Genomic DNA, 288,358 nt, shown 5'->3' on the forward strand with positions numbered 1-288,358 from the left:
TGTAAGACTGGATGTCATGAACTGCTATATATATTATGACCTTTGATGACTAATAAGGTAAATACATTTTTTGTTCTCTATTAAAATCTTGCATTTGCTAACTATGCCTATCAGTAGTTAGTACCTTCCGTAGTTTGAATCTTTTATTTAGCTGGCAGTAGTGGCGCTCGCTGTTTTGCAGTAGTTCGAGTAACGAAGATTTTTGGTGAGGTAAGTGATTTGTGAAAGGTATAGGTTAATGTTAGTCAGGGCCATTCTTTTGTAGGGATTTTTGAAAGTCAGATTGCGTTGCGCTAAAAATATAATGTGTCAGTTTAAGCACAGTCATGTACAATTTTTCTAAGGGGACGTTTCACACTGTTGAACGCAGAGGAGAGAACGGATGCGTGGAAAGAATGCACTAAGTATCTCTGTAACGGGGTGGACTTGTCCAATGACGTAGCATAAGGAGAAACTGGAGTCGATATTAAGGATGTAGTGCGATATAGTTTGTTTAAAATGCCCCCACTAAAAGGTAGATTCCCAGTGCACAACTTCTACGGATATATTTGTCTTGTAGTCGTTTGTTGTCCAAGATTGCTGTCCACGGGTCCATATATTGATTGAGCTGTTCCTTAATGTTGTAAACAACAGTAAAAAATTTCGAACAATGTTTTAGTGATTGTTAGCATGTAATGAATAAAACGAGATATGAAGTATACTGCTGCCTCAGTGGGTCAGTGTTGCTACATTTACTTTAGACAAAAACAACACAGCACCTTCTTGGAAACATACCCACATCTATGGCTGTCGAAGGGCCTACTAACACTCGTCGATATCTGTCAAAGTTGTCACGGCAACTGCCCACATGACCCTGAAATTCCTCCTTCAGCTGAGGCAGTTGTTTTTCTTCTAGTGCAAGGTGACTTCATTCCCATGGCGTCAGACAAGACATACTACAGAATCACGACGTGTCTAGTGATTAATTTATGTTGATGGCCAGTAAAAAGCAGATGGTTCAGCGTATTCAAATTACATTGAGAGTCTGACATATTGCCGGTTCTGACCGTATTGAAATTGTGGTTTAATATATTGAAACAAGTAATGTGGGATGTGCTGCTCTGAGATGAAGAGGTTGGTACAAGAGAGGAATTCTTGGTGGGCAGCTTCAAAACAGTCGAGAGACTCATAAAAAATAAAAGACGGAAGAGCAAATCGATAACAAATCACATTAAGAAAGGATTATATTTTACAATCACTGAAGAAACTAAATTTTATGGCTCAAAAGTATGGGTCATTAGCAAAACCCAAGAGGGGAACGTAAAAAATCTGAATGAGAATGGAACGAAAAAAGCTGCAAAGCGTCTCCTTTGGGCATTAGTCAAGTACACCCATAAAAGAAAGAATGAAGAGGAGAAGATATTACAGACGGTTTAAAACAAAATATGATTCTGTCGTACGGGATTCACCTCCTCATCTGTAGCAAATCGCGGTCACGAGTGTCTCTACTCAGGACTGCAAAAATATGAAAATCGCATGGGGAGAGATCGGGACTGTATGGAGGATGGCAGGAGGAAATGTGGCTGTAAATATGTAATTGGATCCCTGTTCTAATATAAAGATGGCGAAGACCAAGGAATGTAGGAAGTCGTGAACAGCAAGAAAATGAAGGTTGACTATGAACATACAGTAGTACAGACATTTTGCGTATTAGGGGCAGCAAACTGTGAATGTACACCTGTATTAAATATATTTTATTACTGGTCATTGGTAGATACCATAAATATTTGGTTCCCCCTCCTGTGTTCTTGTATTCAGTATGTGTGATACTGGTGTTTGAAAGCGTGATGAATCTGACACCATTGGGAACCGCGTGATTTGACTTCTGTAAGGGGCAGACAAATGAAAACGTAGGGATGGGAAAAAGTAAGTAAACTGTTTGTTATTTCAAAAGTAATCGCCATAACAGTTAATACAGTTATCCCACTGTCAGACGACATAGTCAATACCTTCATAGAAAAATGTTTGGTGATTGTGTACAGAATTGTGTTTGTACCTAGGCGTGCACCTCCTCGTCTGTAGCAAGTCGCGGTCACGAATGTCTTTCCTCAGGACTGTTAAAATATGAAAATCGCATGGGGAGAGATCGGGACTGAGTGGAGGATGGCTACGGGCTTCCCAGCGAAACTTCTGCAGCGCAGTCGAAACAAACTTGGTAACAAACGGCCTGCCATGAAGGCATTGATCATCTTGTCTCTCAATTGGATAAGTATGTTAACAGTTACGGCGATTAGTTTTGAAATAATAAACTGTTTACTTACATTTTCCCATCAGTTCCGTTTACAGTTTTCTGGTCCTTGTAGTACCTGCTTTCTATGTCTTCCGGTGCTATATCGCAGACGTCTGACAGGAATAGACACGATTATTATCAGTTTATAATTTCTTTATCATCTCGTTCATATTATTAAATTTACGTAGCAGCTGAGCCTTTCTTCCACGGAAGTTTACTCAAGATTTCTTGAGATGCACCTAACCTCTCTGTTCCGTTACAGTAAAACTTGCTTGAATATATTAATCTTTCCGTGACTCCTTGATTTGTGGACCCACAGACACCTTCTTATAACATCGCAGTTGAAAGTCGCAAGTTACCCGAATCCTCTGTTTCCTGGAACTACAGCCCTTACTATTTATTTCATAAGTAGAAGTTTTGTAAGAAGTTTTAGAAGTAATATATCCTCACCAGATATCAGACGTTCATGCTGAATGGTTTTATTACATATTGCCACCATCAGTCAGACAGACTGGAGCCGAATTACCAAAAAAATACCACCTCCTCGTTGTACAAACAAATCGAACCATCTTCTACTCATTGAATCTCCCGTTTTGGACTGTTATGTTGTCCTGGTAGCCATTTCAGACACAGCACCGGGGTTTCTGTGCTGGGGAGCAAGCCTCTGCTTTACATATTCTGAGCGGAACCAGTCAGTGACTCAAAATCTCTCTTGTCTGAAAGACAAGATTCTAGACTAGGGAGGCGTCGTTTTCACTGTAAGTATGGGCATGTTTCGGCAGAAAAGTCTAACTAGACAGGACCACAGTCCCTCATTTATTGAGAGATCTAATCTTTGCAGGCCAATCATTTCCATTTTCTGAAAGAAGGCTGTTAAGCTTCCCAGACAGTCGTACCCGTCAAATATATGTTTTTGCTGCTCGCTAAAAGAACGTGGCGACTGCCTGGTATCAGGGGAGTTACAGTCTTGGCCACCAAGCCTAAAAAAAGCCATCTCCACGTTGTACAAATCAATTAAACTATCCTCTGATCAATGAGTATCCCTTCTTGATCGTGCTGGTGGCCTGGTAGCCAATTTAGACACAGCACCAGGGTCAGGGTTCCCACGCTGCAGGAGCAAGCCTCTGCTTTTCACATCCTGTGAGGAACCAATCAGCGACTCAAAATCTTTCTTGTCTGAAAAAAGATTTTGGATTATGGAGCCGTCGTTCTCACAGTAAGCATGGCCATGTTTCGCCAAAAAATGTCTACTTATACGTGACCACAGTCTTTCACTTACGGAGAGATCTAATCCTTGCAGGCCAGCTACTTAAGAGCTTCTGAAAGAAGGCTGTCAAGCTTCCCAGTCAGTCGTAGCCATGAAATGTATGTTTTTGCCGCTCGCTAAAAGAAAGTGGCGACTGCCTGTCATCAGGGGTGTTACGGTCTTGGCCCCACTAGACACGTGCACCAGCATGTCTGTCTATATCATCGCAACTTCTAACATGAGAGTGCTTAGAGTTTTATGACCATCCCACTGTTCGCACAAAAGTTCAGATTACGGCAGTCTCTCTTAAATGGCATCCTCCACCCACTTCGCCAACTGACCACCTTCTCCATGGTGTGTTGCCTGGCCCAAGTAGAATGTTTTGCAAACCGACACCCTCCTGCACCGATCCTAAGTGGGAAGAGGGGAGTGCCACAGCCCAAAGTCCCTCGCCATGTACAGTCCATAGAGCTGTACTTCCCAGAATCACTTGCACAGTCAGGGCACTGGACACAGCTTTTATGGCCCACAATCCATCTTTCTCCCTGTTTTCTGTTGCCTTCAGTACGGCCCCTCTGGTACAAGGTCTCTACAGGCTACACATGCAGTTATATGAACATTCTGCCCACAATTTCCTCATGTAAAAGGTCATAAACCACACACAGCAAATGTTGTACTGGTGAACACTGAGACCATGACCTAAAAATATGAATATTAATGTGACTGACAGTGTTGTTACGGTGAGAGAGTGGCATGCTACCTCCGTCTACCTCACTATTATGGAATAATTTCTGCATGGGTTGTGTCACACTTCAGTAAAGAGGGTAGTATTATATGGATGAGAAGAAATTATGCTATTCTAACCGGGTGTTTGAGAATGACATTCCTGACGATGACAACTTTGCCAACCAAAAACACAAAAACGAAACCACAACCGATTTTGATCTTGTTCAACCAGGGATCATACACGCACTCACTGCTGCACGCCAGCAAACGTTTTGTGGTATGCTGGGTATCATAATTGTTCCTGTGGACCCTCAGGTCTAGGTCTTTGGCATACCTTAAATACAATAATTATATGGTTAAAAGGTCATACAGAGATTTAACTAACCCATTCACATCGATGTTAAAGGCAGAGATGATTTGTTTCCCTTACCACAATACAGTATCGTTGAGCACTGAGCACTATCTGCCTAGGAGTTTTTGTTACCTATGACCAAGCATTCACAGTGATTCAATGGTCTGTAGAGACAATAACATGACAAATTCTATACAAGCACTCAGAACATCTTTTTTTAGTAAAACAGAGTAAATGTTGTTAACACAAAATAAACAAAATTTAAATGACGTGTGTAAAACAGTGAGAATTTACACAAATGATAAACACAAAATAAATAAATGAGTCAATTTCAAAAGGTGGATTGATTGTTAGTGTGTCTGTTTGTGTTCTTTTGTCAATTTTAGATTTTAGATGAGAGTGACCTTCTGCCCCGGTACACATCTATAAATGATGTTGTTCTGTAAAAGATTGCGCTTAATCCAATAAAATCAATACAGCAAGGAACACAAAACTAAGAATGAAAGAAAAGTCTCCTACTGCTTCCTTCTCAAGGGCCTTTAGGGAGTCCAAAAATTAACTTTAACATTAGACAGACAAATAAACGAAGCACTACACTCAAGAGGTGTGTAACAGGTTGTATGTTGCATTTTTGGTGGGTAAGTTGGTGCTAAGAGAAGGGTTACCCCTTTACTGAACATCATTATTGGTGGCAGAGATGTCAGTGCTGGACAGGTGTCCAGTGTATGGCAGCAAGGGTAGGCATCTGGACTATTGGCAGACCAGAGATGGGGCAGCAGATGACTAATGGTTGCTCTTGTTGAAGACAATCTTCCAGGAGCAGATGTCAGTATCGTGGCAACTGCCCAGAGATGTCAATTGCTTTGTCTGGCACTCTCAAATCCCCCCTTTCTGGCCGGCAGCAGTGTTACGCTCAGGACAGGTCCATCGATACTCTTGTTTCAGAAAGTGGTGGTCCCAGGTGGTCGTGTGATGTCAGGAGCGGGCCTCCCTTGTGTGCTAGCTGCAGGCTAGGAGGCCCTACAGCTGCTTCCTGTCTTCATTGGCATGAGTGAAAGGGACGAACTGGATTCCGTCCTCGCCTCCATCGCCCTTGAGCTGCCCCAGTGTCATCACATCCGCGGGCTGCCTGTGCTGTCGGCTCATTGAGGGGGGGGGGGGACTTCACCTGTAGTTCACAGCTGCCGATCTGGCTGTGTGGTGACGTCACACATCAGCTGGTCTCTCACCAATGGATGTCGCCCGCCTCATGTGACGTCATGCTGGCAGCCGTGCCCAAGGTTTCGCATTGACATGCAAGCCCTCCCAGCCTCTTTCCAATGCGGGCGACTGTGGTGTACTGATCCACATCCAGCCACGGTCCGCTACTCGGTCGCCGATGAGAACACTCTTGTCCTCTACACAATTCATAGTGCATGTGTTAGTGCCATGTTTTTACAATGAATGTTTACAAAAACACATACACAGAAAATCATAACAAAAATAAGAACTAATGGTCATTAAACTTTACAATATTATTAATGGAAAAAGTGCCTTAATGCTTCCTTCTTTTAAATAATAAACGAACATCGATAATTACTCTCTTACCAAAAAACGTAAACTATCATTTTCATGTTATCAAGCCATGTTGCTGTGGTGAATGTCATTGTTACGTTAGTTTCCCACCACCACTCATGCACCCCAATGGGCTAAGCTGGCACAGCCTCCACATTCATACTTCAAGCATTCTCACTCCACGCAACACTTACTTCTAATTATTCTACCTATTGCCAGGTTTAGCTGCCTCTAACCCTTTCTACTTTACGCTGCTCTGGACTTTGATACTTCCTCTGATGCCAAAATATTAGATGGTGACACGGATGCAGATATCTTACACAGAACCTGGGTCGAATACTGCTCACCGCCATCTGCACAATCCACGCTGTGCTGTCAGCATAGATCAGACATCGGCACGAATTCACCTTTTCCTCTGAAACTGACCAATAACTCTTAAAAATCGACCTCTAGATGTCATCAATCAACAGCTGTGTCGGCCGCAGTGGCCGAGCGGTTCTAGAACCGCGCGATCGTTACTGTCGCAGGTTCGAATGCTGCCTCGGGCATGGATGTGTGTGATGTCCTTAGGTTAGTTAGGTTTAAGTAGTTCTAAGTTCTAGGGTACTGATGCCCTCAGTTGTTAAGTCCGATAGTGCTCTGAGCCAATTTTTCAACAGCTGCTGCAGTGACATAAAAATATCAGGTCTTATTAACTTGAAAACCGCTAACGAGAACACATCGCTCCGCTGGCGATAACCATAATCGAACCACAGAGAGAAAACTAACCATACTCGAACGTCAATAAGCCTCTGGCGCGGACAACCCATGTCCATCTCGCAAGATACCTCCATCGATATCGGTGATGATGATGATGTTTGGTTTGTGGGGCGCTCAACTTCGTTGTCATCAACGCTCTTACAAAGTCCCAATTTTTACACAGTTCAATTTTCTTACACAGTCCAATCTAGCCACTGTCACGAATGATGATGATGACGAAATGATGTGGACAACACAAACACCCAGTCCACTGGCAGGGAAAATCCCCAACCCGGCCAGGAATCGAACCCAGGACCAAGTGATCCAGAGGCAGTAACACTAGCCACTAGACCACGAGCTGAGGACAGGTATCGGTGGCATGATCAAAATCACGCCAGGATCCACTTTCAGATCTCATATCAACTAGCCGCGCCGGGTAGCCGATCGGTCTTGGGCGCCTTGCCACTGTTCGCGCGGCTCCCCCCGTCGGAGGTTCGACTCCTCCCTCGGGCATGGGTGTGTGTTGTCCTTTGTGTAAGTCAGTTTAAGTTATATTAAGTAGTGTGTAAGATTATGGACCGATGACCTCAGCAGTTTGGTCCCATAAGACCTTACCACAAATTTCCAAATTTCAAATCAACCTCTTTGGCACCACTATCGCCTCCTCACTCTGAATGGTGGAACAGACCGTGCATACGCCCCACCGGCAATGCAAAAAATATCAACGGAAGAAACCAAACCGTTACTACGTTCCAAGATGAATTCTGACAGAATTGTGTCTCCACGACATGACCAATTATTTTTGAACGAAAAATTGCAATTTTCACGTTGTTCCAACACATAACTTTGCTGTGGAGTGGCGAGCTACTAAAACAGAAATGTTCAAATGTTGAAATAATCAGTTTTGTCATAAACTCGAGATGTTTCCGCCGAGAAATCAGCACATTCTTATCCACGAAATAAACTTCTATCAGTGAAACATGAGAGGATACTAGAACGTCATACTTTTGCGGTAAATCATCAAAGCGAAAATGCTGGACTGTAAACTACGAACGCCACACTAATTGATCAGATGTCACAGGAGAAGTTGTTATCCGTTAATTATGATATCAAATCATCCAAAAAGTGTAAATGTAAACAAATAAAGAACAATACGCCAAATGACTACATAAACGAATTGGAAACAAATGAATATTAACATTAACTTGATGGCATAACGAGGCCTCAGCGGCCGACTGTCAGTTCCTACGTGGACTTCTGCTGCCGTTCTGTTTGAAGGGTTAGATGAGCAGACACGTCTCACTACCCAGTAGAATGAGTTTTCGGATGACATGAGACAAATATGCGAACGGGTCGCTCGTGTAGAAATTCAGCCAGAAGCAACAGCATGTCGCCGTGTGTACGTTGGTCACCAGGAACGTCAGGGACAAAATTACGAAACCCAACAGTTTGCTGCAACGCTACGCATGTGTTCTGCTATTGAACTTTCTTGTCCACAGACAAATTCCAATATGTACACTATTGGGCCTGACTCGGTTAGTGTTCTATCATACTGAGCAAATCACGACTAAGGGTGTAATGAATTGTGATTCTCATTGTAAACCTGAAAATTTTGAACTGAGAGAAAATGTTTTAAGTCGAAATATAGACAATTTTGCGTCCCTGGGCTTTCGCTAAATTCTGGCGCGCTTACGCCCGAGATTTCACGGCCGACTGTTCCCTGAATGCTGTTGTACTCTCGTCTCGTGTCATCAGAGTTATGCAGCAATGTTTACGTACGTCTGAGTTGCGCGCAATTATTGTCCGGTTCGGTACTTTGTGTATATGCGCCACTGACTGCGCTCTCGACCGAGCGTCGTACCCCGTTAAGCGGGGTATGTCGGCTCCTACTGTATATTGGCCTATGTCGTGGATGTGCCTCCAGGATGGTTTACACAGTTTTGTCTTTGACATGCCTGGTGATCAACGAACTCAAGGCGACGAGCTGTTGCTTCTGGCTGAATTTCTACGCGGGCGACCCGTTCCCATATTTGTATCATCTCCCTCGCCAGCTCATCTTGCTGGGTAGTGAGACGTGTTTGCTCGTCTTTGATTTCTAAAATTTCTTCCTGTGTCTTTTCAGCTACTCTGTGTCCCTGTTTCTTAAGAGCAGAAATAGCCTTCTTGGTTGCGCTCACTCCGACTTTTTTGCCGCTCTGCCTGATATCGTGCAGTTCGGCCGTTTTTCCGCGCATCTCTTGCTACTAATCCGGCTGTCCTAGCCTCACGTCTGGAATCTGTCGCTACTTCACGCATTTCATCTGACGTTTTCCTAATGTCTTCAGCCTCTACTTTTACACCTGATTTACGTTTTCGACAAATTTATCAGCCCTCATTTGAATTCCCTCAGTTTCTTTTATTACTTCGTCCTGTCTCTTTTCCTACTTGTCTAACCTCTTCTGAATTTCCTCATTTCATTAATGAGGGTCTCCTGTCTCTGGTCTTCTTCCTGCCGTCTCTTTTCTTCCCTTTCCTGTCGTCTGTTCCCGGCCTATTGCATAAATTGAGTAATCGAGTCTAATTGTGCTCTTCCAGTAACGTACCCAGGACTAGACGCACCTTGTGACGCCTTGTCCGCGAAATCGGACTGTTACTTTCCCTTGCTGTACCTCTTTCTGTATTTACAGAACCTACGTGACCTGCCAACTCGGCATCGTTTTCACTTTCATTTCCTGAGTGAACTGAATCCTCATCATTGGAGAATTCTGGATTTGACACGTGTGCCCCGTTTGCATTGTGATTTAAATGAGCTTCTTCAGCCGTCCTATCTTTTTCTGCATCAATGACTGGCTCTTGTTCCTGGACGACATTAGTGCGCAGCCCTTCTCACTACTCACACGAGTTTTGCTTCTCGTAAGCATTCAAATCAGTTGCTACTTCAGCAGGTTTCCAACTCTAATCCATCACGCGCCAGGACTCTTCTCTGACCTTCTTTCAAATAATTCACACATTGATGCCTAAGCCCATGAAACAAATCTACTCTAAAATGCCGTAGACGTTTCCATAAACAAATTAACTCCACAAAAACTTGCACAACGATTTTAGCAACGACGCAACATCAGACAGGAACTGACGCAGAAGTTACTGAGAAAACACAATGAGAAGCAAAAATAGATGACACAGACAATACATACACTAAAATAAAATGACTGCAGCATACAACTAATTCCTGAAATACAACCCATAGCGGGAAAACCGAGTCTAATTGTTCTTATTGCACCACGGTCACACTTTGAAAAATATATACGAGTATATGCTAGTGTCTTTACGTAAAGAAAAGTGTTATCTTCTCAATAACCCTCAAATCGTTAGCTACATCGTTCATTTTTTATTTATGAAATTAGTGAATTTACTCATTTTACTCATTACTTTTGTTTGATATGTCTGAAGTCAGTTTCAGAACTCAGATTAATAATCAAATTAACTAATATAATGGGATTGAGCCTTGAATTGCTGGTGTTCCTATATATTGCCACAAAAATAAATAAAAATGGTGAATATTGGAAGGAGTATGAACGGAAACAGTGGCGTATTTAAGTTTACAAAGATAATGACAAGTTTTTATTCGTTCTTTAATAACTACAACGAGCTAATAAATCTTACAAAAAATGATAAACACAAATTAGAAAAGGGATGGTGCTTTATTGACCAAACATTCATTCGGGTGGAAACTATAGAAATTCTACCATGAATTAAACCACTTTAGAATGCAATCTGACTTCAAGAATCCACCGTGAGACCAATGCTATTCAAATGGAATCAACTACGACCAAGTACACCATACACTATGATTCACCGGAGAACAGGGAGCTGTGAATATCATTTAACAACCCTACGCCAGGGCAGCAATACTTTACCCTTTCTCGTTGATTCAGGTGGCAGCAGAAAACAGTACGCCGTGGGTGAGGATGTTGTGATGTTCTGACGCGTCCACGAAAATTTGCAAACTGTGCGGACTGGCGCTGTGATTATTAGAATGCGGAAACTTCTCTATCGGAGCCCTGAAATCCTGGCAGATTTTAGTGTGAGGTCTACCCGTTCGCTGTCCTGCCAAACCAATTTGACTCACAGGCATGATGCAGCGTGCTGGAATTATCAACCGTCAGACGGCCGACTCAGAACGAATAATTTGACCCTCGAGACACACGATATGTCTGAAATGATATATAGTTTCACTGTCGATACAATTGGAAACTGCCACTGGTTCTTAGTCCACCAGAAGTTGCAGACCACAACTCTCATCCACTAGGGAAAGATCTGTAGTTCTCCACCAGGGGAGGACCAGAAGACGAAGAAGCAAAGAATCACAAACACTTTCCACCAAGTCTAAAAAAAAGCTCGCTAAATGAACGTGGCGACTACCTGTCATCAGTGGAGTTACAGTCTTGGCTCCACTAAACACGTGCACCAGCTACGCTGTCCATATCGTCCCAGCTTCTAACATGAGAATGCTAGAAGTTTTACGACCGTCCCATTGTTTGCACAAAAGCTCAGATTACAGCAGACTGTCTTCAATGGCTTCCTCTACCCACTTTCCGCCAACCGACGATGCTCTGTCGCCTGGCCCAGGTAAAATGTTTTGCACACGGGCCGTCCAACTCCGACCCTAAGTGGGAAGAGGGGAGTGCCACAGCTCAAAGTCCCTGTACAGGTACAAGCTACAGAGCGCTGCTTCCCAGAATCACTCGCACAGTAAGGCCACTGAACCCAGCATTTATGGCCTGAAATCCGTTTTCCTTCCTGTTCTCCATCGCCTCCACTACGGCCCCTCTAGTACAAGTGCTCTACGGGCTACACATGCAGTTGTATGAACATTCTGCACACAGTGTTAAAAGTCATAAACTAACCATACCAAATGAAATACTGGGGAACGCCGAGGTCATGATCTAAAATATGAATATTAATATGACTGACAGTGATGTTAAAGTGAGAGAGTGGCGTGCTAGCTCTCAAGACCAACATTTGAAGTTATTGCGGCATTGAAAAATACTTCTATAGATTTGAAATGAACACAGCCATTCTGCAAAAGAAATCTGTGTATGTTAGCAAAAGTGCATCATTCGTCTGCTTTAGGAGGTCAACATGGATGATTCGAAACCCAAATCCACTCTTTTCCATGCTGGAATCACGTTGCACAGTGGACAATCTCTTACAAATCAACACGCTGCAAAAGAGATGGTCAGTAAACCCTAGCGACAGGCATTCGAGGGTCTAATGTTTTCAGCAGTTGTCTCGCATATAATGTTCTGAATATGGTGAATAGTTTTGTACATAATCCAGGTCATGATAATTGGCGTGCTGTTAAAAGGATTATGAAGTATCTACAGGGGACTGGGGGCCTGACCAAAGGATACGAAGCCGACTCTACTGGACTGGTTACCTACTCTGATGCTGTCGACACTCGTAGATCAACTGCAGTCTATATGAGCTTGTTTGCAGCTGGGGCTGTGACATGGCGTTCCCTTCGGCAGAAATATGGAACCACGTCAACAACGGAGGCTAGCATCAGATGCTGCTGCTCAAGTTGTTTGATTGCGTGGTTTTCTCAGTGAACTTGGTTTTCAGTTAGAAAAAGCAACCACGCTCCTTGTCGATAATCAAAGTGCTATTCACTTTATTAAAAACACAAACGAACCAAACACACAGGCATTAAATATCATTATACAGGGTGGTTTGAAACAGTCTGAAAAGCTTGTAAGGGCGATGCAGGGTAGATTGTGCTGAGAAATTATTGTTAAGGAAAAAATTCTGTGTGCTGCGCCGTTTCCGAGTTAATTTGCATTGAAATTAGCCAATCAAACCGTTCCACGCGCAAATCCTTACGGCCCGCCAGATACAATTAGTGTCAGTTGTTGTCACAGCGTAGATGATAGCGCACAAGACTGCTTCGCCTTTGGCTCGGGATCGATCATTTCTACCGCCCAATGTCCAATTTTGGTATAACTGTCTTGTTCAGTTCTAGGAAACCAAACGAACACGTTTGGTGATACGTCTTCGGCAGTCTGCGTGAATTTGCGTGCGCAACGTCCTTATTGGCTAACTTCAATGCCATTTAACTCGGAAACGGCACAAAGTATCGAATATTATTCTTAACAATTATGTTTTAGTACAGAATACCCTGCAATACCCTTACAAGCTTTTTGGACTGTTTCCCATCACCCCGTATACGTGAACATGTTGAAAATAATGAGACTGAAGTTCATTATGTTTGTCCTGATCAACAGTTGGTGGATTTTTTTTACGAAGCCTTTAACCTTCAAAAAAATCGTATCAAATAAAAGAAGTGTTTTCAGTTATCTCCAAAAGAAACTCAATGTAACAAGAGTGGGAGTGTTGACAAGAGTGAGCTTGTTATATCGGGTGTTGTTGGTGGCTTTGTTTTCAGTTCCGTGATGTGAGCGCACCAGATATTTACGCTCATTCTGTGTACGCCTCTGTTCGGTGACAGTATAAAAATATTTGTCGTTGTGATTATGGTGTCTCTTTTAGTTCTAATAAAAGAACAATTTGTTATTTAATTAAGATTTATTTCACTCGGTGATTTTCAGCAAATCAAAATTAAAGACATCATATTGTTAACGGTTTTTTGATAGGACCTCTCCTACTTTCTGATACACTGAACGGAATCGTGTACAGAACATTGCTTCAACAAGACCTCACAGAGTTCTTAGAAGACGTACCACTGAGAATCAGTCAGTTTTTGTAGTTTCAACATGACGGGGCGCGGGCACAGCTTGCGCTCGACATTAGGAACCACATTGAAGTACGCTTTGGACGTCAGTGGGTTGTTGACGATCTTCTTCCATAGCCAGCTCGGTCACCTGACATGACACTTTCTCGGGGCATGTGTAGAGCCTAGTTTACGAAACTCCAGTCGATACTCACAAGAACCTAGTTGCTAAGATGATCTCAGCCGCGTAAGCAGTACGCCAAGCTCCTGTCGTCGAAATTTTGAACAATAACTGTAAGGGAGCAGTTCTGTATTTGTTAAATGCATTACTGTGCACTGACAGAACAGATTGAACTCACTATGATAAAAGCGCACGTGGTTCACCTGAGGGTTGTTACACTTCTCTGTGTCGTGTTTTGCACGTTCCCTGTTGCGAAGACATTTTCACAGAAGAAAGAGTGACTGTGATAACAAACCAATGTATCATAATTACATTATTACTCCGTAACGAGCCGCCGGAGGCCGTGGGTTCCTCATACCAAAATATTCAGATGGTATTCCTGACCGACCTCTGAAAGTTTGTCGGTGAAGTTCTGGCTCATCCTGTGTACATTCTTACAGTTTCCGCAAGTCGGTGGTGGCATTGTGTCTACGAGAGTTCATTTTAAGTGTTTGATGATACATAGTTTGCAGAAGGAAAGAAAATTGTCGTTAGAGACGCTCTCGAATCGTAGGACGATGAAGAAGGAAAAATATCGTGTACATCGCAAAAGAACTATTCCGGCATTTGACTATGCGATTTAGGGAAACTTCGGGATGTCTGGACGAAGATATGAATCGACATCCGACCGAATACGAGTCCTGTCTCTTACCACGGCACCAATGCACTCGGTCACAAAGTTTGTCGGCCACCTGATATGGTGCTACTTTACTATTAAACAAGCAGAGTGTCATTTGATAGCCTGTGTGCGTTGACCCTAAGCTGTTTAATCTCATAACAGTATGCGCTACTTTGTTGAAGCGATGATAAAAACTATTAGTTTCCGTTTGCCTTGTAAACTGTATAAAGATAACATATAAAGCTAACGTACTTCATTGCAATGTATATCGGCATTAGACCACGGCGATTTAATTTCATTCGTTTTCACATGTTATTAGGCTGGAATGTTCTGTTTGCTTTCATAAACTCTTATTTTCTTGTCAACTGCGCCTTGCACTTCACACACTGCGACGTCGTCTTGACTGCAGTTGGGAGAAATACTCTTGATATTAAATTATAGTGATAATATTCGCTATACGAAACTAACATAGGTCACGACTAGTGTAAACGGTTTTGTGGTAATGATTATGTTTCAGAGGAATGTTATAATGTTCCTATACTTGCTATTACCAATAATTGTTTTTGGATCGTTCCCATACGCATGTGAGTGATCTACCACGTCGTTAACAGTTAGTGTTGTACTGCCCTACACTTTGTCAACGTAATAACAATAAACCGCTGTTCTGAATCTTAACTTCTATGCAATATCCACAGTGGAAAGAGCACCGTAGTTAACCGTTACGTCAGTTATGAAAAGTTTTAAATGTATGTAGTTCCACTAGTTCGTAACATTGGATGAGGTCGTGCAACTATGATCTCTACATTTTGTCCTGTGACACGAGAACTGTGCTGCAGCGTGGGCAGCACTGTGACATACGTAATTGCCGACGCACCTACGTTCGGTGGACTGCGTTTCTAGGGTGTATCCGGTTGGTGTCGGCGTCTGTAGGAGGTCCGTCAATGCATACGTAACACTAGGCGTGCACCAGGGACCAGTAAGCGTCTGAAGCCATGAACTACGTTTATTGCAGTGTAAATCTGCCACTAGGCTCGTCGCTCCAAGGTTATCAGGAACATTCAACGTTGCTTCTTAATTGGTATCTTCTTGCTGAAAAATTAGCGTGGTTCGCAAGGACTTTTGTTAATGGTTCATCTTTTCGTGTAAAGTCGTTCTTAGACTTACCAGTTCATCGTTTATGTTTTACAGTACTTTTGATTCCATTCTTGCAGTAAAGCATGCGTTGTTTCTTGGATCAATCAGTGTGGAACAGGGTACTCTAGACAAAGCTATTTCAGCTTTGTCTCCAGTGCGTATACGAAGGTGAAGCGAGAAATGGGGTTGTCTTTAAACCGGATGTGCAATAAAAGCTATTTACTTACCGAAATCATTTTCAATGTCCAGCGCTACATACTGGCAGAGACCTCCAAGATTTCTCTTTCAGCATCAGAGACTCTAATCTGGAGACCACTCAAGTGCGTGGTAGAGCATGAAAATTGGAAGTTCTAAGCAAAGTTGCATCATTGCAGTAAAGAAAATTATTGTCTTTTCTGGTCTTCTCTTAGTGCTGAAGACCAATATTTGTGGCTCATATTTGCCCAGTGAAAACTGCGTTGCTTTGTTACAGAATGTATGTAGTGAAGGCACTATGATCATGAGCATGGAAATCTTCGAACAATTATACCTTTTTGCATAGTTCATTAGAATCTTCCCGTGACTGGCTTTCGTTTTTATATAGACTTGTAAATGTGCGTAAGACCTTGTTAGCAGTGTTCCTGTACGTTTTGATGATAGATTATTATATTTTTCTTCGCTGTTATAGGTTTTTATTAAAATGATAAATTCCCTTTTTTATTTAACTGGATGTTTCCGCAAGATAATTACTATGAATGTATCAGATTTTTTGCTGGAATGGAAGACTTTAGAAGGAAATACGATATATGTTTTAGTAAATTCAACAGAAGTACTTTGCAACAGACGCTGCAGTTATAAGCGCTGTTATTTGGATAGTTCTGATTGACGTGACTCAACTTCTATGTTGTAATCGCAGAAGTACTCTTTTCTTGCCAGTATGAACATCATTAGTTCTCTCAGCATTTTGTTTGAATACATAACGACTTAGAAATGTATGAAGCGTCTGAATGAAGACATTGGATGACTAAACTGAAACTTTTAAATGTTGAACAGCAGATCCTCTATGTGAATGAACAAAGTTTTGTAAACTGAAACACTTCACAACTTACAGCGTTCTTCGTCGCTCTGTTGATATGATCTCTAGATTCTATAATTATAAACTCTAAATTTCAGTTGCTTGACAGTTTCACAACTGTTGCCTTCGAAATAAACAGAGGAAATCCTTCATAACTGACACAAAAATGCACAAGGAATCCTCTTAGACAAGGATACCGATAGTAAAGTTTTGTGTTCATAAAATCTTTCCTGGCGGAAACAAAGTACTTTCTTTGTGTCTTTTCTAACGGAACATGACGAAATTAGACGAAGTAAACCGTCAGTGGCATCTGGAAATGTAATGATCACCACCTAACGCAATATTGAGGATTTATATAAAACTGGTATTGGGAAGGATTGAAGTGGCGTAAAAGGTGCAAGTATCAATTAGTTGGACGTCTGTCCTTGTCATAAACTGCATGTTGGGAGCAGCGAGTGTCTCAAATATTATTTAGTGTAAATTTGTTCATATTTTACGTTGTTATAAACGCTATCTCTACCGCATATCAACGAATTAGCAATGTCAGCATCAGTGTGACGTAAGCAACTACGCGGTCGATTTTTATATGCTTATAAAATTCCAGACACTTTAAGCAACAAAATAGAATATATATATATATATATATATATATATATATATATATATATATACGAAGAAAAAGACATGTATTATGGGGAACCTTCTTCCCTGCATGTGCATCCCTTAGCATTTACGTCCAACTCATTTTGCCATATATCCGAACGCCATCTCTTAAGGTGACGTGCGTCTGTATGCTTACACCAGTTATTGTGTGTACTTCATCTAGTCTCCCCATCTTTAATCAGTACCGTGCAGCTCTGTATTTGATCGTGATATCTAACGGCACATTCCGAGCTCCACACATAGTACATCCACTAAGGTGATGCCAAAGGCTCCAGATAGCCAAAGGAGGACACTTCTCTGCCCTCTTCTGACTGATGCTTTGTTAGAGACTAGGTTCAGTCTGTGTGTCCACGTTATAGCTGCGGAGCTGAGGACTGATTCGAAGAGTGCACGGTGGTCTGTCCGTATGATTCGTGAAGTAGTCTGCACTGGTTTGAATATAGCGTCACCAGTTTATGTAGTATTTTTTCTGCTTTGTCTGTTGTTAGCCTTATGTGTTCGTGGATATTCAGTTTCTCGTCTATACGTTCCCCAAGACAGCGCGGAACACGTACTCGTTTGATGTGTGTGTGCCCAATTTTAACTGAAGGATTTCTTTCCAATAGTGTGTACGTTGATTTGTTTGCGGCTATCCTGAGTTCGTTGTTGTGACACCGTTGTGTAATTGTTTGTAGTATTCTAGCTGGACTCTGTTGTCTACAGTGACCACAACTAATAGGTCATCTGCGCAGGCGACAGTTCCGTCTGCTCTGCCATCCCCATCTGGAAGTTGTAGGAGGGGCTCGATTTTTATGTCCCAGAAGATGGGGCCGCAGATCCACCCGTGAGGACAGCCTTTGGTAATTCTTTTAATTACTTTCCGGCTGTCCATTATCCATTCTACTATTCGATCTTTACAGTAGTCTGGCAAACTGTTGCGCAGTGATTGCAGTACCTTCAGATTTCTTAACCTTTGAAACATTGCGGGCCACCAGAGGTTATCGAATGCACGGGCAACGCCAATCATTATTGCCCCGTCGTATTTCTTCGTATTTCCGTGTTGTAGTATTAACTATGTATATGGCATGGTTAATGGCATCATCTATTGATTTCTCAGTTGTGAAGTCGAGTTGGTGTTGGCTCATGCCCTTGAGAGCTCTGTGGGTTTGCAGGCGCTTACACAGTAGCTTCTCCTGAATCTTTGCTAGGGTCTTTATGAGGCGTGTAAGTTTTTGGATCTGAAGGATCCCTGTCAGCTGATTTCTTCATAATGACTGCTTTGGAGGTTTTCCATGCTATAGTTATCCTGACCAGTCGTAAGGCATCGTTCAGTAACGTTTATAGGAACGGTGTGATTTGCGGTGCTTGTTTTTTCAGTGTTTCCGTGTGGATACCATCTGATCCAGGTGCTTCCTTGTTTTTAAGCTGTTCTTGCGCAAAAGGACAACTGACAATTGCAGTGTTGTATGGTGTGAACAGGTTTTCTCTTAGTGTTTTGTGGTATTATGTGTCTGTGTCGGTGACGGAGTCAGGGAGCAATTTATAAAGCAGAAACTCCGCGGTATTCCTCCATCCCTTCGACATCGTGTCGTCATCCTGCCTTAGCGTTCCAAGAATTGTTGGGGGTTTTTATCTTCTCTGTCAGTATTTTGTATGGTTCTTCCAATATAATTTTCTCTGTATGCGTTGTTACAAATCGTTCCCATTATTGTCTACGCGTGTTGTATAGGCTCTGCCTGTATAAGTCTTGTGCATGCCTGTGTGCTTCAAGTAGTATGCGTCTGTCTCTGTCTAGTATCGCCCTGTGATATAATCGTCGTTTGCGTCTGGCATCTTATTTGAGTCTCGTGAGTGCCTGTGGCCTTCTCCCCTTCACCAGGGGCTCCCTCTGCGGTCTGCGCCCGCTAGCTGCGATCTTCTGGAGCATTGCCGTTCCCTTTTTTTCCGTCCGCTGCAGTCCTGGGTGTTCTCTTTGCGGTCCGCGCCCGCTAGACACGCCCCTGGATGTTCCATCTTCGGTCTGGTGCGCCTGGAACTCTGTATGGGAAAAAGTAAGTAAACTGTTTGTTACTTCAAAAGTAATCGCCATATCTGTTAATACAGTTATCCCACTGTGAGACGACATAGTCAATACCTTTATAGAAAAATGTCTGGTGGTTGCCTACAGAATCGTGATTGTACCTAGGCGTGCATCTCCTCGTCTGTAGCAAATCGCGGTCACGAATGTCTTTCCTCAGGACTGCTAAAATATGAAAATCGCATGGGGAGAGATCGGGAATGAATGGGGGATGACTATGGGCTTCCCAGCAAAACTTCTGCAGCACAGTCGAAACAACCTTGGTAACATGTGATACGCCATGAAGACATTGATCATCTTGTCTCTCAATGGGATAAGTATGTTAACAGTTACGGCGATTGGTTTTGAAATAATAAACTGTTTACTTATATTTTCCCCATCACTTTCGTTTCCAGTTCACTGGCCCTTGTAGTGCCTGCTTTCTACGTCTTCTGGTGCTATATCGCAGAAGTCTGACAGGAATAGGCATGATTATTATCAGTTTGTAATTTCTTTCTCATGTGACGTTAATATTATCGAATTTATGTAGAAGATAAGTCTTTCTACCACGGAAGTTTACTCAAGATTTCCTAAGATGCATCTAAGGTCTCTGTTGTGTTATAGTTAATCATGCTTGAAGATATTAATCTTTCCTTGACTTCTGTACTTGTGGACCCACAAACACACCTCCTTTTACCATCGCTTTTGAAATACGTAAGTTATACGAATCCTGTGTTTCCTGGAACTACGGCTCTTACGATTTGACGATTTATTTCATAAGTAGAAGTTTCATGAGAAATTTTGGAAGTAATAAATCCGCACCAGTTGTCAGACTTCCACACTGAACAGTTTTATTGTGTATGGTCACCATCGGTCAGACAGACACTTATCCTAGCGGGGAGGGTGCGGTTTTTCTCCCAGGTTCCGTGTCCTCTTAAGCCCACCCCCCAAATAAAGAATTTTACTGTAAGCGTTTATATTTTTACGTCTATACATTTCCAAATTTCTCTGACTTGTGAGAGTATGAAGGAAACTTCGAGTCTCTGAAATTCAAGAAATTACAGGCTACATTTAACACAAAGAATATTTTCCAGTAGTTTGCGTGATGGCCAGGCTACGTGGATGGTCTTGGTAGGAAAGATTCATAACCAGAGGCTGACCTGCTGTCAAAAACAAATTCGTTTCGGTTCGGGAGTCCACAAGGAGAAGCTGCAAACCACTGGAAGCTGAAAAAGGGAGGACGGGAAGAGGAAAAATCCTCCGATCAACAAATATTTCAGAAAGATGATTTCCCGAACTTGGCGGAAACAACCGGAAGAAATAGAATACCCCGTGTTTACACACTCGCATAGTCGTAGTCTAAAGACCTGTGCTCACATTCGTAGGGCTTAGTGAAATACAGTACTTATAATGAGTCCACACTGTGACATTACATTGTGTAAAATGTGACGTCGAAGTTTTGACAGTTTGTAATTGTGGCAGTTCTTAAAACACTTGCATGACACATGTACTTGTAAAATTTTCTGACGAATCGTTTTCAAAAGATGTGTCTCTCTGAATTGCAGTTTCTCTGATAAAGAGATAAAGAGATGGACTAAGCACTGAGGTAATCATATTATTATTATTATTATATTATCATTACACTGAATTGTTTTATGATATTATTATTCTTTCTTTTCTCAGACGTTATGTCTGGTCAAAAATGGAAAGTGACGCGGACCTTGATCAAGCGTGACTTCCTTTTAACTGTACGGCATATGTTACATTGCATTTAGGAACTTTCGGGTAATTGAACATGTATCAATAATTACAGATTTCTGTAGTTGTATATATAAGTTTGGATGTAGCTGTATTGCGTTGATGTACTGGTGGCTATTGTGTGGTATGACTCCTGTAGTTGATAGTATAATTGGTATAAAGTCAACTTCATCCTGATGCCACATGTCCTTGACTTCCTCAGCCAGTTGGATGTATTTTTCAATTTTTTCTCCTGTTTTCTTTTGTATATTTGTTGTATTGGGTATGGATATTTCGATTAGTTGTGTTAATTTCTTCTTTTTATTGGTGAGTATGATGTCAGGCTTGTTATGTGGTGTTGTTTTATCTGTTATAATGGTTCTGTTCCAGTATAATTTGTATTCATCATTCTCCAGTACATTTTGTGGTGCATACTTGTATGTGAGAACGTGTTGTTTTATAAGTTTATGTTATAGGGCAAGCTGTTGATGTATTATTTTTGCTACATTGTCATGTCTTCTGGGGTATTCTGTATTTGCTAGTATTGTACACCCGCTTGTGATGTTATCTACTGTTTCTATTTGTTGTTTGAAAAGTCTGCATTTATCTGTTGTGGTATTGGGATCTTTAATAATATGCTTGCTGTAATATCTGGTGTTTATTGTTTGATCCTGTATTGCAATCATGAATCCTTCCATCTCACTGTATATATTGCCTTTTCTCAGCCATGAGTTGGATGCGTCTTGATCGATGTGTGGCTGTGTTAGATGATACGGGTGCTTGCCATGTAGTGTTTTCTTTTTCCAATGTACTTTCTTCGTATCTGTTGATGTTATGTGATCTAAAGGGTTGTAGAAGTGGTTATGAAATTGCAGTGGTGTAGCTGACGTATTTATGTGAATGATTACTTTGTGTATTTTGCTAGTTTCTGCTCTTTCTAGAAAGAATTTCCTTAAATTGTCTACCTGTCCATAATGTAGGTTTTTTACGTCGATAAATCCCCTTCCTCCTTCCTTTCTGCTTAATGTGTATCTTTCTGTTGCTGAATGTATGTGATGTATTCTATATTTGTAGCATTGTGATCGTGGAAGTGTATTGAGTGCTACTAGGTCTGTGTTACTCCATTTCACTACTCCAAATGAGTAGGTCAATATTGGTATAGCATAAGTATTTATAGCTTTTGTCTTGTTTCTTGCTGTCAATTCTGTTTTCAGTATTTTTGTTAGTCTTTGTCTATATTTTTCTTTTAATTCTTCTTTAATATTTGTATTATCTATTCCTATTTTTTGTCTGTATCCTAGATATTTATAGGCATCTGTTTTTTCCAGCGCTTCTATGCAGTCGCTGTGGTTATCCAAAATGTAATCTTCTTGTTTAGTGTGTTTTCCCTTGACTATGCTATTCTTCCTACATTTGTCTGTTCCAAAAGCCGTATTTATATCATTGCTGAATACTTCTGTTATCTTTAGTAATTGGTTGAGTTGTTGATTTGTTGCTGCCAGTAGTTTTAGATCATCCATGTATAGCAAATGTGTGATTTTGTGTGGGTATGTTGCAGTAATATTGTATCCATAATTTGTATTATTTAGCATGTTGGATAGTGGGTTCAGAGCAAGGCAGAACCAGAAAGGACTTAATGAGTCTCCTTGGTATATTCCACGCTTAATCCGTATTGGCTGTGATGTGATATTATTTGAATTTTTTTGGATATTAAGTGTGGTTTTCCAATTTTTCATTACTATGTTTAGGAACTGTATCAATTTAGGATCTACTTTGTATATTTCCAATGTTTGTAGTAACCATGAGTGGGGTACACTATCAAAAGTTTTTTGGTAATCAATGTATGCGTAATGTAGCGACCTTTGTTTAGTTTTAGCTTGATATGTCACCTCTGCATCTATTATCAATTGCTCTTTACATCTTCGTGCTCCTTTGCAACAGCCTTTTTGTTCTTCATTTATAATTTTGTTCTGTGTTGTGACACCCAATCACCTGACCACGTTCGAAGTTCGTGAGTTCCGCCGAGTGCCCCATTCTGCTCTCAAACGATGTGTCATTAATTTATGTGTAATGACTGAAGTTAATATTGTTGGTAGGCATGTTATGGGGCGATATTTAGCTGGGTTTGCTGTGTCTGCTTGATCTTTAGGTTTCAGATAAGTTATTCCATGTGTAAGTGTATCAGGGAATGTGTATGGGTCTGCAATGTAACTGTTAAATAATTTAGTTAGATGTGAATCTGTTGAGGTGACCTTCTTTAGCCAGAAATTTGCTATTTTATCTTTTCCAGGGGCTTTCCAATTGTGAGTAGAATTAATTGCTTGGGTGACTTCATGTTGCAAAATTATCACTTCAGGCATTTGTGGTATCATCTTGTATGTGTCTGTTTCTGCTTGTATCCATCGTGCATGCCTGTTATGTTGTACCAGGTTTGACCATATGTTGCTCCAGAAGTGTTCCATGTCTGTTATGTTTGGTGGATTGTCTATTTTAATGTGTGTGTTATCTATTGTCTGGTAAAATTTCTTTTGGTTTGTGTTGAATGTTTGGTTTTGTTTCCTTCTATTTTCACTTTTTTTGTATCTTCTAAGTCGTTTGGCCAATGCTTGTAATTTCTGCTTCTTTTCATCTAATTGCTCTATCGCTTCTTGTTGTGGGATTTTACCTAACTTTTTTCGTTTTTTTTCTGACATTTCATTTCTTATAAATTGTGTTAGCTGTCCGATGTCTTTTCTCAGTTTTTCTATTCTGATTTGTAGCCTGTGTTGCCATGCTGGTTTTGTGGGTTTCTTCTGTGTGTTGGTTGGTTCTGACCTCTGCCTAGTGTGTGTATTTAGCGTAGTGAGTGCTCCTATATAAACCAGTAGTTGTAACTCTTCCACAGTTGTATTTTCATTTATTTTGTTGTGTATGATTGTGTTGATAGTTGTTATTGTTGTTTCGACTTGTGGGTTATTTGGTGGTCTATGCAAGAATGGTCTAATGTCTGTATTTGTGTCTTTGTATTCTATATATGTCAGCTGAAATTTTTCTTCTATATCTAACATGTGTGTCACTTCGTGTTCTACACTCCTGGAAATTGAAATAAGAACACCGTGAATTCATTGTCCCAGGAAGGGGAAACTTTATTGACACAATCCTGGGGTCAGATACATCACATGATCACACTGACAGAACCACAGGCACATAGACACAGGCAACAGAGCATGCACAATGTCGGCACTAGTACAGTGTATATCCACCTTTCGCAGCAATGCAGGCTGCTATTCTCCCATGGAGACGATCGTAGAGATGCTGGATGTAGTCCTGTGGAACGGCTTGCCATGCCATTTCCACCTGGCGCCTCAGTTGGACCAGCGTTCGTGCTGGACGTGCAGACCGCGTGAGACGACGCTTCATCCAGTCCCAAACATGCTCAATGGGGGACAGATCCGGAGATCTTGCTGGCCAGGGTAGTTGACTTACACCTTCTAGAGCACGTTGGGTGGCACGGGATACATGCGGACGTGCATTGTCCTGTTGGAACAGCAAGTTCCCTTGCCGGTCTAGGAATGGTAGAACGATGGGTTCGATGACGGTTTGGATGTACCGTGCACTATTCAGTGTCCCCTCGACGATCACCAGTGGTGTACGGCCAGTGTAGGAGATCGTTCCCCACACCATGATGCCGGGTGTTGGCCCTGTGTGCCTCGGTCGTATGCAGTCCTGATTGTGGCGCTCACCTGCACGGCGCCAAACACGCATACGACCATCATTGGCACCAAGGCAGAAGCGACTCTCATCGCTGAAGACGACACGTCTCCATTCGTCCCTCCATTCACGCCTGTCGCGACACCACTGGAGGCGGGCTGCACGATGTTGGGGCGTGAGCGGAAGACGGCCTAACGGTGTGCGGGACCGTAGCCCAGCTTCATGGAGACGGTTGCGAATGGTCCTCGCCGATACCCAAGGAGCAACAGTGTCCCTAATTTGCTGGGAAGTGGCGGTGCGGTCCCTTACGGCACTGCGTAGGATCCTACGGTCTTGGCGTGCATCCGTGCGTCGCTGCGGTCCGGTCCCAGGTCGACGGGCACGTGCACCTTCCGCCGACCACTGGCGACAACATCGATGTACTGTGGAGACCTCACGCCCCACGTGTTGAGCAATTCGGCGGTACGTCCACCCGGCCTCCCGCATGCCCACTATACGCCCTCGCTCAAAGTCCGTTAACTGCACATACGGTTCACGTCCACGCTGTCGCGGCATGCTACCAGTGTTAAAGACTGCGATGGAGCTCCGTATGCCACGGAAAACTGGCTGACACTGACGGCGGCGGTGCACAAATGCTGCGCAGCTAGCGCCATTCGACGGCCAACACCGCGGTTCCTGGTGTGTCCGCTGTGCCGTGCGTGTGATCATTGCTTGTACAGCCCTCTCGCAGTGTCCGGAGCAAGTATGGTGGGTCTGACACACCGGTGTCAATGTGTTCTTTTTTCCATTTCCAGGAGTGTATTTGTGCTTGTTCTGGTAGCTGTCTTAAGATTTCCTTTTCCTCTGATTGTTTAATTGATGCGTGTTGTTCTTTGTTTGTTTGCTCTGGGATGTTTGAGTCCATTACTGTATTTTCTTCTTCTTCCGATTGCACATTATTTTGTTCTAGTATTTTTTGTACTTGTTGTTTGATGTTTTCTAATTCTGACTGGGGTGTCCTGTTATTTTTGATTATTACACGGATCTGATCAGCTAGTCGTTGTTCTGTTAAAAATTTTAATTCTGGGTATCTGGTAATAAATGTTGTGTATACTTGTGATCTGTATCCAGTTGTGTTGGTTCCTAAGTTTGTTGCTTGGTAATAATAAAAAAATGGTTCAAATGGCTCTGAGCACTATGGGACTCAACTGCTGAGGTCATTAGTCCCCTAGAACTTAGAACTAGTTAAACCTAACTAACCTAAGGACATCACAAACATCCATGCCCGAGGCAGGATTCGAACCTGCGACCGGAGCGGTCTTGCGGTTCCAGACTGCAGCGCCTTTAACCGCACGGCCACTTCGGCCGGCTTGGTAATAACAGAACATGAGGTGTCGGTTGACTTCATCTGACCATCTCATCCTCTGTCTTTGTTTTCCTTCTAAAGTGGCTGGAGGAAGCATATCCTGCAAAACACCTCTATTTGGATTTAAATCATTTTCCGTGTGGCTAGCAGTGTCGTTACCATTGTGGACGGGCATAGGGTTCAAGCATCGTCCCCGAACATGACAGCGCTTGTCCGAGGCTTCATTAGTTCTATTATTATTATTATTTTTATTAATAATGTAGGCACGTTAAAGTGGACGTTACGCAGAGTTATGTTGGGTGGGGGGAAGGGGGAGGGCGATAATAGCAAGCCTTGAAATCTGCCTGGTCCGAAGAAACGAAGGCTAGTTGCACGCTTGCGGTCAGGTTGCTTCTTTTCAAGTGGCGAGACGTCCCGCTGTTAAAGGAAACATGCCTACTTCTTTTTGCCTTGTTGCAATCGTAAGAACAAAGCGTTTTCTTTTAAGCTGAAACGTATTTGCTTTCATTGCATTGAATTTTGCTTGCTTTCTACGATCTTGTAATTCCCTCTTATCAAACTGCCGTAAGCAACTAAGACAGGGGATGTTGTTATTTTCAATGTTCAGCTGGGCAGTTTGAGAATTAATTTCACCGCATCTCCTGAGAACTGCGCTCTAAAATGTCTTTGACAACGATTTTATGTTTTCACATTTGAATTTGGGTTGGTATATTTGTTTAGAATCACCCACTTCCACACTGTAAACAGGACCGCAGTAAAACAGTTAAAACAGTGTTATCTACCAGCTTCGGTCTCTTTCATAATGAAATGTGGCCTTCATGAGCGGCTGTTCATACTTTTCTTTGATACCTGCCGCTGCTGAATTTTTTCAGACGTCACAACACACAGCACCGAAATTATTTCCTCAGAAGTTTTATGCCTCTTAACTATCATCAACTTCGTTTATGGCTTTGCTACTTTTTAATTTTTTTTTCAGCGGCAGAGAAACTTCTGAGCCAAAATGGTGCTCAATAGAAAGCAATGTAGATACGTCACTTTAGAGCATGTTTTTTTATGTGTAACATATTTGCTAAATACGACTACTATTGTCCTTACTGCGAATATTTTTAGTTATGCGGAAGCAATCAGCCACTCCAAAGTGTACTGGTTCTCCTAGACGGCGGTAAAATATGGTCCAAGAAACTACGACGAGACAGGTTCTTGTACAATTCCAACTTTCCCCATTCAGGTTTTTCGTGAGTTCCTGAGACTAGTCGGAGATGGTTTTTTGCAGAAAGCGTATATCCGTGTCCCTTATAGTTAATGCTAAATTTGCTGTTGCACTAGAACAACGCCGTCGAAGAAGGCTCCGCCTGGGACAGAAAGGACGTCGCTGACTGAGTGCCGCTAGTGGCCGTCGGGACGCGTTATTTCTGGTGGACGTCTGCCGCTGCCTTATTCCTAGCCCAAAGGCCAAGGACAGAATGTGGACTTGTCTGCGGTGAAAGCCAGCTGGCCGTAGCACGTGCCTCGGCAGACTGCACGTCTGTCTGGTGCTATTCGCGTCCCACAATGGGCCTTTACAACGGGCCGACTCCATCGCTATTTCGGTACACACTGAGCTCGTCGTCAGCACGCCAAAGTTACGTTAGGGCCTTCCTCTTCCGACGAATCCTATTACGTCAGTTGTAAACAACCGACTACTACCGCTTGTTGAAACTGGCATCAGCTGGGTGGCAGTAAAGCTGAGGTCGACGCTTTGTTACTTCGGGAAGTTGCTATTAACGGTACAGCAACTCAAGTCACGTCGGAAGTCACAATCCCTTGTTTTGGTTGCCTGCTAATCTCCACAAAGATGAAATATCAGACACGCAAACTGTATCACTAAAAGTTCATCTTGAAGAAATCAGGGCTTTTATGAATATTCGTGCAACGAAAGATGATGTGAAACGTATCCAGTTTTTGCAAAGCTGTTATACCTGATTGGTTAATTTCTTATACGTCACAAAACTTAACTGTAGCACAATCAGGACGTATGTTTATATTTAAGACCCTTGTGATTTATGTGTACTTACACTCTGAAGGAAAGTATAATTTTTGTTTTTACTAATATTATTATTATTATCAGTGTTATTCGGTTTAATTATTTGTTACTTTGATATAATCTAGTGTTGCTAATTTATCTATGGCGTGATGTGCAACGTATTGTTAACCTCTTTGTACAGATTGTAAATGATAAACGATAAGTGTATGAATACTTGGCTTCTTTTGTAGACGCAGACAGCTTACACCTTACAGCAACGCTTTAAGCTTGTTTGGACCGTTCAGTGTTGCGACTGCCAATGTCGATAGATGCGTTACAACATAATCCACCGATAGAATAGGACTTCCGATTCAAAATCGTTTTGCCCAACTGCTGCACTCTCACTTAACTTTCCGTACAATTTTCTTTGACGTGTGCATTTCAATGGCAACTGAATGAGTGCTTACTAAAGAATCTTCTCCTACACGATCCAGCAAAATCTCTTCAAATTCTATGGTGCAAGCACACATTGCTTTGTCGAGAACCTTGACCAGCTCTGTCTGACTTGAAGAATCTAGTTTCTTGTAAGTTTCCTTCCTCGCCGACAATTCCACATAGCATGATGCCAGTTGTGAAATGTTTCTCTGCATATTTATTTGCGTCTCTAGATATTACATACTGCTGCACTATACATTAAATGCAGTACATGCCTGGAAGCTGATGTAAAGAATATCGTTCAGAGTCCGAGAAATAATTATGGCTAAGCTCCGTCGTGGACACAGGACGAACCACAGACGATTTTGTATTATTTTCAAAATATCGCTACCACTATTGATACGGCAAGAAGTTTTGTTATTCACAAATGTCTTGATCGCTTTTGGCATATACAGGGTGAGTCACCAAACATTACCGCTGGATATATTTCGTAAACCACATCAAATACTGACGAATCGATTCCACAGACCGAATGTGAGGAGAGGGGCTAGCGTAATTGGTTAATACAAACCATACAAAAACGCACGGAAGTATGTTTTTTAACACAAACCTACGTTTTTTTAAATGGAACTTCGTTAGTTTTGTTAGCACATCTGAACATATAAACAAATACGTAATCGGTGCCGTTTGTTGCATTGTAAAATGTTAATTACATCCGGAGATATTGTAACCTAAAGTTGACGCTTGAGTACCACTCCTCCGCTGTTCGATCGTGTGTATCGGAGAGCACCGAATTACGTAGGGATCCAAAGGGAACGGTGATGGACCTTAGGTACAGAAGAGACTGCAACAGCACATTACGTCCACATGCTAACACCTTTTTATTGGTCTTTTTCACTGACGCACATGTACATTACGATGAGGGGTGAGGTACACGTACACACGTGGTTTCCGTTTTCAATTACGGAGTGGAATAGAGTGTGTCCCGACATGTCACGTCAATAGATGTTCAATGTGGTGGCCATAATTTGCTGCACACAATTGCAATCTCTGGCGTAATGAATGTCTTACACGCCGCAGTACATCTTGTGTAATGTCGCCGCAGGCTGCCACAATACGTTGTTTCATATCCTCTGGGGTTGTAGGCACATCACGGTACACATTCTCCTTTAACGTACCCCACAGAGAGAAGTCCAGAGGTGTAAGATCAGGAGAACGGGCTGGCCAATTTATGCGTTCTCCACGTCCTGTGAACCGCCCGTCGAACATCCTGTCAAGGGTCAGCCTAGTGTTAATTACGGAATGTGCAGGTGCACCATCATGCTGATACCACATACGTCGACGCGTTTCCAGTGGGACATTTTCGAGCAACGTTGGCAGATCATTCTGTAGAAACGCGATGTATGTTCCAGCTGTTTGGGCCCCTGCAATGAAGTGAGGACGAATGAGGTGGTCGCCAATGATTCCGCACCATACATTTACAGTCCACGGTCGCTGTCGTTCTACCTGTCTGAGCCAGCGAGGATTGTCCACGGACCAGTAATGCATGTTCCGTAGATTCATTTCCCCGTGGTTTGTGAAACCCGCTTCATCGGTAAACAGGTAGAACTGCAACGCATTCTCTGTTAATGCCCATTGACAGAATTGCACTCGATGATTAAAGCATCACCATGTAATTGCTGATGTAGCGACATATGAAACAGGTGAAAGCGGTGACGATGCAGTATGCGCATGACACTACTTTGACTCAGTCCACCGGCTCTCGCAACGTCCCGTGTACTCATGTGTGGGTTCATGGCAACAGCAGCTAACACACCAACTGCACCCGCTTCTCCTGTGACGGGCCTGTTACGGACGCGTTTGCGTGCTACGTCCATACCTGTTGCATACAGTTGGCGGTAGATGTTTTGCAATGTGCGGCACGTTGAATGCTCTCTGTCCGGGTACCGTTCTGCATACACCCTGCAGGCTTCAGCTGCATTTCGTCGACACTCGCCATAGATGAGTATCATCTCCGCCTTTTCAGAGTTCGAATACACCATGGTCACAGTTCCTACAACACTACACTATCACAGACGTCTGGTAACACGGTGTACTACAGTTGGTCTGCGTGCGGAGACGAATGCAGAATAACAATAGCAGCAAGCGCTACATGCGGACACTGCGACAGCTAGACCAAACCACAACAGTGCACTACAGCCACACTCGTAAACACGGTCGTCATCGTAAACATGTCCCTGCAGATGCTACTCGCCGACCGTGGCCCGTATTTGTTACAACACGCAACTGAACGTCGGAGGTTTCAAGCGTCAACTTTAGGTTACAATATCTCCGGATGTAATTAACATTTTACAATGCAACAAACGGCACTGATTACGTATTTGTTTATATGTTTAGATGTGCTAACAAAACTAACGTGGTTCCATTTAAAAAAACATAGGTTTGTGTTAAAAAACATACTTCCGTGCATTTTTGTATGGTTTGTATTAAACAATTACACTAGCCCCTCTCCTCACGTTCGGTCTGTGTAATCGGTTCGTCAGTATTTGATGTGGTTTACGAAATATATCCAGCGGTAACGGTAGGTGACTCACCCTGTATATTCAAATATGCAAATAATTCGCGACCAAGATGTTTGTGAATAAAGGAATATATTTCAAGTAGACCGCGTGTTGCAGTTTGATAACGTCAAATTGCATGAAACACATGTAATTTACAAACATATGCCTTCCGTGCGTTTGCTCATTAAAAACTTAGTACCGCATGAGCTATTTTTTTCATAATATTGTTTTTTATAGCTGTCAAGATGATATCTAGAACTTATTTGAAGTCCACAATGTAAAAGCACAACTTTGCCTTTATTCATTAAAAACAGCCGAAAAAGTGAAAGTTGCGACTGCAATCCCTCTTTAATGTAGTAGCAGTATACAGGGTGAATAATCTAAAACTTGCACAGCAGATATTGCGGAAATGAAAAGTGCTGTTGATGTGCGGTTTTCACAGAATGGATTGGTAGTCATAGGCTCGTACTGTCACCCAATAAAAATATTGTAATAATACTTAGAAAATGTATTTTTATGCAAACATACAATTTTTTGAATGGAACAATGCCTATTGACATCAACAAAGTGGAAGTGGGATAAATTAGAATGTCAGTGGCGTTTGTTGCAGGATTCTAGTGCGAGTCGCTTACGAGGTGTATTTTGAAATATTTCCATACAGTCACTTCTTTGTGCCATTCAGCCTGCGTAGTTGCTTTGCACGTTGTTGGTTCAAATGGCTCTGAGCACTATGGGACTTAACATCTATGGTCATCAGTCCCCTAGAACTTAGAACTACTTAAACCTAACTAACCTAAGGACATCACACAACACGTAGTCATCACGAGGCAGAGAAAATCCCTGACCCCGCCGGGAATCGAACCCGGGACCCAGGGCGTGGGAAGCGAGAACGCTACCGCACGACTGCACGTTGTTGTTACGTTTGCTTACAGAGTGCTTTATGTGTCCCCAGAGTGCTTTGCGACGTACTAGCCAGTTAGTGTGAGAGTCCAAGAAGTATGTCGTCAGTAGATGATGGGATTTACCAATGCAGAAAAAGCCGACATGCTCATAGCGTATGGAAATTATGCACTTTGTTCTTGTTCGGTGACTTTAGTCGGGCAATGGTCCTACGCATTCTCCATCGACATAGGTTCCACCCCTATCACATCTCTCTCCATCAAGAGCTGCATAGAAACAATTATGAGAATCGTATTGCCTTCTGTACATAGGCGTTAACGCAGGGCAGTCCAGATGTATCATGTATCTTCTTTAGTGATGAAACCATATTTACCAGTCATGGCCAGGGAAACAGTCGAAACATGCACTATGGGTCCGTTGACAATTCCCGTTGGGTTTATCAGGTAGAACGTCAGCGTTCATGTGGCGTAAACGTGTTGTGTGTGATAGTGAAGCATCAGCACATAGGCCCGTTTTTCGTAGATGGAACACTGAACGCGCAAAAGAATCACAGCTTCCTAACAGACCATCTTCCACGGATGTTAGAAGATGCCCGTCTGCAGACTAGGCGGAACCTATGGTACTAACATGATTGTTGTCGAGCCCATAGTGCACGAAGCACTACACTGTGTCTTCACGAATTGTTTCCAAACCGCTGTATTGGACGCAGAGGACATGTACCTTGACCGGCCTGTTTCCCGGATTTCACGCCTGTAGACTTATTTTCTGTGCGGAAAGCTGAAGAACGCTGTCTACAAGGACAATACCCACCAGTTGTTTCGTTACTGGTCAGAATCCACACAACTAGTGTATGGACTTGTGTTGTTATTTAGTGTGTGCTTCCATAGGTATCGTACAGGAGTCGGTGTGAGAACTTTTCAGAACATACTGACATTCTAATTTACCCCACTTTTAGTTTGTTACTAAAATTATTTATTGTTCCGTTTAAAAAAGTGTATGTTTGCAAAAAAAATACATTTTCTAACTGTTATTACAATCTGTAGACTGGCTAACAATACGAGCCCCTGACTGCCAATACATTCTGTGAAAACCGCACATCAGCAGCACTTTCTATTTCCGTAATATTTGTGATGCATGTTTTAGGTGATTCATCTTGTATAGTCCGTAGTTAAAAGCGAAATGCATACTTCAGAAAGAAAAACTGTGTAAGATTACTTCTGAACCATTTCCGCTGAGGCCAAAGTTAACGAGTGTTTGGGATGTAACGTATTAAGTAATTCAGGAAGAGAAAGAAGTTGCATTATTCATTTTCCAATGTTTTTATTGTTTGACAACGCACATTACATGCCAACATCTGGCATCCAAACACTAATATCAATTTACCATCCACCAAAATAAATTATTCGGGTTCTGTTTCCATTTATTTACAGTTCAAGGAGTGACGCTAAATTCTTCAAGAAAACTCGTCACAGCTTCTTGATTAGCCACTAATAAATACTAATATTGTGTCTGTCAACGAGCAGATTGTGTCAGGCAGAGATTTAAGAGGAGCAAACGATTCACAGATTATAGCGGGGAAAAATATTGAGGAGCGTGTGTTCGTTATATATTCGTAAAATACGGCATTGCACAGCGATTTATGTTTTCGATGCGATTAATCTTGTGCGTGTTTGTGTCCTGATAGAGAGAGCGATGAGGAAGTAATACAAGGTATAGCTACTCGGGTATAAATATTCAGCCTTATCGGGGAACACACGCTCAGTGTGGCCTAGCCACAGATGCAGCTGTTTACGGCGATGATGGTCCTGGTGGCGCCCGTGGCGTCCCGGTAGTAGTGCTCCCTGTGTTCGGCGGGCGTGCAGCGCAGCAGCGGCCCCTGCAGCGACGACACGCACACGCCGCCCGGAGACCTGTGCACGCAGCGCGAGAAGGAGCGTCCCTCGCAGGCCGCGGGGCCGCCGGCGCCGGCGCTGCCCCCGTCACAGCGGCCCACGTCCACCTCCTGCCGGCAAAAGCACCCAGTCAACACACGCCCACTACCTCTAGTCTCCGATATAACTTTTCACCATAAATTATCGCTTGCTCATGCCAATTATACTCTTCGTTGTGGAGTCTACAACCACGTTTTCGTAGCATAACACTCAAAGATGGCGGAAATAACAGGTTTTTGTGTCGTGAAAATCCAATATCGAAGAAATATTTATTTATTTATTTGTTGTTTACTTAATCTGATCAGATCAAAGCCTTCAGACAGTATCTTACATCAGACCAAGAGCAACACATAGCAAAAAAATATTACAAAACATTTCGTTATGAACTACTGATTCAATGACATACACTTGCGAAGTTATAATGAGAACGATTAACGACATTAATCTAACAGAAAAATCATAACAACTGGCATTAATAATAATAATAATAAAGGCCATTAAGAATAACAATAATATTAGTTAATTTAGCATATATGAAGCCCTGTTTAGTATCATCAGAAACGAAAGGGATACTGAGAGAGGAGAATATTGAAATGGCAGTTACAGCGACTGTTCAGAAAGAACAGACTTGCAACAGGCCGGCCGCGGTGGTCTCGCGGTTAAGGCGCTCAGTCCGGAACCGCACGACTGCTACGGTCGCAGGTTCGAATCCTGCCTTGGGCATGGATGTGTGTGATGTCCTTAGGTTAGTTAGGTTTAAGTAGTTCTAAGTTCTAGTGGACTGATGACCACAGATGTTAAGTCCCATAGTGCTCAGAGCCATTTGAACCAACTTGCAACAGAGGACTCTGAAGACAAGGGGGAGGTGGCGTAGGGTGATGAGACTGAAATGCGGAAAAGTCTCCTGTCAGATACGTCACCAGTTCCGCTTAGTGAAAGTGGAGAAAATTAACAAATTACCCCGATGCGTCAACTTAAATTGCAGAAACGAAGTCGTTCTCCCTCCCGCTCCCATTCCTGCACTATTGTAGCGCTTGTTTCTCCTCTACGCATTTCCAAACAAGAAATCATGGACTCGACTCACAGCAACGACATTTTTCTCACATTTTCGTTATCTTCTCACACTTTTTCGCTTTTACTGTTACTGTTACTATCACATCAAGCTTCACATAGCATTTGATCCTGTCACTCGAGTTCGCGTCGCAGAGATGGCAATTTCCGTTACTTTCAAAGTTGTTCCACTTTGGAAGTATTTTCCAAATATCTCATCATTCACGCGTCCATGATCCAAACTCAAAAACGCTTGTTTGTTACTTGTCCCTTTCTTATTCAAATTTTTCGACAAATTTTCCAAGTCTACTGAAATTGTCTCATGCTCGTTCTTCCAGCGATATTACACGCACAAGTGGCAGCTTTTTTGGTCTGAATCACGATTGCAGTAATAAAAGCATTCCGGTACAGAGTGTGTATGGACGCGGGAGAAATAATACGCGCTCTACAGAAAAGAACATACAGGTTGAGTCACTAACTGTTGCCGCCTAGAAACACTTCGAAAGTATGATAGTAGCTGAAAAGATTGTGGGACAAATGTTGCATGGGACAACGGGGGCCATAAAATTACGTAAGTTTTTTGTTGCTAGGTGGGCTAGCGTCAGAGGTATAAAGGTCAACTTTTTTTTTAATGGGATGCTATAGTTTGGTACTTATTTTCCGATAGCAGCTATCGAGACGAATCCAGTGATGTGTAACAGTAAGTTCTATGAAGTTCAACGAACGCCAAAAAGGTGGCATGAACGTCAATTTACAGAAGTTGTTCGAAGTGATGATCATTGGTGTCAATGCAGCGCTGCAACCTTCTTATCATCGATTGAGTGATATTCCTTATCACTGCGGAACTTATCGAAGCACATGCTCTGACAATTCTCTCTCGTATATCGTGCAAATAGTAAATATCCGCCGAGTATGGCATATCCACATAATGTGCTATTGACATGTAAACACCATACCACGGTTTCGCAATACAACACTAATAAGAACGGTAAGACTAGTATCGTCGAATCAAGCGAATGTGAATGATGTATTCCTTCGAAGAACAAGTCGATATGCTTCTCATTTACGAAGAATGCCAACGAAATTCAGTGAGAGCTAGAGACTTATACGCTGAAAGATATCCTCAACGTACTCAACCTACACGTCGTACATTTAAATATGTGTATGAGAAATTGAGAACAACTGGATCTTTAACGCATCGGAAACATATCCGGTAAAGGAAAGTTACTAACGAGGAAACGGAAATTGGTACTCTTACAACTGTGGTTCGAGATCCTTGTGTTAGTCAAATCGCAAGGGATCTGGCATGAGGCATAGTAGTGTTGTTAGTGTTCTGCAGCGCCATGAATATCATTCTTACCATATCAGTCTCCACCAAGAATTAACTAGTACGGATTGTATGCGTCGCACTGAATTCTGCTGATAGGCTCAAATTCAGATTCAGAAAGATGACACATTTATTAATTTGATTTTGTTTACTGATGAGGCTACATTCACGAACCGTGTAAATGTTAATTTGTATAACATGCTTTATTGGGCAACAGAAAATCCATGTTGGCTGCAGCAAGTTGCACACCAAAAACCGTGGTCGGTAAATGTACGGTGTGGGATTCTGGAGGACAGAATTACAGGCCTCTGTTCTATCGAAGGGAATCTTAATGGTAGGGAGTACACCACATTCCTGTAAGAAACATTAGGTCTGTTATTGGAAGAAATATCTTTAGGAACAAGGAACAGAATGTGGCATCAATGCGATGGGTGTCCGGCACATTTTTCCCTGTTGGCTAGAAATGAGTTGCAGAGACGATTCCCAAATCGTTGGATTGGACGCGGACGAGATGTGTCGTGGCCGGCTCGTTCGCCAGACTTGACGCCTCTGGATTTTTTCTTGTGGGGATTCGTAAAAGACATTGTTTATAAAGACGCTCCAACTACACCTGTAGATGTGCGACAGAGAACTGTCAGAGCATGTACTTCGATAAGTGCCGATGTGATAAGGAATACCACTTAATCCATGATAGGAAGATAGCAGCACTGCATTGATACCAATGGTCATCACATCGAACACCTTCTGTAAATGGACGTTCACGCCATCTTTTACGCTTTCGTTGACCTTCAGAGACCTTAGTGTTACACACCACTGGATTCGTCTCGATAGCCGCTATCAGAAAATAAGTACCAAACTATAGCGTCCTACTAAACAAAAAACAAAAAAAAATGACCTTCATATCTCTGAAGCGACCCCACCTAGTAACAAACACCCAACGTCATATTATGGCCCTCGTTGTCCTATGCACCCATGCAACTTTTGTCCCACAAACTTTTCAGCTCCTATCATATTTCGGAGTTGTTCTTGGTAGCAATAGTTAGTGACTCAACCTGTATAGCGGTGCCGACTACACACTATCTGATTGAAAGATTACTGGACATTAATATGGGTTGTGCTTGCTCTTTGCCCTTATGACGGTTTGAACTCTGCTTGATAGCTTTACTTCACGCAGAACACAATGCTGTAAAATGTGTTCATAGCCTTCCGCATTTAGCGTTTTCTTAAGCGTCATATGGTGACCACACCACAATAAAGAAAAACACCCCTATACCGTAACACTACCTCCTTCGTGCTTCACTGCTGGCACTGCATATAATGGCAGGTAACGTTCTCCACGCGTTCACATCACCCAGACGCTTCCATCGGATTGACAAAGGATGTAGCGTGATCGTCACTCTGGATCGCTCGTTTCCAGTCGTCCACAGTCCGGTGCCGCCGTTATTTATACCACCTCACGAGTTACTTAGCACAGAATACAGAATTCTATGACTTATAACGAGCTCTCGGCCATTGCACCCCATTCTTTTTAACTCTGTATACACAGTCATGTGTTAGCTGGGTTCATAGTAGCAATTTGAAACTCAGGAGTGATTCCTTCCGCTGATTTTATGTGACTTTTCACAACAATTCTCCGCAATAGTCGACGGTACCTGTATGTCAGTACATGCTGTCTACCTGTTCTTGGTTGAGCTATCGTTGCTCCTTCGCATTTCCACTTCACAGTTGCATCAGCAAGAGCCGAAAAGAGCAGCTTTAAAGGGGATGATACGTTACTGTGACGTAGGGGCATGGTGACCCCATCGCCTTGTGGAAAACCACTGCAATAAACCACGCGAGAATTGGTGGAAAAACGATATCTGATTGGGTAAGGAGGTAATGCCTTAGCCAAACCCCAACTACCTAAGGTATGATGGCCAATTGGACCACGAGAAAGGTCACTCAACACGCCATTCTACATGGGCTAATCACCCATAGGGAGGTAAAATTGATTCAGAGAAATAATGCTCAGACTGAACAGATCTGTACGACGACGACTAGCGTGAAAATGGAAGACGAGATTTGGAAAATGGTGTATTAAGACGATTCTTGGTAAAGGGTTAGAATTTATTCAGGAAATGAAGAACCATAAATTAGATGTTCATGTACTATGTGATGTGAAGAGGAAAGATAGTGGAATGAGAAGACTGCAGGAGGAGTACATTTTAAGGTACTCTGGGTTTGGAACGGTCAACCGAGCAAAAGAGGGAGCACTTACAATTACCAGTGAGCAGCCTGAAATGGAAGTGAGTTGATGGTATCTAGCCATTTCAAGAAAAACGGCTGTTAATTTGGTGTCAGACATGGAAGTGCCTTACTTTTAAGTGCATGCACCAACTGAGGATGCCAATATGCTAGATAAAGAAGAATTCTATGGACATTTACAACAGACTGTGAATAGAGAGGTAACCAGAGGACACCAAGTATTAACAGGAGATTTCAATGGTAGGAAGGGTCAGGACGAAAGAATTGCAAACGGCAGCGTGGTAGTCAAGGTGGACAGAGAACCCGAAAAGATGGTGGCGGGTGTTTAATAGAAATCTGCGTGGAAAGTAGATTAGGCTGAAATCAGTATTATTACAGTCATCAGAAGACGTATGTGGGAATGTAGCAGCAGAATCAAGCAAGAAAAGGGCAAGTTAGAGGAATGAGGAAGTGAACTGGGTGCTGAAGTATAAAAAAGAATGTAAATGTCGTGTGACTAGGGCCTCCCGTCGGGTAGACCGTTCGCCGGGGAAGGAAGCCCGGAAAAAATACATAGCACGTCTTGTGGGAGAAGACTGAATGAAGCATAGCGAAAGAAGGAATACAATAAAACGAGTGGCGAAGGAATCTAAAATCAAATCTTGGGAGGAATTTGGAAGCCTGGTTGAGGACAGAGCAAGAGAGAACTACACAACCAGCCTCTGGAAAACCATGAAAAGCACTAACAAAAGAATATTCCCAAGTGTCAATAACCGATGAAACTTGGCGTGTCTGTGCATGAGGCAAAATGATGCAATACGTATTATTTTTTTGGAGTTCAATTTCACTTTTAAGCTGTAAAAGTCACCCCAAAACATAATTTGGCATTTAGTTTTGGAGGGTATATCTACGAAACGATGATATATAAAAAATGTTTCTCATATAAAAATTGATATGTAATTAATGTTCTTGAAAACTGTGTCATCGAATTGTGTAATAATTTGAAATTTTACGAAATACCCCCCTCCATTATTTAAAATTAATTTAAGAAGTTTTCAAGTTACATGAATCCTTATATTATAAAGCTGGTTTCGGCAACACCATTTTTGAAAATAAGGTGTACACAGTGTACTGTCAGGGTATTTTCAATATACTTAATTAAATTATCTAACTATTCATTATCAGTGTAGTTATTTATTTTACTTAAATTTGTTTTATGTTTTAATTGTTTTTGCCGCTTCACACACGTCTATTTCGTTAGTTGAAAATAATAAGTAATTTATTATTATGATACAAAATCATGACAATAACGATAATCTGTAAATACATACTTAAAACATAACGTTTTCTTATGCCATGCACATAATATGTACGAAATTTGTTCACATAATAGATGCGGCAGACAGCACAATATAAAACAAAATTCAACAGGATTTCAGATTTTGGTGAGTGAGCCTCTAAATAACCTGATTTGTATCACGCATATTTCAGCACATTTGTAAGCCTTGGCGAAAAGAATTGATTCTGTACTAGAGACTGCAGCTTAATCGTATTGTTTCTCAGGTGGAGACTGACACCAAAAACATTCAACAGAACGAGATAAGAAAATCTTCTTACAAAGTCCTTCCAACAAGGGAGAAAGACGTGCATCGTTGTCAGATTCTTAGGACTGTCAGCGTGAAAGAACCGTATAGAACATCGTACCTGAGGGCAAGAAACTTGTTCATCTAATGATCCCAAAAGGATCGACGCCAAAGGTGCAGTCATGAGATATCTACGGTTTTCGATGTAGAAGAACTTCGCGTAAAGATTTTCAGGTCTAGCTCTGTTGAGTGATTTTGATGTCAACCTCCACTTAAGAAACAATATAACTAAGCTGTAGTCAGTAGTACATCAGCAATTCTTTTCGCCAAGGCTTGCCAATATATGAAATATATTTAGAGGACCACCCACGGCAATTTGAAATCTGCTGAATTTTGTTTCATATTCTGCTCTCCGTCATGTATATTATGTGAAGAAAATTCGTTCATTTTCTATGCATCCCATAAGAAAACGTTATGTTTCAAGCAGTTACTTATAGACTGTCATTATGACAAAGATTTTGTATGATAATAGTTACTTATTATTTTCAGTCAACAAAATAGACGTATATGAAGAGGTACACCAAAAAAAGATAAAAATGAATGTAAAACGTAAAACAAATTTAAGTAAAATAAATAATTAGACTGACTTATTAGACTGATAATGAATATTTAGATATTGCAATTAGGTTTGTTGAAAATACTCTGAAAGCACATTGTGTACAGCTTATTTTCCAAATATGGTATTTCAGAGACCAGCTTTATTCTATATGGATGTATGTAGCTTGAAGACGTCTTAAATTTATGTTGTGATAAAAGTTTTCATTAATCAAAATTAATTAATGGTGGTGGGGTATTTTGCAAAATTTCAGATTCTTACAAAATTCGATTATACGGTTTGCAAGAACGTTAGTTACATATTAACATTTATATGAGAAAAAATTTGTATGTATCATCGTTTCGAAGATATTCCCTCCAAACCTAATATATCCAATTACCTTTCGGGATGGGATTTACTGCTTAAAAGTGAAACTGGGCACAAACAAAAAATACGTATTGCATTATTTTTCCCATCTACAGAACCGCCAATTTTCATCAATATCGTGTTGCGACACTTGGGTATGATCCCTTGTAAAAGGGAAATGTAGGAAGCAAACAAGGACAGTTAAGGATGGGAGTAAGCTAGTGTCAGAGAAAGCAGCAGTGCATGAGAAGTGGAGAAGCCACAGTGAAGGAAAGTTTAGAAAAAGAACTCAGGGAGTACAAGAAGGAGGTTCAACGTCGGACATTATGAAATTATACGAGTCCCAGAAATTGAAGGAGGGATAAAAGAACAGGAGTTGGAAATGGCAGTTGACCAAGTTGGAATAGGGAAGGCTTCGGGACCTGAATGGACAGCTCCGAAACTATGCAAGTATAGTTGTGCGGAGGCTGTAAAAGAACTTACTCAACTGTTTCAGAGACTGTGGTAGGAGAATAGTATCCCAGTGTAATGGAAGAAGACCTTAATCATGTCGTTGCTTTGGAGGGGAAACTGTTATGACTGCGATTGCTATAGGGCTATCCGTCTATCGTCAGGAATCTATAAAGTGTTTATTCGTATATTGGAGAGGCAACTGAGTAGGGCGGTGGAAGAGGAAGTGGAGGAGGAGCATCCTGCTTGTAGGCCAGGGGGCAGACACAGGGTCTCAGCTACACAATTAGAATGACATGGAGAAGACCATAGCCAATTACCCCGGACATTTATCTCGCGTTTCTCGATCTTAAAGCTGAATTTGATTCCGTGCCAAGGCAGCAAGTGTGAGCACTGGTAGCAGCGAGGATACCAATGAAATTCACGATTGACGTGAAGAGTGCATATGAGCAACCAGTGAGCGAGGTTCTTATTAATCGTGAAAAATGAGAATTCTCAGTGGAGAAAGGATCAAGCAAGACGATAGCCTCAGCTCCTTACTCTAACATTTTTCTGGGTGAAGTAAGAAAAACATGCAAGAGACGGTTCTAAACAACGAAGCTTGGAAAGTAGGAACTACGACCAGTGTATCTACAAACGTAACTCTATGCAGATTGTATGATATTGGTGGACGACTAATTAGGAAGACTTCAGCAGGCCTAATAGAACGGTATGTAAAACTGAAGAGAAAGGGAATGATAGAGAATGCAGATAAGAACAAAGTAATGTGGGTTTCAAAACAGTACTGGTATGAAGAACAACCAGATACGCTCTGTAATGGAAAACTACTTGGAAAAGTAGACAATTTTGAATATATAGGCACGAGACTAAATAGTGATAGAAGAACAAAACGTGATAAACAAAACCGAGAAAGCAATCTTATCGTACTATAAGACGAATAACAAAATAATGGGAAACAAATAGGTATGAAAACTAAAATGCCACCAATTACGGCATATGGTATGGAGGATTTGGCACTAGAAGAGAAACATCTTCGTGGATTACTGCCACAGAAATGAAGTTTATAAGGACAGCAGTAGGAAAAATTAGATAAGATCAAATTAGAAATGCAAGAATGCAGAAACAGAGTGAACAGAAGAAATCAATGAGTGTGGTGGTTGAGGAGCGTCAGTTAGGCATGTTAAGTGAATCGGAAAGGAAAGAAAAGGCATGAAGAAGAACTAAACATAACAAGAAATACATATAAGTATTTGAAATGCGTGTGCAGGGAGGAGCTGGACGAGGGAGATCCCGCATCACACGGCAGGCCAGGATCGAGAAACTGGGACAAAGGCTTGGAAAAACAATCGTGGAAATGAAGAGAATGTGCGAGATTGGAGTGGAGTGGAAGAAATGGATGGAGTAAGCCAACCTCGACGCTTGAGGACAACAAATGGTTCAAATGGCTCTGAGCACTATCGGACTTAACTTCTGAGATCATCAGTCCCCTAGAACTTAGAACTACTTAAATCTAACTAACCTAAGGACATCACACACGTCCATCCCGCGGCAGGATTCGAACCTGCGACCGTAGCGGTCGCGCGGTTGCAGACTGTAGCGCCTAGAAGCGCTCGGCCACCCTGGCCGGCGCTTGAAGACATAAAGGAATTGAAGAAGAAGAAGACGACATTTTCCAGATGAATTTACTAGGCGACATCAAATGACTAGTTCATGTTCGATGTCACTGAGCTCTCTTGCTCGATCAGTTTGGTAACTGCTTCTCTGCTAACAATATAATACTGTCCGCCTCCTTTTATACTAGCTGATCCGCCTCTCGTGACATCTAGTGATCAGTTCCGCATTGCATAGAGGTATCTGGATCTTTTGATCAGTTAGTGTACAATAAGCGCCGCACACTGTTTGTACCACAATCGAGGGTCTTCTCTGAAAAAAAAAGAAAGAACAGGCGCGTGGTCTGCTTTACTACAGACAAGTTTACTGAAGCATGGGGCTGATATACCCCAATAAACAACATACACTACGTGATCAAAAGTATCCGGATAACCCCAAAAACATACGTTTTTCACATTAGGTGCATTGTGCTGCCACCTATTCCCAGGTACTCCATATCAGCGATCTCAGTAGTCATTAGACATCGTGAGAGAGCAGAATGGGGCGCTCCGCGAAACTCACGGACTTCGAATGTCGTCAGTTGATTGGGTGTCACTTGTGTCATACGTATGTACGCGAGATATCCACACTCCTAAACATCCCTAGGTCCACTGTTTCCGATGTTTTAGTTATGTGGAAACGTGAAGGGACACGTACAGCACAAAAGCGTTCAGGCCGACCTCGTCTGTTGACTGACAGAGACCGCCGAGAGTTGAAGAGGGTCGTAATGTGTAATAGGCAGACATCTATCCAGACCATCACACGGAAATTGCACACTGCCTCAGGATCCACTGCAAGTACTATGACAGTTAGGCGGGAGGTGAGAAATCTTGGATTATTTCATGGTCGAGCGGCTGCTCATAAGCCACACATCACACCGGTAAATGCCAAACGACGCCTCGCTTGGTGTAAGGAGCGTAAACATTGGACGATTGAAGAGTGGAAACACGTTGTGTGGAGTGGCGAATCGCGGTACACAATGTGGCGATCCGATGGCAGGGTGTGAGTATGGCGAATGCCCGGTGAACATCATCTGCCAGCGTGTGTAGTGCCAACAGTAAAATTCGGAGGCGGTAGTTTTACGATGTGGTCGTGTTTTTCATGAAGGGGGCTTGCATCCCTTGTTGTTTTGCGTGGCACTATTACAGCACAGGCGTGCATTGATGTTTTAAGTACCTTCTTGCTTCACACGTTCGAGCACCTGTTCAAAATGTACGGCATGTGGCGGAGTGGTTACACTTCAATAATGTCCCTCTAATGGACTGACCCGCACAGAGTGCTGACCTGAATCCTATAGAACACTTCTGGGCTGTTTTGGAACGCAGACTTCGTGCCTGGCTTCACCGACCGACATTGATACCTCTCCTCAGTGCAGCAGTGCAGCACACCGTGAAGAATGGGCTGCCATTCCCCAAGAAACTTTCCAGCACCTGATTGAACTATGCCTGCGAGAGTGGAAGCTGTTATCAAGGCTAAGGGTGGGCCAACACCATATTGAATTCCAGCATTACCGATGGAGGGCGCCACGAACTTGTAATTCATTTTCAGCCAGGTGACCGGATACTTTTGATCACATAGGGTATTTCAGAGATACTCGTATACATACATCACATTTGTGAATTATTGTTTTATCTGTGATGGAAAGCGTGAGAAATATTCGATAGCAAGTGGTACGAAATGATGTGCTTCCGATTTCCTGTTGCTATAAAGACGACGTATACTAGTATTATCTGCGATTCGTCGTGGCGTTTCGCGCTACAGCGTCTCTTTTGTATCGGTACGAAACCAACCACTCTTCACGACAGATTGTGAAGACTATCTTAATCTAATAAGTTCCTGAGTTACGCATTCGGGTATGAGCAGGTTTCAGAAACCGTACTACACAGCCTCATTTAGGTTTCTGTGTGCTGTCCCTAAACCGCTTAAGACAACTGCTGAAACGATTCCTTCGAAAAGGAAACGACTTATTTTCTTCCTTACCATTGTTCAGTCTTTGTGCTCAGTCGCTACTGAACTCCTTATCGTCACGACGTTAAACTCTAATGTTACATCACTTTTTCTGGTTGCTATTCATTCTGAACAGAAATGTAGGACAAGCAGCAGGATACTTCAGGCACGTCAGGGTAATTTTTTAAATGGAAGGACGTGGATGCTTCTGAGAACGTATCCCATTTCTGTAACTGTGTACCAAAGTTGGTTGAAGAACGAGTAGAAATTATGATGTCTCTGATGGAACTTGAACGTTATCACTGCAGTTTCAGTTACATAAGACAATCCGTGGGGGAGCATACACCATGTAGGAGATACAAAAAACTTTGACTATTGTAATGTATTCCGTAATTTTAAGAATATTAATACCATTATAACAGCGGATGCGTAGGAACAAAGGAAGGATGAAAGAATAATGATTTTTCCTTGCTTGCTCTACCCGCTGCCGCATGATTGTCAATGGTTGGTTGATAATTGGTTGATTTGGGAGAGGGGACCAAACAGCGAGGCCATCAGTCCCATCGGGCTAGGGAAATCGACTGTGCCCAGTCAAAGGAACCATCCCGGCATTTGCCTGAAGCAATTTAGGGAAAGCACGGAAAACCTAAATCAGGATGGCTGGAAGCCGGTTTGAACCGTCGTCCTCCCGAAAGCGAGTGCAGTGTGCTAACCACTGCGCCACCTCGCTCGGTGTTTAGTCAATGAATCTCTCTTTGAATTCCCTGTACATGCGGGATGAAGCTGATTAAATTAGAGAGCATTCGTCATTCAGTACAGATTAAATGAATCACTGCAACAAGAAGAGAACAAGGTCGTTCTTGGCTACTGATTTCAGTATCCGTTCTATAACTATCGCTGACGCTGTTTGGTCGAAAGTGACGGACGAGCTACGCTTGAACGACAGTTTTGAAACATCTCAGTTGCAATTAACTGCAGAACATAAATTGCGAAACGTGTGTTCAAACTAACTGATTGCTGTGGCAACATCCTTTGGTATGTAGGCAGTGACCAAGGATGCAAAGACTGGGTGTACCACATACAAAAGTGGTCCTCCATGCAGCTGATGCCTCTAAGCAAAGTTTTCCAGGCCAGCAACGTGGGCAGTATTTGCAAGTGAAATTTTTCATGCCATTTCAGGAATTTTTATAGCAATCTCATCGTGTTGATACCACATTCTTGCCTATAGGACGTAGCCTTCAGTACAGGAATCTTGTTGGTGCAGATCGTAATAAAACTTAAATATTTAATGACTGTTTTAAATATGACTTCAGTATTAATAAAGAGCACAACTACACTCACCAGCCTCTCTAAGTAAGCTGTAAAGTAGCGGATTCTCGTATCACATGAAAGACAAGCAACGAAAGAAATGATGTAGAATAAATTATGCTGAAACTTCTTGGTTGATTAAAACTGTGTGCCCGATCGAGGCTCGAACTCGGGACCTTTGCCTTTCGCGGGCATGTGCTCTACCATCTGAGCTACCGAAGCACGACTCACGCCCGGTCCTCACAGCTTTACTTCTGCCAGTATCTCGTCTCCTACCTTCCAAACTTTACAGAAGCTCTCCTGCGAACCTTGCAGAACTAGCACTCCTGAAAGAAAGGATACTGCGGAGACATGGCTTAGCCACAGCCTGGTGGATGTTTCCAGAATGAGATTTTCACTCTGCAGCGGAGTTTGCGCTGATATGAAACTTCCTGGCAGATTAAAACTGTGTGCCCGACCGAGACTCGAACTCGGGACCTTTGCCTTTCGCGGGCAAGTGCTCTATCATCTGAGCTACCGAAGCACGACTCACGCCCGGTCCTCACAGCTTTATTTCTGCCAGTATCTCGTCTCCTACCTTCCAAACTTTACAGAAGCTCTCCTGCGAACCTTGCAGAACTTATGCTATTTCTAAAAACATATTGAAGTGTTCTTCAGTATACATCATTTTTGTTAAACTTTGTGTAAATGGTTTGCAAGACTTGTCCATTAGAACAATCCACATTAAGATTTGCTTATACGTAACACTTCTGCTTTCTGGGAGAGTAGTCAGAATTTACAATGCTCGTATCTCCAAAATTGTATGTAAAGCAAGTGGAAAATTTGCCTCATTGGTAGATGCTGAGAAGTTTCTCCTGCTGCTCTGCTAAGAATGGTTATGGAACTCGTTTATGTACCGAAAGGAAGAAAGATTGGTGTTTAACGTCAAGTCGACGGCGAGGTCATCAGAAACAACCTTTTTTTGAAAGAACGTCCCAGCATTCGCTTTAATCGAGTTAAGGAAATCACGGGAGCATAAACCAGAATGACCGGACGGAAATTTTGACTCCGCTCCTCCCAAACGGGAATCCACTATGCTAACAATTGCGCCACATCGCTCGGTGTGTTGTGAAAGTATGTACAGTTTTTTATCATTGTCAGTGTCAGTTTTTCAGATTCTAACATAGTTACATATAAAACGAATCAGATTTGTAATTGCAATCGATAAATGTTCACTGGCACACACCGTATAGGCATCGTCAAAGTTCTTATATGATGTCGTATCAGGATACTGAGAATCGGTTGCCCCATCTCTGGGATTTCCATTTGGTCAAAAAGATGGCTAAAATATTGCGGTGATGATTCAACGGTGCTGTTCGTAGGAATTCCCTCGAACTTTTTCGTTACGTGATTGACGTATTTAGTTGTTCCTTGGCTGATCGCGTGATTATTCACTGTGACCGAGATGGTTAGGGCTTTCCAACGCTTGTTTTTCACTGAGGCGATGAAGGATTCTACGTTCACCGCTCTAACATCCGACTGAGAAAAACCCAATTTTTATTGCTCTACACTCCATACCGATTTGGCAGCATCTGTTTGTGTTGCTGAGAACCTTCCGAATACGTAGTGAACCTTCGCTGACGTAGTACTAACAGGAAACGAAGTCTTCTGGAGACTAAGTATATACTTCCAATGTTTCTTTCCGTGATTTTATACTTTGATTCACTTAGTTAAATATATCAATATGAAGAATTGCGAGATACGTGTAGCTTTCTCGATGGATGTTAGCTGCAAGTATATGGCCTATAAATCTAGGTAATGTCTCATGAAGCAAGATAAGCGACAGTTAGGGACGGTCATAAGTTGTTAATTTGGCCGTCAATTATTTCTGTCAGGTTAAGCAAGCTTTCGCCTATGGAACAGTCTGCAGCTCGTGGTCTAGTGGCTAGCGTTGCTGCCTCTGGATCACGGGGTCCCGGGTTCGGTTCCCAGCCTGGCGACTGGCCAGTGACTGGGTGTTTGTATTGTCCTCATCATTTCATCTTCATCAGCATCATTCGTGATAATGTCTAGATAGGATTGTGAAAAAAAAATGGGACTGTATAAAAATTTGGACTTCGTACAGGCGCTGAAGACCGCGCAGTTAAACCAAACATCATCATCAACGCCTATGGAACAAATTTGTTAATAACTACGTTTTTGTGCCTCTGAAGAATCGTATTAATGGTATTACACTTTTATTTGCGTTTTCCTGAAGTTTGCGGTAGAGAGCTTGGAGAGACCTGGTAAAACACTCAGAGAGTTATCTCATCAAGTTTGGGGTTTGAAAAGTCAAAGAAACGCATTAGAAAGCTTGAAATTTTGTTTACTTATTGAAAGCAGATTTTTTCTGCTATGTGGGCTTGGTTTCATTATCACCTAACTTGATGGCAAATTGGAAGTGTTTTCTCTGATTTAGTTACTTACTACAACGAACAGAGGCACAGAGGCGTCCAACGCTGCCAGTCGCATTGCAAACAGTGATATAGAGGCGTCGAAAGACGAGCAAAGAGGTGTTGTCCGTTTTCTGACAGCGGAAGGAGTAGGAGGAACGGACATTCATCGACGAGTGTCACAAGTGGACATCGAACACTGCGTGTCCCTTGCAAGGATCAAGGCGTGGCACAAGCGCTTCAGGCAAGGACGGGTGTCTTAAGCCGATGATGCATGGTCTGGAGCACCACACTACATTACCGATGACATCGTCCAGCTGGTGGATGCACTCATTATCCAGGACCACCGAGTGACAGTGAAAGCCATAGCAGCCGTGCTCGGACTGAGCGTCAGAAGAGTTCACACCATCATGAAAGAACGACTGCACATGCCCAAAGTGTGTGCCCAATGGGTGCTCCACAGTCTTCAAACCCCAGCAGGAAGCATATCGAATGGCCCACTGTCTTGATTATCTGCAGCGCTATGCTCGGGAAGGGAATGCATTTCTGGCACGAGTTGTGGCTGGAGATGAGCCATGGTGTCACTTCGAACCAGAATCAAAACGACAAAGTCTCCAGTGGAAGCATCCAGGGTCACAACCATCAAAAAATGCCAAGGCCATCCACAATGGCTCTGAGCACTATGGGACTCAACTGCTGTGGTCATAAGTCCCCTAGAACTTAGAACTACTTAAACCTAACTAACCTAAGGACATCACACACATCCATGCCCGAGGCAGGATTCGAACCTGCGACCGTAGCGGTCGTGCGGTTCCAGACTGTAGCGCCTTTAACCGCTCGGCCACTCCGGCCGGCCGGCCATCCACACAAGGGCAGGAAAAGTTATGCCGACGTTCTTCTTTGACCAAGATGGCCTCCTTCTGATTCACTAGCTGCAGCAGTGAATGCCCAGCGTTACACGCAAACCTTGCCCACCCTTTGCCAAGCGATCAAATCAAAACTACCAGGCAATCTCACTCGTATGAGGTTAATGCAAAGCGTCATACGGCCAACACAGTCGCGGCACTCCTGCAGAAATTCAAATGGGATGTTCTCGGGCCACCCTCCATACAGTCCGGACGTGTCTCCCTGGATTACGCCATTTTTGATCCCCTGAAAAAGGCTCTGAGGGGCAAACGATTCACCTCGGACGACGACGTCCAGCTGTACGTGCGGAATTGGTTCACATCGTTATGAAACAGGCATTCACCGCCTTGTGTTACAGTGGGACAAGTGTCTCAACAGCCAGGGCCAATGCTTCTAACATACAGGTACTGGTTTCTGTAATTATGCCTCCGGCTCGTTTCTTTTTGAATGCCCCTTGTAGTTTGAGTAATGTATTTCACTTGTGTACAAAACCACCTTGTGATTAACTAATTCAATGTTTCTTCGTCACGTACGATATGAAGTGACCCAATAATACTTCTCACGGCTACATAGTTTAACAGACAACATACTTGTCACCGTTGACAGAATATGTTAAAGGGACCTCTGTATCACCGACGTTTTAGCTTATAGTTAAATACTAAAGTGTGTCTAATATGACTGATTTTATCAGTCATAAGTGACGAGAGCGCAAGTTAAATCTGATACATAAAGCACTCCGTCTTCAGGCCACAAGTGGCCCATCGGGACCATCCGACCGCCGTATCATCCTCAGTTGAGGATGCGGATAGGAGGGGCGTGTGGTCAGCACACTGCTCTCCTGGTCGTTATGATGGTTTTCTTTGACCGGAGCCGCTACTATTCGGTCGAGTAGCTCCTCAGTTGGCATCACGAGGCTGAGTGCACCCCGAAAAATGGCAACAGCGCATGGCGGCTGGATGGTCACCCATCCAAGAGCCGACCACGCCCAACAGCGCTTAACTTCGGTGATCTCAAGGGCACCGGTGTATCCACTGCAGCAAGGCCGTTGCCAAATCTGCTACATAAGTGCTTTCTTAAGTACCATAAGAACTAACATGTTGGCATCTGATCTGGCAAAGTCATACTCCTAAGTTATACTTCGTGCTGTTTCGAGGTAATCGATTCCTCAGGCACTTCCACTTTTTTATTTCTGCTTTACTGGAACTATCATTTCTGATCTAACGATTACACCAATCCATCAACTGAAAGTTCGTCCTTTAATTTTGATCAATTTTCATAGAGAACAGGCATTTAATAACCGTAACGACTAAATGTCGTTAGGAAACATGCCATTTATGCGCTGGATAACGCTTCTCGTATAAAGAAGAAATGTTCAGTCTTATTGGGTTGTCCGCAGCTCGTGGTCGTGCGGTAGCGTTCTCGCTTCCCGCGGCCGGGTTCCCGGGTTCGATTCTCGGCGGGGTCAGGGATTTTCTCTGTCTCGTGATGACTGGGTGTTGTGTGCTGTCCTTAGGTTAGTTAGGTTTAAGTAGTTCTAAGTTCTAGGGGACTGATGACCATAGATGTTAAGTCCCATAGTGCTCAGAGCGATTTTTCTTATTGGATTACATATACTGTAAGTAGGCTGTTTAGGTTTTTTTTATTGATAACGCCACCTCAGTATGAAAATCACCGGCTGTGCCGTGTGCAGTCTGTGGCTGCTTTGTATTGTTGTAATACTCAACCATTGCAGTGTTAGGCAGCTGGCTGTGAACAGCGCGTAGCGCTGGGCAGTTGGAGGTGAGCCGCCAGCAGTGGTGGATGTGGGGAGAGAGATGGCGGAGTTTTGTAATTTGTCATGATATCAAGGTAAATACATTGTTTGTTCTCTATTAATATCTTTCATTTGCTAACTATCCCTATCAGTAGTTAGTGCCTTCCATAGTTTGAATCTTTTATTTAGCTGGCAGTAGTGGCGCTCGCTGTATTGCAGTAGCTTGAGCAGCGAAGATTTTTGTGAGGTAAGTGATTTGTGAAAGAGATAGTTTAATGTTAGTCAGGGCCATTCTCTTCTAGAGATTATTGAAAGTCAGATTGCGTTGCGCTAACAAAATATTGTGTGTTGAAAGTCAGATTGCGTTGCGCTAAAAAAATATTGTGCGTCAGGTTCAAGCACAGTCTTGTATAATTGTTCAAAGGGGAAGTCGTGTATAATTGTTCAAAGGGGAAGTTTCATATGTCGACCCTTAGCCGAGGATACCTCACTGGAATCTTCTGATTTTTTTTTTCTTGTAGTTTGTGTAATTAGTGTAGATTTTGTTTATTGCTAGCGCGTAATTGTAGAGAAAATCTCCTTTGTAGTTGCAGTCTTTCATTGTTGTAGATTTGTTGTAGATTTGCACCAAGTATTTCGCAGCTGCAATTAACTAGATATTATTTTCAGTGCTATGTTAATGTGTTTTCTTATTTTTGCTCTTCAAATTGTGTTTTTCTGTGTTGTCGTGTGAAATACTGTGACAATAATGGCGTGTGAAAAACGTAACACTAGGCTCCAAAGTAAATTGAGAAATGACAGCGAAGACGAAAGCAGTATGTTAGTGCCACCGAGTAATGAATTAACTGATGTTCAAAGTAATAATTTGGTAATTGTGCATAGGGAAATGGAGCGGGCGGCAAACAATGGTGTAGACAGCGAAACAATTAGAGAACAGGGAAGCATTATCGATCGGTCGGTCGGCAACAGCTCGCCTCAGGAATCCGAAATGACAGGACACAATTTCGCAAATACTGTAGATTCAGGTTCTGGGTCATCACCGTTTTCTCAAATGAGTCAAGACACATTTTCTGCTTGTCAAAATGTGAATGTTGCCGGTGAAAATGCACTGCCAAAAAACATAGAGAAACAGATTCCAGACACTAATACATTATTATTGCAATTAATGCAACAAATGGAACAAAATCAGAGACAAATGGGACAAAAGCTTGAAAAATTAGACACAATGGAGCAAAATCAGAAACAAATGGAACAAAATCTTCAAAAGTTAGACGCAATGGAACAACAGCTTCAAAAGTTAGACTCAGTGGAAAATAAGCTTGAACAAACACGTGACGATTTAACTACTGAGTTACATAACATCGAATCGAAATGTCAAAAAGTCTGTAATGACGTAAAAACACAAATTTGTGAGCATTTTCAACCTATTTTTTCGCGGCATGAAAATGCATTACAGAATCACGAAGCAGCCATAAAAGAACTGCAAATTATTGTTCATGAAAATCATGAGACCTTGCAAGCTAAATTTGACTCAGTTGCATCTACCGATTCGGTTACGCAACTTGCAAAAACTCAAGAAAACTTAAAGGACACAGTAGAAAGACACATGGAGGAAATTAGTACATTATCAGAGAAAGTAGTTGAACTTTCGGATCAGGTCACTAATTTATCTACAAAGGTAGATGATGATCTGAATGACACAAAACCGGTAGTCTTTAATGACACAGAAGAGAGCGAACAAATTAGGAAACTGAAACAAAATCAAAATCAAATTAATACTCAACACAAAAGAGAAATCCGGGAAGTACAAGATCAGTTGACGCAGGTTATACAAGAATTACGTATTTCAGAGGATACTCGCGCCCCAACACGGGAACAGGGACTTAGAAATACGGAACACCCACAAGATAATAACACAGGACACTTCGGAAGTTATGAAAGAAACTGGCAATGTGCACCGAATTTTGAGATGGAACGGCCGACACGACCTAACAATGACCGATATGCGACTCGCCGACATGATGACTTTGACTATAAGCTGTTCATTACTACACGTAAATTCAAAACGTTTAAAAATTCTGCCAACGACATTCATCCACAAGCATGGCTCCATCAATTCTCTCATTGTTTTCCTCCCAACTGGTCGTTAGAACACAGATTAGAATTTATGTGTGGCTACTTAGAGAATGAACCAGCTGTGAGAATGCGATCGGTCATTCACGATTGCCACAGTGAAGGAGAATTTTACCATGCCTTCCTCTCCGCATATTGGTCTCAAGCCACACAAGACCGAGTAAAACATGGCATCATAATGATGAAACATTTCGAACAATCTGAATTCTCCAGTCTTGTGAAATATTTTGAAGACATGTTGCACAAAAATCAGTACCTGTCAAACCCATACAGCCCCTCAGAACTCATCCGTATTTGCTTAATCAAATTACCTGAACATTTAAGACATATTATTTTGGCAGGACGTTGCAAAGACGACATTGAAGCATTTCAAGGACTCTTACAAGAACTGGAAATTGACACTGACAATCGCGGAACGCACGAGCACAACAATTACAGATCACATCCGTCGCAATTCCGCGATGAAAGAAATAATAACTGGACGCGACAAGGCTATTCTCACAACACAAATCGTGACCGAAACAGACACCACCCGTATAACAACCGTTGGCAGAGTAGTAATAATTACAGGGAAAGATCACCTCTCCGTGGTAATGACTATCACAGAGACAATCAGAGAAACAGGCAATATGGGAACCAAAACAATTATTATTACGGGAGACAGAATAACTTTAGACGCAACAGTTCAGCGCGCAGTTACGATTCAGGGAGAAATTCTCCACCACATGACCGACAAACAAGAAACTATGTAAACTACCGACATAACGACAGACCTGAATTGCATCAGAACTGGCGGGATTTAAACAGAGCTGGGCCCTCTCGGCAAGGCGAATTTGTAGAAGTTCGGTCTCCTAATCCGAATAACGACGCGCGCCAGCAAAGAAACAGACAATGACTCGCACAGCAGGCAGCCGCGTGCGCCCGCTGGCTCCGAGAAAAATAACACAGACGCTAACCTTGAGAAAAATTCCAGTATTCTTTACCGACGTATACCACTTGATAATTGCGTTAAAGTTGAAACTCTGCGTACTAGGAAGAGCAAAGGTTTACACCACATTTCACATGTAACACCGTTTATTGAGAGATAATGTGCTTTTTTAACTTGAGATTTTAATGCAACATTTTGGTTTATTTGAAAATACATTCTGGATTTAAAGTGCTTTCTGAGAGATACTAGATGACACAGTGGTTAGTTTATGTGACAGCTACAGGATTTTATCACGACGTTACTAATGAGTGACAATTTACAATGTTGCTTTTGCGGTGTATCTGTTTTATATCTGCACAGTTTTTCGGCATTATTCAAGAAATTAAAACATGTTTTAGTAGTAACTTTTGTGGTATAGCAACAATGAGGCAGCCTTTTCCGTAGCACAACAATACGTTACAGCACAGTACTTTCTTCATCACAACAATAAGCGTAATAACTAAGATATCTATACGCAAAGCATTTCACTTTTGTGTATCATCAGGTAAGTACATTGACTTCTGCAGAACTTAGCTTTCGGAGGACGATAACTACAAGACTTCCACAGAGATTATCTTACAACATGACGCACAGTTTAGCGCTACAGGACACGTATTTCAGTGATTAATTTTGTACTTAAAACATTTATTTTTAAAGATTTTTGAATTACAAAGAAAGTTTTCCGAGATACATTTCATTCCATTGCTGTAATTTGTAACACCTGAGGGTATAATTACATTTATCCTCAGGGGGGTACACGCTTACTCTGTGTACCATGTGTTTGGCGAGCACAAGGAGCCCTAGCTAATATGGTATTTGCTTATACAACTTTACACATCGGTACCATATTTCTCTAACACATAATTACACAGCTATCTGATCATGTAACTGAGAGATAAACATTTTTTTTTACTACATCAGTGACACATGTTTACGCAATTACACAATTGAATAACTTCACACTTATGAAATTGTATTTTGTCTGTACTTTGTGAACTGTTCATATTTTTTCGGAACCATTGTGATACTATGAGAGCTTTGAATGATGTATTTGGTAAGGGAGCATGATTTTAAAGTACGTTTGAGGCAGATGACACTTCTGACATGAGCAGAGAATTTTTTTAGGTTTAGAAACTATTGGAGGAAGCTACGACGATTTTGAGAGTTGACTGAGGTGTTATGATGTTATTTTTACGACGACGATGTGTATTATGCTGTTGAGGTATGTTTATGATAAAGAAGCTGATGCTATATGAGGAATTTGATTATGCTATGTATCTTATGATGAAGTATTGAAGAAGCGTCGACGAATTTGTATATGTGTAATAAGGTAAGGAGTAATGAATAGCGGTTAGGAACTCTGCCTTGTGAAGACGTATGTTGGAAACCAAGAATCGTACTTTTAGAATTATGAAATGTGTGTAAATGCGTGAATGTATCACAATGCCAGCGAAAATTTTTTGGACACTGTTATATTCATACGATTTTGTTTCTACAGATTTGTAACGCAAATTCTTGACCTATGAAATATTTTTATGTGAGACTGTCGTAGCGGAAACTGCTGTCGTAAATATTTCGGTAAGAAAGTTCAGTGACCACCTGCACGTAATGCGTCGTGGGCATGCAGCTGGGCGACAGCCGCCCGAAAAAAAAAGCCATTAGCCTTCCAGCGGCACAGGTAAAAAAAAAAAAAAGGGGGCAGGCCATTGTCCGAGCTATTGACGCTCCTTTGTAGAAAGCATCGCAACAGTTCACGGCTATTGTCGTGCTAGTTGAGAGAAATGCCATATGGCGACAGAAATGCCTAATGAAATGACAGAAAGATTTTTACATCTGCACACCTGATTATGACAAGCGTCTTTTTACGAGAGTTGAGAGAATTTCTAACTTATGAAATGTCACATGACTATTGAATGATATTTTTATGCTTTGCCTTTCATAGTTGTTTATTTCATTTGATATATAGTTTCCAGCTGTGTTGCAGCATGGGTTTTATTTAAAAAAAAATAAAAAAATAAAAAATCATTTGCTAATGTGAACACTTTCTGTCAACAGATCTATTAAATAATTATTTTATGACCCACATTCTTCGAAAAAGGAGCTCTTGGAATGGAAAGAACAATAAGAAGGGACTAATAACAGGACTGCATACATAATTTTCTTTTCTAGTACTTAGTAATTTTTGTAGAATTAGTTTTTGTGGTGCACCACTTTAATTACTTAGACATTAAGATGTGATTATACATTTCCCTTATCTGCATTGTTATCTTTACTGTAATATTTTTTCTGCTTGAGCTATGTCATGTTTAGGTATAAGTTGCTGCTGTTTGCCAGGCATAATGTTACTGAATTTGACTTTGTATTACGCTGTTAAGCCAGTTTTACTAATGATTATTTTATTGTTTGCTGCGCATTGCCTCATATTAGTTGTAATGTTGAATTGCTTGGTAATTTAGATTTACTGTAGCTTGCTTTGCCAGTTTGAAATTTTTGTCATTGATGTTTATTGTTTTATGTGATGCTGCATTGCCTCGTCCCTTGGTATATATATCTGAGCTCAGTAGATTTAAGTTAGCTTAAGAGGGGGTAGACTATATAAGAAACTAACTATGATGAATTGGAAGCAATGCATTGACAAGGTATATAAAAAAAGATTTGGGCCTAAATGAGTATTGTACAATGAGCCATATTTATTTTGAAAGACTTATGGTTGGAATACAGAAAAGAGGTACAGATAGGACTTTTTGGGAATAATGATGAACACAGGGAGATCTCCAAGAACAAAAAAGGTTTTGTTCGCACAATACTGCAGTACCAAAAGTTACACTGAAAACGAACCCTATCCATTCCTTTTGTGTCATCCCTCTATGTGTTTGTGTACCCTTGTGTATTTGTGTTTTTCCTGTCTTTATGTGTTTAGCTGATTAGAGCTATGTTGTAGAATTTTTCTAATACTATGTTATTTACTTGGTAAATTCTGTTTTGTTGCTCATATGTGGAGGTGATGTTTCAAAAGTTGTTCTGATCTTTATGTATGTACTTATGTCATTATTTTTGTAACACTGATGTATATATTTTTATTCTTTTGTAAAGCCCCTATATCCGCAAATGTTATTTGTATTGTTATGTTCTTTAATGATGTGTTTTGTACCTTTATTATTGTGTTCTTATGTTATAAAATTGTATAGACACCAGTTCATCATATTATTAACTTGTAAGTTACATTTCACTGCACACGTTTTGTTGGTCATAGTATATGGACAATATGTGAGAAGTAGGGACTGTTAGTGTTTGCACGTGTGTTAATAATTCAGCAAGGGACTGGATAACAGCATTGCTGGTTCTAAGGACAATTCCAAAAACTTTGTGAGTGCACAAGTGGTGGTTATGGACTTGTTATATTATCCGCAAGACTCTTCAATGGTGATTGTGTACCTGCACAGTCACAACAGATGGCTGCTGGCCATCTCTACAAGGACTGCAGTGGGTCTGCGCCTCTGGTGGCCCACCAGTACCATTATCTCTACAAGGACTGCAGTGGGTCTGCACCTTTGATGACTCACCAATACCATTATTTCTACAAGGACTGCAGTGGGTCTGCACCTCTGGTGGCCCACCAATACCGTAATCTCTACCAGGACTACAGTGGGTCTGCTCTGTGATGACCTACCCACCAATACTCTTCAAAACTTCGACTGACTCCACTGTGGGTTTGCTCTCTTGTGGCCCATTACCTGTCAGCATGTCGAGAGTCAGCACTGTCTTTCCGTTGGAAGGACAACGATACTTCTTCAAGACTGCATGGAAATCCACTACTTCCGTGTGCATTTTCTTTTACTGCTCAGACTTTGAGAAAAACACTGCAATGTGATGAATGATCAGAACTGTCTTTATGGACTGTGAGAAAATTTTAGCTTTTGACCATCATTGTATCAATAAGTGTGTGCATTTGATTTCTTTGTTATTGTAATTGTGAAAAAAAAATTTTTAACAAATATGTATTGGCCAGTGCCCAACAAAATTTGTAAAATTTTTTGTGGGGAGCATGGGGGCTATGTAAGTAGGCTGTTTAGGTTTCTTTTATTGATAACGCCACCTCAGTATGAAAATCACGGGCTGTGCCGTGTGCAGTCTGTGGCTGCTTTGTATTGTTGTAATACTCAACCATTGCAGTGTTAGGCAGCTGGCTGTGAACAGCGCGTAGCGCTGGGCAGTTGGAGGTGAGCCGCCAGCAGTGGTGGATGTGGGGAGAGAGATGGCGGAGTTTTGTAATTTGTCATGATATCAAGGTAAATACATTGTTTGTTCTCTATTAATATCTTTCATTTGCTAACTATCCCTATCAGTAGTTAGTGCCTTCCATAGTTTGAATCTTTTATTTAGCTGGCAGTAGTGGCGCTCGCTGTATTGCAGTAGCTTGAGCAGCGAAGATTTTTGTGAGGTAAGTGATTTGTGAAAGAGATAGTTTAATGTTAGTCAGGGCCATTCTCTTCTAGAGATTATTGAAAGTCAGATTGCGTTGCGCTAACAAAATATTGTGTGTTGAAAGTCAGATTGCGTTGCGCTAAAAAAATATTGTGCGTCAGGTTCAAGCACAGTCTTGTATAATTGTTCAAAGGGGAAGTCGCGTAAAACTGTTCAAAGGGGACGTTTCATAATACAACACAGTATTGCTCTATCTAAGTACAGAGAAACAGATTGTCACTACTTCCCAAAGCTTTTCGGACATAGAACCGAATGAGATTCTTGTATTTTGCGAAATCAAACCTACAATCTACCGACTGATCCTAACGATGCTATACATTTCGAATCATAGTTATCGATCCATTATACATGAGTTGTATCTAAACTGCACTCGTAGTAAGGTTGCAAATACATGGTGATGTGGTTTCCCCGTATCAGGTAATTTCGATATATTTTTTTTTTTTTTTTTTTTGCATGACTGAAATAATTCGTAATGATTTTGACTTCTAGTTTTCCAAGAAACTTTTCATCGTCCTTCACGCAATCGTAACGTATTGCTAACATTTCAAATATTCCTCCATCAAGTGATTTACGTGCAGTAAATTAAAATTGTAATTTTGTCAGATTTTTTTTTGATAACTGTTATGAAAATAACATTGTTAATCGGATAGATTTTTTTCGTTTAAACTGAAGCATAAAATCTGTTGTGTTCATACACTGGCGTACTGTAGCGTGTACCATCTATCATCATTTCTGCAGTGGTGCTGTTCCCAAGACAGGAGAATCTCTGCGTTTTAAAAATGACTCTGCAAAAGTATTTGAGAGAACCCACTCCTCTTCTAGAAGCAATCTATAGCGTACGCTGAAGGAAAGAAGCTTTTACAAGTGGCTGGAAAAATGTGGAGATCATTCTTATATTCAACAATAATTTCCTTAATGATGCACACAACTATCTAGACTTATATCACTGACATTAGTCTGTTGCAAAATTTTGTGATACCTTTCACACTCGTGTGTTATCATGTTTCAAGAGACCGAAATCTTCCCCTGCAGAAACGAACGTAGATTCTACAAGCAACTGTAAAATCTGGAACATGGCAGCAGTCAGCAACAGTAGACTTATGGATAGAGTGGGAATCATAGAGCCAACCAGTTGCACTCAAAAATGTATTCAAACCTTTACCAAGATTTGGGCAGATATAAACCAGTTTTCCTCATGAAAAATAATAACACCTGAAAATAAGATATGTGACAACCAGTGCAGGGAAGCCAGATAGGCAGCAAAAAGAAACATCAAAAATTATATACCGTAGACATATAAAATAAACTCACGTGTTACATATTGTGTGAAAAGGGAAAAGAGGTCATAAGGCTTATTCAACAGTAAAATGATCCATATAAATGCTGATCATTTTTACTGTTGACGAAGCTTTATAGCTATGCCATTGCATTTATATCAGCCCATAAGACTCCGTCAACAGTAAAATGATCCATATACTCACAAAATGCTGATCGTCTTTACTGTTGTGTAAGCCTTATGACTTTGTTGTTGCTGTGGTCTTCAGTCCTGAGACTGCTTTGATGCAGCTCTCCATGCTACTCTATCCTGTGCAAGCTTCCTCATCTCCCAGTACCTACTGCAACCAACATCCTTCTGAATCTGCTTGGTGTATTCATCTCTTGGTCTCCCTCTACGATTTTTGCCCTCCGCGCTGCCCTCCAATACTAAATTGGTGATCCCTTGATACCTCAGAACATGTCCTACCAACCGATCCCTTCTTCTAGTCAAGTTGTGCCACAAACTTCTCCCCAATCCTATTCAATACCTCCTCATTAGTTATGTGATCTACCCATCTAATCTTCAGCATTCTTCTGTAGCACCACATTTCGAAAGCTTCTATTCTCTTCTTGTCCAAACTATTTATCGTCCACGTTTCACTTCCATACATGGCTACACTCCATACAAACGACTTCGTTTCACTTAAATCTACACTCGATGTTAACAAATTTCTTTTCTTCAGAAACGCTTTCCTTGCCATTGCATTTATATTCTCTCTACATCGACCATCATCAGTTATTTTGCTTCCCAAATAGCAAAACACCTTTAGCACTTTAAGTGTCTCATTTCCTAATCTAATTCCCTCAGCATCACCAGATTTAATTCGACTACATTCCATTATACTTGTTTTGCTTTTGTTGATATTCATCTTATATCCTCCTTTCAAGACACTATCCATTCCGCTCAACTGTTCTTCCAAGTCCTTTGCTGTCTCTGACAGAATTACAATGTCATTGGTGAACCTCAAAGTTTTTATTTCTTCTCCATGGATTTTAATATCTACTCCGAATTTTTCTTTTGCTTCCTTCACTGCTTGCTCAATATACAGATTGAATAACATCGGGGATAGGCTACAACAACGCTGTCCCACTCCCTTCGCAACCACTGCTTCCCATTCATGTCCCTCGACTCTTATAACTGCCATCTGGTTTCTGTACAAATTGTAAATAGCCTTTCGCTCCCTGTATTTTACCCCTGCTACCTTCAGAATTTGAAAGAGAGTATTCCAGTCAACATTGTCAAAAGCTTTCTCTAAGTCTACAAATGCTAGAAACGTAGGTTTGCGTTTCCTTAATCTAGCTTCCAATATTTCTACGTAATCCAAACTGATCTTCCCCGAGGTCGGCTTCTACTAGTTTTTCCATTCATCTGTAAATAATTTGTGTTAGTATTTTGCAGCCGTGACTTATTAAACTGATAGTTCGGTAATTTTCACATCAGTCAACACCTGCTTTCTTTGGGATTGGAATTTTTATATTCTTCTTGACGTCTGAGGGTATTTCACCTGTCTCATACATCTTGCTCATCAGATGGTAGAGTTTTGTCAGGAGTGGCTCTCCCAAGGCTGTCAGTAGCTCTAATGGAATGTTGTCTACTGCCGGGGCCTTGTTTCGACTCAGGTCTTTCAGTGCTCTGTCAAACTCTTCACGCAGTATCGTATCTCCCATTTCATCTTCCTCTACATCCTCTTCCATTTCCATAATATTTTCCTCAAGTACATCGCCCTTGTATAGACCCTCTATATACTCCTTCCACCTTTCTGCTTTCCCTTCTTTGCTTTGAACTGGGTTTTCATCTGAGCTCTTGATATTCTTACAAGTGGCTCTCTTTTCTCCAAAGGTCTCTTTAATTTTCCTGTAGACAGTATCTATCTTAACCCTAGTGAGATAAGCCTCTACAGCCTTGTCCTCTAGCCATCCCTGCTTAGCCATTTTGCACTTCCTGTCGATCTCATTTTTGAGACGTTTGTATTCCTTTTTGCCTGCTTAATTTAGTGCATTTTTATATTTTCTCCTTTCATCAATTAAAGTCAATATTTCTTCTGTTACCCAAGGATTTCTACTAGCTCTCGTCTTTTTACCTACTTGATCCTCTGCTGCCTTCACTACTTCATCTCTCAAAGCTACCCATTCTTCTTCTACTGTATTTCTTTCCCCCATTCCTGTCAGTTGTTCCCTTATGCTCTCCCTGAATCTCTGTACAAGCTCTGGTTTAGTCAGTTTATCCAGGTCTCATCTCCTTAAATTCCCACCTTTTTGCAGTTTCTTCAGTTTTAATCTACAGTTCATAACCAATAGATTGTGGTCAGAGTCCACATCTGCCCCTGGAAATGTCTTACATTTTAAAACCTGGTTCCTTATGACTATGCCATAGCATTTATATAGATCATTTTACTGTTGTCTAAGTCTTAAAAAAAGCCTTATACTTCGTTTCTCTTTTCACGCAAGATATAACACGTTAGTTTATTTTATATTTCCACTGCATATGAGTTTTGGTGTTCCTTTTTGCTGCCCATATGATTTCCGTAATTTGTTTCTAATATATGCTATTTTTACCTAGGTAAAGGTTGTGAATAAACGTTTGACATGCAACTGGTTGGTTGAGAGATTCCCATTACACGAGGTCTGTTCAAAAAATTCCGAAACTTCGTCCGCAAAATTTTTCTACGCTTACCTTTTAATTGTTTTGCATGGTATCCTTCAAAATACTCTCCACCACAATTGATGCACCGTCCCCAACGCCGTTTCCACTTCCGGAAGCAGTCTTCGTAAGCCTCTTGTTGAAACGCGCGAAGCGCCGTCTGCGAATTTTCTGTTATCTTCTCTATCGTTGTAAATCTTCGTCCTTTCAACGGGATTTTCATCTTTTGATGTAAAAAAAAGTCCGCAGGGGCCAGGTCTGGAGAGTATGGAGGATGAGGCAGCACAGTGATTTCGTTTTCTGTGCAGTAGTCACATACCAACAGCTACGAATGTGCGGGAGCGTTGTCGTGATGCTAGAGCCATGAATTTTCTCGCCACATTTCAGACCGTTTCCGTCTCACATTTTCTGGCAGGCGTCGAAACATGTCCCGATAGTACCTCAATTAACAGTTTGGCCCTATGGCACGAATTCGTGCTGAACTAATCCTTCAAAGTCAACGGAAACTATCAGCATGGCTTTGACATTTGACCTGACCTGACGAGCTTTCTTTGGTCTTGGAGAACCTTTCCCGACCCAAGATTGAACTTCGGTATCGACATCGTAACCGTAGACCCACGCCTCATTACCAGTTATGATTCTCTTAAGGAACATCTCGTTTTCATTTGGCGATCCAAGAGCTCGTCAGAGATTGCGAGGGGAAGGTCTTTTTGGTCTTTACTCATGATCCGTGGGACGAACTCGGAGGCAACACGATGCATTCCATGTGTCAGGATTTCATGACGTGAGCCGGCCAGAGTGGCCGAGCGGTTCTAGGCGCTACAGTCTGGAGCCTCGTGACCGCTACGGTCGAAGGTTCAAATCCTGCCGCTGGCATGGATGTGTGTGATGTCCTTAGGTTAGTTAGGTTTAAGTAGTTCTAAGTTCTAGGGGACTGATGACCTTAGCAGTTAAGTCCCATAGTGCTCAAAGCCATTTGAACCATTTCATAACGTGATCCACCTGAAATTTTACATTCTTCTGCGATCTCTCGGACTGTCTGTCTTCGATTGGCACACACAATTTCGTGACGTTCCTGACATGAGCCTCGTGGGTAGACGTCGAAGGGCGTCCTGAACGAGAGTTATCTTCACTTCGGTGCGGCCACTTTTAAACTGTGTGAACCATTCGCAACGCAGAGTGCGGCTTCTCGCATCATTTCGTGTGTCTCTGTGAAGGCTTTCTTGAGTTTCACGCAAAATGTAATGGAGACGCGTTGCTTCTCTAGCTCTGCCATCTCGAAATTCGCGAACTGTGCGACACAACGTAGCACTCAATACAGCACCGAACAATAACGAACAGCCGTACAACAATGAAACTTCCGGCAGTTACACACTAAAGACAGAAGTGTGCAGATATGTCAACCGCATTTCGCTCCAACACGCCATTGGCGTCAATTTACGAATGTTCTGGAATTTTTTGAGCAGACCTCGTATCTGCGAACAACTATCATGTAAACCTATTCGTCCACTAGATTTAGGAGGCAGTCGATACCGACATCCAGGCTGATGCAATCTTTCTTTACTTCCGAAAGGTGTTCGTAACAGTTTCGCGTTGTAGTTTAATGAACAAAATACAAATGTACTGAATATAAGACCAGTGGTACACGAAATTCTCCACCACCCACCGCAAGATGACTTTCGAAATGTGCATGTGGCTGTAGGCAAGTGTTCGGAAAACAGAATGGAAACAACGAGTGACAATGGAAATTAGGCATCCCAGTTGGCATACTGAGTGATCCTAATGGCTAAGGCTACTGATCATGAAAAACGTATGAAATCGTGATTTCAGTCGTGGACGCGGCACAGCTTTCATGTATGAGCATAGATATGTATCAACGCAGTAATTGTAACCAGTCGCGAGGTTTGTGGGATTGCCAGTTTGTTTTCATCCGTATAATAGTTTCTTCTAAGGATCATTACTACCTGCTGGAAAGTGAATGTTTTGTCCTGAAGCACTATTGCTGGATAATTAGCAAATTCAGTATCAGAATACTCGTGAAGAAGACCGTAGAACCAGCAGCTGTAGTGTCTAAAATATGTCTGAGTTATTCGATTGTACTGATAAAGACATATCCTCTTCCAAATACTTATTGAAGCTGAGTCAACATACAGACTGACGGAGTTCGACCCAGATCATATACTTACAAACGCACTTTGATGTTTGAATTGAAGAACTGATTGGTTGATTGCAACGAATTTTAATGTCACGAAGGTCTTACATTTTTAATTTTGAAGAATAGTTTTCTTATGTCAGTTGTCAACAACTAAATCTATGAGTATATATGTAAGAAACTTAAAGCACGAAGGACCTGAATCCAACGAAATAGTTTTGTCAAAACGCCGCTGTGCGGCTGGTTCTGGCGGAGGTTCGAGTCCTCGCTCGGGCATGGGTGTGTGTTTTTGTCCCTAGGATAATTTAGGTTAAGTAGTGTGTAAGCTTAGGGACTGATGACCTTAGCAGTTAAGTCCCATAAGGCTTCACACACATTTGAACATTTTTTTGAACATAACGCCACTCATTATTCTGTAATGGAGATAATGCTGCGAAGTAGAGATAGCTTATAAAGAATATCCTTCCTGGATGAGTTGAATACCGTTTCTCTTGCACTGATGTGAGTCTCAGTTTTCGACGGCCATGTGTATTTCCTAAATTATGAGGGCTATATGGAAAGTAAGGAACGATGGGCAGAAAAATCGAAACCACTGTGAGTCTCAGTTTTCGACGGCCATGTGTATTTCCTAAATTATGAGGGCTATACGGAAAGTAAGGAACGATGGGCAGAAAAATCGAAACCACTGTGTTGGGTAGTGTCTCTAGTATGTTCGTAGATAGCGTCAAGTCGCTCTTCTCAGTTCTGATCGCAAAGGAAGCGCGTAAAGATGTCTAGAAAATAGTGTCTCCCACCAAATATGGGTGCCTGCAGAAAGATTTCGCCTGATTTCATGCAACCCCACATCATCTAACTGTCTTGCAGTTACTTCTTGATGACAGTTCTCGGCCGCACATTGCATGGGCAATGAGGATGCTCCTGCAGCGTTTTCGACAGGAAGTGTTTGATTACCCACCATACAGACCAAACTTGGTACCTTCTGATTTTCAGCTCTGCTGAAATGAACAACAGGCTAGTGAAACAAGATTTTGACAAAAACAACAACCTGCAAAATCCAGCAATGAAAACCGTTGGAAAGTATAGGAGGCCGCCTTATGCGATGAGGTTATTGGAAAGTTGGTACAACGCTACAATAGGAATAGGATGATGGCATTCTGAGGACACTTGCGATATGAAATTGACATCAAATGAAACGGATCAATTAAGTACCCAAGTCCACCCGACCCCCGATGATAGCCAGCTTGTGGGTTCCCGCCTCCTCCCATCCCCCACCCCTCCCCCACGTGCCCTATTGATGGGAATTTTAAATTTTGGTGGCTGGAGAGGTAGGTACTATCCTTATTTTTGGCAGGAAATGTGTTCAAAAAATGGTTCAAATGGCTCTGAGCACTATGGGACTTAACTTCTGAGGTCATCAGTCCCCTAGAACTTAGAACTACTTAAACCTAAATAACCTAAGGACATCACATACATCCATGCCCGAGGCAGGATTGGAACCTGCAACCTTTGCGGTCGCGCGGTTCCAGACTGAAGCGCCGGCCGCGGTGGTCTAGCGGTTCTGGCGCTGCAGTCCGGAACCGCGGGACTGCTACGGTCGCAGGTTCGAATCCTGCTTCGGGCATGGGTGTGTGTGATGTCCTTAGGTTAGTTAGGTTTAAGTAGTTCTAAGTTCTAGGGGACTTATGACCTAAGCTGTTGAGTCCCATAGTGCTCAGAGCCATTTGAACCATTTGAGACTGAAGCGTCTAGAACCGCTCGGCCACACCGGCCGGCCCTCGATAATCGGTTCTATAGGGAATGTAAGCACATTCAAATTCGTAGATGCAGGTTATATTACCAATATTTCGTAACAAGATTGTCTAGATTCTCCAGTAATAACAACAAACCGAGGCATCCTGCTGCGCCTGTCAGACCTCCTTTTATACTGTTAAAGATCCATGATGACGTCACACGATCATCGCAGTTCCGCTATTTTGTATGCCAGATGTCTGTTGGATGGAGGAGAGAGTTCTCTCTATTATTCGTACATGCAAGATAGAACAACGCATTAGTCAGATGGTATAGTATAGCACTGTATTCAAATGCACCCACTCACTTACAGCCATATATTCTACAGATGTAGTGCATTTTCTCTATTTCTTTCTATGCCTATGCCTAAGTGTGTGTCGCGGGATCTCTACTAGGTGACGTTAGGAGGTTCTGTTAAAAGGCATGCTCTCATGAATTATCTTTTACATTTCGTAAACGTCAGCACAATGTAGCATTGCACCGGTAAAACAGGACCTGCCATACTGTACAAAATAACAACATCCTCCTGAATTATAGCCTGTTGTTGCGGAACATAAAATGATTGTATGTTTCCCGACATGTGAACAAATAGCGTGAAAAGCTGCATTCTGTAATGCTATTTCATGTGACCTTAATGTTTGTAATACACACGTGCATGACAGTTTATTGATGGACAATGATTTCAATACCAGGGACGCTCTCAAGCCATGTAACTTTGTCAAACAGAAAGAAATTGCTTAACATAGATGATTCGTTAGATTGTTTTTTTTCTTTCTTCGGAATTTAAATCCTCGCTTTTTGTTTACTCTGAAGTTTCGAAATAACGAGGACATTCTACAGTGATCGGTAGTTTCCATAGCAAAACAGTGGAAGCTTTTTTTCGATATTACACAGGGTGGATATCTATAGGAGATGGGATAAAAGTTAATACATCTGTCAGATGTATTGCTATAGAGCTCCGATCTCTGCAGTTTACTCATCTGTAAGCGGCGACAGTGCAGTAGTTCTTTTCTCGTCGTTGGATGTCACCAATAATGGGAGATGGGGAAAAAGATCTGTATCTAGCAGTGGAATATCGAAATATATAGTGATTCTGCTCATAAAACTAAAAGAAATGGACGGCGCCTGTTTCGTGGAAAGAAGACTGTTTTTTATTATCATCGCGATGATGTTTCTTAGAATAGATCAAATGAAATGTTGTGTGGCTAGAGCCTCCCGTCAGGTAGACCGGTCGCCTGGTGCAAGTCTATTGAGTTGACGCCACTTCGGCGACTTGCATGTCGATGGAGATGAGATGATGATGATGAAGACAATACAATACCCAGTCCATGGGCGGAGAATATCTCCGACCTAGCCAGGAATCGAATCCAGGCCCCTTAGCGTGGTCTTCCGTCGCACTGACCACTCGGCTACAGACGGACTGCCGGCCGCGGTGGCTGAGCAGTTCTAGGCGCTTCAGTCCGGAACCGTGCGACTGCTACGGTCGTAGGTTCGAATCCTGCCTGATGTGTGTGATGTCCTCAGGTTAGTTAGGTTTAAGTAGTTCTAAGTTCTAGGGACTGATGACCTCAGATGTTAAGTCCCATAGTGCTCAGAGCCATTTGAACCATTTTATCGGCGGATTTTTAATAGAGGCTCGCTTATAAGAGATGCATTGTCTTTAAATACAACTCTTAAAGTGAACTGTTTCTCACAGAAGGTGGGCGCCATTGGAAACAATCAGTCATGGCAGGGGAGTGCTGCCACAGCTGCACTTTTAGACAGACAACACATGGTCATGGTAGCAGTCATTTATCTTGCTTTGTTCTGTGGCCTATTGCGTATGTGTAGCTTTTGTCGGTGTCAATAGTGCTGACCGCCTGGACCACCTGCTCGGCTGGAGACACAGAGTCCCGACTGCAGCAGGCCACAGTCGCTGCCATATCAGGGAGCAAAGTCTTCGGCCATTAGATGCGGTGGCAGCGGCCTGTTTCCCAGTCAACGGACGTTAGAAAGAAGTGTTCTGGAGATTTCTCCAGAATTTCGTTGTTGTTCCAGGCAGTCCAGTCTTTCGGAGAAACACATTTAATGGCTTGCAGGAAGCATCCTGTTCTTGACTCTTTTATCCATCTGTGATAGATTTCCACAGAATGGAGACACTACATCACTGCCACCAGATGGATCTCATTGTGGACCCTATGTGATAGGATACGTACGGTGAGGAAAGGTAGGGAGGGGAATGGTTCAGGTAAGGTAAGACTGGTTCTAATCTGGTTAGTTCGTGACCAGGCACCAAGGAGATCACACATGCAGCTGCCGTCCCTCTCCCCTGGTGTGATCTTTTCGAGTCGGTTTTTTTGGTAGTTGTGTTATTACAATGATTTTTCTGAATTCCCAGTATATGTGCTGCATTATGGCTCTCTATTTATAAGTACTAGTTTCTTCAAGGCAATTTCGATGTGCAATAAGAACAGTGAAGCATTTTCCAACAGCTGTGGTTGTGTGCATTGGCCTTCCTTCACTTCAGTGACGGTTTGCTACCTTATGACTTCTTACTATGTACAAGTTACTCAGCAGCTATACGAAGGTGACCTCTCGGAGGCAGTGGAATAGGTCGAAGTTGTCGAGAAATAAAGAGAGCACCTTTTATTTAAATTTCGAGCACCAGGGTGTTTGTTGAGCAGTGCAGCAGGGGACGTCTGTAGCGAACTGCGACGTCAAAGAGTGAGAGACACAGTTCTCTGCTGTTTGCTTGCAGGTAATGCACTTATTAAACTCCTCTCTGTCCAACACCAACATCTCGTCAGTTGAACACATTTCCCACCAAAAATAAAGACAGTAACTTCCACACCAGCTTTTTCTCGCTGGCTTGTAGGTGAAGGCATCATCCTATGTAGAGTATTTTGAATACATCTTCCACTATTCTCGAGTGGTATTGCGAATTTTCTTTCTCAGCAGATAACGCAAGGTGTATGACATCGTGAATTTTTGGGCTGTATTGCGATTTTAGGCGCTCCTTGTCTAGCCCTATGCATGTAGATGTATTATTAGACCAAATCTTCATGATTGATTACGTAATTAGAGCCGATCTTCAGTTTCCCACCCAAAGTAAATAAAGTACACTAAGCTAACCTTCCTCTCTTGCATCTGGACAGCTTGCCTGTGGACGTGGGCTTTCTGGATAGGACTGGGGTTCGAGCCCTGGAAAGGGCATAAGCCATTTTGAATTTCCCGCCGATTTATGGGGGTGGGTGTGACCATGGGACGTCAGTGAAGTCTTGGGACAAAGAAATTCCCGCCTTTTTTAAGTTCCCACTATTTTTTAATTTTCCCACCAAAATTCGAAATTCCTGCCAATAGAACAAGTTGATGATGGGGAGGGGATGGGAGGAGATAGAGAACCTTGGGGTGGTCTGGGGAACCCCATGATGTGATCAGGGGCTGGGGTAGTGTGGGGGTAATTAATTTGTATAATTAATTTGATATCAAAAGCGTCCTCAGAACGTCATCATCCCACTATTTGCGATAGATGTTTCAGTCGTAGCTGGGAGATGTAGCTACCTGTTGCAAATAAAACACTGATTTCCATTTTGCGACCGTTCTTTCCTTACTTTCTGAATAGCTCTCGCACAACCTGGTACTGAAAGTTGAAAAATATACGTGTAAGAGCGGAAATCACGTGCAACATTTAAACATTTTTCATTTGGAATATTGTAAGACAGCTACAGCAGATGAAACCCAGTAGGAGACTGCCCACTTTTCTGATGATCCTCGTCTGTAAAGATCCTCCTTGTCTAGACCTAGTCTTGAATATCTGTTAAAGAATGCAGAAAAACTCCACGATCGATAAAAAAAATTCATCTTCGCGTTCCTGATATGGAAAGAGAAGTGAACCAGCAGTGTAGCTCACTGTTAGACGAAGACACTCACCAGGACGGTGGGCTCTGAAGCGTTGCCGGTGTAATCGTAGACGGTCTCGAAGTGCGCCAGGCGGTGGCAAGCAGGCGCGCATGAGCATTCCTCTATGACGGAGTGGCACTGCGCGCCGTTGGGCCCGGCCACGCTCACGGTGCGCGTGCGCGACGCCCGGCAGCCGCCACCTGCAATGGCGTCACAAGCAGAGGGCGTCTTACTTTCACAGCCAATTATTGTAACTTTTATGACTCAGCAATTCTGTCTTGCGTTTTAGACAGAAGCTGTTCTAATTACAGTTTTCGTTTCAAATTGAAAATAAAATGCTATAAATTACGAGCTAAATTGGTAATTAATAATGGATGGTAGAGAAAAAAAATATAGTGAATTGGCTAATAGTATGATCATAAGCATTGATTATATTGCTGGTAACATCACAATATATTAATAGTATCCGTTATGTACGAAACGATTAGTTTGTATACTCGCTTGTTTATGGAAGCTAATTAAAAGTGCTGACTCATCCGCACTGTAACTGCGTATGCATCAGTGCTATAAATGGCAACCAATGTACAGACACCGTACCACCAATAAAGGTATGGGTATAGTCGCTAGATAGTTTGCAGTTTTTTGAATATGGAAAAATACTATTGCTATTAAGCCAATATACACTAATCAGCCAGAATATTATGACTACCGACCTACTATCGATATAAACCCGTCCAGACGATAGCAGCATCACCTGGCGAGGAATGACTGCACGTCAGACACACGTACGGTGCATGTAGTACCAGTGAGCCTGCTGTCCATTTGTAGAATGCGGAAGGTGAGAGATGTATCTGTGTGTATTGAACAAAGGACCAAGAAACGACGGAGAGGCTTCGCCCCCACCGTAGCCCTCAGTGGTACACAACCCCACAACAGGCTACAGCAGTCCACTCACCCCACCGCCGCCCCACACCGAACCCAGGGTTACTGTGCATTGTGCGCCCCCCCTCCCAGTGGACAAAAGTGGAATATGATGCGCAGATCATAAGATATTGGATTTTTCTGGCTTCTGACGTACACAGATTTGACTGCCGATAACTTCGACGTATAAACTAGTCGTGCAAATTCTAATATTTATTGTCCTATTATTTAAGCATACTGACAGAAGGTTAAACGTTCTTCTTCATTTAAGGGATCAGGTGGCAGTTCGTTCCAACTTCGCGCATTGGTCGATTTTCTACATGATTTCTCTGCATTCCTCTCCCATTTCAGATTGCAAGGACTCCTATTTTTCAGTGTTTCGGGAAATCTTCTTTCCCAGAAAAATACTTGGTCACTTAATCAAGCCTCTTCAGCTTACAGACAGAAGTAGGGAACATTTTGTACGCATTTGAACCTGTCTTGTGGCTGTTTTGTTTTACATGGACTGTATTCTTTTTATGTTACAGTTGACTTGTACGTCTCTCGGAGGGGAAAGATTGGTAGTTACTGTAATGAGCCACTGAAAAAGAATAGAGCCAGCAAAGTATCACCAACAGCTAAACTTGTATGTTTCTTAGTTGTGGGAATACTATCCAGGTAAGCAACAATTGCTAGAAGTAAGCGCCACGAAACAGGAGTTTCAAGTTCTTCATCTACCGTATTACAACACCCTTAATGGGGTTGGTAATCACTAAGTCATGATATCACTGAGTGCTGTATGATAGAAATTTTTCGTTACTAAAGAGTAATATGTTCAGACAGACCGAAAAATACGAGAGGTACTAGCGTCCCCAGAAACGTGAATAAAGCTGTGAACTGCATCAAATCACACATAGTGCAATTGTGGAAGGTCTCATGTTCATGTCAGATTGTATTGCTTTAAACAAAGAAATTTACTAGCGTTGCGGTTACAGACTTTGTTGACGGGGGAATGCACGAAGCAGTCATTGGCGAGAGCGTAGCGACAGTACCTTGGTGACAGTGGCCGTGGCATGTGCCGACGTCTATGTGCTCCTGGAAGGGCGTGCCCGGGAAGACTGCTAGCACGTGCGGCAGGCGCGTGCATGCGGGAGGCCGCGGCACGCACTCGCAGCTCTCTACGACGGACACCTCGCGCACGCCCAGCCGCGTCCACACGCGCCGCAGCTGCGACGCCGACGGCCGGCACAGCCACTCCGCGTCGCACGCCACCTGCACAGCGGTTGCTTGCTTGGTTGATTTGGGGGAGGGGACCAAACATCGGTCCTGTCGGATTAGGGAAGGATGTGGATGGAAGTCGGCCGTGCCCTTCCAAAGGAACCGTGCCGGCATTTGCCTGAAGCGATTCATGGAAATTTCGGAAAACCTGAATCAGGATGGACGGACGCGGGTTTGAGCCGTCATCCTGCCGAAGGCGAGTCCAGTGTGCTAACCACTGCGCCGCCTCGATCGGTCGCACAGCGGTCACCTCGTGTATGATGCAGTCTAGATAGTCGTTTTGCTCACGCCAACCCTGGCCTTGAGCTCGATGAAGTGAAAAGTTTTTCTTATGCACGGAGAAGTAATGGTTCAGAACGAGATGAATTATCATCTGTTATAAATTGTAAACAACATTTCCCCATTTCCGTCGTTATAATGCTTGCGAGTCGAGTTTTCCATCATTGTTTTTTTTTCTATAAAAAGGCTTATGCTCGTTTTCTCATGAAATCGTCTACAAATATTTCACTGCATCTGCATGTCTAACTCAAATTAAAATCGGCGTATAGATGTACGTAAGTACAGACCACAGTACAGACCACAATTACGCTAAAGAAACAATAAATTCGTCACAGTAGTCATTTAACACCCACTGGTCGATAAACAATTCCTCTAAACTTTTTCGTGCACTGAAGTCTTCAACTGTGCGCATCTATGATGGTCTTGCAGTTGTTTATGATGTCTTGTGTATCCGCTTTAGATTTGGTTGTCGACTCTATCTTTTCTTATTAGAATCTTTCAGGTAATTAGTTCATTTATCATTCATTCCTCTGGTTACATGTCCTCCCTTCTCCATTTCATTATTACTATACTCTTAATTACGTCTACCTCTCCGGTCTGTTCCCTGACTCATTTGATTGTTTACCTGTGTCTCATAAGCTAGAAAAGTTTAATAATAATAATTCTTCGCCCACTCTGTTTAAACTGACCTTGTGCTCCGAGTTATGGGACCTTAAATCGATGAAAGATGTGAACCTAAAGTATCAGTTGATATGTAACATTTGTCATTTTCTGCTTCATGTAAATTAATTGTTGTGAATGGCTTCGTAGTATATCAATTACGTGTTGATTTATTACTTAAGAATTCTGGTCTCTCTTTTATTCTGATGTGGCTATTATTAGATTGTTATTATTGTTATTCCCATTAGTTTTTTTACAATCGGACTGCTAATATCCTAAATATCATTCTGCTAGGTATTTCTCTTCGTAACTTGTTGTGTGAAGAATCAGTTCCATAATTATGACTGGAGTTAACGTATATACCGATACGGCATTATTTTTTCAAGGCGAGAATAAGAATACCTCATTGGCTACACAGCTATTCTATGTAATTTTTGTATTTTTTACGTGCATGCATCTTTTTCCGAAACCATTTAGCATTTACCATTGCTAAGCCCTCTGTTGCATCTGTAGTTGCAATAATATTAGAAGCTAAGGGCACGAAGAAAGAGTGATCTTTCGCTTGCTGGGTCGCAGGGGAGAAATGTATTTGGGGAAAGAAAAGGAAAAAAAAGTGAAAATCGCAGAAAACCTTTAGCTGAAAGAGACTAGTTCATTGACGTAATAATCACACACCAGAAATAAAACCATAAATTGCAAAAATGTGTTAATGAAGCCATGTTGACCAATAAAAGAGCATATAGTAAGTAACGCTTTGGACCGCTGAAATTTTATCTTGGTGCATGTAGCACAGTCACATATAACTGAAGACATAGCGAGCTATTGACGGGATAGCTTTGTCCCCTGTGGTCTCCGAAAATAAAAATTCGCCACTATTCACAAAGTGTCTCTTGTAGAATATCTGCAGTTTTTGCATAAAAAAAGTGTTTTAACATTTTTTAAATTCTGTCATTTAACTTCGTCAATTTCTCAGGTAATTATTTGCTTAAAATATTTTGTGTTGTAAAGCACGTGAATGATTTCAGTCACTCGTTGAACTAAAATACTGAAATGAGTTTTCTCGTGAATGAATCATGTCTTTGGACGTTTGTGAGTGTAACGATTTGGTTTCGTGTGCCCCTCAACAATAGTAATGTAAATTCCGGTGGTAGCCCACTCACCATTTGCCTAGTCGAGTGCAGGAAACATCGTAACGATTGCACTCGGTCTCGCTGAAATGCCGAACCGAGGTCGACAATTTCAGTGTCCGATTCCATCCAGATCTGATCTTCGATTTAACCGAGTTCTGGAAGGTCATCTTTGACATATGCTGGTTTTACTATGCTCCAGTGATATATACACGGTAGCTACATGGTTGTCGGTACAAAGCATTACAAATTGTTATTTAAATTACGCTATTGTTTCATCTGAACGAAATCCCAAGCGGCCACGCAAAACAAAAATATGCAGCTCTCTCTTGTCATGGCCTTCAACGGAAAAACCGCGCTAGGAGTAAGCGGCTGGGACGCAAAAAGCGAGGCTTCCAGCGACTCCGATCACCGCCTACGTTCTCGGCGGAACAAAACATGTTTACATCATTTTCCATCGCTGTACCGACAGAGATCACGAGATCGTGCACTGATTAGAAAATAGCTCATTATCCCTGGAAAGTAATGAATTCCGCGCTATCGGAATTCCTTCGTCGACCACCGCCCCATAACATAAAGATATATGGAAGGCAGGAAGGTGCGGAGAAAATTTATCTATCATTGTTCGAGGCGGCCGTCAGCCAGGCCTTGAAACCGAGTATTCGTTCCTCGCGGCCATCGGCCGATCGTGTTTGACTCGCTTCGATCTCGAACACCGCTTGCGAATACCTTAGTGACCTGTAACATTGATAAGACGCAAAATTCGTGCTGGTAGATCTATGTCTGGGAAGTCTAAATTTACCATCAAAATACTTTACATGTGTACTTCCTGTTGCCTTTAAATAAAGTTTGTGTCATCAACGCAGGCCTTTCGGTTGCTGAATGCATTATCAGCAAAATGATTATTAATGAAAGGAGCTTTCACGTTTTAAATGAATATGACTCCAAAATCCTCTATTATTATTATTATTGTTATTAGAGACCGGATTATATGCATCATAAATACCTCAAAATATGCATGCAAATTTGGATGAAAAATGCTTAAAAATGCATGAAAAGGGTCGAGATATGCAAGACCAAATATTGAAAAAACATGGTAGCTACTGCGTGTATTTTATCTCAAAGTCGAACCTGTGCATATCAATTACGAGTACCGGCCACTCAAAAAATCGGTACATTTACAACGCTGATATTTTCTGAATACTTTCTGTTAGAGGTTAGGAAGGAGGCCATTGTGGGATTATTTTCTAAAAATTTGCAAAATGGGGATGCATGCCGTGTTTCAAGATTTGTTCCTTCTTTGCTATTGTTGTCGGTAACATGCGGATGCGATGCGAGTGAGTCGCAGCGAAACAATCGATATGTACAGGACCAACTCTGAGATATATCGTACGCAGAGGGCACGCTCAAAAACTCTAATATTTTATTTAAAAAACAACATGCAATCAAGAATTTTTTAACAGAATTAACTTTTAATTAATACAATTGGACCAAAGCATTATTTACAGTTTATTTTACATTTTCTTACGATTGTAAATATAAACGACCAAGTACTGTGCCAAATGTTGGGTAGTAAGATTGTGTCTTCGATCACTCAAAACATTTTTATAAGCAGAGAAGTACCGTTCTTCGTCAGCTGAGGTAACTGGGCAGTATTTGAATTTGGGTGCTATGTTGGCATTTATTGTTTCTGATAAATGTTTACCGGTCCCACTAATAAAACTGTCAATTTGGCACAAGGGTTCAAAGCCTAGGTTATTATTTAAAATGTTTTCAGACTTTTCTCTACGTTTTCTTGGGAATACCTCCGTCAATGAGGAGTTCACTAGAATAATTTTATTCATTAACTGAATAGATTCATTCAACGCCAAACCTTGAGTTTCAAGCTTTTTAATACTTGCATGTATATGGGAAAAATGAGTGCTAATCACAGCAATGCCTTTTTCAATACCGGAATCATTGAAAGCTTCCTTGCACTAGCAAACTGCCAAAGCCTCTGCACTATCGAAGTCGTTTACTACCCCTCTAATGGCCTCGAAATGTTCATTATAAAACAACACAGCTTCGACCCACGTACCCCAACGAGTTACCACTGGTTCGGGAGGTAAAGGCACATTAGGTAGTTTTTCTTTGTAGGTCTTGATGTGAACAGGAGCCTTTAGAAACACCTTCTTTGTGGGTTAAATCAGTTTATTTACATTCAAAACCGTGGAACGTACTTCTTCAGTAAGGCCTTGATGTACTCCATGAGCAAAGCACGTCACATGAATAAATTTGGGATAAAATGCTCGGAGGGCTTTTCCTGCTTTGATCATATAGGGAGCAGCATCTGAAATAAACACAAACACCCTTTCATCTACAGAATATTCTGGAAATATTCTTCTAATACCCTCATTCACAAATCTGGCGATCATAGAATGATTTAATTTTTCAAGTTCTTTGCAGGCCGCTAAATAGGAAGAAAAGGCTCTTCTTTTAAAGCACCAACAATTAAATTTGCAATGTAACTGCCACAAGTGTCTGTAGTTTCATTAACTGAAATCCAGATAATGCTGTCCTTGAGTTCATTGCGTATTTCAAAAATGGTTCAAATGGCTCTGAGCATTATGGGACTTAGCATCTATGGTCATCAGTCCCCTAGAACTTAGAACTACTTAAACCGACCTAACCTAAGGACAGCACACAACACCCAGTCATCACAAGGCAGAGAAAATCCCTGACCCCGCCGGGAATCGAACCCGGGAACCCGGGCGAGGGAAGCGAGAACGCTACCGCACGACCACGAGCTGCGGACATTGCGTATTTCTTCCAGAACATTTGTAAATTGTCGGTATGTAATTTTTACGCAACGTTGATTCATCTGGAATATTTCGATTTAAGCAAGATTTGCGCAGGAAGCCTTTGAGGATAAGGTTTGTGGCGCGCGGGATTAGCCGAGCGGTTTGAGGCGCTGCAGTCATGGACTGTGCGGCTGCTCCCGGCGGAGGTTCGAGTCCTCCCTCGGGCATTGGTGTGTGTGTTTGTCCTTAGGATAATTTAGGTTAAGTAGTGTGTAAGCTTAGGGACTGATGACCTTAGCAGTTAAGTCCCATAAGATTTCACACACATTTGAACATTTGATAGGATTTGTAAGTTTGTGAAGAGGAATATTGCTTTCAATGAATGCTTCACGTAGATCCATGTTAAACCGATTTTTTTGGTTACCTTTGGACAAATTCCTGCTGCTGCAAGTTATTGTCGTGGTCCTTTCTTCTGCATTCCTGCGACGTGAAGACTTGTCTTGACATGCTGGTCTATTTGAAACTTTTTTTGCACGAAACTTTGTTCTCGCAAACGTGGCAATATAAAACAATTCCGTCAAATGTAAATGTTCCAGGATGGTCAGCTATCCACGGAACATCAGTTTCTTTTTTCGGGCAGCATAGCGTACAATACGTTACACACTGCACGTCGTAAAGACGTTCAGCTGTATACAAGTAAAGAGAAAGCTTAACTGAAACAATGGAAGTGCGACTAAAAGCTTGCATAGTTTAATTTAATTGTCGCCTACGCTTAAGATATGAAAGGGGAGGGGATTAACCGAGGGCGCGGGCGTAGGAGCATTGACTCTATGTGCCTGTTCTTGTTCCTCTTCTGTAATGATTTCGCTAGGCAGTGGCCTGTCGGTTAGCTACTGCATGCAGTTACAGGTCGCAGTCAGTCAGTGAGACATAAAAACTAGATCGAACTAGAGATCGCCAGGCCAAATTTTTAAAATATTGTACATGTTGTTGTTGTTCGGTCTTGAGTCCAGAGACTGGTGTGATGCAGTTCTCCATGCTACTCTATCCTGTGCAAGCTTCTTCATATCCGAGTAACTACTGCAACCTACTTCCTTCTGAATCTGCTCAGAGTATTCATCTCTTGGTCTCCCTCTACGATTTTTACCCTCCACGCTTCCCTTAATCACTAAATTGGTGATCCCTTGATGCCGCAGAACGTGTCCTACTAACCGATCCCTTCCTCTAGTCAAGTTGTGCCATAAATTTCTCTTCTCCCCGATTCTATTCAGTACCTCCTCATTAGTTACGTGATCTACCCATCTAATCTTCATCATTTTTCTGTAGCACCACATTTCGAAAGCTTCTATTCTCTTCTTGTCCAAACTATTTCTCCATACAAATACTTCTAGAAAAGACTTCCTGACACTTAAATCTATACTTGATGTTAACAAATTTCTCTTCTTCAGAAATGCTTTCCTTGCCATTGCCAATCTACATTTTATATCCGCTCTACTTCGACAATTATTAGTTATTTTAATCCCCAAATAGCAGAACTCATCTACTACTTGAAGTGTCTCATTTCCTAATCTAATTCCCTTAGCATCACCTGATTTAATTAGACAACATTCGATTATCCTCGTTTTACATTTGTTGATGTTCGTCTTTTATCCGCATTTCAAGACACTGTCCATTCCGTTCAACTGCTCTTCCAGGTCCTTTGCTGTCTCTGACAGAATTACAATGTCATCGGCGAACCTCAAAGTTTTTATTTCTTCTCCATGGATTTTAATTCCTACTCCGAATTTTTCTTTTGTTTCCTTTACTGCTTGCTCACTATACAGACTGAATAACATCAGGGATAGGCTACAACCCTGTCTCACTCCCTTCCCAACCGCTGCTTCCCTTTCATACCTCTCGATTCTTATAACTGCCATCTGGTTCTTGCACAAATTGTAAGTAGCTTTTCGCTCCCTGTGTTTTACCCCTGCCACCTTCAGAATTTGAAAGAGTATTCCAGTCAACGTCGTCAAAAGCTTTCTCTAAGTCTACAAATGCTAGAAACGTAGGTTTGCCTTTCCTTAATCTAGCTTCTAAGATAAGTCGTAGAATCAGTATTGCCTCACGTATTCCAATATTTCTACTTAATCCAAACTGATCTTCCCCGAGGTCGGCTTCTACCAGTTTTTCCATTCGTCTGTAAATAATTCGTGTTAGTATTTTGCAGCCGTGACTTATTAAACTGATAGTTCGGTAATTTTCAGACCTGTCAACACGTGCTTTCTTTGGGATTCGAATTATTATATTCTTCTTGAAGTATGAGGGTATTTCGCCTGTCTCATACATCTTGCTCACCAGATGGCAGAGTTTTGTCATAGCTGGTTCTGGCAAGGCTATCAGTAGTCCTACTGAAACGTTGTTTTAGTCCCGGGGCCTTGTTTCGACTTTGGTCTTTCAGTGCTCCGTCAAATTCTTCACGCAGTATCACATCTCCGATTTCATCTTCACTTACGTCCTCTTCCATTTCGATAACATTGCCCTCAAGTACATCACCCTTGTATAGACCCTCTATATACTCCTTCCACCTTTCTGCTTTCCCTTCTTTGCTTAGAACTGGGTTTTCATATGAGCTCTTTATATTCTTACAAGTGGCTCTCTTTTCTCCAAAGGTCTCTTTAATTTTCCTGTAGACAGTATCTATCTTACCCCTAGTGAGATAAGCCTCTACAGCCTTGTCCTCTAGCCATCCCTGCTTCTAAACATAGAGCGAAAATATGCAATAACCGGTGAAAAGGAGCCAAATATGCAAATCCATATGCAACATGCAAATACATATAATCCGGTCTCTAATAATTATTATTTGTATTTGGTTTTGGCCGCCCTATAAAGTTAAACTAAAAGGTATGGTGAGTCTAATGTTCCCCTGCTTTAGTCTAGGTTTGAGTATAGCAGTATATTCTTCTTATCTTTCTGCTTTATGGTGCACGCTAGACGCCGGTCGCGGTGGTCTAGCGGTTCTAGGCGCTCAGTCCGGAACCGCGCGACTGCTACGGTCGCAGGTTCGAAACCTGCCTCGGGCATGGATGTGTGTGATGTCCTTAGGTTAGTTAGGTTTAAGTAGTTCTATGTTATAGGGGACTGATGACCACAGATGTTAAGTCCCATAGTGCTCAGAGCCATTTTTTGCAGGCTAGACCAGACAATCCAGTTTGTTTACGCTTTGCAAGTTTCAACTAAATTTGATATTTAACCATACACTAATTAGTATGTAGTCTGACGACGAAGAACATGCCAATGTTTCTATATTTACAGGAAAAGAAATATTATTTATTCTGAAAATAATAGTCAAAATTAGATTCCTGTCTTGTTGTTCTATTTTCCTGTATGCAGTTTATGGAAAAGGAACAAATTACTGTTCCATTAAATCGTCAGTTATCTGACTGTCAAATGATGTAGAACTGCATACCCCAAAAATAGAAAAAATATTGATTACACTTCATCTAAACGAAATTAGTTAGTTAGCTCACACGTCGAAAATAATGTGTCTCACGAAGGATATTTTGTAGTATAACTGTAATCGGGACTGATGATCTTAGTCAGTGAGCTGCCCTATATTTAGGGGCGTTTTCTATATAATTTAACATTTAGTGATTTTACTGTGAGTATAGATCAGCTCTTTGCGGGACAAGGGTTGACATTTGAATAACATAAAACTAGTGTTGATTGGTACATAAAGTGCGGAAAATAAATAAAAATCGATCTTACACTTAGATCTGCGTCTTACATGTTTCTGTTGCAGTTTTGTTACTTTTATACACGAGAAGTGTCAGACAGGCGTCACACGAGTTGAAATTTCTTAAAACAACTGTTTATTGCATTAAAACGCTTAGCATAGACATGTCGTACCGGACTGGGCATTGATCCTGGCTTAAAATAGTAGCTGACAAATTTTGTATTCCTTAGCCCAAATATAATATTAATTTTCTTTCTCCACTTTTTGTTCCAGTTTGCGTAACACTTACAACCATTAGCAGTCTGACATATAGAAAGCTATCTGAAAAAAAAACCGCAATATTTCAAACCATTTCAAAACAAAATTATACAGACAGTTGAACATGCTGCACCGAGCATTATTACAGACGATAAGAAGTCTTGAATGAGCAATTTGTGTGGGGCATATGTTTGTGAACAGCGTATGTTTCACAACATATTGCCGTATCGAAACTGGGAGAATTGCCATAAAAATCAATACACATTGGTCTACGATGTGTCCATGATGGAGTTCACAACTATTCACAGAGAAAAGTTCCGCAACAGGCGTCATCCTAAATGGAATAAATTTGTAATCTTGTAATGGAACTATTAAAAACTGGCTCAATTAAGTTATAGGGAGCTAAGGTGGCCGAGGTTCTTGACAAATAATTATTCGCACAGTAGAATATGAGGAGAGTGTGCTGTATCGTGTGGGAAAAGATTTTTCAGTAAGCACAACTCAAGTTGCCCGTGAAATGCGCTCTTTGAAATGTAAGTGTAGTATATAGCACTTTGGCAGCAACAGTTGCACCTTTGTCATAAAAAATGTGCGAGCAATAAGGCCAAAATAATTTCCAGAGTTCAGTTGTGTTGTGATGAACGTACTGAGATTGGCGGTCGCCTCTTTGAACAGTTGTCATGAACTTAAGTTGTTGTAAAAGGTTTCAGTTGTTTATTTCAATGAAAAACTAAGATTTTAATTGTGACTATTAATTCCGTCTCTGAAAGTACTCATTTTAGGACCGTCAGCTATGAGTGTAATTTTATCCTTGAATGAATGGGACTTCCTATAGCGCGTTTCCATTCTTATATTGAGTTATTAATTTTTGTTTTTTAAATACAATCGACATTAAATATGTTCTTCCATGGAAAATTCTGACGAATTTGTAGTACGAAACCATTTACTGTCGTCTGCGTTGTCTGAATATAACTAATTATGTTTTAACAACAATAATATCCTGATGTGATGTCATTTTTATGGCATGATTCGGTCCATTCACAAAGAACACCTTTAACTACAGGAGAAATTCAGTTGACAGTTACTTCAAGAATGAGCTATAAGGATTATGTATCCTCTGCTGGAAGAACATAGAGGTGCTATAAATGCATCTTTTGATATCCGCGTCGGAGGCACATATGTGACCACTACGTGGAGTACAATGAAGTGCGCTGCAGCTACGGTTTCAGTGGAGCTCAACAGAAAACGTGCAGAGTAGCTTGAACTTCCATCTTGAAGATACGCTGTATAGACAAGTGTCTTCAGCTCCCCAAAGTCGTTAGGCATGCAGCTAATAATGTAATAATTTCATTCCGCTATCGTTACAGAATATAATCGGAGTAGATTTTCTGCTGAGTTTTGACACACCGCGAACGCAATTTCCTTGTTTTCTCCAGAAGCGTGGTAACATTTATTGATTGGTTTTTTGAACGTATTAAACTGGTATGTAATCAAAGATAACTGATAGTGTTCAGGGAGAGAACATGCCAGAGGGAGAGAATGGATGCGAATGTTAATAGTTGATATCGTTGGGAGAAGGGGGGAGGGAGATGAAAAAGATAATAAAGAAAAATATTTCCCTGGCGGACTCTACGGTAACTAGTCCTTTGCGATAAGTTCATGTGTGACAAGATCCACATATTATCCTATAATAAACTATTTAAAATTACAGTACGAAAAAATATTCATGTAATGTTATTTACGTAAAAGACCATGCCTGAAATATGAAATCCTCTTCATGCTAAATAAGGGACGTGCAGCTTAAGCATAATTAAAAGATGAGCCTTGAAGATATCCCTTGCTTTCTAGCAACAGAAATGAGATTACCGTATGTACATAGCTAAGGAACAGTAATACATAGTGTCATAGCTTGTTTCTAACACGAGAAGCAGAATATCAAAAGTTATGACCATCTATAAAATATTCTGATTTCAGATTTTCCCAGGAAATAATCTGTACGGGGAATTACAACTTCAGTAAATATCATTGCAATGTGGTTCGGCGATGAATTAAAGTCAGTAACGCGTAGAGCACACACAGTCCGATACAGTGTGATGGTTTTGAGTTCATACTGTTGAAAACGTGTGTAACTACCGCATTCAGCTATGAATCAATGCGTGCAGTAATAGTGCTACTCCTTTTCGCTATTTGGAATTGAACCTCTTTCCTTCCATCTGTTGAACACTTTGTTGATTTTTCCACTGCACACCACGTTAATATACTGGTAACACCAGCTTCTTTGGTGCGTTAAGACCCCTATCTTACTCTCAACGATGCCGAGCATTGAACTCACATCATGTTAGTCTATAGCTCTTTCACGATCATTATACTCTTATAAATCTTGCAGCATTTCTCCGACAGAGTCACTCACTGCACGCAAGGACATCGCACGAAAACTGCTTGCTTCCACCTTCATCAGTCTTCTGTGATCTCGGCCCACTACAACGCGTTTTGAAGAAGGTTCACGGCCAACCGTTGGATATCCTTATCTCCGACTTCGTGCACTGTAGCAGCAGAGGACTTACATCGAAAACATCAAGGAACTGAATAGACACTCGGAATGCTCGAATTCAATGGAACGTATTCGGACATTCATTTACGAGACTGAATGGTGCGTCAGAAACGTACTGAGAGGCTCTTTGAAATCATATTTTTGACTGTGGGATATTATTAGGTAAAGTGCAGCATATATGTAGCTTCTTCGTCTCGTCCATCCGTCGATGGCCCTGCGAAATGTTGGAAGATGAGGGATATTAGAGTTCGTGTTAAAATAAGAGAAGCATCTTTTCCATTTCATCCTTTTTTATGACTCTAATAGCAGTTCTGGACAATGAAGTATCGTCGTCCTCATATAAATGGGAGGAAGGATATATTTTATTTTCAGTATTCCGCATTTAATTTTTTAAAATTTTTATCTGTTTTTCATAATGACAGGATATTAAATCCTACCGATGCGATTTTCAATATAGTTCGTTGGACGCTCGTTTTTCGTATTTCTACATTTCATCTCAGCACAACCAAGACAACAATTGGAAAGTTTCTTGACACAACTAGCATAGCAAAAGTTTATGAAATATGTAAAAAAAGGTATTTGATTTGTCGAGGAATGTCTAGCAAACTAATTATGGCAGAAGTATCAATTTTGAGGGTTTACGAGTATAATGTCCTTCCTTTTTGAGAGGGAATAAAAAATTTAAAAATAAATTGCATTAATATTACAAATACGAGTCTTCATCCAATAAAATCGAGAGAGGTGAAGTAGTGCTAGCGAACTCGACTAACATTACTAAGCGCGGCTGTCCAGATCCCCGTCCAGACATCCACATAGGATTTTCTGTAATTCACTTAAGTCAAATACCAGTATAGTTTCTTTGAAAGGTCACCGACTATTACGTTGGCCACGGTTCTTCCAAACCCGTGCTCGTGCTCCGTCATTAATGATCTCGTCGTCGACGGAACTTTAAACTCTGATCTGAGGCTGTCTTAACGGATTACGTCCAAAAGCCGTTAATAAAAATGAATAAAAAAACCGTTAAAAGTGACAGTGGTACACAAAATATCCTCTGTACAAAGTGGGTAGAAGAATATAAATGAAGATGTAAATGTGGAAACAACATGGTCAGAGTTCAATAAGCCATTATTTTACATTCAAAGGTTTTTATTAGAATGTAACATGTCAAAGTTGAAATAAATATGATACATGCTAACATAGTTATTAGATGAAAGAAGGGAAAGTAAGTTTAGATTTTAACGTTCCGTCGACGATGAGATCATTAAGCCGGTGCACGAGCTCGGATTAGGGAGAAGCGTGGTCAACGTAATAGTCCGTGACCTTTCAAAGAAACTATACCGGTATTTGACTTAAGTGAATTTCAGAAAATCCAATGTGGATGTCTGGACAGGTACGCTTGGCAATGTTAGTCGAGTTCGCTAATACTATTTCAGCTTTCTCGATTTTACTGGATGGATTTTTCCGCGAAAAAAAAGGTCCAAAAACCTTGTTATGCATGAGGCCGCACCAAACATTCTATCGCCGTCTCGCTGTAACAGTACAGTAGCATATGGAGACTCTGAACCCCATATACGGACATTATGCCTATTTACCATTCCACTGACATGAAAGGTGGATTCATCGGTTAAGTATATGCGATTTAAGTAATCGTTAGCGCCATCAATCCTGTTGAGAATCTCAGTTGCAAATTCAACTCATGTCAGCAAATCATTCGGTTGCAAGGCATGCACGATTTGCACTTTGTAAGCATGCAAACTAAGCCTTTCATGAAGAATCTTCACCACACTTGCTTGCGGTATTTGAAGCTCATGTGATGCTTGACGAGTTGATTTAGGCGGACTCCGTTGAAACGATTGCCGAACACTATCAACAGTTGCATCACTCACACGAGGCCTGCCACTTCGAGGACGATCTTCAACACTGCCTGTTTCGTTAAACTTTGCATACCATCGCTTTATTGATTTAACGTCAGGAGGTCTGCGTCCATAAGAAGCCCGAAATTTACGCTGAACACTGATGAGCGATTTCGTTGCGTAAAACCAAAGCATACATTGCGCTTTCTCCTGCTTCGACGCCATTTCGCCAGCAACTAACGTGACCTAACAGACCGCGTCGGTGTTGTGGAGCACTAGCGCCATCTATTGGTCACAACAACTAGTAACACTAACCTATGTAACGGCATCAAATGTAACTTATTATGTCAAACGGTTATTCTGTTATAAATTTTTATAATCGTGGCAAGACTTTGTGCTCACCCTGTATTTTAGTGAATTAGTGTATACACCTCCCTTGGCCATATTACCTACTGTCTCATTTCCCTTCATTCCGCCGTGCGCTTTCATCTGTAACATGATGGAAGACTTATTCGGACGGGGAGGTTCCTGCACTGCTTCTGTAATGCGAGATACTAGGTAATTTTTGGTACTGTTAACACCATAGCATTTTAATGGCATCAGTGTTGAGTATGAATCTGACAAAATTATGATTGTTTTTTCTTGTACTTCATTTGCGTATGTAAGTCCATTTAAAATCGCTATAAGATCTGCAGTGTATACGGATGCAATTTCAGGGAGCTTGGATTTGCCTCTTCGATTAATCTTGCTACCTACGAATGCACTTTGGGCCCCGTCTTTTTGTTTTAAACCTATTTGTATAGATTTATCTTGAGGATGGCCATGCTGCTGGGTTGTCAGCTGAAAATTTCTAATTCTGTGTACCTTGGACGAATCGAACGTGCGTCTTGAGATTCAGCGTCACTAAAGTGTTCGCATAGGGCCTGCTGAAGCACCTTAAAGTTGGGAAAGTGGCGATGTATTCACGCAAAAACAAAGCAATGAAGAAAAATTCTACTAAGGGCGGTAGTTTCTTCTTAATTCAATAGTGCCTGCACAGCACTTTATAGTGATATCTCTATTCTTTATTAAAAAACTGTGATTTAAGAAGTGAAAATGTTTCAAGAGAAATATAGTGATGTATTTTCTGCATAGTTGTAATGGCATTTCATTCACTTCCACAGCAAAGCATTAGCTGTAGTCTATTTGAATACTCCAATACAAACTCTGATAGCTTTATACTATCACTCATATAATTTCTCTAATGTATTTTGCTGAAAATGCATTCGTAGTCCGTGTATGGTCTTATTAGAGTGCCATATACGTTAATGCAGATTCTTAGGTCTGCTCTCCAACAAACGCCTGTCACAGCGCGAGAACATTTTTTGAGTTACATGATTAATGTGATGTGACCACGTCAGTTTACGATCAACGTTAAGTCCTGAGTACTTGACCATTCTTTTCGTCAGGTATATAAAGGGTCCTAATCTTATGCTTCTTTTTTTTTATTTATGTCTTGATGTCTTGTATATACGCAGACAACTGATTTCTGAGGCATTTTTAATTCACCGTTCATTAAAAAATATCGTAGCGTTATCCATGTGCCGCTGACACTCAATAAAACTATCGCTACGAATAGAAATACATAAATCATCTGCGTACTGCAGCACTTTTACACTGAGATGAAATATTGAATGCAAGTCTGATGTAAATAAATTGAACAGCAATAGCGCCAACACCAGTCGTTATGATAACCGTTTACATGTTCTTCTCAGCACTACTGTTTCATTGTTTCTCGTAATAATCGGGCTCTATCGGACAACAATCGGCATAGCTTATGTGCGCGATTTCGTGATTCTTCAACTTATTTGTCAACAGGGGCATAATAATACTATCATAGGCATTTCTGATATCCGTATACATTTCTAGGAAATATTGACTGTCACGGAACGTAAGTTATATTGGGATGGTGCATAACAGATACGCTTAACAGAGACTTTAGTCAGCAATAATGTGTTACCCTTCTCTAATTCCAATAGTCTGTCAGTTCCACCAGTTTTTCCTCTTTTTATTTTTGTATAGACCTTACATACTTGCCTGGACACACTTTAAAGTAAGAAAATTCTCTTCCGTGGCTTGTTGCTTGAAGATGTTGAGTGCTTCTATCCTCTCATTAGCTACCGTCTCACATACTTCGTCCCACCAGACCGGAGGGGGCCTAACAGAGGTTCAGAAGGGCGTTTTTTGGGATTCAGGCTTCGGCTGCCCTTTCAGTATTATGTGCAAGGTTGGCATAGTCAACACCCACATCCCCACTTTCAAGTCTTTCAGCATTCAAGTCACCACTTCCCTATATTCTGCCCATTTTACGCTTCCTGTATTTTGTTTATACTGTGCGAAGATCTCCCTGTACTGGGATCATTCTGACATTTTTTCGTATCGGTGAGTGGTCAGATCTGAGTGGATCTTGAAATACTTCCCAGCTAACCTGTAGCGCAAAATTGGCGATGCGAACATGACGTAATCAGCGCTGTATCGTTGACTAGGTCTGTAAATTGCCATTGGCGTCCGGTCGTTAAGTGCTACTAGTCCGTCACCTTCTGTTTCTTCTGCGATTTCCATTCCAACTCTGTCATCATCATTTAAGTCCCAAGTGGGCGTTCGGGTCCCCGACTATTATCTTTGAGTGGTCGACAGCATTAATTATTTCTCTTATTTAGTCTCTTGTTATATCCTTGTTAGGAGCCCTATAAATCTATAAAATATTCACATGGCCATCCCTCTTTCGCAGACTGGCCCCAAAATCCCTCTACCGCAACGTTTTAAGGATTTAGTTGTAAGGTGAAAATTCTATACCATTTTCTATAAGAATGGCGCTGCCACCGTAGCCATCCCTTTGATCATTTCTTACAATATTATATACTAGAAATGTGATATGTTGACCCGGTTGTATCCATGTTTCTGAAATGTTACATACGGGTGTAGTTAGCGTTCTAACATTTTTAAGTAGACTACTTTAGTTTGTTTTTAATGAACAAACATTCGACTGTATAATATTATTAATGAATCTCGTCTGTAATGTGAATTCACTTGCAGCATCCACTAGTACTAAGTTTTTTTACAATACAGCAGTGTGCGGTGATTCTAGCTGCAGAACTGGTTTGACTTGTCGTAAGACTAATATTGTTATTTCCAGGATTTTGTTAACAAATTTATCATTAATTTGTCCTCTTTCGGATATCTGCTACGTTTGTGGCGGATATAGATCGTTGCTGACTGGAGTGAAATTGTGCTGATTTGGTACCCAGAATTTCTTATACGTGCCGTATTGTGCGGATCCGAAAACATTATTTATGTAACGTCTGTGTGAACGGGGTAGTGCTGCAGCCGTTCCCTCCTGTAATATACCTTCTTTCGAAGCAGCGGCAGATGATGCAGGAGCATGTGCCGGCTGAGTCAAATGAATTCTGGGCGAACATGTGCACCGGCAGAGGGTAATGTTCCAGGTTAATGCCAGTAGGTAGTGTGTGTGGTAATGGCGGGAAGGCCTCGTGACTGTAGATTTACCAGTTGCACTGCTGCCAATATGCGGTAGTTTTATATCCATACCTCCCTATAGCCTGCATGTAAGTTACTCCATCGAAAGCCATAATCTGTTTAATATGCCTTTTTCTAGAGTACTCAGGGCAGCAACGATAGTTCGAGGCGTGACCACCAGAACAATGTACACAAACTGCGGAGCTCGATTTGTCACAGACCACAATGTCACGTGAACCTGCGCAGTGGACCCATCTTCGCTGGCTACAGCACTGTTTGCTGCCAGGACTATAGCGTAAACATTATAGCACTGCATAACCTGGCTGACATACGGCTGACACTACTGGTAACTCCGACTTCCAACTGATGCAAAATTTTCCGAATGACGTACGGTGCAATCTTCCAGCCTTCCTATCCTGGCTTTCGGGAAAGACACTATATGGCCCATATCATACGTTTTTATACATTGAAGCGCCAACGTAACTGGTATAACATGCGTATTCAAATACAGAGATATGTAAAAAGGCGGAATACGGCGCTGCGATCGGCAACGCCTATATGAGATAGCAAGTGTCTGGCGCAGTAGTTAGATCGGCTACTGCTGCTACAGTGACAGGTTATCAAGATTTAAGTGAGTTTGAACGAGGTGTTAAGGTCGGCGCACGAGCGATGGGACACAGAATCTCCGAGGTAGCGGAGTGTACTGTGAATATCAGAATCCGGTAAAACATCAAATCTCCGACATCACAGCAGCTGGAAAAAGATCCTGCAAGAACGGGACCAACGACGACTGAAGAGAATCGTTCAACGTGAGAGAAGAGCAACCCTTCCGCAGGTTGCTGCAGCTTTCAATCCTGGGCCATCAACAAGTGTCAGCCTGCACTCATGGACTGTGCGGCTGGTCCCGGTGGAAGTTCCGAGTCCTCCCTCCGGCATGGGTGTGTGTGTTTGTCCTTAGGATAATTTAGGTTAAGCAGTGTGTACGCTTAAGATTTCACACACATTTTTGAACAAGTGTCAGCGTGCGATCCATTCAACGAAACTTCTCCGATATGGGCTTTCGAAGCCAAATGTCCACTCGTGTACTTTTGATGAGTACACGACACAAAGTGTTACGCATCGCCTGGGCCCGTCAATACTATCATTGGACTGTTGATGACTGGGAACATGTTGCCTGGTCGGACGAGTCTCGTTTCAAATGGTATCGAGCAGATGGACGTGTACGGGTATGGAGACAACCTCATGAATCCATGAACCCTGCATGTCAGCAGGGGATTGTTCTATCCGGGGGAGGCTCTGTAATGGTGTGGGGATGTACAGTGGGAGTCATATGGGACTCCTGATACGTCTAGATACGATTCTGACCGGTGTCACTTACGTAAGCATCCTGTCTAATTACCTGCATCCATTCACGTCGATTGTGCATTCCGACGGACTTCGGCAATTCCAGCAGGAAAATGCGACACCCCGCACGTCCAGAATTGCTAGAGAGTGGCTCCACGAACATTCCTCTGAGTTTTAACACTTCCGCTAGCCATCATACTCCCCATACATGAACATTATTGAGCATATCTGGGATGCCTTGCAACGTGCTGTTCAGAAGGGATTACCACCGCCTCGTATTTATGTAGAGCCCAGCAGGATTCATGGTGTCAGTTTCCTCCAGCACTATTTCAGACATTGGTCGAGTCCATGCCACTTCGTGTTGCGGCACTTCTGCATGCTCGCGGGGGCCCTACACGATATGGGGAGGTGTTCCAGTTTCTTTGGCTATTCAGAGTAAATTCACTGACGGCGCATTACGCTGTTGCTGCATGCTTACAGTTGTCGTTGGAGTGGTACCGGAGATAGAGTTGGTACGTTCCGCAAAGAGTTTCTTACGCTCCATACTTAATGCTTCCTTCGTCTGTCCATCCCCCACCTTCAGAGTTTACTTTGTATATCTGTCCACCTCAGATGTCGTGTTGTGTCGTTTTTATGAATCTTTCGGAACGGCATGCCTTCTTCAGTTACCACTACTGAAACAGCTGTAGCGATTGCCACTGGTATTTGCAGTCCTGAAGATTCTTGATGTGGTTGATTAATGAAATTTGTATCCGATGAAACTACTAAGAGTTTTCTCCTGGTTCAGTAACGTCGTGGGCACGAAAGCGTCGTATCTGCCTTCTCCGCATTCGCTGCTAGTCATAACGACTCACTTCAGAATTGCTGTCCCACTGAACTAAGTTTCACAGACTCAAGCTTCCTTTTGACACAATCGTTCACTTCAAGATGTGCACTCCACAACTGTTTGAGAAGAACAGGACTTTTCAAAATCTCTCAAATTGACGAAATAACTAAAAATAATTCGAGGCGCTGTTCGTGTTTACTTTGCCAAGGCAACATTTCCCGTTTGCAGTTCCAGAATGGTGCTTGTGAAGAATAATATTCTTGAGAAGTCTCTATGCGGGCTCGATTCCCTCTGATTTTGTCTTCATGGACTTTTCGCGAAATATACGCAGTAGGAAGAATTATAATGGTGGTTCTTCTAAAAACATACGATTACAGAATTTGGACAGTAAATGACAGCATGATGCACAGTTCCTCTTGTGTAGCATCTCCACTTGGAGTTGGGAGAACATGTCCGTGACGCTTTAGCGCTTGCCAAGCCAACCTGTGAGGAAATACACTGCTCTTCTTTGCATCTTTTCTATGTCACCTATCAATCCCATCTTGCAAATGTTATGTGCTACCGAGCAATACTCAATTATCTGTCGAATTAGGCTTTTGCTATCTACCTCCTTCGTAGGTAGACTACTTGGGGATTCTACCAATGAATCTGTCCGTCTTCTGCCTTTCCCACGATTAGTTTCATGTGGCTGAATTTTCACGTGGTTCCTTATTTAGATGTCTTTCATTTTGGTGTTCGTTTCATGATTTAAACTAAGAATCTTATTCCGATCTCCCTTAGTAAAACAATTTTGGGAAACGGAGTTTTTTTATTCCGTTATTTTCGCCATCGTCCTTCATTTCGATGCCATTGCTGTCACTGAGTGTCTGGACATATGGTTTTGATCAGTTTTACAAATTTAATATGAGACCAAACCAACTTAAGATTTTCTGTCATTTCGATAGATAGAATTTTATTTCAGATTTGTGGAACGCTTCACATATGGTCCGCATCTCGTGGTCGTGCGGTAGCATTTCAAATATATTTACAAGCGAAAACAGAATCTGCAAAACAAGAACATAAAGAGAAAAGAAAAACAGTAAAAACTATTGTCAGGAAAACAAATAAAGAATCGTGTAATAACTCTGTAGGCATAGTGAACACGACATCATGGAAGACAGTCCATTGTCATAACATTTAAATAAAACTGAAAAAGAGGCAACAAACCTAAATATACCGGAATATAAATGAATTGCACATTATAAACAACTCTGGTGTACTGAAAACCAAGCATTGGAGAGGGACCCCCCCCCCCCCCCCCCACAAATGGATGAGCCATGTGACGGAGATCTCATTATGATCCAAGAAACCCTGAATAAAACAAAAACCGGAAAGCAACAGACCCCAATGGCATAAACACCGAGTTAGTTAAATACGGGGAATTATTTTTACAGCTTAGACTTCTGCATTTACACATTATGCGTTGGCAAAGACGCCATGTACCAAAACCATGCTCAGCTGCAAATGTCATATTAATCTTTAAAAAATGTAAATGAAATGAATGCAGTAATTATCGTGGTATAACATTCACGGACGCAGCATATAAGATTTACACCAAGGTAATAAATCAACATCTACAAATCATTGCCGAAAATCCCTTATCTGAAGAACAAAATGGCTTCAGAAAAGCAAGATCCTGTGCAACTGATAATATTTTCACACTTGAACAAATTATAGAAAAACAAAGAGAGTTCTGCAGGGATACACAAATCGGATTTATAGACTTAGGGAAAGCCTTCGAACATTTAGATAGGAAGATCTTATGGAACATATTACACAAGAATGGATAGCCTCCGCAAATAATAAAGGTGGCAGAAAGCCTGTACAGAGGTACAAAAATAAGAATAAAGACTAACCATGTCATATCAGAAGACATACCAATAAGCTAAGGGGGGTCTGCAAGGGTGTAGCTTATCAGCCACTCTTTTTGATATATACACTGACGATGTGATTGAAACATGGGAACAACAAATTGATCAGGGCTTGAGATTATCAGACGACATATTTTTTAATATGATGTTTTTCTCAGACGACCTTGCAGTTGTACAGGATAGCGAGACTTCGCTAAAAGATCCATGTACACACTCAATCAGATTTCTAAAGAATACCGTATGAAAACATCCACTCCAAAAACAAAAGAGTGACAAAATGGCTGAGGACAAACTGCGAGATATTATAAGTTACCAGAATGAACTCGATATTGACAACAAACTGCAGAAATTTCAAATACTATGCAGAACAATTACTAGAACGTAGAGAAATGAAGTGAGAAAAGACACAAAAATTAATTTTTATAAAGTAATGGCTATCCCCACATTACTATTTGGAAGTGAAACTTGGACAGCTACTAAAAATCAAGAAAGCAGAATCCAAGAGGCAGAAATAAAATTTATCAGAGGAGTTAGGTGTTGTATAGTCTTAGATTAGGAAACGAAGACACAAAAGCAGAACTTGGGTTATGTGCTGTAAATGAGAAGATCAGATCTAATCGCCAAAGCTGGCTATAACATCTCCAAAGAAGGCAGATTCAGGGCTACCAAAACAAGTCTTAAATATCAGAGCTTTAGGTACAAGATCCGTAGGAATACGAAGAAAAAGATTGGTGAATATTTCCAAGACGGTAGAGGCCTATGGCTGAGACCTTGTTGAAAGAAGAAGAAGATGTATTGGACATTGTTAAACTCATCTGTACTTAACTGCTCCTATAAACAGATGTTACTACAAGTAAGAGTTACTACTTATTGTTTTGTTAATAAGTGTTTCACAATGCGGGTGATAAAATGGAATACATGTCATATAGAAAAAGACACCTCGTCAGTTTGCATCTCGAATGTAGTGTGGAGTGCTGTACTTTCACGATATAACATCTGTTTATTTTGGATTGGAAATGCATATGACTGTGCTTTACAATTTAAAATGTATTAGACACATTTCGTATGCTGAATTGTATGAGAAGACGTAAAAAACAGGGAGACTACATTTTTCAATGGAAATTCGAAATAATGGGTTACTTAAAATAGAAACCTCGAACTAACTACGGCAGTTAATAAAATGGTAACTTCGTGGTTGCCAAGTACAGATGTAGGCCGTAAGCTGTGAAATTATGTATATATTTAACTGAACCGAGTCCTCAAAGTAGCTTGAGAAAATGTTCGTTCCTCCGTGCGCGTCATGGAAGCATACACAGTGCAGCGGCGCAACTGAACATGGCAAAACGCTGTCAACAACGAACGGGCGGCAGCGTGGCAGAAACGTTGCACTACGGAGGCACTGCCTCATGCACAACCACGTTAGTGCGGGCAGCCCCATAAGACCACATGTGCCACAAGATCCAAGTGCGTTTGTAAACGCCGTGACACTCCCGGCGCGGTTTCTTTCGAGTCAGTATGGGGAATAGGTTATATGAGAAATCCCTCTTGGCAATGCAGGAAGTAGACACACGCCCATTTTGCGCGTATTTTGTGTTATTAATAGCATCGTCCAAACACCAAACGAGTCGCAAACATTTTTTTGAACGTGCATCTCTACAGTCTTTACTAGCTACTTCAAACACTTGTAATTATATGTGACTTGGCGATGGATGCCACGTTTGCTGGAAAAGAAGAGCATATTTTTGTGGTGGCGCTGGAACATCCTTCCATGAACAACTTCTGACTTTTTGATGTTCCTCTAAATGATCACGTCTCACTCTGTACCTAGAACTCTTTTTTTCATGGCCTTATTCCGTATCGTTAAGGGGTTGGTATGTTAACCTACATTTGGTAATGTTAGTGGTAGAGGGTGCAAGGTGTCCTTCCTATCGCCACCATTTCACACTGGGACGGAATTTGTGTCTGCGTCTAGTGTTAACCCATGTGTAAGTATGAGAACGTTTTTAAAGTCTTTGCGATTCGTGCAACCGAGGCGGTACATGGGTATCACCCGGTATTCTTCTTACAGGATGTGTGAAATTGCCTGAAAACTGCATCCAGGCTTGCCGGAAACCAGCCCTCGTCATAAATCCACCTGGCGGATTCGATCCTGGGCCGGCGCGCCCTCCCAAATCGTGCTGATGCGCGCAGCTATCGGGGCGGGTCTCTTCATACCTAGCAGTATGCAAAAGAAATAGCTTTCTCTTTTAATAACATAAACACGCATTGTGAATGCAGTTCAGCAGAACGCAATGAGTCTCCACCCGTGCACTGTACAAAGCTCCCGGAGTACACTGTGCCGTTTGTCAAGGTGCCTATAATGGTCACCTCGAGCTTGAACGATGCATGCATTGTCATTTTCAGATTGGAAGAGTAGTCAGTAGGCGTATTTTCCGCCGAATGGATGTACATCACACCGACGTCATTCTAACATACAACACATACCATGAGGTACGAAACACTGAATATATGCCAAGCAGCGGTCGCCCGCAGTCAACACCAGCTGCAGACCGCGACTCACAAACCCAACAAAAGTGCACCGTGCATTTTGGAGGAAACTGGAGGCGAATTGTGTCGAAACAGAACTGCACGTTGCCATTTTTGGGACAGTGGGAGACCAGTGTCAATCCAGAAAGCACTTAACTTTCTCCATACGATCAAATCGACCTCTGACGTCCATTGCGATCAACGGAACACACGCCCATATCCCATGGCGCATGACAAAGGTGGGTAAGGTAACACGTGGAATAGAACCGCGATCAACAGTGTCAGATTCTGTTCAGTGACGTGTGCGGGAATTGACGCCGGGTACCATTGCACATGTCAGACATGGAGTCTCAAAGGTGTAGAGTGGAGGTGGGCCAGTATCATGAACGGATGTCGGATACCTCTCACCATCTACCAACGGTAATTTGAGGGCTGTGTATTATCAGGACTGTATTCTCCGACCTATTGTACAGCACTACAGTCAACATTTCGACGATGAGTTCATATTTCAGAACGTTACTGCACAATGACCTTTGGAATGTGCCGCTTTTATACTTTGGGCGAGACGGCTTTTTGTGTCTTGCTCCGTCCCCCCACCCTTCCTTCCCTGCCCCCCCCCCCCACCCCACCCACCCGCTTCAGCCGCATGATGTTCGAGCGCGAAGTATTCTACAGAGGTTTAAACAAGAGATACGCGTTCATAATGATAAACAGATAAGTGACAGTGCTTTATTCATTGTGTCAAAGTGCGCGGTTTCTAATCTGTAGTTGGTGCCAGAGATCTCTTTGATTGAACACTCTTATGTTGCGATACACAAATTCTGTGTTAATTATTGAAATTAACGTGTGTGTTTGTAAAGTAATATGACGTGATTAAATTATAAATCGAAAGTCATCAACTCAATTTCAAAATAACTCTTCAGTTGCTTAGGTTTATTCATTTTGATTTTCAGGCACACATGTAAAAATATAATATCTCAGTACCCAGCGTTGCCTGGGTGTGTATTTATTCCAATCTTCTAACAGACTGTCTCCTCCTTCCTCGTTTCTCTGTCCATCTCATCCTTCACTCCTCCCTCTCCATCTCCTCATCCCCTTCTCTCTGTCCCTCTCTTGTCTCTGTCCTTGTCCTCCTCGTCCTCTCTCTGCCCATTTCTCCCTCGCCTGTCTCTCTCCATCTCCTCATCCCCCTATCTGTGACCATCTATTCCTTCTCCTCGTTGTCTGTCCATCTTCTCCTTCCCTCTTCTCTCTCCACATTATCAAGCTCATCCCAACAGGGCGCTGGTGGTTCTTTTTCCCACAGCATTCCCTTCCAGATCGTAACTAATACGTTTGCCAAAATTGGTTGAAATCGTTCCAGTGGTTTAGCATGAGCTTTTTACCCGTGGCTTTGCGCATTTCAAATATATTTCACATACATTTAACATACTTCACACGTACTTATAGAAAAATTTCACATGTAACTGTTGTGAATGTTGCCCTGCACTTTCATTTTCACGCAGCTTAATGTTTATGACGTCGTATCTTCCTGAATTACGACATGTAATTTTTCAGGTACATCCAGTGGTATATATGGCTACTGTCTGCAAAATGTGTTGCGAATAGAGTTATTAATAAAGAAGTAATGAAAATAAAATGTCATTTATGATGCGGCAGTTTTTCACGCGTCTCAGTGTTTATGACATCATATATCCTGAACTATGTCATATAATGATGTAATTGTGCTGGGGCCGGCCGAAGTGGCCGTGCGGTTAAAGGCGCCGCAGTCTGGAACCGCAAGACCGCTACGGTCGCAGGTTCGAATCCTGCCTCGGGCATGGATGTTTGTGATGTCCTTAGGTTAGTTAGGTTTAACTAGTTCTAAGTTCTAGGGGACTAATGACCTCAGCAGTTGAGTCCCATAGTGCTCAGAGCCATTTGAACCATTTTTTGAATTGTGCTGGGAAGTTCAGTGGCATATGTCAATACTTACTTAAAAATGTGTCGCGAATACAGATAGTAGCAGAGAAGTAACAAATTGAAACGTCATGGTTCATGGGGCAGTTTTACTGTGTGAACAGTGACTTCCAGTCGCCGACCCCTGGTGACTACTGCTGCAGCTGGCCGTGGCACAATGCGAGACGAGCAGGAGTGACTTGGACTGACATTATCCCACAACTGACTCATGTTCATAGCTCGGGTGCTTTTTAGTCTCAGATCAGGACTTCTGGGTAAGAAGAATACCAGGGAAACAGCGATGTGATTGCGAAAAACGACAACGCAGTGGAGTAGACATTTTAATGTGGAGGAGTCCAAACGTAAAATAAAGATATATGACAAATTTATATGTCAGATCACATGCCCAGGAATGAACAGTGATGTTGGTAACCTGCTTATCGATTTTGTAAAATGTTCCTGCTATGTCTGTACAAGAAACTTCTGTGTCTTCCTTGGCTAAGCTATATTCTAGTTACCAGACTACGCTTATGGATGATTTGTTTGACCCTGTGGAAGGCTATCTAATTCTATTAAACACAAAAAACAGTATTCACAATGCGCCTATGTTATTTCCACTATCAGAAAGCTTACAGAATAATTTTTATTTGTATTGAATAGTGTTCTGTAATTAATCTCGCGGGCAATAACAGTACGCAAAAATTGATGGCGCACAAGTAAAACTTCTACACCATCAAGACTGAGAAGAGATTATAAACCATGTTATGTCTACGGTTTCAATTATTATCTTGTAAATTATGTGGAAACCGTTAGCACAAACTCCAATGGAGGCAACTTAATTGTTACGTTAAAAGTGAAAACAATTTTTCTCAACGCAAAACATTGTTTCCCACAATGATAATATTGCCAAATTAGGATTGTTTTCCACAAACATATTACTTTACAGGTCTTAAGAAAACGAAGTGTATTGAATAGACTTCAACCATTCCCTATGACAGAAATTACTTCTTTAAGTGCTGTTCATGTGTTAAATGTACGCAAAAGAAAACTGAAAATGGAAGATGTCAGAGTCAGAAACACAAACTGGAGTGTTTGACGAAAAAGACTGGCATGAAGGAAGAATATAATTTTCTATTAGGAAAAGAACAATCGACCGCAGATGTGGAAAGAAGGCTTACTAATTACTTTAAACACGGCATATGATAAACTTTGGATATGAATGGGATGGATTTAAGATATCAGCATTTACTGTAAATACCATTGTGGTAGACTTAAGGTTCAATACGCAAATTCCGCTGTAATATGCCATCTTATACACGTGAAGATATGGAATGTCTTAACAGTATTACCATGCATGAAATGAAAGTCAAAATTAAAATTCCCAAATGTTCTTGGCTAGAAGAAATGTAGCACAAGGTGTACATAATTTTACGGTGTCGTGTGAGTTCCAGTAGCAATGATACCGGCCCCTGTCACTACAGACAGAGTGTACGAAGTGCTATGAACAACAAAGTACGAAAGGGTCCCATCACCGAATTTACTGTGCCCTGGCATGTGTTGTATCAGTTTTAGCAGAACTAAACTAATTTTTGACAAATGCTACAACACATTTTGTGGTGTGGGAATAACGCTGTGAGGTGTAATTTAAATTAAACCGGCAGTTAATATATATAGAATTGGTGTCACAAGCGTACTCTGCCTGTGCCATAACTTAGACTGAGGTGACAGAAATGGGAATCCGATACGCATATGTACAGATGGCGGTAGTATAGTGTACAAAAGGTATAACAGGGCAGTGCATTCGGGAGCTGTGATTTCTACTCAGGTGATCCATGTGAATAGGTTTCCAACGTGATTACCGCCGCGCGACGGGGATTAACATACTTTGAACGCGGATTGACAGTTTCGGAAATCATTACGGAATTCAATATACAGAGATCCACAACGTCAAGAGAGTGTCCAGAATACCAAATATCAGGCATTACCTCCCGTCACGGACAACGTTCAGTTAATGACCGAAAGCAGCGGCGTTTGCGTGTAGTTGTCAGTGCTAATAGACTTGCAACACTTCGTAGAAATCAATGTTAGACGTACGACAAACGTGTTCGTTAGGATAGAGCGGTGAAATATGGCGTTAATGGACTATGGTAGCAGACGACCGACGCGAGCGCTTTTGCTAACAGCACAACATCGCATACAGCACCTCTTCAGGTTCAAAAATGGTTCAAATGGCTCTGAGCACTATGGGACTCAACTGCTGTGGTCATCAGTCCCCTAGAACTTAGAACTATTTAAACCTAACTAACCTAAAGACATCACACACATCCATGCCCGAGGCAGGATTCGAACCTGTGACCGTAGCAGTCGCACGGTTCCGGACTGCGCGCCTAGAACCGCGAGACCACCGCGGCCGGCGCACCTCTTCAGGGGCCGGCCGGTGTGGCCGAGCGGTTCTAGGCGCTTCAGTCCGGAACCGCGCTGCTGCTACGGTCGCAGGTTCGAATCCTGTCTCGGGCATGGATGTGTGTGATGTTAGTTAGGTTTAAGTAGTTCTAAGGGACTGATGACCTAAGATGTTAAGCCCCACAGTGCTGAGAGCCATTTGAACCACCTCTTCAGGGCTCGTGACCATATCGGTTGGACCATAGACGACCGGAAAATCGTGGCCAGGCCAGTGAGTCCCGATTCAGCTGGTAAGAGGTAATGGTAGGGTTGGTGGTGGCTCCGTAATGGCGTAGGCTGTGTTTAATGGACTGGGTACCTTGGTCCAACTGAACCGATCCTTGTCTAGAAATTTTGGGCTACTTGCAGACTATTTGCAGCCATATATGGATTTCATGTTCTCCAACAGCGATGGAATTTTTATGGATGACAGTGCGCCACGTCACCGGGGCACACATGATCGCGTTTGGTTTCAGGAATACTCTGGATTATTCGAGCGAATGATTTGGCTATCCATTGAAGACTTATGGGACGTAATCGAGAGATCAGTTCGTGCACAAAATCCTGCACCGACAACAGTTTCGCAGTTATGGACGGTTATAGAGGCAGCATGGCTCAATATTTCTGCAGGGGACTTCCAATGACTCGAATCCGCGCCACGTCGAGTTGCTGCACTACACCAGACAAAAGGAGGTCGGACACGATATTAGGAGGTATACCGTGACTTCTGTTATCTCAGTGCGCAACTGCGTTCTAGTTTCTGTGCATTTTCAAAGAGTTCTACTATTCGCTGATAGTTGGCTCTGGTATCTTTTTTCTTCCTTACATGCCTATTAGTAGTGCAAATGAAAAATAAAATAAAAAATGAGCATTCGTTTCCTTTCCATAACTTCTGCCAATTCCATCGAATGAAAAATTAATTGTTTCCTTACAATTTCTCTTGTGTAGAGAAAATATCTGCATGTACCGAATTACAAATGTGCTCTGATTTCAATCGAATTTCGTAAGCCCTCCTCGAAAAAAGACTAGAAAAGTGTTAGTTGCCTACAGTTGTGCAAAAAACTAGCGGGATCGCGTACGTAGCGTGACCAAGCGCACATGGACGGAGGCACGAAGGTGCTTTCGCGAGTACCCTCGACTACCAAAGCAGTTGAAAAGGATTGATGTAAGTTAAAGAAATTATAAAGAAAAGAAGATGAACAGAGTGAAAATGTAGTAAGTGATAAAACATTTTTCTTTCATCATTGTGTAGGGTTTGTCAGCGAATAATGTTTCATAAAGGTTTGAAGTTAGGTGTAAACTTCGTTGCACGTCACTAAGTGCTCTCATCCTCAAATAATGAAAAGCTAAAGGATGGCTATTCGCGCGTCGTGGCTACGCTGCTTTTTCGCCTCCATCCCTACTCCTTTGATACGTTGGTGGTTCTTACCCCCAAAGCGATGTTTTTACCAAGTATGGTTTACGAGGAAATGTGGGACATACATTCATACATACATACATATACAGTGTGTCTCAAACCTTTGGGTCAAATTGAAATATGTGATAGTGGGCGTTATGGACATACACAACATAACCGCAAAACAACAATGTAGCTCATAGTTAATGTTGAAAGTGACAACCGCTAGTTTCAATGCATGTATGGCAAAGGTGCATGAAGTTTTGCCACACTTTCTCAAAGATCTCTGGTGTCTGTTGTACCAGGAGACAGCGAGCTTGGACCGTAGGAAATAGGTTTCCATCCGTTTCTATGGGGGTTTCATACACCAACGTCTTGACGTAACCCTAGAGGAAAAAGTACAGAGGTGTGAGATCCATTGATCGCGCCGGCCATCGGACAGGACCTCCCCTTCCAATCAAACGATGGAGGTTCGTGTGGTTCAGGTGGTCGTGGATATTAATATCGAAGTGGGCTGGTGCATTGTCGTGATGAAACCCATCCTTTCGCAGACAAGAAGGGATGTAGTCTCCAAGTGTGGAGGCAGCAAATAAGGTCCTATTAGTTGATCTTGTACAATGTCGTCCATGCGTTGACAGAGAATCGTTGCTGGTGGCCGCCAGTGGGGGTGGCTTTGGGATTGTCCTAACCTCAGACATGGCTGTTGTGGCTGTTGAAAACACCATCACAGCTGAGTAGGGCCTCATCCGTGAACAATTAAAACTGTACGAAGTTCGGCACTACAGCACTGCTGTGGATAATTCAGTGACAGAAGCGAACGCGGCGTTCAAAATCCGTTGGTCCAGCGTTCTTTATGATACGAGCATAAAACCTGCTCCGGCAGTACTCTCCACACTGCATCCATCGAAGTGTACGTTTCAGGGGCAAATTGACGGGTGCTTATTGCTGGTTGGTCGGCTACACAACCACAACACCATCTCCTCGAAGTCTGGTGTTCAGACACGTCTTTGGCGGGAGCCTTGGCCGGCTCTCTGTGGCGTGAACGACCTGTCTCTCATAGGTCGGTAACCACTGAGATAAAATACTTCCAATTAGAATGACGCGAGAGTGCGGCAGTACTGTATGCGCTGTTGCAATATATGCCTTGAGACTACCAATAGTCGCTCTGGGCAATTACTATGAACTACGTTGTAGTTACGTGGTGTACTCTGTATACGTCCATAACAAAATAAATACGCATTTCCGACCATTGGTTCTCTATCTCAATAGAACCGGTTGTGGACCCACAATCACGTATTTCAATTTGACCCAAAAGGTTTGCGACACCATTGACAGGCTGCGCTTCAGATCAGCACATATGTGAATGTTGCCCTGGTAAACCCTGTCCTTTAGGTAGCGCCACAACCAGAAATCACAGAGAGTGAGATCAGGTGGTCGTGCCGGCCAAGCATTTGGAAACGATCGGCTGATAATTCGATCGTTTCCAGATGTGTCTCGGAGAAGCAGGTGAACTTCACGAGCGACGTGCAGTAGTGCTCCATCTTGCGTCTCTCTCCTGTAGGGCACGTATGACTTGCTCGCGAGGCACATCACATTAACGCCGGCCAGTCACTCTGCACGTCTTTGGTCCGTGAGCGCCAGTCTGTTCAAAAAAGAATGGGCCAATGATGAACGTAGCCGTGAAGCCACACCAACGGTGAAACGTTCATCATACAGAGGAACTTCATGCACGGTCACTGGAGGTGAAGATCCCCGCTTTCGGCAGTTCTGTGTGTTCACCTCACCCGTCAGAGAAAAATGAGCTTCGTCTGTCCATAGGATGATCCAGGGCCAGACCTCGTCAACTTCAATCCTTGAGAGAAAGTGGAGAGCGAAGTCAACACGTCGTTGTGCGTCCTGAGTTGCAAGATGCTGTACAATATGCATCTTTTACGGATACTATTTGAGAATGGTTCGAAGCACCTTCCGTACAGTGGAGCATGGGATGTTCAACTGTCGCGACACAGCACACGCACTGCCTGACGATCGGTAATTGCGCGCAGCGTTGTCTGCCATGGCGACAGCGATTTCATGAATCACCTGTGGTGCAACTGGTCGTTGGCCTCTTCCCAGAGCTGGTGGAGAAAGAGGACCCTTCCGTAAGCCTTTCAGCCGGCGATATTCTCGATGTGCAGCTGCAGCAGTTCTGTTAACCAATAATGCCCTGCTCCTTTTTTCTAAGCACTTGTTGACACGTCAAGAAGTACACTGCGACTGGTCAGGTGTTTGAGACTATGAATCACTATGACTGATCACCTCATCTGGTGGCCATAGAACTGGGCGGTGGCGCTGTGGCGCATGGAAATCATGCAACGCATACTCTGGACATTAATGATACCAAGTTTGGTACTCGTACTGTAATTAAATAGGGAAAGTTTCCCTATAACCACCCGGTATATTCATTAATGTCAAGCACCCCCTTTGACCAGCCAACTGTTGAATTGTAATCTTTAGCGTCATTGCTGTCATTGTTTCCCCAGTGATAACCGCGTGTTTGAGTTATATTTGAGTGTACTACTTGCTTGTTAGTCCTCCTGAAATTGGTGCATCTTATTCGTTTAAATTAACATATTAATCATCACTGATTTAATCTAAGAAATTTTGGACTAACTGCCTGACTGCCTTTCCTTAGTTATTTTATCTAATTTTCTGCTTAAATTTGAGCTGCTGTTAACATTTTAAATCTGTTGCTAGCGCTAATTATTGTCACTCATTAGTTGCTACTTCTGAACTACGTTCATTGCAAGTAACTTTTATCAGTTGAATTTTATTAGTGTTTTTGGTATCTGTTCAATAAAAGATTGTTAGATTCTTGTGAAGTATCAAATGACTTGTGATAAATGGCCTGCACCTTTTCCATGCCCATTTAGTTTTTTTTTTTTTTCCTGGGGCGTCCACTGACATTTCATTTCAGCTATGGTTCAAATGGCTCTGAGCACTATGGGACTCAACTGCTGAGGTCATTAGTCCCCTAGAACTTAGAACTAGTTAAACCTAACTAACCTAAGGACATCACACACATCCATGCCCGAGGCAGGATTCGAACCTGCGACCGTAGCGGTCTTGCGGTTCCAGACTGCAGCGCCTTTAACCGCACGGCCACTTCGGCCGGCATTTCAGCTATTTTCGGAGCACCTGAGCACTACCTCTCTCAGAGTGCTGGGTGCTTGGGTGTTTACCCAGAAGTAACGCGAAGGAAGTTAGATTGCTTTCTCCTCTGTTACGTTTCTGGTTGTTTCTGTTCTGCCATATTCTATCAAATTTTACAATCAACTTTACTTCAGATTCCAACTTAGAATATAAGAATATTGTGGAGTTGTTATAAGGTATCACGCTATGTGGTTGGCCGACTAGATCTTATCGAAGAAGCATATGGAGAGTAGAAAAAGGCTACGTAGGCGTGCAACACATACGTAGCTTCATCATTACCTTCAGTCATACGAAATCCACTGCTGGATTAAGGTCTCGTTAGACTTCACCATGGATTACTGTAAGCAGTTAAGCGCATCCGCGTTCTTATTCAACACCATCTATCTACCTTCCATGAGATTGTCGTCTTGGTATGCTCTTAGTTTTGGGAACCACACATAGCAACTTTTTCGCCCAATCATTGCGTATTTCTCATTTCGGTCTATATCCTACTCCATTTGCTTGTTTCTTTGTCTCTCATAATTCCTGTCGCTTGCTGAATACCCTGTGTACTTTTAACAGGAAAACCAGTCAAAGACTGCCTCACTGCCGTTAAGTCGATAGACGTAGTATACACTGATTACTAACTTTCCTTTCCAGACACATCGGAGTCTTTCTTTTAGAAACTTTATTCAACTTACCAAATCGACCTGGCAATATTTACTGCTAGTTTTTTCTTTTTATGTCTCTCTAGTGGTTGTCTTAACTAACCAAAATTTAAAGGATCGTCTATTGATTCTGTGAATCCTTTTTTAATTTGTCCCCTTTTCTTTTCATTATACATTGATTTAGTCTTTCTGTTTTGAGATGTACTTTCACACTTGCAGTAGACAAAGCAGTGCGATGATACTATCAAAATGAAGATAGTTGAATTATGTTCCATTAACATATATTCCTTTTTCTTTCCATAGCTGAAGAATCTGAAAATATTCTGTAGGTATACTGAGATTATTGATACCGAATCCTCTTTAAATTCGGAATTTCACTATATCATAGTGAAATTTAATGAGAGCTGTTGCCCATTGACGTACATGTTTTGTAGTAGGCTACAATAGAATCAATTACTTATTCATAAGATGTTAGATTTTTATGGCTTATCTGTAGACTTTCGTAAGAAGTAGAAGAATAGGGTATTTGACTGTTTTCTGGAAATGGTTTTAAATGATTAATTATGTCGTTTTACGCTCCTAACATGCTTTTTTCCTCTTGAATTTCAGTATTTGTTTTTTTTTTGTAAAAATGAAAATGAAATTCAAATAATCCGATAGCCCGCTAAAACGCTTCATTCGAGTCACGTGATGGCTGTGACGTCGCTGGCTGCTCCTACTATCATAAAGCTCATTCACACTGATGTCTTGGTTTGGAATTTACATTTCGGATTATGGGTTACAAATGGTGTGTAGTACCATACTGTACAGATGCATCTATAAAAACGCCTGAACAGTTGTTTTTGAGTGTTCCAGAGAATGAGAAGATGCGTAAAATGTGGTTGCACTGTGCCGGCAAATTGGCACGACGTCGCCACACAAGTTCACGAACTTAATTAAAAATGTGTTGAATTGTGAAGTTGACATTAATTTACCTCCGAGATATGCTTACCAACTGTTTCAATGAATGCTAGCGTCATTCAACGAAATTAAACTCTTGGTGAAAATTTTAGTTTTATCAAATGTACCGAAATTGTTTGGTAGCGTAGTTATTAGAGCGGTAGGCCATCGAACTGTATAAGATGATGTTCATAGATCGCTGGTTAGAGTCCAATCCGAAAGACTGTTTTAACTTATTTGTAAAAAGACTCGACAGTTCCGTCATATTAAATCCAAATCACCATTACAAAACTTCATCACACTGATCAGAAACAGAATATTATTTTGTTTTCCTTTCTGTTTACATGCGCTTAAATTTGCAATCGCTGTTCACACACGTGGCGTTCAAAAAGATATTTTCTAGTTAATGTGACCACACACGTTTTAATTTATTAGAAACAATGCTCTTTTATGTTCGCACTGCCCAGCTAGGATTCTTATAGTGTAAGCTTTTGAAATGTCATCATTTTACATAAAGATGAAGTAATTCCGATTTGGACATGACGTTAGTTTGCACTCACAGACATCACAGCCCTTACGTTTACGTTACCTGCATATTGTACATGCTTTATATCTCTCCGTATAGAAAACTTCATCGTCCTACAACTCGTTGTACTATGGGAGTTTAGTGACATCTTCACTACCGGAAAAAGTGAATTCTTTGTTGGCAAAGTAAATGTATTTTTCCTCTGTTGTCCATTTCTCAGTTTCAGATTGATGTGAAGTTACATATAAAATATCCCGCCATCGAAACAACTACTACAATCAGTTCTTGCTAACGCTATTCTCGTATTTCATGTGAAACTTAAAAATATATGACCCTGCCAGGAACCCATAACCTGTTGGTTAAATTCTCTGCTAAGTGCGTGCTATAGACAAAATCAGCGCTAAGGTTTGCCAAGAATAATTTTATTGCGGTTTTGGTCGTAGCTCATGACTGACAGTCGACAATCTAGTTATAATAAACGGTCCCATTTACAATCTACAGTTCCTTAGATCTGAGCGAATTTAATTATGCTGCAGGGGCCAGAAAAAAGGGTGTCCGTCGTTCCACATATCGGCGCTCTAAATGGGCAGAGCATAAACGCATCAACTTTCGCTAGGTTTCCACTATCAGTGTTCACAAAATTTCTTTTATTGTTACTTAAAAGTTGTAATTGCATTTTCCATCACTAAATAGATAAACTAGTTGCAGAAAAAGTACGTCAAAACCCCGTAGCTCCGGCTAACACTCCTTAGCTTCGTCTTTATTCCTAGTCTGTGACGTCACCAGAACATCAGCCAATAACAAAGCGTTTTCGGTCATGTGACCAAATTTTGATATTTAATGATTTTTAAGCTTTAATAATATAAAAATAACACATATTTTGGATTGACTATTAATGCTATGTAAACGATATAATCAATCAGAAAAACAGTCCGAACCATACGTTTAGCATAGGACAATAGCCTATTGTGGAGGCTACGTAATTTATTAGTAATTGCGAATACATTTAATGTATTTCATAACGATGTCCAAAGGAACGTTGCATCGTACGTCACAGTAACAAAGGCACTGACATATCGTATAATGTAATTTAAATTTCTTTTGTATTATTTTCCGTCAAACCTTAATTATTTCTAATGAAACACCATCACATCTGAAGACCTTCAGTTCTATGTTCCTCTCATATCGATATGCTTGGCATTATTTTTGGAATGCCATTATTTTTGTTATCAGTTGTCAATGTACCGGGCTCATTTCCTGAACAATACAAATATTTTTAAAAATTTCTTATGCCTATCTACTTTTTTCTTCTTGTTAGCGTCTGTGCTATCTGTCAACTATTAACTTTGTTATCTATCCAGCATCAGTTAATGCTTTGTGTACTAAATACTCTTACTGTCGTCACTTGTTGCTTTTATCAGATTTTCGTTGCATTGTCTCACATCCTCTATGACATTTACAAACAGAGTTGTTGGTTTCTGGATGTTCTGCCATGTTACTGTCATTGTTTATATCAATCTCTCGACATTTCCTTAAGTATCTGCAACATCTTTTTCTGTTTACGTAAGTTTCTGTTACATGAGTAGGATGAACAAACCTGTAATGTTTGGATATAGCATTACTAGTGTCCTGCTTGACACGGTCAAGTCGTTTAAATATGTGGGCGTAACGTTGCAAAGCGACATGAAATGGAACGAGCGTGTGGGAACTGTGGTAGGGAAAGCGAATGGTCGACTTCGGTTTACTGGGAGAATTTAGGAAAGAGCGGTTCACCTGTAAAGGAGACCGCATATAAGATGCTGGTACGACCTATTCTTGAGTACTGCTCGAGTGTCTGGGACCCGTACCAGGTCGGATTGATGTAAGACATCGAAGCAATTCAGAGGCGGGCTGCTAGATTTGTTAGCTGTAGGTTCGAATAACACGTAAATGTTATGGAGATGCTTCGGGAACTCAGACGGGAATCCCGGGAAGGAAAGAGACGTTCTTTTCGAGAAATACTATTGACAAAATTAGAAAACCAGCATTTGAAGCTGACTGTCAGACGATTCTGCTGCCGCCAACACGTATTGCGCGTATGGTCCAAGAGAAATTACGGCTCATACGGAGGCATATGTTTTTTCCTCGCTCTGTTAGCGAGTGGAACAGGAAAGGAAATGACTAGTAGTGGTACAGGGTACCCTCCACACCGCACCGTATGGTGGCTGGCGGAATATCTATGTAGATGTAGAAATGCTTTCTTAATAATTATCCATTTCGCCTACTGTATGTCTGCATAATCTTCCATTACTAAGAGGGTAACTTTTCGTGTAATTTAACCTCGTATACATTCCTGTAATGAAATGAATTGTCGTAATGCAGATTTATTATTTCTAGGCGAACGAAATTATTTCTGTGGAGTTTTGTAACTCTTGATTTCTTTGCATATTACTGTTACATGGTCACTTTAAATTCTCAAATGTGCTGTTCCTACAATTTGTTTATAACAATTATGAAGAAACTAAATCAGAATTCAACATTTTGAAGAAAGCATTTCAAGGATGTTACTATTATTTCAGCCTGGTAACAAACCGGCAACATTTTAAATATCTATTTGGGAAATATCAGATAGAAACCGACCATATAAGATATTGCGAAGTATTGATTAAGCTATATGCAGGGATATGTTGTTAAGTGCACTGCAATGCAGACTCGTAGACTATGATAAAAGTAGTTTATAAAAAATCCCGATTTTTTGATAAAGAATTTGATTAATAGTTATGTGATATGTATATTTACTCTAAAGAAGTGCAATAGTGAAAATTAAAGGAAAACTTACACAACCGTTAATCTAATCATCAGCACATACAAAGATTGTGACTGAGGATACAATCTGTTATTGAAATTGTGTGGTTATGAGAAGCACAGAGTGAACAAAATGTTCGTCAAATAAGAAAATACCTGAACAATAATAACTGGTTAGCGATCACATGTGACGTGTAAACTTTGCCACAACATTCATAGATATTCCATCTAAAAGATTAGACCAACTGTTTTTATTCCACAATAAAATAAGGACTATTCTGAAGTACCAGATCCGGTAAACTAAGGATACAGCATAACCAAAAATATCATTTTTTCAAAATTCCCAAATTAATGTAGCTATTATAATGAGCACTGAAATGGAATGGGTGACATATGAAAGGCGGTGAGCTAAATGGATCCATGATGATGATGAAGTCCCGTACTCCGTGACAGAGGGTAAGGGAATGACGCGGGAGACCCGCACCGCCGTACTAGGCAAGGTCCCAGTGAAGGTGGTTTGCCGTTGGCTTCCTCCGACCGTAATGGGTATGAATGATGATGAAGACGACACAACAACACCCAGTCATCTCGAGACAGGTGAAAATCCCTGACCCCGCCGCGAATCGAACCCGGGACCCCGTGTTCGGGAAGCGAGAACGCTACCGCGAGACCACGAGCTGCGGACAGATGGATCTAATCAAGTTGTAAAAAAAACTTGGTTTACCTACATCAACAGAATGATCATTTGATAATCAGATACCCAGATGAGGAATGTCGATGCGAAGGAACCAGTTGAAGAACCACTGAACAGCGACAGGTGCTTCCGATTTCCTCCCGACTCTCGTACAGAATAGAGAAAAGTCGTGAGTGGCTAACGACCTCATGTGGAAATGGAACGTAGTACGATTAACGTGCCAGGGTGCAATAACATTATTTCTCGCCTCTTTTCTGATACCTGCCTTGCGACATTCCAGGTTCCTTCGTTAGCCACATCTCTAAGATAAATACGGATCGACAGACAGAACAGGCAAATAGTTTGTTTCTCCGTTACGAGGAGGTCAGTGAGGGCTGCCACGGGGTTCGTTGTCCGCGCCGAATTCCTCGGCAGCTTCAAGGGCGGCGCCCGCTGTCGCTAGCCTTGAGTGCTGCCCAAGGCCGCGCCGCTGCCGCTGCTTCTAGTGCACTTACCAGTATTAAAATATTCCGGCCATTACCGCAGGCGTCCTATAAAAACCGGGCGTCCGCCTCGTGCGATACCAGACGCAGCGGCACGCCGTTCCATCGGACTAGCGGCCGGTACGCCGCTGCGCCGCTAGGCTGTCCTGCTCGTTCTTTACACCACTACAGTCTACGTAGCAAGAGAGGAATCTAAAATTTAATCTGGGTTCTGAACCCCAATACGGGCTGGCATTTCGTTCTCTGTCTCTGTCTCTCTCTTTCTCTCTCTCTCTCTCTCACACACATACACACAACGAGTGAAATTGTCTTTAAACGGTAGTATGGAGGGACACGAAGGTAACACGGCACTGTCTTTGTCCCTAATGTCGGCTGACAAAACTGTTCTTTCTCCTCCTTTGAGTAGCTGCTGATGGGACCCTGCTCCCGTTCCCTCGGACAAATAAGAATTCTGCGAAGCTGCGGGCACAGAACCACGGTCCTATGTGTAGCAATCAAATTAAATACTAATCTGTTGAACGTTACCTATATAATCAACAAGGCAATTGAATGCTATGAGCTGCCTCCGTCTTGGTAAAGAAGAAATGCTTTGATCACAGAAATCACACGGATTCTTCTTGTCTCCTTTGAAAAGACTATCAAGTGTTGAATCAGAGTTTTATCCTTTTCTATCAAACAGTTCTGTTCTGTTGTGCTCTTGGATACCTGAAAAGCGGGTACTATGCTGTTAACGAAGAATGAATTTGAAGATTAATAAGACGTGTGAGACGAAGATTAAGAACTGATTTTAGCGCGCCGCCTATCGTCTATATACCACGTGGCACGCCGTCTCTAAATGGCATTTGTTGACGTAGTCTGGAGTTTTATATGAATACTATACTCGCTGACTGCAGTTCTTTGTTGATCCAAGTTGATCACTTACGGCCCAAGACAAATTAAAGCACCATGAAAGGATTGAAGAAAAAGTACAAGAAATAGCAATCATTGGTAAAGGTGACACACATAAAGGTATTAAGTACGAACCACTCGTATTACCATTGCATTACAGCCGAACATTGAAGTTTTTACGATGCCTCCACAATGTGCATTGGAACTTACACTGTCTGATCAAAAGTCCTCTGTGTAATGCGGAAGTGAGCAATAGATGTCACGAGAGGCGAAACTACCTGTACAAAACTAGACTAGGAGTGTTGTGTTGTCAGTAGAGAAGCGGTAATAGCAAAATGGGTCGGTCAGGAGGGCTTAGTGACTTCGAATGTCATTGGATGCCACCAGAGTAATAAATCCGCCAGGGACATTTCAACCCTTCCAAAGCTACCCAAACCGACTTTTCGTGATGTGACTGTCAAATGGAAACGCGGTGAAACAATCAGGGCTAAACGAAGATCATGCAAACCCCGTGTAGTGACGGGTGGGGACAGTCCAGCATTGCAGAGGATGGTTGTAAAAATCGCTAGAAATCAACGGAAAGAACCACTCGTGAGTTTCAAAGTGTGCTTGAAGGAAACTGACTGTGCGTAGGGAGCTAAAAATAACGGGGTGCAATGGTCGAGCAGCAGCTCACAAGCAAAACGTATCCGAAGTTAGCGCTAAGCGACGCCAGTGAGCTGTGGATGACTGGAAACGAGAGATTTACAGTGATGGATCACGCTATACCCTGAGGCAATCTGATGGAAGGGTCTCGATTTGGACGATGCCTGGACGACATTACTTGCCATTACGTGTACTCCCAACAGTGCAGTACAGAGGAAGTTGTGTCTTGGTAAGGGGCAGTTTTTCGTGGTTAGGGTGAGGCCTCCTTATTGCGCGTAAGAAAACGCTGAATGCGGACGATTAGAAAGCATTTACAGCATTATTGGTGTACAGCAGAGGAGCAGTTCGAAGGCGCTGATTGTTTTATAAGCATGATAATGCGGCCTGTCATAACACAGTATCTGCGAGGCAGTGGTCTGTTGACAATAACACTCCTTAAACGGAGTAGCATGCCTGTAGTCCCGCCTTGAATCTGAGCTCATTACCTTTGTAATGAATCACGAAATGGCATGAAGCTACCTCATTCAAAAATGGTTCAAATGGCTCTGAGCACTGTGGGACTTAACTTCTGAGGTCATCAGTCCCCTAGAACTTAGAACTACTTAAACCTAAGGACATCACACACATCCATGCCCGAGGCAGGATTCGAACCTGCGACCGTAGCGGTCGCGCGATTCCAGACTGTAGCGCCTAGAACCGCTCGGCCACTCCGGCCGGCGCTACCTCATTCTTTTAGAGAAAAAAACATATGAGAGTGGAAAAAGCTTGTGTCTGCGTATCGCGTATGTCATGATCACCATCCATATGACATAAACTGATGGATTAAGGTCTCACCTAGCTTTCTCCATACTTTGTGGTTTTCAACTGTTATCCATGTTGCTTTTGTATGTTATTTAATGTCATCTATCCACCTTCAGTTAAGACGTCTCGGAGTTTTATTATTCCCAGCGTAGAACTTCCTTGGTACATCTACCACCTGTTCTTTTGTTTGATGGTTTCACCCACCCACACCTCATTTTCAGTAATGTCATTATTACTTCTGCCACTCTAGTCTGTTTCCTGATCCTTTGGTTTGTTTTTCCGTCTCTTCTAGTAGTTCCAAAGTTGCATCTCTGCACAATTCGCTGAACAACTCTCAGTTTGGAATGCTTTTCGCTCTAAAAGTCTATATCTCACTACTTTACGTCAAAATTAGTAATAGCTACAAATTAAATCTAAATTTTACTTTTCTGACACAGTAGGAGCTTAGTTTTTTAAAATCCTAGTTAGTTTGCCAAATGTTCACAATGCCTTTATTAGTTTTCTGTTTAGGCCTTTGCTATTCATGCAGTCGTTGTCTTCAACTACTCCGAATAAAAAAGTTCGTTAACTGGGGCCTTATTTTTATTCTTAATATGTAGTGTTTTCTTCCTGGTATCATTACTCTGGGATTTCAGGCTCGCTTTGCAAGTTCCTGTTCTAGGTCTTTCATTCAGTGTAGTCAATCATCTGAACAAGAGGTAACAAAAGGTCAAGGCTGGGTCTTATATGCATCATTAACTGGTATTTCTTCGTTTGCCTATTCCAGTATTTGAAAACTTTATCTAGAACTGCTTAGAATAGTTTTGATAATATAGATCCACGAGGCTTCTCTTTCAATTTTAAATTGCTTACAATCCTGATGAATTTTTAATGGAAGCTGTAGCAATGACGGTAAAAATTCATCAGTATACTCACAGAGGTTGAATCAATGCTTTGTTTCTTTTGGGCTGTTTGTATAGATTTTTTATTGACTTTTTTTCTATAAATACAAAGCGCCTTGTACACATATTCAGCTATTATTTCTGCTGTGCCATTATTTTCAGCAGTAGCTATCGGAGTGGTACACAAGTTCGTAGCGTTTTTGTTTCACATGTTGGTGTTTTGATTGCTATGGGTTTAACGATTTTTTTTCCTGTAGTTCAATGTTGCTATTTTAGTTTACTTATTGTCATTTTATCATGCGGACATAGTGGAACTGTAAAAGCTAGAAAATGGAATTCCAAGTGGAGAAATCGGAACATTTCCGACATATTCTTCTCTTTGAGTTCAGTAGAGGGGTGATAGCGGCGGAGGCAGTTAAAACATCTGCGCTGTGTATGGGGATAATGCCGCTGGACAGAGCACGGCAAGGAAATGGTTTTCTGCTCTTAAGGAAGATCGTTTTGACATTAGCGTCTTCCAACGTTCAGGAACACCTGTGGGGTTTGATGTAGATCGTTTAAACTCATTAATCCAGAATGATCGGCGTCATTGTACTCGAGGACTGGCAAATGTGATGAACTGTGAGCATTGCACCATCGTGCGACATTTGCATTCAGTGGGGAAGGTTCAAGAATCGGATGTATGGGTACCGCATGCTCTAAGCCAAAATCGTAAAAATCAGCGAACCGCCCTTCGTGGTGCTCTACATACGCTGTGGCTCCAGACACCGACCAGGTGGTCGTTGCCCACAAGGCCAAAGCGGGACTCGTTAGTAAAGATTATCCGCTCGACGAGTTCTTCGCCTCAAAACGAAATGATTTTTACGATTGCGGAATCGAAAAGTTACCCCAGAGTTGGCAGATAGTTGTAAATAGTGAAGGAGAATACATTATTGATGACTAAAGTCTCTGTTATGTGCCTCTGTTGTGTTTATTTAAACATGTGGAAAACCGCTGTGAACTTATGAAACAACCTGCTTTCGTTTCATCTGTTGAGCTACACAAACAAATGTTTGATTTTTCTTGTAGCTTTCTCACTGTTTTTAGTGACTGTTCCGCTTCCTAACTTCACTCAAGAGATGATGTCCACCCAACCATGTTTCTTCTTCGTAGAATCATTGTGTTCAATTTTTTCTCTTACCAAATCAGCGTTATGTATTGTCACATCATCCCCAAACCTTTACGAATATTTTATTTTTAAATTCAGCATATTGTGTCAAATCGCGGTTGCCGTTTGCTTGAATGTCGCGTCTTTTCCTTGTTGCATGCTTGTCTCTTTCGTGTAATCTGTGTAACTACGATTTTCTGAGATTCTGGACTTGTTGCTTGGCTAACTTTCATACATCTCTTATCGTAGGTAATTAACCGAAATGTCTCACTGCAGAATCATTCTTTATTCCTCTCCTACTTTCACAATAAAATCTCCCACTATCATTACTTTCCTTTATCAGCTCCTGTAATTCCTCGTACAGGTCTTTTGGCTCGTCATCAGAATGCATTGATGCATTCATTTCCATGGAACATCTATTATTTTTTAATCTAGTCTGATATTCTGTATGATATTTCTTCAATACCTATAATTTTTTTAAATATCCTTTCTGTCGTTGTACCAGCTGTTCAATTCATCGACGATAAAAATCCGCTTCGCAGTCACGGAACCATTGGAGAACCGCTGCGTAAACGCCATCATAGCTGGAAAATCTGCAATTGCGGAGAATGTTACCTGATTAACTGGACATTATCATCTGTGGTCGACGTCGATGGCCTTGCTTCCCGATCATCACCACCCACATCTGTGCAGCCTTGGTCAAATTTTTTCCACCTTTTCACAACGGCTGGACCCGACATTACATGTTGTCCGTATACCGCAACCATTTTACGGGGGATCTGTGGACAATTTAGAAATCTTTCCCACAAGAATCGCACCGTTTCGCTTATTTCAACTTTTTGGTAGGTTTCCAGTTTCTGCGCCATTTCACTCCCACAGAATGATGCACCTGTTATCCACACCGCAGCAGAACTGTGTCTGTAGAAAATCAGTAACACGTATTCTCTTCTGATAATACGACACTCTTGATGCGCAAGAGTCTCAGCGAGCACATTTATACCTTTCTAAATTCTCCTCGGAAATAACCTTGGATACCCTTCTTAACCGCTTGATAGATGATGACGTACTTCAGGAAACAATGACTAAATTTTTTTAAATATCCTTTCTGTCGTTCTACCAATTGTTCAATTTATCGACGACAAAAATCCGCTTCGCAGTCACGGAACCATTGGAGAACCGCTGCGTATCGGGTAGTGTGTGTGTGTGTACTTTGTGAGTTTTCAGTGTGGAGAAATTTTATGAAACTTTTATAGTTTTTTCAGTTGTGTCCCTTGCAAGTTTGATTGTTCAGTGACGACACAGTGTCACTGAATAACTGGAAAGCGCGTTTCAGTAGTAACAGCACATCTGATAGATTAAGGAGAAAACACATGCCCATGAGACGTCGTCGTTCCTATCTACCGCCTACAAAAGCATCATCAATGTCGAGGTGAATACGACTAGTGGAGCTTCTACAACCAAAAATATAGTTAAAGCAGTTGGTAATAAAGACGTATTGGAAGGACCTGCTGTATGTATAGGATGTAAACTTAATTTTAGTGTTGTTAATAATGGAACATTTAGTACGTGAAGTAATATGCTGCCGTATATTTAGTATTGGTGAAAACGGAAATAAGGATTTTGGTAGGTCCTATTTCGTATCTGATACGCCTCTTAATGCATATACACGGTCCCGCCGAAAAGTATATCTCAAGCGTCACTAAAAGGCTCCGTACGCAGAACACTAACTCTACTCGAGGAATGGTGCACCTAATTACAGGTCATGGTCCATATCCCAAACATGTAAGAACACTCCAATGTGTGAATGTGGAGAGGAAGGCTCCACCGATCATCGTCGGGTGCCACATATCCAAATACGGGGGGACGCAGACAATTGGACTTCGATTTACAGACAATTGTAAGTGATCAAACTCATGGACCACAGTTAATATGACTGCACAGTGAATATCCAAAAAACAACTCCTAAATTTCTAGTCTTTAAGATTAAGTGATCGCTCTGAATATGAAAAAAAGTCAAGAGAAAAGAAGAACTAAGTAGAAGACTAAGAAGAGAAGTCATCTCCGTAGCAGAGAATGGTAGACATGAATAAAATATAAAAGAGAGAAATTATAAAATAAAAATTAATAAAAATCCAATGACCACCCACATGAGTATGTATAGAACTTAGGATTTCCGAGGCACACGCATAGCAATGGGGCACCGCATAATAGTGTAGCAACAACAGATCCATGTGTAGGCGCCAGTAACAGATGCAGTAATATAAGCTGGAAGTTATTCACTTAGAACTTTAATTACAGTCCGTTAATTTATGTTGTTTTTATTTATGTTTGTAACTATCTGCTTTATTACTACCTTAAAATTAACAATACTTGCTGTTAACAAACTTTATATGAAGTGTTGTCCGTATTCATGATTGGTGAATAAGTAAGACTTTTAGAGCTTTCAGATAACAGGTCTAAAATTTATGGCAATAAACTGAACTGAATTGATATCACACCATACTATGAGATCCTTTAAATACTAAACTCCGTCCGAACAGGTCTCATACGAACCAGTGGTACTGATGACCGCCGTGTCATTCTCAAACGACTGGTGTTGCCATATGCGTATATGGAGGGGTATGGGGTCAGGACACTACTCTTCAGTTGTCAGTTTTCGTGATCTGGAGCCAAGTAGCACCTCAGTTGGCATCACTAGGCTGAATGCCATCCGATAGGTCAACAGCTTATTGCGGTCCGGGTGGTCGCACATCCAAGTGCCAGCCACACTCGACGTTGCTTAACTTCGGAGATCTGACGGGAACTGGTGTACCCACCGTCTCATGGCTGTTGACACGAGATCCTTTGACTGGTGTATTATTCATAGTCATAATTGTACGCAAATATTAGGTATCTTGGCATGACATTTTTTACATCATCTCTCTGGTATGTCTCCAGGAATTTCGGTCAGTCTACAACTGAAGTTTTCAACACCTCACTACCTTGTGAGCGTTGAGAAACAAGCGACTTCTTGAGCTGCAGAAAGATGTGACAGGTTCTTGATACGAGACAAGTGACATAAGAACATGTTTGGAAAGTTTCCATCCAAAATTCCAAAGAGCGTGCGTAGTTGGGGTGCCCCAAGTCAGCATTCACTGCTGCGCGCGGCCGTTTCTAAATGGCACATTTAAGTTCCGAAAGTTTTAAATGTTACACTTCAGATATGAAGATGCTGCCAATTCCATGAAATCCACGTCATATCGGTACTAACCCGTAATAGCCATTATTTTTCGTTTGATGTTAAGGACATTTTTATCTTTGGAGTGTTTAAGTACCGCCAGCCCGTAGATTGCTGTGTAGAGTCCACAGTGGTGTAAAAGTCAATACTTCAAAAATAGCATGGTGACGGAGAATATAATTTTCTCCATGTCTTGGAGATCTGTCAAAAAACATGCATGCTAATCTTTTTTGTGCCAGTGAGCCTCCTCTATAGACAATCTGACATGACAGTCACATATAGCTGAGCGATATTTGGATTATCCGTGAAAAATTTGGTGCAATGTAAGACCGAGATTTTACGAGGAGAGATCGACTGGGAGTTGGTTTCCGTTACTTGATTATTTTTCTGCTCATTTATCGACTATTTTGAGAAGAATACAAGGCTAGCTAACTCAGGAAGAACGCTCCAGATTAACTAGTTGAGAAACTAGCGGGCCCGGGTGTTCGTCCCGTGGTATGCCTTGACCATAATAGGTCAGTCACAGAGGCTCTGTAAAAGGGAAGTGGATACCAAGGCACTGAAATTCGCGTAAACAGCTGCGTAAGCCCTTGCTCCGTGCTTTGGCGACAGTTGCGGTTTTCTCCTTTGAAGGCAGCTGCCACCATGCCGTTGCAAGTCCCTAGGGTATATCCGTGCTTAATGAATTCACCTCCCTGTGCTATGTCTAAGAATGAGCCGCCATGGCACCGCTTGCCCACCGTGAGAAAATTCGCTGCCTTTCCCTCCAGGTCTTGTTATCCAGTCAAATGAGTCTTACCCGCTGCCGTGATTAGGCGCGAAGGGTTCGACCAGTGAATGGAAAGCGGCTAGCAGCAAATATCGTTTCGTATATTAAGATGTGTCCTGTAAGCCAAGAATGAAAAATGTCTACAGGATTCCCTTGTAATCAAGTAAAGACAGCGAAATCTCGATTGTCACTTTGGCAATGTCTGAGTGTCATGCCTTTCATGCAGGGTTTTTCTAAAAGTAGAGAGTTAGGTTTAAAGAAGCGTTTTTTGGCACTTGTCGTGGGGAAGCCTTCGGAGGCTCCTACCGTCCTGCTGCGGAGGAAGTGACACTTCTGGTCTCGGCGCCGATTGGGGGGGCACGTTTGTCGAGTTCGGATCAAGTGTAGCATTTGGCATTTGCGCCATCCACTTTGTCAGCAGCTCACAGTTTGCGAGATTTGCTACGCAACTTCTGTAGCCTCATTGATAGTATTGTTTCGTGGATCTTGGACTCGTTGATTTTGCATATGCGAGCTGCACTAATTAGGTAAGCTTATAGCGTCTCTCAAGCAGTCTTCCACGTAGATACGGCACCTTCCCACATTGTAAGCGGGACATTCATGATTAAGCTGTGCTTCATTATTTTGGAGTGACTGTGCTCACGGCGTTGAAGCAATTTCTCAGTCAACATTGTAAGACTGTGTATCCAGTTCGTTGAAAACTTACTGCCTGTCATTTTAATGTGGTGTGTATCCAGACCTTAGAGTAAATAAATGACTTCTTAAACTCAGGCTTGATTTGAATCTCAGAACCAGACTATTGTCCTACAACTGATCCTGGTTAGGCGCTCCTCTAAACACAATTATAACCCCTGTATTCTTAATTTTTTGTCTCACTGTGGCGGTTTTCCATTGCAAAGTGCGTGCTGACCCTTCTCGTTTAAATATTAGCTATGGGTGTACTTGAATCTGTAGTTATGACTTATGGTTTATGAGCAACGCATTGAGTTCGTCACAGACGTTCTAAAGGCATGTTAGAGAGATAGGAGGGCAGGTTCTGTTCAACAATGTTTTTGTGTTCGTATTGTAAGCACTTCTCAGTAGCAAATCGGACAATCTTGTTGAGAAATCCTTGGATATTACGAAGGAGTTGAGTGGGTGTGAAGCAACGAATTCCGAATATTTTTTTCCATTCAATTTTTTACTGGGTCTTTTGTTTTTATATGATTAAACACGTTGGGGCTTCCCTAAAGCACGAAACATTGCCGCACTCTTTCTTGAATCATCCCTGGGCTCTCCATAACTTTCTTTTAGTTTATGGGAAGTTTTATTCCAATTATCACCTTAGACAATGATAAAATGAAGCATTGATTTGTGTTTCAATGTATGGGAAGTGATTTATTTTCGCACTTATTTTAATTAGCTGTCAGAAATTTTCTGTCCAATCTACTCTTAATCTTGAGATGTATCTTGTAACATTTCCATTTGCGGAGATTAGAAGTTTCTAGATTTTTTGAACATATTTCTCCCTTTGTAAAGAATCTGTTCGATGTCTTTTATGTTAAATTACTGCTCTACGTCAGCCATGAACATCTTGAACATAGTATCCTTTACTCACTCTGAGATTAGTGTTTTCGGTTTTGATGAGCATCTGAGTAATGAGTCGATGCAGTTATTGTAGTGTTCATAGGTGATTTTATATTTTTCCGGTTGAGTCCAGGAATTTTTTTTCCGAAAGAGTTAGGATATTTCGTTGTGGCGTCGTCCAGAAGCGGCACCAGAGTCTAGGCGACGGTTAATCTGTACATATGAAGCCCCAATCACATTGTTTACATCTGGGATTCATTGAGATGAAATTGCTTTCATCAGCCTTTCTATATGGCCAATTCGATTTGACCTAGTATGTCGCTCATAGATGAATAATATGAATTTGAAGCCACCGGATGGCGTCACACTACACATTCAGAGATGACTTGTCGTCATTAAAAACTCGTATTTCTGTCAAAAGAATCAACGTCGATATTTAAAGGAAATGAGTAAAACATTTTATAGGAATTCTTTGTACCAATATCTTCTGTTAGAGATGTTATTGTGATGGGGGAAGGAGAGAAGCATTAAACATATTCATTTATCTTGTTGAAGAGTTGAATCAAATATTACGCGCAGTAAGACATTCTTCTTTTCATTTCTGTACACTTCAAATAATTAAAGTGTACGAGGAACTACCTTAGCTAATAAAACACTGTTCAGTTCCGTATCGTTATTTTTATCGTAAGATTTGAAACAGTCTCGTAAAGTTGTTGAATACGTCTCTGAAGTAATTAACACGAAAAATAGATGTAACAACTGTCGCTCTACATGGTTGTGGGCCACGCCTCAAAATTGCGACGTAGTTTCACGGGATCTAATTGCCAGCGCACATACTTCAGAGCAAAACATTGACCCTTTTCATGGCCTCTGGCGCAAGGCCGAACCAAACAAGTTTCTACTTCGGACCGATAAGGATCTCGTACAAACAGCTGCCCAATTATATCCAGCAGAGGTACACGTTGCTGCACCTTTCTCTCACTTACCTTTTTGCCACGTATACTATCGGCGCCTTGTGTTCATCTACATTTCATTTTTAAGATTATCACAGTGTTGTAAGCAGCAGCGTTTCGCATAGTATTAAGTGCTAAAAGCGCGTTGATTGAGTAACATATTTTCTTTTAGACTCAACATAATTAAATTTGTTAAGCAGGTAGCTGCGTATTTGTTTAATGACGTTTGTCGTTGTAGTAGAATGACTTTGAAATACAACGCGTAGTACTTCAGTAGTATTTGTTTTACTTAGATGAGTTAAAAGTGACAGTATGTGTTTCGTAATGACCTCGCAGCATGTGTCGGTTTGTAATAGCAAAAATTCAACACCATGTAAACGGAAACGTTTCTCCTACCCGTTGGAGGCAGGTAGCTTATTGATGATATCGTTCTCTCTCCTTAATACTGCAGAGAGTGGAACAGGTATGTAACTATTGACGGGGAGGGTGGGGGTGGGGTAGGGGTGGGGGGCGGTGGTGATGGTTGTGGGGTGTTGGGGACACTTCCCTGGACCTGTCGAGGGAATCCTCCCGACTTTCACATAAAGTGTTTAACGAAACTATGGTAAGCATATCCCGTTTTCCGGAAATAGAAGTCCATTGTTATACATCTCTCTCCGTCTTTTGCTAGAATGAATCTATGTGACATCAATGAATGACGAATACGACGGTTAGGTACACACTCTTGCAGACGACCCCACTCCCCCTCCAGTGATCACGCCATAGAACGGCTCGAAGCAGGACGGCTGAAAATGTATAAGTACCCTTTTCTGCTTCGGATCATGCTCAGATACCGCCGAACGGTTTTAGATGGACCCTAGTAGTTACAGCCTGTACATGAGAGCAAGACTTACGTTCGCGCTGAGCTCCAAACGAGTGCGACCACGTTCAATGGAGGATGCAGCTCCACAACGTCCTTAAAGAAAGGTTGACACGACCACAGGGTGTCAGCAGTGTCATAGGTTGTCAAGATTGTAGTCATGTTGTTCATCGCACGGCGAACTGCCGTTTTCGATCGCGAAGTATGTGGAAATCAACATCCCAACGGGAGGAGTAGTTTCAGAGACGCTCTTTATGCCCACTCCTGAGGCATTCTTGTGTCGAATCTGAGCGGTGGTGTGTCAGAAATGTTTTGCTTGGCCACCCACAAGAAAACCGCTTGATTTCAACGCTGACGGTCGCATCCTGACCTGCATCGCAAAGGCGGGAAAAGACGGGGTGAAATCTGGATAATAGGAATGTGACGACCTTCCCATCGTGTGACGCCTCCACGGTAGCGCTGGGTAGAATAGTAGTGACATTTGGTGCCAGTGTGACATAATTAACCCACCTTAAACGTCACATGACCTTCTGATCTCCGGTCTTTTTTTCCTCACGTGTACACACCTTGCCGTTTGAAGCGTCGTCGAACCCGTGATTGACGTCCAGGACGTCACGCTTTTGCATAATTACAGTCGAAGGCTGTGGGCACCTTTGATAAATTTTAGACTTCTGCGCCGCCATGGGAGACAATTATGTGGTTTCGAAAAACTGGTCCTTTAACTCTGTTGCCCAGTGTAATTAGGAACAGTGCAACTGTCGCAAACCAGTCGTAGGGAAATGTGCCAGATGGCTAGGGGAAGAGTGGCAAAAATAAACCTGGTCCAAAGAGTGTAAGTAACTTTGAAATGAAGTAAACTAAGATACTTAATAAGCAGGAGAAAAATTCTTCACATAACATACTGAAAATGGCAGCCGTTGACACGATACAACAAGATGTATCAAACTGAGAGACACACATGGCAACTATGGCTGAGGGATGCTACCACTGGCGTTTCCAGTGATGTGCTTTACCTCTTCGCTGTGTGAATATTATTTGAGTGCACTTGACCCACCAATTTTCCCGAGTTTGCTAAAAATTACAGAGTGACAGATCAGACATTCTTGAAGACCATGATCCAGTCTTTGTTAAGCGTCTTGTCTTTACGAAGACAACTCGTGCAAATATTGTACGTGCGGTGAACACTAGTGCTCCATATTGTTGAAAATAATCATCAATTTTACACACTGAAGAGCCAAAGAAACTTCTACACCTGTCTAATGTCGTGTAGGGCCCCCGTGAGCACGCACAAGTGCCGCACCACGACGTGGCATGGCTCGACTAAAGTCTGAAATAGTGCTGGAGGGAAGTGACACAATGAATGCTGTAGGGCTGTCCATAAATCCGTAAGAGTACGAGGGGGTGAAGATCTCTTCTGAACAGCACATTGCAAGGCATCCCAGATATGCTCAATAATGTTCATGTCTGGGGTTTTGGTGGCCAGCGGAAGTGTTAAAAGTCAGAAGACTGTTCCTGGAGCCACCCTGTAGCAATTCTGGACGTGTGGGGTGTCGCATTGTCCTGTTGGAATTGCTCAATTCCGTCGGAATGCACAATGGACATGAGTGGATGCAGGTAATCAGACAGGATGCTTACGTACGTGTCACCTGTCAGTCATATCTAGACGTATCAGGGGTCACATATCATTCCAACTGCACATGCCCCGTATCATTACAGAACCTCCACCAGCTTGAACAGTTCCCTGCCGACATGCAGGTTTCATTGATTCATGAGGTTGTCTCCATACGCGTACACTTCCATCCGTTCGATACAATTTGAAACGAGACTCGTCCGACCAGGCAATCAACAGTCCAATGTCGGCATTGACGGGTCCAGGCGAGGCGTAAAGCTTTGTGTCGTGCAGTCAAGGGTACAGCCCAGTCGATGATGTTTCGTTGAATGTTTTGCATGCTGACACTTTTTGATGGCCCGGCATTAAAATCTGCTGCAATTTGCGGAAGGACTGCACTTCTGTCACGTTGAGTGATTCTCTTCAGTCGTCGTTGGTCCCGTTCTTGCAGAATATTTTTCCGGTCGCAGCGATGTTAAGCGATTTGATGTTTTACCGGATTTCTGACATTCACGGTACACTCGTGAAATAGTCGTACGGGAAAATCCCCACTTCATCGCTACCTTGGAAATACTGTGTCCCATCGCTCGTGGGCCGACAATAACAATATGTTAAAACTCACTTAAATCTTGATAACCTGCCAGTGTAGCAGCCGTAAACGATCTAACAACTGCGCCAAACAATTGTTGTCATATAAAGATGTTGTCGAGCGCAGTGCCGTATTGTTTACTAATCTCTGTATATGAATACACATGCTTATACCAGTTTCTTGGGTGCTTCAGTGTGTTACAGTTACACGAATTGCTGAAGAGACTTTTCTGCTCAATGTTATTTTTACTGCTGTTTTCAGCAGTTCTTAATAAGCAATAGTCTATCATAAATAATTGTCTGTACCAATTATTGAAGAACTGGTATATGAGTAACCAAAATCTCAGCAGAAAGATATAAAGAATGTAAACAACATCTTACGGTATTGTTGTACAAAGGAGGAGCCTTACAAAAACATTGCTGCCCTGCAAAATAAATTACAGCACTTGATCATTACTACAGTTATCACTCAGATTGATGTCTGTCATACCATGCAATTAACTACTATTTCGAAGCATAATTCCTACTAGTGTAACAGCGGATCAAGAATGTAGCAGAGTTTCTAAACTTCTGTGCTGTGCAGTAGCTACGTTAAGTTTTCCAGTTGCATATGAGAATCTCCCGAAAAAAAAGAAAAATACTTCCATGACGTGTTGCACCTAAGTAAACAATATTAGAAATTTACCTTCTCTTGTGAAACGGAGTAAAGGTCCGGCATTTTGAAACAGCAAATGCAGCGGGTGTTATGTAGACATTTCCCCTGACTAGATTACTCAAAAACCTCATTCAAGGTTAAGGCTACATAGCCTGTATTGCTCATTGGCGTTCTTTAGCATCTAGGTAGATAATTGCTTACTCGTACGTTGCAAAAGGTTTTTATTCCTGCGTTTACGTTTTTTAAGTCGTTATTTTCCGGCTACAAACTCGTATGTGAGATCTGAATCCAAAAGGTAGGTTGCAGTACGTTGGCGGTGCATGTGTTGGCGGTATTCCCCACGGCGCGGCGGGGTGTCCGTAACGTAGTGGGCGCCACAGGAAGGCGCGCTGGGGCGCCTGTGGGGTCACCTGGCGCCAGCAACAGCCTTGGAAGGTCTCCTCTGGCTGCCCACCAGCGCCTCCCAAACGGCCGTCCTAACTCACGGCCGCTAACTGTATACCGTCGCCTCTGCAATTTATGGGCGACGCCTCAGCTCCAGTGCTCGTTAACGATCCTGCCCCCTCATCCGTGCCATATGAAAGCAGCGTGCAACTTTGTAAAATGGAGTCTGCTTCTACCCAGCGGCGAATCCAGTTGCTCTTTGAGACTATTTTCTGCATGGTCTGTGTAGTTAGTTTTAACATATACATTTGATTATTTTCGGCAGCAACAAACATACGCATCAGGGGAAAGCGTGTTATTGGTAGACTGTGTCAACATGCTTTTTGTAAGTGTGATAGATGGCCTGACACTCTTTCAGACCAGTTAACAGATGGAGGCATTGTCCATCCTTGCTGCGTTTTCTTTTTAACCATGTAAAATCATGTTCTTTAGAACGTTGAAGATAGCATTTGGAAATACCTAAACATTTTTAATTGTGCTAGTTGGTTGTGTGTCTATACCCAGAAGTGTGATTTATGGACTGAGTGCTGTACTATGTTATTTTATATCCAGCAAGCCGCACCTGTTTCAGTTTTGTAGACTCGACACACCAATATCATTGACAAAACTCGTACTTTCCTTCTCACGCCAGAGACAGCGAGTCGTAAAAGCTCTGGACTTGTCTGTGGAAGAGGCAGGTTAAGATTCCTCTCCACCTATCAAGATTTACATGTTACGTGGATTCCAAATCGTTTCAGGATAATGACGGCATTGTTCCTTAGAAAAGGACACAGGCGACTTCCTGTCCCATCATCGTCCAGTTCGAGCAAGTGCTCCATCATTAATGAGCTCGTCATCAACTGGACGTTCAATACCAATCTATTTGTCCAATGGTGAGAGGTTGGACTTGTATTTCGGAGGGCGGTGATTCAAATATGAGTCCGACCATCCAAATTTAGGTTGTACACGAGTTCCCCTAAATCGCTTAAGGCAAATGCTGAGATATTTCCTTCATTTTCCATCTTTCTTCTGTAATCCCAATTTGTGCTCCGCCCCGACTGACCTCATCGGCGACGGGGCGTTGAATCCTACTTAGCCAATATTCTTCCAATTTTGGTGGTGCACTTCCGGTGTTCTGCAGGGTTCTTGTTTCCATTTTACGCACAATATTTCGACGACCAACCCAACCGCCTTCTTCACATGCTGCGACTGAGTTTCGTTTTTATGTGTACTCACTGCCTGGACTACAACAAGACTGTGAACTGTTGTAGGTCTCGCGCCGTTATTTATAAGCCCACTACACACTTTGATGCTCTTTTGTTTCTCAGAACGCGCGCTTAAATTCCGTGAAACGCAGATTCTCTCAGCGTTTTCCAGCTCTGGTGTATGTGACGGCCGGCTAGATCTTAATATATTAAGTACCGGACCTCAAACCTTGTTTAAACTGAAACCCCCGTCCTTGTTTATTTGGTTTTCGGACATCTTTATTTCGATAGACTCCTTAATTATGCTGCCCCAGAAACTTAGAGTTTGCACCACGATACTGATCTCATTGTATTTCATTTCATGATTATATTCGAGGCAGTGTTCAGCGGCAGCTAATTTGCTTGTGGAAAAAATGGAAACTACAACTCGGCAGAACTCTCAAGCGCACCGTTAATGAACTGCGCCGAGGAAACCTGAGAGATCACATTCTTCGTCCTTTTTACTCTATTTATATTTTCGTGGGCTACATTCCAGACTTCGATCTAACGTGTTCTTACACGAGCAGAGAAGGCACTCGATCTACATATCAGTAACAACTATGCAACGAAAACTTCCTATCAGATTAAAAACTATGAGCATGATCTGGATTCGAACTTGGAACCTTGACTTAAGCGGCAGAGTTCTCACCGACAAGTTATCTAGTCTCGACTCACGGTCCGCTTTCACAGGCTTCGTGATTTCCTTTCTTCAAGCAGTGTTACTACAGCACAGTATGGAAGAAAGCTTCTAAATTTTGGAAAGTAGAAGAGAGGTACTGGCGGAAGTGAGGCTGTGAAGGCGAGTCATTAGCTGTGCTTAGACTGCTCAGTCGGTTAGAGCACTGCCAACGAAACATAAGTTTTTAGGTTAGAGTCCCTTTCCTATATTAACCGGTACCGGAGTTTCCAAACTGCTTGCCCACCACTGCTTATTCTGGATCTATGCACCTCGTTAACACGCCTAAATATATCTCACGCCTCTCATGAAGAGAGAATAGTTTCATAAGAGTACTTGGTCTCAGTCTATGCTACTCGTTGAAATGAGGCGGTTATTACAGGAACACAGTGTGTTCTGGATGGTTACATGTTGCTTGTGTTTCATTACTTGTACTCGGCATTAACATAGATTGCACTCGGAAGAGCATTATGAATATGTTGTCGATTTCTCTGTGTTTTATATTACATTTTTACCAGATATCCATATTATTTTTCTTAGTGGAAACGCTACGAGCGAACTGACTACGCTCTTTCCGCCGCTGCCAGTATATCTCGGGGTGGGTTGCCACAGAAATATTTTTGTAATGAGATTTCATTGTTTTTCCAGAATTTAGTTTATACACAGGGTGTAATGGGTACAAGTGCAGATATTTTTATATGTGATACCTCAATATGTGCACACAATAGTGTGTTGGTTGGTTTTTCTCTGCGTCGAACAGTCTTCTCATAAACACATGGCCGTAATGCACCACTAAGTGGACTATGCCTGTCAGTATGGACTAACCATTTCGCGTTCATGTGTCTACTCTTCAACACCTCACCTGCTGCTCAGAGGAAAACTAGCATTAATTGCTTGCTGTTGTTGTATGTACTTGGAGGTACTATCAATCCTGAAAACATAATGACTTTTAATAGCTATAATTAATAGTCTGCAAATGACGTAAATATTGATGTAATGTTGTTCAGTACACCTACCTCAGTCACAAACAGAAATATCAGCACTTATACCAATTACACCCTGTATATGTATGTGTGTTAAAACACGCTTCGCTTTCAGAAATATTGCCTGTATTATTTAATAGGGAAGTTCAATTGTCAGTGGGAAGCTTGTAAAAAGATCAGATTCAAGAACGAAGTGAAAATACTAACAAACACAACGAAAAAGGAGGTTCTAAGTATTATTAGAAATTAATTATGCCAGTGTTGTGTTGGTGCCAATATCGACTACTAATGTGTATTGGCAGCTCAAATTTCGAGTTACGGTTTTATTTGGCGTTATGTATGTGTGATTAAAAAAAATCACAGATTCTTACTGTGAGATGAATTTAACCAACTCGTTGTGAGTTAATGGCAATTGACACTATTTATTTTCTGTTTTTCATAAAGTTGTCATGATGGACTGGGAAATATTCCTTTCATTGCTACCACTGTCTACTTCATATTGAATTGATATATTTCATCCAAACATGCCCCTGTTCTGTAGTGATTAATTTCAGAGAAGTGGAAGGTATTACTATCCACATATCACTACATCGTTTTCAGCTTAACATACAGAAATGAGGCTGCCATCATCCTCAAAGCCGATTCCTTTCATATCCTTGTAGTGTGTCATTAACACCTGGTTGGGTTGCTGACTGGCTAACAGAACCATTATTTACAGGAACAAATCTATTATCTCTTTCTAAGCCGGAGATGACCTCCAGTCATTCCCCACCATCTGACTGTGAAAACTGGGGTCTGAAGATGAGGATTAGTTTTAAGACAGTATATAAGGACTTTGTTTTGTACAGCTATAAAAGATGTGGAAGAATCCCCTTATAATGGAAGAAATTACACAGGCCTGTAGAAAAAGTGACTTGTAGCTATTGATTATCAGCAGGCAAATTAAAACGTAAATTGCAATTAAGTGTTTTATGAAAAAATGTTATATAGCGTGAAAGTTTAAGATGAAATGTGATGTCCTTATTTTTCTTCTTCTGGCCGTTCTTGCACATTAAAATAGAATAAAAACGTGTTAAAAGTGCTATTTTTAGCATGATGATTTCTATTCTCTCAGCTATAAAAAAATAAGTGCGAGAGTAGCTGAAGAGGGAGAGAGGACAGCTGTGTCACCTGGTTCCCATTTGCTGCACTTTTCAAATTTCTTAAATCTTCCTCACCTATGGTCTGGTCTGGTCTCCTAATGTATTAAGGAAGAAGTTCTAAAAATGGCCAATAGAGTTCTGAAATTATAGGTATTACATGCTCGGTCTAGAGAATAATTGCTTTTAAGTTACGGATTTTCACCAAAAATTAGTTGGCAACGCTGGTGGGGACTTACACTATCCGATCAAAAGTATATGGACACCTATTAGAGGACAGTAATATGGAGTGTGTCTATACTTCGCCCTTTTGATGTCTTGAACTCTGCTGAGGACACTTTCAGTGAGAGGGATGGGAACCCATTATTCCCAAAGAGCCGAAACCAGAGATGGTAGTGATGTGCGACACTATGGTCTAGAGCGAAGTCGACGATCTGTCTCATCACAGAGGTGTTCCATAGGGTTCAGATCATGGCTCTGGACGGGCAAGTCCGTTTTATGAATGTTATTGTCCACAAACCATTGCCTCATAGATGCCGTTTAGGACATGATGCATTCTCATGCTGATACAGTCATCGTCTCGGAACTGTTTCTCTTCCGTAAACAGTACGCATTGCTGTAAAATGTGTTAATATATTACAGAATTTAGCATTATTTTAAGGGCAATTAGGGGACGAAAACCACCCCACAACTATAACACCACCTCCTGTGATCTTCACTACTGGCATTGTACATGATGGCAGGTAACGTTATCCACCCATTCGCCAAACCCAAACATCTCCATCGGATTGCCACAGCTTATAGCGTTATTCATCAGTCCAAATCACTCGTTACCATTCATCCACTGACCCAATGGCGTCGCTCTTTACATCAGCTGGGCATTGACTACAGAAATATGTGGCTTACGAGCAGCTGCTCAACAATTGCACCCCATTATTTTTAACTCCATGCCCATAGTCACTGTGCTAGATGGACTGCTGGTAGGACTTTGGAACTCACGAGGGGTTCCTTTCACAGGGTTCATGGGATTTTTACAACCACCTTCCAAATGCTCTACAGTCCATGTCCATCCTCCCTGTTTTTGGTTTAGCTGTAGTTCTTCCCTCTCGTTTCGACTTGACAATCACATCACCAAAAGTCGACTTGGGCAACTTTGGAATGGTTGAAATGTCCCCAATGATCTGTTACTCAGGTAACATCGAGTAAGTAGTCCACGTTCGAAGTCACTGAACTCTCCTCATTGACCCATATTGCTTTTATTACTTTTCTATTGACAATACAATATTCTTCGTCTGCTTTTATAGTGGCTGGTCAGCCTCTCATGACATATAGTAGTCAATGCCGCATTACATACAGGTGTCTGGATACTTTTCATCGCGTAGTATATGACCAGACGCGATCGCACGGCTGGCGCAAAATTGGCTTACTGAGATAGTAATTTAAATTTGATTAATATGAAGTACAAAATGAGGTCAAATTTGATAACACATGTAGTTTAATATCGTTATGTCTCTATAGAGACATGACTAACTATTTATAACTATTGTTGATTATCAAACCGTGACTGTACTAAACATATGAAATGTATGTAATGAAAACATCAATTAGATTAACTGATCGATCACTTATGTTGAAATCTGGGAGTGTTAGATCCCGTTAGGGTGATTGCATTGAACTTGTGAACAATAAACTAGTATTTGTACAAACGCTTTCATTTATACTCCCGTCATCGTTGGCATCAAATCAATAAAAAAATTTAATAATAAGAATGTTGCAGTTTTTAGCCGTGCAGTTAGTGCAGCTTAAAATGAGCGTTACCTGATTTAGTCTACTTCAGTACAAATATTTGTTAACATCCGAAATATAATTTAGAGAGAGGGGATGGGGAGTTACGCTGTCAGGGAGATCGGCTTTGGAAGGTCCCATATTAAACATGTGACTATGTGTAAACGAGCACACGTATTGGTGAAGATAAACATGAGATTTTTAGAAATAAAGGGAACATCAGAATTCAAACATCTAAAAATTTATTAACAAAATAATCTCGGGTTTCAGGCCGCGTCAAATGGTTAGCTGCCCACGAGCTTTCGTCAGAGGACTCCTCTGCCATTGTCAAGTGGTTTATTGTCGTGTGGATGCCTCTGCCGTGCTTATATAGCCACACGGTCGCCAGTGACGTCACTGGTGCTCGTCCCGTACCATGCACGGTTATGTTTTGGTGGCACGACAGTCGCGCCCGCTTCAACTGCCCAGTCATAGGATTCCAGGCCGTACTCAGCTTCAATCCACCGTTTTTAATGAGCGTGTTGTCAGATATTGTCATCACTATCGCCTCGTTTATTCAAAAAATGGCTCTAAGCACTATCGGACTTAACATCTGGGGTCATCAGTCCCCTAGACTTACAACTACTTAAACCTACCTAACCTAAGGACATCACACACATCCAAGCCGAAGGCAGGATTCGAACCTGCGACCGTAGCAGCAGCGCGGTTCCGGACTGAAGTGCCTAGAACCGCTATCCCAAAAGCCGTTAGTCCATTTCATAACAGAAGCGTCGTCGCATGCAATCCGGTGTCCGTTTTCCTGTGCATGTGCCGCTACAGCTGAATTTTCGGGATAGCGTAGGCGGAAACACCTTTCATGTTCTGTGCAGCGCTGTTCACTAGTGCGGATGGTGTGACCAACATAAAACTGCCCACGCCCACCCGGTATTTCGTATACTCTAGGTTGTCTGTAGTGTACATGCCGCTGACGTGCTTATATAGTCACGCCGTCGCCAGTGACGTCACCGGTGCTCAGGCACGAGACGTACATCGTCTCTCACAGTCTTCATTAGTTGCCGTGTCTTCGACAGGGGCCTGAAGACGGCGTCGGTTTTATGTGTCTTCAGTAGCTGGTTAATATTCCCTGATACTGAGCCACAAAACGGTAGAAACGCCATCTTCTTCGTGTCTTATTCGGAGGTCTTCTGCTTTCGTTGCTTAGATGAAACGGCTTGCAAAATTTCTCTGTTGTTGTAACTGTTTTCCTTTAAAAGTCTGCGTTAGTGGCTCAATTCCCTCGGCATGCTTCCGGCGTCTGAGACGGTTTCAGCTCGATGTAACAAGGTCTTAAGAATAAACCGTTTCTGTGGTGTGGTGGTAGCTGAAGGTGTGCAAATACTGATCCGTGTAGATGTGCTCGTGGTAAACGCTATGACCGAGACACCCATCGGGTTTACAGCGGACAAGGACATCCAGGATATCGTCGCGAGAGCATTCGTTTGTACGCAGCTAAAAATTTAGTCATAAGATACATGGATTCACACATATTATACTGCGAAGAAATGCGAAGTTACGTTGTGAGAAGAGTGTTACCGAAAAAGTTGCAAATGACGTTTTGTTATTCGTAGAATTTAGCGCACGATAGCGTTCCATTTGTAAGAGTACCGCGCTTGCCTTTGTTTCTGCAGTGTAAAGAAGACGTCTCTGCAACTGTAGCTGGGTTTTAGTTTCGTTCGTCAGGAGGTACAATAAGAAATTTCTGTTGCGTCATCATATAATAAAGACATTTAATGGGTCACGAGTGTTTCTCGCGTTGCTTTTTTGATACGAATTCACTGTTCATTCCATATGCGGTCTGCTGGGCTTAAATACATCGATTTCCTATATCCTATACGCGTTTTCTTGAGTCTCTCAACAGACAGTCGAACCAGGAAGTGGATCTGCAAACGAGGTTTTGTCTCATTGACACTTTGGTTATAACAATGGTGTTAGCTGTCCTACGCACTAAGAATGTCTGGTCACCCACAGTTAAGGTCTTCACAATTGATTCCTTGCTTCAGAGCATGTATACCAACATCGCTTTTTAGACTTCCTTTCGATACACATAACACACCGAATGCACCGACAAATTGTACAGCTAGAAACTGCATGCACTTTATTAGTAAGTTACATAGTGTACATAGTGAAACCCTTCTGCCAGTGGTCTGGCTGACTTGTTTTATGTGACACAAATTCTTGCCACTCTAATGAAAAGAATGAATGTGGAAGAGAGGCAGTAACAGCAACAATTGCATAAGGTCAGTAACTAGTAGTTCCTCTCACATCCCACCTTCGGACTGTAATTTGGATACAATCCCGCTAGAAACAAAGCATGAGCAGTTTTTTTGTGACGATAGTACCTAAGCTTTTGCTTGGTAGCGAAACCTGTACGGTCAGCGCAGCTCTGTCGCGGGTAAGGCCCCACCCGGCGTGAGAAAACGCGACACTGCAGGATCCGGCACCCGACCTGCAGTTAGGTGAGCGGTCTTCTCTTTGTGTTCCTTCACGAAAGGCGACTAGTTGATTATGTTTATAAAGACTGTGGCGGTAGGTGCGTCATAGGACAGGCACCACTTTACTCTCTGGGTCGCTTGCTGTGGGGCGCCACGACTTCCACTTGCGTGCTAAAAAACTTGTCGGTTACATGTTTGAGAATATTTGCGCGTAGGCTCGCCGCACCAGAGGTAGTTAGCTCCCTTTCTTTGCCAGAACACTGACTTGATCACGCCCTGAGAAGTTTGGAATGAGAAACGCAATATTTGCTTTGCCAAAGGCGTTTCACAAGACTAGGAAGTGTCCAATTGATGCCGTGAAGTTGGCGGCCACTATCAGAGTTACAACTCTCTCGTTTGTAGGGGCGACTAGATGATGGAATTTCAGAGTTTCCAAATAAAGATGTACCGTGACATACTGGAGCCATGCCAGACTTTAAACAGCTCTCTCTCTTTTCTTACGTGGGAACTTCCAGTTAGATATTATCAAAATTTTCTTTGGAAAGGTTTCGAAAAGTCAGTCTCCTCTCTTCTCATTGGCTGACCGCTAGTTAAACGTTTTGAGTGGACGAGGAATGTTGTAGGATGACTAGTTTTTTCTTTTCGCGGGACACTGAGATAAGAAGGGAAGTGAAACTTTCAAGACACTTCGTCTTCGACCTCAGATGTTGTCGAAAGCATATGTTCTGACTCAGGATTGAGGTTTTGACCTGGTCAGACGCTGCCTCGACATTGCTATCAGACTCCGACGGGAGTAGATTCTGGCATGAAATTCAGACGGATGCTGCCTTTAGATTCTGAGAACAATTTTTCGTTTGGTAGTCGCAGCTCCACTGGAATACATGGAGGCTCGGGTAGAGTTCTTAATCGGAAAGAATTTTGTGCGTCATGTATTCAGTTATTTATTCGCACACGATGGAGAGTGAAATATTTCACAACGTGCCTAATATTTTATTAACGGTTCGAGAGGTCGATGGTTCAAATGGTTCAAATGGCTCTGAGCACTATGGGACTCAACTGCTGTGGTCATAAGTCCCCTAGAACTTAGAACTACTTAAACCTAACTAACCTAAGGACAGCACACAACACCCAGCCATCACGAGGCAGAGAAAATCCCTGACCCCGCCGGGAATCGAACCCGGGAACCCGGGCGTGGGAAGCGAGAACGCTACCGCACGACCACGAGATGCGGGCTTCGAGAGGTCGAATTATATTTAGGTAAATGATAATACTCAAAAAGGAGAGTCTTATGGTAAACATGCTGGACTTTTTTCTCCTCTGCGATGTATGAGTAATTGTAAACATTTGCAAGGAAAGATGTAATTTTTTAAGAGTCGTCGATATCTGGTGAAATGAGAATGTGTGACTTTGCGAAAAGATAAGTGAAGAAATTATGAATTATTTTTATAGAGAGAACATGATTTTTCATAAGCTTTTGAGGTGATTATCCTCAGTTACTCATTTAATAAATCACTGTTTCAGGATTCTGTCGCAAACGCAACTGCATTAGGATGTTAGCGAGATGACATTCTATAAATCTTCCTTTGTTTTACCAAAAGAAGCAAACTTTAACATGGCAAAAGAGAAAAGTAGCTTATAATCGAAATTCGCCAATGATGAATGAGTGATTTAAAGGTGACAGGGAGTTTCAGCTGCTACAAGTATCGTGAAGGGGATGGATCAATGACCACATCGAAAAACTTAACACAAGTGTACCGTGAAATACCTTGCTTATGAAAAGTGAAGCATGAACTTTTCACAAATAAGAATGTAGAAAATGGCTGAAATTTTTCTAGACAGTATTCCAACCTAGGACCAAAGTGTTATAAAAACGAAGCTACAGAATTCGAAATAGTTTAAGGAAAAATTCATTTGTGTGACCATATTGTCGATAGATGCTTATGATAACGTGAAGTGTTTTAAATCCGTCTCTGCAGGCACTGTACGAGAAACAACAGTACCAAACGAGGGAATACCTCAAAAAAATGCAAGCAGGCGGCGTCTCCTGATGCGATCGAAAGTCAGACATAACATATGATAATCAACAACATCTTTTGTAACGAACTGTTTTCAGGTGTAGAAAGCAAGGCAGATTATAAATATTTTTAGTTACAGGCAACTGATAAAGTTTTATTTCAATAAAATGAAAAGCATCTGGTGACAAAAATACGCATTTTGTTGTTGTTTCAGATTTAAAACGCCTTTAATAATTTCGGAAATATAGTGAATACCAAAAATACGCATTTTGTTGTTGTTTCAGATTTAAAACGCCTTTAATAATTTCGGAAATATAGTGAATACCAATAGAATGTTGCGTGTATTATGTTGATTATTGTAGGGTATTACCCATAACTGTGTTATGTGCATTATTGTAGAATACTACGAATTACTGTACTTTACAAAGGTTCACTAACGCCCTCTTCCTAGCGTATAAATGGGCAATTTTGGAGAGTTCGTGTGGTTTCTTTTGTTATCACGAGCTGGTTTCACGAACAGTGGAGGAAGTGGGAGTATTAAGAGGGAATTTGTAGAATTGTGTTTAGAAGAGCGGGGTGCTGTTTTAATTAATCTTAGTCAAAATTTTGTTGCTATGGAAATGCAAACTCAGTGCCCAGACTTCTTTTCAAATGTGTTTCTTTTGTAAGAAAATGCTGAAGACGAGGTAGAAATGGAGTTCTTCTGCGTTCTATGTTTTGTAATACCAGTGTCTGAGTTACACTAAGAGTAGTCATTATTGAGGGGATGGGTTTCAGGTCGAAGGAAAGAACTGAGGGGGTAAATAATAAAAAAGTAATACGATAAATAATAAAAAAGGAATACGTTTTGTGTCATATGTGCTTAGCTCAGATGTTAAGCCTACCTGCTTACCTATGTTCTAGTGCCAGCCCTGGAGACCAGAGAAAGCCAAGAAGTGACAACATTAAAAAATTAAAAAGAAAGAAATAAAGAAAGAAGGGAAAAGAAACGAACATGTGGGCATTGTGAGCAGCAAAGAACGAGGAACTCAGCAAGCAAGGTATCATGAACGGACACCTGAGTGTACTCAGTGTTTTGGCCGAGTGAGACTTTTGATGTAAGATTTCTGGAGATGATGTAACGTATGAGACTCGTAGATGATGTCATATACGATAATCACAACTAACGAAATGACAATGATAAATTTAGATTTCCAATTGGACTCACATATAATAGGAAAAAAGGGGAACGACCAAAGGTAAAAACAATAACTGAGGATCAAGAAGAGAACAGTGGATGGCTAAAGCATCAAACCATACCACAGAAACAGGAACGTGTACGAAAGAATAGTGCATGACGTTAAGGGATATCCTGACTTGGTGCTGAGGGACTGCTTTTTGTAGTTTGGTACCTTCTGTCTATTTATATTAGAGTAAAGTCTCCTATTCGGCATGTAGTACCTGAAGAAGTAGCGTAGCCACGCAGGTAGTGTCGAATGCAACTGACTAACATTTTTTCATCAAGGAAAGATTTTGGATTTTCTTTTTGTAATTTTAAAATGTGTAGGGTCGATGAGAGATACCAATATGTATTTATTTGTAGGGTGGCCAGAAACATTCAGAAAAGCTTGTAAAGGTGGTGCAGGGTAAGTTGTGCTGAGAAATAATTGCTAAGAAAACATCTCGGTGTGTTGCGCTATTTGCGAGTTAATTAGCTTTGAATTTAGCCAATAAGGCCATTGTGCGTGCAAGTTCAAGAGGACTGCCATAGGCAGTGTCGCCAGGCGTGTTCTTCGTTTGGTTTCCTGAAAGCGAACAAAAGAACATTACAAAAGTTGGACGTGGAACGGTAGTGAAGATCGTACCTGAGCCAAAGGCTGAGCAGCCTCATGCGCTATAATCTACGCTATTTGAACAACTGTCACTAATTGTGTCTGGCAGAACGCTTGAATTTGCGGCCTGATTGGTTGACTTCTGTACTAATTAACTCGTAAACGGGGGCAAAGTATCGAATTTTTTTCGTAGTTATTCCTCAGCACAACATATCATGCAGAACCCTTACAAAGTTTTCAGTCTGTTTTTGACTTCCCTGTATATATCTTTCAATGCTATTATGGATATATGCCGTGCAAAGCTTTTTCGTTTCCGAACTAAAGGGATGGTGCTATCACTATAACAGTGATAGTCTGGAAGCCATCAGCCTTAATTATTATTAACATTACAGCGTGGAAGCGCTGTAACAAATATCTATGAAAAGGTCACATGCAGAATCGTGGTTTGGGGCGGAAGAGGGGGCGATCTTGGTGCTTGGTTCCTATTAGAGCTAGGTACAAGGGGTAAAAAGTTTTTGGTTTACCCCAGACCAGCGGCCATTTGTGTACCCATTCCAACATCTGTCTTACTGCAGCTACACTGATGTGACAAAAGTCGTAGGACAGTGATATGCCATGGCGATAGTACCACGTTCACAAGGTATGAACAGCAGTGCGCTGGTAGAGCTGTCCTTTGTACTCGGGTGATTCATGTGAAAAGGTTTCCAACGTGAGTATGGCCGCACGAACGAGAGTTAAGACTTTGAATGCGGAATCGTTAGCGAGTTCAATATTCCGAGATCCACAGTTTCAAGAGTTTGCCGATAATACTAAATTTCAGGCATTAGCTCTCATCACGGACAACGCTTAACAACCGAGAACAATAGCAAAATGGCTCTGAGCACTAGGCGACTTAACTTCTATGATCATCAGTTACCTAGAACTTAGAACTAATTAAACCTAACTAACCTAAGGACATCACACACATCCATGCCCGAAGCAGGATTCGAACCTGCGACTGTAGCGGTCGCTCGGTTCCAGACTGTAGCGCCTAGAACCGCACGGCCACTCCGGCCGGCAGTACAATAGCATTGGATAGAGTTTCAGTGCTAACAGACAAGCAGCACTTCCAGAAATAACCGCAGAAATCAATATGATACGTATGAAGAAAGTATCCGTTAGAATAGTGCGGCGAAATTTGGCGTTAATGGGCTTTGGCAGCAGACGACCGGCGCTAGTGTGTTTGCTAACAGCACGATATCGCCTGCAACGTCTCTTCCGGACTCGTGACCGTATCGGTTGGACACTAGACGACTGGAAAACCGTGGCCTGGTCAGATGAGTAGCAATTTCAGTTGGTAAAAGCTGATGGAAGGGATCGTGTGTGGCGCAGAGCCCACGAACCCATGGACACAGGTTGTCAACAGTGCACTGTGCAAGCTGGTGCTGGCTCCATAATGGTGTGGACCGTGGGGCTTCTGGTCAAACTGAACCGATCATTGAAAATGGTTATGTTCGGCTACTTGGAGACTATTTGCAGCTATTTGCGATGGGATTTTTACGGATGACGATACGGCATGTCAAATATTCTGGACAGTTTGAGCGGATTATTTAGTCACCGAGATCGCCCGACACGAATACCATCGAAAATTTATGGACGTAATCAGAAGTTATTTCGTGCAAAAATCCTTCACCGGCAACATCTTCGCAATTCTGGACAGCTGTAGAGGCACCATGGCTCAATATTTCTGCAAGGGACGTCCGACGACGTGATGAGTCTATGCCACGGCGCGTTGCTGCACTACGCTGGGTAAAAAGAGGTCCGACACGATATTACGAGGTATCTCATGACTTTTGTCACCTCAGTGTGTGTTACAGTATATTAAGCAAGTTTGAATGACAACGGAACTGGAGCCCAGGAAAATTGTGCGAATCGATTAATTCCTTTTGCAAGAGATTTTAATTGGGCTGAAATTAATGCTCAGCTAATAGCATCGTTTATATGTGAACCGTTTGGATTTTACGTGTGCAGTCACCTCGTTTGGGTTTTACATGCAAAAACAATCACCCTTAAATAACTCCGACCTGGAGCATGACTGATGGTTGAATTTGGTCCAGCGGTTATCGGACCTTGATCTAAAATACGTTTACCAGTTTGAAAAGATCTTGCTTCGTTTGGATTTCAAGTGGAAAACATGTTTTTCTGGGAGATTTCTGAAGCGCACCATTTGTATACTTTAAACTTGTGCGAATCGATTCAAACTTTTGCACGAAGATAAATAAATAGACAAAATGAAAAAAAAATCTCTTTCATCCACCAATCTTCATTCATTGTCTAGATACCATCGTCTAAAGTCGAGTTAAATGTTGGACGTGGAAGTCGTTCATACGTGAATCGAATGCGCGGAAACGGTTCAAAGTGAATGAAATAACAAGTGCATTATTACAATAAAATTCAAAACTCGCTTTCAGAAATCTAACTACATTCGGATTTTACGTGCAAAAACAACATTTTTTGATTTTTTACGCGCGCCACTTCTGTGTTCCAGATTTGGGCGAATCGGTTCAAATTTTGTAAGAAGGTATACAGATACATTTAATTAAAGGTCGTTCTGCTCCTTTGTGGAAACTTTATCCGTTGCCACGATATAGCAGTCTAAAGTCGCACATAAAATGCACGTAAAATACGGCTTTACGTAAAACGCACGTGCTGAGAGGTTTAAAGTGATAGAGATGATAATAAAAATTATATGCGTACGGTAATTATGAGAAGCGTTTGCAAAACTCTTTCATCGTTCGGGTTTTAAGTACGAAAAATTATGCGTTTGTTTATGAAACTGTGTTTCGTAGAAATGCGTTGCATTTTAAGCGCAGCGCTTGAATAGACGAGGGTTGGAACTTTAATAGTGGCTACTATTTATTTACAGCTCGTACAAAATAGATAGGCGTTTCAAAGTGTTACTAACCTTCAAAGTAGTCACCAGAATTGTGTATAACCCGTTGTTAGCGATGTGGAAGTCGTAGGATACTCTTAGCAGTGCCAGTTGTGTTGACAGTTCGAGTGGCGCGGTCTATCGCCCGACGAATTTGTAGCAGTTCTGAAGCGAATGCCGTGAAGTGTTTCCTTCAGTTTAGAAATCGAGTTGAACTTACGATGTCTTAAGTCAGGGGAGTGCAGTAAGTAGTATAGCACTTAGCAGCCCCATCAGTCAAACAAATCAGTAACAGCTTGTACTGTACGTGCTTGAGCATTGTTCTGCAAAATGATGGTCAGGTCCTGCAGAAAGTGTCATCACTTCTGTCTCTAAGCTGGTCGTAGGTTGTGTTCCAAAAATGAACAGCATCGAGAAAGAAGTGATTACACTTTCTGCAGGACGTGACCATCACTTTGCAGGACAATGCTCAAGCACGTGCAGTGCAAGCTGTTACTGATTTGTTTGACTGATGGAGCTGCTAAATGTTATACCACCTACAGCACTCCCCTGACTTAGGCCTTCGTGAATTCAACTCGATTTCTAAACTGAAGGAAACACTTCACGGCATTCGCTTCAGAACTGCTACAAATTCGTCGGGCGATAGACCGCGCCGCTCGAACTGTCAACACAACTGGCACTGCTAAGAGTATCCTACGACTTCCACATCGCTTGCATGGGTTATACACAATTCTGGTGACTAGTTTGAAGGTCAGTAAAACTTTGAAACACGTGTCTGTGTTGTAAGAGCTGTAAATAAATAGCTTCAGCTATTAAAGCTCCAACACTCGTAATTAAAAAGACTGGTTATTATATTTATTATCGTTACGTTGTTTATATGTTAAAGATTTTATTCACACTGAAAAATCTTTGGACGTGAAAAACACTGCACGTACCAAGCCATAAGTATGCCCAGCCCCGTACAAAATGATATACTGTTTGCTTGAGCATTTGAAGCTTTATCAATGACCATGCATAACATTGATCTAAACTAAAAATTTCTATAAAAATATTTGTCAGAAAACAAGATCACCTTGTTTCTAACGAACTGAAAATCTTTTACTGCTTTTTGTTCAAAAACCACTGTGCCATCTTGTAGGAAACATAAGTTCGTCAATTTTCATTGAGAAGTTAGTAGCATTCTATACTGCGTACATTATTTCGCACTTCTTCTGCTTATTTCAGCCAGTCTACACATACTTAATTCGTATTAGTTGTAACAATTCGTCCTAAAATTATTCATGGAAGTTTTTCTAACGGAGATTTCAAAATTTTCAATTTCTGTTAATGCATACTTTAAATAAACAGTGGAAAGAATTTTAAGATAAGAGATAACAAGATGTATACTTTCCAACAGTATTATTTGTTGCATGAATCGTTGTGCTTGCGATGTAGTAAGCATTTAAGTAAATTTATCTATGTAGTATGGCCGAATCGTTAAGTTTATCTACGTAATACAAACTTTGTCACACATTGTTTAAACTATTTACATGCATTATTATCTTAAACTTTTCACAGTATTTCATATTAAGTTCGGTATCTTATTTATGTGTGCTGTTATTTTGTACATTGTGTCAAGTATTTATGATTATTTTTCACATGTTTGCGTGTAAAATCTCATTTGTATATGAGTAAAATGTGCGTAACTTTCAAAAATTAAAAAAAATAAAGGTGATAAAAGTAAGAAACACCTTAGAAAATAAAAATGTGACTTCGATGTGGTGGTGAGGCTTGTGTGCTCTGATAGTGAGGTCACAGGAGGCTATACTGGACAGGTTTAAGCATACCAGGTAGGTAACTGTTGAGGAGCCAGATTAATGATGCCCGACTCAAGGAATATGATTCGAAAGACAATTAAAAAAAGCTGTATCGGATCAGTCGTCGCCTGAGTCAACAAAAACTTACATCAGTTGCCAAGCTATGGCGATGTAATGTCGAAATAATGGTAGAGTAAGTGTTGGGAACCAGAGTGAAAAATGCTCCTATCGTAGCACAAAAGAGGCTAATACGTTCTGGGCAGAATTAGGGATATAAAAGAAGGGACTAGCTTTTAGACTTACCTGGCACCGTCAAAGACATTTAAATCAAAACATTTTGAGCTATTCGCTGTTTTTTACGAGTTAACGCTACTTCCCTAGCGCAGTGAACTGTCTTAACTGCAAGGTGTTGGCACACCTGTATCTTCAATTCACGGACTAAAATCCCTGATCTTGTGCACAAAATCCAGAAGATTTGCTAGCCATAGTAAACAATGTATAACATCGTATAATATCAGATGACTGAAGAGCATACCTGAAATAGCTGAAGAGTTTGTTTGGGGGATAAAATTTCTGGGATTAGATTTGTTACTGGAAGATGTTAAAACAATTATTTGTTTCTGGTTGGGGCAGCTGAATTTTTTTCGATGATCAAGTTGCTCCCCAGGCCCACCCCCTGTTACATGTATGGTGAGGGGTGTACGAACAGACACACACAAATTTATATGCTTCTAGAAAGTGGAATGCTTCTATGATATTAAGAATCTGGAATTGGGATGCATCTATAATAGGAAGTATCCCAGAGTGGGGATGCATGCATCCTTAACGTTAATGACACATTGTGTCATATTGCACGACATGACAAACGCCATATTGGATTACATATGGCACATGTCATGTTTTATGACATGACATCATGTATCATATTACTTTACTCGACACAATGCATTATATTACATGACATGGGTACTAATACTAACAAATAAAAAAAAAACGCGACTATGTCAAGATGTTTTCTTCCAAGCTGCCAGATAAGTCGAAAAGCTAGTTTCCTCTCTTTTGCAGCCCTTGCTCTACCCATCCCATATTCGCCTTTTTTCTGCTATGATAGGATATTTTTTCATTCTGGTTCCCAACTTGTATTCTACCATAATTTTGACGTTAGCCCACTATATCTTGGCAACCGAAGTGAGTTTTTGTTGACTCAGACGACGTCTGATCCAGTAAATGTTTCTTTATTATATTTCGAACCATGTAGCTTGAGTTGAGAATTATTTGTCTGGCTCCTCTGTTTTCACAAGCTCCTCTATGGTTATCTGCTTGATATGGTCGAATTCGTTCAGTATAGCTTACTGTGACAACGCACAAGCTTCATCACCACATCAGTGTCTACAGGCCATCACTAATGGTTATTATTATTATATGTATAACAATTCCTGTACAGAAATTGTGTTTTCTGTGTTATTCTGTGTATCCAAGTTTGTGGTAAGATCTATTTCGAGGATGTAAAACTATGTAAGTTACGTAAATTATGTGCAGGAATGCACAAGCAATGAAGAGCATGGATAGGCAATCACGAGAAGGGGGATCTCGTGGAGACAACTAGGCACATGGCAACTAACAACTATGGAATTTTGCCAGCAGGAAACGCCGCTTGGTGTCGCTGCAAAGGAGCCTGGTATGACATAACCTGAAAGGAGCTGGCTGTAGGGGAAATATGCTGCCGCCTACTGCCAGGTAACTCATCGACCTGCGAATGGGCAGCGTCAGCATGCCTCAGCAGACCTTGGAGAACCACGCTTCCCATCGTCACTGTTTCCAGTTGCAGACATGCCACAGCCTGGAAAGACATTCACTTTTCAAGAGGCCAGATGACTTCTTCGTCATGCCACTTTGCCGTGGGATAGAGGACAAGCAAGTTGTCACCCATTGTAAAGTCATGGCGGGGCACGTGTGCTAACCGGCCTATGCATCCGGCAGGAGACATCAGACCATCCGGATAACCAAGCTGCCATCTCCACAGCTGAGCCGACCTCCAGGGCACTGAAGAACACTTCAGCACGAGTTGCTTCTTTGACTGAACGATGGTCAGTGATTTGTGTGCTTGTCTCAGAGATTGGATTTGACACTTCATTTTGCGAAAATAGACTACTTTTTTGCGACTAATTGGATCCAAATCCCTTATCTTTTGTCTCATACTGTCACACAAAAGGAAGCTGCTACACAAAGGAAGCAGCTACTCGGGTAGCAGAGTACTTGTGGAGTGCACATAAGGGTTTTTTAACTTAGGCGGTAGTTTGAGGTGTTCTGATGAACACTCGCCAGTCTATTCACATAGAGGAAAGTCAAACGGCGTTCAGAATAAGGAAATTTCAGAACATCACAATTTAATCATTAAACTGTCGAAATATTCGTCATAAAGTTCCCGAATTTAGTGCCCTCCAGGGAAGTTCTCGCGCTCAAATTATTCTTGAGAGCGAGAACTGGGTGAAACCGTAAGTGGAAAGCTCTGAGATATTTAGCGTGTCGTGGAACGTATATCGGAAAGATAGATTAGAGGCCATAGGAGGGGGTGTGTTCATTGCAGTTGACAAAAATATTGTTTCTTCTCAGGTCGAATTTGAGTGTGACATTGAAGTCATCTGGTCGCGTATAACAGGTGTAGATAAAACTAAGTTAATTGTTGGCTGTTTCCACCGGCCACCCGATTACGCTGTGACAATCTTTCAAAGGAAGTCTACAGTCAATAGCGCGTAAATATCCAGATCATGCAACACTAATTGGAGACGACTTTACCTGCCGAGTATAGACTGCGATGTCTATGGATTCATTGCGGGGAATAGGGGGATACAGACAGACACTCATGCGAAATAGTTTTGAACACGCTTTCTGAAAATTGTCTTGAGCAGCTAGCTCGACAGCCCAAACGCAATGAAAATATCTTAGAACTTGTAGCTTCAAAAAGGTCGGACCTTACAATGTCTGTATAGAAACTGGGTTTAGTGATCATGATGTCATTATAGCAACTATGGTTACGAAAGTTAATAAATCTATCAAGAAGACCAGGAGAATGTTTCTACTAGATAGAGCAGATAAGCAGTTATCAACATCTTACGTAGACAGTGAAATGGCATCAGGTAGTTACAGTAAGATGGATGTAGAGGAATTATGGGCAAAGTTTAAGCAGACTGTAAATCGTGGTCTGGAGAGTTACATGCATAGTAAATGGATAAAGAATGGAAAAGATCCACCAAGGTTAAATAACGAAACTCGGTGGATGTTGAGGAAGCAGAGGCTATTGCTCTCTCTGTTCAAAAGGGGGCGCACAAATGACGACAGGCGAAGGGTAGTAGAAATTGGTTTGTCTGTGACAAAACCTATGCGCCAAGCATACAACTACTACGTCCGTCACACCTCAGCAAAAGATCTGGCAGAGAACCCGGAAAATTTTGGTCGTGTGTAAAATCGCCAAGCGGGTCTAAGGGTTCCATCCAGTCTCGTGTTGACAAGTATGGTGCGGCAGTTGAAGATAGCAAAAGGAAATACGAAGTTTTAAATTTCGCGTGTAAGAAATCGTTCACACAAGAGAACCGTACAAACATACCGTAATTTGACCGTCGGGCAGACTCCCGTATGGACGACATAGAAGTAAGCATATCTGGCGTAGAGAAACAACTGAAAGATATGAAAACAAATAAAGCACCAGGTCCGGCTTGAATCCCAGTTCGATTTTACAAAGAGGACTCTACGGCGTTGGCCCCTTACCTAGCTTGTAAATGGTTCAAATGGCTTTGAGCACTATGGGACTCAACATTTTAGGTCATAAGTCCCCTAGAACTTAGAACTACTTAAACCTAACCAACCTAAGGACATCACACACACCCATGCCCGAGGCAGGATTCGAACCTGCGACCGTAGCAGCCCCGCGGTTCCGGACTGCAGCGCCAGAACCGCACGGCCACCGCGGCCGGCACCTAGCTTGTATTTATCGTGAATCTCTCGCCCAGCACAAAGTTCCAAGCGACTGGAAAAAAGCGCAGCTGAGTCCAGTATATAAGAAAGGTAAAAGAACGGACCTGCAAAATTACAGACCAATATCCCTAACTTATATTTCCTGCAGAAGCCTTGAACGTATTCTCGGTTCGAATATAATAAACTTCCTTGCGACTAAGAAGTTTATGTTCAAGAATCAGCATAGTTTTAGAAAGCATCGCTTAGCTTGCTCTTTTCTCACATGATATACTGAGAACTAATGATGAAGGGCAACAGGCAGATTCAATATTTGTAGATTTCCGGAAAGTATTTGACACGATGCCCCAATGCAGGCTGTTAACGAAGGTACGAGGATATGCAATAAATTCAAAGATATATGAGTGGTTCGAAGACTTTTTAGATAACAGAATCCAGTAAGATGACCTCGACGGCGAGTGTTCATCAGAGAGTGCGAAAGGACCACTGTTATTCTCTATATACATAAATGATTTGGCGGACAGGGCGCGCAGCGATCTCCAGTTGTTTTCTGATGATGCTGTCATGTACGGTAAGGTGTCGAAGTTGAATGACCGTAGGAAGATAAAAGACGACTTAGACAAAAGAGCAATTTGTGTGATGAATGGCAGTTAGCCCTAAATGTGGAAAAAACAGTTCATGCGGATGAGTAGGAAGAAAAAACTTGTAATTTTCGTATACAGTATTACTAGTGTCCTGCTTGACACAGTCAAGTCGCTTAAATGTCTGGGCGTAACGTTGCAAAGCGATATGAGTTGGAACTAGCATGTGAAAACTTTGGTAGGGAAGGCAAATGGTCGAGTTCGGTTTATTGGGAGCATTTTAGGAAAGAGTGGTTCACTTGTAAAGGATCTGGACGCTGGTGCGACTATTCTTGAGTACTGCTCGAGTGTTTAGGATCGGTACCAATCGGATTGAAGGAAGACATTGAAGCAATTCAGAGGCAGGCGGCTAGATTCGCTACCGGTAGGTTCGAACAACACGTAAGTGTCAAGCAGATGCTTCGGGAACTCAAATGGGAATTCCTGGAGGGAAGGCAACGTTCTTTTCGAGAAACACTATTGAGAAAACTTTGAAAACCGGCATTTGGAGCTGACTGCCGAACGGTTCTACTACTGCCAACATACACTCCTGGAAATGGAAAAAAGAACACATTGACACCGGTGTGTCAGACCCACCATACTTGCTCCGGACACTGCGAGAGGGCTGTACAAGCAATGATCACACGCACGGCACAGCGGACACACCAGGAACCGCGGTGTTGGCCGTCGAATGGCGCTAGCTGCGCAGCATTTGTGCACCGCCGCCGTCAGTGTCAGCCAGTTTGCCGTGGCATACGGAGCTCCATCGCAGTCTTTAACACTGGTAGCATGCCGCGACAGCGTGGACGTGAACCGTATGTGCAGTTGACGGACTTTGAGCGAGGGCGTATAGTGGGCATGCGGGAGGCCGGGTGGACGTACCGCCGAATTGCTCAACACGTGGGGCGTGAGGTCTCCACAGTACATCGATGTTGTCGCCAGTGGTCGGCGGAAGGTGCACGTGCCCGTCGACCTGGGACCGGACCGCAGCGACGCACGGATGCACGACAAGACCATAGGATCCTACGCAGTGCCGTAGGGGACCGCACCGCCACTTCCCAGCAAATTAGGGACACTGTTGCTCCTGGGGTATCGGCGAGGACCATTCGCAACCGTCTCCATGAAGCTGGGCTACGGTCCCGCACACCGTTAGGCCGTCTTCCGCTCACGCCCCAACATCGTGCAGCCCGCCCCCAGTGGTGTCGCGACAGGCGTGAATGGAGGGACGAATGGAGACGTGTCGTCTTCAGCGATGAGAGTCGCTTCTGCCTTGGTGCCAATGATGGTCGTATGCGTGTTTGGCGCCGTGCAGGTGAGCGCCACAATCAGGACTGCATACGACCGAGGCACACAGGGCCAACACCCGGCATCATGGTGTGGGGAGCGATCTCCTACACTGGCCGTACACCACTGGTGATCGTCGAGTGGACACTGAATAGTGCACGGTACATCCAAACCGTCATCGAACCCATCGTTCTACCATTCCTAGACCGGCAAGGGAACGTGCTGTTCCAACAGGACAATGCACGTCCGCATGTATCCCGTGCCACCCAACGTGCTCTAGAAGGTGTAAGTCAACTACCCTGGCCAGCAAGATCTCCGGATCTGTCCCCCATTGAGCATGTTTGGGACTGGATGAAGCGTCGTCTCACGCGGTCTGCACGTCCAGCACGAACGCTGGTTCAACTGAGGCGCCAGGTGGAAATGGCATGGCAAGCCGTTCCACAGGACTACATCCAGCATCTCTACGATCGTCTCCATAGGAGAATAGCAGCCTGCATTGCTGCGAAAGGTGGATATACACTGTACTAGTGCCGACATTGTGCATGCTCTGTTGCCTGTGTCTATGTGCCTGTGGTTCTGTCAGTGTGATCATGTGATGTATCTGACCCCAGGAATGTGTCAATAAAGTTTCCCCTTCCTGGGACAATGAATTCACGGTGTTCTTATTTCAATTTCCAGGAGTGTACATCGCGCGTAAGGACCACAGTCGAAGTAGATGTAAAAATGACTTGTTTCAGTGTCCCTGATTCCACTTGTCTTTGGTTCCAGAATCTCTGTGCACCTTATCGCCTTATTTTTGTTGAGTATATTTTCTAATAATAGAAAATTGTTGCTTGTGTATTAGGTGAAGTATTTAATTAATTATTACTTTCGAACAAAAGTTGAAAGGCTTAGTTGGATATATATATATATATGTGTGTGTGAGTGTGTGTCGGCTGCGGCACAAATTTTAATTCATATCTGCAGCTTCCATCATTATCGTAGATATAGAAATGGTGTAACACTGTTTAATCTTTCTTTAACATCAGTGTTAAATGTATGTGCTTTTCGTTATGATTGTTGTATTAGTATTTCTGACAAGTCTATGTAAAATTTGTAACACTGTTAATTTTTCTTTAATGCCGGCGTTCGACGTATATATGCTTGTCATAACTGTTGTATCAGTGCGTGTCAAAATTGGGTTTTTGTTCGTTTATGTACGGTTGCTATTACTGGTATGAGTTAACCCTGTAAACCTCACATAATGTGTTCAATAAATTCTGATGTGCTTGCAGTGTGACTGGGTGCGAGAATCGTTGTTGATGAAGCCATATTGTAAAGTTAAGGTGTAAAAGAGTTCTTTTTATGACGTCTGGAATGGCTTTCTTTCGATTTTTGACATCCCCAAGAACTAAAATCTGTGAATCATGGTGTCAGTGAAGTTATTAACAGAATGAATGGAAGAGGATTTGAGAAATCAAAGAAGTCAAAATTGTAAAGGTTAATAAATTAATTATTAGTACGTCCTGATGTTTTTTGTTCTCTTTCAGTTCATAACTAACTCTGGGTGCTGGTATCAGTCTCCAACGGGAGCAGATGCTGGCATAAGATTTCGAAAGGCACAGGCACTGCCTTCAGACTATAACGGTGACTTCTGGTTTCTTAAGCACTCCTTCGCTGGGTGACATGTAGGCTCGAGTAGACTTTCTTAATCCGGAATGACTTTTGTGGAGATGTACGATTTATTTAATTCCATGCCAATGGTTCTATTAGTTGCTTGCCTCTGATTCGCGAGGGACGTCATCGTAGTGAGTCGTGTTCACTGTTCACCCATTTCCGCAATGTTGTTCATGGAGTGTCAAGGGCGTGTGTTTAATTTGTTACATGTCTGACCAGCAAGCCCTTCATATAAGATGATCCATGCAACGTTTCTGTGCTGCCGCTGAATGAAAGTTTGACTAAGATCCTCAGAGCTGATACCTTCATTTTGTCTTACCAGTTTTCCTGTGACCCACCCAGAAGTGTTTAACACGTGATTCTTTTCCCCATATATATATATTCCTCATTCATATGTAAATATTCTGTAGATATTTTCTCATTTGTGTGACGATGAGAAACATTAAACTGAATAAATCTGAACTTACTTTATCTCTTCATTAGTTAGATAAACCCCCTGCCATTTAAATAATTAATGCAAGACCGGCAACGATGGTTCATTTAAGAGGGCTTTAATGAGTTATCCTTTGCATGAGATTTTGACATTACGTATCTGAACAAAAGGGGACCGTTCTGAACCGCCGTATTTCAGACTGATTCAAGCATTAAACCGACAGTTAAGCCGACGCTTACGTTGGTATCATGCAATGCGATTCTGTACATTCAGGAAATATGGCCCGAAAAGGAAATTCCCGAATCACGCAATACACGGAATTTCTATGCCTGTTTCTGTCATAGCAGATACCTTTCATTCACCATGTTACATGTCTAACAGCAACATCAGCGCTTGAAACTGCGTAATGTGTGATCCCTTAGCAGATAGCTAGTAAATGTCCTTCCATACTATTTTTAGTACTCAGTGTCGACGCAAAAGAAAGAAAGGTAGAAGCAAATGAAAGAGAGGAGTGGGGTTGTAGTTAGTGACTAATAATCACGCCTATCACGTTTTTTACATTATATCACTAAATACGGAATTACTTATTACTGCTCTTAAGTGAGCGAAACTAATGGACGAAAGTGACACTCGAATGGTCTGCCATTGTCAAGTAACACAGCTCTATGGAACTTGACCATACACAGAAATAACTACTGCAGTCTAGTACTGCACTTGCGGAAGCGTTGGGAAGACGTATTGCAGCACGTCCACAAGCGCCAGTGACTATTCAGCAGTTATTAACCGCGCTGGGGGGTGAATGGAAAGCCCTATCACAAGAATTCCTTACCAGTCTTGTGGCCAGCATGGTAGCAAGACACAGAGCATGCATTACCATCCGCGGTGATCACTCACCCCGTTAAGAAACATGTCCCGCCTTTTGTAATGTCCGTGGGACCGTCACGAATCGCATTGACTTCAGTGTAATTATTGTCTTTCAATAAAATATCGTTTCTTTCATACTATTGCGCATTTCTTTCAGTGACCTCCTGTACTATACTGCAGTAGTTCTTTCTATGCATGGTGCAAGTTTCATCAAGCTATATTACTTGGCAGTGACACATCATGTGGGAGTTAACTTCGTCCTTAAGTTTTACACACCGGGGTAGAGTCACAAAATATGATCTTGAGCCTAGTAAAAATGGAAGATTTAAAAATGGTTCAAATGGCTCTAAGCAATATGGGACTTAACATCTGAGGTCATCAGTCCCCTAGATTTAGAAACCTAATTAACCTAAGGACATCAGACACATCCATGCCCGAGGCAGGATTCGAACCTGCGACCGTAGCAGCAGCGCGGTTCCGGAAGCGCCTAGAGCCGCTCGGCCATAGCGGCCGGCTGGAAGAGTTACTGAACTTAAGTACTCCTGTTAGCCTTATGCACTACAGATCTCGCGTTTCTCTAACATTTGTTTTGTGGCTCTTTAAGTTTCCATCCAGAGTATCGCCCCCCCCGCCCCCATTTTTAGTTACTGGAATTATCGTGTAATCTGTCAGTGGAAGTGTTCATGTTAATTTGTTGCCAGTCGAGCGCTCCATCGGCTGATATCCACAAAACATATTTACGAAAATATTCTCTCTGAAGCTAAAGCAGAAGTTACTTTACGTAATACTGTGTAGAGCTCACTCCTTCGTAAAAGATCCTTTAGATGGGGCAGCAGTGAGGTCGAAGGCATCGGACATCTCATTCGCTCTGATTCATGTCGTGATGTTCATTCGCTACAAGAAATTTTATCTCCAATGGCGGAAAGAATTTAATACAGTTTTCGACGTCCCTCCGACGTCAGTCATTAGCGACGGTGCTGTGTAAGTTTGAGAGCACTGCATAATGTGGGCTCTCGGTGAAGTTCACTATATGTAGTGAATGTTGTGGTCAAATTGCTAGGCTCGCTTAAAAATTAGAAATTTTCCGGGGACGAAAACAAATCTCTCAACAAGGGATAGACGATAATGTGACAGTTCTTGCCACCAATGATAATTGCCGTGTCTGAGTCACAAGCCAATCATTGGCTAAAAGGCATGAATGTATAAACAATGTAGGGAGCCGCCTGAAGCTCGCAAAATCTGAGAATGTCGGCAGCCCTTGGGTGTGCCAGGTGAGTTTTGAATCCTCTGTGGCGAAGAATGTATTCGGTACACGTTCTGGAGTCAACAGTTAGTGATCGACCCAGTTAGCCTTCAAATAGAGGAACCAGTACGAGAAATCGCATGTTGCTTTGTCGTACATGGATGTGAGGGTTCTGATCATTTTTTCCCTATGTTATAGGACAGTGTTTATTCATAGGGCATCCGCAGATGATATGTTAGATAGCTGGAGACTGTCCTGCCGCAAGAGATGGTCCTAGTGTGCTGTAATTAAAGTACAGTAAGTAAATAACGATTGTTTTTGCGGGAATCTGAGGTGTTATCCCTAGCCTAAGTTGTAGTTCTTCTGTTTTGTCTTTGTGGATATTTCGGCGGAAGCGGCAAGAAACGACTTTAGCATTAAATGCTTTCCAGTCAACTGTCCGACAGTGGCATTTATCTGAACGCACTTAGACTGCTGCAGAGCATTTATGTCTGATTCCTGAGTTTAACTATTTTAACTGTCTCTTTTGTGACGAAGCGAGGCTGTCGGCCCTTCTGAACGCTATTCTATGAGTGTAACAGTGCCGAGAATTTATCTTGCTCTACCGACAAACGTTTAGTTTGTAATCAATGGGTTATTATGTAACAAAATTTGTTTTGAATGCACCGTATTGCTAGGAGCACATGGATTCTTGCCTCGGATATGAGTGAAACTTCGTGAGAGGCCGTGACATCACTAAGGGGCAGGGCAGGAACATTTAACGCAGATTGTATTGCAGAATATTTTTTCACGTAGTGGTACAGAAAGTGGCAATCCTGGGTCCGCCCCCGGTAGATGAGTGGTCAGCGCTACAGCATGTCAATACTAAGGGCCCGGGTTCGATACCAGGCTGGGTCGAAGCTTTTCTCCGCTAAGGGACTGGGTGTTGTGTTGTCCTAATCATCATCATTTTAGTCGGCCGCGGTGGCCGAGCTGTCCTAGGCGCTTCAGTCCGGAACCGCGCGACTGCTACGGTCGCCAGTTCAAATCCTACCTCGGGCATGGATGTGTGTGATGTCCTTAGGTTAGTTAGGTTTAAATAGTTCTAAGTTCTAGGGGACTGATGACCTCAGATGTTAAGTCCCATAGTGCTCAGAGCCATATGAGCCATTTGATGTGGCGATTCTGGAAAGCTTCAACCATTATACATACATTCGAGAGAAAATGGATTAAAGATAACTGCTGTACCTCTGTTCGGGGAAAAACTCCACTGGCAGAATGAGCTGCTGATGACAGGGGTCACTCGTGGCGAGATACTCTCTTCTGAGGGATATGTAGAAGGGATGAAATAATCGTCTGCTAGGTTTTACACCAGTAAACAACACGGAAACCTTCTGTCGAATCACGTGCATCCGTTTGCTGGCCTACAGCGCTGTCTGGTAATATCTGACCCCAGCAAGAGAATACACCATCTTGTCACCCCTGGTTTGGATCAAAATGAATTGAGACTCTTTACTTACTCTAACACCGCATATTCATTACCCCCACTATTATTACTATTATTATTATTATTATTACTGTGTGCGGCTCATGTATTGTGTTCTTTGGCAGTGTTGAGTCTCTAATGATGTAAGAGAGGACGTGAAATAAATTAATATAATACTACAGCTCACAGCAGACAGATTAAAATTTATAAAAAAAGTCTGCTTTGAGGAAAATAAGTGTTTAAGACCATGCAGTAAAATCTATGGAAGTGTTTAATATTGATTGCTTTTAGGAACTGAGTGGGATCAGCAAACCGTTTTTTGGGAAATTTTTTTCTGACCTGAAGTATGAGAGTCCCGTTTTAGTAGGAGCTTCTTGAAGTGAATCACACCACCGTCGCTAGATTACCGGAGCTATTGAACCGAACAACCTGACCACCTGGACCAGATAATACATCCAGATTGCCATCTGACAGCTGTCGAGCTTTCGCCTGTCTTGCCGGTTTGCTGTAAGCCAGACAGCACTCCTTTCGTGACTCACGATTACGCTGACACCGCACCTGGCAGCCCGTCCAGACGGGATAAACTCCCTTCTTCTTTCTAGGTCTCATGACCTGCTTTTTCTCACGTCATAACAGCAATGCCTGACAAGATTTGCAGGACAAGCCATTGACCCGGAGGCGGATGCGAAAGCCGTTGCCTAATGACTCGCATCCTTATCTCTGTAGTATCTACACGAAAGAACGTGACGGCGGCTTCTCGTTTAGTGGTGGGAGACATCTGTCATTTCTGGTCAGCACTTCCGATATCGTAGACTTTCTGTAATGGAGGATTGTAAAAAAGAAAACGTGTTTCTTGACCAGTTTCGAAGGTCCGGGAGTGGTCGTTGCACCGGACCACACTGTTTCTTGGTCCGTTTTGACGTCGCAGTAAGTGTCTGTTTGCTAAACACTTTAATCTACGCAATATATTCAAAACAGTGATTTTCATTTCATGACGCCAATTAGCTACACGTTACCCGCTATACTCCAACAGTTGATTTTAAGCATTGTTACTGGTATTGCTGGATTATTTCTTAACTTTTATGTTGTTAAGTCATAATTACTATTCTGTGTATTACCCACTATGCAATCAGTTAGTAATTTTCCGCAAAAGGATAAAATTATGTACACTACGCCTTTTGGTATATTTCTTACCTCATCGATGAGCTCTAAACTATCGCTGGTGCTGGAGCATTCCTTGTGACAGTGCCCAACATCAGTCTTGATTGGCTTCCCGTTCAGTCCTGTGGAAGAATGGAAGGTTTCATTTCCATATTTAAAATGTAGGTAGTGCAGCTGCACTACAATATTATTCAAAAGCAGCTGTTGATTGATGTGTAACAAAAAAGCACCAACTTCACATGAAATGCTTATGTTATGTTCGTAGGCACCTTTGCGTTTGCAGTCTTATTTCTGTGATACCTGTTACCACTGACTCAAGCAGTAAAGTTATGAATACATTGCTCGCAATAAACTTCCTAGAATAGCTTCAGTAACGCGGCGTTTTGCTTCTGTAGCTTTAGTTAGGTCGACTAGTCAATAATATTATTTGTTCGCACGCCGGGTGAATCAGCTTGGACTAATTCTATAGATTTGTGTCCTTAGTTAGGCAGGTTTTAAATAATTTACTAGGCAGTTTTTGTTGTAGCTATTTAAGAATGTTACTGTATTATGTATTAGTAATATTATCAACACTATCTGCCCAGATAGCCGTACATGTTTGATTCCGCGATAGCGAGGTACATCGGTCCACGAGCTAATCCGTCTGGTGGATTAACACCGACAGTCAGTATTCCGGTGGACGTAGTTTTCAGGCGGTTTTCCGCATCCCACCAGGTGAATATTGGGTTGGTACCCAAGTCCCATCTCAGTTCTACGATTCACATAAATTTAGATAAAAATTATTAAAGGGCATCTTCTAAACACCATGAGCTTCCACTTTCACATGCAGACAGTTGGGGTACACACATTCCATCCGGGGGGGTTTCACTAGGTGGCGACAGGAAGGCATCCGGCTACCCCTTATATTAACCATGGGAAATGCGTTGATAATCATTCCGAACCTGTGCCGATGCAGGAAAAAGGGACAAGAAAGAGAATAAAAGGAAGATTAGTAATACTATTAACACTGACGTACTAACGCGGAAATTAAAAATATTCTTGTGTTGCGCAGAAGGCGAATTTTTATTTTCTTTAGTCAAATACTATTTTAATATATGCTTTCTTTGTGTTTTTTGTTGTTGTTGGAACAAATACGACATATTATTGATGTAGACACATTGGTAGCAAATTCATTGTTGATAAAAGAAAAGTCAACAGCAACACTAGTAGTTCCATGTCTCCACTGACCTACAGAGTGCAATCAATCCGGAGTTCGAATACGTCTACCAAAGATGACTCGGGAGTCATCTACAGTAACCCAAACCCTCTCAATAGAGAAATATTCAGTTGAACTTCAGTTTATTTACTGCCGCTGTATTTGCAGTATAAAAATGAATTTCGAATCTGTTTTCATTCAGAATTATCTGAATTTGTAGATCATTGTACATGTTGCTCGTACATACTACACGTTTCGAATATTTTTCTGTACGTATCCTACCCATATGACACACTCTTCCCTTAGCTCTCATCCATTTTAACTCTCAACCCTCTATATCTCAGCCGTGTACCCGTGGTCCAGGGGTGCCGGCACGGTAGCTCAGCGTGTTCGGTCAGAGGGTTAGCTACACTCTGTAATAAAGAAACTGAGTGAACGGATCAACGAACTACCTGAACGGATGTCATGAGACGTCCGCGCCGAACATATACAACGAACAAAATAGAGCAAAATGAGATCAACAAAAGTAAAAAAAAAAGGGGTAGCGTCTTTGATTCATAATCAAAACGTCTTCGATCCCGGATTCGATCCCCGCCACTGCCTAAATTTTGAAATAATCAGCATTGGCGGCCGAAGACTTCTGGCATAAGAAGTCAGCCTCATTCTGCCAACGGCCTTGTCAAAGAGGGCGGAGGAGCGGATAGAGATTCAGGGCACTCTCTTGTCCTAGGGGTGGGAAATTGCCCCTAAAGGCGGAAGAATCAGCAATGATCAACGACATGAGGATGCAGAAGGCAATGGAAACCATTGTATTAAAGACACGTAACGTGTATCCACAGGACATGTGGCCTGTAATTGAAGAAGTGTCATGATGATCTCTCCATTGGCAAAAGATTCCGGAATAGTCCCCCATTCGGATCTCCGGGAGGGGACTGCCAAGGGGGAGGTTACCATGAGAAAAAGATTGAATAATCAACGAAAGGATAACGTTCTACGAGTCGGGGCGTGGAATGTCAGAAGCTTGGACGTGGTAGGGAAACTAGAAAATCTGAAAAGGGAAATGCAAAGGCTCAATCTAGATATAGTAGGGGTCAGTGAAGTGAAGTGGAAGGAAGACAAGGATTTCTGGTCAGATGAGTATCGGGTAATATCAACAGCAGCAGAAAATGGTATAACAGGTGAAGGATTCGTTAGGAATAGGAAGGTAGGGCAGAGGGTGTGTTACTGTGAACAGTTCAGTGACCGGGGTGTTCTAATCAGAATCGACAGCAGTCCAACACCGACAACGATAGTTCAGGTATACATGCCGACGTCGCAAGCTGAAGATGAACAGATAGAGAAAGTGTATGAGGATATTGAAATGGTAATGCAGTATGTAAAGGGGGACGAAAATCTAATAGCCATGGGCGACTGGAATGCAGTTGTAGGGGAAGGAGTAGAAGAAAAGGTTACACGAGAATATGGGTTTGGGACAAGGAATGAAAGAGGAGAAAGACTAATTCAGTTCTGTAACATGTTTCAGCTGTTGTTGTTGTTGTGGTCTTCAGTCCTGAGACTGGTTTGATGCAGCTCTCCATGCTACTCTATCCTGTGCAAGCTTCTTCATCTCCCAGTACCTACTGCAACCTACATCCTTCTGAATCTGCTTAGTGTATTCATCTCTTGGTCTCCCTCTACGATTTTTACCCTCCACGCTGCCCTCCAATGCTAAATTTGTGATCCCTTGATGCCTCAAAACATGTCCTACCAACCGATCCCTTCTTCTAGTCAAGTTGTGCCACAAACTTTTCTTCTCCCCAATCCTATTCAATACCTCCTCATTAGTTACGTGATCTACCCACCTTATCTTCAGCATTCTTCTGTAGCACCACATTTCGAAAGCTTCTATTCTCTTCTTGTCCAAACTATTTATCGTCCATGTTTCACTTCCATACATGGCTACACTCCATACAAATACTTTCAGAAACGACTTCCTGACACTTAAATCTATACTCGATGTTAACAAATTTCTCTTCTTCAGAAACGATTTCCTTGCCATTGCCAGTCTACATTTTATATCCTCTCTACTTCGACCATCATCAGTTATTTTACTCCCTAAATAGCAAAACTCCTTTACTACTTTGTCTCATTTCCTAATCTCATCCCCTCAGCATCACCCGATTTAATTTGACTACATTCCATTATCCTCGTTTTGCTTTTGTTGATGTTCATCTTATATCCTCCTTTCAAGACACTGTCCATTCCGTTCAACTGCTCTTCCAAGTCCTTTGCTGTCTCTGACAGAATTACAATGTCATCGGCGAACCTCAAAGTTTTTACTTCTTCTCCATGAATTTTAATACCTACTCCGAATTTTTCTTTTGTTTCCTTTACTGCTTGCTCAATATACAGATTGAATAACATCGGGGAGAGGCTACAACCCTGTCTCACTCCTTTCCCAACCACTGCTTCCCTTTCATGCCCCTCGACTCTTATAACTGCCATCTGGTTTCTGTACAAATTGTAAATAGCCTTTCGCTCCCTGTATTTTACCCCTGCCACCTTCAGAATTTGAAAGAGAGTATTCCAGTTAACATTGTCAAAACCTTTCTCTAAGTCTACAAATGCTAGAAACATAGGTTTGCCTTTTCTTAATCTTTCTTCTAAGATAAGTCGTAAGGTTAGTATTGCCTCACGTGTTCCAACATTTCTACGGAATCCAAACTGATCTTCCCCGAGGTCCGCTTCTACCAGTTTTTCCATTCGTCTGTAAAGAATTCGCGTTAGTATTTTGCAGCTGTGACTTATTAAACTGATAGTTCGGTAATTTTCACATCTGTCAACACCTGCTTTCTTTGTGATTGGGATTATAATATTCTTCTTGAAGTCTGAGGGTATTTCGCCTGTCTCATACATCTTGCTCACCAGATGGTAGAGTTTTGTCATGACTGGCTCTCTCAAGGCCATCAGTAGTTCTAATGGAATGGTGTCTACTCCCGGGGCCTTGTGTCGACTCAGGTCTTTCAGTGCTCTGTCAAACTCTTCACGCAGTATCTTATCTCCCATTTCGTCTTCGTCTACATCCTCTTCCATTTCCATAATATTGTCCTGAAGTACATCGCCCTTGTATAAACCCTCTATATACTCCTTCCACCTTTCTGTCTTCCCTTCTTTGCTTAGAACTGGGTTGCCATCTGAGCTCTTGATACTCATACAAGTGGTTCTCTTCTCTCCAAAGGTCTGTTTAATTTTCCTGTAGGCAGTATCTATCTTACCCCTAATGAGACAAGCCTCTACATCCTTACATTTGTCCTCTAGCCATCCCTGCTTAGCCATTTTGCACTTCCTGTCGATCTCATTTTTGAGACGTTTGTATTCCTTTTTGCCTGCTTCATTTACTGCATTTTTATATTTTCTCCTTTCATCAATTAAATTCAATATTTCTTCTGTTACCCAAGGATTTCTATTAGCCGTCGTCTTTTTACCTACTTGATCCTCTGCTGCCTTCACTACTTCATCCCTCAGAGCTACCCATTCTTCTTCTACTGTATTTCTTTCCCCTATTCCTGTCAATTGTTCCCTTATGCTCTCCCTGAAACTCTCTACAACCTCTGGTTCTTTCAGTTTATCCAGGTCCCATCTCCTTAAATTCCCACCTTTTTGCAGTTTCTTCAGTTTCAATCTGCAGTTCATAACCAATAGATTGTGGTCAGAATCCACATCGGCCCCTGGAAATGTCTTACAATTTAAAACCTGGTTCCTAAATCTCTGTCTTACCATTGTATAATCTATCTGATACCTTTTAGTATCTCCAGGATTCTTCCAGGTATACAACCTTCTTTTATGATTCTTGAACCAAGTGTTAGCTATTATTATGTTATGCTCTGTGCAAAATTCTACAAGGCGGCTTCCTGTTTCATTTCTTCCCCCCAATCCATGTTCACCTACCATGTTTCCTTCTCTCCCTTTTCCTACTGACGAATTCCTGTCACCCATGACTATTAAATTTTCGTCTCCCTTCACTACCTGAATAATTTCTTTTATCTCGTCATACATTTCATCAATTTCTTCATCATCTGCAGAGCTAGTTGGCATATAAACTTGTACTACTATAGTAGGCATGGGCTTTGTGTCTATCTTGGCCACAATAATGCGTTCACTATGCTGTTTGTAGTAGCTAACTACGCACTCCTATTTTTTTATTCATTATTAAATCTACTCCTGCATTACCCCTATTTGATTTTGTATTGATAACCCTGTAATCACCTGACCAAAAGTCTTGTTCCTCCTTCCACCGAACTTCACTAATTCCCACTATATCTAACTTTAACCTATCCATTTCCCTTTTTAAATTTTCTAACCTACCTGCCCGATTAAGGGATCTGACATTCCACGCTGCGATCCGTAGAACGCCGGTTTTCTTTCTCCTGATAACGACGTCCTCTTGAGTAGTCCCCGTCCGGAGATCCGTATGGGGGACTATTTTACCTCCGGAATATTTTACCCAAGAGGACGCCATCATCATTTAATCATACAGTAAAGCTGATGTCCTCGGGAAAAATTACGGCTGTAGTTTCCCCTTGCTTTCAGCCGTTCGCAGTACCAGCACAGCAAGGCCGTTTTGGTTAATGTTGCAAGGCCAGATCAGTCAATCATCCAGACTGTTGCGCCTGCAACTACTAAAAAGGCTGCTGCCCCTCTTCAGGAACCACATGTTTGTCTGGCCTCTCAACAGATACCCCTCCGTTGTGGTTGTACCTACGGTACGGCCATCTGTATCGCTGAGGCACGCAAGCCTCCCCACCAACGGCATGGTCCATGGTTCATGAGGGAAGATGTTTCAGCTAGTAATAGCGAATAACCTGTTCAAGAACCACAAGAGGAGGAGGTATACTTGGAAAAGGCCGGGAGATACGGGAAGATTTCAATTAGATTACATCATGGTCAGACAGAGATTCCGAAATCAGATACTGGATTGTAAGGCGTACCCAGGAGCAGATATAGACTCAGATCACAATATAGTAGTGATGAAGAGTAGGCTGAAGTTCAAGACATTAGTCAGGAAGACTCAATACACAAAGAAGTGGGATACGGAAGTACTAAGGAATGACGAGATACGTTTGAAGTTCTCTAACGCTATAGATACAGCAATAAGGAATAGCGCAGTAGGCAGTACAGTTGAAGAGGAATGGACATCTCTAAAAAGGACCATCACAGAAGTTAGGAAGGAAAACATGGGTACAAAGAAGGTAGCTCCGAAGAAACCTTTGGTAACAGAAGAAATACTTCAGTTGATTGATGAAAGGAGGAAGTACAAACATGTTCCGGGAAAATCAGGAATACAGAAATACAAGTCGCTGAGGAATGAAATAAATAGGAAGTGCAGGGAAGGTAAGACGAAATGGCTGCAGGAAAAATGTGAAGCCATCGAAAAAGATATGATTGTCGGAAGGACAGACTCAGCATACAGGAAAGTCAAAACAACCTTTGGTGACATTAAAAGCAACGGTTGTAACATTAAGAGTGCAACGGGAATTCCACTGTTAAATGCAGAGGAGAGAGCAGATAGGTGGAAATAATACACTGAAAGCCTCTATGAGGGTGAAGATTTGTCTGACGTGATAGAAAAAGAAACAGGAGTCGATTTAGAAGAGATAGGGGATCCAGTATTAGAATCAGAATTTAAAAGAGCTTTGGAGGACACGGTCAAATAAGGCAGAAGGGATAGATAACATTCCATCAGAATTTCTAAAATCATTGGGGGAAGTGGCAACAAAACGACTATTCACGTTGGTGTGTAGAATATATGAGTCTGGCGATGTACCATCTGACTTTCGGAAAAGCATCATCTACACAATTCCGAAGACGGCAAGAGCTGACAAGTGCGAGAATTATCGCACAATCAGCTTAACAGCTCATGCATCGAAGCTGCTTACAAGAATAATATACAGAAGAATGGAAAAGAAAATTGAGGATGCGCTAGGTGACGATCAGTTTGGCTTTAGGAAAAGTAAAGGGACGAGAGAGGCAATTCTGACGTTACGGCTAATAATGGAACCAAGGCTAAAGAAAAATCAAGACACGTTCATAGGATTTGTCGACCTGGAAAAAGCGTTCGACAATATAAAATGGTGCAAGCTGTTCGAAATTCTGAAAAAAGTAGGGGTAAGCTATAGGGAGAGACGGGTCATATACAATATGTACAACAACCAAGAGGGAATAATAAGAGTGGGCGATCAAGAACGAAGTGCTCGTATTAAGAAGGGTGTAAGACAAGGCTGTAGCCTTTCATCCCTACTCTTCAATCTGTACATCGAGGAAGCAATGATGGAAATAAAAGAAAGGTTCAGGAGTGGAATTAAAATACAAGGTGAAGGGATATCAATGATACGATTCGCTGATGCCATTGCTATCCTGAGTGAAAGTGAAGAAGAATTAAATTATCTGCTGAATGGAATGAACAGTCTAATGAGTACACAGTATGGTTTGAGAGTAAATCGGAGAAAGACGAAGGTAATGAGAAGTAGTAGAAATGAGAACAGCGAGAAACTTAACATCAGGATTGATGGTCACGAAGTCAATGAAGTTAAGGAATTCTGCTACCTAGGCAGTTAAATAACCAATGACGGACGGAGCAAGGAGGACATCGAAAGCAGACTCGCTATGGCAAAAAAAGGCTTTTCTGGCCAAGAGAAGTCTACTAATATCAAATACCGGCCTTAATTTGAGGAAGAAATTTCTGAGGATGTACGTCTGGAGTACAGGATTGTATGGTAGTGAAACATGGACTGTGGGAAAACCGGAACAGAAGAGAATCGAAGCATTTGAGATGTGGTGCTATAGACGAATGTTGAAAATTAGGTGGACTGATGAGGTAAGGAATGAGGAGGTTCTACGCAGAATCGGAGAGGAAAGGAATATGTGGAAAACACTGATTAGGAGAGGGGACAGGATGATAGGACATTTGCTAAGACATGAGGGAATGACTTCCATGGTACTAGAGGGAGTTGTAGAGGGCAAAAACTGTAGAGGAAGACAGAGATTTGAATACGTCAAGCAAATAATTGAGGACGTAGGTTGCAAGTGCTTCTCTGAGATAAAGAGGTTAGCACAGGAAAGGAATTCGTGGCGGGCCGCATCAAACCAGTCAGTAGACTGATGACAAAAAAAAATATCTTGTCTTTGGATCAATTCTCTTCTGTACCTACAAATTGTAACGTAACAACTTTCGGAAGTACAATACTGAAAATGTCAGATTATCGCAATAGAACTTCTTAATGCATTGTACATATTTCGCACCCATGTTCTACCATCAACATGTATGAATCAAAGTGTACATGTAACACAATTTGTCACACGCAGCTACCGATGCCCCTTATCACGTTTTTCTTTGATTTAGTTCTGCAACCTTTGTAATAACTGAAATTACAATTGTCTTTTAACATACTTCGTTTCTTATGGCCTGTTAATATATATAAGTTGATTTCAGCAGTAATTTATCCACATAGCTAAATAGTATAACATTTGTAGTGCATTTAAAATGAATTTGCTAATCCGCTACATACTCAATTGCAACCGAATTAAAGGTAGACGCTGTGCCATAACGGAGAGCCTCCTGTCATCACAGCGAATGGAATCGTTCGGCATGTCACAGAACTGCGGATTGTAGCGCATTTTGAAAGCACGAAGGTTACAATTGGGCTAACCAAAAATGGTTCAGATGGCTCTAAGCACTATGGGGCTTAACATCGGAGGTCATCAGTCCCCTAGACTTAGAACTACTTAAACCTAACTAACCTAAGGACATCACACACATCCATGCCCGAGGCAGGATTCGAACCTGCGACCGTAGCAGCAGCGCGGTGCCGGACTGAAGCGCCTAGAACCGCTCGGCGACAGTGGCCGGCTTGGGTTAATCACTCGTCAATTTAATGCGGAGCAACGGTGATTAGTGAGTAGCGGTTCTATCAGAAATCACCTCTTCACTGTGGGCTAAAAGAGCCATACCTCGTATGTGTACCCCCACCTTCTGCTATTCATTGAGCTAAGAAATTATCATGGACGCTGGAACACTTCCATTGCATGCACGAAGTGCAGAAGGAGATTAGCTCGACAGATGAAGCGCGGTACACTTTCGTTCATGCTCATGGTAGAATATGAGTGCGTCGAGAATCACATGACGCGATGCTTCCCGCTTGTCAACATAGCACTATTTAGAAAGGAAGTATCCCCTCATGACATAATTCCCCTCATTTTTCACCCGTCTCTCACCAGTGAACAATGTAGGAACCTACTGTACTATCATCTGCTTTCGGTTGTTTACTTACGCTATACCACATGCTACCTGTGCCTTGAGCGAGATAATGTCCATTTCCGTAGTTCTCAGAAGGTCTCTGAACGGTCTGAGAGAGACTAGGTTGTAGCGTAATTTTCGAACTGCTCCAGTGTCTCAGAGATCTGTTACACTGAGGTCACGGCTCATCTTCCTCCTTCCTTTCTGCTCACAGCGGACACTGCACAAGCACTTACCGTAGTGCTCTCCACAATACAGATTTCGGTGTGTCTCGTAACATGACGGAGAGCAACGGCAAGCTTTTCGCAAGTTGCCACTGTTAAGGACAGTGAGGGATACTAGCGTTGACCCCAATAAATAAGTCTAAAGCGGTAATTATAGTAATGAAAACAAGTGGAAACAAGAAGACCGAGGTGCCTCCTGCATATTTTGTAATGTATCTGTTTGCGGCTAGAATAATCGATAGTCTCGACAGACTCTTTCTGAAGAGTAATATAAGGACCACGTTTCTCGGTCAACACCAGATAAGACATCTTTTGATCTACGACGCACATGCCTGACCTCCTCCACACTGCTGGATTATTTGAAGTGATGTGTGGTTGTGGCAAAGTATGTATTGGCGAAACTGGAAGGATAATCAAAGAACGCGTTAAAGAGCACGAACGCCGTACACTTTAAGACAAAATGTCAACGGTTGTGGAAAACCCGAATAATGCGGCAGGATATGGATTTTAAGAATATTCGCGATCTAGGTAGAGACAGTAATATTTTGTACAAAGACATTCCATGAAGCAGTGAAAATATCGAAGAATGAGTACAGTTTCAACAGAGATTACTTCTACAGGCCTCCGTCTTCGTGTATACCCGCTAACACTTCGTAAATACAGATCTATGGCGAAAGAGGAACATAGATAACTACCAGTAAACAGCCGAGACGGCTTACAACGTTATTTTGGACTCACCCGCTCCTTCAGTATTTAGCCAACGACGACGACGTACCAGTAGCAGCCTGTAGATTTTTAGCCAGTTACTTGACTTCTCCGAAAAACACGAGGAAATGGCTTTTTATAAATGAGCACGACTCTGTTTTCCGTCAGTGTGCAGCCATTCAGGGATGCCAGTGAAATCCTGAAGAAGATCGCAGCAGAGGGATCGAAACGTCGAGCATCGAATAAATTTGAAAAGCAATACGATCTGACCTAACGACTCAAAATATCTTATCAGAAAGTGTGGAACTGTCTTTTTCTTTGTATTTTACTTTTACTTATTTATAGTCAAAAATGGATATTTTAAATATTTTGCAGATCAGATAAATGGAATCAGCCCTGATCTTACGCTATTAACGCATCTCATGGTCTGCTGCGTTCCGGTCAGTATCGATGTTTCGTTAATCATTAGGCTACATGAAATTAATAAGGAAATATTTACAGTTCTCTTTTTTAAAAAGTTTCGCAATTGGGAAGCTCTAAACTATGATGTTTGGTAGTTACTTAAGGATAGCAAAAAAGTAAATACAGTTAGAAATTTGCGACAGTACGGCTTACAGCGCAAAAAAAGAGAAATAGCGCTGCACAGAGATACATGAAGTATTTCAGCATAATGTTGGACCGGCACCATATTTACGATTACTCTCTTCCAGCCGTCGCAGTACGGCATTGTACAGGTCTACTAACGCCTTGCGTTATTACATCTCGTAAAGCTTGCATTTCATAGAGATGTGTATGTGGGATTGGAGTCCCAGCAGCACGCCTAGCTTCAGTTTGAGACAAGTATGATACGTGGCTGGTCGTGGGAGAGTAACCATGGGTTCTATCAGGAACAACAAATCTAACGTGGCAGCGTGGCAGCTTTTGTATTAAGAAACACTTCAATTACAGAGCTGTTAATCACGCCTAGCTGAACCTAGAGGGAGACTTAACTGGAGAATATGCTATCTAACGTAAATGTAATAATGTTTTCTGTCGTTTGAATGATAAAATTACATCTGTGCATAAATACATTGGAAGAAAACTTTGTTACAGCAATTCCATTTTCACGACTGAAATGTGTTAACGTACGTATAATGCTTCACAAACGTTCCTTCTGCCTCAGTTTTGTCTCGTATTCTTTACTTATCTTTATAGTTCTGTTGTAAAATGCACACTTCTCGATTCCAGGTGAAACACCAGTATGGATGTACTTCTCCCGTACTTGGGCTCTGTAAACTCTAAAGGTAAAGATATTGGTTAGAGTCCCCGATTTAAAAAAATGTGACAGTGAATAACATTTATTCACCGCTGTTCAAGTCTATGATAATCCTTTCTTCCATCAGATTGAACATAGCACATACCATCCAAGTGGGCAAAGATAAGAAATATGTCAAAGAGCAGGTTTTATCATATATTTAACACTTAAAATCTACATCGAGCACTAATTTTCAGATAATAATGTCCAGAAATTTCACATTATTAATGTTCTGAGGACTACCAGTCAATTGTGTGGGGCAGTCCAAATTAGGATTATGAGCTATTAACTCAATATACTCCACAATAATGACTCCTAACTCTCAAAACTGGCTATGTCAGTAGTAGACAATTCTAAGGAATGATTGACAGCAGGGATGTTTCCTACTAGCGTTTGTTGTTTGTGGTTTATTGAGCACTGGTCACCCCGCTTAACCTAGCACTGCCTGTGCGAGCGTAATTTTAGCGGTTCGCATTAAGTTGATGACTCTAGCCGCGGAAGCGTAGCTCCTAGTGCTCGTATTGCCAGCCAGGGTCGTGTAGAGTATAGGTGAACCAGGCACGTCCCATCTCTCTCATGCCCTGCCTATTTCGCTTCATATTAAGGGGCTATGTAATTTTGGCCGAAGCGAATTCCCACTTGTTAACAAATAAGGATAATTTCCAACCAACATGGCACATAGAGCGTAGAGTCACTGTCACCTTCCAAATAAATTGCACTGCCTTCTATAAAAGTAAACTGACTGCACGTCAGTAAACCATATACGAGTACGATGAATTTTTTGCTGGCTCACGTAAAGCATCCGAATTGACCATCGTTTATCTATTCTAGCTCTGTCAAAGATGAAATATAATTACTAAGCGCTCAATTAAGTGCAGCGCTAATCACGTCTCTAACGAAATATTCCAGCCTGAAAGGATGGTTTGTCGGAGGCCTCATGATTACATTCAAGCTTTTTGGATAACTGCATTTTCGCCTGCCTTGAAATATATTGAAAGTAAATAGTGGAATGAGTAATGGGGTGAAGTACTGCGGCAACAACGATACTCGGTGGTAGAAGTGTGGCGGCATCGGGCTATTTTTCGGAGTTTTGGCTCGAACTGTTAGTTTTAATGTAGTCAAAGTAGACGCAGGTCTTTATGAAATCATTAAAGCCAACAGCAGTGGATAATGTAGAATTTTAGACGTTTGGTATTTTTGGAATACAAAATTTCTGCCAAATCGTGTGTTCCATGCATGCAAATTTTCGTGCTTGGGGACTGGCAGGCCCCGTCGTGGCGCCGGGCGATCTCCCGCTTACCAGCAGCCGACGTTAGATTTACGTCCAGGATGCGCGTTGCGAATGATTCATGGTCGGCCTGTTCATTCGGCAATAAATACTCTTTCATAACCTCGCGTTATTGGGCAACCGAACATTTCTGAACCTATAGGTTTGCAAAACGTCCTCCATAAATAAAGGAACACGGCCATAATTAGAGACTTGTTTTAGTTTTGCTGGAACAGCCATCGCAACAACGTCGTAATTAACAGGATGGAGTCGTTAAGCGCAATTACCAACACTGGGAAGAATCTTTCGTTTGACTTGTACTTCATACATTTCAGCTAACTGTAGTTAACGTCCTCTTTGGCCTAACTTCAAGTAATATTGCAAGAATGGAGAGAGCCGGAAACTAATGCAATGTTTGCTTTTCATTATGTATAACACTCTTTTCACTTACACAAGCTTCCGCAATCGGTATCAGTGGCGTTTGGTCACGGAAGTATCAGGTCTGAATCAAAAATGTAACTGAAGAAAGTTTCATTGCTACTATTTGATCCTTAAGGAATAGCGGTGGAAAGACCCAGGCCATTAGAAAGCGGTCCACTGTCCTGGGTAAATTTAAAAATGTTTTTCTTAGCAGCGAACGTTGATAGTACTGTTGATCATAATTTCCTCTCACATATATGTCGCGAGGTGAGCACGACGGGAAGATAATTTAAAAATTTTTTCTGTGGCGTCATAGAATGAACATTTAGGACACTGTGGATATGACTTCATCCGTTGGGGAAGTTAGCTAGGCTATGCACCGCTCTTCGACTTCACTCACTTTGTTAATCGATATAGATAGTTAATTTTTCCAGACGTGAATCATTTTTAGGAAATTGTGATGACCGTATTGGGCTTTAGGTTGTTGATCTTTCTGATGAGCGCGCTGCAGGTATGCGTTCTCACGTACCTTCAACATGGCTATTTGTGTCAAAATGAATTACCGTATTCTGAGCTTTGTTGAGAGATGAAAATTGTGACATATGAAACTTCGACAACTTTAAGCATGTCCCAACGTATAAAGTGAAATATACTTAAAGAAAAATTACAGGCTACAGCAAGTAATATCATCCGACGTTCTCGTGTTGGGTGAATATCGTGTGATACATAAAAATTTGTTTATATTTACTGTCGCAGCCGTGCTGCAATATCTTGTCCTACTATTCTATACTCTCACAACTAGATTCAAGCTTGAGACTTATAATAAAATCTCAGTTCGTAAAAGAAGAGAGATAAGGTTATATACTAGTCGGCTGCGTTAAAGAGAATCTTTGATTACACAATAAAATGAGTGTTTGTAAAAGAAATGATTGAGAAAGCTGCAACAACTATATATCCCTATGCACGAACTTAACCAAGAACCCCCCTTCGTAAAAGGTAAGATGCAAACTATAGAAAGATTCTAAACATGGATAAACCCAAACCGGTCCGGTAGAGTAAAATCATGTAAATGCAGTGCTGTCTACTTAGAATCAAACGATGAAATCCTCAACATAATTATAAGCGTGTTCTGCGCTTGTGTAAGCTGTTATGTGAAAGGTTTTCGTAGTTTCTGCAATGAACTCTTTTGCAAACTTCAATTAATATCCGCATTAGCGAAGCCGGCAACGCTCCGCAATTGCTCAATGTGTAGGGGGAATTGGGTATACGTCCTGATCTCCTTCTCCTTGCCCCCGCTTGCCCACCACATCCTCTCTCTTCTCTCTGTCCACCTCCTCCTCGTTCTCTGCCCACCACCTGCCCCCCCCCCCCCTCTCTGACCATCTCCTCCTTCCCCCTATCTCTCTCCACCTCATTCTCTCCCTTTCTGTCCACCTCCTCCTTTCCCCTCTCAATGTCTAATCCCACCCTCCCCGTCCTCTGCCCATTTCCTCTTCCCCTCTGGCTGATCTTGAGCCTTATTTATTGTTGTTGCCAACGAAACGTTGACTGGGAACTGAAGCTGCCTAAAATAAATGTATATCCTGCTGCTGGATCTGTGAAGATAGTAGCTTCAATGATAGTACTTCGCATAGTTTTAATCTGCAAACGGGTAGAATTACACAGTTACAGATAGTTCATATTCCTTAGCAGTTTTCCGATTATAAACTCGCAAAGCCACAAATATAACTTTCGTGTTTTCTGTTAAAACGGACTGCAAGGAAGATAACAAAGCGGCCTATTGTTGTGTACACAATTTTTCATTAAAATCATATGTAAGGAGAAAAAATACTATATACATGGGAGAAACGACTTGTCTAATGGTCTCAGTGCCCTGCTATCGTGGATAAAACTGACTGCGAGCAAGAAAGCGAAACCGCACATTTCCACAGTATAGCGTAGCACAGAATATTCTATCTCGCAGTCGGTTTAAACAGAAAACATGCACACGTTGTTTAAAAAAATATGCGGCCAATGTTCGTTTGAAAGTTTGTTAGTGTATCATTTAAAAATTTGAAGTAAATCGAGCAAGATGTCTCTCGTATGAGTCGTCAGGTGTATTTCCTCTTATGTTTTGGCAGATATTTGCAGTTTAGTTTTTTCAAGGCTCATCTGAAGTCAACCCAAACAGATCCCGTTGATCACGTCTCACATACGACGCCCAGCGTCGACGGAAACCGTCAGTTTGTTTCCCATTACAAACAAAATTATTTCTAAATCGTAATTTTACGTGCCTGTTGGACAGAGCGGTCCCAATTAGTCTAGTGCGATATTCGTTTTATCGGTTTACACTAGTAGGAACAGTAAAAGCCGAATAATAATGAATACTCCAGCAGCGACTGAGCAGCGCTTCTGCACGGCGGTAGCAGTCAGCACGGGTCGGGGCGGTGCTGGAGTACTGGTAATTCTTCGTGTTTCACTGTCCCTGTTAACACACACAGATGAAACGAATATCGCACTAGACTACTTTAGGATGGCTCTGTGGAACAGGCACGTAATATTAGAGTTTAAAAATCATACTATTGGTAAGGAGAAACAAACCAACTCGTTCCATCCACGCTGGGCGTCGTATGAAAGACGTGATGTGTAGTATTTGTTTGGGCTGATTCCAGCTACTCATTGCAAAAACAAAATTGAAAATATCTGGAGAAACACCAAAGAAAATGTGCCTGATGGCTCTTAGGAGAGACGCCCTGTATACTAGTCCAGATTTTAAATATCTATTTATCTATCATATATATTGAAAATTATGTTGCTGATGTTCGTCCGAAGGTTTATTATAGCATTGTTTAAAAATCTGATGTAAATCAGTGAAGCACTTTTCGGGATTTTTGGTAACAACTTCTAACGACGACTTATCTTTATGCAGTAGAGTAGATTTAAAGACCTGGTTTAAGACACTTTAAATGCATTGCACGGAGACTGATATGGTTTTATATTTAAACGTAGGGAGATATCATCACCGAGCCAGTTAGTTAGTTATCTCTTGCAGCTAATTTAGTCTGCTTCTGTAACTTCTATTACTTCAGTTGTATAGACCATGGAGCCCACTCACTGTGTGCCAATATTTGAACTTCAAGCTCTTGTGCGGCCAGAGATTTGCGTAAGACAATACGGATACATTAGATCATATTTGGTAAACTGGCAATGGTATCTTGTTGATATGAATAAAAGGTGTCCCAAAATCGTGACAAACCTTAAGGACAGGTTCCTTACACCAAAACAAGAAAAAAGTCTTGTAAACAAGGGCTCTAAAGCGCATACATTAAGAGATATAGGCACTTGTTCGTCTTAGACTTTATGAAACACGCCTCTTCTGCTGAAAGCTCTTTGCTTTTCATATTTTGGAAGGAGATAGTACGGATCAAAACAACAAAAAATCTCCAGTAAACATGGGCTCTAAAATGCATATCTTAAGAGCTACGAGAATTTTTTCAATAGGTGAGATGTTTCACGCTAGGGAAGATGAAAAAGTGCTCATAGCTCTTAAAGTATGCATTTTAGACCCATGTTTACTACACTTTTTTACTTATTCCCGTAAAAGGAACTTGTCCTTAAAGTTTTTGGTGTTTTTGGGACGCCTTGTATCTTTATATTATTATTTCATACGTTTGCCTGTGTGGCTCTTCATACTAGCTGTGTGGCTTCAGGACTTTGGAATTTTGTGGTACGCGAATTATCGCATTGGTGACCAATTGCAATAAACTGATGCGATTTGTAAGTATGAATGTTCTTCAGCAGGTGCAGTAAATGGCTTACTTTCACAGCTTGCTTTCGTAAACTTAGCGTTTCAGTAATGTTCCGCTAATATTAGACACTTTGTACCACAAATTGCAATATAATTATACAGTACTTCACTGTAGTGGGAAACCATATGCGCAGCGTTTTATTACCTATACATTTTTTAAAATATTTATCAGGAAACGGTTCTTGTTATTGAGCGTAAATGTGGACACTTGTGTAATATATTGCAATAATACGTTGCACGCGATGTGTACTTTTTTACTCACGTGTTTCCTGCTTCAAAATCTCGACACTTCCAAATATTGCTTCAAAATCTAGATCCTTAGCAATATCTCATCCAGCTACCGTTTTACGATGTTTTAAAATAGAAAAAGAAAATAAATAAAAAGTTGTCGGCATTTATCCTGTAGATCTAACGGTAACTGGAGTCGGCTTACTTACAAATGTAGAATATAGACCTTCTTACCGATCTAGATATTTTCCGGAGGTGATTTTGAGAAATCCATAGAAATCCAGTCATTTTTTTCAAATATCACTCCACCGCTTTAAAAGCTGTGTCACCTGACATATCAGAATAAAAGGGAGCATTTTCCGAAGTATCATATGCAGTCGTAGATGATTAATTTAGAAACAAATTCACAACCTTTAATGGTAGAAAATATGTACTGCTGTATAACGGTGCCAGTTAGCTGGCAAGGAGAAGAATTCCTTACATATTCCTCTCTCTGGCATAACCTTGTATCTGCACGTGTTCCTTTCGTTGATATGTCATACTTCTTTCTATCCCCGCTATACGCGAGTTCAGCCACAGGTGACTTACATCCATTATATCTCCATAAAGAACTCTACATATAGGAAAATGGTAGAGTGTGTGCGGGCGGAATTTACAACTATTCTTATTGTTTTTCGTCATCTGTTCCTTTCGATGTCTTCCCTTACTACAGCATCATTGATGTTGTGCAACGATGGTATCCAAATAAGAATACTTTTAATTCTCTCTATCTTATACTAATTTACTGTCGGGTCTATGTGCTAGCAAGAGCAATGTTGACATTTATGCATGTATGTCCGAAGGAACATTGCATCGAACTTTACAGACACTGTCGAATACAGGCACTGCACAAACATATTTCAGCCCAAGCCAAGGCAACCTGACGGTCAATCTAAATAAGTCTCTCACTGTTCGGGAATCACATAATTCTGCGAGCACTAAGGGAAGTAGACATTGCGACATGTAAGTTTGGGGTAGTCCGGAGAACGTGCTCGGATAGTCAAAGCGGTTAAGGCGACCGTTCGCGTAAAGCGGGAAACCCCGGGTTCGAGTCCTGTTCCGGCACAGATTTTCATTTGTTCCCAGTAAACTGTACAGTTGTGGTGGTACCGTATCGCAGTCTGCGAATACATTTGATGGCAGTCTTTTACATCGACAGATTTCCTTTCAGTTTTTGTCTATTGTTTCGGATGGACAAGGCCGTCGTGAGTCTGGTGCCATTATGCCAGTACCAGGTCCCCAACATTACAAGGAAGGCGGTCGTGAAGCCCTGTATGTTTTTCTTATTTTATTTCAGTGTTTCCTATTGCTTGGGTGTTGTGCGAGTAAAAACAAAATGAAGAAGCAGCTACTAAAGCAAGCACTTACTACATTACTCGAGCTGGTTGTGAGAGGACGTGAACATAGATACTAATTACAACATCAAAACTAGCGCCAGGGAGCACATGCTGCCGTACGAAGTTCCCCCCAAACTTATAATAGGTAAGCACTTCAGGAACATCAGATGCCTTAGAAATGGAGAAAATCTGCTGGAGAATATATTCGGTAGCTGCCAGACACCTAAGTACAGTTCCTATGAAATGACGGCAGTTGACTACTTATGCACTGTTTATGACGGGGAATGCATTTAACGAGTTATTTCCGTGGAGTGGTTATCGCCTGCAGTTGATAAAAGTACATGGGAAAGGTAGTTCCTGATGTAGTTACTGTAAATTTGTTCTTTTATTTTAATAGAGATAATCTACATCCGTTTTGTAGTTACTTTAGCGCTAATTTTGTTGTATTATAATCATTAATATTATTGTCGTAATATTTCCATATGAAAAGTTTAATACTGCAGCATTTATTAGTCGACTGTGAGGAAATGAGTCGTATTTCTTTGTCAAAAAATCAGTGAATTGTTTTAACTTTAGTAACAAAACCAATGTCATTATCGATCACAGTTGTTGGACTATTTCGATGTTAGGCACGAGCACGTCGTCTCGCAAAAAGTCGCTGTCGGTTCTTGGTCGGTATGTAGCTGACAGTCTGAAAGAGTATTTGGACTCGTTCAGTTCAACAGCAAATGAATTTTATTTACGGCCGGTAATTCCGAGCGTGCTACATGCGTTCGATGGAACAGTCGCTTGCAGTTTCAATGGATCTGTATCATTCGCAGGCAGTTTGTGGAAGTAGACGCATGTTTCTCAGAATACTTGATAATCGTAATTTATGTTTATACTTACTGCTAGGGTATAATGAAAAGGAAAGTACTCTATTCAAACATTTACATAATGGAAACATCGAAACTCATCTTTTTTACAGGGTTTGGTGATTGGTTCTTCACTATACTTGTCAGTGTCGCTTATTAAGAGTCGCGATAATTATTGCCAAGTTTAAACATGTCCTTTATGTAGTGAAAGAACTCAGAAGAGATTCATCCAGTGCATACAGTATTTGTATAGTACAATATATGACGATAGATTTGCTGTAATACCAAGGTAAGGGGGCTGTACTACAGAAGGTTATTTAATGAATTGTTGTGGGATAGTGGAAAGCCATTTAAGTCGATCTGGAATTTATTGCCTTCTTTCAGACTGTACTTGTTCATCGGGTAGTCATTCGACACCTTCTGTTGGGTGAAGCCTTCTTCCAGACTTCCCATGCACTGCGATTTTCGGCATACACATCCTTGTCGCTCCTGCATGTTTCCTAATGTCATCTCACACCTCTGAGACCAAGATCTTCCTTGGGTCTTGGCTACTAATACATCGATATAACATTCCTTAGCAGTCGTAATTATATCTTCTACTCCAACCTATTTTCTGATTCAGGTATTTGTTTTCCAGCATTTCCTAGCTCGTAGAACACTCATTCATTTCCGATCGGTTTTCTCATTTACTCTTCCTCTCACTAATATAAAACTTTTCGTTCTACACACATTTGATGATTGTTTATGAAATTCTATGTGTTTACCAAAAGCATTCTAGGTAATTTTTTTACTGTAGGGGAAAGTGTTGTACCTTGAGGACTGTGTACCGAGGAACACATGTTTTACTGTCGGTGCCTCGGTCTAGTGACCGATTTTAGAATCACATAAACGAATGCGTACTAAAGATCGCCATAAACAGTTTCCAGCGTTTTTTACTATTTTTAATGTTGTAAGATATGATGTTTTTTGGGGAGCATTTGTAAATATTTTGAGTTCTGCACATTTAACTGCTATATAATATGATGATGGCGTCCTCTTGGGTGAAATATTCCGGAGGTAAAATAGTCCCCCATTCGGAACTCCGGGCGGGGACTACTCAAGAGGACGTCGTTATCAGGAGAAAGAAAACTGGCATTCTACGGATCGGAGCGTGGAATGTCAGATCCCTTAATCGGGCAGGTAGGTTAGAAAATTTAAAAAGGGAAATGGATAGGTTAAAGTTAGATATAGTGGGAAATAGTGAAGTTCGGTGGAAGGAGGAACAAGACTTTTGGTCAGGTGATTACAGGGTTATAAATACAAAATCAAATAGGGGTAATGCAGGAGTAGGTTTAATAATGAATAAAAAAATAGGAGTGCGGGTTAGGTACTACAAACAGCATAGTGAACGCATTATTGTAGCCAAGATAGACACAAAGCCCATGCCTACTACAGTAGTACAAGTTTATATGCCAACTACCTCTGCAGATGATGAAGAAATTGATGAAATGTATGACGAGATAAAAGAAATTATTCAGGTAGTGAAGAGAGACGAAAATTTAATAGTCATGGGTGACTGGAATTCGTCAGTAGGAAAAGGGAGAGAAGGAAACATAGTAGGTGAATATGGATTGGGGGAGAGAAATGAAAGAGGAAGCCGTCTGGTAGAATTTTGCACAGAGCATAACATAATAATAGCTAACACTTGGTTCAAGAATCATAAAAGAAAGTTGTATACATGGAAGAATCCTGGAGATACTAGAAGGTATCAGATAGATTATATAATGGTAAGACAGAGATTTAGGAACCAGGTTTTAAGTTATAAGACATTTACAGGGGCAGATGTGGACTCTGAACACAATCTATTGGTTATGAACTGCAGATTGAAACTGAAGAAACTGCAAAAAGGTGGGAATTTAAGGAGATGGGACCTGGATAAACTGAAAGAACCAGAGGTTGTAGAGAGTTTCAGGGAGAGCATAAGGGAACAATTGACAGGGATGGGGGAAAGAAATACAGTAGAAGAAGAATGGGTAGCTCTGAGGGATGAAGTAGTGAAGGCAGCAGAGGATCAAGTAGGTAAAAAGACGAGGGCTAATAGAAATCCTTGGGTAACAGAAGAAATATTGAATTTAATTGATGAAAGGAGAAAATATAAAAATGCAGTAAATGAAGCAGGCAAAAAGGAATACAAACGTCTCAAAAATGAGATTGACAGGAAGTGCAAAATGGCTAAGCAGGGATGGCTAGAGGACAAATGTAAGGATGTAGAGGCTTGTCTCACTAGGGGTAAGATAGATACTGCCTACAGGAAAATTAAAGAGACCATTGGAGAGAAGAGAACCAATTGTATGAATATCAAGAGCTCAGATGGCAACCCAGTTCTAAGCAAATAAGTGAAGGCAGAAAGGTGGAAGGAGTATCTAGAGGGTTTATACAAGGGCGATGTACTTGAGGACAATATTATGGAAATTGAAGAGGATGTAGATGAAGATGAAATGGGAGATAAGATACTGCGTGAAGAGTTTGACAGAGCACTGAAAGACCTGAGTCGAAACAAGGCCCCGGGAGTAGACAACATTCCATTAGAACTACTGATGGCCTTGGGAGAGCCAGTCATGACAAAACTCTACCATCTGGTGAGCAAGATGTATGAGACAGGCGAAATACCCACAGACTTCAAGAAGAATATAATAATTCCAATCCCAAAGAAAGCAGGTGTTGACAGATGTGAAAATTACCGAACTATCAGTTTAATAAGTCACAGCTGCAAAATACTAACGCGAATTCTTTACAGACGAATGGAAAAACTGGTAGAAGCGGACCTCGGGGAAGATCAGTTTGGATTCCGTAGAAATGTTGGAACACGTGAGGCAATACTAACCTTACGACTTATCTTAGAAGAAAGATTAAGAAAAGGCAAACCTACGTTTCTAGCATTTGTAGACTTAGAGAAAGGTTTTGACAATGTTAACTGGAATACTCTCTTTCAAATTCTGAAGGTGGCAGGGGTAAAATACAGGGAGCGAAAGTCTATTTACAATTTGTACAGAAACCAGATGGCAGTTATAAGAGTTGAGGGACATGAAAGGGAAGCAGTGGTTGGGAAGGGAGTGAGACAGGGTTGTAGCCTCTCCCCGATGTTATTCAATCTGTATATTGAGCAAGCAGTAAAGGAAACAAAAGAAAAATTCGGAGTAGGTATTAAAATTCATGGAGAAGAAGTAAAAACTTTGAGGTTCGCCGATGACATTGTAATTCTGTCAGAGAGCAGTTGAACGGAATGGACAGTGTCTTGAAAGGAGGATATAAGATGAACATCAACAAAAGCAAAACGAGGATAATGGAATGTAGTCAAATTAAATCGGGTGATGCTGAGGGGATTAGATTAGGAAATGAGACACTTAATGTAGTAAAGGAGTTTTGCTATTTGGGGAGTAAAATAACTGATGATGGTCGAAGTAGAGAGGATATAAGACGTAGACTGGCAATGGCAAGGAAATCGTTTCTGAAGAAGAGAGATTTGTTAACATCGAGTATAGATTTAAGTGTCAGGAAGTCGTTTCTGAAAGTATTTGTATGGAGTGTAGCCATGTATGGAAGTGAAACATGGACGATAAATAGTTTGGACAAGAAGAGAATAGAAGCTTTCGAAATGTGGTGATACAGAAGAATGCTGAAGATAAGGTGGGTAGATGACGTAACTAATGAGGAGGTATTGAATAGGATTGAAGAGAAGAGAAGTTTGTGGCACAACTTGACTAGAAGAAGGGATCGGTTGGTAGGTCATGTTTTGAGGCATCAAGGGATCACAAATTTAGCATTGGAGGGCAGCGTGGAGGGTAAAAATCGTAGAGGGAGACCAAGAGATCAATACACAAAGCAGATTCAGAAGGATGTAGGTTGCAGTAGGTACTGGGAGATGAAGAAGCTTGCACAGGATAGAGTAGCATGGAGAGCTGCATCAAACCAGTCTGAGGACTGAAGGCCACAACAACAACAATATTGGTAATTCTTCAGTTGCAATATTTTATGACGGATAAATGTATGTATCTTTTTGAAACTACCTATATAATGTGTGGAACCTTAAGGCACATTTCGTTGCTCGTACAGAGTTCTGTACCTTTAAACGGAAGGAGGTCTTCTGCCATGTAACATCTGATATTTGCAAACGAACTGGCTTTCTTTACTGTCTTAACAATTTTACTGTCTTGATATTCGAAGTTTGTGTTTGTTTCCTGTAGCTTCAATATATAACGTCCAAATTGATTTTTGGTAATACTTCTGTTTAATTTGATTTCACTTACTGATTATCGGTGAGTAATAGAGCAATAATGTAACAGACTATTAAAACCAGCATTGACAAAATTTTCTAGACTGCAACGTCTTTAATTTTCATTTGCATACGTAAATAGCAAGTGGAGGAGCGTAAAATGAGGGAACAGATTGAAGTTATAAGCCAAGATATCATAACAATTGAACCGATATCATTACAATTGACTGGCTGAAATAAGGTGAAGGAGCATGTAAAAAAGCACTGGAAAACTGGAAAAATGCCCAAGAAATGGCAACAAGCAGTAATATGTCCAATATACAAGAAAGGAAACAGAACCAAGCGTGAGAATTCCAGGGGTATATCATTATTATGTAGCGCATACAAGATTTTTGCACGTTTACTGAGGCTGTTACCACATACGGAGGAAAACGGTGAAGAGTACCAGGCAGAGTCAAGTCAACGGCGTGCCAGATGTTGATTCTCAGACAAGTAACTGAAAAGATGTGGGAAATTGATATGAAGGTATACTGTCTATTTATATGTGAAGGTTTCAAGAAAGCCTATGGTAGAGTCCGCAGAGAAAGCGTGTTGAAGATAACGGAAGAATGTTTGATACCTTTCAAACAGATAAGGCTAAACAGAATGTGCACTGAGAAAACTACATGTAAAGTGAGTGTTGAAGGCAGTTAGTCTGCATGCTTTACAGTGGGGACAGGTGTGAAGCAAGGAGCCTGCACCAGCCGCAGCGTTCTTAACATGGAATGGGAAAGGCCCTAAAACAAGCGCCATCGCTATTGTTATAGCGGAGGAGGAAGACGAACTAATAACAGAAACTAAATTGCTAATAGAGGAGGCACAAAATGTGTATTATCTTGACCGGTTCTCAGATCTAGAACGTATGATGGTAACGAGAAACAGTGAAGAGAAAACGGAGGGAACACTGGCACAGCAGTTAGAAGATAAGAAAACTAGGCGCTTCATATATGTAGAACTAATGTCAGTGATAACAACAGCATGGAGGAAGGGAGAATGAGTGTGACAAAATCCGCAGAGAGGTGTCTATTTTCAATGGGCAAACTACTCAGCGACAGTATTACCAAGAAGAAAAAACTCCGCATGTATATACAAGGCAATTACTGTGCAACCCATATTAGTGTATGGGGCTGAAACATGGCCATGAGCAAGAAGATAGAGAGAACAAGGTGTTAATAAACATCTTTTTACCTGTGTCAGAAAATGGAATGTTTAGAAGAAGAGAGACCACAGAGACTCACATGCCGTTTAACGTAGTTGATGTGACAGCTGTAATAAACAGCAGTAGAATTGAACGGCTGGATCATGTACTGAGAAGAGAAGAAAGAATGGTGAAGACAGTGCTAGAAGAAAGCTGCAAAGAACGAGATCCATTGTTAGAACAGAACGGAGGTCGAAGAATGGAGTTAAGGAAGTCCTGGAGACTCTGGGAGCCAACAAGGGCATGCCTAGCGACAGAGACGAATAGAGCGAGGCAGTTAACCGGCTTTTTTTCTTGTGGCCAACTTAGAATACTTTATTACATTTAGAAAAATCTTATTTTTTCAAAGTAATTTTTGTAATTCCATAAAAAACCTACAGCAGACGAGTAGTGACTGCTATCGTTTACAAATGGAATAAGAAAAGAAGTTGAACTTCTATATGCAAATGTCTGAAAAGTGTTCCAAGCTACAACATTCTCCCGCACTGTTTATTTCTTTTCCGCCATCCAGTCGCCTACATCTGCTCTAAATACAATAGACTGACTTCATTGTTAATTTTTACAGAGTTCTTTATCATGTGTTGATTATACGAGGATTAATCATAAATTGCCCTCCAATTGGCTATTACGAAATAAAAATAAAAAGTACACTTGCTGACAAAAGAGTGAAGCACCCAGAAGACATGGTCGGACGTCAATGTAACATTTTTCATGTACACACCATAGGCGGGTAAGGAGATGATTAGAGTTGCACTTCTCTTTGGGACAGAACGGCCACTAAAGAGCATTAGTGTTATTCGTGTTTGTAGTTATTACCAGGCTTGGTGGGGTATACAAGGGACGTGAACAGCGAAAGATATTGTGCGATCATTGTGGAGGACACGAAAATGCTGCATACTCAGGTGAGACAGCATTTATCAGCCCATGACGGAATTTGAAAGGGGGTCTCGTTGTGAGTATTGTTGGCCAGCTGGTCGAATCGTGCAGTAGCCGAATTTGTAGGCATTCGGATGGGACGTGGCCCCATGCTGGATTGCATGGGAACGTGAGAGCCAGTATAGTCGTCGTCAAGGTTCCGGTCGACCATGTCTAACCACCAGAAGGGAGGATCGCTGTATTGTGCACCAAGCACATCCCAACTCCTTCACGTCTGTTCCTGCCATCCGGGAACAAGCAATCGATCTCCTGCAACATTCTGTGTTATACAGAACCATTCATTGGACGCTAGCAACAACCGACCTAAAGAAATGCTGTCCCATGCGCAGGCAGCCATGAACACTGCAAAACAAACGGCTGCGTTTGAGTGGTGCTGCGACAGTGAAGCATGGACTGCTGATGAATGACATTCAGCTAGAATCACGGGTGACCAACGTCGGTGAATATGGCGGCGACATGGGGAGAGGTCCCATTCTTCCAATGTTTTGGACAAACAGCGGTGTTAGTGCTGGCGTCAGGGTGTGGTGGGGAGCCATCAGGCATGACTTAAGGTCGCACCTGGTAGTAATTGAGGGAAATTTGTCGGCACAACGGTACGTCACGGACATCCTGCATTCTAATGTGTTACCTCTCACGCGACAGTGTCCTAGCGCCATTTTCCAACAGGACAATGCTCAACCACACACGGTAAGTGTGGCTATGAACAGTCTGCACGATGGTGAGCTGCTCCTGTGGCTAGAAAGACCCCATATCTGTCTCCAGTGAAACATTTATGGGACCAGCTCGGACGTCAATTTCTTTCCAGTGCCAGTATTCGGATATGAAGGACCAGTTAACAACAGTTGTGTGCCAGCTTGCCCAAGAGAAGACACAACGGCCTTATTACACCCTTCCCGACCGAATCTGTGCATGCATTCAGGCCAAAGCGGTGCAGTATCGTATTGATGAGTGAGCCGATGCTAAGAAGTTCTTTATTAATTCGATTCGATTCTGATATTGGTGAAATAATAGTACAAACCCTCTGTACCCATGAAGTTTCATTTCGTTTCCTCCTCCTCTTCTGGGAGCTTCTTTTTTTGTCAGGCAGTGGAAATAATTTTTTAAATATACAGTCTGTACTTACCTGTTGACAGTACTTCTGCAAAAGGTCGCCATGTAAATTCCAACACATGTCATACCGTAACTCCAGTTTCTGTATCCTTTCGTCAAAGAATGATTCCGCCTTGTGCTTCCGCGAATTGTTAACAGCAAGCTTCAGCTCATCGTCGGTCGTGAAGCGTTTAGTAGTCAGCCTGGGATTCATCTTGAAGAAGAGTAACATCTTGCCAAGTCCCAGACTACAAGGAGAATCATAAAATATCTCTCACCCGAAAAAACGAAGTTTTTCCTTCATTATTTTCGCAGGATGGGGTCACGCATTTTTGTGAAGGAGAAAAAAATGATTTTGTTTTTGATTGAACTTCGGAGTTTCATAAATGTCACACAAGAAACCTGTGACGCCAGTGTTCTTACGTATTGCTCTCATGAAATATTTTGTCAAAATTCCTTTGCAATCCCAAAAAACTGAGCCATCACTTGCTGTTTGACAGCGTCTGATTACATTTTTGGACTTATTGCAAGAATGAGTCTACATACACTGTTCCGAGTGTTCCTTAGTTTCAGACTTTACGTTCAGCACCCATGTCTCGTCCTTAGCCCTGATTCTGTTCATAAATTCCGCCTACTCTTCACGGTAGCGCTGAAAGAAATTAAAGATCGAAACCATGTTGCTTTTCGATGTGAGTAATTCTCGTTTTTACTTAAGTTAACAACCAATAGAATTAATGCTCTTTAGTATCATGTGATGTGAAAATCTACTTCGCTCTTTTTGCTCTGCATAAAATTATCATCCTAAAAATCAATAATTGATTCTCTTGCTGAATGGAACGAATACCTTGATATATGTCTCTAAATTTGTGTGTGCCGAATTTTAGGAATTTTAACAGTTTTAAGGGATTTTTGACGGGCTGACTTTGAAGTTATGGTGTACCCGCAATGGGAACATACAATCGTATCCAACTCAATTTACCTTTCCGAATGAATACTTACAAGTCAGAGAAAATTATTGGAATTATTAGAATTTTAGTCTGCATAGTGGACTTAGCTTCTTGTTTCCCTTGAGATCCAGCTCTAATGATAGTGCATGGTGGCATGCAAATCCTGTATAACCTCCTCCCGTAGTATATTCTTTTCTGACTCTTATGGCTGTTGTGTGTTGCCATGTTCATAGCTTATTGCATTCCCGAGAATATCCATATCCTACCATCTTTAAACGAAGATCTCTTGCCAATATCTCAGTACTATAATTGTATGTGTTTTTGTTGTTTCTGGGCGATGGTTCTGGAAGGGGAACTAGTGCTGCAAAGTAACGTTTTACCAATTGGTTGCATGCAAGTACAAGAAGTGATTGACAAAACTAACAAAGGAAAGACAGAAATTGTACAGAATGTATAACAAGTGTTGCGGTATGATGACATACAAAAACAGTGGGGCAAGAAGTAGGATTACTTGCAAAAAGGTTAGAGATGCTTGCCATCACAGTTGAGCAACTTTCGCACTGCAGTGATTAGGACTCTGATCGCACCTGCCCGTCAAGATCAGCTGCAGTGTCTAAGTTAAATTTTTATCGTGGTTCAAGCAAAAGTCAGGACGAAATAAATCTGAGGGACGGACAAGCGTTATTTGAGCTTCGACGGTTTACGATCCTTAAGAAAACTAGTAATGACATGAATGATGAATTAGTACAGGAAACAAATGTATATGCATTGAGTCAGAGGAATTAAGTGAAAGATTGTGTAGAGTCCATGACACACTCATGTGTGCTAAACTGAGCTGATCTGAGATGACGACTGACAGAGATGAAGAGCAGGCAACACTTTGTTTCAGTCCAAAAATACGCACTTTCCCCTGATCCCACGAATGATCAGCACCCATGTACATGGATAGTTCAGTTTGAAGCGGCATTGCACATGTCATGGATTCCACTATTGAAGATGAATTTGGTGTGTGGACATTTGAGGGAAGAGGCAGTCACATGGAGGGTGATTGCTAATTGACGATGATAAAATATACCCACAGTTCAAATGGGCATTTCTAATTTCTGATCCAAAACCACTGAGGACCAGGTACAACTGAGTATGTTGGTGATACAGGCTTATAATGATTTAAGAAACAGAAATTCAGTTTTGTTCTTTAACGAAACTATAAAAGAAAATCAGTACCTTGAAGCACCACATGACGTAATGGAGTTGGTGAGAATATTTCTAAGCAAGCTTTCGCACAAACTATGGCAAGAAATAGTCACAGCTGGAAGAAACATTATGTAAGTGCCTTTCAATGTTTTTGACAGGAGTCGGGTTATGACTGTGATCGTGATGTACGAGTACTGGTGCAACAATCGAGAAATAATCCCCCTTCAGACCACCAATTGGAAGACTCAAGACGCTGGCCACACAATACCAATCATAGCGGGGGTCACTGGTCCTCGAGAAATCGCTACAATGGCAATTATGACTTGGGTAGGAATGAGAGTGCTGAGTTCTGATCCATCACTAGAAACCATAGAAGTGCAAACTATTTATCGGCGAAATAGTGCCCCAAGTGTGGCGAAGTCAGTAACTTGACAAAGTGACTGGAAGTATATAGACTAGATAACAATGTAAATACCAAAATGGGACCTCTGCCGTTATTTTGAGATTTGAAGAGATAAGGACGTTTCTATTGAAGAAGAAGATGACGTGGAGATTTCTGGAAACCCAGTACTTAGGATTATCATTGCTAATCAGGAAATACATTATGTCATCGACACAGGAACCCAGATCTCTGTGGTGACAGTGTTTTTGAGACTTGTCTACAGGAAAAAGTGTGGTCTAAATTACCATTGCACAAGACAGACGTTAGATGGAATATAGTAGAAGCAAACTATAGTATAGTAGAAGCAAGATGGAATATAGTAGAAGCAAAAAGTCAGGCTAGCATCGATTTTTTTTCCAGTGACATGCAATGTGGGCAAATTTCGTCTCTCACCAAACCCGTACCAAATGATCATAAATTTTGACGAGAAGTTCGTCTAGCAGTTGTTAAGGGTAAGACGATCAAGCTATGTATCTAGTACTGGGTGGAAAAAGACACTCTGAAAAAGACTGTTCAGTGTGATTTGTTATTACATACTGAACAATCTGATAGGGGTGCAAACAGTAGTACGATAAATGATGAAATAGGCCATATAGAATCAATTGAAGCAAGTAATCCACTTCTTAACATTTTAGTGTCACATAAGCATGTATTCTCTGACACTCCAAATAACATCAGAAACTTTGTGTACGACTTCAAGGTCGACCAACACCAGAATTTTTTTGTGTGGCTATATACCATCGGATTAATACATAAAGAGAGGACTGAAGAATTTATATTGACTGTGGATGCACAGGGAACGATCGAAACAGTGACTAATTCCTACAGAAATCTATTGTGTGTGCCAAAGAAAGATTGGTCACTACACTTGATACTTAACACGTGACAAGTCAGTAATATTGTAGAACCAGAGATGAGCCATCCTGAAATGCTAGGAGAGCTGCTACAGCGCTTCCACGAGGTAAAGATACTCGCCTCAGTGGACTTTGGTGCAAGTTATTTGCAGGCGGAACTACAGCTGGAGTGCTAGCAATGTAAGCATTCCGCTCTTATGCCCACTGTTAGAATTTTAAGAAGTTACCATTCAGGCTGAATGTGTCATCAGCTGCGTTTATTAGGGCTTTGTACTTGGTAATTCCAGAAGTACCGAGGAAAAAAGTGATGTTGTATGTAGGCAATGTCTTGATTGCAGAGGAAGTTTGCTGAGAGCATAACGAACCTCTAAACTGTCTACTGCAGGCGTTCAGAGATCATGGAGTGATAGTGAATGTAACAATATCAGAGTTTTGGCGCTCAGAGGTTAATTTAGTTGGACAAGTGATCGTCTTCATAAGGAATTTGTCCTGATTTGGAGTAGCGACAGACTGTGTGGAATACGAAAGGCAAAACGACAAGTATGTGCCTTTCTTGGCCTAGACTCGGTGTCTAGATGTCAACTCCTTCCCGCCAGCCGGGGTGGCCGAGCGGTTCTAGGCGCTACAGTCTGGAACCGCACGACCGCTACAGTCGCAAGTTCGAATCCTGCCTCGGACATGGATGTGTGTGATGTCCTTAGATTAGTCAGGTTGAAGTAGCTCTAAGTTCTAGGGGACTGATGACTTCAGAAGTTAAGTCCCATAGTGCTCAGAGCCATTTGAACCATTTCCACTGTTTCCCAGTACACCTGTAGGACTTAGAGAATTTGGTGCAACAGATCTCTTCAGCCCCCTTTCGCCCCCCTTCTGAGGACAAGGTTATGTATCGAGCACATACTGATGACAGCGCAATTAATATTGAAGTATTTGACCTTTGGACCTTTATGCAGTGTTACTGCAAAGGTGGTATGTAAAGCATTTGTAGAGTGTGAGGCTTGAGTTTCTTCTGGCGTACACAGTGCTCAAATAACTTACAGGAAAACAGCTGGGTGACATCATTGACAACCGTTGATATTTAGATAGGTGCACACTCTCTCATTTTGAGGCAAAAGAGCAGCAAGTAAGTGCAATGCAAATGAATTTAAAAAATCAAGTTTTCAGAGGAGAAACTCTGAAACCATAGAACACACACACACACACACACACACACACACACAGTAGACACCAGCACCACCACACAACCAAAGATGAGCGACATCAGAAGTTATCAATAGCGAAAATTAGTTACCAGTGGGTGAGGTAGCAGAAACTATGTCCATCTGTTTTCTTACAAGGGAACAAGCAGGATTCCATGCAAAATTTAAGCAAGAACCTTCATCTCTCTCTATAAGGCCACTTCCGAATTTAATTTAAAGTTCTTCCTTAACAATCTTATCCCAATCGCTGAGAGTGCATGCCCGAATTTGCTTGGCATATTATACCGTAGGATGACTGGTGCCACGACAATGTACTCCAACAACAGATTTGCTTAACTGTTATAAGTGTGTGTGATTCTTATGCTCAGTACAGTGGCACTGCACAGCCCTTACATTCAACCAACATATGTCACAGTGCTCAAATAGCTTAGGAAAACAGCTGGGTGACATCATTGACAACCGTTGATATTTAGATAGGTGCACACCCTCTCATTTTGACAGTTGCAAGGAATACAGTAGAAACTCACATTACACAAACCAAGATCATCCTTTACAGAGCCTAAAAGGACCCTAGTCCTAGATGGTGGTCTAAAAATACTTTTTACTTCATACAAAATACGAGCATCCTGTCGGAAATGCTCCCTCCATAAGGTAAAAAGACCGTTAGAGTGTGATGCCACAGGATGATGCGATATGGCATTACAGTCTAACAGCCTTTCTATCATCACTCACCTGGAGCAAGGTTGGTCGTTAGAGCAATACACATCTGATCTGTCTTTCACTATAACCATTCTGATGAACGGTGACCTCAAGATGGCCAACTCTGCTGACAAACTCTCAGGAACCAAGATGACGTTGATCGTGTGAACTATGGTACCAAGTATCCTTTAACGCTGAGCTGGCTGGCGACAACTACCAGAGCAGCTAATATGAACACACAGATGGAGCTATGATTGGAAGCGCATTGTCACATATTATTGTAAATTTGTTTATACTATACTTCGAGGACATGGAGTGGCAGCTCTGTAACATGCATGGCTTTTTTTTTAGATTTGTAGGCAATACTTTTGTTGTTTTGCCTCATGAGAGTCACAGTTTGAACGACTTTTTAGAACACCTAAATTCAATCCACCTGAATATTTGTTTCATAATGGAGGTGGAATATGTTGGTTGCCTTTCCTTCCTTGATGTGTTTGTCAGGCGGAAACCTGACAGCATCCTGGAAGATGCTGTTTATAGGAAGCCTGATCACACTGACTTGTATATACAGAGTGATACTTGTCAGCATCTGGATCAGCATGAATGGGTATCTCATACCTTGGTTCATAATGCCCACATCATTTTGGACCTTGAGAGTCTGTCAGCTGAGTTTGCCCATCTTGTGCTCACCTTTCATCTGAATGGTTATAGAGAAAGACAGATCAGATGTGCATTGCTCTGTCGACCAACCATGCCCCAGGTGAATGATGATAAAACCAAGGTGGATCACAGTCTAATGGCCTTTTTACCGTATGCAGCGAATGTTTCTGACAGGATTGGTCGTTTTTTGCAGAAATATGTGAAAAGTAATTTTAGACCCCATCCAAGACCAGGGTCCTTTTAGGCCCTGTAAGTTATGATCTTGGTTTGTTTAATGTGGTGTCTACTGTATTCCTTGCAGTTGTGGCCTGTCATATATCGGTCAGACCCTCAGGACTGTCGACGACTAGTGTACTGAGCAAAAGCATCACACACACTTACAATTGTTTAGCAAATCCGCTATTGCAGAACATTATCTCGGCACCAGGCATCCTATGGAAATAACAACACGGAGATTCTGGCATGCACTTCCAGCTATTGGGGATGTGTTATAAAGGAAGCACTTGGAATTAAATTAGAAGTAATCTTACAAATAAAGATGGAGGTTCTTGCTTAAATTCTGTGTGGTATCTTGTTCTGTCCCTTTGAAGAAAAACAGATGAACGGAGTTAATGCTACCACATTCATTTATCATTAGTTTTCACTATCCATAACTTTTGATGTCAGTCATCTATGACTGTGTGAAAGCACTAGTATATATATATATATATATATATATATATATATATATATATATGTGTGTGTGTGTGTGTGTGTGTGTGTGTGTGTGTGTGTGTGTGTGTGTGTGTGTGTGCTGCGTGTGGGGCGGGGGGGGCGGGGGGGGTTGTGTGTGTGTGTGTGTGTTTTGTGTGGTGGGGATACTGGTTGTCAACGATGTATCCTGGCTACATTCCCATAAGTTATTTATGCATGTGTAGAGTGCTTTCTAAGATAAGTTGAAAAGTAGGCAAGGTCACATCAGATAATGGACCTCAGTTCTGATCACGAAGATGGATACAAAACAAGATTGCAACAATTAATGCATCGTGATACCACTCCGCATCAAATCTGGCAGTAAGCATAATGAAGAAACTTGTAAGATGCTGATAAGGTCAATGAATTAGTTAGCGAGGCAAGCCGAAATTATTCGCTTGGTAATTGAACATATACAGTGAGCATCACAGAGCTAGAAAAACCGTCAGAAAGGCGGGTTTCGTGTCATACACATGGCAGAAGGTAACAAGATCTTAGTTAAGGCACATTACATACGTAGAAATTTTTTTTAACATATGCAGTGGGCGATTTCAGGTCCATAGAATTAGCCACCAAAATGTGGCTGAGGTAGGGACGCTTCACACGGAAAAATCATGTGGCCGATCTTAAGAAGTACTGAGGGTCAATTGATGTGTGAGAGTCTGGAGAATAACTGTCTGGGGTATATGAAACATCTACAGTCAGTTTGAGTTATTTTATCTCTGTTGTTTATTGTTCAGTAGTTGCTATTTTTTATCCTAGAAAATAACAGAAAATGATATGATTATTTGTTGTCTTGATATCTGATACATGTTGTGAAAAGTGGGATGTTCTACATTTTTCATTCTGTGAGATGGACTGATTGAGTTGTGAAGAGGAAGTTTTGCTGAAGTCTCGAGAGGGATTCCTGAAATGGAAATATGAGTCATGGATGGAAAGCAAGTTTTTATTGTCGAGTGTGAAGCGCCTGTTGTTATAGAACAGCTGTACTATTTGAGCAACAGAGGTAAGCGCCTGCCATTGTAGAAGCAGAGGTAATTGCCTGCTAGAGTAGAAGAGTATAGGTGCATGCCTGTAAGAGCAGATGTAAGTTGTAGGACTGGAACAGTTAGAAACTTGTAGCTGGTGTTCATGCTTTTTTCAGAGATGCTTAGATTAAGTGACCACTAATGAGAATGTAATTTGAAGATTCCCTAACCATGTTAGATGAGAGATTTGTGTTCACTGAATTGTAGTGAGAGATTGAATGATGTGAAGCAATCCACATCATAAGAGAGTTTACCAAGATCAAAATACGGAGTCCACAATAATGGAAAAGCATATTTCAAATGAATGGGGCGTGTCAACGCCTTCAGCAATATTTGTGATGTCCATTGTGGGCAAAGCTTTGCATGCTGTTACGTCAGAAAATCGTGTTACATTATCATTTCTATGTTATGAATGATCAAGTATATAGTTCCTGTGAGGTTCGCAGATCATATTTTGGGAAAGTATCAGATACAGTAGACTAATGGAAAAGAAGAAATTTATGGTGTGGATACAGTGTTTTTCATTAGAATGCAATTTTGTATGTACTGAGTAGCCTAGTTTTTGGTTTTTTTCCTATTGTGATTTGTCCTGTGTCAAACAATGTTGGACAGTTATGAACTTATTTGTACATTCAGATAATCGAAAGAAGGTATGGTAGTTAGCAGTGAACAAATAGTACTTTGTGCATCAGGTAGTGAAATATATGGTAGTGCCATGACTGAGTAATTATAAGGAAAGAACGACCCACTACTGTCGGCGGTCATGCCTAACGGCATTGTAAAATTCTCCCATGTTTTGTTGTTGTTGCATTCTTGTACATGGGCTGAATGCAAGTTGCATCATGGTGATGGCTTTTATAAATTTTGTTAACCTTTCCTTATCCTACATGGGGCTTACCAACCTAAATATCAATATTTTTTCATGTACAAATAGTTATTAAGAATATCACTGAAATGTCTGTCTAAGAAAGTAATTTTTTTGTAGCAGGAAGATAAGAGTGTATATTACACTGCAGAAAAATGGATAAGATAAGAGTGTGCCTCTAGTATATAGACTAAGAAACCTGTTGTGTGTTATGAAGAATTTTACACTACAGTAGAGAAAAACACCTAGGCCAGCTAAGACTCTCGTGGCCTACCGGAGACAGGTGGAACAACACACAACCATTCATACCTAAAGGGAGGCTCTCCACTGGACCCATTTTCAATCTCTTGGCGCCACGAGGGCAGCATTACCTGCTGTCATCTGTCCTCACACTACCGGCCATCAGCTGTCCTCAGTGGTCATTGCAGACGACGCTCTAGCTTGCCTCAAGGGGATACCTGCTGCTTTGGCGACTGCCAGCTTTCTGTTCATGTTGCCGCAGGAGCGCTTCACAATAAGCGCCGCCCAACAGACCCGCTCATGGCGTCACACACTGGCCGAGCGACCGTCCACCATCGCTGTCTGTGGCTCGCGTGCAAGCTCTTAGTGGAAACAGTACCTGAGGAACTTGTAAGCTGTGGTTTGTTGTGAGGGAGCACCATCTAAAAAGCCCATTTGCTGTCATTGGGAGAAGCCCACTATGGACTCGAGACATATTTTACCTTGATGTGGTATGCATTTGTGCACGTGTTATGAAAGGATTACTAATGAGCTTTCTCATGAACACTGGTTAAATATATTTCGCCTTCAGTAACAAAGATAGAAATTTTATCAATTAAAAACGAAGAGAACGTATCAGTGAGATTAACGACTGTGGACTGATATCAGTCAGCTCCTAGACAAATCACGAACCTTTGAACAGCAGGTGTCATGAACACAATACTCCAGAGAGTATCATTTGTGTGGTATCTCAAAGGACATTTCTTCGTAATGAAGATAATCCAGCGGAAATTACAAAAAAACTCCTAATTATCTATGTATGGGAGTGATGAGTAATATTATGTGGATGTCACATCTCCAATGAGTTTACTTTATTTCAATGACTGCCATCCCAGTTTTGGCGAAAGAAGAGATGTCAACCATATTAAAAATTTTATCGTCTTCCCTCTGTTTATTCATGTGATGTTCGTGTGAATAGTTTGATGGTATAAAAACAAGTGAAAGAATGCGGTGTGTCTCACATTATTGTGCAAAATGTATTCTTACGAAAATCTTCAGGTAGATCAAAAATGGTTCAAATGGCTCTGAGCACTATGGGACTTAACTGCTGAGGTCATCAGTCCCCTAGAACTTAGAACTACTTAAACCTAACTAATCTATCACACACATCCATGCCCAAGGCAGGACTCGAACCTGCGACCGTAGCGGTCGTGCGGTTCCAGACTGAAGCGCCTAGAACCGCTCGGTCACAGCGGCCGGCTCTTCAGGTAGATCAAAGTGTTTTACGTTTTGTGCGATACCAGCCATATGAGGACGCTGTTTCTATGCATTTTCAATTAACAGTGTGGTCTTGTGATCCACATTGGCAATTTCATCCAGAGGTTTTCGTAAACTTGTTTTATTCAAAAATAAGGATGGAGTACAATTTATCATGCCATTATATATGTTTCTACTGTGACACGTGCTAATGTAATATAGACACACAGACATTAACGTGTCATTTACTACCTAGTCTCTTGACTATAATCATTGACTTATTGCAATAAGAGGTTCGTTGAACCAGAGGTAAATTTTGTAAAATTTGTTAATCTTTGTTTTAAGTAATTACGAAATTAATAAAGTTTTGCTTTTGCATATTGATATCTGTTTGCAGATCATGTATAGCCCAGGTGAATACAAGAATGATTTACTAGCGTTTTCCTTTTAACGGAAATGACTTATGTATAATTTATGTAAAATATTAATCAATTCATTTTGTTCTATAAAGTTTAAATAATTCATGTTTATCCACTAATCAGTGCTTGAAATAATCTATAATGAACACAGGGGTTGCAATTGCCCTCTTTGTCACCGTTACTATTTCATCATAAATAAAAAAATGAAAAATATATGCTAGTTCCTGCTGTCGTATTGTGATAGCTATTCCAGCATAATTTTTCTCTCTAGGATTGGTGTGATGACAGGGACCTCTTTCAGTCAGTTGTCATGTATTTGTCTTTGTAATTCGTAGCTTCTCTGAATTAGACTAGCAGACTGGTCTCCTATTTTTTGTTATTGTATTTCTGTACTAGAAGAAGGACTGCGTAGGGACTCATTTTTTATCGATTCTTATTTTTGTTTTTCGCATCAGCAACCTGTTTTACTCTTTTCCTATGAGCCACTCCAAGAAAAGCCTCTTCAGTGTGTGGATGTGCGGGTAGTTGGATGTGCACGTTGACCAGTAGTGACCAGGGTAGTTATTCTTACTTCTTTTTGTATAGTCTTCGGAACTTTCTGTTGAATCTTGTTCAAATATTGCTTGTGTCCCGATTTGCCCGAGGACAACAGGCATCCTACCCTTTTTTTTTTTGTAATGTTTGCACTTGCAAAAGCGTGACAGTGCGAAAAGTCATAGATATTTGCTAGCGAACTCTGTTAAAAATTTTCTTCGGTTAACTGAAGTGAGTCCAGAACAAAGACGTCGTGTCTCTATTTAGCGTCCTCCCGATTGGGTAAATGCATGGCGCCTTGCTGACAGTTTCTGCAGTTGGTCCGCCACCGTTCACTTTGTAATGATGCGCCGGACAATGACGAATAACGTGGGAAACTAGAGGATTTAAAGAGGACATTGTACTTAATGGTGAGCGGATCGTGCACTCCGCAGAACACTTGGTGTAAGTTTCAGTATAGATCAGATTCGTTAAACATTTCGTTTTTTGATGTAGGTAATTCTCGCTTTTTCTTAAATTAACAACTAAGAGAAGTAAAGCTCGTTGGTGTCGTGTGAAGTGAATATTTATTTCTTAGATTCATCAAATTATCATCCTAAAATTCAGTAAGTGCTCTTCTTTCCGACTGGAATGAGTACGTGGTTGTATATATCCAAATTTACGTGTGCCGAATTTCCCGACCAGAATGAATACTCACAAGTCAGAGAAACTAATGATAGCTTGGATTTTATTGGAATTATTGGAGCTTTAGTCAGTATGATGGACTTAGCTTCTTGTTCGATTTGAGATCCATCTTTAATGATAGTGCATGTTGGTATGCAAATCTTGGCAACCTCATCGGAGAATTGTGTGTTGCAGTGTTCAGAGGTTATTGCGGTGTCAAGAGTATTCATTTCCTGTCAGGGACAAAGACCCTTTCCTGATATGAAACATAAAGAATGTTAAAGGGAAATCCATACCCATCTTAAGGAACCATGTTAATAAGATTGTTCCTGGTAGACCAAGTTTGAGTCAAGACAGAATATATGTGTAGCTAATAAATTTTTGTTTAATGGACTATAATTCGCTCTTCATTCTCCTCCCCCCATGTGCACTACGCCGTTTTCCTACATCCTCCGTGAAAGCTCTAATGGAAAGAGGCTTGCCTGAGAAACGAATGTTTAATAAAACCCATTCCCTGGATCGTCGCTCTGAGGTGTCAGTATTAATTTGCGTTGCACTTTTCAAATAATTCATAGGTCAAATATAAGTAAACTTTCATATAGCCTTCAGAAGCAGAAGGGTCTAAAACAAGATACAGGTACCCTTTTAAGTTACCACAGCAAAATTGTACAAAGCACGCAGCCATTTCTAAGAAGGTAGTGCCCCACAGTTCGTAAATATTTGAAGAACGTCGTCATTTATCGCCAAGAGCTGCTGATAAAATCTCTTTACGGAACAAACAGTTTCGGACCATGGACCATCAACAGCATTTACAACATTGTACTAAGCGATATAAAATCCATGAATTCGTCACTGTTGTCACGTAGTAATAGAATTTATATCATAAAACGTGCCAAACAGTTTACTCATTCACGTTTTATCAATAATCAGTAATAACGCTATGATGCGAGGTATTCTACAAACTCCGATCGTAGCGTTATTAATATAGAATGAACGAGTGAACTGTTTGACACACTTTATGACTGAAGATGTAATTTCTATTACGAGGTGAAAACAGTGACAAATTTATCGATTTTATTGTGTGACGTCATTGATTTTATATCACCTAGAACGGTGTTGTAAGGGCTTTTATGAACCTGTTCATGATCCGTAGACCAAAACTGGTTGTTAAATAGAGGAATTTTATCAGCAGCTCTTAGCGGTAAATCGGAACTTCATTCAAGCCGCCACTGTTTGGACAGCTGTTTGAGACCACCTTACCCGACGATTTGATGATAATATCCAAGAAACTTCTTGAACACAAATGGAATTTTCTAAATACATGTGCAAATTCATTCCCTTGTGATCTGTTATTCAACTACAAACATTTTATTTCTCAATTGCGTTGCTTGTTCTCGATGCAAACAACAAATTCATGCTCATTTATGAAGGAGCTTACGAGAAAACGCGATAGTTGAATTACCAACAAGGAACATTTCAGAAATTTAGACACGGGTCTCCCTTCTTGTAAAATGTGTCACTTTTCCTGAGTTCAAATCTAATAAAATTATTTTTGTCATAGATTAGAGTGTCAAGTTGAAAGGTATTTTTAATAATGACATTACTTTTAACTGCAGTAAAAAAGATCAAACTGCGTTGCCATCGTTTGAAAATAATGTGCTAGCTTCATTCATGCATTTTGTAACATCCGCTTAGGATCAGTATCCCGGTAGGACAGTACGCAGCAGAATAATTATTTTCGACTGTTCAAAACTTCGGGATAACCATACTAAAAACTGACAGCAGGTGCTGCAACGCAACGGCCACAACCATATACTGTGTTCTATCAACCACTTCTCGGTTGTGAGTCTCAAGACAAATAAGCAAACTCTCCATAGAAAGTGTTGCGCGATCCTCGGCGTGTTGCGAATCATCACATACTGTTAATGTAAGTAGTACTCTTCAGAAGCACGGCAATTAATTTGTACTTGATAACTGTAGACTACTTTAATCAAAAGTAACACTCTCGGAACATCTGATTTAATTGAACTTATAAATTAAAATGAACTAAACTGTTTATTTAGGGGGAAAATCTCAGTTTAAATGATCTTCAGAAAGAAACACGTTGTATTGTTTTCACTGAATAACTTTGTGTTACTCCTCATTCGACTTATCATGTGTTTTATTTTCCGTTTACTTCGATCATCGTATCTGTAAATTCTTAGTGAATAAAAAGGCAGTAGTAAGGGAGAGTGGTGTACCTTGGAGCAATTTTCAGATTTTCACCTCTAGCCCTGTAGCGGAAGTTTGATATGTCTTATTCGACTTTTAAATAATGACATTCATTTGCTGCAATCTGTTTGTGAAATTACAAAAATTATTCTGGAAAATTAACGTTTTTTCCAAATGCAAGAAAATGTTCCAGTCTATATCTACCGAGGAACAAATATTCTATCGAAATTTAAAAGCATTGAATAGAGAAAAACTGACCAATACCGTATTTAGTCAACCGTTTCATTTTGCTCTACTACCAATAATCAGTAAGTGAAATAAAATTAAGAACAAACACTATCAAAAATTTGTTAAAAGGTAAATACACTTAGAAACTGAAGCTGCTGGTAACTAACTCAAGTTCCCGCTTTCAAAGCGCATAAAATTGTTAATCCATTAACGAAATTCAATAAATTTGCAAATACCTCATGTTCCATGGTAAAAGACTTCCTGTTACTAAGTGCAACGTAGTTACGACCGACGCAGTATGGTTTAATCGTTCACGCGTTGTGTAGCCAGTTTTAAAAATATATAGAATTTCACTTGTCACAGAACTGCGTAGGTATAGATTTAATAGTATATTGCAGATAGCTCTAGTATGCTATGCAACACTTACACATGTAAAAGTTGAGATATTTACGAATTCTCATGTTTAGCAACCACAAAAGCTGCAGAAAATTTCGGAACAGCTTATGGTGGTCTCTGGTGTACACCTCTTCATGCGTTTGTAAAATCAGTCACTAGGCTGAAATACTGATCAAAATAAATAATTTGTTTCTAGGTACCCTATCCTCTAGGCACAAAAGTCTCTGAATGAAAACACTGTGTTTACATTACTATTTGAATATTTTTCTATGGTATGAATCATAAATTTGACGTCTGCTATTTCCTCTTAGTAGCCATCGTTATGAACTAAAAGTCTATTAATTAACAATATACGTCTTGTGGCTCCCAGCATATTGGAAGCCACTCGATTTGACGTCAGAGCAGCAGAACGCGTCAATTTCGCTGTTTCTTGGTCAGTTTGTGTCACCAGACCGCGTGTGCGCTATTCCCAGAGAGAAAAGTTTAAGATGGTCACCGGGAATATAAACCTAGTTTCGCGCCATCAGCCATCGATGATATCAGATTAGTGAAGCACACAATGTTATCTATGCAGTTCTTTCCTGTTCACATCATTCGAATAATCACACTCAAAATGACAAGATTCCTCCATCATGTATTGCATGCTACTGGAGATAGAATAGCTTGTACATATACAACTCACTACGAGTAGAAAGCCGAAACTCCATTAGTGAGTCAGCTTGTTACCCTACTGGTAAATAACACACAGCCTTTTTTCGCTGGTAGTGTTGTGTAACCATTACGTGCTTGTTTTCTTGAATCTCATGAGACATGACACTTTGTGGCATAAATAATGGAAAGTAATCGAGTTTTCAGCACATGTGCTCTCTGGATCCACACTGAGGGCCGAGTATGCAGGAACATTTCTCTCTTAGTTGAACCACACAAGAGGCGCAAAGATTCGTGTTTGACTACTGTAACTGTCATGTAGCTTGTCGGCTGAATTTCCGCTACTCGCTCGGTCTGCGCGATCTGATAGGAGCATCCAGTATGGCCGTTTGCCACCTTTTGCGTGAGTCACTGCATACAGGTTTTCGAGCGTAGTTCCAGTACACGTGACTAGTCAACAGTTCTAACATCTTTCACCAGCAGCCGCTGTTGTATAATATTAGGTAATTTCTTCTTTGTACATCTAACAATGGACACAGGAGTGGCACCACGTCGTCTCTTCAGACACGTCTCAGTTTTGCGTGCTGCGTCACGACGAACGTATCCGTGTGTGGAGGTACCGAGGAGAACGAACGTTCCCAGACTGCATTTGTCTTCGTCATGCTCGAACAGCCCCCAAGCGTGATGGTATGTGGCGCCATTCTGTAAACAACACGATCACCTATAGTTAACATAGCCGGTAGCGGCAGATGCTACATTTATTACGTATTAACGCCTGTGACTTCGCCCTATCTTCGAGGACTCCTTGGTGTTGTCAACAAGATACGCAAGACTGTATGTTGCCTTTGCCGTCTCGACCTTCCTCGATGTTGACCTTCCTCGATGTCGACCTTCCTCGATGTCGACCTTCCTCGATACGGAGGATGTTCGACTGTTGCGTTGGCTATCACGATACCTAGGCCTCTCACGCCATGAAAACACCTTGTCATGGGGTGACCGAGAGACAAGAGGGCATCACTCGCGAGCCACTACCGTTGATGAACTCTGCCGAAGCAGCATGTAATGATGTACTATATCTGTCATCAAACTTCAATTCGACTTGTTTCCTAGAGATAGGAGTGTGTGAATGAAGCAGTAAAGGGTCCCTCGAAGATTCGCTAGTTCGGCAACACCCTCCGTGCCACGCACCCACCTTTGTTGAGGATATTAAAAATTTTCTGTCAGAGACTTCGACATCCGTTCAGCTGAATTGTACCTCGCGACTGCTCTAGCACCTGAGGCTAGGCAACCCCACCTAAGGTTGTTAACAGTGGCAAAGATTGTCAAATACATAGTGCTGTTGCTCATCGCACTGCGAACTGTCGGAATGTGTGGGAATCAACGTCCAAAAGGAAGGCGTGGTTTCATTTACGTCCCTTACGCCATCTCTAGAGGGCTTTTCGTGTCGCCTCTGAGCGGCGGTGTGTCTGAAAAGTTTTTCTCTGCCACCCGTAAGAAAACAGCGTGATTCCAACGCAGGGTGTCGCAGTTCTGACGTCTATTGCAGAGTCGTAAAAAGACGTTGTGAAATGTAAGAGGGGATGTGATGGCCTTGCTATCGTGCGAAACGTCCACGACAGCTTTGGGCAGAATTGTGGTGAAATTTGGTGCCAGTGTGACATCAGGAACCCAGCTTACACCTCACATGAGCTGTGGTGCCCTGAAACCTCATCTTCGGTCTCGGTGGCGCTTCAGACAGCAAGCCAGGGTACATACCTTCTCCAACGAGCTGCATCTTGTGCCTCCGCGTACAGCAGCTTGCCGACTGTTGGACCTCATTTAGAGTTTGTAGGCAGAGCGCGGACCCTGAAAGAGAAATGTGCAATTTCGGTTAATGACTCCCATGATCCACGTGGCGACTGATCAAATAACCTCAGAAGATTTTGGTGAAATTGAACAATAAAACAGGGAAAGAGCATTCTGTTAGCAAAAAGGTGAATGGCCTTTCAGATCATGATGCACAAATTTTAACTCTAAAAGATTTTTGTGCTGCAACACATGTTAAATATAGTTATCAACTGTTTAGGAAAGCTGATCCAGTTGCTGTAGAGACCTTTGTAAACCTTATCAAGGAACAAGAGTGGCAAGACGTTTATAGCGCTGATACAGTAGACGATAAATACAATGCTTTTCTCAAGACTTTTCTCGTGCTCTTTGAAAGTTGCTTTCCGTTAGAACGTTCAAAACAGGGTACTAGCACAAACAGGCAGCCTGGGTGGCTGACTAGACGGATAAGAATATCTTGTAGAACAAAGTGGCAATTACATCAAAACGTTAGAAACAGTCAAAATCTAAATGCAGCAACCCATTACAAACAGTATTGTAAGGTGCTTAAAAATGTTATTAGGAAGGCAAAAAGTATGTGGTATGCAGATAGAATAGCTAAGTCTCAGGATAAAATTAAAACCATATGGTCAGTCGTAAAGGAAGTGGCTGGTCTGCAGAGACAGGTCGAGGATATAGAACCAGTGCGTAGTGGGAATGTCCGTGTTATTGATAAGTCGCATATATGTGCAGTATTTAATAATCACTTTCTGAATATAGCAGGTGAACTAAATAGAAACCTAGTCCCAACAGGGAATCATATAGCGCTCTTAGAAAAAAGTGTTCCGAGACTGTTAACTGAAATGCTCCTCCATGATACTGACAAGAGGGAGATTGAGTTAATAATTAAATCACTAAAGACCAAGAACTCTCATGGATATGACGGGGTATCTAGCAGAATACTGAAGTATTGTTCTATGTCTGTTAGCCCAGTAATTAGCCATATCTGTAACTTTTCCTTTAGGTGTGGTCGGTTTCCTGACCAATTAAAGTACTCGGTAGTGAAGCCACTTTATAAAAATGGAGACAGGGATAATGTTGAAAATTTTAGACCTATTTCTATGCCATCGGTGTTTGCTAAAGTTATCGAGAAGGTTGTACAAACAAGGTTACTGGATCATTTAAATTCACATAATTTGCTGTCAAATGTTCAGTTTGGTTTTAGAAATGGTTTAACAACTGAAAATGCTATATTCTCTTTTCTCTGTGAGGTTTTGGACGGATTAAATAAAAGGTTGCGAACGCTAGGTGTTTTCTTTGATTTAACGAAGGCTTTTGACTGTGTTGACCACAAAATATTACTGCAGAAGTTGGACCATTATGGAGTAAGGGGAGTAGCTTACAATTGGTTCGCCTCTTACTTTAAGAACAGAAAGCAGAAGGTAATTCTCCGCAATATTGAGAGCGGTAGTGATGTTCAGTCCCAATGGGGCACTGTTAAGTGGGGCGTTCCCCAAGGGTCGGTGCTGGGGCCACTGCTGTTTCTTATTTATATAAATGATATGCCTTCTAGTATTACAGGTGATTCAAAAATATTTCTGTTTGCTGATGACACCAGCTTGGTAGTGAAGGATCTTGTGTGTAATATTGAAACAGTATCAAATAATGTAGTTCATGAAATAAGTTCGTGGCTCGTGGAAAATAATTTGATGCTAAATCACAGTAAGACTCAGTTTTTACAGTTCCTAACTCACAATTCAACACGAACCGATATTTTGATCAGACAGAATGGACATATTATAAGCGAGATGGAACAGTTCAAGTTCCTAGGCGTTCGGATAGATAGTAAGCTGTTGTGGAAAGCTCATGTGCAGGATCTTGTTCAGAAACTAAATGCTGCTTTGTTTACCATTAGAACAGTATCTGAAATAAGTGACAATTCAACACGAAAAGTAGTCTACTTCGCATGTTTTCATACGCTTATGTCGTATGGTATTATTTTTTGGGGTGATTCTTCTGACCTCCCCCCCCATGAACCATGGACCTTGCCGTTGGTGGGGAGGCTTGTGTGCCTCAACGATACAGATAGCCGTACCGTAGGTACAGAGTTTCAGGGAGAGCATAAGGGAACAATTGACAGGAATGGGGGAAAGAAATACAGTAGAAGAAGAATCGGTAGCTTTGAGGGACGAAATAGTGAAGGCACCAGAGGATCAAATAGGTAAAAAGACGAGGGCTAGTAGAAACCCTTGGGTAACAGAAGAAATATTGAATTTAATTGATGAAAGGAGAAAATATAAAAATGCAGTAAATGAAGCAGGCAAAAAGGAATACAAACGTCTCAAAAGTGATATCGACAGGAAGTGCAAAATGTCTAAGCAGGGATGGCTAGAGGACAAATGTAAGGATGTAGAGGCTTATCTCACTAGGGGTAAGATAAATACTGCCTACAGGAAAATTAAAGAGACCTTTGGAGAAAGGAGAACCACTTGCATGAATATCAAGAGCATTGATGGAAACCCTGTTCTAAGCAAAGAAGGGAAAGCAGAAAGGTGGAAGCAGTATATAGAGGGCCTATACAAGGGCGATGTACTTGAGGACAATATTATGGAAATGGAAGAGGATGTAGATGAAGATGAAATGGGAGATATGATATTGCGTGAAGAGTTTGACAGAGCACTGAAAGACCTGAGTCGAAACAAGGCCCCCGGAGTAGACAACATTCCATTAGAACTACTGACAGCCTTGGGAGAGCCAGTCCTGACAAAACTCTACCATCTGGCAAGCAAGATGTATGAGACAGGCGAAATACCCTCAGACTTCAAGAAGAATATAATAATCCCAATCCCAAAGAAATCAGGTGTTGACAGATGTGAAAATTACCGAACTATCAGTTTAATAAGTCACGGCTGCAAAATACTAATGCGAATCTTTACAGACGAAGAATAGAAGCCGACCACGGGGAAGATCAGTTTGGATTCCGTAGAAATGTTGGAACACGTGAGGCAATACTGACCCTACGACTTATCTTAGAAGAAAGATTAAGAAAAGGCAAACCTACATTTCTAGCATTTGTAGACTTAGAGAAAGCTATTGACAATGTTGACTGGAATAATCTCTTTCAAATTCTGAAGGTGGCAGGAGTAAAATACAGGGAGCGAAAGGCTATTTACAATTTGTACAGAAACCAGATGGCAGTTATAAGAGTCGAGGGGTATGAAAGGGAAGCAGTGGTTGGGAAGGGAGTGAGACAGGGTTGTAGCCTATCCCCGATGTTATTCAATCTATATATTGAGCATGCAATAAAAGAAACAAAAGAAAAGTTTGGAGTAGGTATTAAAATCCACGGAGAAGAAATAAAAACTTTGAGGTTCGCTGATGACATTGTAATTCTGTCAGCAAAGGACTTGGAAGAGCAGTTGAACGGAATGGACAGTGTCTTGAAAGGAGGGTATAGATGAACTTCAACAAAATCAAAATAAGTATAATGGAATGTAGTCGAATTCAGTCGGGTGATTCTGAGGGAATTAGATTAGGAAATGAGACACTTAAAGTGCTAAAGGAGTTTTGCTATTTGGGGAGCAAAATAACTGATGATGGTCGAAGTAGAGAGGATATAAAATGTAGACTGGCAATGGCAAGGAAAGCGTTTCTGAAGAAGAAAAATTTGTTAACATCGAGTATAGATTTAAGTGTCAGGAAGTCGTTTCTGAAAGTATTTGGATGGAGTGTAGCCATGTATGGGAAGTGATACGTGGACGATAAATAGCTTAGACAAGAAGAGAATAGAAGCTTTTGAAATGTTGTACTACAGAAGAATGCTGAAGATTGATCACATAACTAATGAGGAGGTATTGAATAGAATTGGGGAGAAGAGGAGCTTGCGGCACAACTTCACTAGAAGAAGGGATCGGTTCGTAGGACATGTTCTGAGACATCGAGGGATCACCAATTTAGTAATGGAGGGCAGCGTGGAGGGTAAAAATCGTAGAGGGAGACCAAGAGATGAATACACTAAGCAGATTCAGAAGGCTGTAGGTTGCAGTAGGTACTGGGAGATGAAGAAGCTTGCACAGTATAGAGTAGCATGGAGAGCTGCATCAAACCAGTCTCAGGACTGAAGACCACAACAACAACAATAATTCTGATTCAATAAGGGTATTTTTGGCTCAAAAGCGGGCTGTTCGAGATATATGTGGTGTATGTTCGAGAACCTCTTGTCGACTCCTATTCAATAGTCTGGGAATTCTGACATTGTCCTCACAGTATATATTTTCTTTAATGTCGTTTGTTGTTAGCAATATTAGCCTATTCCCAACAGTTAGCAGCTTTCACTCAGTTAATACTAGGCAGAAATCAAATCTGCATGTGGAATGACTTCATTGACTCTTGTGCAGAAAGGAGTGCAGTATTCTGCTGCATCCATTTTCAATAAGCCACCACAAGAACTCAAAAATCCTAGCAGTAGCCCAAACTCAAAAAGTCTAAACTGAAGAGTTTCCTCATGGCTCACTCTTTCAATTCTGTCGAGGAGCCCCTGGAAGAGCTAAAATATTAAGCCAATTCTAGTGTTACATTATTGATTTTCTTTATTTAAACTTATGACTTGTCGCCTGAGTATGTTTTTTATATTTCATTTTATCTGTTGCTACTATCGTGTTATAATTTGATGTATTGACTCGTTCCATGACCATGGAGACTTCTCCTTAATTTGGTCCCACGGAACAATAAATAAATAAATAACTTTTTAGGAGTAGAAGAATTTCGAGAATAGTAACACCTGGATCATGTGATGCAGTGCTGAGCACACTGCGCTTGCATTCGGAGGAAACGGGCTTCAAATGAATGTACAGTTACGAAGATTTAAGTTTTCCAAATTATCCCCTAAATGGTATAAGGTAACTGTGAAAATAATCTCGCGGTACAAAATATTTTTCACCTCCTTATAAGAACACAATGATTGATTTAGAGTGCTGTAGATGGTGTACATTTAGTACCAGGCGGTCATATGAGCCTCAACTGATGAAGTTAGCATAGTGTAGGTTTAGTACCAGGCGGTTGTATGACCATCAACTGGTGAAGTTAACATGGCAGTTGTACGGATCAGACGTACAGACGTACGACATGGAGACGTGGCACAGCGGTAGGAAGGAGGATCCGTGTTTGAACTTTTCCATGATCACACCGTGGAGGAAGTTGCGCGATTTGTTGTATCAACGTGGACTAGCCAATGTGACAAGTGACAAGTATTGAGAACAGTGAGCACAAAAAAAGAATCCTAACGGATGGGACCGTATCATGACTTGTCAGCGACAAATCCTGTAGAAATTGTTGCAGTTAATGCTGGACCATCTCAATTAATTTTGTAGCGAACACCTCGATGCGAATTGCATGCAGTGGACATTTGGAATCGGACACCTCGCAAAGTCCATTGCTCACAGAGGCACATGGTTACACGTTTTCAGCCGGCCAATCACAGAAACTGGACGGTAGCTGACTACACGCCTATAGTATAGTCCGACGAGTTACGTTTGTACCTCTTCTCGATCGATATAAAGCGTCGAGTGTATCAAAAGCAGAATGACGCGTTTAACTCATAGTGTGTGGAGCGTGTAGTTAAGACTGGCGGTGGTTCTGTTATGTTTTGGGGTGTTTCTCGTACCATTACTTTGGCCCATCCATTCAGGTTACCTTGAGAATGAGCTAGGATCTTTAGTGCTACATTCTCGGTTACCGCGTATTGCCTTTTCTTCTAAAACTTCATCAGTATTCGGAGGACACTCCCGCCCTTCGAGATTAGAACCGCTGTGTTCACAGGGCTGCACGCTTACGTTTCTGGTTTTACAGCAACTCAGGTTCCCTATCGCACGTCAGCTGACCCGCTAATTCACACGAACTTAATTCCCCAGATAATGTCTGAGACTGTTTGGGAAAGCGCAATTCGGTAACTCTTCTGTGCTAATCAATAATGAATGGGTTTAGATGGATATGGCATACCCCAAGAAACTTGTGGATGCTGCTACTCGCTGAGTTGACATTATTTTTAAGTTTGTTTTATTCGGTAATTTTATATAGAACAGAAGAATTTTCTGTAGCAAAGTGGACAAAGACTTAGGAAAATGGCAAATAAAATGTTTTGTATTGAGTGTCTTATTATATGGCGCTGAAACGTGGACACTGAGAAGGAAAGGTAGAAGAAGGCTGAAAGCCTTAGAAATGTGGACATGGTAGAGGATGGAAAACATGAATTGGATAGATGGAGTGAAAATGAAAAGGTACTGAGAAGAGTGGGAGAACAAAGACAATTACTGGGCGTAACAAAAAGAAGGAAACGAAACTGGATTGAATGTATATTAATAATGAAGGAGGGGCTTATAAAAACAGTTAGAAGAGTATGCGGAAGGAAAGAGCAGGCGAAGTAGGAAGATATTGTAGATGACGGATGATGTATTGAAGCAATAAGTCACATGTAATGGAAACGCAGGTGACGTGGTAATATATCAGAAAACTGATGATGATGATGACACGTTAACTCCGAGATGTCACGTCGCGGTGGTCAATTTTTGACGGTGTAGTTAATTCCTCTGAAATGGATAAAGCCGAATTACTTCCCAGTCCTCCTCCGTTCCGAGGCTCTGTCCGTCTATCGGCATTGACGACATTAAACGTTTATCTTCCCTCAGAGCACCAAGGAGCAAACATATTCAATCTTAAATTGACTACTTTCACTGTGGAAAGAGAGATGAAGAACTCTATAGATACGGCTTATTTTATTGTTCTTGTAAGTCATTCGTCGTTCTGCACGTCTTTGTTGCTATTATTTTATTTTATTTACATGTCACGTTCCGTAGGACCAAACTGAGGAGCAAATCTCCAAGGGCATGGAACGTGTCAGTACATGAAATTACAACATAAAAGTAATAGCAGATAAAAATAAAATGCTTATGAACCCGAAAACAGACAATCCATAAGTTTAAGTAAACGCAAACAATACAACAAGAATCAGCTTAATTTTTCAAGGAAGTCCTCGACAGAATAGAAGGAGTGAGCCATGAGGAATCTCTTCAGTTTCGATTTGAAAGCGCGTGAATGACTGCTAAGATTATTGAATTAGAGTGGTAGCTTATTTAAAATGGATGCAGCACTATGCTGCACATCTTTCTGCACAAGAGTTAAGGAAGTCCGATCCAAATGCAGGTTTGATTCCTGCCGAGTATTAACTGAATGAAAGCTGCCTATTCTTGGGAATAAGCTAATATTGTTAACAAGAAAGGACAGTATATATATATATATATATATATATATATATATATATATATATATATATATATATATATATATATATATATATATATTGAGAGACTCGTGAACAGGGGTCGACAAGAGGTTCGTGAACTTACACCACTTCACTTATTGCTCGAACCGCCCGTGAGCCAAAAGTATTCTTTTAGAATGGGAAGAGGTACCCCAAAATATAATACCATACGACATAAGCCAATGAAAATAAGCAAAGTACACTAATTTTCGTGTCGAACAATCACTCACTTCAGATACCGTTCGAACAGTAAAAATGGCAGCATTAAGTCTTTGAACAGGATCCTGAACGTGGGCTTTCCACGACAGTTTACTATCTATCTGAACACCTAGAAATTTGAACTGTTCAGTTTCAGTAATCATATGCCCATTCTGTGAAATTAAAACGTCAAGTTTTGTGGAATTGTGTGTTAGAAACTGTAAAAACTGAGTTTTATTGTGATTTTGCGATAGTTTATTTTCTACAAACCATGAACTTAGGTCATGAACTGCAGTATTTGAAACCGAGCGAATGTTACACACAACACCCTTTACTACCAAACTAGTGTCAGCACATCACAGCCATTCTCAACATTGTGAATGATGACCTTTTGCTGTCTGTTGCTAAAGTAAGAGGTGAACCAATTGTGAGCTACTCCCCATATTCCGTAATGGTCCAACTTCTGGAGCATTATTTTGTGATCAACACAATCCAATGCCTTAGTTAAATCAAATAATACGCCTAGCATTCAAAACCTTTTCTTTAACCCATCCAGTGCCTCACAGAGAAAAGATAATATAGCATTTTCAGTTATTAAACGACTTCTAAAGCCGAACTGTCCATTTGATAGCAAATCGTATGATATAAAATGATCAATTATCCTTACATACACTAAACACTGATGGCATAGAAATAGGTCTAAAATTGTCTACATTATCCCTTTCTTCCTTTTTATAAAGCGGCTTCACTACTGAGTACTTCAATCGTTCAGGAGACTGACCATTCCTTAAGGAAAAATTACAAATATGACTATATACAGGGCTGACATGTACACCACAGTACTTGAATATTCTGCTAGGCACTCCATCATATCCATGGGAGTCCTTAGTCTTCAGTGATTTAATCATTGACCCAATACCCCCCCGCCCCACCTTGTCTGTGTCACAGAGGTGTATTTCAGACATCAATCTCGGAAATGCATTTACCAAGAAAGTTATATGATTCCCTGTAGAAACTAAATTTTTCTTTAATTCACCAGAAATGCTCAGAAAATGATTGTTAAATATTGTACATATATCTGATTTATCAGTAACAGAAATATTTTTCCTGCGAACTGACTTTATATCAACGACCTTTTGTTGCTGATCAGACACTTCTTTCACAACTGACCATACGGTTTTAGTTTTATCCTGTGAAGTAGCTATTCTGTTTGCATACCACATACTCTTTGGCTTCTTAATAACATTTTTAACCACCTTACAATACTGTTTGTAATGGGCTACTATAGCTTGGTTGTGACTACTTCTAACATTTTGATATAATTCCCGCTTTGTTCTACATGATATCCTTATCCCACTACTCAGCCACCCTGGCTGCCTATTACTGCTAGTACCCCGTTTAGAACGTTCTAATGGAAAGCAACTCTCAAAGAGAACGAGAAATGTGTTAAGGAAAGCATTATATTTATCATCTATGTTAACGGCAACATAAACATCCTGCCACTCTCGTTCTTTGGCAAGGTTTAAAAAACTCTCTATTACTGTTTGTACTTACGTGTGACATTTGTTTGAGTACAAAAGCCTTTTAGTGTTAAAATTTGTGCATCATAGTCTGAAAGGCCATTCACCCTTTTACTAACAGAATGCCAAACTAGTAATGAAGAATGAACAAGGTGAATGAAGAACCCTCTCTAGTTTGAGCCGAAGTGCTCTGTAGTCAGAGCTAGGGGACCTGTAAACAACAATTAGAAGTTTAGTTTCACTAAATTCAACTGCCTCTGCACAACATTCAAATATCTGTTCAGTGCAGTGCCGTGATACATCTATGGACTCAAATGGAATATTGTTTTTACGTACATAGCCACTCCCCCACCCCGCAAAGAACTCCTTGAAAAACAGGCAGCTAATCTGTATCCTGATAAAGGAAGCCTATGAATTGCCAAATTATTTAAGTGGTGTTCCGATATACCAATAACTTCAGAGTCAACATCTATAAGCAGTTCACTAACTTTGTCTATAATACCTCTTATATTTTGATGAAATATGCTAATTCCTTCTCTGCTTGGAAACATGACGTCATCTGAAGGTGAGCCCTTAGCTAGAGGGACTTCCTTCAAGCAGGTATACCTATCAGCTGACTTCAATCTAGAAAAGGTGCAGTTCTAACACCAACTACTACAGGAATTTTTCCATGAGTGATCCCACCACTACCCACTACACTGTCACCTATAAGCTTTGCCAGTCTCCCCTTCCCATAACTATTGAGGTGGAGGCCATGCTTAGTGAAACCCGATCTACTGATAGACCCAACTGGCACCACTGAAATGTGACCCATGCATCTGCCATCAGCGTTCTCTCCAGCCCCATGTTCACGCGTCCAACAGCCGCGTTAAGATGAGGCCGATCATGACGCTGTAACAGTTGCACAAAATGCACATTACTGCCACCAGTTTGAGAAGCTATCTTTCTGTCAATCAGTGTGTATCGACCGTAATGCGAGTTCATCTGTACATCTTGCCGCAGTAGTTATGACTGTAGATAACTCTATCGAAGACATACTTCCCTGTATGTCTTGTCTCTTGGAAGAATATGAAAAATGTTTTTACACCCTTCACAAGTGTTTCTGATGATTATATCACTTTCCTGTGACCTTTCTGTTAAAAAACAAAACTTGCTAAGGAAATGTGAAGCAGCAACGATCGGTATGCTGTCTTCGTGAAAGGAAAGAGCGCAGCGGTTTTTTGAGACAAAGCGGGACGCCCTTGGCATGCGTGGCGTTTCGCTGATGCAACAGCGTCGCTGTGCGCTCGGCTCGCCTTGGACCTCCTCCCAGGGCCCCTCCAAATTCTTCGCCACCGACTTTCTTGTTCCACGCATTGTTTTTGTGGGCAGGCAGCATGCGGCGCAGGAATCGCCACTGTCTGCTGAATTTACTTAAGTTGCGAGCGGTGGGTTCGATTATAGAGTGAGGACGAACAGAGAGTACAGTGCCATTAGGTTTAGTTACTATCCTTACCGATGCAGAAGTGGTTAGTTCCGAGAGTATATGCAGTAGTAAATAGCCGTTGATACTAAAACGAAACAATTTTTACGAAATGATATTACTGAAAGAGCACATATCGTGACAGTCTTTTGTTATCGCGATCATCTCACGTAGTACTTTAAACAAATGCCTCTGACTCTTTGGTAAGTGCGACGTACGACGAGGGCAAATTCTTAATAGATGCTCCAGCTAGACGAGCGCCAACTAAGATGGCTACATTAGCACAGTGTCTGAAGATACGTTAGCCTGCACTCGGAACTTTTTAATAAATTAATAAAACGTAACTTTCCGATTAAATTGGTAAAACTAACAGCAAGTTCACTTGATAATAGACCGACATCGATATTCATAAATGGCTCCAAATCAACACCATTTTATCCAATCTCTGGAGAACCTCATGGAGCAAAATTATCACGTTTTCTTTATACGTTATATACATCAAATATTTCTCCACCAATCAAGTTGAACGAAGACTTAGGCCTTTATGCATATGATACGGCTTACTGGTGCCATGCATCCGCAACTGAAAGCCTACATAGATTAGCAGCACAATATATCACTGTATTTGAACGGTGTCTTGCCAAATGGAAAATATGCCCGATGCTCAGAAAAGCCAAATGGAAATCATCATAGAAATTTGACAAATTACGATCCGCAAATGCAGAAGATTTTACATTAACATTATGAGGAAAATAAATGAGACCAACGAAATCCGACAACTACCTTGAATCACTATTGACGCAACGATGACATAACGGCAAGCAGTCAATGAATTAATAATGAAAGCAAGGAACAGACTAAATTTATTAAAATTAATAAAAGGAAAGTGGCGTAGAGTATCTGAGCCTACGATCGATATTAGAATATGTAGCGCTGATATGGATAGCAGTGTCAGCACACACGGCAAAAATTTTCAGCACCGAAAGAAGGATTTAAGAATAGCATCAAGACTGAATCCAAGCACCAGTAGGAGAGGACTTTTAATTAAATTAAACTTAATTAATTTACTTAAAAGTAATTAAATTAACTGCAAACTTTGGATTGACAAGATTGTCAATAGAAACCAAAACAACAGAAGTACTAAACCGGACATCATTTAAACTTATTTTTCCACAATGTAAATATCCATACCCTGCAAACAAAGCTTCTGAAGCCTTACAAACCATCTACCTTAGGAAAACAATATACAGGCAAATCTACAAGAAAATTATATTTTGCGGCATCTTAAAGAACGCAGTCAGGAAGAAGAGTGATCTAACTTACATGAAACCTTACCGAGGTCTTCTTAAGATAGGTTTTTCTTCGGAACTTGAACGAACGGAGGTTTTATAATTTTCTCCCTGGCTACAGCCAAAGAGATAAAATCCAAATACTTAATAAATAAAGTATCACCACAGTAGAAGGACATAACTTTGGCCTAAATGAACCCGTCAGTCTTTTCGAAGATGGGCTCGCCATCCCCATCATGGGCTGAACGACAAAGAAAAAACATTTCAGTAGGACACATCATCACCTGACGACCGTCGGAAGATATCAGGCGCACTCGCACCAAAAGCGGAAAAAGTCGTTTGTATGTAACACTCGCTGACAGTACTCATCCTCACCTCGTGGAATGATTAACCTTTGTTTACAGAAAATACAGAAGATGAAATCAGAAACTCTCATAACGCAGGGAACATAGGGACTATACCAAAATATATCGTTCGAGGCACATTGGATTCGCATTCGGGAGACCCGGGGTTCAAACCCGCTCATGTTCATCCACATTTACTTTTTCCTTGATTTCATACATCGCTCAGTGTAAATTCCTGGATGATTCCTTTGAAGAAAACGGAGACGACTTTTCCCTTCGTCCCACAATCCGACCTACTTACTCACTTTGATAAAATAAGTTAAATAAGCACACAATCACCAACAGGATAATCGAGTAAGCGTTCAAATGATATTTTATGAACTTTCGGAAAGTAAGGTATCTATGAAATGATAGTTTCGTGTGCAGGCAAAGCTATGCTCGAGTCCCTGTCCCGCACACAGTTTTAAATGCCAGGAAGATTCAGATCAGCCCACACACCCTCTTGTAGAGTGAAAATTGATTCTGGAAATCGACTATGATATATAAGTATTTGTATTTTTATACCAGGAAGAGTACTCAACTTCTGCAACTGTATCGCAAGTTAGTTGTATTCACACAGAACAACAATTAATTCTGCAGTGTCGTGTAACTATAATTACACAGATCTATTAGTCTACCACGATATTATCGCCCCTGGGAGTGAGTTTAGGTTCGCTTATCGTGAATCAGCTGGTAATCTGGGTTGGCAGTATATGCACAGTTCACCTGAAAGCATTGAGAGTGCGATGAGTTTCCTGTAGCCATGTCTACACTTGTTGACTGTAACGTCTCCGCATGTTTCCGATATCACCGAAATCCAATAATATCGTCGTTGAGTAGTAAGCCTGGAAAATACGAACGTAACACCGAACGAGAGTAAGTAAGTTTTTCTTCCCGAAGACGTTAATGCACACAAGAGCTGATAGGTGAGGTCAATACTGTTGTTCCAGTGTCCATTCGCCATGAGTATCAGCAGTATCCTCTGGATACAAAACGTAGCGCAGATACTCAATGGTAAGAATAACAACCCAACAGAATATGCAAGTGCAGGGGAACAGTAGGTTGGCCTTGCAATAGAATGTGCAAGTGCAGAAGAATACAAGATTGCCCCACATTATGTACTCTGAATTCTGAGGTGGATTTACAGTCCCCAGGAATGCGTTCGGTGCCGGCCTTGTGGCCGAGCGGTTCTAGGCGCTTCAGTCTGGAACCGCGCGACCGCTACGGTCGCAGCTTAGAATCCTGCCTCGGGCATGGATGTGTGTGCTGTCCTTAGATTAGTTAGGTTTAAGTAGTTCTAAGTTTTAGGGGACTGATGACCTCAGATGTTAAGTCCCATAGTGCTCAGAGCCATTGGAACCATTTAAATGCGTCCGTTACACATTATTAATAAACCACAAATAATTTTTATTATTAATGTTCATCGCGAAAACAGCAATAATCCTGGTGTCCAGTTCAGTTCGCACCAATTACTTTCGCACCACTCAAAAAGAAAGAAAAGACAAATTATCTTAATCACATTCTGTTATAATTTGGAATAATACAGACAGAGAGAGAAAAGAAAAATTACCTATACAGCTGATACTACCCTAGTTATGTGTCGTTAGCGAAGTACAAAGCTGCCTGTCATTTTCCTTGTTGTGTACATTGCCTGTGTATATTGTCCGCCGCTTTCTGCTGCAGCTATAAGGATTATATACGTGACTAATGACCTCAGCAGTTGAGTCCCATAGTGCTCATTTTGATTATATACGTACGTTTTCTTTCTAACACCTGTTTCTTTTATTTCAAATTAATTTAACTGTGTTTTCTTTTTGTGCTTTGAAGGTGATTGTTGCCAGCTGAAAATGGTTATCAGGATTATTGTTTTCTTGCGTTCAAGACTAATAAGAACATGATGCAATATCCCAAGAGCATGCTTGTTCCATGATACGCCAAACTCCATAAAATGAGTCACAGATGTTTGTGCCAAAGTAGAGAGAGCTGTGATTCACATTTTGCTTTCAGAAAAGAGCAGCGAGAAATTTTTCTAATTTATAAAATCGTACTACAAATCAGGGACATTTTTAAAAATAAATATATGAATAGTTCGGCGCTGTTCAATAAGCCGATGTTTTTATAGCATTCAGGTACTCTACAATTATTTTGTGTCTATGACTTTCTATTACCAGGCATTCCTCGTTGTTCTTGACTTTACTTTCAGAACAGTGATATTTTACACTGCAGAATGCTCGCCGAACAGTGCACTTGCGTTTTGTCGCCTCCAGTTTATCTGTTAGTATTAAATTTCGTGTAGCATGTAAAGAAACTGAGAATCACTGTTAGCGTACTGTTAACACTTCGGTATTTACTATCGTATTTGTTATCTCACATTGTGTTTTCTTTATCGTTAATTTGCCGTTGTTACTTGCGTCTCCGTTCATTGTAAGATGTTTGTGGGGTTCACTTAGTTGTGTGTTAACGAAGTGCTGAATTCCACACATTGTAGGGTTGGCACATGGCACAGTTTAAGTTTAGATCTGCCCCACATTCCGATTTCTGGCGATGCATTCTAGCTCGGCTAAACTCGCCTCGTGCTTAATTACCAACCATAGGCGTCCACAAGGCGGGGCAAGAGGCAGCGCTCTCCCCTCTTGGAATCTAGATGCGGCTTTTTGTTCGTTACGGAATTACCTCGAATTTCTACCAACGATTGCCTCTGATGGTACTTAAGTGCAGAGTAACACTGCCTGCCGCGGCAGGAAGTATTGTGACTTAGCAGTGACTACCCGTCTTGCGAAGTTTTTCGTTTTCACGCCGTTCCCGTGATATCATGCTAATTTCTCTGCACGGTGATATTTTCGGCGCTGTTTTGCAGTTAAGATGGATACGAATCTTTATAGAACATTCCTGAAATAATGTCCTACATCTTTTTTTTTTCTTTTTGTCGCTTCCTCGTACAGCGCTTATCGAGGAGCAGGAGGGGACCGGACCACCATTGTCACATGCGGATTCCTAGCACAACATAAACATGACAGCAGTATTCACGTGCCCATCATCTGTTCTCAGCTTCTTCAAGATCGCCCCTCCTCTTATAACGCAACGTAATCTCAATAGTACTTTACTGTTTGTCTGTGCACAAAGAAGACCCGCGATGTCTTGCAAAAGCTGCATTCAGTTTTAAACGTCAGAGCGATTGCAGTAGACTTTGAGGAACACAGTCGTCTGTAATGTATGTGTCCAAATGCTTCAGTCGAAAGAGATATCCCATTTTATGCGGTAGTCGAGGTAAAGAAAGTGTAAAATTTCAAGGTAGACAAAATGTCATCTCCAGGAACTGGTACTTTCTCAACTCTACGGAGTGTAACACATCACCACTTGCAGGCATAGAGTTACGAATTCTGCTGTCCACTTGGTCTGAGTGCATAATTGTGCGACAACCTGAAGAGACGAAGATTGACTTGGTTCAGTCCTAGGCTATTAAAAGTCGATTCTACCAGCCAGTATGAGTGTGGGTTTCCAAGATTTATCACATTCATCTACACTGTTACAGGCTCTAGGCTACACTTTACCTCACCAAACCAAAAACAAGTAGTTTTCTCGACACATTTTGTTCATTTTTAATTATGATGGTCATTATTAAACAACAGAAAGCGTAAAACTGATGAAATAAGTATATTAATGTGATCGGACGTGTTATCATATCTAATACTCCTTTTTTCATAGTTTACAACCAGTTACTCCACTTCGAGGAGTGTTAATGTTGGCTACTTTTGTTGATATTCAATACGGTTTTCTCAGTCGTTCTCATTTTCTTCTCTTTCAGATTTTAATTTTCGTCTCTTACCACATTATGGAGCTATAAATAATTTTTGTACATATTTTCTCACTATATTTCATAGCTCTTTGGATATGCCGGATTTAGTCATAATGAAGATGAAAGTTTTGATCATTGAATCAAAGGAGTTGCGCCTATATCCATATTGATAACATAAAAAGTTGCCCTTTGCAAATGCAGTTGAATTTGCTTACCGTTTTGATATATTTTAAAATACTAACTGGAGACTATCAGTCGTCTGATGTGCAAAAATTTTGTATAATTCTTATGAAATTCAGTTCCTGGAGACAAGTTTTAATACTCACCGAATCATTTACATAACAAATGTCAGTTGGAGAATTTTGCTCCCTCTTGGTAAAATTTCTACGGACGTCCATGTTACTAACATAAATATTCTTTGCTTGTTAATAAGTAGAGACAATCAAGAGCTATCAGAAAGGAGACAGCATGAAATTGCTGTTTTTACCGTTTCAGTAGTATGGTTTATATGGTCGTGTGGGATCTTTTGGAATGATTGCTGGACAATAGTTCTTACACATTGTCACTGTGATCCGCCTAGAACAAAGAACCGATGTCTGAATACATAAACTTTAAACCACATCACCAAAGTTTCGTCATGTAGAAAATACAACAGTGTCTCAATGCCACGAAACAATTTTTACGGGAATTTCTTTCCCTGTTGAGATTATGCATGCAGCAGAGATGGTTTCTGGATAAAGGAGCAAATATCCTATGGGTTAAGACATGAGGTATCTACAGCGCATGTTTATTGGCACCCTCCCTCTCATAGTGTCCAGTTGACGCGTTTAATCAAGTGTGGATCTAATATCTAGTCACAATATAACAACTGATCGTTTATTGCAGGTACAAGATTTTTTATTTCCCAAATTAGTTGCGTGGTCTACTCTAAACGTGAAAAATGGCTGCCGTGAAATTTTGTTCCTTGGATTTTTATTGTAGACGTATTTGCAGTCAAACTAGAGTATGCAGTCTTTCTAAGATCCATAAGCGACCTTAACTATTCTAGAGCTCAACAGAACCGCTGAATGCTCACACCCTGACGCTGTAATGATTTTTGTTAACTCCGAAGTATAGTTTTGTTACTGAAGAGAGATAGCAACTTTTGATACCGATACCTTACTTAACGGTAAGTGAAACAGTCGGAAAAGAGAAAACAGAAAATTTTCATTAACACACGACAGTAAGGGAAGGGACATTCGATTTCAGTATTGAGCGCGCACTTCAAAGTACTTCGTAAGAGGTGCGCCAGTTTAAATCCCCTGCCATGTTAATCATTTAGTGGATTCCCATGTTGTGCCTCATCTTGTCTTATGAAGCTTACAACGCGATAACATTCGAGGAGAACTAAAAAATTTCATTCATACATAACACCAAGATTCCTTCAAAAAAGTTAAATGAATGGATGGTGACTCGTTTTCACACGACGTCAAAATTTCGTCTGAAGATGCACATAATGAATGGCTTTGTTTTTGTATCATACCTGTGATCGGAGGAATATAGGAAGATTTAAATTAAAGATCAGTATAGTAATAATGATTAAAAGACTAATGTATCTAGCGTAGGACACTGACGAGATCTCGTAAAAACGAACCCGAATTTGTACTTAACTGCACATTGTGAGTTAAATCGAAAGAGACAGGTAATTAGCAGCAATAAGTTAACCGATTTTGTCAGTAGATGATATGTATAATACAGCCAACCAACTGGTACAAGATTTTCTCTTTAACCTAATTTCGGCACAGACTGTGTGTGCCTTCATCAGAAAATCCAATAAATATGACGAGAACTTTTCACTCTTAAAACCCTTCATCTGCTTTTTTTTTGGTCATCGGTCTACTGACTGGTTTGATGCGGCCCGCCACGAATTCCTTTCCTGTGCTAACCTCTTCATCTCAGAGTAGCACTTGCAACCTACGTATTCCAATCTCTGTCTTCCTCTACAGTTTTTGCCCTCTACAGCTCCCTCTAGTAACATGGAAGTCATTCCCTCATGTCTTAGCAGATGTCCTATCATCCTGTCCCTTCTCCTTATCAGTGTTTTCCACATATTCCTTTCCTCTCCGATTCTGCGTAGAACCTCCTCATTCCTTACCTCATCAGTCCACCTAATTTTCAACATTCGTCTATAGCACCACATCTCAAATGCTTCGATTCTCTTCTGTTCCGGTTTTCCCACAGTCCATGTTTCACTACCATACAATCCTGTACTCCAGACGTACATCCTCAGAAATTTCTTCCTCAAATTAAGGCCGGTATTTGATATTAGTAGACTTCTCTTCGCCAGAAATGCCTTTTTTGCCATTGCGAGTCTGCTTTTGATGTCCTCCTTGCTTCGTCCGTCATTGGTTATTTTACTGCCTAGGTAGCAGAATTCCTTAACTTCATTGACTTCGTGACCATCAATCCTGATGTTCAGTTTCTCGCTGTTCTCATTTCTACTACTTCTCATTACCTTCGTCTTTCTCCGATTTACTCTCAAACCATACTGTGTACTCATTAGACTGTTCATTCCGTTCAGCAGATCATTTAATTCTTCTTTACTTTCACTCAGGATAGCAATGTCATCAGCGAATCGTATCATTGATATCCTTTCACCTTGTATTTTAATTCCACTCCTGAACCTTTCTTTTATTTCCATCATTGCTTCCTCGATGTACAGATTGAAGAGTAGGGGTGAAAGGCTACAGCCTTGTCTTACACCCTTCTTAATACGAGCACTTCATTCTTGATCGTCCACTTTTATTATTCCCTCTTGGTTGTTGTACATATTGTATATGACCCGTCTCTCCCAATAGCTTACCCCTACTTTTTTCAGAATCTCGAACAGCTTGCACCATTTTATATTGTCAAACGCTTTTTCCAGGTCGACAAATCCTATGAAAGTGTCTTGATTTTTTTTTAGCCTTGCTTCCATTATTAGCCGTAACGTAAGAATTGCCTCTCTCGTCCCTTTACTTTTCCTAAAGCCAAACTGATCGTCACCTAGCGCATTCTCAATTTTCTTTTCCATTCTTCTGTATATTATTCTTGTAAGCAGCTTCGATGCATGAGCTGTTAAGCTGATTGTGCGATAATTCTCGCACTTGTCAGCTCTTGCCGTCTTCGGAATTGTGTAGATGATGCTTTTCCGAAAGTCAGATGGTACATCGCCAGACTCATATATTCTACACACCAACGTGAATAGTCGTTTTGTTGCCACTTCCCCCAATGATTTTAGAAATTCTGATGGAATGTTATCTATCCCTTCTGCCTTATTTGACCGTAAGTCCTCCAAAGCTCTTTTAAATTCCGATTCTAATACTGGATCCCCTATCTCTTCTAAATCGACTCCTGTTTCTTCTTCTATCACATCAGACAAATCTTCACCCTCATATAGGCTTTCAGTGTATTCTTTCCACCTATCTGCTCTCTCCTCTGCATTTAACAGTGGAATTCCCGTTGCACTCTTAATGTTACAACCGTTGCTTTTAATGTCACCAAAGGTTGTTTTGACTTTCCTGTATGCTGAGTCTGTCCTTCCGACAATCATATCTTTTTCGATGGCTTCACATTTTTCCTGCAGCCATTTCGTCTTACCTTCCCTGCACTTCCTATTTATTTCATTCCTCAGCGACTTGTATTTCTGTATTCCTGATTTTCCCGGAACATGTTTGTACTTCCTCCTTTCATCAATCAACTGAAGTATTTCTTCTGTTACCCATGGTTTCTTCGGAGCTACCTTCTTTGTACCTATGTTTTCCTTCCCAACTTCTGTGATGGCCCTTTTTAGATATGTCCATTCCTCTTCAACTGTACTGCCTACTGCGCTATTCCTTATTGCTGTATCTATAGCGTTAGAGAACTTCAAACGTATCTCGTCATTCCTTAGTACTTCCGTATCCCACTTCTTTGTGTATTGAGTCTTCCTGACTAATGTCTTGAACTTCAACCTACTCTTCATCACTACTATATTGTGATCTGAGTCTATATCTGCTCCTGGGTACGCCTTACAATCCAGTATCTGATTTCGGAATCTCTGTCTGACCATGATGTAATCTAATTGAAATCTTCCCGTATCTCCCGGCCTTTTCCAAGTATACCTCCTCCTCTTGTGATTCTTGAACAGGGTATTCGCTATTACTAGCTGAAACTTGTTACAGAACTGAATTAGTCTTTCTCCTCTTTCAATCCTTGTCCCAAGCCCATATTCTCCTGTAACCTTTTCTTCTACTCCTTCCCCTACAACTGCATTCCAGTCGCCCATGGCTATTAGATTTTCGTCCCCCTTTACATAGTGCATTACCCTTTCAATATCCTCATACACTTTCTCTATCTGTTCATCTTCAGCTTGCGACGTCGGCATGTATACCTGAACTATCGTTGTCGGTGTTGGTCTGCTGTCGATTCTGATTAGAACAACCCGGTCACTGAACTGTTCACAGTAACACACCCTCTGCCCTACCTTCCTATTCATAACGAATCCTACGCCTGTTATACCATTTTCTGCTGCTGTTGATATTACCCGATACTCATCTGACCAGAAATCCTTGTCTTCCTTCCACCTCACTTCACTGACCCCTACTATATCTAGATTGAGCCTTTGCATTTCCCTTTTCAGATTTTCTAGTTTCCCTACCACGTTCAAGCTTCTGACATTCCACGCCCCGACTCGTAGAACGTTATCCTTTCGTTGATTATTCAATCTTTTTCTCATGGTAACCTCGCCCTTGCCAGTCCCCTCCCGGAGATCCGAATGGGGGACTATTCCGGAATCTTTTGCCAATGGAAAGATCATCATGACACTTCTTCAATTACTGGCCACATGTCCTGTGGATACACGTTACGTGTCTTTAATGCAGTGGTTTCCATTGCCTTCTGCATCCTCATGTCGTTGATCATTGCTGATTCTTCCGCCTTTAGGGGCAATTTCCCACCCCTAGGACAAGAGAGTGCCCTGAACCTCTATCCGCTCCTCCGCCCTCTTTGACAAGGCCGTTGGCAGAAAGAGGCTGACTTCTTATGCCGGAAGTCTTCGGCCGCCAATGATGATTATTTATCAAAATTTAGGCACTGGCGGGGATCTAACCCGGGACCGAAGACGTTTTGATTATGAATCAAAGACGCTACCCCTAGACCACGGGTCATCTGCTACTTCATTAATTGTTTTGTTTTTCTGATGAAGACACCCGTATTCGGTGTCGATACCATATTAAAGTAAAATCTTTTTGCAATTGGTTGGTTGTATTATACTCGTACATATCGTATTCTTATGCGGTTACTGTCTCACTGCATTGTTTCAAATTGTATTATTGTCAGTATAAATGAATTAAGATATGAAAGCGTGCTACACGCGACGATAGTGCATATGAAGCCAGCAGTAAAGACAGCCAAGAGGATAAATTATAATTTTATTGTTGCATCTTGACAAAAATAAATTTTAGTTCGGCGTTCTGAGATCTCTTTTTACTTTGACCTTAGGACGTGAATCCAATGCTCGCAGATTGTCTGACATTATTTTCCTGTATAAGGAGATGAGTCGAAATGGATTGATCGTTTGGTGTGAACCAGAAACCGTTGATCAACCTCTCATATAAAATTATGGTTTTTAGCGGCTTTTCCAACCATTGTACACGAATCGCGACATTGTTCCCTATACGTCGTTAAAATAACGTAAAACACAAGCAATGTAGCGTGGAATAATGCAGAATGCATCTTACACAAACCACAAGCATTTGGTATATGCAACGACCCATCATCAGAGGTTAAGCCAGATTTAGCTACGAATGGTGTTTGCAGGGTAGTGACGGCAGTCTTTGGAACACCGAGACAACCACATAGGCGAGAGGCTGCAGTGTCAAACCGTCAAGGTTCTGGCAAATTCTCATAAATTTTATCGTCATCAGTTCAGTGGACATCATGTTTTAATTAATAGTTTTATAAAGGTGGATCGTAAATTTGCGGCATTCTATGGTAAAAACGTAAGAATGTCAATAATTCAGGAATTTTTTATTATTTTTCCATTTAAGTAAGTTGACAATGAATAAGGATGCCATTTGCATAAAATGTGTCACCTCCTTGAGCTAGAAATGTCTGTTACGCCTTAGTTAGATATTTTCATTCTATGTTGGAGGTAAATATGAGTGATTCTCACCAACATTATGTGAATTGATGACAGTGACCTCATGGTGGGGTATCAGAAAGTCGTCCAAGATATTCGTGCGTCTAATTAATGACGGCTCTTTGTACCGTTATAGACATGGGTAGCGACACATTATGAAAACTCTAAGGTAGGAGGAAGAGGAGGAAATTTGTGTTTAAGGTCTCGTCGACAACAAGGTCATCAGACACGAAGCACAAGTTCGGATTAGGAAAGGATGGGGAAGAAAATCGGCCGTGCCCTTACAAAGGAACCATCGCGGCATTTGCCAGAAGCGATTTAGAGAAATCATGGGAAACCTAAACCAAGATGCACCGACGCGGGTTTGAACCGTGATCCTCCCGAATGTGAGTCCAGTGTGCTAACCACTGCGCCCCCTCGTTCGGTATGCTAAGGTAGAGAGAAACGGACTAATCAACATCGCATTCACTGTTGTATCTTGGAAAATTAACATTTTCTCAAATTAAATACCTATTTATAGATGTCTTACTGTGTAATAGAATGTACAGGAATATGAATATAAACTAACTGTGTTACCTCAACCATGACATTACTTCCTCGTCGGACAATACACGTAAGATAGATAATGCAAATGCCCGATTTAGTTTTTATGAATTGACGATATAAAACGAATTTTCCCTTTCTTGCAAGATTTAAGCCTCTTTGCCTTTTAAGAAAATATGAACAGACGCGGGAAGCCCGTACTTTGAGGTTGTAACTTTATCAGTTAAGTTCCCAAACTGAAGGGTGAGACACATGACTCCATATTCTCCATGCAGATTTTGTTCTTGTTTTTAGTATGTCTACTTCTGTACTTTATCTAACACAGTTTGTAAAATTCGCTTTAAGTGATGTGTTGTTAGTTACATTTGTGGTTATGACTTTTCATCCTTCCGTGGCAGATATTTCTCACGATGGGCAGAGCCCGAAGAGCATCAATAAATCACCTCCGAACAGCTATGTGAATAGTTATTTTAGCGACCTGTCTCGCAGAGCTTAAATATTCAACTTTATACGAAGTTTTCGGCAGGACTGCATATGTATGTTTCTCTCCTGTCGGTAATGTAAGGAACACCTTATGTCACGTTACGATATATTAGCTTTGTTCTTCAGTTTATTAAATAGAAATTATGCAAATAGATCGTCATCGACGTTACAGAGGCCTTCCATTGTGTAAGAAAGCTCTGTCTGTGTAGAAATAATTATTTGAAGTGTCCTACTGATACATTCTGAATACGTTACTCCATTCAGGAGGAACAACGTGTGTCTTTCTTGCGATTAATATCTCTTGAACGTTTATCGCAGATGTCTTTCAACAGTTTTCTGTGCAGAAATATAGATTTACTTTTAAGCTTGATTCATACATTCATCCGTGTTTCTGTACCAAAGTAAATGAGGCATACACTGATAAGCTAAAATGTTATGAACACTGCCCACCGGTTGGATGCCACCTGGTGGCATCGTGGGCACGTGACGCGGTAACAAAAGTATGTAAGCGGGGCAGACACGGTCGGGGGATCACCTTAGAAGATATGGGCTGCAAATGGGGAAATCCGTTGAGATAAACGACTTTGACAAAGCGGAAATTATTATTAAGCATAGCCTGTGAACGAATATCTCGAAAACGGCGAAGCTTGTCGAATGTTCACGTGCTACTGCCGTGAGCAGCTACGGAAAGAGTAGAAGGACAGTGAAACCACCACTAGGCGCTAAATGGTAGGACGTACACGACACTTCACCGAACGTGGGTTTCGGAGCGTTGTCTGATCCGTAAAGTAGGATAGATGGTGATTTGTGGCATCTCTGCCGAAAGGGTACAATGTTGGTGTACGCACAAGTGTTTCGGAACACACCGTTCATCGTACATTGTTGAACATGGAGCTCCGCAGCAGACCAACCCTATGTGGTCAAATGTTGACCGCCGGCCGAAGTGGCCGTGCGGTTAAAGGCGCTGCAGTCTGGAACCGCAAGACCGCTACGGTCGCAGGTTCGAATCCTGCCTCGGGCATGGATGTTTGTGATGTCCTTAGGTTAGTTAGGTTTAACTAGTTCTAAGTTCTAGGGGACTAATGACCTCAGCAGTTGAGTCCCATAGTGCTCAGAGCCATTTGAACCATTTTTGAAATGTTGACCCAACGACATCGTCAGTTACGATTGCAGTGGGCACAGGCCCCTCGGGATTCGGCCATCAATCAGTGGAAACGTGTCGGCTATTCGAGTGAATCACATTTTTGCCGCACAAGGTCGATGGTCTTCTCCACAAACGCCGTCATCGAGATGAATGGGGGTTCGAAACGTGGAGCGGGCCACGGGCGCAGGCTGGTGGGATCAGTGTTGTGCTAAGGGAGACATTCTGCTGCGCTTGCATGGAACCTGTGGTAGTAATCGAAGACACGCGGACAGCTGCGAACCAGCTGCATCCCTTCAAAAAATGGTTCAAATGGCTCTGAGCACTATGGGACTCAACTGCTGTGGTCATAAGTCCCCTAGAACTTAGAACTACTTAAACCTAACTAACCTAAGGACAGCACACAACACCCAGCCATCACGAGGCAGAGAAAATCCCTGACCCCGCCGGGAATCGAACCCGGGAACCCGGGCGTGGGAAGCGAGAACGCTACCGCACGACCACGAGATGCGGGCTGCATCCCTTCAAGCTTGATGTCTTCCCCGACGGTAATGTCATCTTACAGCAGTATAATTGTCTGTGTCTCGGAGCCAGAACCATGCTACAGTGGTTTGAGGAGCATTATAGCAAACTCACGTTTATTTCTGGGTGATCAAATTCGCCTGATGTAAATCCTATGGAAACCCATCTGGTTCGCTGTTGGAACCATCACCGCATACGCAAATCAGCGGCCCGTTATTTACGCGAATTACGTGACCTGTGCGTAGACGTCTAATGCCACATACATCCACAAATCTATCGACGAACTTTCGGATCATAGATACGCAGAATCACTAGTGTATTTCGTTGCGAAGATGGACAAAAAATCTATTAACCAGGTGGTCATAATGTCTTGGCTCCTCAGTGTACACTCGCGTTTGAAACTATAGATTAATTCTTGCTTTGGTTTATCTAAAACTTGTTTCCGTGTGCTCGTCACCCACTAGAAAACTGATATCTTCCCAACTCATCTACTCTGTATCGCCTCTCAAAAATTACTAAGTGAAGTGGAGTAGTGACTAAGTCAATAGATTCGCATTCGGGAAGAGTGGTATTGCAACCGTCCTCTGGTCATCCTCACTCACGTTCCGTTGGTTTTCCTGAATCACTTTAGGCGAACGATGACTTCTCAATCTGTTCTTTCCTCCACCTTTCTCAAATGAGATAACATTTCCCATTAATTAATTGTTTTCCTAGCTCTATTTATTAACCGGACCGCGCGTTAGAATTATGTACTGTATGTATTATATTTTCACTTTCGAAGGTAGGTTGATTGCGTAGTTCACGAAAAATCTGCGACATTTTACAGATGTGTGACACTCTGAAAACTGAAGCAGAATTTCTGTTCCAGGCTGCAGCGGCTGTTATCTAAACTTTGCACAAGTCGATGTTAGCAACCTAATACTATTTCTAATGACAGACTTTATTTCTGAAAATCAAACTTAGGTTTGATCATGCCGTAAACAGAAGTAGTCCGCCTCCGTAGCTGAGCGCTCAGCGTAGATGATTGCCATACAGAGGATTCGGGTTTTGATTTCCGGTACTGCCAAGGGTTTTTCCTTGAATGCGGTACTGGTACTGGGTGCACTCAACCTCGTGTTGTCAGTTGAGGAACTATTTGGCCGGCTAGTAGCGGCTCCACGGCCTGGAGAGGCAGCAGAACGGCTGGGAGTGCGGTATGCTGACCACAAGCCCTCCACACTGCATCCCTACGACCCCGCAAGGCAGAGGATGACACGGTGGCCGCTAATCATCTCTTGGTCCTTATAGCCTGGCGAGGAGCTCGGTTTTGATTAACTGGTGTAAGATAATGATACCTAGAACGATGGGCAGAAGTGCTTAAGAGTAGGTAAGAACAGCAGCCGGTACAGAGAAAAGAACGTTTTCGTCCTAATTTTATATAACAACTGGATCTGACCATATAGCCTGACAACGCTGAAAGCTAAGCGAAACTTATGCTGACTGTTTGACAGGCGAGCTCATTGTAGTCTCGATGTAGTCGGGAGTAACAAGAGTAGACCATTCGCAGTACAAGAGCTAGGTGGAGGAATAAGAAGCACAGCTTTAAATGTCTATTCTCATACTCTCTGTGTACGCTATAATCAGTTTTTCGCGGTCCCTAGTGCAGCGATACATAGGTGTTACAGTTTATTCCTATATACCTAACTTGAAAGTGGTTCTTGAGGCATTGTAAGTAGGCTTTCGCGGAATGTTTGTCGTCTGCCCTCACACGTTTGCCAGTGAAATTTTTTTCTGACTCTCTGTGACCCTCCCCCATGGGTCAAACAGACATGAGACCATGCGTGCTGTCCCCCCCCCCCCCCCCCCCCCCGTGAAGCTAATTTGGTACGACCCCCAGCCCCTTAACCAATATTCTACGCCCGATTGTTCGTACGCAATCATCTTTGTTGGTTATTGAAATTTCCTCGCGTCATACTAATGAACTGAAGTGTGCCACCTGTTCTGCCCATGACTGAGCCATGTGGTCATTTCACTTCATATCTATGCAAATTGCTACACCCGCACGTATATAAGCGTCGAATGATTCAAATTGTGATTTAATAATTTTGTACCCATGAGACACTACATATTTCCATTTTTATGAAGTGTGTAATTTCACATTTCTGAAGAGGATAGCAGAAGCGATTCATAGAAATGCCGTCCAATACACTTGAATCTTAGAACATATCCTGAGCTCAAATGTAATGTGGTATCTCGAACAGAATGACTTCCTCCATGACAACCACCATGGATTCCGAAAACATTAGTCATGGGAAACACAACTCGCATTTTTCTCATATGACGTCTTGAAAGCCTTGGATCAAGGCAGTCAGATAGATGAAGTATTTCTTGACATTCGTGAAAGTGTTTGACTCAATACCCCACACGTACGCTCATAAATCGAAAGTACTGTCGTATGAGGTATTAAGCAAAATTTGTGACTGGATTGCGGATCCCTTTGTAGGGAGGGTGCAACGTGCTGTCTAGGATGCTGTGTCCTGCTGACCAAGGTACACTCACTCCAGTCACAAATTTCGTTTGATACCCCTTTATAATCGTTCTTTCATTAATAAGCGTTGGTTTGACAGTGATCAGATGCTTTTCGGAAGTCAATAAATACCACATGTGCAGACAGCCTTGATCCTCGGAGTTCAAGATGTAATGTGAGAAAAGCGCGAGTTGCGTTTCCCACGACCGATGTTTTCCTATTCCAAGTTGGTTGGCGTGGAGGAAGTCATTAGGCCCTTATTACCCCATTACGTTTAAGCTCAGAATAATTATGCTATAAGATTCTACAATAGATGGATGTCAAAGATACTGGTAGGTAGTTTGGGATCGCCTTTCCTACCGTTCTTACAGACAAGTTTGATCTGTGTCGTCTTCCTACTATTAGGCACAATTTTTTGTTCGGGGACTCACAGTGTACCGTAGTTAAAAGAGTGCCTATGTCAGGTGCAAATTTTGTATGGAATCTGACATGAACTCTATCTGGTCCCGGAGCTAAGTATCATTTAGGCGACTTCAACTGTTTCTCAGTATCACTGAAGCATAATGTCACAATGTAAGTTTCACACAAGTGGATCAATATGACATTTACAGTGATGGATTTCGATTGTGTCTATTTGTTACCGACTTTGCAGGCTTCTGGCATGCTCACATGTTACTGTTAAAGTAATCTGAGTTATTGGCGCTGTGTATTCAGTTCCAAACAGTGTTAACACATAGCACTTACTCGTCTTGAACTTTCGTGCTATCGGAGTGTTGTTGTCCGAAGCTAATAAGATGTAAGGCGACGGTTTTTTTTTTCAGGTGGTCCGTATTTATTTGATACATAATTTCATTCGTGTCTAAGTAGAGGTGTCCTACATTTCATCCTATCATTCAGATGACTGCATATGTATGAAGTTTGACGAATTTTCTTCATTTATATGTTTCTACTATGAAACCGGATTGTCATTGACTCCAGGTGAGCGTAGATCGAATTATGAGCGATAAACACCTTTTGATTGTTAATCGATACTTTCGATTTCATCAGATGGCTTATTCTGTGAAGTGTCATATGCGTCCACCTACATATTTTGGGCCGTGACACGGGCTAATAAATTATTGAGTGCACGGACTCACCGAAGGGAAATGCACTAGCCCACAGGAGCATTGGCAAAACCATAGTTGCTTCTTCAATCTCACACGTCCCTGTAGGATGATGTGTGTTCTGCCTTCGTTACCACTCATCAAACAGACACTCCTGAATTTCACCTTTGCTGTTTCTTGGCTGGTCCTGGACGTTCATGAATCAGATTTCGTATCAAAAACCAATGAGTGATAAATGATTTCTTGATCTATAGATATACGGGGGCTTTATAAAGTACTTTTACAAACTTTAGGGTCAGTTTCTTCACACCAAAACAAGAAAAACGTTCGTATAAACATATTTTAGAAAATCTTCCGGTTTTGAGTTATTACTAAGAAGTTTACAATTTACTAGAATAGAGCTCACCAACACATAAACTCATAATAAATGCTCTAAATTCGCTTCTCTTGCTCCTAAACACGCATGTACTCATCGAATCACTGACGGTCGCGCCCTTTTCAATAGTCCCTCACAGTTTCAACGCTTTCACAGGCTTCCATGATACGTCGATGAAGAGTTTCTGTATCCGAGTGGTCTGCTGCATACACCATTGATAATAATCCAAAGGACTGAGATGGATGGAATGTTCAAGCCATGGAACTCTTCCTCCTCTACCTATCCATGTGTCATGGTAGACACAGCTAGTGCATCTCTAACACTGAGACTAAAATGCGCTGGATCTCCATCATGTATAAACTACATATTTTTTCTTGAATGAGATTTTCACTCTGCAGCGGAGTGTGCGCTGATATGAAACTTCCTGGCAGATTAAAACTGTGTGCCCGACCGAGACTCGAACTCGGGACCTTTGCCTTTCGCGGGCAAGTGCTCTACCAACTGAGGTACCGAAGCACGGTTTGGAAGGTAGGAGACGAGGTACTGGCTGAAGTAAAGCTGTGAGGACCGGGAGTGAGTCGTGCTTCAGTAGCTCAGTTGGTAGAGCACTTGCCCGCGAAAGGCGAAGGTCCCGAGTTCGAGTCTCAGTCGGTCACACAGTTTTAATCTGCCAGGAAGTTTCATATCAGCGCACACTCCGCTGCAGAGTGAAAATCTCATTCTGGAAACATCCCCCAGGCTGTGGCTAAGCCATGTCTCCGCAATATCCTTTCTCTCAGGAGTGCTACTTCTGCAAGGTTCGCAGGAGAGCTGCTGTAAAGTTTGGAAGGTAGGAGACGAGGTACTGGCAGAAATAAAGCTGTGAGTACCGGGCGTGAGTCTTGCTTCGGTAGCTCAGTTGGTAGAGCACTTGCCCGCGAAAGGCAAAGGTCCCGAGTTCGAGTCTCGGTCGGGCACACAGTTTTAATCTGCCAGGAAGTTTCATATTTTTTCTTGTTTGCAGAGGCACACGTTAAAGTATGGTTTGAAAGGTTTTTGGAAGCACTGCGCCTGTAAGACGAACTGGGAGAACCTGTGGCCCTACTAGACTTTCACGCAAAATTCCAGCCAACATATTAATCTTAAACTACTGATGATGATGTATAATCTGTAATGTAGCATGAGGATTACGATCGGTCCGTATGTGCTCGTTGTGAAAGTTTGTTCTTCTGCCTCTTCCAAACGTAACCTCTGCTGTAAGCAAAAAATAAGTAACAAACAACGGTTTGGCAGTTTGTGCAACAAACCATCGGCAAAGGTTTCCGTGGTGGATTGGTAGCAAGTATAAGGCCCTGTACGCGTTGAAGATGATACGGATACATGAGTTGCTCGTGCAGTATCATCCATGCTGAACTTGGACCACATGCTAGGGCCACTCGCCTTGTGGTGATGCCTGGCTCTTCTTTGAACGTGCTCTTGCTGGTCAGGTGTACGACCAACACGTGTTCTTCATCGATCAAAAGTCTGCAGTGCTACGGATCCTGTCCTGGCAATGCTGGCGATACACAGCACCTAGGGTTGGATAACTCGGCTGTCGACGGTCTGAAAACGCCGTCTGATACAGCCGAGCGTCCGCGTGTTCATTACCATTCGCGCGGGCGTACGTGGAAATCATGCCTGCGTGTTCACGAAATGAATATCCTGCCATGTTTAGACGGACCACCTCCAATTAACTCACTACCTGTAGTACACGTGCACAAAGGACAGGCCGTCCGTTGTGACCGAGCGGTTCTAGGCGCTTCAGTCCGGAACCGCGCTGCTGCTACGGTCGCAGGTTCGAATCCTGCCTCGGGCGTGGATGTGTGTGATGTCCTTAGGTTAGTTAAGGTTTAAGTACTAAGTCGAGGGGACTGATGACCTCAGACGCTAAGTCGCAAATTTGCTTAGAGCCTTTTGAGCCATTTGAGCCACAAAGGACACTTCGAAGACAGACGAATGACGAATGTGTACATGCTTCCCTGGCAACCCAACATCTTCTAGGGTACAATAATCCAAACGGATGCATAGATAAGTGAAGTTGTTGACTTGTACTTGGAGAGCTGTTGATCATCAACTTGCATTAATAACTCGACAACGAAGGATTTTTTTGCATATGTTTATATGAAATTTTTTCTTATTTTTGTATAAGGAACCTGCATCAAAAGTTTGTAAAAGTGTATTTGTAACACCATGTAGCACGATGAATAGGAAACAATACCGAATGCAGGAAATGAATTTGCAGTTGCGCATACGGGCAACCTCCAAACGTAAATGGAATGATGGCATTGAAAATTTGTGCTGAACCGGGACTCGAAGCCGAATTTCCCGCTTACCGCGAGCAGTCGCCTTAACAATGTCGGCTATTCGTGTACGTTTCACGGCCAGACCCGAACTTCCATATGTCTTCGTCTATGTGTCACTAACCTGCACTCGTATACCTACTGTAATTCCAGAACAGAGGAGACATTTTATCGCAAGGCGTTAGCCTTCTGTTGTCGGATAAATATTACATTGCAGTGCCTGTCTTTGATAGAAGACGATGCAATGCATGTATATCCGAAGGAATATTGCATTGTACTTCGAAATGGCACAGGCACTGCAATATCGTAATACTGAAAGCAGCACTCTCCAACTCTTCTCACTCTATCTTCTATAGGTGGCAAATCGGAACGCGTGTAAGAGAAAATACACTAGACAACGGGCACCACTTTTTTTTAAAGATTTTCTACCACTTGACCAAATTGTATCTGTTAACTATCCACATGTTACAGCAGTAGCAATAGACACCTGTTCAGTGGCCCGGCCGACTCCAGCTACCCGAAGAGTCAATCAGGTGCAGACTCCTCCTCGTGAAACAGTTACAGCCGACGGCGCACTTATACGAGTGAAGGCCGGACCACTGTTACTGGGGCGGCCCGCTTTCACTGTTGCCAGACATTGCCGTATGAATGAACACTGCAGGTCACCGTGAAAGTCCATTGACGGGCTGTCGATGAGAGAACACACCCTCCGGTTACAGCGTACGCAGGGCGACTTCCGCGCTGTGAACTGCTGGCTGGTCGCAGCAGTCAGGTAATATATTGGGCAGCAGAGATCAAATGCTACACTTACTTATACCGTAACGAGCCTTTGTGTGAGAGGTGACTTGTACTTTCGGAACACATTCATTACGTGCAAGTCGACCTACATGTCGGCTTTTTTCTTTTGTTGTATATGCGTTGCTTAATTCTCTTGATAAGTAGTGGTTGATTTACCACATACCTCTCTATGAGTTTTCTGAACTTGTAATTGATATATAATTACAATAATTACTGTAGTTACTTCAACTGTCGATTCGTAAGGAACGGAGTAAGGTTAGAGATTAACTTCCCTTCGACATCGAGGTCATTTGAGACAGAGCAGTGTCCTACAGGACAGTACTGGGGAATAAAACAGATCATGACCTTGTTAAAGGACCAACCTGGCAATTTGTGCAAGAGATTCAGAGAAAAGTCTTCATCAGAGCCTGCGCTTCCCGAATACAAGTGTACTGGCCGTTGTGAACAAAGAAGTAGGTGACAACATGATATGTCGAAGAACAACATAAGTCACACAGAAAATAAACAAAAATAACGTTTCCAGGAATAACCACTCACTCTATAGTGATACATTGTATCGAATGGAAGAATTTTAAACATTTTAATGAAGAAACATTGAGTTTCAGCAGACCTTAAATATGTAACATGACTTCGATAGATGAAAACTCTGCATAGTTTACACTATATTAGAAATCTCATACAATCAAAACTTAGTCATACTAACTAATCAGTCATTTGAAGAGCAGGACGTCGGTTTTACGTAGCCTTGTATGTCTTTCTTTGGACTACACAAAGCTGTACTCATATGCCAAGTGCGTAGTATATTTTGGAAAGAGAACAACAATATTTTAAAAAAAGGTTTGCACTGATTAACATAGCGCTTTTAGACTGCGGTCGTATGCGCCTATCGGATAAATAACCTTACATTACAAGCAATATCGGCCTCCGTAACTGAAACGTGTTCGTGCTGGGCTGACTCAAGAAGGGCCCTGGATCAGGTGGTGCCAAAGGTTGAAACTTTGACCCCAGACTCTAGAGGACAATTGGGGACCTACTTAAAGGAAAAGGAAAAGCTCCAGTTTTGTAAGCCTTCACTAATAGCCGAGAGGACGAGGATTTACCGTCCGATAATTGATGCATGGTTGGATGGGCAGATAAAGCAATGGCGTAATTGTAGAGTTCATGTTTATTTTTAGGCCATGTGACGTGCGTTCTTTACGGAACACTTTCCATTATCGATCATGTTGCAGGAATAGAGACACTGGAGAAACTACAAGTGGAAGCTCCTGTCAGTTTCTCTTTTCGTGAAAAAAATTGTAGTTGTGCGACAAGAATCTACTGCGCACATTTGAAAAGAGGATAACATCGCAATAAATCGAACATAAGCAGTATGCAACTTCGTTGAACTTTCTCTGGGTCCAATCATATCAAGGCCTCGAGCAGAAGGACTACATTGGCCTCGTCGAAAAGGACGCAGCGCACAGTGGACATTTATCCCGATTTCAATGCATTCGACCACGTCTTTGAGCTTAAAGCGAAGCCAGAAGCCATATAATGCATGGAAAGCAGAATGGGAAGAAATTGATGGGAAAGAGGTCGCCAGTAGTATACTGTACAATCTTCTCGCGCTCTCCCCTCTCGCAAGCGATATCTGACTTCAGTTATAAGGATGCATTTCAAACGCAGGAATTTTTTCCGTCCCCTCCACAGAACCACAGAACATCTTTTGGAGACTCCCGATCTTATTCGTGCGACTCAGCTCGGATACAAATCACACATTCTTTTCGTATGAGTGCTATTGTGATCAGCGAGTCACTTGATGCAAGAGACTAAGCGAACTGAAACATCTGTTTCGCATTAATTTCAACACTACCCTTGTATCACAAGAGGCTATCACTTACTAAGTAATACTGAACTCCAGAATGAGATTTTCACTCTGGAAACATCCCCCAGGCTGTGACTAAGCCATGTCTCCGCAGTATCCTTTCTTTCAGGAGTGCTAGTTCTGCAAGGTTCGCAGGAGAGCTTCTGTAAAGTTTGGAAGGTGGGAGACGAGATACTGGCACAAGTAAAGCTGTGAGTACCGGGCGTGAGTTGTGCTTCGGTAGCTCAGATGGTAGAGCACTTGCCCGCGAAAGGCAAAGGTCCCGAGTTCGAGTCTCGGTCGGGCACACAGTTTTAATCTGCCAGGAAGTTTCAATACTGAACTGTTTGACTCTAGCCTGTTCATACAATTATTAGCTATTAAGCGTTCTGTATGAACTAAAATAAATTTGGTATAGTCAAAAGAAGTGTTACTAATGTCTGGGTGGTATGTACAGCAAGTTATCATAAAATTAAATTAAAAGAAAAACTGTTTTAATACGCTTTTCGATTCGCCTAGTGAGCACCTCTGTTGTCCGTGCTTTCTGTAGATTTGTAACCCACTCATCCCGCTAAATATATAAGAGTATCGTATTTATATTGTGTCTGGCTATCTTACGTAAAATCTCCGATGATGTAATTAAAATTTACAGGGCATCCCTGAGATTATACCTTTCACATGGTTAACCGTAAAAAAGAAAAAAGTGTAGAGTTGTAGTTTTCAAATATAATTCTCACTGTGCCGTAGAAAGCAGGAACATACTAAATGGTCCTGTGATATGACTGTAAAGGCTAAGTCCAACTGTCTCAACTCAGTTCCCGTAGTTTCACTATCATATTGCCAATCAATCAACTGTCTCATCTGAAAGACAAGAACCAATCCCTTTCTCGGATCTTATTGGTGGCCTGTCAATATCGAAAAGAAGCTAAGCTACAACTATGTGCTTCACTTTAGCATCATCCTCACTTATAAATCCGATGGCTATTTGTCTTTCTCTTTGGAATATGTGGGTCTATCAAAGTGGAAAACCTAAATATCAAGTTTAGAAACATGAGCCTGACTTGCTGTTTAGAGAAATTCGACAATATTAAAAATATTGAACGGATCGGTGCGTAGATTTCACAAGTTGCGCTGATATTACAGAAAGCCGCCAATGAAAATCTTTGTATACATTTCACTAATTGCATCCCAACAACGATGGAATGGATGCTACTCATTTTCATTAGAAATTGAATACCACAATGAAAGCTATTTCAAAATGTTTCTCGGGCAGGGAGATATTATTGTAAAACAGTTTTCCTGAAACAAAACAGTTTCCAGTCCCACGTAGCGCATCGAAACGCATTAAAAAATTGTATAGTAATTTACGTCCAGTGCAACTGTTCATATGGGCGAATACTGTTCATCTAGAGGAGAACGTAACATCGTTTCGTCTCCAGATTTGTGTAACGAAATACATTGATCACTTTTAACTTTTCTTTGAGGTCTGTATTTAGAATATCGACCTAATTTACTTGTTCTACGTCCTGCAGCATGTTGCTGGGCAACCGCTAGTTACACAGGCCGCTTGAGCTAGGAATAGAGAATGAGCATCAGCCAAGAGTATTGTTGAATTCTCTAGTAGCATAACCTCTGAGAAAATTCCAAAGAATCTGTACTCTGAAATATGACACTACGTTACAGCGTATTAGATTACGATGGAAAAAAGTTAGTGAAAGACAAAACTTAATTTAAAATTTGTATTTTAAGGCTGACTATTTATATCCAAATTAGACATTACTGAAGTCACCGAAGCAAAAGTTAAATGAAACTAACATACTCGTATATGCCTTGACGGAAAGGGCGGCTACCTTCAGAAGCAAGGTTGCACATGGACACTCACAAACTGCCTCGGAGTAGTTTCTTCTGCGATACGTATATTACAAGTCTGAGAGCTATTCGTTGTGCTATCTGTCCTTCTGGCTTCAATGAAAGCCTCTACCGTACAGTGTTATTCCAGTCTGATGTGGCGTCGTCAGAAAGGAAGATGAGAGCTTAGCGTACCGTCACAGCGGAGCCGTTGGAGAAGCTCAGACTGGGATGCAAATCAACAGTGTTTCTTTCAATGGAAATACCCTGATATTTACCTCAGAGAAACCATGTATGGCCTATATCAGGGTGGCCGAATAGAGACTGAAGCTCGGCTCTCCAGAACATGAGTCCACATTCCTAGCCAGTTCTGCACCATCACTTTGAGTACGTCGTAAGGAACTCAGTTTTCAACTGGCGTGTCATTTGACTCAGTACCACGTACCAAAGTGTTTTTGACAGTTGGCACTAAACCTACAGGTATTTACGCAAAATGCATAAAAATGTATATGGCGAGAAGTAGGTCATTTGCATTATCTTTTTCATATTCAATTGGAAGAACAGATTTAGGTATTCTGTACCAGTTACTGAGGGAACATTATGGGTAAAGCATCCGGATCTCATTAACGTAGGTGGAACGTCAGTACTGTATATCACTGCTTCACAGTAATGACCTATTCTGTTTTCACAGAAAAATGTAGCCTTTTCGGCGTTGGTAAATAATGTTTCGGAATAAGTGTACATGACTATCCTAGCCGAGGAAGTCTGAAACTGTCCTGTTTCTATATGTTTACGATCTGAGCTCTAACGCTGGATTAGAAAGATACACAACAAAAAGAATCTTTTCTAATTATGTCATTGTTAAACTAAAACCACGAATTCACCAGGAAAAGCAAGCCCCTGAATTAGGCTCATCGCAAAGGGGTGAATTTCCTTGAAAAAATTAAGTTTGGTTAACACATGATTCTGTTTGTCGATCTTGATCTTTGAATGATACTATTGATTTTTTACTATATGAACGAGAACGACTTCGTTTGGCGAAAGAACATTGATTACAGATCACAAATAAGGGAAAACTGAAACTGTGAATATGTAAATGTTTTGAATGGCTGTTTTCTAAAGAAACATTTTAAACATGTTAGCAATTAAGGAACGTTGTTGCACTGGTTGACTTACAACACAACACTGATTCACATATCCGAATTTTCAGAATATTCACGACTTGTTATAAGACCAGGCTTCAGCAGTATTTACAAAACAATGCTCTAAACGATTTTCAATTCCGCTATGTACAAAAATGCAATACGGCATAGCTGGAAGTCCTATTATATTTTTTGTGGCGACAAAGATCTTTTCACCCTTGGCGTCAGTGGCTCAAAATAGTTTGTCCAAGCTACAATGCAGAACCGTTTCAAGAAAATGCTGTAAACTATTGTACCAGCGTCAGCGAGATATTTTTTAAAGTGTTGTCTTTTTTATATACATTCTAGTGCCGTCTGCAATGCACGAATATAAGCCGGCTTGGGGCAGCGATGTCAGTGGCAGTAAATCATTTGTGGTGGTATACGCAGAATCAATATTTGGTCCCCTTTCTGTTAGCGGTATTAACGACGTGAATCCAACCCCATTGACACAATTATCTCTTCTCTAATTGTACATGTTATCGTACATACAGAAAGCTGCAAGGATCGGACACACGTCTAGAGCTTCTCTTATCCTCGCAAACCGTCGAAGCATTCGCACTGAAGCACAAATAGAACACTGCGCAGGGGGCCGCCGCAGCCCAGCGCCGCCTTACCTGCGAGGACGCTGATCGCCGCCTGTAGCCAGCGCATGCTGTAAGCACAGTAGATCATTACCGAGCCTTGCTATTGCTCTACTGTTTTATGCTGGCGCGACATCGATAGCAGAAAAAAACGAAGGAAGTGGCCCAGCCAATACAAGTGACGAGTGCGTGGCAGGTGGCGCCCCACCACCGCGGCCCGCGCCGCGCCGCGCGCGCCCCGCCCCGCGCAGGCACGCGCGCGCCTTCCCAAACCATTCATTTGCCATAGACTCGGAGGCAGCGCAGACACACGTGCCGCAAGAAGCGACCGCAGGCCGGCAGGCCCCCGCCCCGCCGCAACCTGCCCCGCAACCTGTCCATCGAATTCGAACTTCGCAGCCAATCGCTCGAGGCGAACGGGTCCCTTACGAACGCCCGTAGGCCTTCTCATTGCGCAATGTAACGACACGTCTGGGTCAGGTTTTCTTTTTCTTTTCTCTGGACTGCAGTCGGTCGCGATCGCCTTCTGTCTCGTCCGTTCCAGACGTAGCGTGTCGGGACAGGCCTTCAGGGGCAGTGCCCCTTGCCGCGAGTACCAGATGACACGTCGCGGCGGTAACATGTCGAGGTCAGCCTTCCCAGAGACGGAGCGCTCTCCTTCTGCACCATCGGCTAGCTACCACATGACTCACACTATCTCGCGTTTTGTTTGATATCGAGCTTATAAAAACTTCATATTGAAACCGATTGCTCGGTATTACGACAACATTTGCGTCGAATAATTAGTTTACATTACAAGTGCCTTAAATCGAAAAAGATTTTGAATAAGCTTGTTTTATACGTAATTTTGCTTCCATTATCGGTTTTCGGTTATACACTCAAAATTTTTCCGTGAGATAATAGATAAGTAAATATTCTTGACGTTAGTCACTCCGTGCCTCGGCTCTGCGTCGTTTTACTTGTCCTCACTTTCATTCCTGTACGCTTGCGACTAATAGCCCGATGGTACAATCATTTTCCGGAAAATTGGCGGTGTACTTGCTGATGTTTGGCCGCGCTGTTGATCCCATTTTTCTTCACGGTACGTCGACGACAGACCGCAGTTCCCTTTCAGGTTCTGCGAACTGCGTTATTATACTCAGTGCTAGACCCCAACCATATTGGTTCGATACCAGGCACCAAATATGCATAATGACACTGCTGCTCATTGCACCTGAAGATGACAACTGTGTTCGGGCAGAAAAATGGAATCAACAAGTCGGCTGAATTCCGGAAATCACACCATTATTCAATAGTGCTAGAAAAACCTGAGAAATCACAGAACCGCGTAATGTAGACACTCGTATCAAGTGATAACATGTTCTTCTCTCTCTTGTGCCTTTGTGCCCCATATGGGCAGGATTACCATGGTTAGTCCAAGGGTTGGCCGGATGCCCTTCCTGTCGCCTCGAGGGAAGGAATGTCTGTACCCCGACTGTCTCTCTGAATGTGTGCGAATCGTGGAACTGAGGCGGGACTTGGGTACCAAACCGTTATTCACCTAGTCGGATGTGGGAAACCGTCTAAAAACAACATGTAGACTGGCCGGCACACAGACAGTTCTTAATCCACCGGGCGGATTCCATCGGGGGCTGGCGCATCTGCCCATCCCGGAAGTAGAGCTATGAGTGTGGGTAAGTGGTAATCACCTTGAACGTGGTATTTACAAAACGAGGTGAATATCTACAAAGGCTATATTTATTTTGTCTGTTAAAGGCATTACTCGTATCGTTCTGGAGATGGAACTGATCACGATGTGTACTCGTTTTGTAACGTAAAAAGTAGAGTCTCCATGTGCCAATAGCGACGACCATGACGTACTCGCGGACAATGGGAGTAATCTGGCAGCGGTTATCGTAAGCAGCAGCCGCGACGCTACTTGAGTCATGCCAGGTAATGCGTCACTCGCACGGTAGCTCGCAGCGTGGCTCTTATTCAGGAGCGAGTCGGCAACGGCTTCGCGGAAGCGCGTTACGGCTGACTCAGTCGCGCGACCGCCGCTCTGGTGTTGCCGCCGCACGCGCAGCGCTTTGCGCGGCGCCAGCAGCCGGCTCACTCAAAAGTCAGCGGCGTTACTAAACAGTAACAGCCCCAAAGTGTCATTTAACTTGTCCCACAAAATGGTTCAAATGGCCCTGAGCACTATGGGACTTAACTTCTGAGGTCATGAGTCCCGTAGAACTTAGAACTACTTAAACTAACCTAAGGACATCACACACATCCATGCCCGAGGCAGGATTCGAACCTGCGACCATAGCGGTCGCGCGGTTCCAGACTGTAGCGCCTAGAACCGCTCGGCCACTTCGGCCGGCTACTTGTTCCACGCTGTGCTGTTACTGTACTTAAACGTGTAACGCCAGTCAGTATCTCGGTATCCACTTTATAGGACATGCCTATCCTCTGCTTCGAAGGTCTCTCGCATAAGCTCGCAGGACAAAAAAAATTAAATCACCTCCACGAGACACGGTGCTAATACCATGCATCACCGCTTCTAGCCTTGATCGTTGCCTCTGTTCGGGGGGAAGAAAGTTGACGAGTTTCTTCAGGTACGCCAATCCAGCTGAAGTCACTCATTAATGATCAGGTCACGTACAATTACCGAAGTGCGGCGATGTTCATTGCTACGCTGTTCTAAACAGTTCCAGATATTTTCAATGCAGTTAAGATCGGGTGATTAAGCGGGCCAGTTCTACATCTCTCTACATCTACATCTCATGATTACTATGTAGTTCACAATGAAATGCCTGGCAGAGGGTCAATCGAACCTTCTTTAAACTTTTTCTGTACCGTTTCACCGTCGAAGAGGGCGTGGGAAGAATGAACACTTAAATCTATCCGTGCGAGCTCTGATTTCTCTTATTGTATTATGGTGATCATTTCTCCTTATGTAAGTGAGCGTCATCAATATATTTTCACACTCGGTGAAGCAAGTTGCCGATTGGAATTTCACGAGAAGGTCCTGACGGAGAGAAAAATGTTTTTGTTTTGATGACTGTTGCCCCAATTCGTGTATCAGTGGCACTCTCTCCCTCGTTTCGCGATAATACAAAACCAGCTACCTTTCTTTGAACTTCCGCGATGTCCTCCTTCAGTCCTATCTAATGCGGATCCCACACCGCACAGAGGATGGAGGACAAGCCTAGTCAGACCAAGAATGTATGAAGAGTCCTGTGAACACGGCTCTTGTCATTTGGAAGACGGAAGTGCCCACAAAATAGTCATTATGAAGATGTAGAAGAAAAGAGATTTAGTCGCCAAGAATGTTAATATAAACATATTCATGTTAACGGTAACCTGAACGAGTGGGCCCAAGTCATGGTACGGAAAACACTCTCAAAACGTCAAACAACCGCATCCAGTCTTAATTAACCCCTCCACATATTACGGGTTAAACGCCCCGCGCTGAACTCGACGCCTTGCTTCGTTTGAAAAGAGATAAAACAGCTATTCGTCAGACCACACTAAACGTCAGTTACTGTCAGATTTCTGTTTCTAGCCGATTGAAGACGTGTTGTTTTGTGTGCCCCAGCTGAGCAATGGACTTTTGCGAGGCACCCGACTCCAAATTCCCATTGCTTGCTGTTCGTTTCGCAATGTTTTTTGGAAGCTGGATTAGATGGACTTGCAATTCCTGAAAACAGTAATTCTTGTCGGATTTGAAATGATTAGTTATCACATAGGTGTGACACACGTCTCCGGTCCCTATCAGTTAGAATTTTTATGAAATAACTTTACTTACACCGTGTTACATGGCTGCGAGAGATGAACATGTCCTTGTAGGTTGTCTGCGTTGACACACTAACAAATCAGGCAGTTTCATATACGGTGTAGCCATGGGCACCTCCAACCACGATGCCTCCTTTCTGCCCTTCTGCTACGTCTCCACGTCTGTCCATCTAAGATACGTTTACAGTGGGATACTTGTATCGCAATTTGTATTAGCATCACGTCAGTCTGAAGCCTCGCGATACATCGTCTCATAACTAAAGTTCACCTAATGGGCCGGCCGGTGTGGACGAGCAGTTCTAGGCGGTCGCAGGTTCAAATCCTGCTCCGGGCATGGATGTGTGTGATGTCCTTGGGTTAGTTAGGTTTAAGTAGTTCTAAGTTACAGGGGACTGATGACCTCAGATGTTAAGTCCCATAGTGCTCAGAGCCGTTTGAACCATTTTTTTTCACCTAATGTCTATGCGGATCCTACCGCGTATGTAAGTCGCATATAATGTAGTATATAGCTTTTTCACAATGTACTCGAGAAGTCGCGCAAGCGTAGTACAGTCTTTTGTGACACCGTGACGCCATGTTTATTTGGAAATGTCTGATACTGAGTGTTCTCTGGAGTCCGTTGTTGCATTCATTGCACTTTGTGGTGTTGTGGGCGTGTGTTGATGTAGTTAGTGGAAGTTGTACTGTTCTGGGTGCGTTTTGTTTCCGTAGTTATTTTCAGTTGTTAGTTTTTAGCAGTCCTGCGCCTTTCCTTTCCTTTCTTCATCCAAAAGGGCAAGCGCACCATCACATAAAAATGTAAAGTCTTCCACATCGTCCTGGGAAGCCGCCGCGAATTACGAACGGCTCTGCACCACCGAACTCAAAATCAGATATAAAAGCACGATCATACATACGAGGTGTGGCTAGAAACAAACCGGACTAGTACTGGTGAAACAATAAAACGAATGCAATAAGGCTGAAAGTCGCGTGGCCTGTCACGTGACTCTCGCTCCGCCTACTGCTCGAGTTTCATCTGCCTCCTGCACTCAGTCTGCCCGTGGCGTCTGTTTTAAGTAGTTGACGTTTTGTCTGTGCGTCGGAAAATGTTGAGTGTACAGAAAGAACAGCGTGTTAACATCAAATTTTGTTTCAAACTAGGAAAATCTGCAAGTGAAACGTTTGTAATGTTACAACAAGTGTACGGCGATGATTGTTTATCGCGAACACAAGTGTTTGAGTGGTTTAAACGATTTAAAGATGGCCGCGAAGACACCAGTGATGACACTCGCACTGGCAGACCATTGTCAGCAAAAACTGATACATACATTGAAAAAATCGGTAAACTTGTTCGACAAGATCGCCGTTTAACAATCAGAGCAGTGTCTGAGTTAACAGGAGTTGACAAGGGAAGTGTCGAACAAGTTTACCGATTTTTTCAATGTTTGCATCAGTTTTTGCTGACAGTGGTCTGGCAGTGCGAGTGTCATCACTGGTGTCTTCGCGGCCATCTTTAAATCGTTTAAACCACTCAAACACTTGTGTTCGCGATAAATAATCATCGCCGTACACTTGTTGTAACATTACAAACGTTTCACTTGCAGATTTTCCCAGTTTGAAACAAAATTTGATGTTAACACGCTGTTCTTTCTGTACACTCAACATTTTCCGACGCACAGACAAAACGTCAACTACTTAAAACAGACGCCACGGGCAGACTGAGTGCAGGAGGCAGATGAAACTCGAGCAGTAGGCGGAGCGAGAGTCACGTGACAGGCCACGCGACTTTCAGCCTTATTGCATTCGTTTTATTGTTTCACCAGTACTAGTCCGGTTTTTTTCTAGCCACACCTCGTATATGACTTGAAATTAGTGCGCTCAGCCTAGTCGCGAAACATGTCTTACAGACGCATGTACTGTTCATGTCGCGCGTACGTGTGCCTAACCAAACCCAAGATGAAAACGTACTTTTTGATTCTATACAACTACTGGCATTTACGCGTCATTTCACTGCCATGACTCTGGAGGGTCATATGACAGCCTGGTACCAGTTCTCCACTATCCACAGATCACCACACAGGGGATTTTACCCTTTTAAAGAGATTCGTATTCGGGAGGACGACTGTTCATATCTCCGTCCGGCCATCCAGATTTAAGTTTCCCGTGATTTCCCTGAATCGCTCCAGGCAAGTTCCGGGATGGTCATTTTAAAAAGGGAACGGCCTATTTCTTCCCCGTACTTTCGTAATCCGAGCTTGTGGTTCGTCTCCAGTGACTGAGCCGTCGACAGGACGGTTAGATCTAATCTTCCTTCCTTCTTTCTTTTAAAGGTGTGAATAATATTTTTTATGGCGGACTTAGGTTTAGCACGGCCAAAAGAGTATGTCTTTGTTTTGTCAGAAATTAGTTTCAGGGACTCTACTGTTGGAAATCTACACAAAACATCTATGTCAATCACAGGAACACTACATGTCTCAGCAATGTATCCATAACAACATATGCCCGACAACATTTTTGCACCACCCTTGTGTCTAATACTTCCTGCGGAGAAATTTAGCACACACAAACGAAAACAAAGGTAATAAATAGTATATGATTGAGCGAAAGAAATACACTCTTATATTTCTTGACTATATTATTTTCCTTCTGGATATTATAGATAGGAAATGAGCTAGACGAACAATGTTGATTGTAAGTCGGGGATTATGTCGCTGAAAGTGGGCTGCTGGGATATTTGGAAGAAGATGCGGAAGATGTGGTCTTTTTTTCGCTGCTTTGCCTTCTTGAGTTCTTCTAACAGATTCACCATGTAGTCTATATTGTCCCTTTGCTTCTTCCCTATGACGGCATGCCGTGGCGAGGTTCCATAGGATTTCTAGCTCTTTTGGACATAAAATGGGTCTGTATTTGGAACTATGAGCTCGGCGAGGATTCATCTGACCCTTGAACTGATTTACCCAGTTAGTTGCAGGGGCCACTAAAGATTAATGTGGACAACTGAGTATTTGTCACATTAACAAGCGTTACCACGGGTGAAAGAAGTGATAATTGGGAGATAAAAAATCTTCTTCAAACTGGGAAGCCAACTCGGGACGTAAGGACCGGTAGCCCCACAGTATGCCACTGAGCCACCAAGCCACTTAGCTTGTTGTGATGATAAACGGTTATTGAGTCGTGTGAAAAATTAACATTTATGCATATTGAGTGCCTGCGCAATATACTAGTAGTTATTTCTGTGTAAAAGCCAAATGATTGTCAAGTAACTCATTTGTGTTTGTAACCTGTAATACTAATGTTCCATGTTCAATTTTAACCATTCGCGAGAATAAACGGACATCCTTTATTTTCTGCAAAATATATTTAAGATTGAGTTGCGTTGTGTAACACGCAAGTTATTTATTGTCTTTGTACTGTTGAAATATCCATTCATTTTACGATGTTGTTTGAAACTTGAAGTATCATCTTTGAAAACTTTATATTTTCAGGAAACAGCGCAAACAATGTGTGGTAGTTAGTTATGATGAAATATACAACTGCAACTAAGTACGCACTACAGTTCCCACAGATAGGCTTTTCTGACGTGTGATATCGTAATGAAGGTCCTTACCTAACGTATGAAGCCCTGAGGAAGAAGCTATGCTCCGAGATGTAGAGTGACAAAGTAAATTCACTATTAATAAGAGAGTAGACGGATTTTATTATTAAGTTTGCAAGTTAATTTCGCCATTAAATGGTAGCATATTACCCCAGTTGTTTTGAGATGTTCCCGGAAATCTACCCATAAAATTTCCAGGAAACGGTTTCAGACAGGATTCTATGTCTCCTACAGTCCCTTTGTACCTAATTCTATCTGTGAGTGGAAGCTGGCGAAGTCTTACAAAGGGCGCTCGGTAATTCCCGTTCAAACTTCTTGACTTGTAGAGGGGAGTGAGTACTTAATACAGGGTGTCCCAAAAAGAATGGCCCGATTTGAACTTGTAATAATATTGAGACAAATACCACTAGGTAACTGAAACAGCACTAGATGTAATCGACATGGTCTAGAGTTACAGAAAAAAATCTGCTACATGTCGCTGCGAGCGCTGACCTGGAACGTGCAGCCAGTCTCGCACAATATGGCGACCGCACAACAGAAGGCCTCCTAGCTCCCCTGACTTAACCCCATGTGATTTCTTCCTGTGGGGCCATGTTAAACAATGTGTGTACCTTCCTTCCTCACCTCGTGACATTGATGAATTATAAACCAGAATATCAGCTGCTGTAGCTTCAGTGACAGAGGACACCTTACGCTCAGTTTGGGATGAATTCGACTATCGGCTAGGTGTCGACCGTGCAGCCAATGGAGGATATACTGAACATTTATGATGGATTTTTATAAACTTCCGTCTTTTCGGAGTAATTTAGTATGCAATTTGTTGGTTTTAAGCCCTTCTTCCTAATAAATAATACTATTTAAAATTGGGTCATTCTTTTTGGGACACCCTGTATTTTGAATAGAGATGTCCGGGAACGTACCGTTTTCACTCTACGACTGTTTCAGTCCAGATTTTAATTCATCCACTTATGCTTGAGAAGTTGAATTAGTCATGAAGCAGTACAATTATTAGGTAACACTTCTAAAGGAAATAGAACGGAACATCCCTTTATCACTTAAACACATTTGTTAGTATTAACATTTAAATATTACATGTTTACATTATTCCAAAACAAAAAGGAACCCAGCACACTGTACGTTCAGAACAGTACAGATGCATTACAACAGCGGCTCGATGTGGCGACCACCAACGTTGTTACAGGCAATGTACCTACGAAGCATGTTTTGGCTCAAATGGTTCAAATGGCTCTGAGCACTATGGGACTCAACTGCTGAGGTTATTAGTCCCCTAGAACTTAGAACTAGTTAAACCTAACTAACCTAAGGACATCACAAACATCCATGCCCGAGGCAGGATTCGAACCTGCGACCGTAGCGGTCTTGCGGTTCCAGACTGCAGCGCCTTTAACCGCACGGCCACTTCGGCCGGCTGAGCATGTTTTGGCACGCGCTTTACATCCCATCTAGTGTCTCTTCAATTTGTAGCGCAGCGGCCAGAACTCGTGCCAGCAGATCTTCCGCTGTCTCTACAGGAGTCTCGTAGCAAGACAGTCGTCAAGCGACATCAGGTGTCCGTCTGACTTAGTACACGTCATCCTGCCTACCCTATTGCGTACGAGGACAAGCAATTCTGAGACTCTTCCCATTCCCTCAGTAGACGTGGACGTGTTACACCTCTGAATTGAAACTGTCGATCAGAGGAAACGGCACGTTTCCGGACATGGGTTCCTATTCAGAATACAAGGGGTATTTGGAAAGTAAGTTCCGATCGGTCGCGAAGTGGAAACCACTGTGAAAATCAAATATGTTGTATTTGCAACAGCTAGCTACAACATCCAGCTACTTATCTACATATTCGCCGTTCCGACTTAGACGCTTATCGTAGCGTTGTACCAACTTTCCAATAACCTCCTCATAGAAAGGCAGCCGTGAGTCCTTTCCGCCAAACCTCTACGCTGGTCTACAGCTTGTTGTATGTGCCAAAATGTTCTCTTCATGGCCAGCGGTTCATGTGGGGAGAAATGAAACTCCGAGAGAGCCAATTATTGTGGGTGATTAAACACTTCCCATCGAAAACGTTGCAGGAGCATCATCATTGCCCCTGCAGTATTCGGCTGAGAATTGTCTTCGAGAAGGAAACGCATGACAGTTATGATACGAGCGCTGCATAGCTTCAGGCTAACTTTCTCACCAGGCACTCGTTCTTGGCGGGAGACGCTATTTTCTAGGCATCTTTACGTGCATTCAGAACTGAAAACGGCGACGTGACGCGACCGACGGGCGTACTAGAGACACTGCCCAATACATATATGCAAAACTTCGACAGAATCTCAAAGAAGTTTCCATTTCGTTACCGATCGGAACGTACTTTCCGAATAGCCCCCGCATTACGTACTCGCTCCCCTCTAAAAGTCCTAGAAGTTAGTAACGGAGTTTCAGAGCACCCTGTACAGTTGCAGTCTTACAGTAATTTGTACAGATATATGTATATTATGTAGGCTGTTACCGGCCTCGCTCTGCAAATACTCATTTTATGTAAGCCAGTCGAGTAATGCAGCGCTGATGTCGCATAGTTTGTTTGTCGACTTGGATCAAATGAAACTGGAAAGTTATTCTGACAACAGATTGCAATTTTGTAGTAACTGACTTCATCATTACTAAGGACAGTGTACTATCACCTTTTATACGAGGGGCGTTCAGAAAGTAAGCTCCGATCGGTCGCGAAATGGAAACGACTATGAAAATCCGATAAAGCTTTGCACAGATGTGTTGGGTAGTGTCTCTAGTATAACCCCAGTTAGCATCACGTCGCTCTTCTCATTTCTGAGCTCGCAGTGAGTGCGTAAAGATGTCTAGAAAATAGTGTCTGCCGCCAAGTACGAGGGCCTGGTGAGAAATTTCGCCTGAAGCTATGCAGCTAACATTACATAACTGTCGTGCTGTTTCTTCTTCAAGACAATTCTCAGCCGCATTCTGCAGGGGTAATGAAGATGCTCCTGCATCGTTTTCAAATGGAAATGTGAGATTACCCACAATACAGTCCGCAATTGTCTCCCCCTGAGTTTCATCTCTGGTCACATGAACCGCTGTCTTTGAAGACAACATTTTGACACAGACAACGAGGTGTAGGCCAGTGTGGAGAATTGGCAGAAAGCACTGGCGGCTGCCTTCTATGATGAGGCTATTGAAAAGTTGGTACAACGCTATGACAAAAGTCTAAATCAGAACGGCGACTACGTAGAGAAGTAGCTGAAAGGTGTAGCTAATTGTTACAAGTAAAACATTTCTGATGTTCACTGTGGTTTCAATTTGGCAATCAATCGGAGCTTACTTTCTGAACAGGCCTCGTAGTATCGGAGGAAAATGATTAATTGCCGCCGGCCGGAGTGGCCGAGCGGTTCTAGGCGCTACAGTCTGGAACCGCGTGACCGCTACGGTCGCAGATTCGAATCCTGCCTCGGGCATGGATGTGTTTGATGTCCTTAGGTTGGTTAGGTTTAAGTAGTTCTAAGGGACTGATGACCTCAGAAGTTAAGTCCCATAGTGCTCAGAGCCATTTGGACCATTTTTTTGTTTAATTACCTCATTATTTATCTCTTTCTATACATAGTGATGTACATTTGTTTTCATTATTGTTAACTTCTTTTTCTTTCTTCATTTTATCCTAAAATCAATAAATATCGATTTCCTCACAGGAGAGCTTCTATTTTTAATTTCTTTGCTTAAGATGTAAGACCATGTTATAGTGAAGGATTAATTACACCGAAGAAGACATCAACTTTAAGGAAATGATGAACGTGGTATGTTGTCTTCCCATCAAGCATAATACGAGCGTCACTAACTATGATGTTACAACGAAACCAGAATGACAATGCATAATTTCGTATGGAAGGTACAAGGACTGGCTGACAGTTGCTTTCCACTTCTGAACTGATACATAAATCATAAATTTCAAGGCCCATGTGTATACTGTACTGTTTGCATACAGTTACCTCTTCGAAAATTTATTGAAAATACTAACGTTTGAGGGAACAGTAACATCAACAACGAACTAGGTGAGTGAAATGAACTTTATATCAGAGATTAATTACATGACTATACACAAATGCTAAAGACTACGAAACTGTACATAATCTGTGTCTCTGACAATTCAGTTAGCATGCAGTTTCCACTTTCTGCAAACACAGCCATTGTGACACGGACTCAAAATGAGCCTGGATATGTCACTGGGATAGATCGCATCACGCGGAATGTACGCGAGTCGGCAAGTCATCAGCAGCAGTTGAACAAGTCATTGACAATAGCGTGCCAGAAATTGTAGACAGTCGACTTTTCGAGCGTACTGCCGGGCCATGGAAGCAATAGCTGACCACACACGAGCGGATTTCCGCCACTTGCCAGAGCTACGGACCACTTCCGCGGGTACGTCTAAAGGATCGAGCCCGCCGCTCTCTGAGGGCTGTCGTTTCCCACTAAAGTGTAGTCCCCGCCCGTCGGATCTTGCTCTCTGATAAGCCCGCAAGCAGGGTCAGTTCGCGTGTGGGGGTAACTCGGCGGTTTTTCGTTATTTATTGGTGGACCATGGACTGCATAGCGTACTCTCCCTTTTACGCTTCTTTCAGGTGACCTACACGTTTCTGAGATTCCTTCTAAAATTATTGAAGGTCTTGTAAATCTGTCTTTGCAACTACAACAATTTCCGTATTTTTGCCATCAAATGCGTTTCGTTTTATTAAAATAAAGCATCGTCAATAGTCTGTAATGAAATATATTTACAATTTGGCTTGCTTCTGAATGTAAAAACCATTCGTTGCAAAATATGTTGATGTTACTTACGATGTATTATATCTGATTTTCGCTAGCATTAGGAAATGCTGCTTACTTGCATATTTATGAGGTAGTCCCTTGTTTGGCACAGTGATTAGTTTTTACAACACTTTCGTCCACGGAATACTGTCTAGAAATGTTTTAGCCATCTCTTTGTACGACCTCTTATTTTTACGCTCTTGTTTATGTAATGTTCATGCGTCAATCTTCACAGACATGGTATTTCACGGTACAGTTGCGTAAGTTTTTTGATTTGATCATTGGTCCAGCCCCTTTACTACACACTGATAAGCCAGAGCATTATGACCGCCGACCGACGTGCTATCGATATAAATCCGTCCAACCGATAGCAACGTCACCTGGCGATGAATGATTGCCAGTCAGACACACGCACGGTGCATGTAGTATCAGTGCGCATGATGTCCGTGTGTAGAATGGGGAAGGTACGCGATCTGTCTGAGTTTGACACAGATTTTGATGGCCTGGAGACTCGGTACGAGCATTTCAGAAACTGCGCGACTTGTCGGATGTTCGAGGAGTGCTACGGTGAGTGTCTTCAACACGTGGCGAAACCAAGATGAAACCACGACCAGACGTAGTGGGGTTTGCGGCCACCCCTCATTACAGATGTCGGACGTCGTAGGCTGGGCAGACTGGTAAAACAGGACAGGCGGCGAACTGTGGCAGAACTAACGTCAGACCTTAATACTGGGCATAATACAAGTGTTTCTGAACAGACAGTTCACCGAACACTCCTAGCAACGGGCCCCTGCAGCCGACTACCCATGCATGTGCCAATGTTAACACAACGACATTGGCAACTAACAGTGAAAAGGGAACGTGACCATCGGCAAGGCGAGACCTTCTGCGTCATGTCGATGGGAGGACGCGAATCAGTCGTCATCCAGCGGAACAGCTCCTTGACACTTGTCCTGCGGGATGAACACAAGCTACGGGCAGCTCCATCATCATGCTCTTGGGGACATTCATGTAGGCTTCCACGGGTCCAGTGGAGCTCTTGCAAGGCAGCATGACATGAGGGCCAAGTAGTATCATACACTGGTTGCAGACCACGTACACCCCTTCATGAGGATCATGTTACCCGATGGCAGTGGCATTTTTCAACAAGATAATGCTCCATGTTATAAGGTCAGGAGCGTGATGGAGTGGTTCGAGGAAAACAGAGGTGAATTGGAATTGCTGTGCTGCCCCCATAACTCGCCAGATCTGAACCCGATCGAACACATTTGCGATGCGAGTGAACGTGACGTCAGAGCTCATCGCCCTCCTCCCCGGAATTTACGGAATTAGGTGACCTGTGTGTGCAGATGTGGTGCCAAATCCCTCCAGCGACCTACCAAGGCCTCATTGCCTCCATGCTGCGACTCGTCGCTGCTGTTATGCGTGTGAGAGGTGGACATATCGAGTATTATATGTAAATGGGCGATCACTTCTGTCAGCTGTAGCGGGACATTAAGCGGAATCAGCGGCGCCCAGTGAAAACGTGTATCGAACCGGGATACGAACCAGGGATCTCATGCTTAATAGACAGGTGTGGTAACCAATGCGCCATTCGAGACACAGCGTTATCGCAACTGCACAGACTATCTCGGTACACGTCACGGCCGATCCACACTGCCACCGAGCGCCACCTATACGTAGTCGCTGTCCATTACATTCCCGCTCGATACTCAGAGATTCGCACAGAAGGTCTGACGTCTTTCGTGCATTCGCGCTGAAAAAAGTAGATCCACTGCCCACCCAGGCACTATATCTAAATGGGAGGGGGATCAGTACTGTCACCTGCAGCTTAATGTTCCGCTGTAGCTGGTAGTAGTGATCCCCATTCTACACTCCTGGAACTGGAAAAAAGAGCACATTGACACCGGTGTGTCAGACCCACCATACTTGCTCCGGACACTGCGAGAGAGCTGTACAAGCAATGATCACACGCACGGCACAGCGGACACACCAGGAACCGCGGTGTTGGCCGTCGAATGGCGCTAGCTGCGCAGCATTTGTGCACCGCCGCCGTCAGTGTCAGCCAGTTTGCCGTGGCATACGGAGCTCCATCGCAGTCTTTAACAATGGTAGCATGCCGCGACAGCGTGGACGTGAACCGTATGTGCAGTTGACGGACTTTGAGCGAGGGCGTATAGTGGGCATGCGGGAGGCCGGGTGGACGTACCGCCGAATTGCTCAACACGTGGGGCGTGAGGTCTCCACAGTACATCGATGTTGTCGCCAGTGGTGGGCGGAAGGTGCACGTGCCCGTCGACCTGGGACCGGACCGCAGCGACGCACGGATGCACGCCAAGACCGTAGGATCCTACGCAGTGCCGTAGGGGACCGCACCGCCACTTCCCAGCAAATTAGGGACACTGTTGCTCCTGGGGTATCGGCGAGGACCATTCGCAACCGTCTCCATGAAGCTGGGCTACGGTCCCGCACACCGTTAGGCCGTCTTCCGCTCACGCCCCAACATCGTGCAGCCCGCCTCCAGTGGTGTCGCGACAGGCGTGAATGGAGGGACGAATGGAGACGTGTCGTCTTCAGCGATGAGAGTCGCTTCTGCCTTGGTGCCAATGATTGTCGTATGCGTGTTTGGCGCCGTGCAGGTGAGCGCCACAATCAGGACTGCATACGACCGAGGCACACAGGGCCAACACCCGGCATCATGGTGTGGGGAGCGATCTCCTACACTGGCCGTACACCACTGGTGATCGTCGAGGGGACACTGAATAGTGCACGGTACATCCAAACCGTCATCGAACCCATCGTTCTACCATTCCTAGACCGGCAAGGGAACTTGCTGTTCCAACAGGACAATGCACGTCCGCATGTATCCCGTGCCACCCAACGTGCTCTAGAAGGTGTAAGTCAACTACCCTGGCCAGCAAGATCTCCGGATCTGTCCCCCATTGAGCATGTTTGGGACTGGATGAAGCGTCGTCTCACGCGGTCTGCACGTCCAGCACGAACGCTGGTCCAACTGAGGCGCCAGGTGGAAATGGCATGGCAAGCCGTTCCACAGGACTACATCCAGCATCTCTACGATCGTCTCCATGGGAGAATAGCAGCCTGCATTGCTGCGAAAGGTGGATATACACTGTACTAGTGCCGACATTGTGCATGCTCTGTTGCCTGTGTCTATGTGCCTGTGGTTCTGTCAGTGTGATCATGTGATGTATCTGACCCCAGGAATGTGTCAATAAAGTTTCCCCTTCCTGGGACAATGAATTCACGGTGTTCTTATTTCAATTTCCAGGAGTGTATTTACATTCCGTGTTTCACAGCTGTGGGATCTGCGTGGAGTCTTTTCGTTCGAAGAAACAGACAACATGCACTCATAAAATTGATAAGCCTGGGTGGGAAATAGATCCACTTTCTTCAGTGCGAATGCACGAAAGATGTCGGACCTCCTGTGGGAATCTCTGAGTATCGAACCGGATTGTAATGGACAGGGACTGCAGGTAGGTGGCGCTCGGCGGGAATGTGCATCAGCCGTGAAGCCCGTGCAGTTGCGATAGTGCTGAGTCCCGGATGGCGCAGTGGTTACCGCACCTGTTTAGTAAGCGGGAGATCTTGGATTCGAACCCCGGTCCTGTACACATTTTCGCTGGTGGCCGCTGATTCTGCTTAATGTTCCGCTGTGGCTGATAACAGTCATACCCCTTCCACTTACATTCAGTGTTTCACAGCTGCGGGAACCGCGTGGTGTCTGTTCTCTCGAAGGAACAGACACCACGCATAGTATAAAATATAGGTCATTTGGTTGGTGGTCATAATGTTCTGGCTGTTCAGTGTATTTGTAGCAACTGAAATTTGCAGCAACATGAGAACCACCCAGTCATCAGTGCCGAATTTCGAGTATCACCTACATTTCTCTTGTTGCAATAATAAAATTTGCTTCTTTTGGCAAAACGGTGCGGAGTTCACACAATGGCACCACGCTAACATCCTAATGCAGTTGCAGAATACTGCACCCAAACAGCGGTTTGTTAAACGAGGAACTGAGGATGAACCAGGTCAAAGGCTTATGAAAAAACATCTCGATATAAATGTAAAAGTGTAATTTCTTCGCTTACCTTGTTGCAAAGCCACACAAATTCACATTTCACCAGCTATGGATGACTCTTAAAAAATTGCATCAGTCTATTCACCAGCTATGGATGGCTTCAATCCACTGCAAAAGTCTGCAGTTACTCGTATAACGCCATAGGTACGAAAGTGCCGCGTCTTTACCATACGGCAAAATACTGTCCTCTTTCCGCGCTATCATTTTCCTAAATCTCATTTCGATACCTCATACAGTTTGTGATATATATTGTTTCATTGCAGCCTTGTCGTTGGCGCACGCGATCGCAAATGAGTGGACTACGTAACATCAGTTTTCTCGAAATTGGTGACTGAGGCTTCCTGCCACGTCTAAAGAAAAATTCAATATCTTAACAAAATTTCATATGCAGTAGTATATGATCTAATATGCACCAAAGCCAAATTTATAGTGATCCCTATTTTTCACTGAAAATTTCAGGCAATATGTTACTTATATACGAAATATCACAATAACTATGACCATTTGCGAAATGATAGGCTCTTCATCATGAAGCGGACGTATAAAGCTATAACTGACGTAAAACCAAATAGTTTCTTTAAAACCGCACGAGAAAGGTTGCTGGATACCCGACGAAAAGCGCCGTTCTGCCGGAGTAACTCGTCAGCCATAGGCTCGCCGAAAAGTCGTAGACTTTCCTTAACAAGGCTCTTCGCAGAAATCCGCCCGTGTGTGTACCTGCTGAGGGGCCGGATCGACATTTCCCAGAACTGGATAACCGTCTCAAGATTGTGCTTCCACTAACGTACAGACAGGGGACTGCAGGTCTTCAAGAATCCGCCGAAAATGTCCGTGGCCCAAAGCTAAAATCCGCTCGTGTGTCACACTGCAGCTACTACAGTAGCGTCTAACAGGTATATAGCTTTGAGTATAGGACACGATGAAGCGGAATCATTAAACCAGTTTACTCACATGGCACTCAGCCACAGCATTACTGTTCCCATTGGACTGTGAGGCAGCTCTATTTTCCGGATTTCGGAAGTCAGTTCAATGGCTTTTTACCCGTAGCGCTCGCGGCATAAGACGTCTAATCATCGCCGGACAGTTGCACAACCGTGGAACGTCCATTCCAGCCCAGAGTCAACACAGTTGATTAAGTTGTACTTTGATTTTATGTGATAAGTCACACCTGTGTACCGACCACGATTCGATTCCGATCCGTACGTTTCACGGGCAGAGCGCTCCCAATTGCGCGACCAGAGCACGCTCTCAAAGCCACAACGTGTTTCAAAATTTAAACTTCAGAGGCTTTCCCACAAAGCTGTGCCTACAAGCACATACTATACTGGGATTCTCAGTTGAGCATATACTACACCTAAGTTTCGAGAATTCAAAAAAATGGCTCAAATGGCTCTGAGCACTATGGGACTCAACTGCTGTGGTCATAAGTCCCCTAGAACTTAGAACTACTTAAACCTAACTAACCTAAGGGCATCACACACATCCATGCCCGAGGCAGGATTCGAACCTGCGACCGCAGCGGTCGTGCGGTTCCAGACTGTAGCGCCTTTAACCGCTCGGCCACTCCGGCCGGCCGAGAATTCAGAACCAGCTTTTTTCCCTGAACTAACGCCCTAGACGTTCCTGATTTTTCCTAAAAAAGATTTCTGAATCGTCGGCAGAATAATGTTTTATCAGGTTAAATCCAAACCAGGATAGCCAAACCCTTATTTGAATTATTGTTCTTCCAAGTTCGAGCGATAATTCTATATAAATACTTACAAAGTCATCCGAATGTCAGAAGAATTAATTCAGAAACTGAAGGATCGTCGATAGTATGCACTCCGTTCTCCCTCGCCATTTTTCTTGACAATCTTGATTCTTTCATACTCGGCGCCACGACTTCCCTTGGAAATGGTTACTTTAAGCAAGATTTCCCTTATTTTGTTTGACCCTTAGAGCTTCCTTAGCGCACAACCGCTGCAGCTTATTATGGAATACAACCTAAATAGAAGGTTTTACGCGGTATTAATATAAAATAAGCCCAGGAAGTTGTTAAGTAAGAGCGAAAGGGGAAATGTTATAAAAATAAAACTGTTTGAAGAGAGCCGACGTTTACGTTAACGTCTTTACTGGGTAGTACAACTAAGGCACTAACAGACGTGTTCAGAACATTGTTCTTTTGCTAACAATGTACGCCAACTGAAACGAATGCTATGGAAAACTATCCTGGATTTGTCATATTCCAAGGGTGAAAAAGAAATAAGCAGCTCTCGTTGCAAAGGACACGGGTTCACAAGCTTTTGTACTATTTGATTTCCATCTAGATTGCGTGTAACATACACCCACTTCACTTAGTATCAGTCTTCGTGAACTGGGATAGATAATCTGTTTATTTAGAAAAATCTGGCACTGTACGATATTTTTGCACTCAACAACTGAAGAGAAGTAAGTTGACGCATGTCGGGAGCGACCGTTACAGTAAGATCAGCATCTTATATAGTAAGGTACAGGGATGGACAAAATATGGAAACGACGAAAGAAATGCAAGCTTGAACATAAATGCGGATGCTAGCCAAGCCTTCAGGTTGCACAGTTGATCTGATCGCGTACGGCATGTGTACAACTCCCTCAATAAGTTGCAAGTGTCAGTTGTGGTCAAAAAAATGGTTCAAATGGCTCTGAGCACTATGGGACTCAACATCTTAGGTCATAAGTCCCCTAGAACTTAGAACTACTTAAACCTGACTAACCTAAGGACATCACACACATCCATGCCCGAAACAGGATTCGAACCTGCGACCGTAGCAGTCCCGCGGTTCCGGACTGCAGCGCCAGAACCGCTAGACCACCGCGGCCGGCAGTTGAGGTCAGAACAGAGTTCTGTGTAGTTGTGAGTATATCATGTCGAAGCTAAGTGAAATCTAACGTAATTTGTTAGATCTTGTATGGCGGATGGTTCCGTAACCGAGGTAGCCGAAGTGTATAGTGTTTCAACAAATGGTTCAAATGGCTCTGAGCACTATGGGACTTAACATCTGAGGTCATCAGTCCCCTAGAATTTAGAACTACTTAAACCTGACGAACCTAAGGACATCACACACATCCATGCCCGAAACAGGATTCGAACCTGCGACCTTAGCAGTCGCGCGGTTCCGGACTGAAGCGCCTAGAACCGCTCGGCCACCACGGCCGACAGTGATTCAACAGGCCCCCTATTGAAGATCTATACCGCATAAAGACGAAATAAAAGAAAATAGTCCCCCATTCGGATCTCCGGGCGGGGACTACTCAGGAGGATGTCATTATCAGGAGAAATAAAACTGGCGTTCTAAAGATCGGAGCGTGGAATGTCATCCATTAATCGGGCAGGTAGGTTAGAAAATTTAAAAAGGGAAATGGATAGGTTAAAGTTAGATATAGTGGGAATTAGTGAAGTTCGGTGGCAGGAGGAACAAGACTTTTGGTCAGGTGAATACAGGGTTATAAATACAAAATCAAATAGGGGTAATGCAGGAGAAGGTTTAATACTGAATAAAAAACAGGAGTGCGGGTAAGCTGCTACAAACAGCATAGTGAACGCATTATTGTGGCCAAGATAGACACGAAGCCCATTACTACTACAGTAATACAAGTTTATATGCCAACTGGCTTTGCAGATGATGAAGAAATTGATGAAATGTACGATTAGATAAAAGAAATTATTCAGGTAGTGAAGGGAGACGAAAATTTAATAGTCATGGGTGACTGGAATTCGAGAGTAGGAAAAGGGAAAAAAGGAAACATAGTGGGTGAATATGGATTGGGGGAGAGAAATGAAAGAGGAAGCCGTCTGGTAGAATTTTGCACAGAGCATAACATAATAATAGCTAACACTTGGTTCAAGAATCATAAAAGAACGTTGTATACATGGAAGAATCCTGGAGATACTAGAAGGTATCAGATAGATTATATAATGGTAAGACAGAGATTTAGGAACCAGGTATTAAATTATAAGATATTTACAGGGGCAGATGTGGACTCTGACCACAAACTACTGGTTATGTACTGTAGATTAAAACTGAAGAAACTGCAAAAAGGTGGGAATTTAAGGAGATGGGACCTGGATAAACTGACTAAACCAGAGGTTGTACAGAGTTTCAGGGAGAGCATAAGGGAACAATTGACAGGCATGGGGGAAAGAAACACAGTAGAAGAAGAATGGGTAGCTCTGAAGGATGAAGTAGTGAAGGCGGCAGAGGATCAAGTAGGTAAAAAGACGAGGCTAGAAGAAATCCTTGGGTAACAGAAGAAATATTGAATTTAATTGATGAAAGGAGAAAATACAAAAATGCAGTAAGTGAAGCAGGCAAAAAGGAATACAAACGTCTCAAAAATGAGATTGACAGGAAGTGCAAAATGGCTAAGCAGAGATGGCTAGAGGACAAATGTAAAGATGTAGAGGCTTACCTCACTAGGGGTAAGATAGATACTGCCTACAGGAAAATTAAAGAGACCTTCGGAGAAAAGAGGGCCACTTGTAAGAATATCAAGAGCTCAGATGGAAACCCAGTTCTAAGCAAAGAAGGGAAAGCAGAAAGGCGGAAGGAGTATATAGGGGGTCTATACAAGAGCAATGTACTTGAGGACAATATTATGGAAATTGAAGAGGATGTAGATGAAGATGAAATGGGACATATGATACTGCGTGAAGCGTTTGACAGAGCACTGAAAGACCTGAGTCGAAACAAGGCCCCGGGAGTAGACAACATTCCATTGGAACTACTGACGGCCTTGGGAGAGCCAGTCCTGACAAAACTCTACCATCTGGTGAGTAAGATGTATGAGACAGGTGAAATACCCTCAGACTTCAAGAAGAATATAATAATTCCAATCCCAAAGAAAGCAGGTTTTGACAGATGTGAAAATTACCGAACTATCAGTTTAATAAGTCACGGCTGCAAAATACTAACGCGAATTCTTTACAGACGAATGGAAAAACTGGTAAAAGCCGACCTCGGGGAAGATCAGTTTGGATTCCGCAGAAATGTTGGAACATGGGAGGCAATACTGACCCTACGACTTATCTTAGAAAATAGATTAAGGAAAGGCAAACCTACGTTTCTAGCATTTGTAGACTTAGAGAAAGCTTTTGACAATGTTGACTGGAATACTCTATTTCAAATTCTAAATATGGCAGGGGTAAAATACAGGGAGCGAAAGGCTATTTACGATTTGTACAGAAACCATATGGCAGTTATAAGAGTCGAGGGGCATGAAAGGGAAGCAGCGGTTGGGAAGGGAGTGAGACAGGGTTGTAGCCTGTCCCCGATGTTATTCAATCTGTATATTGAGCAAGGAGCAAACGAAACAAAAGAAAAATTCGGAGTAGGTATTAAAATCCATGGAGAAGAAATAAAAATGTTGAGGTTCGCCGATGACATTGTACGTAATTCTGTCAGAGACAGCAAAGGACTTGGAAGAGCAGTTAAACGGAATGGACAGTGTCTTGAAAGGAGGATATAAGATGAACATCGACAAAAGCAAAAGGAGGATAATGGAATGTAGTCGAATTAAGTCGGGTGATGCTGAGGGAATTAGATTAGGAAATGAGACACTTAAAGTAGTAAAGGAGTTTTGCTATTTGGGGAGCAAAATAACTGATGATGGTCGAAGTAGAGAGGATATAAAATGTAGACTGGCAATGGCAAGGTAAGCGTTTCTGAAGAAGAGAAATGTGTTAACATCGAGTATAGATTTAAGTGTCAGGAAGTCGTTTCTGAAAGTATTTGTATGGAGTGTAGCCATGTATGGAAGTGAAACATGGACGATAAATAGTTTGGACAAGAAGAGAATAGAAGCTTTTGAAACGTGGTGCTACAGAAGAATGCTGAAGATTATATTGGTAGATCACGTAACTAATGAGGAGGTATTGAATAGAATTGGGGAGAAGAGGAGTTTGTGGCACAACTTGACTAGAAGAAGGGACCGGTTGGTAGGACATGTTCTGAGGCATCAAGGGATCACAAATTTAGCATTGGAGGGCAGCATGGTGGGTAAAAATCGTAGAGGGAGACCAAGAGATGAATACACTAAACAAATTCAGAAGGATGTAGGTTGAAGTAAGTACTGGGAGATGAAGAAGCTTGCACAGGATAGAGTAGCATGGAGAGCAGCATCAAACCAGTCTCAGGACTGAAGACAACAACAACAACAGTAAATTATAGCACCCAACCACCAGTAAGCGTGTCACAGTTTTCACACGTAGTAGTGCACTTATGTAAATGCACGTATAGTGCTTGCACACATCACGCCCAACTCCTGAACAGTTACTCATGCCAGTGTTCGCACTTGGGAGGAATGGGGCTCAAAATTCTGTCTGTCCTTCCGGAATTAGGTTTTCTTTGCATCCTTAAATTACTTTAGGCGAATAGGAAGACGCTGCACCGTCTGCAGTAGTAACATAGACGGGATGTTATTCTCCAATGATCCCTTTTTGAGCCAGAGAGGTTGTGGCTTTCGCACTCCCAAATTGTCTGCAGACTGAAACTGAGTAGTGGGTCGTGAGGTGTGCACAAATTTCAAAGTTGTTATAGACATGCTCGAGAAACTTAAATATGCGAGTTCGAGTCTCGCTCGGGCAAAACGTTTTAATTTGTCAGGTGGGTCAGATTTAATGGCTGCCAAAGTCACTGATATCGTAAACAGGACAATCAGTATCACTGAATCAAAAAATCAATATACCGAAACAGACTGTCGTTGTGTATGTAATCACTATTGTTAGAGTTTCGATATAAAAAACAATTATGCATATAGTTTTCAAAATATCAACGATACGCCACGGTATAGCGTAAGTGAATAGAATTTGAATTTGTTTACAGAAAAACAGCATTAAAAATACATCTTGGACATGACTGTATACAAGTTTCGAAGAAATAACATTCAGAGAAGAACAGAGAATAGCTCAGTCTCAGTTGACGTAAATCGCAACCGTAAGTTTGTAGAACTGGAATAAGAGTTAAACAAAATCCAATCATTTAAAGTTACTTATTACAGTGCCGCCTTATATATATAGAAAGCGAAGACATTACTGCAAAGTAAGATGAAAAGTGTACGGAAATTGTGACGAAACGTAAGTGAATACTTTCATTTATTTGAGAACGATAGTTTCATCTCTGTTTTTGGCCTCTTATTTTGTTTACCTACAAATATTATGGAAAAAAGTGCTATTATTGGAGCTTCAGAAGGCAAGTCAGCGTGGAAGGCATGAGAAAAACAAAAACAAAAAAAAAACAAAAAAAAATGATTCAAATGGCTCTGAGCACTATGGGACTTAACATCTGTGGTCATCAGTCCCCAAGAACTTAGAACTACTTAAACCTAACTAACCTAAGGGCATCACACACATCCATGCCCGAGGCAGGATTCGAACCTGCGACCGTAGCGGTCGCGCGGTTCCAGACTGTAGCACCTAGAACCGCTCGGCCACTCCGGCCGGCGGCATGAGACAGTTTACATACTAGTATGGGGAGGGTAGTCTAGACTGTGGCTTCGGTTAAGACACCATACAGTCATTCGCCTAAAGTTTCTCATGAAGAGCACGGAAGACCTAAATCTGAATGCCCAAACTTGGATTTGATTCCATTTCCTCCGGAACGTGTATCTTCTGCGCCACCTTGCTCAATATACACTTCAGGAATATGAAGACAAGTCTCGACAGGAAGTCCGAATATGAAAGAAAAATAAGATCATTGTTTATATCGAATGTTGTCATTTAGTTAAAAATTCATGATTTTGACTGTACAATCTTCAGCTAGAAGAAAATTTCTGCATCATTTCACAGTAAAACTAAGAAAATCCTGGTTACAGATAGGACGTGGAATTAACAACTCTATCGACATTCCACGTCAGAACGATACAATAAAATGAAAATTTAATGACAATTTGAAACGATAGTTCGAAACGTTCAGAGGCAGAATATAAATGGTATCTAATTTATACCTCATTTCTGGGGCTCGAGGGATGATATTCCGAACGTAAAACATACCTTTACAAGTTCAACGAAATGCTTACGGAAGCGCATTGACCTCGACGATGTTACATGACGTCATGTACATACGTGGAATCATGTTCCGAAAAATTTTTCATAATACACTTATGAATAACAAATTTTCAAGCAAATTTCGCAGCAATCTTTACAGCAGATCCTTGTCGCGAACATCGCAGACACGGCTTGTGGTATGAGATCGTGACAAATTAAACGCGTTCATGATTGCAGGTGACCTCATAGGGTCGTAAAGAGGCGTCGAATTCCGATGTTATGATACAACACAGAAGTTATTAAGCTGCCTGAACGAGATGAGCTGCTGGACTACTGCTTTATATGTATGCTAATGGTATTTTTTGCTTCACATCCGTCTACCAATTCGTGTAATAAACTTAACTGAATACCGAAATTTTCCAGGAATATACTGTTTTCGTCATACCTCTCGTGACATGCACATCATACAAAATGTCGATTTATTAGGAGTCGGAAGCTTGAATTTACGTGATAGCGTTGTGGTAAAGGTAGCCCTAGACTGGAGAATTTTGTTTGGTGCAAATAAATGACACACTGTGTGTATGTTTCGTTTCTCTCTCTCTCTCTCTTTCCCTCTCTCTCTTCTCCACGTGTCGATAACACAAGATCGAAATAAAAACTTCTAAGGAAAGCATAAAGCTTATGATTTAGGCCTAATGTCCCGTCGACGAATACGTCATTAGAGGCAGTGGCGTAGTAGCTATGTAACCAAGGTCCCTAGCGCAAAAATGAATCTGGGGCCCTGTTTAACCTAAAATAAATACTTCACAGATGCAAAACTACTTCATCATCAGCTCCTTACCGCCCACTGCGTGACAAACCTACTTACTACTAAGCAAATTATTACCTGTGTGTAACGCAACAGATGATATTTAATCATACTTTCTAATAATGTTATAAATGTGAAATTTCGTTTGTTGGTTACGCTATCACACAAAAACAACTGGCTGGATTTGGATGAAATTTTTCACAAGGAGAGAGTTCGACCTTTGTAGGATGTAGAATACCTTCATATCGACAAAAGGATCCTGTGGTATAATTTTCAGTGTTAGTCCATACTAGGAGAATGATGTCTTGGGCAAAAACTAATAAAAGATAAACAATGAAGAAATATTACTCAGCCACGAAAACATGGCCCCTTGTCGCGAAGCACGCTGGAAACAGTCAAGTCTTGACTTGGGCGCCCACGATGGCACAGAGTTGCGGAGAGACGGGCTGTTGTAAGTGCACGCAATTCTCTCTCGGTAAACTACCTCGCTCTGTACCCAGGAGCAAATATAGATTCAGAACACAAATTAGTAATATGGTGAGTAGGCTGATGTTCAGTCAGGTACAATCAGTGCTCAAAGAAGCGAGATACGGATGTACTAAGGAATGAAGAGATACGCTGAAAGTTCTCTCAGACCGGGCGAGGTGGCGTAGTGGTTAGCACACTGGACTGGCAATCGGGAGGACGGTTCAAACCCGCGTCCGCCCACCCTGGTTTAAGTTCTCCGTCATTTCCCTAAATCGTTTCAGGTAAATGCCGGGATTGTTCCTTTGAAAGGGCACGGCCGGCTTCCTTCGCTAATACATTGGGACCGATGACCTCGCTGTGTGGTCCTCTCCGTAAACCAACCTCACGATGCCAAGTAACAGTGAATAGGCTGGTATTGACTACTTACATCATCATCTGTTTCGTTAAAACTCACACTAATTTCGGTCATATCTTTTGAAATGCACATTATTGTTTTATTGTTTCAGTCAGTTAGTGCATGGTATTCCAGTAACCAATCTAAGCCTATTATTATCTCGGTGCTCAAACCTGGCACGACGATAAATTCATGATCAAATTGTTCTCCTTGAATTTCGAAATAGATAAATATTTGATGGGATATATGTTTGCTACTCTTTCCAGTAGCACCGATTGTTTTAATTCCCATTACGGGCATTACTACTAAGCCTGGTCTTCCTTTTAACAAATCGAAAATGTTTCTGGACATAGCACTTAGCTTTGCCCTGGTATCTGTTTAAACGTACAGTTGTAGGCCGTTCAAGTAGACGGGCACTATTATTTGTGTACACTTATTTGCGTCTATTTCGTGGTTTTCCCATAACAACTCCTCATCCACATCAAGGTCATTCCGGAATAATCCGTCTGGCGCTGACACCAAAAGCAGTTTGTCTGGTGGTTTTTTAATTTTCTGTTTTGGACATTCATAATTTTTATCTGCCTTTTCTGCGGTTGTTAAAGCTGTTTTGATCCAAACACTGTAACCTTTTTATCAGTTTCTTAGATTAACGAACCTTTTATTACCATCAATTCGCTGATTGCCAAGTCAGGTAAATGGCTAACATCTCACAAATTACTTGGAGAAATGTGCTCTTTTCTACTTCTAAATCTTCTCCCAAGCTCACGCAACCGATACCACTCCGTCTGCCTGTATGATGTCAGCCTTAACCTCATAATCTATGTGGCTTTCAATTAGTCGTACCTGGTCATCATTGGCAAACTCATCTAGCCCCTATTCAGGAATTTCGTCTCGGTTTTCTTTAGGACCAGCGTCGTTGGGGTTAGCTACTTCAATCACTCCAGCATTTGGAAAAGCCTGCCTCTTTGGTACACAGCTTTCCGTTTCTTCTTAAACACTAATTTCATGCGGGGTGAGAAGCGTAAAATATTGTCCGCTCTTCCTATTAGCACACCACCCATACAGGCCTTTGTAATTCTTTAGTTTGTCTTATATCCGACCGAACTGACCTATCAACACCTCCTCGCGTTCCGTGTTGCCCTGCGCGATGACGGAAGTTTTATCCGATATCGGCTTGTTTAGTCCGCGGGCGAATCGCTCTGTAGTGGAGCCTGCGGAACTGTTGCTGCTTTAACGGCGGCCGCCTCTTCCTTAATGACCGGTACTCTATTTTCGTCGTTATTACTGTCAGTGATCGCTTTGTCGACTGCCGTTTCAAGTGGGGCTATTGTTACCGATAGTGCGATACTCGCTCTGTCTTTTTGCACATTCTCACATCGCCGATTTATCCATCGGATCTGTCATAGCGACGTTGCCTAGCCTTTCTTCTGGGCAGCTGAGGTCTTCCCACATCTGGTGAGCCCAAACCGGAGCGGCTAATGGTTTCCCAGATTAAGTACTATACGCCTGTTTCTGTCTGGATGTCCCAATAGCTGCTTTTGCTTCTGCCTACTATCATTGTGCTGAAAATCACTTAACACATTCATTTGATACTGGCCTTTGTCATTTCCACTATTATTTTTCCCACTATGACTGTTTTTGTTATAGTGGTGTGAGTCATTGCTACCATGGTGGTGGTTACCATTATTGACATGGTTAGTGGTATTATGGTTGTTGCTTTTGTGGTAATTGTTGCTATTACCACTCGCGGTTATTCTGCCACTTGTCTTTATCTTCGACCTTTCCCAAGAATGCAGTAATTGTTCTGTAACTACTGCCTATGTACTTCTTGGAATCATCTGGAAGCTTCTTCCATAACTCCAAGTCACTCTCCGATTCAGTCCGTCGATCACACAAATATTATAATTTGCGGATACAATTTTCGCAAAATTCTTTCATCGAGCCGCGCGAGTTTGCGTTGTAGGATTTTGACACTACGAAATCGCGCCATACATGCTGCTGCTTCTGCTCTGACCAATTTATTTCAAGAACGCATTCTTAAAAGTTCAAGTTCACAACATCGCTTAGCCTCGCCAACTAACACCTCGATTACGGCTTTAGTTTTTCTCATATCCATCAACGATTCAGGCAATACCCTTTCGCAATTTTTAATGAAGTCAGTAGCACGGCTTTCATCCTGTTTTTTGAGGGAATCGAAACGCTCCTCCTTCGCTAAGATTTCAGTAATATGTGCGTGGCATGACACATAGTGCAGCTTTACGTCTAATCTCCTTTCTAGCTTTTCTTTTTTTGTAGCTACTTGGCAAGTGGTAGTCGGTAATGTTTCCATTCCCCCCCCCTTTTTTTTTATTTTTTACTTTTTTTTTACGCGTGGTCTTGGCCGCCTTGCCAAGGTTCGCGCCGTTACCCCGTCGGAGGTTCAAGTCCTCCCTCGGGCATGGGTGTGTGTGTTGTCCTTAGCGTAAGTTAGTTTCAGTTAGATTAAGTAGTGTGTAAGCCTATGGGACCGATGATCTCAGCAGTTTGGTTCTATAGGAACTTACCTCAAATTTCGAATTTCCCTCTTTTTCTCATCACACGTAATCAACTGTTCCTTCACTCCAGTATCTATGTCTGATACTAAAGATTGAAAATTCGTTAACTTTTCCCTATAGTCTTTTCGCACTAATTCTACCCTTTCAATTACGTTATTTTCAATAATGGTATCAACAGCGTGTTCCAGTTTCTGTTCGATCCTCTCTACTACTGTCTCAAAACGACAATTTACGCTTGCCTATTTTAGACTGTACCTACGACATGTCCTGCTTAAAATTAACGATTTCGGTATTCTTCCTTGATTTCATCTACTTTCGTGTTGACAACTCCGATTTTATTGTTAACATCTTGACTGTTTTGTCCTAATCACCCCTTTTACTTGACTGCGCATCAGTTTTATTGTTAGTTGATTTGAAATGAGCATTAATTGATTCTGACTGAGCATTACTTTTAGCATTAATTGATTTGGACTGAGCATTAATTGTACTGATCAACATGCTCAACAAATCGTATGTATTTCTAGATATTACTGGTTTTGACTCTAACTCTGGTTCTTTCTTAATGGCTTGCTCGTGTCCACTGTCAATGGATTAGGTTTTGATTTTTATTCCGAATTCTATAGCATCTGCAAATGCTAGTAATTCCATTTTAGTCAGTTCCTTTGTTTCAGCGGTAGCGCATTTGATGCTAGTCACTGGTTCCTCAAAAATGGGTTCCATTACCAGCGTTCCCCTTTGCTCTACCGATTGTTCTCCGTTAAGCACAATAAAATTATCATTTCATTTATGTTCATTTCATTTATGTTCATCATGTTGCCTGTTTTACTGATTAATGGAAGTATAGAAATTTTGTGGCTTATTTCCACCACTTACTGTTGCCCTGCATGAGCGCCTTTATTCGTAGTGAAAAGGTTTAATTCACTACAAATCTGCAAAATGCAAAATTCGTGCCAAGAACAATAACAAATTAATACGGTCCTGTCACAGTCGCCACGTATAATCTCCCCCTTCCTAATCGGCCTACTGGATTGCGATATAGTTGACTGTGATCGCTTATGCCTAATGAAATTTTACACCGAGTAAGGCTGTCGTCACCAAAGGAAAATAGTACCGGATAGTAGGAGGAAAGTGTACAACAGACCATTCTGAAGGAAGAATCTATTCCAAACCTAATCTAAATACTGATAATAATTTTGAAATAGGTGGACTATAGTGCAGTCGCTCATGAACCACACAGGGGGAAAAGTATACCATGTAATATTTTTAATCCAAAAGTACAGATTAGCAAAAACGTGTGGCGAAATAAATAAAAAAACATTTTGATTTTATTGTGTTTTTTAACTTTAGAATTTTTGAAAGGCTTTTTTACGGATTGTATTGACCGGCTTGAATGCGGACAAATACAGTGCTGCGTGAAATATGCCTGTAATATAATTTACCATTCCGATTAATTACATTTTGAATTCTACGTCATTGTTGATTTAATCAGAGTTCTCACCTTAGACGTAGAATTAGTCCTTCTGCCACAATATTAATTCATCAGTCGCCATCGAAGTTCTTCTCTTTGTTGACCGTGTGTATCTTCCTAAGTCGGCATCGGTTCACTTCACGAAGACGGTGGAAACCAAGGAATACAATGCTACGTTGCTTTAAATAAATTTCGTAACACTTCGATACTTCTCACTAATTTTTTATTCACAAGACAATAAAACTTGCTCTGCTCGTCGCACAAACCATAATTACTAACTATATGGCTGCCTTTCCGCACACTCCAAAAATTACGTCCATCCTCCACGAGGCAACAATCGAAAAGTGTCCCTTAGCTCCTTCTTGGAGTATGAAACAAGAGAGAATCCAATGTGAACATTACAAAGATTATAACCTACATGCCTCTCAATTTAATCTTTGGCGCAGCCTTTAAGGTATTGTATGTCTCTGCGTTGGAATGTGTCATTACAAACGGGATAATTAAAGACTAGAGAAGGTTGACACTCTTTCCCAAAACACAATAGTTCACGAGAAAATAAATGAATCTGAAAGCACTGAGTTTGCAGTTACTTAATCTGAAATACTAAATTCTAAAAGCAAAGTTAAATGAAACTACTGGTTAAATAGATGACTGTCTGTAACTGAAACTCTGTTACATAAAAATATGACTTTTAATAAACTCAGCGTAATTTTTAGTCATTGAAAGATTGAATTGAATTTACTTTAAGCAAATGAACAACTAAACTTAGTTTTAAGATCAGAGCCAGCAGAATCGCTAACATAAACATAAAATAAATGAAATTGCGCACCCTTAATTTGTGCTGTCTTTAGCTATTAGTTTTGCCAGTGAAATTTTACGTTCCATTAAGTGACTGAAGTTAAAACTCAAAATTGCAAATTCGTTAAGCCTTTGTTATGCAGTACAAGAATGAACAGTTACTAAGGCAGCAAAATTTAGGCAAATTGGTCATTAGCAAACAAACAAAACAGGCAGTAAATCAATTTTCATTTTTTTACGACAGTTGGTGGTTGCATGGAATGTTTTCATTATTACAGGTTATTATTCAAGATAATTATTAAACTTTGAGAAAGAAATGCCAATGTGTAATGTTTGTACAGTATTAGTAATGCCCTGTCAGTTACCAGTGTTACGATGTTGTAGTTGTGCGGACGATAGAGATTGTCCGATGACATTGCTGAACTGCTGCTGCTGTTTGCGAACCACAAGTCGTTCCCACAGCCACAGATAATTATGGAACAGGCAATAGTTAAAACTGCTTTTCACTCCGCCTGTCCACTCCGACCATGCTCTCAATATTCGCAGGTTAACCAAATAGGTGTGCCTAAACTGTCGCGATCATAGCTGCACACGCATCTGCGGCAGCGCCCAATGAACACGTTTGCACTCTTTCATGACTCAAGCTGCCCTGCTTCTATTCTGCCCGCAGCTCGACAGATACTCAACGTACGCAAAGATAAACAACGGCACAGCTACTACCATTTCGTCATTCCTATCGATGCATTTAAATAAAGTGCCCTTGGCTATTATCCTAAAATTTACAAAACTTACATTGTAGTTACAATCAGTTATATACAAGCACTAATAAATACACTATTACATCAATTACATATTAAATATAGTTTCTGTAATAAAGCTTACAGATTCATAATTAGAAGTACAGTACAAGCTATCAATGGATATTAAATGGCGAACAATTTTAGATGGTGTAGTAGCTATTTTTTTCTGAATTTTCGGTGTTCCAGGGCTCGAGTCGATTACTCGTAGCACTGTACTGACTCATACTTTGTTAAGAATATACGTGATGTAAACATTGCGCTATGTATACTTCCGCTGTGCTGTTACCTGTGTCCTGTCGTTTACGTGGAACTTAAAGCACTCCCTCTTGAATACACTAAAATGATAATAAGACAAGCTATGCTGTAATGTCGCCGAATATTACCGGCACACTTGCGCTGACTGGCCAGCGGTGCCATCTAACTCATAGTTATATGAATATCTGCAGATAATTTGATAATTTGCAGAAACGACGACCGACAGAGAAACAAGAAAACAGCAAATGCTAAATGATTTTAAGACAATTAATAAAAAATACGGCAAAACTTCGGGAGTATTTACTTTAACAGCCAGGTGGAAAGCACGTGCCAGTTCAGAAAAAGAGCAGGCCAAGAAAGTGATGCAACTGAAAGCTGTAATTGCCATCATTAACTCGTCCGGTAATCTTTTAACTCCCTCGATATCTGAATCCAATGGATACAGCCATACAGGTCAACAGTGGAGCTGTTATTTGCTACACTGATGACGAGCCGAGCACTAACACAATCCACAAAACCATCCAAGACCTAGATCCATATTTTCTTTTTTTCTTTTGCGAAATTCAGAGCGCAGTTGGTTACAACACTTTATCGGGATCTACGATTAAGGGATCATTCGCTTAGGGGAATTTCCTATTCAAACAGTTGAGTTACCATGCTTACTGCCGTATTATCGCTTGTCCTCTACGACGTGGCCTCTCGCTGCCGCGGAGAATTCTTTGCAGACACAGGGAGAAATGTTTCGCAGGGCTTGCAACTTCGCATGCAATGCGTATCGTTTTCGATGTCAGAAATGACGTGCAGCAGCTAAAGTGTTCAATAATAATACATTGTAGAGACTTCATATTCAAATGTGGTCGCACACTGTATTGTTCATCACACTGCTAGTAGTAGTTCAGCCCCACTAACTGACTGTTCTCAAAGATCTAAAGCAATCGCCAGTGGTGGCCGCTGTTTAAGAGCACAAAAGCACGCGAACAGCCTTTCGACACCTCGCGGATTTATTGGTTATTTTTCTTTGAATGCTGTTACACGTAACATACACTCCTGGAAATGGAAAAAAGAACACATTGACACCGGTATGTCAGACCCACCATACTTGCTCCGGACACTGCGAGAGGGCTGTACAAGCAATGATCACACGCACGGCACAGCGGACACACCAGGAACCGCGGTGTTGGCCGTCGAATGGCGCTAGCTGCACAGCATTTGTGCACCGCCGCCGTCAGTGTCAGCCAGTTTGCCGTGGCATACGGAGCTCCATCGCAGTCTTTAACACTGGTAGCATGCCGCGACGGCGTGGACGTGAACCGTATGTGCAGTTGACGGACTTTGAGCGAGGGCGTATAGTGGGCATGCGGGAGGCCGGGTGGACGTACCGCCGAATTGCTCAACACGTGGGGCGTGAGGTCTCCACAGTACATCGATGTTGTCGCCAGTGGTGGGCGGAAGGTGCACGTGCCCGTCGACCTGGGACCGGACCGCAGCGACGCACGGATGCACGCCAAGACCGTAGGATCCTACGCAGTGCCGTAGGGGACCGCACCGCCACTTCCCAGCAAATTAGGGACACTGTTGCTCCTGGGGTATCGGCGAGGACCATTCGCAACCGTCTCCATGAAGCTGGGCTACGGTCCCGCACACCGTTAGGCCGTCTTCCGCTCACGCCCCAACATCGTGCAGCCCGCCTCCAGTGGTGTCGCGACAGGCGTGAATGGAGGGACGAATGGAGACGTGTCGTCTTCAGCGATGAGAGTCGCTTCTGCCTTGGTGCCAATGATGGTCGTATGCGTGTTTGGCGCCGTGCAGGTGAGCGCCACAATCAGGACTGCATACGACCGAGGCACACAGGGCCAATACCCGGCATCATGGTGTGGGGAGCGATCTCCTACACTGGCCGTACACCACTGGTGATCGTCGAGGGGACACTGAATACTGCACGGTACATTCAAACCGTCATCGAACCCATCGTTCTACCATTCCTAGACCGGCATGGGAACTTGCTGTTCCAACAGGACAATGCACGTCCGCATGTATCCCGTGCCACCCAACGTGCTCTAGAAGATGTAAGTCAACTACCCTGGCCAGCAAGATCTCCGGATCTGTCCCCCATTGAGCATGTTTGGGACTGGATGAAGCGTCGTCTCACGCGGTCTGCACGTCCAGCACGAACGCTGGTCCAACTGAGGCGCCAGGTGGAAATGGCATGGCAAGCCGTTCCACAGGACTACATTCAGCATCTCTACGATCGTCTCCATGGGAGAATAGCAGCCTGCATTGCTGCGAAAGGTGGATATACACTGTACTAGTGCCGACATTGTGCATGCTCTGTTGCCTGTGTCTATGTGCCTGTGGTTCTGTCAGTGTTATCATGTGATGTATCTGACCCCAGGAATGTGTCAATAAAGTTTCCCCTTCCTGGGGCAATGAATTCACGGTGTTCTTATTTCAATTTCCAGGAGTGTAGATGCTGCACTCTGAAAAATAGGGCACTTAAATCTACAGCGCTACTGCTCCTCTAGACTCCGTGAAACTTAGTATCAGGCTTGCGAGCACAGCTTCAGTAGTGCACGTTTTTAGGAGTTTTTGCGCAGGTGCAACTCGTGTGACGTTATTTCCCTCCCGGCGAAATACATGCGGATTTGATAAAGAACGTGGATGGCCCGCGATGTGCACAGTAGAGTTGTGGCGATTCGTGAATGAGTCGTTCATTTGAACGACTCTTAATAACGAATCGTAAGAATCGAATTATGATACGGACGAATCGTCGTTCAAAAGAAACGTAAGAACGATTGCGTGTTTCCGAGTTGTGACGATTCCAAGTTCCAACGATTCATCGATTCTTAGTACGCTATGCTTCGAAGGCAGCTTCCTAATCATGCCGAATGATTACGACCGCCAGATGGCAGTCAAGTGGAGGATGCGTGTGAACAAAGAAGCTCGGAACGAACAAACGAAGTTCGTGGGCCGTAATATTACGCGTGCAAACCAAGCTGACACTTGGCGGTGGCTGACGGGAACGAGCGTAAAGGCATTTCCCATTTACTATCGCTACCAGGGGGGCGAAACTCATATAGGGATTTCCGGTAACACGACGTTGGTTTGGTCCCAGGCCACTTGGAGCGCTGCAAGTTTAGCAATTTATAGTCACGTGTTCCTATTGGATGACGTAGTCTTCCATAATTGTTTTGGTATCGTAGCAACGTGATAGTGATTTTTCGTTTAAATTGCAGTGTAAGTATGTTGCTATTATTCTGCTTAAATTTTGGATGCATTCGTAATATTTGATGGTGTGATGATTCAGTATTTACTTTTTTACTTTTGTTTCATATAAAACACGAGGTTGTATCATCACATTACGTTCTGTGGACTCTTGTATATTTGTTCCTGCAAAGAAATACAATTTCCGTTGCTCAGTTTACTTAAAGGATAAGTATATGTCTTATTTCTGTTAATATTTCCTTGTATTTCATAGAGAATCCCATGCTAGCAGCTTTTGACATAGTTTGTATTCAACTTTCCGAATCCTGTAATGGAATATAATTCTGGCTTTGATTCATCTTCCTTTTTGCCATGAAGTACTCTTAGTGACATAATAAGTATCATTTATTGTGCCGTTTACTACATACCAAATATTTGACGTGTTACAATTGATTCGTAATCCCTTGAGTGTGTTATATTTCCCGTTTTCGACAGTAAATATTCTGTACAGTACATAACACTCTATCCAGGTAAAAAGTGTTTGTTGCTGTTGTATCGACAAAGGTTGTGTTCTCACATAATAAGACATTTGTTTCGAAGTCACACAAAGCAGGTCCTTCAAGCAGTTGAACATTTACACGTATTATTGTGGCAATATCCAATGCAGTAGAAATCTTCTCGCACTTTAATGCTCAACACAATGTAATACAGATTTACAGCTGTAACTGTTACTGATAATGTACAGTTGAATTTGGTATCTACCATGGTATCTAGATGCTGATACTGAAATGGTACAATAAGCAGTGTTTCTACCGCCTGATAGCACTGTTTAGCACTGTTTAACGAAGTAGTGTTGAATATAGAATATAGTGCAACTACGCTCACGCAGTTATATATAGAGTGATGTGCATATCTGTAGTAGAAATGAGAATTTGTTTCGTTTTTTCACTATTTTGTAGCAATAACACATCAGATTACAAGCCATGATAGCAGTTATTAATACTTCAGTACAGGATAGCTGCATTTAGACATAAGCTAATATGATTTTTGATAGTGAAATTAATTTCACATTGAGTTTTCTTTAACATTAATCAATGTAAACCATACCTGATCTTTTTTCTCGTTCCTAATTTTTGGTTTGAATAACATTTCAGACACATGAGTATGGATCATACGGGAAGAGAAGAATCCAGTTTGAGATTGAAATTGAAATACTCGTGCAAGTTTCCTGGATGCAGGAGTAGTTATTATGTAAAAATAAATTCCAAACACAAGAATAAACATTTCTATAAATTTCCAGCTGCATCAAAAAGTGAGACTTTAAAGAAGTGGAAATTGATCTGTAATACAGATGAAGGTGTCAACTATAGTTATTATTCAGGCTAAATCCTGGTGTTATACCAAAGCACATGGAATTGGTGTTGTATCATCCTCCCCCCACACATCTGTGGTACACTGGTGGTGGTGGTGGTGACGGTTTCACCACATCGGGTGCAAATATAAGTGTGCACGAGACAGGTCACAATGCAAAATCTACAGTAATACAACGAAGCAGTCCCCCTTTACAGAGCACAGATGATGGTGAGTACAGCTTTTTATCCTCACCTGTTTATGATGTTGAAAGTAGTGTAGGTGTAATGGGATCTGGCGTTTCTAAACGTGATTTAACTCCAAGAAAACACAAAATGTATTAATTGCATAGAATTACAGTTTCCAGAGTGTGTAAATTGAAAAAACAGCTGCAGAATGAGAGGAATAAATTGAAAATTCTAAAAGAGTTGTATGATGACAGGAAATTTCAGTTAATTGAAGAAGAGTTGAATGATGTGACTAAAACTTTTATTAATAGTCAGTTAAGAAATGCCAATATGCAGCCCACAGCAGTACGGTGGTCTATACAAGATAAGGCATTTGCTTTATCTCAGATATTTGGCCACATACTTCTCCCTTCCATCTGTCAGGCTGCTCAAGGGAGTGCTTTCCCACATACCATTTGATACAGGACTTAATCCAGCTTTATTAAACTTTTTAGCAAGGGAAGTAAGTAATATGCATGAAAATGACAAGTATTGTGCTCTACTTGTTGATGAAATGTCTCTGGATGATGGTATGTACTATGATGCACACAAACAGCTAATCTATGGGTATCAGGACTTGGGTCATTTAGGATGTTCACCTGTAGCTGCTAGTCAAGCATTGGTTTTTATGCTGAAAGGCATTCACAGAACTTGGAAACAAGTTCTAGCATATTACTTTACTGCAACCACTTTCCACTACACCCATTTGAAATCACTCATTGTTCACATCATAAGTGAACTACAGAATATTGGGTTCAAAGTGGTTTGTACTGTATGTGACCAGAATGCAACAAACCAAAAGGCCCTTAAGCAACTGTGTGAAGCAAATTTGTTGAAGCCCAGTATATTTCATTTTGTCGTCAATAATCAACCAATTGTTACCATTTATGATGTACCACATCTGCTCAAAAACACTAGAAATGCTTTGATAGATAATAAAATTCAATTAGAACCTCACAAAGCAAAGTTTGAGTACATCAGTACAGTGTTCTTTTTGGATAAAAAAAAAAAACGGTTCAAAACTCTGCCCAAATTAAAAGCACAACACTTTAACTTTTCTGATTCCCATGTCAAAATGAAGGTAAAAGTTGCTGCTGCACAAATGAGCCATACCGTTGCAGCTGTAATTGAAATATATGTTTCTACTCACACATTACCATCTGAAGCTATACACACAGCTGAGTTTGTGGAAAAGGTAGATAATCTCTTTGATTCACTCAACAGTAATGAGCAATATCGCAGGGATGGAAAACAATTTAGGTGTGCTTTATCAGAAAATTCGCCACATTTAGAAATGTGGTATAGCATATTGAGGGAAATAGGCAGCTGGCGAATAATAGATTTAAAAACGGGAAGAAACAAGACTAATATGTTTAGCTTCATAAAAGGTTGGCAGATTACATTACAGTCTATTATTTTCTTGTGGAAGACCTTGAAAGTGGTTGGCTTTAAGTACTTAAATTTAAAGGCGTTCAATCAAGATGCTTTAGAAAATTTCTTTTGTTGTATAAGACAACATGGTATTGCTAATACAAACCCAACTTGTTTTCAGTTTGTACAAGCTCTGAAGACGTGTTGTCAATCATATGACTTTGCCTTTCAAAGCCATGAGTGTAAGTAACTGAAAATGATGATTACACTCCTTTGAGCAGTTTGTGTCACTTTTTGGCAGCTAGTGGTAGGAGTGAACATTTAAGTGAATGTGAGATGAAAGACACTGATACACCTGAGCAAATTTATTCTTACTCAGATGGTATCATCGAGTCTGTAGAAGATCAACAATCCTTAGCCTATGTAGCAGGCTATGTACTAAAAGCCATAGATGTACCAGATGATTGTGAAACATGTAATACCAGTCTCTACTCCTCTGTTGTGACTGAAAATCATTTGTTTACCTCATTTAAAGAGAATAGTGAGGAGCATTCTCATTTGAAATATGCAAGTGAAAGAGTCATGATTATCCTAAGGGCACTCCATGATCAGCTGTATGAGTATCTAAATAGTCATGGTCACACAACAGAACTACATGATAATTTAAGAGAAAAACATTTGTTCTCTCTCATACAACAATTTGTAATAAACATGACATTGAAGAGAGACTTCTGAAGACAAGTATTCCATTTATAATATACAAGTATGTGAAAGAAAAGAAATTTACAAACAAGAGGAAATTGTGTATGCAACAACTTAAAAAGAAGTTCAAATCATGTTAAAAGACTTTGTATTTTGTTTATTATGTGTACAATGAGAGTAAGCTCCCTATACATATACAAATGTTCTTGTATCAAAATCATGCCTTTGACTTGTTATGACAAAATCTGGTAATTCAGCAGTCACATAACTTAACACTTTCTAGATGTGATGATTGGATTCTAAAAGTATAATGAATAAAGTGCTGTCAAGGGGAATTTGTGTTAATTTTCAGTAGTGTACCAAACAGTGTTTTCAAAGAGGAAGTAAATAAATAGAAATGTTAAAAATGAATGTTGTACCATTGTCTTCTTTCATTATTTAAACATGATGGGTGTTGCCAAAATAACAGCCAAGTTGGGGAAAAAAGAAAAAAAATGTTGTGTTGCAGTTCATTTTCCTTGTATGTCTCATTGGCAAAAACATTTTGGCTACATTCATGGAGTGTCTACCTGCTCTGCTCCCAATTTGTTTTTCAGTTTTGTAAAGTAGTATTTTGTGTGTTTCATAAATTTATTTGAACTGTGCAGAAGTTCAATTTCAGATGACTGAATATCCATAAATAACAATCAACAGAAAAAATAATAAATCGGATTTTGTAGACTTTACAGTACATACTTGGATGGAAGCACAGATTTTTTTTGTAAATGACCTCTTGGTTATCCATTAGCTGTGTAGTTATTTATTTGTGTAACCTACTATTCCACTTTCGATCATGCGAGTGGACATAATGTGCTTTAGGATATGTGGAAACGTAAAAATCATTTATATATGCATGCAATGTCAGATGATTTTTGTCTGCCATGTGCTAAAGCTCGTTTATTTCCACATGATAATGGGCACACGGCCAAAATCGCAATATTGAGTTTTACAAAAAAATTTCACAGTCAAAAGGTGACGTTGTAATTTACGAAAATTGTGCAGCTATGAGTAGTTAATGTTTGTTTTTGATTGAGATTTCTTTTATATATTACTTTGCAAGATCTCAAAAACCTTTATTACTGCACTATGCGGCCCACATTCAAAGATTAAATGAAAAACAATGTCCTCTAATTCGCGTATTTAGAAATAAACATAAGAGATTTTCGCGCCATATTTTTTTCGTATTGAAGTTCACAGCCAGGCCACAAGTAGCGCTGGTTTCGTTCTGTGTTTCCGTATAATAATGTGGTCTTTGCACTTCTACTATATTGGTGTTCTGTGATAGCTACCATCAGCCACCGCGCCGACGCCAGCTTAGTTTGCGCGATTAATACACGAACTAGTGATGACAGAAACGATATACAGCGGATACACAGCTCCCAATATATACGATTAAAATCAAGTATGATGAATAAATACGTACATCTTATTTGTTACAGATGCAATGCAAACACAAACATCATCTTTACACACGAACAATAGCACTTGGATTATGTATTATATTTCGCGTATCTCGAAAACGGCCCTAACGATTTGGATGAAATTTTGTATTTAGACTGGTTTTTGCTTTTTGAGTTCACCTACATAGTTTCATTCTTTCGTAAAAAGTCAATTTTACAATATATATATCCTACATAGTTCCATTCGTAAAAACGCAATTTTATATTATAAAAACGCTATTTTACATGTTTTTATAACGCCATCTCCTAAAACTTTGTTAGTACGTATTGAATGTAGTTAAGGTTTTGGTTTTTATGTTTATCTGTATATAGGTGTCTTTCCTTACAGGATGCGATTTTACACAAAAGAATTTTTTAAATAAAAACGCGAATTTCGTGTTTCTTGGGAACGGCTTTAACAGTTTGGATAAAATTTTATATTTAGATACGGGTTTTGATTTTTAAGTTTATTTATATTGGTGTGTTTCCTGAAAAAACTCGATTTTACATAGTAAGTATTTTATATCGCAATTTCGTAAATCTTTGTTACTATTGGATGTTACAGTAGAGGTCTATCAAAATTTTGTGAGATGGCGGTATAACATTATCCGAAAACGAACACGTTGGACTTACCGTGCATCCAATAGTAACAATCATCCTAGATATGTTTTAGGTTAGACATGGGTTCCTCTGATCGCTGGTATCTCGGAAATGAAAATTTATTTTTAGTTAACAGTTTGCTTTCAACTTTATTTGAATAAGTCGCTTCTCCCAAAAAATACACAACCGACCTGGCATACCACATAATTTTGCACCACCTTTCGCACTAATCGACTCCTCTTTCCTGGCATACTGAAATAAAACAATAGATGCAATCAAATCAAGCGTGACCTTTCATCAATTAAGGCATTACACATATAAATCGAGAATCACACTTATAACGTCATATGCATGTTTACTCATAAATAAACTACACTCCTGGAAATGGAAAAAAGAACACATTGACACCGGTGTGTCAGACCCACCATACTTGCTCCGGACACTGCAAGAGGGCTGTACAAGCAATGATCACACGCACAGCACAGCGGACACACCAGGAACCACGGTGTTGGCCGTCGAATGGCGCTAGCTGCGCAGCATTTGTGCACCGCCGCCGTCAGTGTCAGCCAGTTTGCCGTGGCATACGGAGCTCCATCGCAGTCTTTAACACTGGTAGCATGCCGCGACAGCGTGGACGTGAACCGTATGCGCAGTTGACGGACTTTGAGCGAGGGCGTATAGTGGGCATGCGGGAGGCCGGGTGGACGTACCGCCGAATTGCTCAACACGTGGGGCGTGAGGTCTCCACAGTACATCGATGTTGTCGCCAGTGGTCGGCGGAAGGTGCACGTGCCCGTCGACCTGGGACCGGACCGCAGCGACGCACGGATGCACGCCAAGACCGTAGGATCCCACGCAGTGCCGTAGGGGACCGCACCGCCACTTCCCAGCAAATTAGGGACACTGTTGCTCCTGGGGTATCGGCGAGGACCATTCGCAACCGTCTCCATGAAGCTGGGCTTCGGTCCCGCACACCGTTAGGCCGTCTTCCGCTCACGCCCCAACATCGTGCAGCCCGCCTCCAGTGGTGCGGCGACAGGCGTGAAAGGAGGGACGAATGGAGACGTGTCGTCTTCAGCGATGAGAGTCGCTTCTGCCTTGGTGCCAATGATGGTCGTATGCGTGTTTGGCGCCGTGCAGGTGAGCGCCACAATCAGGACTGCATACGACCGAGGCACACAGGGCCAATACCCGGCATCATGGTGTGGGGAGCGATCTCCTACACTGGCCGTACACCACTGGTGATCGTCGAGGGGACACTGAATACTGCACGGTGCATCCAAATCGTCATCGAACCCATCGTTCTACCATTCCTAGACCGGCATGGGAACTTGCTGTTCCAACAGGACAATGCACGTCCGCATGTATCCCGTGCCACCCAACGTGCTCTAGAAGGTGTAAGTCAACTACCCTGGTCAGCAAGATCTCCGGATCTGTCCCCCATTGAGCATGTTTGGGACTGGATGAAGCGTCGTCTCACGCGGTCTGCACGTCCAGCACGAACGCTGGTCCAACTGAGGCGCCAGGTGGAAATGGCATGGCAAGCCGTTCCACAGGACTACATCCAGCATCTCTACGATCGTCTCCATGGGAGAATAGCAGCCTGCATTGCTGCGAAAGGTGGATATACACTGTACTAGTGCCGACATTGTGCATGCTCTGTTGCCTGTGTCTATGTGCCTGTGGTTCTGTCAGTGTGATCATGTGATGTATCTGACCCCAGGAATGTGTCAATAAAGTTTCCCCTTCCTGGGACAATGAATTCACGGTGTTCTTATTTCAATTTCCAGGAGTGTATTTCTGGCATATCTTATCATGACACAGTTCGATTCTAACCCCACTGACAATTTCAGACATGTCCTGCCATCTGTGAGTAAGGTGTAGAACTTTTTGCATTCCGTAAGAATCGTGCCATCGCAGACTAGAATGAATCGTAAAATAATAGTGAACGAATCGCAGGAGTCGATTCGCAATGTGAGATTGAATCGTAGGAATCGAATCGGGAAAAAGAATCGTGTTGCCCAACCCTAGTGCACAGCTAGCCCTTGCCGCTCAACTAGAAGCTTATATCAGTGCCACCAGGTGGTAGCACAGTGCAGCAGACTTTCATCCCCATTCTCTCGGCATAAATCCTGCTAGACAATGCCGCACTCCTCAGATATGCTAATTCACTCACTATATACAGTAGTAAACTTAGATCGGACGCAAGTATATGTTAAAGTTGTACTGACAGTAAACCTATTTTATGGGTTTCTATAGAATTAAGTTACGAATTTTACAGTATAGTAAAATATATGAGGTGCCGAGAATCATAAGAGCCTAATGCACATCACTGTCCATTGTGAGATTGTAGCATTTATCCATACTTCTGAAGTCTGTTGAGCCGGCCGGTGTGGCCGACCAGTTCTAGGAGCTTCAGTCTGGAACCGCGCGACCGCTACGGTCGCAGGTTCGAATCCTGCCTCGGGCATGGATGTGTGTGATGTCCTTAGGTTAGTTAGTATAAGTAGTTCCAAGTTCTAGTGGACTGATGACCTCAGCTGTTAAGTCCTGTATTGCTCAGAGCCGTTTGAACCTTTTAAAATCTGTTGATCTTACGGTAAGGTAGGTTTATTTGTGCTGTAGGCCCACATTGTATACATGAAAACTCACGAAAAGCTGTTATCACGGGTTTCTCTGATATTCACTTTAAATGTTGAATGGACGGCGCTATGCTTTAGTTCCTTAAGGACATTAGCATATGATTTTTATTCTAGTCACGTGACCACGTTGGTTGACTTACTACCTAGGTTTAATCATTTCCACAAATGGCACTTTGTGTTTTTATTTGGTTGTTTACTGTGCAGGAATCGGCTTTCGTGTGCAGTGTAAACACAAACTATATTGAATCTATTTAAAATGGTAACAGAGAAGTAAAGCTGTGAGGGTGGGTCATGAGTCATATTTGGGTCGGTAGAGCACTTGCCCGTGAAAGGCAAAGATCCCGAGTTCAGGCATGGTCCGCACACAGCTTTAATGTGCCAGGAAGTTTCATATCAGAACACACTCCACTGCAGAGTGAAAATCTCATTCTGCGAACAGGAAAGTAAATAACAGGAAAAGTTAGCCGCAAAGGAACTAGGGCCTCTGGGAACAGATCTTTTGATTGAGAGAATGACGAAATCAAATAAGCGTGACTACAAGCGAACATTTAACAAGGAATTGTACAGTTAGCACAAGTTATGTGGGTGCAGCGTAAGAATATCTGATTTTCTGGAAGTATATTCGTCGAAATAGTGCATCTGTTAGGTATCTTGTACATTTGTCCGAAAAAATGGAAAAGCACAAAAACTCCAATTCACACAAAAATGCGGAATGGAGACTTGTGAACACTTACAGATTATTTCGTTGTTGCCCTAAACTGTACTAAATTATGTATAAAACAGTAAAATGCCACAAAAATAATTCTTTCTTTTGTCACATACGTTATGTATCTTATTATTATTATTATTTTTACTGTTATTATTATTATTGGCAGTGTCTATACTTGTATAAACTTGTTGATAAGCATAAATGTTATACAGAAGATGCTATTAATTTCACACTCTCAAATTTATCTGAATCTAAAAATTTGTGAACACCCAGAATGCATACTCACGAGCCACCAGTGGCCATGGCAACTCCCGACGTCAACCGACGACACCCAAATGGCAGCAAGGTCCACATCTTAGCGGACAAGCAATAGATCTTGTTAGCTTTATGTTCTGGAGGTGAGAGAAATGTTTGTGATTTAAATACTGCCATTCGAGGTTTGTTGGTCAGCGTCCAAAAAGTTAAGAGTCGAAAAGTCTTGATTGAACTAAGACATTATGCAACTTTTTTGAACGTCGTTCATGGAGGCCGAGGAGTCCCTTAAGCTTGGGGGCCACGGGGCACTGCCCTGCTCAGCGCTGTGGTAGCTACGTCACTGATAAGAGGATATGACGTAAGTGAGAAAGGACAAGAATGAAGAATTTCTGTACATACTGTATATTTTCTGAAGGATTCGAGGGCAGCAGCTTTTACTTTTTATGTGCAATAATATAATACTTTTAGCTATAGGAATTTATTTTTATTTATTTGCGAGCGGTTTTGGTGATAGAGTCGACCATCTTCAGACTGCTAGATGCACCACACATATCATTTATCAACCTGTACGAAACATAATATCTTCATGTCTACATTAACTTGTAAATAGTGAAATGTTAACTACACAGACGGAAAAAATAGCAACACCAAGAAGGAATTGTACGCCATAAACGAAAGTTGGTAGTTGCGTATCTACATCTGAAAGATAGTGTCTATACAAATTTCGCGCCACTCGCATAAGAATGGCGCTAGTAGCGTCTCTATGAGGATGAAAAAATCTGGTTTTCATCCCACAAACTGCCATTTGGTACCTGTACAACACAATGCATGCACATTTGCATACTTACATTCAACATTCTGGCGGTTATACCGGTTATTAATGTAACAACATTTCACATTTGCAATGTCTTATCTCGCACTTACATTAACCTGTGATCTTGCAAAGTTAACCACTGAAATAATTTACACAGACAAATGTATTTCCCAAATTTCATAACTTTACATTAATTATTTTTTGGTGTTGCGGTTTTCTTCCCGTCAATGCATGTACACTGACGAGGGAAACCGTTATTATTACTGCTAAGAAGAAATCACCGTACATAAAGAAAAAAAGTGGTGCAGAACCGGCGGTGTAGACATAATACTTTAAAATTATGCGTACTTAATAATTCTCTCTGTCGTCCTGAAGTAATAAGTCTTACCATCAACTGAAATTTATGGAAGGGACAGGATTCTAACCCCATACCTGCAGATTAGAAACTGATCGCCTTAACCACTACACCAAACCACCAAATGCACACACTAAACTTACGAAATAGTATGATGTGGTCTGTAGTGTCACATCTTTTCCATGAAAATGAAACTATATACCGAGTGAAAGTGGCGTAGTGCGTCTTCGACGGAAATGCAAACAGTCCATCTTACTTTAAATTCCATGAATGCAGTTAAGAAGAACATAACCTGATTGAATGTGACACTGGAAGTGTTCTTGTATGTTTTATCAGATCTGCATGTTTTGGAGATGCCGAGTGTGGGAGAGTGTGAGAATTTAATAGCTGCTAGTAGTAGGGAGTGGGGATGCTGAAGCAATTTTGATATAAAATTCACATGTAAATTAATTAAATTGATCAATTAATTACCCCCCACGGATGATGTCATACATTTTCCTCAGCTGGAATGTGGGTACCAGCCCCCACCCCCTCCCTATCCTTCTCTCCTTCTCCCCCACCTACCCTATTGGGGGAAATCTCGAATTTTGGCGGGACTTTCTTTGTCTCAGACCTGCGCTGACGTCCCACTCCACACACCCCCTCCTCCCAACTTGGAACAGGAGGAAAATTAAAATCGAAGTGCCCTTCCTGGGACTCAAACTCTGATGCTTCTGGCCAGAAAGGTCAAGTGCAACCCCCAACACACGCAAACTCTCCATATGCAGGAGAGGAAGGTTAAGTTAGCGCACTTTATTTATTGGGAAACTGAAGTAAAGCTCGGTTCTAATAAGTAATTAATCATAAAGAACAGTCCTAATTACACTTTAGGCATAGCGCTACACAATGAGTGCCTAAAATCGCAATACAGCTCAAAAATTGATGATACAACTGGTGTTATCCTGCTGGGGAAAACTTTCACAGTACCACACCAAACTAATGGCAGATGCATTCAAACTCTACTCTTCACCTACCTGCTGGCAGGAAAAAAGGATGGAGTGATGTGTTCTACCTTTATTTGTTGGTGGGAAATATGTTCGACTGACAAGATGCTGGTGTTGGATACAGAGGATTTTAATACATCTACATCTACATGGATACTCTGCAAATCACATTTAAGTGCCTGGCAGAGGGTTCACCGAACCACCTTCACAATTCTCTATTATTCCAATCTTGTATAGCGCGCGGAAAGAATGAACACCTATATCTTTCCATACGAGCTCTGATTTCCCTTATTTTATCGTGGTGATCGTTCCTCCCTATGTAGGTCGGTGTCAACAAAATATTTTTGCATTCGGAGGAGAAAGTTGCTGATTGGAATTTCGTGAGAAGATTCCGTCGCAACGAAAATCGCCTTTCTTTTAATGATTTCTAGCCCAAATCCTGTATCATTACTGTGACACTCTCTCCCATATTTTGCGATAATACAAAACGTGCTGCCTTTCTTTGAACGTTTTCGATGTACTCCGTCAGTCCTATCTTGTAAGGATCCCACAACGCGCAGCAGTATTCTAAAAGAGGACGGACAAGCGTAGTGTAGGCAGTCTCCTTAGCAGATCTGTTACGTTTCCTAAATGTCCTGCCAATAAAACGCAGTCTTTAGTTAGCCTTCCCCACAACAATTTCTATGTGTTCCTTCCAATTTAAGTTGTTCATAACTGTAATACCTAGGTTTTTAGTTGAATTTACGGCTTTTAGATTAGACTGATTTATCGTGTAACCGAAGTTTAATGAATTCCTTTTAGTACTCATGTGGATGACCTCACACTTTTCGTTATTTAGGGTCAACTGCCACTTTTTGCACCATTCAGATATCTTTTCTAAATCGTTTTGCAGTTTGTTTTGATCTTCTGATGACTTTATTAGTCGATAAACGACAGCGTCATCTGCAAATAACCGAAGACGGCTGCTCAGATTGTCTCCCAAATCGTTTATATAGATAAGGAACAGCAAAAGGCCTATAACACTACCTTGGGGAACGCCTGAAATCGCTTCTGTTTTAGTCGATGACTTTCCATCAATTGCTACAAACTGTGACCTTCCTGACAGGAAATCGAAAATCCAGTCACATAACTGAGACTATATTCCATAAGCACGCAGTTTCACTGCGAGCCGCTTGTGTGGTACAGTGTCAAAAGCCTTCCGGAAATCCAGGAGCACGGAATCGATCTGAAATCCCTTTTCAGTAGCACTCAGTACTTCATGTGAATAAAGAGCTAGTTGTGTTTCACAGGAATGATGTTTTCTAAACGCATGTGGACTGTGTGTCAATAGACCGTTTCCTTCGAGGTAATTCATGATGTTAGAACACAATATATGTTCTAAAATCCTGATGCATATCGACGTTAACGATATGAGCCTGTAATTTAGTGGATTACTCCTACTACCTTTCTTGAATATTGGTGTGACCTGTGCAACTTTCCACTGTTTGGGTACGGATCTTTCGTCGAGCGAACGGTTGTTTATGATTGTTAAGTATGGAGCTAATGCATCAGCATACTCGGAAAGGAACCTGTTAGCATACAGCTGAGGACTGTGTCTGTCACTGTTTGACATCAGAGTTTGCTACAAATGCCTGCTCGACAATCACCCTGCAACCCAGGTAATTGTGGTCAATACACGCTACCATAACTGATGGAAAACTCACTATTCTAATTACACATCTAAATTGTTGTAAAAAACCAGCATTCATTATCAATGCAACACGTGTACTGGGGATTGGAGAAAAATCTTTACGTAGTAACACAAATACCGCAAAAACCGACCCCAGAAGGTTGGAGAGGGGTGTCAGTTTCAGCTGTGTCCTCGTCAATGGGCGGTGACGGAATAACCAACTTGGAGACAGTGTTGGGTAACACTGTCTCCAAGTTGGTTATTCCGTGACCGCCTATTGACGAGGACACAGATGAAACTGACACCCCTCTCCAATCTTCTAGGGTCGGGGGTCGGTTCCTCACTGTAAGTAGGGATAGAGGCCTGTTCTATCTCGTCACTGATGTTCCACAAAGAGATCCTTCAGTTGGCATTGATATACTGTCTCCAGTCTGTGGAAATCAGTCACAGACTGGACCCATCCTGGCATAAAACACAAGAAGAGGACGTTTCATGCGATCTGTTAAACTTATTTCTCAGAAAGACTGGACCCTCTTGAATAACAACGAAATTTTCGAGAACACTGCAAATCGCTTTTTCAAACATCCTCTGCTTGGAAAACAGGCAGCTCTCCAACTGCGCCGACCGCAGCCCTCGGAGCAGCCTCCCGCCAATCTGATGGTGGAGTCTTCAGTGCGATGCTTCCCTGATGAGCACGTGGCTGGGTGGTCAGTGCTATCGATGCCGACAAATGGAATATGCCCACCACACCTCTAGCAGCTCAGCCCCCACAGGCATGCCATTCTGAGGGGAAAACACTTCACTGTAAGAGTGGTACTCAATGTCAACGAACCTCCTACAAGCATCTGTTAAAGAAAGGAAAACGCAGTCGCGACGATAATAAATGTCCTCTTTCCATGAAAATAGATGCAATTTATTTTTATTTAGTTTTACCGGCAAAATTAGTATAATTTTTACATTTGACCGCAGGATATAATTTGCATCTCATTATTTTGCGACATCTAATGAAGTGAAAATAACTACACCACTGCTGCCGATTACAGATGACAAGACTGCAGACGTCGAGCTATAGACCACCTATACATGTCCACCTTGCGTAAAATTGGGAAAAAAAGAAACTCCCACTTTTTGGATGCGAGGAACTACCGATCACTGCAGATATCCTTTTTATTTCGAAACTCTCATTGAAGGAAAAGCGAGAATCTAAACTCTGAAGAAAAAAAAGTCTGTGTTGAGCAATTTCTTTCAGATTGATGAAGAAATTATGCGGCATGAGTGCGTCCCCCTCGTTCAAGTAAACTGTCGTTCACGTGTGTGTTACAAACATTTCAGATATGTGTAATAACATTACAGAATACAGCCTTTCATGCCATGTGTTCACATGCCAGGAAAAACACGATCATTTCACATTCGTCAACAACAAGCTATAGTTCAAGACTATGGCAAGTCCTGTTTTACCAGTGCAAAGCTATATCACACTGGTATTGACAAAACAAATCGTGAGAGCCTGTCTCGTAACAGAGTCTCCTGTTAAGTTTCTACCGTGTCTCTCTCTCTGTCTCTCTCTCTCTTCCTATACATCTATCATACAGTTTCTGTCATACAGCAGGGAATCAATTGCAATAGCAGAAGATTCTTGAATTCTAGTTTTGTAAGCAGTTTGATCATCACAGCCTGTTTCACGCAATCTAATCACATGTTGGGAAAAACACTATCATTTCTAGGTTCCACAAAGAGCTATAATTCAAGTGGTGTCTACTTTATAATTAGAGGTTCTGAAGTACGAATTAACACAGGACGTGTTGTAATATCTATTTTTAAACGCACAACCGTGGTGATAACAATAAAAACAGTCATGATTCCATGAGAATAGATTACAGCCGATTTCTATTAGTTTTACAAGCAAATACGGTGAAGTTTTGAGAGAAATATCTGCATCCAAACTTTAACTAATTATACTACTCCTGTAATAGAAACCCTATAAGATTTTACCGCATCTCTCTCTTCCAGTATACCGAAAAACAAATCCATCAGCATGTTGATATCAAGCATATTACATGTACACGTATTGCTCCATTGGAGCAGGTGGCCAATGATCTAAGTCGCTTGCACAGATGTCCATAAAGTTTTGTCGACACTACTGGAGGAAGACTATATTCGAAAGACTGTCAATCACAAGAGAGAGTTCCTCTACATTTCGTTCATAAGCAGTTCAATACATTGTTTTTCAGCTGTAATACATCTAAGCAGTGTATGACTACAGTTTTGTAAACTGCCATACATTTGATTTTTCTAACATGACTTCAAGGTCCATGTCAGGTGCTAAACCGACATCAACATGTTTCAATCCAGTGGCTCTCACAGAAAGCTGAATATCGCATCGTGTAAACTATGAAGTTCCCTCAACACACAGGATGGTAGAAATAAAACACAGAGGCGATGTTTCTCAGTGACAAAAATGTGGAAGACAACCAAACATACGGAAACTGGAAGAGTCTGCGGCATTGTAGAGCGTTTCCAATAGCTATCCAAAGGTGATGACCTATTCAATTAATCTCATCTTCTACAATGATGGGGTAGCAGATGTCTCGGAGTTCCGTTTTGAATAGGATTATTTCCTCATTTTTCAGTCATTTACGTGATTACTGTTCTGGTGTTGACCATGGCCGAGAAGTGCTGCTCACAACACGTGCTAAGTAATAGAAATAAAAAGAGAGTGTTACCTTATTGGTGAAAAAATGTAGAGGGCATCACAGCATTTAGAAATAGGAACGAGCCTGCAGCATTGAGGAACGCCTCCAAAAAACTGCCTGAAGGTGA

At 41.8% G+C, this 288,358-nt stretch overlaps 1 protein-coding gene across 1 annotated transcript; it reads right to left on the reverse strand.

Annotated features, from left to right (window-relative positions):
• Positions 1–33,301: 33,301 nt before the first annotated feature.
• LOC126236237 (uncharacterized) lies at positions 33,302–237,584 on the reverse strand. Its single transcript, XM_049945378.1, has 6 exons — positions 237,448–237,584; positions 200,019–200,108; positions 155,969–156,057; positions 72,804–73,023; positions 70,882–71,051; positions 33,302–33,991 (listed from the first exon to the last, which is right to left on the reverse strand). The coding sequence occupies exons 1-6, from the start codon at positions 237,503–237,505 to the stop codon at positions 33,758–33,760; spliced, it is 861 nt and encodes a 286-aa protein (XP_049801335.1). The 5' UTR covers positions 237,506–237,584; the 3' UTR covers positions 33,302–33,757.
• Between the last annotated feature and the right edge of the window lie 50,774 nt (positions 237,585–288,358).

The sequence above is a fragment of the Schistocerca nitens genome, chromosome 2 (genome assembly GCF_023898315.1).
Source record: "Schistocerca nitens isolate TAMUIC-IGC-003100 chromosome 2, iqSchNite1.1, whole genome shotgun sequence".
In the NCBI taxonomy this organism is placed as follows: Eukaryota; Metazoa; Arthropoda; class Insecta; order Orthoptera; family Acrididae; genus Schistocerca; species Schistocerca nitens.

Excerpts from the sequence above, each read along its gene's own strand:
- LOC126236237 (XM_049945378.1), bottom strand. The coding sequence starts at position 237,505 with ATGATCTACTGTGCTTACAGCATGCGCTGGCTACAGGCGGCGATCAGC. Across the intron at positions 156,058-200,018 it reads GATGCAGCTCGTTGGAGAAG|GACTGAACGGGAAGCCAATC; the intron begins GTATGTACCCTG and ends ATTCTTCCACAG. Across the intron at positions 71,052-72,803 it reads CCACGGCCACTGTCACCAAG|GTGGCGGCTGCCGGGCGTCG; the intron begins GTACTGTCGCTA and ends ACGCCATTGCAG.